Source organism: Periplaneta americana, chromosome 17 (assembly GCF_040183065.1).
Source record: "Periplaneta americana isolate PAMFEO1 chromosome 17, P.americana_PAMFEO1_priV1, whole genome shotgun sequence".
Lineage (NCBI taxonomy): Eukaryota > Metazoa > Arthropoda > Insecta > Blattodea > Blattidae > Periplaneta > Periplaneta americana.
In genome coordinates, this window is record NC_091133.1 from 26,654,679 (window position 1) to 26,943,036 (window position 288,358).

The 288,358-nt window shown below is 34.6% G+C and overlaps 3 protein-coding genes and 1 long non-coding RNA gene across 9 annotated transcripts in view; 1 reads left to right on the forward strand and 3 right to left on the reverse strand.

Annotated features, from left to right (window-relative positions):
* Positions 1 to 1,285: 1,285 nt before the first annotated feature.
* On the reverse strand, positions 1,286 to 175,840 carry atl (atlastin GTPase). Of its 6 annotated transcripts, none has more exons than XM_069817415.1 (12): positions 175,699 to 175,840; positions 75,105 to 75,160; positions 74,940 to 75,011; positions 68,154 to 68,288; positions 59,130 to 59,285; positions 58,772 to 58,921; positions 56,048 to 56,186; positions 41,574 to 41,758; positions 28,300 to 28,521; positions 20,722 to 20,936; positions 15,874 to 15,940; positions 1,286 to 2,912 (listed from the first exon to the last, which is right to left on the reverse strand). In XM_069817415.1, exons 1-12 carry the CDS (start codon positions 175,757 to 175,759, stop codon positions 2,787 to 2,789), a joined length of 1,584 nt encoding a protein of 527 aa, XP_069673516.1. In that variant the 5' UTR covers positions 175,760 to 175,840; the 3' UTR covers positions 1,286 to 2,786. The 6 variants fall into 6 exon arrangements, with proteins under 6 accessions (XP_069673516.1, XP_069673518.1, XP_069673517.1 ...); XM_069817417.1 differs by lacking the exon at positions 175,699 to 175,840 and adding an exon at positions 159,822 to 159,967; XM_069817416.1 differs by lacking the exon at positions 175,699 to 175,840 and adding an exon at positions 88,029 to 88,241.
* Positions 175,841 to 198,420: 22,580 nt separating this feature from the next.
* Positions 198,421 to 211,827, reverse strand: LOC138692933 (uncharacterized). Its single transcript, XR_011330165.1, has 3 exons — positions 211,574 to 211,827; positions 200,332 to 200,484; positions 198,421 to 198,964 (listed from the first exon to the last, which is right to left on the reverse strand). It is a non-coding gene; the product is annotated as an uncharacterized lncRNA (long non-coding RNA).
* Positions 211,828 to 212,067: 240 nt separating this feature from the next.
* LOC138693148 (retinol dehydrogenase 13-like) lies at positions 212,068 to 252,589 on the forward strand. Its single transcript, XM_069816826.1, has 7 exons — positions 212,068 to 212,372; positions 212,576 to 212,694; positions 226,669 to 226,818; positions 230,367 to 230,471; positions 236,371 to 236,580; positions 244,931 to 245,141; positions 251,878 to 252,589. The coding sequence occupies exons 1-7, from the start codon at positions 212,275 to 212,277 to the stop codon at positions 252,002 to 252,004; spliced, it is 1,020 nt and encodes a 339-aa protein (XP_069672927.1). The 5' UTR covers positions 212,068 to 212,274; the 3' UTR covers positions 252,005 to 252,589.
* Positions 252,590 to 275,296: 22,707 nt separating this feature from the next.
* Positions 275,297 to 288,358, reverse strand: part of LOC138693202 (retinol dehydrogenase 13-like) — a 544,367-nt gene continuing 531,305 nt past the window's right edge. Inside the window, exons 10-11 of the mRNA XM_069816972.1 lie at positions 286,399 to 286,606; positions 275,297 to 275,880 (exon numbers count right to left, since the gene is read on the reverse strand). Coding sequence (XP_069673073.1) covers positions 275,775 to 275,880; positions 286,399 to 286,606 — 314 coding nt within the window. The 3' untranslated portion in view covers positions 275,297 to 275,774. The remainder of the gene's footprint in view (positions 275,881 to 286,398; positions 286,607 to 288,358) is intronic.

The window sequence follows — 288,358 nt, forward strand, 5'->3', positions numbered from 1 at the left end:
ACATTAAAATAGTACCTTTTCAAAATAATAAAATGTATAATATACATGGAATACGAGTGAATTAAACATGCTTATAAGAACACTTTCTTACGATTTAAATAACATGTTTATATTAGTAGTTTCAGACATTGCGTGTTAAATCATTGTAACGTGTATTATGGCAATGCGCATGCGTAATAGGCATTAAATCCCTCCCAAGGTGACTTGCAGCTTCACAGAGCACATCAGCACAGCTGATATAACACAGTGCGAGAATCAGTGTCGCCAACCTCAAATAAATTTCTGTAGAATTAAAGAAATTCTCCACTCTTCAAAGAACAACATTCAATCACGAATCTACAGAAAAAGAAAATCCACTATTCCCAGTAGAGAAATAATAAATATGAACCCTCTGTGAGCATTTTACGGGTTAGTTAATGAATGTGTTGAAATGTCTGCAATATATCAGACAGTGGCTGCCCTGCGTGCTCACTTGCGCCCTGGTGGGTGCTTTGATAGCTATCTTGCGATTGCGGAGTAATATATTTCGGTTTTGTTTACGTCTACTTCAATCTTTAGTTGGAAATAGTTTAGTTGATGAAATAGAAGCTTGCTGTTTCTTCAGCTTAATTGAGTGAGCCATCAGTGTAAATAATCATAGCCAAGGAGGCAGCTTTGAAATGATGATCATGTACTCTGTCTATTTTTCACCATAGAACAACTAGCTTTTGTAGCTTCTTCTGGACTTTACAACATGCTACATGACAAAATTCAGTTATAAACAGACTGAAAAGCATAAACAATTGCAATTCTGCTAAGCAATGAAGATGGATATAGCCAAGGTTAACGAAATCATTAGCAGACCAAAAACGTTAATGTTGAAAAAACAATGTTTATCATATAAGAACAATCTAGGAAGCATACTGGGTGGAAGGGAGCAGTATGAGTGTTTTAAACCAGCCTCTGACAATGGAAATTGCTCAAGAGACGGAAGAAAATACTGCTCTCCACTGAGAAATATGTGTGAATGTTTGAGAAATGTTTTAATGCTGTTTTATATCAGATTTTTTTTTTATATTTCACTGTTTTTTTTTTGTGTGGATGGGGGACTAGTTAGTATTAGTAAGCTCTGTAAGCAAATTGCAGTGTAAAAATGAAGCTTTACGCATAATACTGCTACAGACAGCTATTTCGTACAGTTTACAGTGAAAAAGTAAATACAGAGAATGATAACATCACCTATTGTGGAAAATGAGATTGTGACTGTGAACAGAATCCATCAGCAAATTAAATAAGAGAGAATAAAGAATATTACAAAAATAGGGATTTATTTACCAAACCCAAGTATAACTACAGGAATTTAGCATCTAAATATTTTAATTATATCACATATATAAACATATCAATGAGCATCAAAACATAATTTCAATGTTGAGCACATTATATTCATTGATTACTTATCTGCGTAGCGGCAAGAAAATGCGAGGCCACCTTCTCCTCTTATGGCACTGGTTGTACATTATAAACTGCATGAACTAATGTGGTACTGTGACTTCTAAATTCTACAAACCAAAATGTCAAGCACTTCGCTACAGGAAACTATATAACATAGGAAAATTATAATAATTAAACAACTTATACCAAACACAAAAATTCATATTTCTCTCTTTTTAGACAAGTGTAGAAAAAATATATATGTATATATTTCCCTCATTCCCAGCCTACAGCAGTTTTGTAGCCTTCCAGATACCACAGTTCTGCAGTGGAGTTTGATAATCAAGTAAAAAAGCCAATAACAGTGCTACCCCACAAGAGAAAGCACTGCTATTGGCCTTTTAAAATGCTCAACGACCAGAGCTATAATACTCTAGTTATGAACTATAGTTATGCTCAGTATAGAGAGTCCATCAGTCAATATAATACTGCATTACGTATAACCTTGAACCATAAATAATTCAAGTTTGCTTTTTCTATGCAACAAACTGATGATTACAAATATTTTTTCTACTTTCTCCGAGCACAAATATTCAACATGGATATAACTCAAAATTTTAACCATAAATTTAAATTCTTTTTAACAACTTCTGCGTTTTTAAACTATATGAGTTTGATTAAAATAAATCCACCACCCGACTACCAATAATCTAACAGGCACCAACAAGCAGAATTTCACACACATTATTATAGGAAAAAAAAATTATTTTACAACGAAAGATGTTTAAGAAATATAGATAATATATACTCATAGTGAAATTATTACAAAATTTAAACTCCAAGGTCTATATAAAACATTCAGGACTGCATACATTTAAGTTAACATAAATACAACAGATTTCACAAACCAAATGCCATTTTTATCAGGATATTGTTACACAGACACCAGATACTTCTGAAATTTTATTGTTTTTCATTTCTAGCTCCAAAATAATTCGTACACATTTCTGCTAACAATACATCCTGATTTAACGTCCTTCGTATGGCAAATGATTTGATCACCTGTAATACATATTGTTAGATCTACTTTCAATTTTCCCCCCCTCCCCTCCCCATTTAGAAATACAATAAACGAGTGGCACTGCTAAAATTAATCAAAAAACTTTATAACAGACACTTTATACATGTAAATTACTTAACTGGAAGATAATTTTCAGGCACTGAGATGGTTGGTTAGGTTTGTATTATCCTAGAAAACATACTTCAATTAACGGTACTGACACTCTCACGTCACTTATCACTTGCAAAATTCCTTATAAAAGTCCATGTTCATTATCACAAGGCCAAGACATTCAATGCAGTGGTACTTGCAGTCAAGAGTGCTTCAGTCTCCCATTAGACTGTAATGTTGAATTGCTACTAATAGCTGCCTCTGTTGCATGCAATGCTGCCTGCTGCAGGCTCTTCTCCAGAAACTGTTGATATGTTGGTTTCATAATCTGAAACATTCAAAATTAACAAAAACTCAATATCAGAAAAGTGAAACAGCAAAAAACATAGTAAAAAAATGCGCGTTATAAAATGGCACTTTCTCATTGTACATGTTAAAAGCAAGTAAAGGTTTGTCAAATTATCCACGACCTAAAATTCTAAAATTACAAAATTGTCACAGCTAGAGTTTTCTACATGCTATAATTCATAGCCAATTGATCTACAACACACAATAACAACAGAAAATGCTTCCAACCTCCACCTCAAATCCCGTGTCCAACAATTCTCAACCATGAGGCTCAGAATTTACAAATCTTTTACGGTAGCTGACAAAGGAATAAAAATAAGATAGCCTACACAATATATCATTAAAGGTTCTTCAAGCAGATACACCACTTTGTGCGCCATCTGTATTTCTCTTTTCTTATTATTTTCTTTTTAATTTTTATGGCATAAGTAATTATAATTTTGTACTGTCTATTGTAATTGGGGCTCTGTCCTGTTACAGACAAATAAATAAATAAATAAAAATGTTCTTACTGTTAGAAGTTCTTAAGGAGTTTTCAACCTGATGCATAATTCTGCAAATACCTAATTTCCCTGACAAATGCTTCTGGAAACACATGTCTACGCATGTGATTATTTTATGCAAGAAAAATATTAGAGAAAAATCATTAACAGCCAATTCGAATACATCGCCATCATTTTGTATGTTTGGCCTTACTTTGACCTTCCGGTCTGTAACTCACTTTGTTTACATCTGTGGTTCTCCTCCATTTCGTCTATGTCTATTTAATTTATTTACAGGTGATGTATTAGAACACATTACTAAAAGTAACCTATATGTACCTATTATTAAGAATGTAAGTATACCATGATTATTGTATGCTGATGACTTGATACATGGTGCGATAACAGTAATCAGATTGCACAAATCACTTAATGCTATTGAAAAATATTGCAATGAGTTGAAATTAAAAGTAAATGTAAAGAAAACAAAGGTGTAAAACTAAAGAAAGAAGAAAAATGATTCCTAGGTAGTACTGTTTTGGAATGTGTAAGTGAAATCAATTATCTATAGTCCCGTCACTCTAATTTCTGGCAGCCAATCACATTGCAAGTCAGCTACATTTAAACATGTGCGTCTTGTGATTTGCTTATGAAAACGTTATGCATTTCCTAAGGCTCGATAAATATTTAATATAATATATATAATATAATAATTTTGGTTCTTTCGTTGGCATTTGCAGAAATCACACAAGGACGTTATTTGCCGCTCAATTATTTGCTGAATTACATTGCGTTTGATTTATTATCATAGGAGCTACGACATATAATGTTTAAAGGTGTAGCAAATAGATTCCTCGTCTGATAGCTCGGCAACGAAAGGACAAAAAAGGCGAATGATACTACCTACCTAGACTTTATAGAGCCTTCACTTCCTAAGATGTAAGCAAAGAGGAGGAGTCACGCCGGAAATAACAGCGTCGTGACTATATGTGTAATACTAGATTCAGAGGGGAAATAGACTAAACAACTCTGTAAAGTAACTTTAAACAGTGGGCATGCATTGTTAGCAATAAATATGTGACTAGCTAAAACACCAAATACTGGCATAAAAACTCTACAGTGCCTGACAAGCCAGAATGTTCCATGGCAATGAGATATGGGGCATCATTTTACTCGTATTATCAACTTTTTAAAATGTTATGTTTTATTTAACGATGCTCGCAACTGCTAAGGTTATATCAGCGTCGCCAGTGTGCCGGAATTTTGTCCCGCAGGAGTTCTTTTACATGCCAGTAAATCTATTAACATGAGCCTATCGCATTTAAGCACACTTAAATGCCATCGACCTGGCCCGGGATCGAACCCGCAACTTCGGGCATAGAAGGCCAGCGCTATACCAACTGTGTCAACCAGGCTGACAATTATCAAATCTTAATGACTTAACAATCAAAATATGCAAAAAGAAGTTACATTGTATAACTAATTTAAATGTATTTATATAAAATTTGTTATGAATTTATTACAAATACGAACGTTTTCGCCCTCCTAGGGCATCATCAGGCAGTACATGACAATATCTAATGTTTTAAAATATCAAACGTGAATATGTTGCATATGTTGTGAAAAATATGTGCACAAATGCAATGAAGACTGGATAGGACATTTTCAATCACGTTAAAATTGCTGTGCTATGTGTAACAATCATTGTCTTCTAAAATTTTCGATAAAAACATGATGAATTAAAATACGTCAAAATCCTTAATGTTGTACTGGTGTGAACACAACTGTTTAACAAATACTATAAATTATAGGTATTAATGTCTGTACATGTGAAGCCGATCTATCATATTACCGAATGTAAAGTCTAACTTTTCAACATGATCAAATATTGATATTATTGTAAAAAGATGACGATATTACTTCACTGGTAATCTCATAAAACCTCCATATGTTCGATTTTGAGATCTGTAACATATATATGTGTTGTAAAAATGTGAACGTTTCTAAAATCCTGTATAATGTTGTATTTTTTATGTATTTACATAATAATGATGAGGACTACAATATGTTGACGACTTGCGTGTATGTGTTCGACTGACTTGATGTTACTGAGTGTGTACTGCTCTCGTGTTTACGTATTGATATTGACTGTGTTGAAATGAAAGACTATTTGAAACGGGTCAGAGATTGTATGAAGGATTATTATTATGAACCAAATATTGTTTAGTTATGTAAAACTCTTTAGCACTGTTTATTAATTTATTATTATGACATGATTTTATAATTTTAAAGGTGTCTGTACTATGTCCTAACTCATGACCTGTTTCTTTTAAATGAGTGGCGTACTTTGATTTTCTATGGTTATTTCTATTAGCCAAACCATCAAGAATTATAACTGAACAGATAATAAAATCCTTAGAAACTTATTTTTGGAAAGTATGAAAAAAGCAATTAAGGAAAATAACTTAGAAGAAATATAAAATAAATTTTAAAATATGTGTGTGTATGTAATGTAAGTAGACCTGCCTATGTATGTATAAAATTGTATGTTGGTAAGTGAGTGATAGCTATATGACCAGAGGTCAATGCTGTCATTCAACATTGTAATGCATTGCAACCAAATAAATACACTTAAATAAACTTATCAAGAGATGAATACTGAAAATTATACTAAATTGCTTCTATCAATATTGATTCCAAATTCACTTCCAATTTCGTCCTAGTCTACAACACACAAACAACCAACCAACATATATTTTTTTGTTTAAATTGACACATATATATATATATAGGTACGCTTTAATATGACATTATCTAATTGTGCCAGCACACAAAACTTACTTGACAGATCAGATATTGACAAAACATGGATACAATGCACTAAAACTTTCTCCTTATGATCCAGATTTGAATCCCAATAAATTACTATAGTCAGATGTAAGATCAGCAAAAACACAACATTCAAAATTAGAGATGCTGAACATTTGTGCCAACAAATATTTAAAGAAATAGGAGAGATTGGGAAAATAATATATGCCCACCACATGGACGAAAGTGACAAACAATATTTTGAAAACAATGGAATTGTAAAAAACGGTAATGAAATAATTCTCATTCAGGACAATGGTATGGACAGTAACAGCGACAGTGATGATGCCGAAAGAATGCCAGATAGGAGCAACAGTACTGATGATGATGGATGACAATTATTGTGACAGCATGTCAGATATTAAAGAATTAAAAGACAAGTAAATACAATATTAGTATTTTGATGTGACTGTTCAGTACCTAAGATTTTAATTCCACCTCCGCAGCACATGATTTCTGATTTGTGACCTGGTAAGTAGTAACTTGCATCATACATAGTTCTACATTATGGATGGGCATTTAGTGGTTCGTGAACCATAACTGCTTTGCAACTTCCTTCCAACGCCAAGAGATCGGGCTGTGATTACAGTGCCGGTCTCTTTGTATCAGTTGTTCTGTACCGTACAAATCAAAATATTTGAAGGAGTCAGAAGCAAAGGTATAAGAGCACATTAGTTAGTTTTGACAAAATGTGATTGAAAATATTTAAGCTTTCATAAATTCAGTGAAGTTTTAATTTTAATTTTAATGTGTGATCTGGTGAAAGGATATATCCCTTTGCCACTAAAGTTGCTTGCTTTAGCTTACCCTGGATGCACTTAACTAATTTTTTTTAGAAATGTCGCTTCTACTTCTTTGCACCTGACCCTTCAATTCGAGTTGAATTATTGTCATGGCACTTTCAAAGACAATGAAACAATCATTTAAATGCAAATTTCATTACGAATGGGTAGAATAGCTTTTTATCTATGTTGCCAAAGGAGAAAATGTTCTTTGCCTTTTATGCTCAAAAATATTAATCACAGGAACATTACAAGTGTTATATTTTATCTTTTGAGATCCATCATGCATGCCCATCCTAAAACAATTCGTTGACGGGTAATTCATTGAAACTTCTATGGTGAAAGTAGCTGGAAAAATGTTCCAAACATCTACATGATTATAAAAGAATTAAACAGCTCAGGCATAGTATAGTCAGATGTTTCAGTCTTTCACACCAAGTCTACTTCAAAAATTTGGATAATATTTGGTTCTAATTTTTAGCTCAAAATAATACTTTTTTTTTTTAATTAAAATTAAAACTTCGCGGAATTTACGAAAGCTTAAACATTGCAATCACATTTTCTCAAAAGTAACTAAAATTCACTTATACCCTTTTGCTTCTGACTCCTTCAATTGTTTTGATTTGTACGGTACAGAACGACTGATACAAAGAGACCGGCCCTGTAAATCACAGCCCCATCTCTCGGCATTGGAAGAAAGTTTCGAAGCACTTTTGGTTCGCAAACCAGTAAATGCCCACCCATGCTCTACATAAACAAATCTCACAATTTAAAATTGATATGTCTCCTGATTCTTTATAATTGCATGGCAAAATATTACATAGTCAGAACTGGGATATTCTGCATAACATTTTATAATTTCAAAAAAGAAAAGGTAACAAATAAAAAGCATTTCTGGCAGTATTTTACGAAAAATTCAGGGAGTGCAGCAGAAGTGCAGAATGACTAAGTGTCACTTAGTTTGAGAGTGGATAAATTGAAAGATGACTCATTTCTATTGTTTCCAGATTTTTTACAAAATGTAATTTGACAAAGTGTGCACTTCCGACACTTCAAACTTGCAACTCATATTGACAGTGATTAGTGATTACTAAAGGCTCAGATTTTTAGGTTTTTATGAAAGTGGTTTTAGCTTTTTATTATAATAGATTAGCTTTTTTAAGTCTTTAAAAATTATTTTAGCCTTTTATAGAAATTGTTTCACAAATTTATAATTCAGATGTATATACACAAAAGAATTAGGACGATTTGCATCATGAAATAATGATGCTAATCTTTTATTGCCTTTTAGGACAATTTATGTTCATGCGCTGGTATTTTCACAATACTAGCTTGAGGTAATTCACATTAGCATAACTATGACATCTTTATATTTTATATTAATGGAAAGTGTACCATTAGTATGGTACTAATATTCCCATAAAAATGGAGTTTACATTTCTGCACTCTTGCTCTACACAATTAGCCACATTTCTAAGTTTTTGGGTGTGAAATTTTTTCTGTTGTCTCGTAATACATTTTTGTGGACCAAGAAGAGCCTTTCTATGGCACAATATATGTCATTGGCAAGTATGTCATAGCTGCCATTGCTCGTGATTCCCAAGGTAATTCTACTGTAAACTCATTCTCCTGAATAACTTCACTCACTATTTTATCTTTTCTTACCCAGGATTCCTTGTCAGAATATTTACTAATTTTTAGCTCATGTTGTGTCTACAGATCCAGGTATTTCGTTTATATGACGTCATTCCATTTTCGACCAATGAAGTGTAATGAAATTTTGAATTCTAACCAATCACAGTCAGACTTTGCGATAATTTCTGCAGCTAGATTTATCGCTATCAATTTATCGCATGGTCGTTCTTTTGTTTAGTCGTCGCCAACTGTTTCCCCGTAAATTGATGATCATGAATACATTAAGATGCAACTACACGGTTAAACTTTTCTTTCAACTTTAAAGCAATGAATGCAAGATTGATATTTAATATTAATTAATATATTTACGCAGTGAAGACGACGTTCAAAACGGCGCACCATGTAGACACAAAATCTTTATGCATCTTAATTGAACGTACCTTTAAACTTGATTCTATTCTTCCCAGATTGCACGCATACGCGATTGGAATATTGAACTGTGTAGATGCAGCTTTAGTTCCGTTACACACTACAGCGAGAATGCGTTTGTCGAGCTATAAAAAATGCTTTCGTGTAGCACTCATTGTAAGTAACGGTCGAAACAAGGCCCAGCTGACATTGGTTCTGCTTCCACAGGTAGGCCTAACGTAACCTATAAAATTGTAGCCTATAACATTTGTATTGAAATTATACAATTAATAGACGTTCAAATTTATGTAACATCATCGCATATCAAACTCAAAGACCTTGCATAGTAATAATGTCTTTGACCACACTGCCTTTCGTATGGCGTAATAAAATTCATGTTTTAATTAGGTCTATCTATACAGAGATGGCTTCACTGTGTAGCAACATGTCTCGCTGTGAATACATAAGCATTGGTATATAGGTGTCCCCACTGTTACTGTTAAATTAAATTATGATTTCAGCAGATAATGAAAATGTAGCCTATTTGTTATAATAATAAGAGAAAAGTGCAGTACATGTAATTAACAAAGTTAAACCTGTATTTCGCTTTTCGCAATTGGCATTACTGAATAATAACATCGAATTTCTTTATTGCAATAATCGATATTCATCTACGAGTATTTCAACTTCACAATGTCTGAATAGGTTAAGTATTCGTTAATATACATTTATTAACATTTTGTGATCGAATTTTAGGGATATATTATTTAAATTTTTATTTTATTCACGAAATAGTCCTAATAAATGTCACTCAAGGTCTGAGCTCTCAGATCTCAGACCTCTCGTGACATTACTACAGATAAAATTCTGTACTATCTCCATGACACCAATAGCATCTTTCAGTGACAGGGATACAGACTCCAGGAGTTCAATTGTGGCTGGAAGATGCTGGAAGTGAGCCCTTAAGAATGTCAGAGAGGTAACGAGAAATAAAACCATAGCCAACTCCCAAAAAATGAAAGTTGCTTTTCAGTATCTTGTTGGTAGAAAGCTAGGTTAATGGTCTGTCATATTCCATTCTCATTTCAGAGAATACTGCATTTCATTCCTTTGTATAGTAAAATCTCTCATATCCAGCTAGACCAAAAAAAAAAAAAGCCATTCATGTGAAAGGGAAGAGTTGGACAAAGATATGAGTGGTTTTCGTGGATTGCACATGCCGCACATTGTGTTTACTCTTTACATTGTTCACACATGAAAACATACTGAAAACCCCAGTATGTCCTTGGAGTAGATCGAGTAGCATCGGTAAGCTGTCACTTGGACCTTGCAAACAATGCGCAGAGACGATATCTTTAAATTTACCACTTGAACTCACCTGCTTCAAAGAGGTGTTTTTTTAGTAGGTTATTTTAAGATGCTTTATCAACATCGTAGGTTATTTAGCACCTGAATAAGATGAAGGTGATAATGCCAGTGAAATGAGTCCAGGATCCAGCACCGATAGTTACCTAGCATCGAAGGGGTGTCGGATGAGTCTAAATAGGAAAGTGCTAAATTCTCTGTTCCTACAGAGCGTAAAAGTTTCATTCGAGTGACAGATAGTATATAAAACAAGCAGACATTAGAGATATATATTATGTTAAAGAGATTCAAATCATCAAGCACTATTTCATTGTCTTCATAGGTGCGACGTTGGCTACACTGTTCTTCACGTCACATGGCCGCCATTTAAAATTGTCATAAGGTTACAAAAACTTTTATTATTTTTTTAAGCTATTATGTATTACTGTATTACAATAATTATGAATACTGATGAATAATGTTGTTTTCTAATGCCAGGCATTTGACAATGAAGTCATTTGACCTCTTGCATTCCAATATTTTTCAAAGATATTATCATGACCAGCCACTGAAGCACATATTTTGAGATGTTCTGAATACATTTCTTGGTTTGAGTTGCACAATGGACAGTTAGGGGACTGATATATTCCAATTCTATGCAGGTGTTTGGCCAAACAATCATGGCCTGTTGCCAAACTAAATGCAGCTACAGACGATTTTCGTGGTAAATCGGGAATTAACTGTGAATTTTGATGCAGAGAGTTCCATTTTTTCCCTTGGGATTGTGTTATTAAATTTTGTTTGTTGAAGTTTAATGCACTGATGAATGTACATTACCATATTCAGTTCTAAAAATAAACATTGTACATATTTAAAAAGTTTATTTTTAAATACATATGTATATAATGACTATTGAAGTTTCCTCGTAAATATGAAACATTTAATAAACATTATCGATTTACTACATAAAAACAACTATTCACAAGCATTACTTCTCGTAAGAAAATCTTTCATCATACCTTTTGAACTGATGTAAAGCTTCAATTTATTTACAGCCAAAATGAACTTGCATATTTGTCTTTTATATTTTTGTGTCATTAGATTAAAAAAGTCTTGTAATGCACAGTCTTAGGATTTCGTGCAATATCTGGAAATGTAAGGGATAGATAAACACTGTATGGATGAGTATAATAGGATAGCAGTTCAATGTTTATACAGTTGTACAGTTAGTAAAACAATGATTGAGAACTCTCAAGAACTGTAACATTTATGAGCCAATTTAGGGTGACAGCTCAATAAACAAAGTAACGAACTAGAATCCATCATTCTGTTGTTTAGCAATTCTGTTATCCAGAATGAACTTAGTGGAATGAACCCCTTTGATACAGCAGCCTTGTGCTATATGTCTAATGTATCTGTGTCAGTGGTTTCTTTATCTGCGTGTATAGAGAGGTAATGTGATGTGTTTTCTATGAGAGTCGAACAATACTGATAAAATTTACAGCACTTAACCAATTCTTTGCTAATGAAAACTGCTAGTTTTTGTAATACAGTAGAATCCCTCTTAACTGGCACTAAAGGGACCAGGCTAGTTCCAGATCTAACTTTCAGCTTTTTGAAAGCAGACTGGATGACAAAAGCTTCTCAACCGAATAATAACAGGCACTTCCCATATTTATTCTGAGTTTAATTTCCACCTGAATGTCATTTATACTTGTTACTCTTGTTCAAGATGTTATAAGTTGAACTTTTTCACCTCTTCAAAGGATAAATTTCCAATTTTTATATTTCCATTTCGTACTTTGTTCTGATCATGAGTCATAATCATATACTTTGTCTTTTCGCGATTCACTTCCAAACCTATCTCTTAACTTGCTTCAAGTAAAATTCCCATGTTTTCCCTAATAAGTGGATTTTCTCCTAACATATTCACGTCATCTGTATAAACAAGCAGCTGATGTAACCCGTTCAATTCCAAACCCTCTCTGTTTTCGTGGACTTTTCTAATGGCATATTCTAAAGCAAAGTTAAAAAGTAAAAGCAATAGAATATTTCCTTGCTTTAGCTTGCAGATCTATTACGATTCAATAAATATATGTGGGAAGCAAAGACTAATTGTGATTTTCTAGTCTCTGATCAGGTCAAAAACCCACAGCAAAATTAAATAAGAACAGAAAATCCATCTGGTTGATAGAAAACGAAGTAGGAAATGAAATAACAGACAAACAAGGAATACTGAACACATGGACGAAATATGTAGATGAGTTACATGAGACAGGGAATCGTCCAGATATGTTAGCCATAGAAGACAAATCAACCATCAGAAGACGAAAAAGGATTTTCTGTTTTAAGAGAAGTTGAACTTGTGCTTAAGCAAATGAAAAATGGAAAAGCAACAGAAGTTGATGGAATCCCCACTGAGTTAGTGAAATGCTTGGGTGGAGAAAAGAAGGAAATTCTATCATTATACAACGAAATATATGAGAAAGGAGAATGCCCTGAAGATTTTACGGACACACTGTTGTTGCCAATAACAAAGAAAAATAATACCAAAAAAGTAAGGAGTTCAGGACTATCAGTCTGATATCACTCAGTGAAGGTTCTCCTATGAACATTGAATCAAAGATTATATTCTAAGATGGAAGGACAGTTGGATGAAGAGCAGTTTGACTTCAGGAAGGGAAAAGGTATGAGGGATGCAATTGGATTACTACGAACATTCGGCGAAAGATACCTAGAAAAGAATAAAGAAGTGTATATAGTATTTGTGGATCTAGAAAAGGTGTTTGACAGAGTGGATGGACATCCTGAAGAAAATAGGTGTGGGTTGGAAAGAGAGGATGTAACAGCTGCTTTGTGCATCACATATTCTTTCACGATCTGGCCAGAGATCAAACCAACGAGCTAGAAGTAAGAATATAGAGTGGCGATCGCACCGCCATCTTTGAAACTTTTGTACCTATATCCACCATGTATTAACTGGTCAACAAGTGGACGTGGTTCCTATAATATAATACGGAAAGTAACTGTATAGAATATGTTGCATCTTGTAAATCTTATTTTATATCGCATTAACCCATATATTCCAATTTACTAACATTTCTTTATTTTAACAGCTGTCAGAAAACCCATGCAGCAACTTTATTCCATACATCTTACGTTAACATCGAAGCTTAAAAATTTGGATACAAGTGGGCGTGGTTCCTATAGGATGAGGCTGAAAGGACTGTATATAACGTGTTGCATCTTGTGAATTTTATTTTATATTGCAACAACTCATACATCCCATTTTTACAAGTGGGAAGGAAACCCACGCAACATTTTATTCTATAAATCTTACATTGACATTGAAGCTTTAAGATGTGGAACAAATACAGAAGTGGGTGTAGTTCCTATAGGATGAGACAGAAAGGGTAGTCCAGGAAAGTTGTATCTTGTGAATCTTATTTTATATCGCAATAACTCGTATATCCCATTTTTACTAACACTTCTTTATTTTTAATAGTTGTCAGTAAACTCATGCAGCAACATTTTATTTCATACATCTTAGCTAGGCCTAACTGGAGTTGACATGTTTTCTTCTTTTTGAGTGCAATGAATCGTCGATAGAGTGAAACGTAAGTAATGAGCATATTCAGATGTCTAAATAACATTATTTTTTTTTTGTAAATTAGTAATGATGGCATTATGAAAATGCAGGTGAGATTGAACACGCTTTCAGTGGAAGACACGTAAGCTTCAGTTTCGTTGGACAGACACAAGCTACTGGAAATCGTATTCATGCCAGTATGTTATACAGACCTGAATTCAATTCTGGTGGTGTTCTACTGAATTTCCCTCTGCCACGAAGAGAAAGTTTCTTCAGTGGAGGCCTAGAAGTCTCTTTTCTTTTAAAATGAGATGGAAAATCGAATATCGTTGGTATTGTATTGGGCAACAAACGTCTCCTCTCGTTTACAAAATACATGTATTTAGAATCGAAATGTGCAGAGCACAAAACACTATGTACTGTGGGAAACCATTTCTCTCTCTTAATTTGTGAAACCAACTGCTTAGTTAACAAATCATTTTTCAGTGGGAATCTGTAAAAACAATGAACACGTTACAGAATCTTTCTATCAATAACTGTTATTATATGTATAGTAATACCAAATTATGGCAGACTACTTACTTGATATATCAGATATTCTTTGTTTTATCGCTTCGGTTGCTACAGTTATAAGCAGACCATACAAGAGGCATCTTAAATTACGAGATTTAAATATCTCCACGTGCTTATACGTCTCCTTCTGCTAAAGGGAGCTAACCAGTTAAAACATGGTGACCGGTAGTTTAAGCTAGTACCACTAAGAGCACTGATACATACGTGAACGCCACTCTATGTTCTTATTTCTAGCTCGTTGGATCAAACCCAGCCACCTGAATGGAAAATCAGCATGCTAGAGCTTGAGCCATAGGCACTCACCAGTGTAGGATATATTGGACTATATTTTTCATCCCAGTACCACCATCAACAAACAATACTGTCAATTCTGTACTTCTCTATAGAGACACAAGACTCATTGAGCCATTTGACTCAAACAATCATAGATTTTGGGAGGTTGCAAGTATAATTTTTCTGCAAGACAATGTGACCCCAAATCACCATTATGACGACATTCACAACCTTTTGATGGCAAGGAACAGAGAACTTTTCTCATAATCATACTCACCCAACATGTCTCCTTGTAATTGAAGACTTCCCCGGAATAAGGATGTAACAAACAAAACAGAATTTCATGTTTCAGGAGAAAGAAAATAATTTCAGGGGCATATTTCATGAGACCTATATTTACTATCACAACCATAAGACTAAACAAGGGCACAAATTTATTCAGCCATTGAATGCAATAATTTTTTGTTATATGTTATAAACAGATACTTTAAACTTACTTTTTCCACCTACATCACATATTTCAAGAATCTGATGTTACATTCTTTTTCCAGGGAGGTCTTCAATTATGTCCAGTTTCTTCAGGGTAAATTTCACACAGTGGAGGAAATAAATGTTGCCATGCAGCAATGTCTGAACACAAGAGTCTATTGTATAATTATGACACACTCCTCTGTTGCCAGAAATGTAATGACTTCTATAGTAATTATGTTGAATAAAGAATATTCTGCTTGAAGCTTTCCAACAAAAACAGTTTGTCTTAATTTTAACTTCCACCCAAACTGTCCTAACAAGGAATCATTTGAAATGAAGCTTGTAAAATCAATTCAGTTATGAAATCTAATTTTAACAGCATGTAACTTTCTCAAATTACATGTTAAGAATTAGAATATACTACTAATCTGTCTCTTCTGTTTCTCTGAAACTTTAAAAAATGAAATGTGTAAGAATCTAGTGTCACAAAAAATTTGTAAGGAAATTATTACTCACATTATCCCAAAGTAAATTTGCAACTTCATCGAGGTATGCACCGATTTCTCTCATTTCTCCACTATACCTGTAAAGTAAAATTATAAATTTGTGAGAAAATTAATTTATACAACAACAACAATAAAATAAAAATTAACATTGTATACAAATAGTTCTCAAGACTATGGTATAGTTAAGGATAAATGTTCCAGTATATGTAATTGAGGCATTAGAAGATGTTGACGTGGTCAGCATCACACCGACCGCCTTTTACTCCTGAAAAAGACCTGGTATTCAATTTTATAGGAAGCTGAATGGACCTTGAAGCCATTCTGAAAGTTTTTACAAGATCGATAAATTTTCCCTCCATCTTGATTGAAACTTGCTTCCTTCAGTCTGTTGTCTATTACTCTATCAGCAAAGCAAATTCGGTCCCATTGATACACAGTCAAACACAGAAAATGGTTTAGCTATTGTCTGATGTACAAATAATTTATCAACGTCCCTTCGTCAGTCAGTCAGTTCTTATTTAAGTATAAGAAATGATTCAATGATGTAAGCAGATTTGATACAATATCAATTATTCTACATTAATGAACCATCTGTAATTTAGAACGGATTATGAATGTGAAGAATTCTGTACAATGTAACACTGCTCCAGTTAATTTAAACATCACATTTAAATTCCAACAATTCATGCAATTTACTGGATTAAAACTACAAATGCATTTTATTTTCAAAATTACATAAAAATGCTTATCATAACCCATTAAAATTTGGTAAATTATAATTATTTCAAATATATTTTCCTAATATCAGCATCAGTTGCCTCCTTTTAGTATCTAGAGTTCAAATACAGTGCAGTGAAACCTGTGTTAAAAAGTCACCAGAAATTCTTACGAAAAATGACTGTACACATAGGTAAGTATTAAATTAAGGTGAAGAAATTTTTAAAATGAAGAAGTGTTTTTTTATTTGTTGAATGATTAATTTTATTATTAAAATGACCATGCAATCACACGGCAACTTATTATTATATAATTATTAACGTCAACAGAATAGCCACACTGAATTCAGAATAATTTGACATTTACTTACAGTAAAACATTTTTCACACATTTATTTTTTTAAACCTCAAGAGGTACGAAATGTCATTTATAAGTTCTAATCAATTATTCTGCTCGAAATTCGGTTTGCCATGAAAATACAAAAAATGTAAGAACACGAAAATACAGTACATGTTCACTGTTAAGATGTTGCCCGCTTTGAAATTCGTAGAAATTGAAGCTGTCCATGCTTGTTCCAGCAAGTTCAGTAAACTGGTCATTTGCGAGTGGGAGAATCTATTCAGAGAGGGGAGAGAAATACATGAACGAACTCCCACCTCATAGCTTGCCATTTAGAGGGAAGAAATGGAACATTTTAAACAATGACAATCAGGTGTCAAAGCAGTGACTGCATTGAATACAACTACCCTAACATCTCTCCAAACTGAAAATATTTTGATGTAACTGAACAAATTATGGAACAGTTATCACAATTTGAGAGCATGGTTTATTCCTTAGGAGCAAACAAAAACAAGCAGTCCAAAATGAGTTTTTGTAAAATAGCCACATGTTATTAAATGAAGAAGAACAACGTAGGCAAAGTTATTTTCGTAAATTTTTTTGGATTGAAGTTTGAAACGTAATGTCTGTGTTGTTTGGGTAAAGGGAGATACGTCATATTGCAAATAATTTTCTACATAAATAAACACATCAACTACTGCTATTATTTTGATTTTTGCACACTCACTTGTATAATTTAACTTGTGTGTTCATCTGGAGAACAAAATTCCATCTGCACAAAAAAAAAAAAAAAAAAAAAAATGACTTATCCCCCTTTACCCGAACACCACATATTATATCAGCCAGCTTTATAGGCTCAAACTATTAAGTTTGAAATTTCTCTGTGAAAATTTTACTAAATTGACTCATTCTTCCTGTAGTCTTCAAATGCTATTTCAGAAGTTATTAAGTGCCATTCATTTATACGTTTTTCCCATTTACGTATTTTCGTATAATGAAGTTTTACTATATTTAAAAAATTCTTTAGCATAATATGCTTCACACTCCTACATTCTTCTTTTCCCGCCTGTTTTTCACCCAAAAGAAAGCTTATTAGATTCGTACACTTCACAAACAACAAAAATATTTGTATTAAGCACTTTGTCAGTTCCTCTTGCCATAAATCTGTAACACTGTGGTGTTCAGTTTATGCCACTATTGCCTTTTCCTTTCTTTCCTCTTTTTAATTTAATTATATTTATCTTATTTATTTTTTTGTAGTCCTTCACCTTTCCTATTTTCTTTACATTCATCTTATTTTATTTATCGGTATCTCCACCTTTTCTCTTTTTTTCTTGTCATTCCAATAAGGCGCGTCCAGCATGTGTCATTTAACTTTTTCTTACTTACACTAAATGATGTGATGCATTCTGTGTCTTTTGTAGTTTTCCACTAAGTTGTGCTTGCATTATATATATCATGGGGTCAAGATTAACTGCATTGGTTAGTTTTCATTGGGTTTGAGATTAACTGCATTCGTTGGTTTTCATTGGGTTTGAGATTAATAGTTTTCATTGGGTTTGAGATTAATAGTTTTCATTGGGTTTGAAATTTATTATTGTGAATTTTAACAACTTTCTTTCGTTTCCTCTTTCTGAGTTTCTGTGAGTCTGGGAGTTCAGCTTGGGCCATTGTTAAGCTTTTTCATAATGAGGAGAGTTCAGCCTGCACCGTCGTGTGTGAAGTATCAGAACGACTGGAAACGATCTCAGTCATTGTGTGTGCACTGTCAGAATGACGAGAGTTGGGCCCCGGGCTGTCTGGAGTGAACCATGAGAAAAGGACCAAGTGCTGATTATGAGTTCATCTGAAAATCTTCGTGGCGTCTACACTTTCCTGGAAACATGGACTTATAACCTCAGCATCTGTGGAGTCACACAAGTAGTTTGTATGCATGCATAGTATGTGCATACGAGTTCTCTCGTCAGATATGAACTTCAGCACAGTGAATTATGGTATATGTATGTTCAGTGACTGATTACGACAGTGACGTATTGGGATTGTATACAGAACACCGAAATTTACCTGATTTATTCGACCTTTCTGTACTCAGCATGTTAGCTTCTGTGTTCTTCTTGTAAGATTGGTTCATCTGTACTGTAATCCTGCCATGGACTACATATCCACATACTGTACAAGAGTCATTGCTGACAAGTGTTATTGTATTTCATCGGAACTCTTGCACTTCTTTAGCGAAAACCATTTCTGTGGTTATGTGATGGTGATTGGTTCCTCTTTTCGTCGGTGGGCTGTTGACAATTACTTTGTATCGAGTTCATTTACATTATATTATTATCCAGTGCACATGCGGTATCGCTTTATCTCCTTGAAGCTTACTGTTACTGAGCAGTTGTGATATTATTTAAAAGTATAGTGTGTTGATTGTCCACCTTCCTTCCCTTCAGTTGGATTTGTTTTACCAATTTTCTTTTTTACCTTGTTTGTTTGTTATCCATACCTTGGGCAGGAAAGGTGGAAGTGAGTGCAGTATGTGTGTGTCAGAGTGGTACTCTATTTGATTGGAGTGTAACAGCATTTTAGAGCTATATATATTTATTGTATTAAAGTTAGTGTTTTACTATGAATTTATTATTTTGTATAATTGTCATCAAGACAACCTGACAGTTTTCTGCTGTGTATTTCCATTTTTCATTACTTAACCAATCCATGGTTAGATCCTAAGGGGTTGAGCACACGACAAGCTTTACAACACGAAATATAAACAATAGCAGGACCCAGTGACACTTCTATAAGTTTTGACAGTTTCTCTACATTGAAGCAATGAGTTTATTACATGTGGAAAATTAAAGTGGTTAAAAAAAAGTGACTATTTACTGATGTGATTACAGAGTGTAGATGGTCATTTTAACAGGTTTACTATAATGTTGACAAATTTTAAAGGGGACAGAGACAACAAAATGAAGTGACTTTCAATAGGTAACTCATGTTTAAGGTAGCATGGCTTCAGCAAAATATAAAGCCAAAATACAATCAATGTCAAGACGGAAGAATGTAGTTTAAATAAAGAAATAAATTTAAAAAAAAAAATGAAAAAGTGTTTTATTACATTATGGTACTTTTACTATTTTTCTTCCATTCTACTTCAATTTTGTAATACTCGCATTTTTTTTAAGTGTTAAAATAAATACGTAAAGGTCGTCTATTACCTGCTATAAACCTTTACCATTGTCATTGTCATCATAATCATCATGGGTCAATGTCTTCGTCTCCCTCATCATAATCACTGTCTTCATTGATGCCATCATTTTTGTCACTGTCATCATCACCATCACGGTTCTCATTACCGTCATCATTGCTGTTGCTGTTCTCATCAGTTATCATTGTCACACATCACTGTCCCTACTACTGTCTCTCAGTTACCATCATCATCATCATCATCATCATCATCATCATCATTTTCCTTCTCATTGTCACTGAGCTAGCACTAATCTCATCACATCACTATCTTTCACTTCCTGGCATGGTATCAAACTTGAACTGATTGAATTTACAACCACGTTTGTTCCCTTCATAAAATTTCAAAATATGCCAACATCTATAAAATAGACATGAGGATGTTACTGTTAAAATATACACACAAAACACATTTACTATTTTCAATTTTATGTCCATTAAAAAAAAAAAAAAAGCTAAAAAAATTAATTTAAAATCGTCAATCATGAAATAGACATTAGTAAAACCTGTTTTGACCACTTACGGTAGTCTAAAAGAAATACAATCTCTCCAAAATTGCATCTCTTACCTGATGTATGCCCATATACCAAGACTTAACATTGCTGCACCCATCACAAGATTGCAGATATTGGCTAAAGAATAAATTCCAACAAGGCCAAACACCCCAGATAAAATGTAAAATATCACAGCCGTAGCAAAGAAAACAGCAGGAGTCCTTGCTGCCTTGAAGATGTTTTTGCTTTCATTGTGCATCCTGAATTGTCCGTAGAGATCTTCCAAGTCCTATAAGCATAATAAGCATATCATTAAGAAATGCTACAACTGCAATGTTATAAAACTACACCACTAATACCATTCATTGTCGTCGACGTCAACATCATAATCATCATCTTCATAAGTCATTGTCCTCGTCACCCTAATCATAGTCCTTATAATTATTGTCCTCATCGATGCCTGAATTCTTATCATTATCATGTTCCCCATTAGTGCTGTAATACCTTTCATTGCAAAATCTGATAAAATAGTTTATCACCATCATCATCATCATTATTTCACAGACAAATATGAAACCTAGTGGCCTGTTACAGTCCTTAGCCAGCTTTTAAAATAGTATATATGCATTACTCAAAATATAAATTGTCACTTTTTTAAATATTCATGACCATGAATTGAGTTCCTTAAGTAGACTTGGACTTACAATTTCAATTCGTAATTGTTAGGAAGAAAAGGACTGTTTCAATATATGCACTAAGTAGTAAATTTATGAATATCTAAAGGAGTGACTAAATTTATATTTGAGCACTGTGTATATAAACATGTCCCAGCAATAACACCAGATTTAATAATGTGAATATATATAACAAAAACAGATAATAGTGCTGCCAACCCAACAATAATAAGACATTGTGCCACTGTCTTCTTGTTGAGCTGGTGGCAGTATTGTGTTCTGTTATCTATTTTTGTTGCATTTATTCACATTATTAAATCTGGCGCTCTTGTTGGGACACTCTTTATATATGTATAATATGAACTGTGCAACCATGGCCATTCTGGTAGTCAAATGACAGCACTTTGTGTACTGTTTATACAGTGCACTGCCTTACAGAACAACTTGTTATTACACAAAAGTATAAGTTGTGACTGTCAGGTATAATATTTAAGACCTTCCTTTTTTTTTTTTTTAAAGCAGTGCAAACTTTTACATTCTTGCACTACAGTATACCACAGATGCAGAAACATGCCAAACTTAGAACTTATATGGCTCCATTATAAAAAAAAAAGACAAGGAAAGAAAATCTAAACCTGTATCTTTTTACCAGGAATGGAAAACTTGCTAACAGATAGGTTCTCCTTTCCTTGCCTTTTTCACATACATGGTTAATCTTCACAATACCAAGCAGAGTATTTTGGCTACCCTAGCTATAATATTAGTGTATAAAATCAATGTGCGCTACAACAGGCATTTGTGGTTTTGTTAAATAAGCTTCTTACATTGCAACAATATATTATATATTTTTTGTTTTCTATTTTTGACAGTAATATTGTTTAAAAACCACCTGGGGTAGTCAGGTTACCCCGCTTGGTATGGTAAGGTATGGTATGTTTCCTTCATCATCGGAAATTTGTCATATTAGTGTAATTTTATTTTAACTGTTTTTATGTTGTACTGACAGATGGAAATATGGATGGTCGGACATAGGGCGGACGGAGAGACATACAAATGAATGGACAGAGACAGATAGACCGACACATGGATGAACAGGGAGATGAACAGACAGAAGGGCGGTCAGACAGAGGGATGGACGGACAGATGGATACACTGATGGACAGACAGACAGACATAAGCACGGTCAGATGGATGGACGGACACTCTGACAGCTAAGGGGGTCGACAGACAGACAGGCAAACAGACAGTTAGATAGGTAGTAAGTAGACAGACAGACAGACAGACAGACAGACAGACAGGTATTTAGATAGACATATCCTCCTGAGTCTACTACTATACCATATTTCATACATGATTATGATATAAGATGCATGTGCAAAGACCCAAAGTATAGTATAATATACCTGCATTTGTGCCCCAACTGTAACCTGCAGAATTTTTTCAGCATTTTCCCTCATGTCAGTGACTTTTTTTTTATTTTGAAGTGTAAAATTATATTGAACTTTAAAAATAAAACAACAAAAGTCTCAGGACTCAGGAGGATATATATGTTGTTGTTGTTTTCTAATGCCAGGCGTTTGACAATAAAGTCATTTGACCTCTTGCACTCCAATATTTTTCAAAGATATTATCATGATCAGCCACTGAAGCACAGATTTTGAGGTGTTCCGAATCCATTTCTTGGTTTGAGTTGCACAATGGACAGTTAGGGGACTGATATATTCCAATTCTATGCAGGTGTTTGGCCAAACAATCATGGCCTGTTGCCAATCTAAATGCAGCTACAGACTATTTTCATGGTAAATCGGGAATTAACTGTGGATTTTGATGCAGAGAGTTCCATTTTTTCCTATGCGATTGTGTTATCAAATTTTGTTTGTTGAAGTCTAAGTATGTAGATTTAATAAATCTTTTCACAGAGTAATATGTAGATTTAGTAACAGGTCTGTAAGTAGCAGTGCTGCCCTTCTTTGCTAAAGCATCCGCATTCTCGTTTCCCAGGATTCCACAATGGGATCGTATCCATTGGAATACAATTCTTTTATTGAGTGATATTAATTAAGAGAGCATTTTAGTTATTTCTGCTGTTTGAGATGAAGGTGTGTGTTTAGAGACTATTGATAGAATAGCTGCTTTGGAGTCTGACAATATAACTGCATTTTTAAATTTACTGATGTGGCATAGAAGATTCCTGAGACTTTCACTTATTGCATTGATTTCTCCATCAAAACTTGTTGTTCCATACCCAAGAGATCTATAAAGTGAGAAGAGACAGCACGTAACACCTGCACCAGCACCTTGTTCTCTGGAGATCAAGGATCCATCAGTGTATAAATGAAGCCAGTTTTGTGGAGGGTATCTAATATTAATTGTCTCTAAAGACAATTAAACTAAACGCCATATATTCACTGCAATAATTTTGGTATGATAAATAAATAAATAAGTAAAAAAATAAATAAAGGCTATAACATCAATAAATAAAAAAAAAAAAAATGCTTTAAACATCGGAAAATATACAAAATTTACTGGGGTATTTCAACTACCCCGCTTGGTATAAGGAGAGTGCTGAAAAGCTTGGGACCATGAGGGTTAACATAGTGCTGCTTTTACTCAGCTTTAAGTTCAAACTAATAGTTCATACCAAGAAATGTTAAAAATGATTGAAGAAGAGATACTATCAGTAAATTTCTTTCTTTTTTTTTGGAGGGGGGGGGAGAAAATATTAGTTTTTTTTTTAAAGGGAAAATATTCAACCTGCTAAATACAGTACACCTTTTCTAACAAAAACTGTAATAATGTCACACTAAAATTGAAGGTAAAAAAATAGAACAATATCACAAATATTTCTTTTTAACCAATGGCGGGCACTTGACTGACGTTATTCACTCACAAGAAGCCAAGTATGTAGGCCAATTTACCGACAGTCATTGCCCAAGGTGCGCTATAGGAGGCTAGTCTACATTACACCTGCGATGAGATGATTATTGGAGAATTGTTGGGATGCCACAGGGGAACCAGAGCTTCCCAGAGAAAACCCCTGTGTTACCTGGACCACGGGCTTGCCCAACACAAGTTATAAATCGGGGGTACATTGGGGATCAAACTCGGGACTACAGGATTATAAGTCCAGCGCTCTAGCTGCGAGACCACCGTGGCAGCTTATATCACAAATATAAAATTACCAAAAACAATTCAATGAATGGTTCGTCACTCAATCACTTGTTTCTTTATTGCTTCAAATAAGCCAATGTATAAATTGAAATTTTGCAGTTCTGTCTCTCCCACCAATGGGTACACACACAAAGAAAGCATGTAAAAGCACAAACCTGCTCGCTGGCTGCCAGTGCCAATTGCCTTGGATACAGAGAATGCATGTTAAAGCGGTAAAACCTGCCAGTTGCTTTCACGTTGACTAGCTCGTCTGATGAAGACTTTCTTCAATATTTTGATAGTCTTATATAGATATATTAAAAGAGACAAGAAAAACAATTCACATTCATCCAATAAATCGTTATAGAAAAAGATGTGGTGAATAACATCACAACAACAATGAGCTGAATGCAAATGAAGATAGATTTCTTCAGTATACCAGAACGACTTTGGAAACATTTTAAATACAATAGAACATCTTTTAAGCAAAAATTGATGTAAGTGACGTCTATGGTAGTAGACTTGTTTCTTTACCACGTTTTCTACTTGTTTTCTTTTGTAAATATTGAAGCTTCTGCCTTTCAATATGTAGCAGAGAATCAATGAATATATCGTTGGTCTATGTCTTTTTTTTTTTTTCTGTAACAGATACACAAGAGGATTCCAAAATTGTAGCACTATCAAAAACTATGACGCATTAGGCCGTGAGTCAACGTTCTTTGAAAAAAAATTAGAGCCTAATATCACTAAAATCCTCTCTTTATGGTGAGCGTGAGGATGGCATTGCACTACGAGGTCACTGAATTCAGTCGCTGCCGAGAATTGTCTCAGCTGACGTACCAGGAGCTACAGAAACTGCTCAAATATCCTAGACTCACTACATCTTAAGGAACTTCAAAGCTTCAAAGTGTGACCATTTTACTGTGTGACCGCTGCATTTACCAGGGTCTCCACATCGGGAGGGTGGAATTTTCCTAAGTCCTACAGCAAATTGTTATTTAGTCAAGTGTCCGAAGACAGGTATGATCCTCATTAAGTGAAACCATTAAGGTATCATCACGAGGAAACTAAGCCATAAAGAGGTATAGTGGACAGTTTCTTTCCCCATCCTTTGTATACATCGCAGGCTAGAAACATACTACACTAATTGACGGCAAACTAATCTCTTATAATATACTTCCACTTCTTCTTCAGCTTTGTTTCTAAAAAGAAAACAAGTGAGAAATTAGCTCTAATGTAGCATTTTCGTAAGCAAACAAATCAACAATTGAAGCGTTGAAAAAACTAACTTAACAAATCATATGATAAGATTGTTCAGAAAACATTTTTAAAAATGTAATCCTATCTTACCCATAGAGAAAAATGTTTGTAAAATATTGTAAAGAAATTCACCACTTAAAGGTTTCTAATAGTCTGCTTAGTCTAATTTTCCCATCAGAATCATATAAACCTTTTAAAAATAAATTTTTGTGACCTGTGATGTTTAATTTTTTTTTTTATTTTAGTAGGTCATTTTACGACGCTTTATCAACATCTCAGGTTATTTAGCATCTGAATGAGATGACGGTGATAATGCTGGTGAAATGAGTCCAGGGTCCAACACCGAAAGTTACCCAGCATTTATTTACTCATATTGGGTTGAGGGAAAACCCCGGAAAAAACCTCAACCAGGTAACTTGCCCCAAACGGGAATCGAACCCGGGCCACCTGGTTTCGCGGCTAGACACGCTAACCGTTACTCCATAGGTGTGGACATGTTTAATTTGGAAACCCCTCAATTACTGTAAAACATATTCTTTTCTTATCTTTAGATATCTTACTTCCGGCTTCATTTCTGCACTTATTGCTTTTCAACAATTTTCCATTACATTCCTATTTCTATGACACTAATTGTCTTTTTATCCCATACTGTAGGTTTATTATAAACAATAGCAAGGGCTCAAATAGCCATAGTAGCTGACGAGTCCTTTTTAAACCCCATTAACCATTAACTAACTATAAACAGTAGCAATTAATGCATCATTATCCATTTTACTTTCTTCTGTGTACCGACAATAATAATAATGTAAATTTATTCCAACTCAACAATGTAACTTTTATTTCAAAACAATAATAATCACTTTCTACAATTTAATTCTGCTTTCGTCAACAATGGGATTTCCACTCCACACAGTAACACAGTATTCGTTATTGCACTCCACAGACGACAATGACAATTTACTTGAAGTATTGAGAACAACAATGTACTGCTAATTTTAACTAATGTTCACAAAGCACTATTTACAAATCAGAACTGCCAGTTCTCAGTTCGTTTGCCCTGGTTAGTTCTTCTAGCTCAGTCACTCGAGTTCACAGTATCTCGAACCACAGACCTTCAGAGACAATCCGCTGAACTTCGAACTCAGGTCCCCCAACTGCGGTCCACTGCACTCAAACTCAGGACTTCTGGATCCACAGTTACGGACACAACTCAAGTCGAACTTAGGTCTCAACGCTGGCTTCACTGCTACACAAGACTGGCTGGCTTGCTGTCCACTGACTATAACAACGCTCAAGTTCACTAGCATCTCGTAATTTATAACCCATCATAGTTACGAGAAAGTACGATTGCTCGAAATTTCCAGAAGATGGCGCCTATCTAGGCTTCTCTGGATTTCTCTCCTCAGTCACCAGCTGCTTTACTCCCCCCTCTCTGCCGCGGACTAGAGTGCCATCGCTCCTCTTATGTCGAGCCCCTCCAGACCCTAGCGGCTGCAGCCCTCTTTGACGCGTTTTCTCGTGCGCACCGCCCTCTGCGAGACGCGTGATCAAGCCTCGACTTGGCTGTCACAATAATAATAATAATAACAACAACAATGGCTTTATTTAACCTGGCACAGTTAAGACCGTAGGGCCTTCTCTTACACTCAACCAGGATATATAGAATATAGGCATCATCAACCAATGAGCAGGAATTAACAATTCATTCCAGTAAACTTGTAGGTGCTTGTTGCACGTGCTGACAAGTACGACCTGTACCCTTTCTGTTTGGATCTCATTAATTAACATGCAGCACTTCTTGGTGCACGTAAGCGTATGTTAGTGCTGGTAACCTGAAAGAAGGAAACCTGCTTTCTTTGTGTGCGTACCCAATGGTTGGTTTGAGGCAGGTACACCACTACCACTAAGGCCAACACATCATTGAATTAAATAATCTGGCCTAAATCTTAGTAAACGTCAATTCCCAACTCTCCTATTCCCCTAAACCTTCCAATGTTTCTATTTGCAAGTCATGAATCAATAACAGAATTTTAGAAAAGGACAATTGTTTCCCTTTGAAAGAAAAATTAACAGATGATAATGTACAGTGGGGAACATAACTGTTAACAAGCAAAAATGTTGTTTCAAGGTCTCTTGCACAGTTCTTAAGAGGCTATAGTTTTAATTCCTTCTCAGTAGAGATGTGTAATATTTAAACAAAAAAGCAAAAAGAATATTTGTCATATTATGAACTAAAGTGTTTTGTCTCGGAGCATGCGCAGTGTGGCATTCTTTGAGTTAGAAAATACTCAAGTCACTTAACTATTATGTTCCCCATTTTACATTATGTAAATCACATAAAGGAGCACTATTACATGACAGCTGCAAAAATAACATATAACTTACTACAGAATATTTCACAGATGCGAAATAATAATGCATCAACAAATCTATGAACTATGTATACTTGACAATCAACATATTCAAATATCATTCATATTTCAAACAGGAAATATGAGGATGTAAAGACAATGGTATTAACACAAAGAAAAGAAAAATTTGGATACTATACGAAAAAAAAATAATCACCTTATCTAGTTTCTCCTTATATGATTCTGAAAAACTCTCTCCTCCCATTTTGCGTTTTGTAACAAACTGATGTAATGCCTTTTCTTTAATTCTTTGGTGTTCAGCTTCAAGATGTGCAGTACTCAAATACGGTTTGGCACCTCCACAAACACCTTCCATCATAATTGTGTAAGTGTCCCTTGCTGCTGCTACGGCAGCCAGATTGTTGGCTTCTGCTGTAGCCTACAATAAGTAACACACACTGTTAAAAAACACGTAGAAAAATTGTATTAATAAAAAAAAGTCACACTCAGAATTTTTCTGTATTATATTCCACATATGACTGCCACCCCTAAATCGTAGGTCTCCTTACTTATAGTACAAAACGAACAGTATACCAAGTCAACAATTAAAACGAAAAAAAAAAAAAAAATTATTAAATACAAATGGTATATGGACTAGGCCTGATAGTTAACAAGAAGATTTTAAATAAGTCGCCTGCATAATATTATTCAAAACTTTGAAAGAAAAATATCTGAAATAATGAGTACATACAATCTTCACACTAAAAACAATAATCTATACTTCGTTTCTGAAAATGTATGGAAACATATTTTTTGTAGAAAGACATATTCTAAATTACGATCAAAATCATAATGCAGCACATTTCCCATACATTATTTCTGAATATGATGCTTCAACTCTAAGGTAAGTTTCCATATTATATAACAACATGATACTAAGACTACAAGATAGGATACTGCATTGTGCGGAATTGATTTGCTCTGTGCATGACATCATCAAGTGAATAGCATTGGCAATCAGCACTCCTTATACTGTAAATACTTTAACTTCATATCCTCAGCCTATGTTGTGCTTGTTTCAGTGTGTGTTTATGGTGAATGAATTCAGAATAGTGATGTGTGTAACAACCCTGACAAAAAATCTGAGGCAAGAAATGCTGTAACAAGACGAATTTAATATTAATAATCCGCGAAAATTTGTAGTATACATTTTAGATCTCATCAATACATGTGGAATTTAAAAAGTGAACTTTTAAATTATGAATTAATGTACAGAGCAGCTTAAAAAATGATGCCTTTCCTACTGAGCACTTATCAAAAAGTGATTCTAGGATCTTTCGACTGCCAAGAGAATTGTTCGAAGTGAGAATAGAGAAAGGAAGAAAGTTGTAAGAGAAGTGCTGTCAGATGAACCTCTAGCATCGATGGATACTACTGGAGAAAATTTTATCAATACTATGGATTCATTGCCATCTTACGATATACAGCTAACAAAACGTGAAGAAGCTGATAAATATAATTATTACAAGAGGAATTAAATGCAACAAAATCATAATATGTTAATTTACTAAACAAAATGTCTCAACTCAAAATGAAAATTATAACTAAAGCAGCAAATTAAGTACACCTATATGGGAAAAAATATTTACTCCTGGCCAAATCCCAAAAAATGAAAAAAAATGCATCATTAGAATCACATTATTAATCAAGCCAGTTTATAAACTCACATTTGGGCTCAAATTTTATTTTTGGGACATGATTATAACCAGGGAAAGGATTTATATGTAAATACATATTTACTTATAAAGCTAATATAATTTATATTTTGCATTATCTTTATGTTTCACAATGTGTAGGATTGAAAAATCCTACTTTTATTTTCCATATTTTTCCATATTTTAGAGTTTAGTACATATTTTCGTTAATTTCCATATATTTTCCATATTTCATATAAAACAGTCCATATTATATTAGGTTTAACAATAAAACAAAACAAAATTCCATTAACTTTTAAAAATACATTTCAACAATAGAGATTTAAACACATGTTCAGTAATCCCTTTAACATCAGAGTTATTTGAAAATTAGCAGTCCTATCAACAATGGGAAAGTAAGTTACAAAACTGTATTAATTTAATTTAAAATTTTTAACAGACTTCAGTTGTGCAGCTCAACAGTTAAATGCCAGTCAGAGTACACATAGGTTCAGTTTTGTAAATCATACTATAAAGACGGTAAATATGCCAAAAGTACGTCATTCAGTCAATTTAAAATCAAAACTAACAAGTTACATTTCAGAATTTAAAGAAGATGGTTTATCAACTGACAATAAAATATTATTTTGTAATTTGTGTCAGTGTGCAGTATCATCTACACAAAAGTTCCTGGTGCAACAACACATTACAACTAGTAAACATCAGGCCAACAAACAACTAAATTCCAAGCAGAGACAATTGTTTTTAACACAACCAACAACATCGAATGTAAGATCTGAGTTTAACATCGACCTGTGCCGTTCTCTCATCTCTGCTGATATTCCTCTCTACAAACTAAAGAATAAGGTCTTCAGGGAATTCCTTGAAAAATATACTCAACATACAATCCCGGATGAGTCAACACTTAGGAAGACGTATGCTCCATCCATCTACGATGAGACAATACAGAAGATAAGAGATGAAATTAAAGATAGTTCAATTTGGGTTTCCATTGATGAGACTCCCGACAAAGAAGGTAGACTTGTTGGTAATGTAGTTATCGGTTTGTTAAGTGAACAATATTCTGAACGAATTCTTTTACATTGTGATGTTCTAGAAAAGTGCAATAACAAAACTATAGTTAAACTGTTCAACGAAGCTATGGGTATCCTGTGGCCAAAGGGTATTATGTACGATAATGTGTTATTCTTTATTAGCGATGCTGCCCCTTATATGGTCAAAGCTGGACAAGCATTATCTGTTGTATATCCTAAATTGACTCATTTTACTTGTGTGGCGCATGCATTTCATCGTGTGGCAGAAGTGGTCAGAGACAATTTCCCTAAAGTAGATTTGTTGATTTCATCAGTGAAAAAAGTATTTCTCAAAGCTCCCAGTAGAGTTAACGTGTTGAAAGAAATGTACCCTGAAATTCCATTGCCACCAAAGCCAATTTTAACTAGATGGGGTACATGGCTAGAAGCAGTTGAATATTATGCCGAACATATAGACTCTATTAACAATGTTCTCCTTGCATTGGACTCTGAAGATGCAGTCTCAATTGATACTGCGAAAACAGTTACCTGTGACATAAGTGTGAAGAATGACTTAGCTCACATTCAGCATACATTTTCATGCATCATAAAAACGCTCAAAAGTCTCCAAAATAGGCACCTTTCACTATCTGAAAGTTTTGAAATTATAAATAGTACTGTGGAACAACTGAATCGTGGTAGAGGTAAAGTTGCAGATGCAGTAAGAGCTAAGGTGGACACTGTACTTTCAAAAAACCCTGGATATGAAGAACTACAAAAGGTTGTTGCTGTGATGAGTGGTGAATCAACAGTGAAGATTAACTTGGACTTATCCCCAGCAGACATTGTGAAATTGAATTATGTACCAGTTACTTCTTGTGACGTCGAACGCTCTTTTAGTCAGTATAAATCTATCCTCAGAGACAATAGAAGAAGATTCACTTTTCAGCACTTGAAAGAAATGTTTGTAACCTATTGTTATGGTAACAGACAATAAAAATTGTGTTTTGTTGAAACTACATTGGAAGATAAGGTACGTCCATTATATTTTTTGTTTAGTTTGATTAAAATGTACCAATATTTAACGTACATAGTCATTTTTTTATAATTTTAAGTCCATATTTAATTCCATATTTTGGTAAAAATCCATATTTAATTCCATATTTTGGTAAAAATAACTACATATATATTTACATATTTCATATATTTTTAGTCCATATAAATCCGTTCCCTGATTATAACAAATAACTGAATATTTGTTATTGCACAATATGTGCATCCTTTCTTCTTTTTCATTTAATTCCATTTGATATAAGAAGTGGAATGAAGGAAATAGGCTCGGAAGAACGGGATTGGGAGACAAGAAAAGAATGGAGGAAGAAAAGAATTTAAACACTTTGGATACAGGAAGATGTAGTTTACATTGTAACCCTGTTAATGATGATATTTTAATGTAAGTGGTTGAGGGAAAGAGAAGGTCGGATGGCCTTATCTCCACTAAATTAAATAAATAAATACTATTCACTGTATCTTCTCTCACAAAATAAATTCAGTATGTTATGTATTATTAATTAACACATTAACAAACACAATACATCAGTGCCGATTCCAAATACAGTACTTAATTCGTGAAGAAATAAATCATAGTAAGAAGAAGTGGCCAACTTAGCTGATGTTTATCACCAAACAGTTTTTAAACTGATCAACTTGGCTGACAATGTTCATCACAAGCATTTTTTATACTAAGAACAGGACAAAAACAATAGGTCAGTTTGCTTTTTCTCGTCTAGAAATAAGCTCATACAATTTTGAGTATCATAATGTAAGTAAGTATTAACATAAAGATTTAAAGATTAACAGCATTTTCCATTTTTTCTGAAAATTTTGTAAACAAAGCCAATAATGAAAAGTAATTAATATTTAATACAAAGCTCAACTTAGCGTACTTATTCCTACAAATGAAACATGTGTAGCACCTGTTTATTAATTTAAAGAACCTTCTTTCTCTATACACTGTCGTTCAAAATGTCTGGTAACTAATTCCATTCAACTGTCATTCAAAATATTTAATAATCAATAAACATCAACAGGAAATTAAGCAATCCCTATAAATACAAATAGTGAATTTAAAGTTTCTTTTTTAACTGGGGGATGTGTTTAATCCAATATTAAAATACTAAGTGTAATGCAAAAAATTCTACAGTATAAAGAGACTAAATTATTTTTCTCATGTACAGTACCACAAAAGCAGCGCAATTCACACGATAACATTCGTTGTCTGTCTTTTGAACCCGGACCTTCATGAGGAGATCCATCTTGTCCATCTTTATATATTTGTGATTGAAAATCTGTATTTTTATCTTAAATTTTTATCTATATACTTTTTTTATCTGCTCATTCATGTACAACCATTATCGTAAATTGTGTGTTATTCTGTGTCTATAGGCAAGCCTCAGAAGGTCAGATAGTAAAAATAAAACAGTTCAGTTGGCTGGATCATCTGAGTTAATGAGACGGGACAGAAGGCTTCGCTTCTGAGCGCCATGTCGATCTCTACATGAAGGTTCAAATTTAGATTTTGCAGGATGATTTATATTATATATTCATCTATTATTTACAGCAAATCCATTTCTTTCGCATATTTTAAAGTGCGTTTCGGAACAGGTTGCAACAGCACTCGAAACAGAACGAATTTCAATAACTCTGTTAGTTTTCACTTGTGTATCAGTGCTCTGACCATACACAGTGTGCAGTGTCTTGTGCCCGGAACTTGGAGAATATTCAAGCAGGCCCTTACTTTTATCTGGTATTGTGCTAACTTCATTTTATGAAGTTCCTTATTATAACAACCAAGAGTTCTATATGAAAGAGTTCTATGTGTATTCAGCGATGCACTCATATCAGATTTTCCTTTTATAAGGGAAACTAACTTTAATGATAAAGTGGACTGTACTATTTGCCATTCTGTGGTGGTCATTCTGACATTAAGGACCATATTAGTAAAAAGAAACATAAAGATGCACTTTCAGCTTCAATTTCCAGCAATAAAGTGACGACGTTCTTCAAGAATGCTTCTGTGGGAACCTCAGAACTTCAGTTAGCTGCTGAGGAAGGCACTTTCGCCTATCATTCTGTGTTTCATGACAATAGTTTCCGTTCCATGGATTGTACATCTATTCTTATTCACAAACTATTCAAGAGATCTATTCTCGTGCGAAGCAATTGTTGTAAATGTGTTGTCTTCACATGCCTTGGAAAGATTTGCAGCCAATTTAAATTCTACACACACATATATATATATATATATATCAGAGATAATAGACACCTCTAACCACAAAGCAGTGAAGACAGTTCCAGTAATTGTGTGTTATTTTGATCCTAGAGAAGATATCATTATTAAATTAATCGAACGAACAAATCTTCCAAATGAATGTTCAGAAACCCAAGTTGAGTACATAGAGAAAATACTGACTGAGTAAAATCTGTTTGAGAAAGTAATTGCTTTCGCAGCAGAGAACACTAATTTTGGTGGCATAGACCGAAAAGGAGAAAAATAATGTCTTTATAAGGCTGCAAAACAAACTTGCAAAAAATATATTGGGAGCTGGATGTGGTGCACATGTGCTACATAATAGCATCCAGACAGCTGCAGATTGTCTTCCAATAGATGTTGAAGTTTTCCTCTACAGATCTACAAGTACTTCGATATGTACACAGAACTGAGTCTCTGATGGAATTCTGTGAATTTGCAGAGGTTGAGTAGATCTTTATTGAGCCACACCAAAATTAGATGGATATCTTTATTTCCTGCACTTCAGAAAGTCATTGCTGTTTTATGGTTTGAAATCATACTTTATGTCAATTGAGAAGTGCTCATGCATTCTCAAAGATTTATTTTCGGACAGAACTTCTTTATTATGGCTGAAATTCCTGGCTGACCAACTAGGTGTGTATGATAGGACTATAAGACAAATATAGTCAGAAGAGCTTTCTTTGGTTGAAGTTTCTGGTTTGATTGAAAACCTTTGTGAAGCTCTTATCAGCAGGAAGACAAATAGATTTGTCACCTCAAATGTCAGGAACATTCTCCAAGAAGCAGAAGGAGGACTAATCTTGTAGCAAAAGTTCTTCACCGCCACTGTATCGTTCTTCGACAATTATGTTAAATACATAAGAAATTGGTGTTGTCATACTGATGTAATCAAGAAAGTGTCTTGGGTCTGTTTAAGAAAAATTCCGAATAGAGTGATGTTGAGGGTTCAGTTGCTCTCTTTTCGAATTATGAATCTGTGATATGTTTAAGTGAAAATATGACGTTGTTTGATGAATTTTTCCATGTACGAAACATCACCCACCAGAACATTCAGGACTGAACTACAAGCAAAACTTACAATGTCTCAGTGTTGGATAGCAATATTTCAACAACGTAGAGAATCTTACATCAATGTTGACAATATTTCCAAATGGTACAGTTTGAATTGAGTGTTTCTGGGACAACTGCATCTGTTGAGCGCATCTTCAGTCTTATGAATGTGTACTGGTCTGAGGAAAAAGTCGTCTTAATGTAGAAACTAGAAAGGCTGTACTAGATGTTAAAACATACTTCAGTCATACATGTTCAGAATAATGATTATTGATATCAAGATTACTCATTTTAAGTTATTGAAATTCAGTTCCATGCTCAGACTTTATTATAATTATCTGCACAGTACACCACCAGAATTTTTTCTAAATTCTCCACAGTTAACCTTTGCCTTTTGTCACTGAGAATCATTTTGAAAGCAGAAAAACTTCTTTCAACCGAAACTGATGTGAGAGGTGAAAATTTTAAATTAGGTACAATAGAAACATCAATACTTACTGGAACATTTACACTTTCCCCCGATATCACTCTTGATACTTTTTCCAACAATGAAAATCCTACATTCTTATTTAATACGTTGTCCCACTTATTTTTAACTTTTTTCCCAGTTTCGCCCAAAGCAGAATGTATGTATGTTCACTTGAGCTTCCTTTACTATTGCTATTTGGCTACAAAGAGATTGTTTTTCACGTTCTAATTGTTCAATGCTTGCAGGTATGAAAGAAAAGTTTGATGTTATGTAGGCAATATCGTTTTTCACTCGTGAGTCATTCAGACAATCTTTCACTGCTTTCACACACGCTGCACTATCAGTTTCAGGTAATTTATCAATAACTGTGACCACTTCTTTAAAATACTTAGAATAATACACCACTGACTGAATCCAGGTTCCCCATCGTGTAACAACCGGCTGAGGTGGGAGTGGGATATCTGGAAAGTTCTCTCTGAATATTGAAATCCTGGATGGGGCTTTACAAAAACATTTTTTTGTGTTAGAAATAAACGAATTGACAAGAGGAAATTCACTCCGGATTGTTTCAGAAACCCTGTGAAGGCCATGTGCTAGACAGGTTACATGCGTGAGGCTAGGATAAAATGTTTTAAGAAGTGGAGCTGCAGCAACCATGTATGAGGCAGCATCAGTACAAAACAACAGAACTTTAGAATCGTCTATATTACCTGAGTATAAAGACTGTAGACCTTTATTTACAAAATAAGCAATGGCTTGGCTATTCACTTTCGAAAGTTCCTTAACACATACGAGGTGTGGAATCGAAGGTCCATCAGGACTAAGTTTTCCTACTACCATATTTGCTATATACCTATTCATAGGATCTGAGGTTTCATCCACAGAGACCCATATGTAAGAATCACCTATATCCTCCCAAATGGAAGCTAAAGTTTCATTGTATATTCTGTCTAAGTAATTTTTTCTTAGGGTCGACTCAGATGGGATATTTTGTTTGCAGTATTTTTGTAAAAACTGTCTTAAAACCGGATTTTCAATTGCATTCCAGGGAATGTTAGCAGCAACAAACGCTCTGGTTAAATCAGCACAGAAATTGCTGCTGAGATTGGATGAAGTAGGCTGTGTTAGTAAAGTTTGTTGCAGTTGATTTTTCTGCTGAGCTTTAGCCTTATGAGCCGCTCCTTGCACATGCTGCTTTAGGTGGCACTTCTTTTCTTGCGAAATCTAAAAATGTAAAGTAAACTGAATTAAAATAAAATCCTAATTGTTGTATTGCCGTATTTCTATCACAAAGTTAGTGGGTTCGAACAATCAAAATTTTAATGACCTGCAAATACTTTAACTATCGGAATTTAAAAGGTTAAAGTGTAGTGGTCTTAAAAAGAATTATACCTCAGGATAGCTCAGTTATTGTATAAATATTATAGGCCTACTCATTAAAATTAATAGAATTTATATATTTCAACTATTGTTACATACCTGTTTGCTACAAATCTTGCAGAATATTATTTTTCCATCATAAGTGAATTCTGAATATTCTGTTAGCCATTGCCGGATCAATGTAGATTTTGCACTTATATTTTTCGGCATTATCGCGTTAAACTTCACAGGAAAACGTCCTACCGCTCAAAACTTCTCAACACAAATAAGGTGAGGGAAAGAGCAACTGTTAACGAGCATTCAAATGAACCGTTGTTATTGAGATTCAATTGGACAAAAATACAAAGTTCCACTTATTGTTGCATTTCCTGGTAGTGTTAACACTAGGAGGGCCATTCTTTTAAATATTTTGTAACGGTTTACCCTACTAATTCGCAGTTTTACGACTTTTCATAAATATTTCAAAAACACTCTTTCTCCAAAAATTGTGATTTTATGACACTCTGAAGGGCAGTACAGCTAATCGGTTTCAGACCGAAAACAGTCATTTTTATAGTATAGTATATCTCTGAATCGGTAGCAGCACATGTTGTGATTGTTGCCTGCTTCAAAACTAAGGTTGGTTCTTTGTCGGCATTTATGCCTCCAAACATGTTAAATTCGGTGAAATCTATTGCGAGTGTCGTGAGATTCAAAACATTTTGTTTCCTTTATCAATGGTTTCATGGCCGGTGTGAAGCAAACTTTCCACTTTTTAAATGCCTTAAATTTCGCAGTGAATGCATGTATAAATTATAAAAAGTAAGAGTAAAATGCGAAACTTTACAGTGAGTTAGGCATTTTTAGGCGAATATTAACAAATTAGGCTCTAATAACCGTTTTAGGGCATTTTAGGGCACTATAAAACTCTTTGAATACCTTTCAATTTCCATGAAACACAAATATTAATAATTATTTTTACTTTTCTCCTAAAGAAACAAAATAGGCATTTGCCCTAGAATCCGATGTCTGCTTATTACGTTATAATTTTATGCTCTTCAATTTGAATAAATGCCACCATACGTGGTATTTCAGCAAGAAGGGGGCACCACAACTGGGGCACTGATGTGCATAAACTCGTAAATGGAAAGTTCCATAAACATTAAAAATTGTAGAATCAAATGGGGATCTCATGTCAGAATAATTTTTCGAAAGAATATCTTCCCAAATGTTCCAATGAGGAAAAATATCTTTGGGTCATCCGCTAAAATGGTACAATACAACTGTAACAGGCAATTAGAGCTCATACATGATAGGAGGAGGAAGAATAAGAAAAAATTGAAGAAGAGGAAAAGTTCCCTGCCTGATGGATTGGTTGGGGTGGCACATGTCCACCTTGCTCCCTTGACATAACACCGTGTAAGGATAGGAGAAGAACAGAGTATACGCAAGGAAAGTGAAACACATGAACTCAAAATCAAGACAGACAATCAGTGATTTCTGTCACATCCAACATGATTCACACGACTTCAAAATACATAGTTTACTGTCTTGATATCCTTCGAGCTACTGGATGTGCTCATGTAAAGATTTTATAAATTGTTGTTTGCTTAGTTTACTAAATAATTTCTATTAATTGTAGAAAACAATTTTTGTAGCATTACAAATAAAATTTTTACATAACCAGATGAATAATATGTAGACACGATGTAGGGACTATTATGGACAGTAAGAACAAAATAGCAAATATGCTTATCTTAGTGCTCGATTAGTGAACATGCTGAAGATAACCCATCCTGTGGTACATGCATAGTAAAAAAAAATTCTAGCGTGATAAAATTGGATACCAGAATGCTTGCAGTACTAATTCTTGTGTTTATAATAATGTATTAATCTCTGAATGGCATTAGATGAAAATTGCTTATCATTATGTGAACAACATATCACACAATGAATCCCAGATATTTTTATTGTTTATATAATCATCACACTTTCGTGAATCTATTCTAAAATATAGAATATCCATGTCAGTACACTTCTGGAATTGCTAAAATGTTGTTAAAATGTTTACATAAAAAATAAAAATACCATTCATATAAGAATTTTCCTTACCCTGTATAAATGCTATTAAAATAGGGATAGTGACAGCAAGGGGCCTTGGTGGGCTATTGTCCACTCAAAGTTAACCTGTGTCCACCATTCTGATTCCTATTCACAATCCAGACATGTATTAGAAGTGCAGTAACACTTTCTTTCACAACACTTTCAACTCTCATTAATTTAAGTATGTATTGTTTTATTCAGCTCAAATTTTTTTCTTGTCAATTAGTTCACAGCTTCTTTCATTGCTATAAATAAATCGAAATCTTTGTGTCTGATTTGTTCAATCTCTCAATTCTAGATTTAATGTGTTAATTCCTGTTTCACATCTACAGTAGGTGTGTGTGAACTTAAAATAAATCATAGACTAAACAGTGCTAATATTTCATATTAAAAACGTTTGAAATTTGCCTTGACCAACAATAATTATTATAATCTATTTCCAAAACAATTTTAGGGGTGTGGGACATAATGAAGACTTAATTACTGTAGTTACGTATCAGAAAATTCAGCCTCCCTCCCTCCCCATGTAAGTCATATTTTGGAGGGCATTTTGATTCATTAAGAAGTACATACGTACAACACAACACAATAATTAACATAAGAATAGTTTGAAAACTTTGATTTGTTACATTTCGAAAATAAATGTTGTCAAAATAACAGAAAGAAAAACCGGAAACAAGTACCATAATGTTAAACTCCATTATTTTTGACAAAGTTTCAATAATTTCAAGTGTTCATAGTTTTAAAGAAGACACTACTGCACTAAAAACATATCTGTCGAAGGGAGCTACTATTGCACTAAGAAACAAATCCTCGTCACAAAAATTAAAACGTTCACTGTATCAGCCACTAAAGATTATCACCAGAAATACATAGTGATGGCTAAGCAGTGATAACCCGTATCTGTAAATTTGCAGGTGAATCAAAAAACTATTTTAAAATCCAACTGATCCCAAAATAGACAAACTATATATTAAAAATTGTTCTATATGAAAACTGATTGAAAGAATTTTAGTTTTGTTTTTTAAATGTGCAGAAATTTGATCTGAACAAATGTAACTTTTTGTTCTGCAAAGAAATTCTACAATTTCTTCGATCATTATTTTATTATCATAATATCTCTTAAATTGACTAAGCATATTGGGTATTAAATCAATGGCATCCCAAAACATGCTATCAAATGTTTCACATAAAACAATTTTTATCTCGAAAAGGAAGCAAAAATGAGCAAAATTGTATTGAAAATTGTTGTTTGAAATATCTCAAAGAATAACCACCTAAAATTAATGACATTACTTACGGTTCACCTTGTATATATATTTTCTGCTTTGCACTCGAGAATAAAATATTAGTTAGCTGCCCAATTTTCCGAACATAATAATAATGCAGTTAAACTAAATTACCATTTTTATAGATACGAGGTATCACTTTTAGCCATCAATATGCAGTGACAATTGAAGGGGTGAGAATGAGATAGTCCAAAGCCACACTTTTAACAAAAAATGATTTTTTGTGCGAGTTCACTTCTTACACATATGGAAAAGCTACTAGTAAAATATTATAAAAATTACTCAACAAATGCCTTAAGTATACACCAAAGAAATTATGATACCGCACCTAACAGCATTGAACTCTAAACCTTTAATACGCTCTCCTGTAAAATCTTGTCTGTGTGGCAGAGGACTATATCATTCTCACCCCTTCAATTGAAAAGAAGAAAAAAACAGTTCCTGTAATGTCACAATGAACACATTTCAATAATACATAAATCTTCTGAGTTCGTCAAATATGACATTAAAATGACTAAAATATGTTTCAGTTTTGTCATGAAAAGAGAGAACTTTTAGCTTCCAAAACATCAAAGGCATTCTGACTATGTACATAGCCCAAAATAAATTAGCCTACAAGTATTTATTAAAGTACATATACAGTATATATAACACTAACAAGAAAAATATTGTTATTGCCGAGAAAATCAAGCATTTCTTTCTGAAAACTCCTCGAGAAACACTTACTACAAACATATTAAACTATCTCACAAGGCCATGCCAATGATTTGCATAATTACTTAGTGAAAAAGCAAAGCAAGTTTAATCAATGTGCTCACTGTGAATTGCACAAATACTAATCAAACACAATGGAAGTCATTTTTAACCAGAAAACACACATACTGAAAATAAAAGTATGACTGGCTCTCTATTAATGCACAATAGACTTCATATTCAATTTACAAAAAATATTAAGGTAGAAGTTGAAATAAAAAAAATAACGGAGTTAATTAAGTCCATTTCATTTATGTACAAATTTGTTTTTAAATTAAATCTGGTTAAAGGGATTCCATTATGCCTTTATCTGAACTGTAACTTTGATGAGGTATATGTACAATGTACAAAATTACACATTACATTTAAAAATTCACATCAGCAAATAAAAGATCTAAATGAAGCAGAGTAAGAAAATTACACTTACAACTAGCATGGATTTTGGTTCGGGTAGTTCGTCCCCTTTGTAAATTTCAAGATAAGATTTGAAATACTGGAGCAATTCCTTCGCCTTCACTTTCTGACCACCAATTTCTTTAACAACTAAGTTCTCGGGGGCCAGCACCATTGGAACCAACTTTTGAAGCTGTTTCTTGAAGTCTGACTCAATGTCTGAAACAACAGGGGGCAGACATTATTTAGTCTGTAATATGTGTCTTTTGAGATTAGTTTTCTTTCTCATTTTACGAAATAAAGAATACGCTGCAATAATTAAAACAAACAAAAAATTATATGAGAATTTTACTAAAATACATAATTTAGCATCTTGACATTGATTTTTTTCTTTCGGTGCCACTTGTTTATGTGTCCAAGTAATGCCTTAATGTCTAAAATATTATATGAATTCTGTTCATATTCATCATATGCAATATTCAGAAATCATTTAACAATATCTTGTAAATATCTGAACTTTAAAATTTTTATCTATATAGTTAATGGTGCTTTACATGAAGCCACAATAAATTTCCTTAAAAATGGCTCTTAAAAGTTCCTTACCAATTTCTTCACATACATAAAATCATTCTGTATAAGCTATCTGTTCTAACAAAATTCTTCTTTCAGAGTAATTGTTAACTTCTGAAATAATAATAATAATAATAATAATAATAATAATAATAATAATAATAATAATAATGATGATGATGATGATGATGGTTTTACTTAACCTGGCAGAGTTAAGGCCATAAGGCCTTAGAGCAATTAAAAAAATTATATAGTATTTTCAGAAAAAAAAATGAGTAAAGTTAGCCGTTTCTAGAAATTGCTTCTATTTAAGTAAATATATTCAACTGAAATTATATATTTTTACTAAAAGTTTAATTTATTTCGAAAAAATCAGTAATTTTGTAGAAATATGTGGCATACAATGTCTTGTTGGTTTCTAACAAGAAGTAATTCAACTCAATTTGAGCACCTTGTACTAGTTTTACTAGCAGGTTTACGACACACAAATGAGTCTACACAACTAGCTTCATAGGGTGAATGACAGTCAACTATCCGCCATTATTTAAAAAATAAACTTTGGTTATCTTCACTGATCGTGCTGCATGAGCAACAATATATGCAGCAGGTAAGGAGAAGAGCTTTAATATTCTATGGAAGCCATATGTAAGGACTCGAATCCTGTTTGTATGTTGTCGGTGTGGTATCCTGTCTTGGTCATAGTGTCCCATGTCACTTAGTCATGTCCTGAATTCATATAACAACAGAGTAAGGCATTTTCTGCTATCATTTGAAGTCTAACTTAATTAATACCATTACAGCTTCTCAAGAAATTCACAATTTGATCAACAAATTCCCCTCAAATGTATAATCTTTATCTACAATTCAAGATGACAAATGTAAGGACCGTCAATATTTAATTACAAAGTACTGAATAAAAATTAAAAAAAAACTTTTTCCAAATATGTAACAAAAGCACAATGCACATACATAAAGATTATCTCGTTTATTTAGTCTGACAATTTTTTTAGGTGAAGGGAGAGGATATATTTGTGTATAAAGTTAAAACAAAATTGCATGTGCAGAGTTTTACTTAGCAATCACACAACTATTTCATGCGAGCACAAGCAAAAACTTAATTACAGGATCGCAAAATAAAATCAAGTAATTAGCATTCATAAAGTCATGCACTTTGCTCAAGTACATGCAACACTACAAATATACTTTCTCAGATGCTCAAAAATTATATACCAAAATGAAGAAAATGTTACTTCGCTTAGTAAACTTGATTTACTAAAACATCGAAGTATATAAATGATAAATTCTCATAAATCTTTAAGAAGAATAACGGAACTTCTTTAAAAAATTGATGCCATTTATACAAGACACACACTTCCTCACTGCACATTTTACACAGTAACCGATAAAACAGCTATTTTATGTTACCTAATGTCAAATAAATTGTTGAATTATACACTCATGGAAAGAAAACTGGCCAACTTATAAACATCTTCATAGTAGAGCTGTAGTGAAATTTTGCATCATACTATAGACAGGCAACATACATTTCAGAGTGCGCAGAAAGCAAATGCTCCTATTTGAGTGAGGATTGATATGTAGAACAATGACATCATGCGCAAATCGAGAACGAAAGTGCTTTGTTTTGAATGTTGCCTGGCTATATCTTTATGATTCCACTTACTGCTTTCCCGCCCAAGCCATTAGAACAAATCTAACTCTATTCTGCTATTATGTTTTTTTTTTTATAGACGGACAGATTATATTTTATTGCAAGCAAAAATTACATACATTAACAAAGATTTTACAATACTATTGTAATACTCGTATATGAATATTCTTCAAAATTCGAAATTGATTACCAATTTCATATTCAAATACATATTACAAATTGTTGTATAAATATAATTGTAACTGGGTCACACCCAAAAAAGCAAGATGCTTGAGGTCAGGTGTGACCAATAATGAAAACTGGATAGAAGAAAAAAAAAATAATAAGCACAACTGTGATTAAACTGTTAACTTAATTACACATAAAATTTAAAAAGAATAAGGAAAAAACAAACAAAACGTTACATAAACATACTAAGTTAAGAATACGACATTGTTAAAGTGACAAAAAACTAATTTAGAAAACGATATAACTCACGAAAGTTCCTAATACACAAATTTATCAACAATTAAGTTTTCAGGTGCTTGCAATTTTCACGTGCATACATGTGGAAAGGACACTGGCAAAGGCTTATTGAAGTGTGCGGTAGCTCATTGGTATAATGCTTGGCTTACTATGGTAAACAAGAGTCTGCAAAACAAGAGTTACTGTGTTTGGTCCCTACTTATTGCTTGATTTTTTGTACGTCTTTATTTGCACATGATATTAATTTCATTCCACTATTGCTTTCATAATACTTTGCTCATATTGCGTCTCATTAGTATGATATTTTTCCAACCCACCTATAACAGTGACCCATTTCTTATGGTGTATTTGTTGTTGTTAGCAATCAGCAGTTTATATTTACACTCGACGAGATTTTTTTAACTTTGACAAAAGGGCCAGTGCTATTAAAGTCTGTCACTATAAAACACTAACACACACTTAAATGATACTACAATCCAATAAAGACCATAAATTACTTCGAAGTGACAATGAAAATTTTATACATCTTGATTACACAACTTTTAACACTGTATCACTTCGGAATATGTATGAAAACAACTTTCTTGTGTTAAATATTAACGTCCCTTGTTAACATGTTACGACCTATTTTCGGTCATCTTCGGAACTGGTCGTTGTTGGTCTTGGCGCCTCTTGTTTCCTGTGTGGATGTGTTCGTAAAGTAAAGTCAAAGAGTGTATGTGTTTTGAAATTGAGTTGTGTGTTGAGAATATCGTTGGGGTGTGTTTTTGTGTGTCTGTATATTTCATATTGTTCTACTGTGTTGAGTTTCTGGCTTTTTGGTTGGATGTGAAGACATCAACACAGACATGGAAATACTGCACATCCAACCAAAAAGCCAGAAACTCAACACACTAGAACAATATGAAATATACAGACACACAAAAACATACCCCAACGATATTCTCAACACACAACTCAATTTCAAAACACATACTCTCTTTGACTCTACTTTACGAACACACCCACACAGGAAACAAGAGGCGCCAAGACCAACAACGACCAGTTCCGAAGATGACCGAAAATAGGCCGAAACATTTTAACAAGGTACGTTAATATTTAACACAAAGTTCTTTTCATACATATTCCGAAAATTTTATTTTAACTAATAGCTGTGACAGGACTTTCCTTATTGAAAGATTCTGTCAGCTCTTCATGGTGTATTGGCTATGATACGCATTTTCGATGTTAAAACCTCATGTGGATCAAACATGTTAATGAGCTATATTTTGTCTTTTGTTCATAAAGTTACAAAGTTACTTTAAAAATTCAGTAATTAAATTCACGTAACCCTTTTATACAGATTTTATTGTAACTTCATTTATTAAATATTCTATTGTTAACATTTTTATAATATTAATAGTATGCAACAATTCTAGTTATGAAAAATACGAAAAAGACTACGAGTTTCATTTAAAGAAACCCAAATGTTAACTAGACTCTGTAAATTATTACCGAATTTATTACTATTTAATTTAACTTGAACATTTTAAATACTTTGGTCATATTCCTGTCCTTCATTCAGATAACATTAGTCATATATCAAGACGGCAATTTATAAATTATTGTTCTAGTCCATATAATCTGTCTCAATCTTATAATATGCTTCAATGCATATTAACAATTAGGGCCAGGTGTATCAACATCGGTTAAGAATTAAAAGTTGTAAACTTCTGACTTAATGTCTATTAAGTTAGTTTTGCGCTGCATCAACAGTTAAAAACCATTAAAATAGGTTTAACAATCGTAAATTTTAACAGCTCATTGCCGACTCTTTAAATAGTTAACTGGCATAAAGTGTAGAAAAATGGCAATCTTTCATGACAATTTATTTTGAACACAAGTTATGGTGTTTAGATCATTTAAATCAATTGGAACATCATCCATGGAGGATTTCTATTGAAAAAGGCGATCCATTCCACACTCTCAATGAAATGAAATTCCAGTAAAGATTCCGGCTAAGCAAAAACGCAGTTCTGCATATTGTAGAAGAGTCAAGTGACAGGTTAGGCTTTCCTAATGATCGAAATTTTTCTTATCTCCCTGTGATTATCCGCATATCATCAGCTAAGTACAAGATCTCATCAGAACAATTTACTCATTATACCCCACCACAAGACATCTTTATATTCTTCATCTTATACAGTTTCAGTTGCTAGAATTTGGAACTCGCTACCGAGTGATGTAAGGGGTTGCTGGACAATAATTTCATTTAGGTCAAAATTACATAAATTCTTACTTAACAAATTAATTGCCGATTAATATTTATTACATATTATAATGAAACTAACATCTGTCCATTCCTATTATTATCATTAATTTCTCTAAATAGATTTACAAAATCTCTAATGGCAATTACATTCATATTCTCATTATAGAAATATATTTTAGATTTATATATATAATATATATTTTTTTCTTTCTCCCTGTAACATAGTTCTAGTAAGCTTATATTAAATTAATTTTCATCATTTTACTAGCTATCTCAAACCTCAAATTAATTATAATTGATTGAATTAAATTATCTCATAAATTAAGTTACTACTTTACCTTATAGGTTTATCTAAATTTAAATAAATATGTAGTCTACTAGTCGTTAACTTAACTGAAGAATATTGCTGGAGAACCTTTTAAGTGTAGTGTATATATTCGTAATTTAAATATGTATTGTATTGATTAAGGTTGGTTGAGTGGAAGAGAAGGCCTTATGGCCTTAACTCTGCCAGCGAAAATAAAACATTATTATTATTATTATGAATCGCGTCCTAACGACATTGAAATTTTATGCTATATTCATTCATAGTGTTCTGATGAAGGGCAGGTCTTTCACTGCAAACCCAGCATTCTCCAGTCTTTCCTATTTTCTACCTTCCTCTGCCTGATATCTTCTTCTGCTTCGATCTCTCTTTCGCCTGTAATATACTAATGTTTATAATTCTCTATACAAGGTGGTGATGCTGTTCAGCGTGGCACAGCACGGACTGTAATGATCATAGGAGTGTGAAACCTCGTAGACATGCTAATTAAGCAATGAGCTTGTGAATTATGCCAAAAAAATAATTAGTTTCAAGTCTTGCCACCAGGTGAAAACATGGCACTGTAAGCCGTCAGAATGTAGTATGGGTGCAGGAAAAAGATAGGAAAGATTTAACACATGATAACGGTGGTTCTGGCACATTTATTAGGAACTATGGTTATAAACACTGTTCCCACCTCAGCAACATGTTGCATCCGTAACACGGCATGATCGACAGTTGCTCGCAGTGTATCTGGTGAAATCAGAGCGACATGTCGTTGTTTGCTAGACTTTAGATCAGGCAGAGACTGGATATGTCTGTGATAGACACAATCTTTCAAATATCAAGTCACATGGATTTAGGTCAGGGGATCTTGAAGGCTACGCAACTGGAAATTTCCTAGAGATTATGCAGTCGTTACTGAGAGTTTCTTGCAGCAAATCTTTCACCTGGCCAACAACATGTGGTGTTGCCCCATCTTGCATGAAAATAATAGTGTGGTCACAGTTGCGTTCTTGCAAATCTGGAATCACGTGTTGCACAAACAGGTCTCTATAATGTGCAGATGTCACTTTAAACCTAACAGGCCCACGAGATGTCATCTCCTCAAAGAAAAATGGACCAGAATGAAGGAGCTTGTGAAACCACACCAAACAGTAATATAAGCAGAGTGCAATGGTTGTTCCTGCACAACATGTGGAGGACGCGACAGCTGTGTATTCACTGCACCGTCCAGAGTAAAATGTGCCTTGTCAGTCCACAGAATATTCCCGGTCACATATTATTCACTTCCACGCGTGCCAAAAACCGAAGGGCATTATGGAATATCTTGGAGTTTCAATGGCTGCACAGTATGAATTTTGTAGGGGTATCAGTGTAAAATCCACTGGAAAATCTTGCGAACTGTTGACCAGGGAAGCGACATTTCATGTGGCACAGCTAGAGCACTGGTTGCAGAATTTGAGACAGGTGCGGCACAGTCAGCTACAGAAACTTCGTCAACAATTTCCATGAGGATGGGTCGCCGTCCTCTCCCTGTACACCTGTACAACATCTAATTCACCTGTTTCCTCGAATTTCATCATGTTCTTCAGCCCATTAATTGACATGCAACAAGAAACTGACACAACACAATGCCACTGGAAGAACATACTGACGTCAGAGTTACAGACAATTGCACGTTTTGACTGCTTACAGTGCCATATTTTCACCTGGTGGCAAGATTTGAAACTAATTATTTTATTGGCATAATTCGCGAGCACATTGCTTAATTGGGATATCTACGAGGTTTCACACTCCTACGATCATTACAGTCCATGCTGTACCACTCTGAACACAGTCAATTTAATATAACCACCTGATAAATGTACATAATAGCGCAACAACGTAATTTGTTTTGGGGTGCAAGAAGTTCAATCCCAACTAACTTAAAACTACAGATTTAGTGAACTAAAGGATGGCAGTGAGGAATGATAAACTATTATCATTAACAAATTTTATTTATTTTCTATTACTTCTATTCGTTACTTTTAAGAATATTTATTGCTATTTTATTGACATACAAACCTGTAACAATAACAACAACAAGAACAACAACAACAATAATAATAATAATAATAATAATAATAATAATAATAATAATAATAATAATCTGTGGTGCAACAGACAATTGAAGGCAGAGCTGATGGGCCAGCTGCTGGTCTCACATTCACATGTCTCAGCAGAGGTGACCGATCATCCAACTTTCTTGATCATATGATTGGCACAATAATCCCCCCAGCCTTGCAATACAAGTTAGTATATCAACTGAAAATGTGATATGTATTAATGTATAACATGCAGAGGCCTATGTTCTTACACAGTTCTGATAATAGCTTTAGTAATTGTAATGATAATCATGTAATCGGTAATTGATTACAAAATGCCCAACTCTGATAAGATATTTACGATCTTATCATTACCGGTACCTTCCATTTGCCTTTTTCTTTTGAAAAAATATGTGATCTCTTCATAATAATACCTTAATATTAATAATACCATACTTCAATCGATAAATAAAGAGAGAAAACTTGCACTATAAAACAAGTTAATTAAATTAACACTAAATAAATAGGTGTAAGCCCTAAATTGATTAACACACAAAACATGGAAAAGCAAGTTGAGCGCCTGACTTCGATAATGTTGAAACTGCTTCTAAATTCATTGTTGTGGTGTTCTGAACTACAGACAAAAAGAGTATTCGTTTCCTACTATATTAAAACAATTTTTTCTAAGATAGTGCGTAAAGTTCCATTTCACCCACTGTTATCAATGCGTAAAGTGAGCATTTAAAACACTAGTGCGTAAAAAAAAGTAAGTACAGACCGACTATTTAGTCCTGACAGCTCAGCAACGCGAAAGAGGGGACGTAATAGGAGTAGTGGGGAGAGCTCCCGAGTAGAGATAAGGACGAGTGGTCGATAAAGAAATAGAGTACAGCTTAGCTGTACTGGAAACATAACGCGATACTGCATGCGTGACATCCAATCACTCTGAATACAGGCGACTGACTAACCTGAACATCCCTTGGCATAACTTAATGGACTCACCTCACCCAGGCGCACATTGTCAGTGGCTGTTAGGACTAAATAATCGTACTGTAATCATTTTAGGCACTCCTATTCATTTTAAGTACTGCCAAAGAGAATGCAATATTCAATGTGCAGATTTCATTCAATAAGAAATTAATGCATTACCTTCATCTTTAATGACGTAAATATTGTACTAACACATATGAAATAAGTAGCCTAACAAATTTAACATTCACATTTACATTTTAGCATGTGTTATTCTGAAGTTACATTTGTAGTACTTATTGCAACAAGATATAGCATTCAACTTTTCCTAACCACTTTGTTGATTATATGGAAGGTTTAGATGGCCATGAAATTATGATAATGAATAAAAAAGGGGCCTATTTCATAAAACTTGACAATTCGTAACTTTTCGGGAATACTGTTGTAACTAGAAAAAAAGCGAAAATTGAGATTTTCACGTGAATTGGTCCAAAAAAAACTTAAATAGGCCTAATGTCTATATTAAATTACGTCTTTGGATCAAAAATAGAAATTATACAAGAATTAATACCGTACTAAATTGTGCCTTTCGTTCAAAAATAAAAATAACACAAGAATAACAACTGAGAGCAACGAAATTAAATGATTTATATACCTTCTGTAAAAAATTTTTCCCATAAATCACTTTTGATTGCTTAAAAGTTTAGCCTCCACAACCAGACTAGAGCGCTTTCAGAATAAGAAGGCATATAAGGCGGAGCTAGTTCAGGCCAGTCTATGTCGACTAGCCAGTGACAGTGAAGCGGTGTTGCCTAGTTAAATCGTCACGAAGTCTCGCTGAAGAGTCGCGTATTAGTTTCTTTCTTGCGCGCACAATACTTATGGCTAGGAATGAATTTTAAGCTATGCCATTCAATAGAGCTCCGAATTCTGAATCCAACTGTACAAGAATGGCAACTGTATGTCAACTGGTTCGCGTGCTATCGCTTTAAGACTAAACAGAGATATCCAACCTACAATATACAGCATATTTTGCTCTGAATTCCGTCTCTGTAAATGAAGATAGAATCTGTTTATTTTCAAATTCAGATGTGGACTGTTTTCTCTTGTGTGATGTGTAACTTACCGTAACAATATCTCTTGAAGGTATTGCAATTGGCTCTGATGTTTCATCTGTTATACGCAAAGGGATAGTCCAACACTCACAAGCGAGGAGTATGGTATTTTTGTATATCATTTTTTTTTAAGGACTAACTTATGATTCAGTGCGTGTCAGTTCTTCACTAACAAAGAATCTGACTGCAGAGACGTGTGGTTTAGAAGTGCATACGTTATCTCATATTCTCGGACAGGACAAAGAGACAATTAAAATAGGTGGTATACTTGAATTTACCTCTCCTGGAAAATAACGCAAAACAAACGTGTTAATTAATTGTACAATTTTCAGAACCGTGTATTACTTCATCCTACGATATTTTAAATACGTTAGTAGTATGTGTTAGCAGTGCCATTATAATAGAACGTGGAAAGAAGAAGAAAGCTGAGAATAATCATAGGTATGATTTTCACTTTTCAGTGGAATATTATACATGGTATAAGACGAAATATTGCATAAACATACGAGATATTTGGATGATATTGTAAACATAAACACTCCTGCCTCTTTTTCCATGAATTATACGAAGAGCATTAACAACATTCTTCCTTAAGAGCATTGGAAAATTTTATAAAATGAACCACATTAACTACATTTCACTTTTAAAATAAATACAGGGATGCTGGGAACGAGGAGATTTTATAATTCCAAAACTCAATTTCTATTTTAAAAACCTTTCGTTATGTATATATATTACACTTTATACGATTTTTTCTAATATACAATTTTATCTTCAATATATTAATGATATTATTGGATTACGGTTTTCACATTCGCTTCTGTACAACTACCTTCACTTGTAGGTTTATATTGCCACAGGCCAGAGTGATAGAACATAGAATCCCGGACTTCTAGGTAGGTATAAGCTTGAGGATTAAATTAAATTAGATAGGCTTGATTTAATAAAGTAAAAGAAAGTCATCTTCAGTTTCAATATGAGTACTGAATTAGGCCTACATATGAACAGATATGCTTATATTCTTATAGCAGGATTCTTAGCCAGAGTATGGAACACTGGACCTCTAGATATGTAAAAATTATATGATAGAATAAAATTAGATAGACTTAGTTTATCAGAGAAAAATAAAATAATCTACAGTTTCAGTATGAGTACTCAATTATATATGAACACACATTATGATTATGTTGCATAATACCCAAATTCCTAACCAGAATGTAGAACCCTGAACCCCTAGATATGTATAAGCTAGAGAATTAAATTAAATGATATAGGCTTCATTTAACGGAGGAAAAATAAAATACTTTCCAACTTCAATACTAAATTACGTATCTATAGATATGTTTTCGTTTTGTTATCGCTAGATTCTTAGGCTGCCCCTACACACAAACTGTACCTTATCTTTCCTCTGGAGAAATAAACAATAATAAATTCAGCTTTGCTGTACAAGGAAGTCTGAGTAAGAATTAAAACATTCTTTCTCAGACATTAGCAAAGTAAATTTCTACATATCTGTCACTTTATTTCGCAAGTCAGTGACTCCAAGAACTAATGAAGCAAAGAAGTAATAAAATTGAGATGAGAATTACTTCAGTAAGAGTAATTATATTTAAACATTACGCACAATGAAGAAACAGGTCTCGACCTGCTCACTCAGCGAGAGGGCTGCGACTGATATGGTCTGTCCTTATCTGTTGTCTCTGTCTTCCACGTCTCAAGCACCGTGCACTGTGTGACAACGTCGAACTGTTGCTAGCACTCAATTGGCTTAGGCCATATGCCTTCTTATTCTGAAACCGCTATAGATTTCCCAATCTATGTTTACTGGAAAAATTCTCATGAATGTGTTTCGCTCATCTCGAGCATCACTCACTCTAAATTTAGTGGCAAGCAATAAAGCCTCGTACACTCGCAGCATCTAGCAGTTTAATAGCCAACTACATGATCGTTTTCTCACACTCGAGCAAAATTAGTAAATGCAGAACTCCGATGGACATCCAAAAACAGCCCTTTTCAGGAACACATAATTTTCCCAAAATGTATTCAAGAAACAAACAATAATCCTGAGTAACACATGTTCAAATTTCAAAGCTATAATAACAGACCCTAATAAAAAACAGTCATGGCTGGAGACTGAAATGGAACATTTTCTAAGCAGGCTAATATGCTATCCATTCGGCTATGAAGGAGATATAGAAAGCATGCATATAACATTGAAAGTGATTGGCATATTATTATCTCTAATATCTATTTTTCGATCAACAAGTATTTACGTGCATATGTAAATATGGCTTCTTAACATTCTAAGTCCTGATTACCGATACTACGCATGTCCTTGTATACCACAACATCACTTACATTCAGGTTGAATTTATGTTGATAACTGTATTGTTTGACAGTCAATTAAAAAAACATAGCTGGCCACTTTTTGTTACTGCGAATGTACACAACAGCTAACAGATACCTTCTTCGCAAATTCAGAAGTCTGCAACCATTTTAACATGGTTACGACAAAATTATCATTCCTGTTCTAATATATAGAATGGCACTGTCATTTAGAGTTTACTTCCTTGACTTACAGTATATTATTCAACAGTAATACATAAAATAAATAATTTACAAAAACATTTTGCATGGTTTAGACTGTGACAATAATTTTGCAGAATTGAACACAAAATAGTTATTTGCACTGACTGCACTGTGTACTTCAGCATGATCAATGCAGTAGCTCGATTCCAGTTCACTAATCCTGGACTATACACGTAATAATGAACAGTTTCACTTGTAGACACTTTGTTTTTCAGCATTAATTTCCTATGATTGTATGTTAGAAGATGCGAAGAGAACGTTAGGATGTAGACCTTCGGCTCCCTCCTCCTACCAATAATGCATAACACAATATCAATATGACGGTTGCTGTCGTCTGCAATATAATGAACTTTTTTGTTGATTTCGAGTTTGTTTTTTTTTTTTCTGGTTATTATATGCTTATATAAGTTGTGTTAACTCTTGCTAAGTGATTTTATATCTTATTTTATCAATCTTAATTATTATTTTATTACTGCTAATATTTTTATTTTATTATTATTAATTAATTAATTAATTTGTATTACTATCTTTGTATTATCTCCGGCACTGTTATTCTATTATTAATATTATTATTATTGTTACTATTATTTCTATCATCAACATTACTACTGATGCCTGTAAAATTTATGTAGACTCTACTGGACTATACCCGAGCACGAGCAAATGCTCATTTTGGGTATCTGTTCAAATGTATCATTTCAAATGTAAATTATGAATAAATTGAATTTGAAAAAATCTGAATATATACTATGTTTTGCCATTACCTTATAGTGCTCCAAGTCCCTTGTCCTGATAATAATTTATTTTCAAATAAATGGCAGTACTGTCAATCAGACCATTTTATAACAAATTTCTTCTGTGGAAATATACTCACACACTATAACAAGGGTATCACACTGTGAGTTTTTTGTGCACTGTGATGATAGGACTTGATATCACAACCAAGAGTGGAAATAATTGTGTCTACAATAATTATGGCAATTTCTCTTAGTAAATAATTTTTCGTTCAATACGAACAATACTGTTTCACTCGCCAAATTATCCTATATAATACAAAAAATCACAAAGAAAATACATCTGATTTGGACTGAAACATCAATGCATATTATTAGTTTCAAATACGGTTGATTTTTACTAAAAATATATACTTGATATGAATCTTTCCAGGATAAATTGACTCATATATACCGAATATGTATTTATTAATTTTTTTGTGTTAATGGGCACCTGATTTGCGTCATTCACCCAAGCATGCCAGTAATTCAGAAGAAATCAACAGACAGGTGGCATGCTTAAAATCTTTCTGGTACAGCATGAGGGATGCAAAAAATATGTATTTCCGTACAATTTTTTTTTATCCAGTGCCACCAGGTTGTCACTTGACATTTCTGGTCTCTCCTGGCAATGGCTTATTTGTAACCCACTTCTGAGGTTGGGGCGTCTGGAAAGCAGAGTTACACTGCCCCAATGATATTATGACAGGATGATTATGAAGTGCCAGGAGAGGTCTTAAACCTAAGTCTAACCTAATTTCCAGATCATGGACGAACACAGGAACATTCCCCTTTAAGGAAAACATTTCTATATTCTAACCGGGAATCGAACCCGGGACCTCATGAACTGTAGTTTTCTGTACAAATCCCAACACAGATTTTTGCAGCATCACAATTATTCTTTCTCTGTAAGAATACAGTTAACTGAACAACTGAATGAGATAAATCTTCAAATGCATTATATTTCTAAGGTATGTTTTAGTACATGTTTTCATTCAATTCAATCTGTATTGAATACGGTCCAATTCCATTTTTTAGGTGTATAAGATCGTTTTCATGACAGTATCAATAGATTTAAATACATCATGAAAACATAGTAATAAAATATCACTAAGACGACTTTCCATTATTTTTTATTGGTATACCAATTAGTTGCTTTATAAAACACATACTTATAACAGTGCCTCTATAATTTACCCATGAAAAATAACTAAGAAATTATTATTTCTCATTAAATTATAACCAAAAGTATTTCTAAACATCGGCACAGTTTTCGTATTTTTTCTAACATCAGTTCATTTCTTCATTTGTTAATACACATCATAACATACTCAAGTAATGACAATATCAGTGCTTTATAGAGCAATGTTAATATTTTTATAATCTATGTGCAATATCGAAATATCTCTTTCACCCTGTCACAAGGAAAGATGTTTTCTTGAATTACGGATGGTAATAAATATACTATGATCAATATGATATATTGTTGGAGAGACAATACCATTTTAATATTATTCTGAAACGAAATTAACAATCACAAAATGCTGAATGTTCAAACTACAACAAATAAATTGCAAAGACTTTTGACATGTAAGTGCAGTGTATGTTCATCAGCTCCAGTCTTTTAGAACATTTCGCAGCTATAGGAACAAAATATAACTATGCCATGCATAAGCAACATACTTAATGCAAACATTGTGAAATAATGTTACATACCTGATAATTTTCCATCGAACTCAGGATTGGTTGCTACTTTGAGTCCAGGATGAGGCATCAGAAAACAGGATATGTTTGAGAAACACGACCTAATATGTTTCCTTAATGACTGCAGTTCTGGATGCTGTTTGTCGGATAGCTGGAATATTAATATTTTAACATTTATCTATGCCAACTCAGTCTGTAAGTGTATACAGACCCAGAAACAAAATTTGGGCCATCTGAATTTTTCAAGTTCCAGTTATAACATACTCAGTAAGCACTGATCATGCGCAGTATGTCATAACTGGAACTTGGAAAATTCAGGTGGCATAAATTTTGTTTCTGCGTCTGTACAAAGTATGCAATTCGTTATGTACCAAAATTTGATCAAGGAAAAATGTAAATAAAGCAGAAACTTGTGCAATGCACACAAATTCTCTAGTTCTGGAGGAAGGAAGAGGCATTATAGTATTATTTTATATATTGTGGAAATGGAAAACAATATTTCACGACTTTATAAAAAAATTACTTATATAATGCGGAAAAAAATAATTAAAAACTACTATATTGCATGAAAACAAAGAACAAGGTACCATCTGTACCTGTCTATGTATCAAGAGAATTGACAGTTAGGGAAATTGTAAATGATATCTTACACACAGCAACACTCAATGATATTCCTTCCAATGAAACAGGTAGATAAATATGTAACAAATTTTTGTTTTACTATGCATCATGGTCAATATTCAGAGGGAGAGAGGGGGAGGGGGAGGGGGATGGAGGGGAGGGATATGGAGGGAGAGAGAGGGCGGGAGAGGGAGAGAGAGGAAGGGCGAGGGGGAGGGGGGAGGGGAGAGAGGGGAAGAGCGAGAGGGAGAGCGAGGAAGGGAGGGAGGGAGGGAGGGAGAGAGAGAGAGAGAGAGAGAGAGAGAGGCCAAACCCTCATCAGAACATTTTAAGTGTGTAAATATGTAGCCTAGTTTATAATAATAGTAATAGTAATAATAACAATAATAATAATAATAATAATAATAATAATAATAATAATAATAATAATAGCAGTAGTATATCATATACATCAGCCAGCACAGCCAAATTTCTCTCGTAAATAAGTACTTACGTAATAATCTTATAAATTATGTTCTTAACAACACTTCTTAAGACATATAAATTATGCATAATATGAAAACTTGTCCAATTTTAAAAATGAATTTGGTCCCTTGTGAGTTTGCTATGAACAAGTTTCACTGTATTTCTTAATCTGTATAACTCGTTAGTTGCATACATAACAAGAAGCAAGAGTAAACAATATACTCACAAAGTACGAAGACCAGTTCGAAAGTAAGTCTTGATTGATCGTTATATAGAAACAAGAAATATAACATTGTTAGGTAAACTACTAGTGTATTGGCTTTATGCGCTGACAATCTGAGTTTGAATCCCAGTTGGTGAAAATGGAATTGGAAGAAGATGGAGTTCAGTGGTAGGTTTTACAGGGCACTTCTATTTCCCCCCTACCAGTATTCCATAATCATCACACACTCTATGGTCCACCACGGAAACATTAGTGTGGCAAAGAGTCTATAATTTTATTATGACATGTTTCTCCTAAAGAGAACTTTTGAATGCCTTCATCAAAGAATCTTATCACCAATGAAAACAGTCCCGTCTTCATCACTGTTTTCAGGTCCTCGACATTCACGAAAAGCTGTAAGCTTGTTTGTAAGAAGTGTTTGAGGTGGAAAAAGAGTTGGTAATTGCTTGGAGCCAGGTTGGGATTCTACAGTGGATGACAATAATCTTATCTGAAACATCAAAGCAGCTCAAGAGTGGGTTTTTTGGTGTGTGAATATTCATTATTGTGCAACAGAAAGACACCAGAACTTAACAGATCACGTCTTTTATTTTTAATACCTGCTGCAAATTTGTTATGGTCTCACAATATACATTATAGCACTGATTTTATTGTAATCCTTCCCCATCCTGGGGGAGTCATGCATCCACTCCATATATAACTGCTTGATTTCGACATCTGAGTACGAAATTCACATCTCGTTGTCAATGACTCTGATGTTGAGAAATTCGTCACCTGTCTCTTAGCACTGAACTATTTTCCTTTCTTGTAAAAGAGGGTCGAAGTCTTATTGTGTCTTACTGCTCCTATACTGGGGATGATTCTTAAGTCCAAATGGTCACACATTTGTAGATGTGATTCAGCTGTGTGGTGTCACCTACAAGCCTAAAGGTTCCAGTGGAGTCCTACTACAGTGGCCTTCCACTCTCCCGAAAGTATACTATGCCTCCCTGTGCTGATGACATCTGTAGACCAGTCCCAATACTACATCATGCCACACTAAGTGAATATTATGGAAATAATGGCAATGAACATGAAATGAATAGTTATGGTGGAATGACGGAGGAAAACGGGAGAATCCCGAGAAAAATCCTCAAGAATCTTTGCTTATCTCAACAGAAATACGACTCTACCATTGTTGAGATTTGAGCCCGAGACTGCAGTCACTGCAAACCAGTGTTTTGTCAAATGGACTACCAAGATCACTGCAATGAACTTTTAATATTCCCCGTAATATTCAACCAGCCCTTATTTTCTCCATGTCCTTTGTAAGAGTGATTTGTAATTTTACTACTTCATAGAAACTTGAGGTGGAGGAGGGGATGGGGTGAGGAGGAAGAAAATAAAATAAAAAGGAATAAGTCGTCAGCAACATATAATGGATATACCTGTAATCTCCTCTTCAGGATAATTTCGCCACCTGGACATCCATAATCTGCCTCATATGGAAAACTCCAGTCTCTCACCAGGAAGAGTAGTTTCTGGAACGGTGTGTGACCAGCATCTTCCAATGCTAATCTCCCATATTCTGTGAAAAGCTGAAAAGAAAGTTAACTTCTAACACATAAACTACAAACATAGACGACAAAGCAGAAAACGCTCATAAATATTCCTATAATATTATCATATATGGAAATATAATTATCCAATTTTAGCAGAACTATGAAATCTTGTAATTGAAAGCAATATACTTTTTTTTTTGTAATCACCGTTAATTATCTTCTAATCACTGAGCAATTCACATACTTGCAGATGCTGCAAATCATCCTCTTGTATATTGTGTAAGAGATTATAGATTTGCACAGAACTCAGCATTGTACTCAATGCAAACACTGTGGCACAATCTCGTACTGTACTTTCACTGTCAAAGGCTCCTTGTGTGTCCATCAGAATGACTGCAACCTGACAAAAAAACGCAAAGAAGACATTCTTCAGATTCCTTTACCTTTAGAGACCTATATTACATTTCTATTTTAAGGGAAGAAGTTGAACTAGTGCTTAAGGAAATGAAGAATGGGAAAACAACAGGAGTTGATGGAATCCCCATTGAATTAGTGAAATGCTTGGGTGAAGACAAGAAGTAAATTCTATCATTAAGCAACGAAATATATAAGCAAGGTGACTGGCCTGAAGATTTTATGGAGACAGTGTTGCTTCTAATACTGAAGAAAAATAATGCCAAGAAATGTAAGGAGTCAGGACTATCAGCCTGATATCGCACTCGGCGAAGATTCTTCTGTGAATACTGAATCAATGTTTATATTCTAAGATGGAAGAACAGTTGGAAGAAGAGCAGTTTGGCTTCAAGAAGGGAAAAGGCACGAGAGATGCAATTGGACTGCCACGAACAATAGATGAAAGATACCTAGAGAAGAATAAAGAAGTATACATAGTATTTGTGGACCTAGAAAAGGCATATGACAGAGTAGATTGGAACAAACTGATGGACATCTTGAAGAAAATAAGTGTGGATTGGAAAGACAGGAACCTGTTCAGTATCTTATATATGAAATGAGTCAAAGTTCTTATATATGAAATGAGTCAAAGTCAGGATAGGAGAAGAAATGTCTGATGGTAGTGAAATAGGAAAAGGAGTGCGACAAGGATACCCTTTATCATCTACCCTTCAACATTTACTTGGAGGATTTGGTGAAGAACTGTTTTCAGAACATGGGAGGAGTAAAAGTAGGAGGAAGAAGAATAAAATGTATAAGATTTGCTGATGATATGCCATTGTTAGCAGAAGAAGAGATGATACTAAGGGATATGCTATTGGAGCTAAATACAGCTGTGAACAGTATGGAATGAAGGTAAATGCCAACAAGACGAAGACCATGGTCATAGGAAGAGAAGTAAAGAAGGTAAACTTGCGAATTCTAAATGAAGCAGTAGAGCAAGTGGACAACTTCAATTACTTGGGGTGTGCTATAAGCAATAACATGAGCTGGTGCCAAGAAGTCAAAAGGAGAATAGCAATGGCAAAGGAAGCTTTTAATAGAAGAAGAAGCATCGTCTGCGGACCTCTGGAGAAAGAACTAAGGAAGAGACTAGTGAAGTACTTTGTGTAGAGTGTAGCATTGTATAGAGCAGAAACATGGACATTACGACGAAGTGAAGAGAAATGAATAGAAACATTTGAAATGTGGATATGGAGAAGGATGGAGGGTATGAAATGGACAGACAGAGTAAGAAACGAAGCTGTGTTAGAAAGAGCGGATAAAAAATAATGATGCTGAAACTGATCAGAAAGAGGAAAAGGAATTGGCTGAGTCACTGGTTGAAAAGAAACTGCCTATTGAAGGATGCACTGGAAGAAATGGTGAATGGAAGAAAAGTTCAGGACAAAAAAAGATATCAGATGATAGACGACATTAAGATATATGGCTCATATGAGGAGATAAAGAGGAAGACAGAAAATAGGAAAGATTGGAGAATGCTAGGTTTGCAGTGAAAGACCTATCCTTGGGCAGAACACTATGAATGAATGAATTATATGCAGTAATATAACTGTAATAAAAGGTACAATTGAGAAATTTCACAGTAGGTAAAACATGTTAAGTCACATTTAATTTGGTTAGTGTGATAATATAAAAGCAGTATGTTGTAAAAGTAAAAACTAGCTCAATTAAAATATTTAGGACGTAGCAGGATAAAAGCGCACATCAAGACCCATGAAGCTAGAAATATGTATTGTAAAAGGACAGCATCAGTGAAGGTGATTTTTGTGGACTACTGCCCAACCAAAATTACCTCATGTCCACCATTCAACCCTCCTCCCCTTTCCACAAATATTAAAAGTGCAGATAAAAATGTGTTTTATGAACACTTCAAACTCAATTTACTCAACAAATTGCTGTTATATTTAATTCACACTTTCTGTTTAGTTATTGTATTACTTCTTTAACAACTTATCGTTTTTCATTAACTATAGTTTAGTTCACAAGTAAAAGCAAGTTATTTAAAAGGTGAATGACCAGCTAAGGGATGCTTTCCAGAAAAAACCTTGCCATGTGCTACAGTTTATAATAGGATGGTTCACATTTCTTTCATCAAAATCTGTTGTTCCATTTTGTATTTGTCTCGTGAGTTTTTTTTCCATACAGTAAACTGAAAGTTTTCACGTAATGTAAGAATGAGTACACAATGAATGACTAGTATAGGAAAATCCCTCGTAAGTGGCACCCAAATAACCGGCATTTTTGGCTAGGCAAAAAAAAAAAATTTGAATCTTCCACGTTGCCACAATCTGGGGCCATCAGTTTTGCCACATTAGGAAGTTCGCTCGAACTTTCATTTTCAGTGAATATTTGAACCTAAAATTAGTGTATTATTTGTGTTGTGTGATGTGTTTTAATAAAGAAAATCCAAACAGTTTTTATATTTATTTAATTATGTTCTGGACGTCAGTATTGCCACATTAATAAGTTAGCACAAACTTTTGTATTAGGTGAATATTCGCTTTCGTTTTCAGTGAATATTCGAACCTAAATTAGTGTATTATATATGTTATGTGATGTGTTTTAATAAAAAAAATCCACACAGTCATGTTTATTTAGTTATGTTCGGGCCGTCAGTGTTGCCACATTAAGAAGTTTACACAAACTTTCATTTTCAGTGAATATTGAAACCTAAAATTAGTGTATTATTTTTGTTGTGCGATGTGTTTTAATAAAGAAAATCCACACAGTTCATTTAGTTATGTTCGGACCGTCAGTGTTGCCACATTAGGAAGATTGCACGAACTTTAATTTTCAGTGAATATTCGAAACTGAAATTAGTGTATTATTTGTGTTGTGCGATATGTGTTAATAAGGAAAATTCACACAGTTTTTCTCCAATGCTGATATACAAGCCGATAAAATTTCAAGGATTAATATCTCTTTTTTTATGAAGAAAGTAAAGTAGATACAAAAACATGAACTGAACATTTTTAAGACAACAGATAAAATAAAGAAATACAGAAACAAAGGATAAAACGCATTGATCCCCATAGTCATAAATCAATAAAGACATGTTGCAAGAAGTAATGGAGACCCAAGAAAAGACGGTTTGAATTATTTTATCTCTCAACTCTCTTCATGAGATCAGAATGGCCTAAAATATCGGCCTAAAAAGTCTGCCACCATCAACACCACAACCATAACCAGTATTATTATTATTATTATTATTATTATTATTATTATTATTACTACTACTTACAAATAGCTTTTAGAGAACCCGAAGGTACACTGACGCCCTCACATAAGCCCGCCATCAGTCCCTATTCTAAGCTAGATTAATCCAGTCCCTACCATCATATCCCACCACTCTCAAATCCATTTTAATATTATTCTCCCATCTACGACTTGGCCCCCCAAAAAGGTCTTTTTCCTTAGATCTCCCAATTAACACTCTATATGCATTTCTAGATTCACCCATATGTGTTACATGCCCTGTCCATCTCAAACGTCTGGATTTAATGTTCCTAATTATGTTAGGTGAAGAATAGAATGCGTGCGGTTCTGCAATGTGTAACTTTCTCCATTCTCCTGTAACTTCAATCCTCTTAGCCTCAAATATTTTACTAAGCACCTTATTCTCGAACATACTTAATCTCTGTTCCACTCTCAGAGTGAGCATTCAAGTTTCACAATCATAATATAACTGTTCTATAAATTCTAATTTTCAGTTTTATTTAAGCAGACTAGATGACCAAAGCTTCTCAACCAAACAATAGCAGGCATTTCCCATATTTATTCTGTGTTTAATTTCCTCTCAAGTTTCATTTATATTTGTTACTGTTGCTCCAAGATATTTGAATTTTTCCACCTCTTCAAAGGATAAATTTCCAATTTTTATATAAATATTGTTGATGATGGTAGTGATAGCTATAAAAGGCTATACAACTTGAGAAAATAATTGAAGCAAGCATAAAAAAACGCAACAAAATTTGTTCACTAAAAATAATGAGTCTGCTTCTCATTCCATCTTACTCGACTCACTGGCAATACAAAACAAAATCTGATGACAATAACAAATGGGTATTGTCATGTTTTTAACATAGTCGGATAATTAATTACCTTGGGGGAAGAAAGGTCATTCACAGGTCAAACTTTAATCAGGGAGTCAATGGTAGGAACAATTTTTTTCACTGTCATGACCTGGTAACTGTTTTCAGTGTCACCTGTTGGGCATACCAAACCTTAAACACGTCTGTAAATATTTGGCATTATACCAAAGAATACCCAGCCAAGAGACTATGTGAACCAGTAGGTAATAATACGAAGGAAAAATTGGCACAGTAAAGTGATGGACATCTGTGAGTCACACAAGCTGAACTAGCAGAGTTATTGAACTTCTTTTCTATCTGGCTCAAGCCCTAGGACATAATTTACTATTTGCAGGATGCTGTCTACTTCAAAGTTGAAGTTCCAACTACACCTGGCAGACTATGCAACCTCCAGAAATAATAATTAAACATACTTTAATCGTATGAGTTCGAATAAAATTAACTTTTTGTGGCAGCAACAATTCTTTCCATCAACTTAACAGTACATGTTTTAATTCTAAAGAACCACTCTTTTCCTTAGCTGCCATAGCTAATGTAGTAGGGCCATTGGATGCATCTCCTAACAGATGCAATTTAAAAGGCTTCCTTTGTTTTTGCTTGCTGGTTTCAATTCTTACAAGTGAGGTAAACTCATGTTCACACAAAATACTCTATGCATGATATTCCATTCTTCAATTCCAACACTTTTATTCCGGCATTATGATTTTTCATAACTGAGTAAACTGAACTCTATAATTTAACACTGTTCTCTTTAATATTCACTTTTATAACACAAACAGACTGAAAATAATCTAAATCTAAAATTCTGATTCAAATCAAAGATAGAAATTAAGGTTAAGATTAGGACAAATTTTCTTCGGAATTGAGATATCAAATTATTCTTAAACTGCTTTTAATAATAAAAAAAAAAAAAACAACAGATTAGCCTCAATTCTCAAACTGCAAGATACAAGTATTTATACCTTTTACAACTGGTGACAGGATTTTTTCTCGTTGCCAAACTTTCAGAACGGCCCCGAGGTTCACTCAACCTCCTATAAAAATGAGTACCGGGTCTTTCCCGGGGGTAAAAGGCGGTCAGAGTGTGGTGCCGACCACACCACTTCATTCTAGTGCCGAGGTCATGGAAAGCATGGGGCTCTACCTCCATGCCCCCCAAGTGCCTTCATGGCATGTTACGGGGATACCTTTTATACCTTTTACAACAGTCCTAAATGAATTATATTAATCCATATGCAGTAAAAATTCTTTTAATTAAAAAGAGCTGGGGACAAAAATTTGGGCTCAAATTACATGATTTCAAATTTTAAATTTTCAGAATTAATCCACTAAAAAGATTAGAAAAATCCTCAGTTATTAAACAGTAAAAATTAGTCAGACAAAACTCCCAACTTCATTAATTTTGATTTACCCATGTTACATTGAATCAAGGTTGAACATATTATCGCGGGCTTACAAGGAAAACCTGCTAACTCCTTAAAACTCACTTCTAAGGTATATGAGAAATGAGTGTCTTAGAAAATTTTTTTTATTATACCATTCTATTTATGTATGCTTTATAAATTATAAATTAATAATAATAATAATAATAATAATAATAATAATAATAATAATCATCATCATCATCATCCCTCTCATGGATTAAGCATCCTTAGGCCTGTTCTGGTCTCATGAATTATAACTGTTGTATCCATCTCTTCTTCGGTCTGCCAACATTTTTTATGTCTTTTGCTCTATAACTCAACACTAATTTTGGGATGCAGGTCCTCCATTTGTTCGACATATTGTTTTCAATTATTTCTATATTGGTGTATTTTTTCTGTTAAGTTAAAGATACTGACTTCCCTTCTCTTCTTTTCTAGCAGAGTACATCCAGTGATACTTCTTAAAAACCTCATTTCTGCAGCTTCGATCTTTCTTTCCTAATTTTTGTTTATCATCCAAAATTCTGTGTCACACAATAATATGGGAACCACCATTACTTTGTAAAACTTTAACTTAGTTTCTTTCTGAATATTCTTAAGGTATCTTTTTATTTTTTCATTCTTAGATATACTCTTTTAATACTTGTCTAATCACTGAATAAGTAATAACTAGTCAGCCAGGTAATTTACCATAATATTAACACAGTGATCTTTTATTGTATCACATATACACTACTGTCTGTAAAAAGTGCAACACCATGAAGGAACATAGATAGGCAAGTGAAAATTATACTAAATGTAACGCAGGATATGACAAGCAAGTGATTAAAATTTCAAAATTATTTTGCATCCCTGAACCCAGCAATGCTCTCTAACTGACGTGCTAGGAGCATAAATAGAGAGCTGTTTTGGATCCAGATGAGCAGTGTATTAGAGTCAACAGGCAGTAAACCTTTCTCTAAGAGTCACTATTCCTCGCCGTACTAAAAGAGCGCAGTATAAACAAACAACAGAGTTTGAACGAGGACGAATGATTGGCCTGCATGAAGGTGGATCTTCATATCGTGATATTGCTGCTCGTGCGGGACATTATGCTACTACAGTGATGCGAGTGTGGAATCAGTGGACCGAAGAGAATCGGACACATTGAAAATCTGGCAGTGGATCATGATCAGTGATGACACCATGGGATGACAAACATCTCGTCCGCATGGTAGTAATGGATCGTTCAGATTCATCACAAGTGTTAGCACAATCGTGGAACACTGTAACAGATGTAGCATTGCCTTCTTCCACTGTTTGACATCTGCTTCACAGAGGGCTGGTAGGACGCACTCCTTTGCGGAGGATTCCCTTGACCCTAGATCGACATCTCAGACTACAATGAGCTCGTGAACACATAGAGTGGCACACAGATTGGCAACACATGGTGCTTTTGGATGAATCCTGTTTCAACATGGACTACAATTAGACGATATCGTGATCAGCGGTATCATCCAGACTGCATTGTCCAGTGTTATACTGGCCAAATGCCAGGCGTGATGGTGTGGAGTGCCATTGGGTATCATTCACGATCTCAGCTGCTATATATTGAGAGTAGACTCAACAGCAACCGGTACATCGAGGACATTATAGAGGCAGAAGTCATACCCTACCTTCACTGCACTCCTGACGCTATATTTCAGCAAGACAATGCCTGACCACATGTTGACAGGAATATTCAAGCTCTCTTCAACGCACAGTATATTCAGCTTCTTCAGTGTCCTCCCCATTTGCCAGACATGTCGCCTATTGAACATGTATGAGATATGGTTGATCGACAAGTAGTCTGTCAACAACCTCCAGCAGCCAGCTGCAAAGAACTGTGGGCATGTATACAAGTAGCCTAGCAGCCCATTCGCCAGAAAGAGTTCCAAGGCCTCTTTGATTCAATACCACGACGTATAACAGCTCTCATTACAGCTCGGGGAGGTTTCACAAAATACTGATGTATTCAAGTGTATTGGTCTGAAATGTTAATCATTTGTGTACATCAATATTAGTAATGTAAAATAAATTTGATTCAGTTCTCACGATTCCTTCATGGTGTCGCAATTTTCACAGACCGTAGTATATAATTTAATTTATCGATTTTGTTTGTAATATCTTCATTTTTGAAGTATGATATATTGAAGTCCAGATAGTTAAAACAGTTAACTTTTTCTATAGTCTTTCCTTCTAAAATTATCTTTTCTCTTAATGTTTGCAATTCTTTGAATGCTAAGGCTTTAGTTTTCTTGACAGAAATGTTGAGATTGTAATCTTTACTTGTGTTGTTTAATTTAAATAAGGCATTTTGTAAATTATCTTCCGAGCTACAAATCAGAACGTGGTCGTCTGCAAATAAAATTGTACCTAAAAACATATTACATATTCCTAACTTTAAAATGAGTTTCTAAATTTATCTGCCATTTTCTTACGACATTGTCCATATAAAAGTTAAAAATAGTTGGTGAACAGGAGAAGAGTTCAGGGTAGAAGAAGATATCAGATGATAAATGACATTAATATATATGGATCATATGAGGGAACAAAGAGAAAGGCAGAAAATAGGAAAGATTGGAGAAAGTTGGGTTTTCAGTGAAAGACCTGCCCTTGGACAGAACACTAAATGAAATGAAAATGTATCACGTCATATCATAACAATTTTGAACATTATTATTATTATTATTATTATTATTATTATTATTATTATTATTACAGTATTAACATGGAATAAATTAATTAAACTTTATACAAACCTTTGAGCAGACTTCCACGTGAAATTTAAAAAATGTTTTGTTTAAGTACAACAGAGAACAATCTACCCTTGCATCGCTCCAACTCACAACTGGATGCAGACCATCCGGGTGTTTATCAATCATCAAATTCCGCTATGTACTTATTGTTGTTAATCTTTCCAAATCTCTTCCTACGTTGCAGATTTCTGAACTGCAGACATCTGGTTAGTGTTTATAGTATAGAAACACCAACTTCAGTGACTTTGAAAAATATAATTTTTCCCAGCTAGATTGAACTTTTGACCTACTATACACTGTTTCATTAATCATTATAAACACCAAAACAGTGCACCGTAGACCATAACCTATGAAGTATAACCATATACTGTATCTACAATGTACAAATAAATGAAACTAATCATTCGTTATAAAAAGACTATTCATTGATTACATCCTATTATATAAATGTAATGAAAACTTGATGAAACTGTCAATGCAATATAGCAATAACATATTCACAAAAAAATTATAAATTTACCTGTTCACCATTTGGTAAGTCGGCAATGAACACTTCAGACCATATAAGAATACCAGTGGTGTCTCTTTCAGAGCCCCCTCGCCATGAAAATCCTTCAAGTGGTTCATCTTCATTGCCTACCCATTCCGAAATTCCCTGTTAAAACAAACACCAACTATATAGGTCTTCACATTCACTATAATCAACATTACAAAACCTGTAATTCCTAACTGCTATACTTCTACTAATCTAAAAATGTATTTACAGCTCTGTGTTTGTAAGAGTTTCATTTTTCAAAACAAAAATCAATGCTTCAATAAACTTGTAATTAAAGTACTCTTTGTCCTTTGTGGCAGCTCACAAATGGTGAGAAGATTTCTAAAATAAAAAATAATAAAATATTAATACAATAAAGCAGAAGGAAAAATAAATTCAGTCTGTTAATAAAAGATTATTATTATTACTATTATGTAGTAATAAAAACATATGTATGCTTAAATACTGTCAAATCATAATTTTCTCTCATTATTCCAAACTGGTTGCTCAATATAAATTTTTTTGACCTATGCCATCAGAATTAATCAATATTTCCATTATAATTAATAATTTTTGTTACATAATCATAAGAAAAAGAAAAAAAAATTATTTATTAACAATAAATGAAGTTGCTCCATTTTGAAGCTACAATACATGCACAGCATACTAATCAATTAATTCAAATTTAATAATTTTCATTAAACATCTGGATTAATTACAATATTCACTATTTTTCTTCCTACCAGTGTGACCTCTCTTAAATTTCTAACCTATTATAAAGAGATATGGCATGTTCTTAAGTTCAATAAAGTTTAATTAAATTTTTAGATAAATACCATGTACACTTGGTCAAAATGAAACTGGTCGGCCTCTTGAGTAGTTAAAATTTTCTAAGTCCCTTCAGGTGAGCGTACAGTTCACTACCATAAACCTCTGTGCGGAGCTTTCGTTAACTCCATAATACAAGGCACTGATTTGGCTTACCTCCATAGCATGCTTGGTGTGGAGCAGTGGTTAAGCTACTTAACTTTTATACAGACGTTATCGAATCTCCGTAGTGAATTTTTTGTTTTGTCCTTTCTTTTATTTTTTACAACTCCTTTTAGAAAAACGTATTGTGTGTCTTTCACGTGTTAAATTTTATTTTACCTTGTTAACATAACATTTAACACGTGAAAGACACATATGTTTTTCAAAGTGATATAATGTTAAAAGTTGTGTAATCAAGATGTATAACTCGTTTTAGTGTAATATAGTCAAATAATTTTGCTTATGTTACTTCATGTTACTTACAGATAATTACAAAATTTGTGGTTATAATTCCAGGAAATCAGGATATATTTTTTCATCAGAATTATAGTTTTTCTTCTTATTTACAATTACTACGTTTAGATCCTGATGATCACTGATTTAGGTTAGTATAATAATCATATTCCCTGTAGCACAACTTGCAAATTAATTATTGTCAATTATTTAACCTCAACATATTTACTGAATGTTCCTTAGGCAATAGAGTGTACAGCAGCAGGGATTATTAAAACAATTAACACAGCATTTTAATATTGTCGTCTTTAGTATTACTTTCATCTAGCATCAAAACTTTCTATTAACAAGAAAGAAATAATAAAGTGAAAAGTATTCTAAGGATAAACAAATTACGAAAACCTGTTATATTTTCACCGATGCATTTAAAGGCAAAAAAAAATTTAGTAGCTCCACTAAGATCTGAACTTGCAACCTCATGAACACTTAGCTAATGCTCTACCACTACACTAAGAGTACTACTGCAATAAGAACGGCATTGTAACGAGCAATAGACATACTCCACTTGCGAACCTGTTATATATGTGTTTGTGTTACAACATTCACTGTTTAAACACTCTCAACCATCTGTCTGTTTTAAATCTCGTCATGAATTATTTTCTCGGAAGATTTTAGTGATTAACAGTTGTGTTTCCCATTATAACTACTACAAGAATATACGCAAACTTTTGAACAAAGCCTGGCTGTCCTGATCGCTCATGGAAATACCTGATTCGAACTTGGTCTCTCAGACGCCGGCCAGTTTCATTTTGACCAAGTGTACATAAAAGTAATATTCAATAATGTATTTTTGTTGCTTAATTAGAAGCCATTTGGCTAATGATTTGCGAGTAAGAGTGTAATTTTCTCTCATATTCTAAGAGTTAAATGAGGCTCACATTTCTTCACAAAAACATTTCATTCTAGAGAAAGAAAAAGAAAGCTATTTCTTTCTCTATAAGATACTTCAAATTTTCAGCTCCTTCTTTCTGTCTGTTAATTTTGTAAATAAATTAACCAATTCAAATTACATTTGAGATTCCAATATTTATAGCACATTTCGAAATTTGCAATAACAACTTATTGGCATTCCCGTGCAGTTATTTCTTATGAACTATTGGAAAGACTTTTTCACATTAGTATCTACAAATCAATTCTTCCAAAAACTATGCACATTAAATACAACAATATTAGCAAAAAATAATTTGTCTTTTTTAAATCAACATCTCATAATTGCTACTTATTCAAAAACAAATCAGATAATTTTCTTTGTGATTTTTTCACATTATGCGTTTCTTTTTTTACAAATATAACATGGTAGTATATCTAACGAAAATCCACAATATTATTTGCCTATGGAAAGATTTGTTTTCTTGCTTACTTTGTGTTATGTTCTTATAGTTATATGAATTGGAAGATACGACCATTTTCAGCAAAGTAGATTGTAATCAATACTTCACAATAACACCAGTCAAATACACCAATTTCTCCTAACCGTATATAACACAACGTGTATTTGAGGAGAACACTATGAATGAATGAATGAATGAATGAATTGTATCACTTGTGCTGGGCTATTATTGGCCTATGGCTGTTGACCAGCATATTAATATTATAATAAATAAATAAAATAATAAATACATATATAAATAAATACTATTATTATTATAATCATCATCATCATCATCATCATCACATTTCAAACACGAATTTAGGACACTGTTGACCTGTTTCGGTTCCAGCTAGACAGGGTCCAAAAGACATTTTAATGGGCATCCAGATCGTCATTGTCTCCAAGGGTAATTATTATTATTATTATAAATATTATAATTGAGGGATTTGCCGGAAAAAGGGCGTATACGTCAATATGGCGAATTGAGATACATGCAATCTAAGATTTTAAAACGCACCTGAATAAAATGTTATACACGCATGCAGCCCTGTCCTGCAGGTATGTACAGTATAATCAAAACAAAATATCGCTACTATAATTATTCACTACATTTTAAACCGTTTTCCCGAAGAAGGGCGTATAGGTCTTTCCGCCTTTCTTCCGGCAAAGCCCTCAATTATTATAATTACAATTATACTTTCATTATTATCATCATCATCATCATCATTATTATTATTATTATTATTACTATTATTATTATTATTATTATTATTATTATTATTATTATTATTATTATTATTATTATTATTATTTTGGAGATTGATCGAGGGCAAAAGAGGATTTGAAATTGGACTCCTCAAGACAAGTAGAAGAGAGGAAGACCCAAGAAGCAATGGAGTGAGGAGGTATCTACTAAGTTAAGGAAGAAAGAAGCTTTCGAGAGAGTGATTAGAAGGAATAAGAGACTTGAAACAAAGGAAACAGGAAATGATGTCAGTTGTAGAAAACATGTAGCAGTAGCAATAGTACTAGAAAATAATATAATGATTTAATGTCACAATACTTTTTTCCAGTTTTGTTGCTTTTTGATTGCTTTGACAACGGCCATTTCAAAATGTAACAAATCAGTTATCCTTATCTAGGCTACTGTCTCCTTTTCCTCTCTTCCCTTCCCCAGAAAATTTATTCTTCTGTCTCCGCAGATGCGAATTGGTCTCATTTGCTGCCATTATGAATACAATACAGAATTTGTCAACACCCTGATTTATACCTCAAAACCGTCTGAGATGTGAGTTGTGTAATGTAATTTCAGAAGCTTGTTGGAAAATTAGGGGAGAACAGTTCCGGATAAATATATTCTCATAAATCAACATCCTTAGAATACAATGTAAATATTGTGATCATTTTAGAGACAGTTCACGAAACTAATGAAAATTCGGACATATATTGCAAAAACATTTGCACTGAACAGTGTGCTAATATTCACTACGGGGTAGTCTAAAAGTCCCCGCCCTTCACGTAAACCACTTTATGTGGAATGATCATTTGACAAAAAGGGTGTTACATTAGGCGTAGGCCTAAGTGAAAAATTTAAGCGTAAGATCCAGCGCCGAGATACCTTCAACTGTTGATTACTCAGGAATGAATTTGTAATAGTAATACAACCTATATTAATCACAAAATAAAGACCTTTAATAATTTCTATTTTATTTTATTCTAATTAAGATAATTTTCCACTTATTTTTACATTAAACAAATATCCGTAATTTTTTACTCTGTGTAATATTTAGGCCTGTGACATTGGAGCATGTTTACAGTGAAAAGAAGCCAATTCACTACAGGATATACACAGAGTACGCAAGTGTATGTGTGTACGGAGAGACACAACTGCCGCGGTACAGTTCATTCAAGTGTAATACAAACTGTCGTGAAGTGTAGTGTGCTTGCAGTATGGCTCAGAAGGAAAGAAACGCGTCTCGAAACTAGAATATTTAGTTTCACAGTATGGTGCAGTTTGCATTCTAAATAACAATCTGTATTGTAAACTTTGCAATGTCAGCATTACATCTGCTAAAAACAAGGAATATAATGTTCAAAGGCACGTAAGTACAATGAAACATAAACGGCTGGAACAAGGAAATGTGCAGAACGTTTTTCCAGCGTAAAGAAGGTAATAGAGATGTTCGATAAGAATGATGCAGCTTTTATAGATATGGTTCAATTACTTCTTAGTGACCCAAATATTGAACAACAGTGTCATTTTATTGTATCAAATTTTGGACTTATTCCTCATCCGATTCAAAGTTCAGAAAAGAGTGGAGTTAAACTGGTGGAACAAATTTCAGTAATGAATAATATTGTGTCTAAACTAAATAGTATACAAGACGACATAGGCAACAAAATCTGAAACGAAAATGAAATATGTATTACAAAAAATAATGGGTTCAGTTCACTCTGCCAGGTAGCTAATTTTCTATCCGGTGACAGATACACAGTAGATAATTTAGATGTCGAATTGAATTATGTTAAATATTTCACGTATGCACCTGTCGTTCTGCACCTTTTCTGCATTCAAATTCATACTAGATAGTAGTAGATACTCATTCGCCTTCAAACTTTGAGAATGCATCTTGTTGTTCACTGTAATTACAAACTAAACACGCAATAGAAAATATATCTAAGCCCACGTGTGTTGAACAGAATTTTCTAATAGTTGAAATGAGTTAAATAAAGATAGAAAGTAATTCAAAGGGATGTGTGTATTATTCTATTCTGCAGACTGTACTGTACAACACGAAGAGCTGCAGCGTACTCTGTGTACCTATATAGTCTGGAATGAGTTGGCCTTCTTTCACCGTAAACATGCTCCAATATCACAGGCCTAGTAATATTCCAGGTTTCTTGTGGACTGTCCCACTCCATTCTGTATATAATGTGTCTCATGGTTTTCCAAGTCATCTGTCTCACTCCATTATCTGTCTAATCATTAGGCAAGGTGTAATTTGGATGTTGCGGTTAAAAATCTGACAGTTAAACATCAGAAGCCATAATTCGGATTTTTTTTAAAATACGTTTAGACCTATGTCGAAGAGTCATTATGTCAAAAAAGTTAATTTTAATAAAAGATGTATTTACGTCAAATTCTTCGGAACCAAGGTTCTACTGTCAAATTTTTTGTCAGCCTTTTAACAATGAAGAAATGAAACAATAAATTATTCAATAATTTCTTATGAATGCTTTATAGAACCTGTCAATCATATTTCAATTTTACATTAATTGTTTTGCACATACACCAAGTATGTGAATGAAATGGTGTTTTAATTTTTAAACAGATCTCATTTTTAACGAAGAAAACAGATTTTACTGTTTAAGAAGAAGTTCGTGGCCTCATCTCCAATGGTAGCTGCCGCAGAATTGATATAATAGCTTTTAAAGAAAATGGTTCTAAATGTTATATCCTCAACCATACTGTTCGATTTGAATATTACTGTAAACATTGAAAAAAAAAAACAATTATGAACCAACATTACCGTATTATAAAAATAAATATAAACTGAGTTAAAGATGTTTTTATTGATCGTGGAATGGAATTATACCACGCCATATTGTGGAAGTGTGGAAACTTACTAAAATTCACAAAAATGTTATCATCATAATTAAGGAGTCCTTCCACATAAAAAATCAATTGTATAACAATTTATAAGTGGAAAATTTTATTTGAATTGCAATTTATTTTTACTTTTGTTGCAACTTATTTCCTAAAATATCATTTTATATTAATTTTAAATTATTAGTCTTTTATTACCATTAATATTGTATATTGCTCTACCTTAGCATGTTGTCAATCTATAAATTCAGGAAGCTGTTTTGTAATAAACTAATATACAGTGTATTGCATCTTTTAAATGACATAATATTTCCTGAATGTACATCTAACCTACTTTGCACAATCTAATCAGTAACTTGAATATTCATTAATTTTTACTAACTGAAACAAACACTAATACTTTTCATCAAGAGTCCACTTACATGATGCAGCAATAATCATACATCAAAAACTTACAATCTATACTAACCTGCGTTACCATATACCGGAGAAAGAAGTCAAGAAGGAAGGATTTTCCCTTCCGGAAGGCACCAGCTACTGAAACAACCACTACATTCTTATCCTTAACATGATCTTGTAAAAGAATTGAAGCCAGAGCTTCCTCATCCAATTCAAATGTGTGGTCGTTTCTACTAACAACTATCTGCACTGGCCGGCCTCCCATCTTGTCCACTCCCTTGTTGTCTCCCCCTGTTGAAACAAGATAATAAATTTCAGAAATTAAAAGAACAAAATTAAGGAAAATATAGTTAGAAAATTACTCAACAACAGAAAGTTTTCTTTCTAGAAATACACAGCTGCACCCAAATACAGATGGCATAAGAACTGGACATATTATAAATTCAATGAAAAATCGTCAGAAACAACAAATTGTTTCACAATCATATTAAGAGCAATTTGAAAGAAGTAACTACATAACAAGTTAAGTGTCTAAATCTAAATTATACAGAACACAATGTACAGAAAAATTGTGATAAATTTTTGGCAGTTCTATAAGCAGCGGTCCTTTGAAAGTTTCCAGTCATTATGTTGGTAAAATATTAAATTTTCTTGCATCGGTAGTTTTCCAGTAATTACTAACAACTTTTAAGTACTCGTGCAACTCATCATTGCTCTAACTAAAAAAGGAGACAGTAAGAGAACTAAAATATTTTTTGCTGAAGGTATGAGTGTTTAGCTGTCCTCTAACAAAATGACAGCCTGGTATTTCATTCCTTCCTACTGTAAAAAAATTTAAAACTGTAATTTATTTTTAAATGCAGTAATCAACTTCGACTTTAAATTTCAATTATTACAAAGATACATGACATAAAATATAGTTTGGATTGTACTTTCTATCATTTTTCTGATCTGAGCTATCGCATTTTTCGCAAATGTCTGGAAGAACCAAAAGATGAAGAATATCATAGTACAAAAATTAAGGTAAATAAAAACAAACTAATACTAATTTCTGTCCACTATCAGGTAGAGATCATCACTATTAAAACAATAAGGGCCATATTCATAGACATTCTTGGCGCCAGCTTCCGGTGGATGATCAGCGAACTAACATTTTTCGTATACATAAACCAGTGTTAGCGATATGATATGAATTCTGTACAAGTAACCAGTCGATAGCCGGGGCTAGTTTAGCACGCTCGTAATGTGGGCTAGCGAAATGTCTATGCATAGCACCCTAAACGTTTTTAAAAATGGTCACTGTTGGACCACTCCACTTGGATTGACCAGATGGGTATTCGAGATTTTGGTGCTTCTGGCACATTGCTGGTCATAAATGGTGTTCCAAAAAGTGATTGTTCTATGCAGCATCAACAGTATTACAATTGAAATAGGATAAGTGATTAATATACCTCCATAATCATAAACAATAAACATTATTTTGAGAGGATACTACTCTTGTCATACTTTCTTTTTTGGGGGGAGAGGGGGTCATTAGAACGTTGTAGATAACAGTGTTATTATTACAACCACTGTTATTGAGTATAATATATATGAGATTATTACGTTATAACTTGGATAACACATATCACTGCATCTCATACTACTAGCTTACATTAGTAATCACCAGGGAGCAGAATTTGATGACATGTCATCTTTTTTTCTTTACATCCTTTGCAAAGCCTGTAAATATTTAAATCCTGGATACGAGTTACTGGTTATAGAAATGTATAGTTTTTACGTCGTTTTTTAACATTTTTTCCGGTTTTAATCTTTTAGGTTATTTTTTTTTATTTTGAGGGCATTTTTGGTCATTTTTTAAATTTTAAGATACTTTTTTATAATTTAAATTAAAAACTTCAATGACGAACTAAAACTCGCAAAATTAGTACTAACACTATCCCATTCAAAAGTGGAATCTGAAAGGATTTTCTCTATAAAAAGTGACGTCAAAAGGGAGAAGAGAAATAGAATAGGAGATGAAGCTCATAGCTGAGTTGCTGTTGTACATTCTGCCTTCCAAATAAAGGAATAGTGTTAGGCAAAAAATCCAGGATACAAAACTTTGTGCACAATCCTTAAAGTACTCTCAGCAGAAAGCTTCAAAACAGCGCAGATTAACACCCAGTGATCTGTCACTCCTCAAATATGCTCCTGCGGTGGTGCGGATGTGGAAAAAAGCTTCTAAATGTATAACAACATCCTCACTGACACCCACCTGTCGTTTATATTCCAGAATCTTCTAATGTACACTGTCATCTATTGCAATGGAGAGGAGAGCTGTTAATATGAGGTAGGATTTTTACTACTTATGTATGCATACTTACTTACAAATGCCTTTTAAGGAACCCAGAGGTTCATTGCTGCCTTCACATAAGCCCGCCATCGGCCCCAACTAACACTCTATATGCATTTCTGAATTCGCTCATATGTGCTACATGCCCTGTCCATCTCAAACATCTAGATTTAAGTTTAATGTTCCTAATTATATCAGGTGAAGAATACACGTGCAGTTCTCTGTTGTGTAATTTTCTCCATTTTCCTGTAACTTCATCCCTCTTAGCCACAGATATTTTCCTAAGCACCTTAGTCTCAAATACCAATAGCCTCAGTTCCTCTCTTAAAGTGAGAGTTCAAGTTTCACAACCATACAGAACAACCGGTAATATAACTGTTTCATAAATTTTGACTTCCAGTTTTTTTTAGAGCAGAGTGGATAGGAAAAGATTCTTAAACGAATAATAACAGGCATTTCCCATACTTATTCTGTGTTTAATTTCCTGTCAAGTGTCATTTATATTTGTTACTGTTGCTCCAAGACGATATTTGAATTTCTTCACCTTTCAAAGGATAAATTTCCAATTTTTATATTTCCATTTCGTACTATGTTCTTATCACAAGACATAATCATATAGTTTGTTTTTTCGGGAGTTACTTCCAAACTAACTTCTTACTTGCTTCAAGTAAAATTCTCGTGTTTTCCTAATAGTTTGTGGATTTTCTCGTAACATATTCGCGCCATCCACATAAACAAGCAGCTGATGAAAACTGTTTAATTCCAAACCCTTTCTCTGTTATTCTGGACTTTCCTAATGGCATATTCTAGAGCCAAGTTTAAAAGTAAGGCGATAGAGTATCTTCTTGCTTTAGAGTTCAGTGAATTGGAAAAGCATCACACAAAAATTGACCTATAAGATCTCTCCTGTACGTTTCACTGAGACACATTTTAATTAATTGAACTAGTTTCTTAGGAATACCAAATTCAATAAGAATATTATATAAAACTTCTCTCTTAACAGAGTCAATGCCTTATATATTCATTCATTCATTCATAGTGTTCTGCTCAAGGGCAGGTCTTTCACTGCAAACCCAGCATTCTCCAGTCATTCCTGTTTTCTGCCTTTCTCTTAGTCGACGCATATGGTCCACATATCTTATGTCGTCTATCACCTGATATCTTCTTCTACCCCGAACTCTTCTTCCATTCACCATTCCTTCCATTGCATTCTTCAAAAGGCAGTTTCTTCTCAACCAGTGACCCAGCCAATTCCTTTTCCTCTTTCTGATCAGTTTCAGCATCATTCTTTCTTCACCCATTTTTTGCAACACAGCTTCGTTTCTTATTCTGTCTGTCCATTTCACATGCTCCATTCTTCTCTATATCCACATTTCAAATGCTTCTGTTCGCTTCTTCGTAATAACCATGTTTCTGAACCATATAATGCCACACTCCATACAAAGCACTTCACTAGTCTCTTCCTTAGTTCTTTCTCCAAAGGTTTGCAGAAGATGAGCCTTTTTCAAATAAAAGCTTCCTTTGCCATTGCTATTCTCCATTTGACTACCTGGCAGCAGTTCATGTTACTGCTTATGTATAGGATTGTTTATTTTTAGGTAATTTTTTTTCTGCATTTTAGGTAATTTTCTAACATTTTTGGGTCATCCTATAGGTCATTTTTTGTTGGGGTTTTTGAGTCATCAAAACCCGCGCCCTGGTAATCACTAGCAAACAGATTTTTATCTGAATAAATATTTTTTTACAGATAAAAGACTGTAACTAAGACAAATATTCCGAACTAGAACACGGTAATTTGTATATGAAATTTTATTTCACAAAAAAAATACGTACTTTTGTAAAATTTTTATGTAAATATACATTTTAAATAACTTAGCTATAAATACATAAATTATTTTTTTTCTATAAATACATTAATTATTTTTTCTTTGTTCAAATTTTTAAAATCAATCCAAAAACTCGTACATACTACATATTAATGAAAACAATGTGAATAAAATACTTTCTTAAATATATTGCGTTGTGACCTTGACTACACATGATGTCTCACACTCTCAAAGGGGAATCCTTTATCTATGAAATGACGGCTGATGCAATGCATTTGACTTGAATATTCTCCATTGGGGCATCTTCATTCATTCAGGTCATTTATGCTGTACCAGTACATACGTGAAGTAATTGGTGATATAATGCCGAAAGTTAAGTCAAGTGTTCATTCCAATTTGCAGCAATAAGTTGCTGAAATTAGTGGAATTTTTACAAGTGACACAAAAATTCTATTGTGTAAAAATGCGGGAAATATGTAAATGCTGAGCAGCATTTATTAGGTAATAAACATAGAATGCCCACTTCACGTTCTTTTGGGCGAAGCAGCTTCCCCTTCACACACCCCATTTTCAAAAAGTTTTTAATATTATGCAGATTTATGCAAAGTTTTCGTGTCATCTCATATTCATTTACATAACTAAAAATGTCCAAAGCTTAGAAAGTCCCTTACAAAATACACAAATTTTGAAACACCAGAAGAATCAACATGTCCCTCTATGTTACGAAGAAATGCTAGGAATGATCAGAGCAGAATGTGAAAATAAAAAAAAATATGGGTAAGCATGGACGAATCACCGGACTCCAGTGGTAGGAAAGTGGGAAATGTTGTTGTAGGTTAAAATAATTAAATAGCTTCAAGTGTTGTTTTCTATTAGCATATAAAGAAATATCAGCATTAAATCATGTAACGATGGTTCACTTATCTCTCTCCTTCCTCCTGCATCGCATATTGTTCCAAGACAACCAACACTGGTTTGCAATGGAAAACTTGTGAAAGGTTCTTTGTTCACTGCGAAAGCGAGCTATTTGAATCCATCACTGTCTCAACATGATTGATGAGTGATATTTTTTATAATACATACTTAAAATTTTGTAATACTGAAACAAAATATTTGTACAATTTTTGTACATATTTTTCATTTTTTATACATATTTTCCATTTTCTTATTACATAAGAAGTCCACACCTGTGGAGTAACGGTCAGCGCGTCTGGCTGCGAAACCAGGTGGCCCAGGTTCGAATCCCGGTCGGGGCAAGTTACCTGGTTGAGGTTTTTTCCGGGGTTTTCCCTCAACCCAATACGAGCAAATGCTGGGTAACTTTCGGTGCTGGACCCCGGACTCATTTCACCCGCGTTATCACCTTCATGTCATTCAGACGCTAAATAACCTAGATGTTGATACAGCGTCGTAAAATAACCCAATAAAAAAAAAACTACATAAGAAAATTAATATTTTCAAGTTATTTAGCGCATAAAAATCCGTTCCCTAGCAATCATTAGGAAAGCTGAATTCTAGCAGTGTTGTCACTAATTTTCCAATCTTCTATGTAGAAAATTTTATAAAAGCCCAATATGTGCGCTGCAGTGCTCACTGTCTAAATCTGGCCATTTCAGAAAGGTGTAGTGTAACAGAAATCAGGAACTGTATGAGTACTATTGTAAGGCTTATGCATTCTTCTGTATTCTCAAAAGAGAAGACAAGCAGTACTGATAGATAAAGTCGAATATATGGACGAAAAACACAGAGTAAACTAAAAGAAACTGTCAATCATAAGATGGATTCAGAATGATTCTATTCGTACATTTATTGAAGCTACTTGATCCATTACTGAAGGTTTTAGAGAGAAAAAAAAAAGCAGCAACATGATTGATAATTTCTTGATAAGTATATATGTCATACACGAGTTTCAAATTACACTTCTCTTAGTAAATAACTTCAAACTGAAAACTTGGATCTCAGCCAAGTTGTCAACGCATCCATGAATGCTAAAAGATCTCTTGAGTCATGAGGGAAGATGCAGGGGCAAGATTTTTGTGTGTATATAAATAATAGTAAGGTTTCAGTTCTTGTATCTCAGCCTTGAACTGTTAGTCGACAAACAATGAGGACCAACGTTCCAGGAAACAAGCAGAAAATTGTTTCAGAACGGTAATTTTCATCCCATTTCTCGAAGAAATCATTTTCTCCCTTGGTGACAAGTCTGTCTCTCATAATGAAACTCTGCAACTATTTCAAACATCACTTTCCATATTTGAAGCAGAACTCTCAAATGAAGAAAAGCTGGAATGGAAAAACTAACAGAATTCTATATACTTCCCCCTCTGGAAGCAACTCTTAATCTTTTGATAAGAAGCTTCATAATTCCATAGATCCTTTGATTCTATGCAATAACAGCATATTCCTGGTTGTGTATGACTTGCTTACTGTCATGGTTATATTACTTTGTTCATACCAGAAACTATGGTCTCTTAAATCTGAAAGGCTCAATGTACGATTAAAGTAATCACACATAAAGTATATTATATTTAATTATTGTAATTTTATTATTGCTTTATGAGTATTGTAATAAAAAATTTTTTCTCACGTAATCAATATCATAGCCAGTGGTTTTAATATGTATAGGATGTGACCTGTGACAGTGTCAGTGTACTATTTGAATCTAGATACCGGTACTGGTAATATTGTCAGTTTCAATAATTTACTTCAGTTTGATATTTCAATATCCTTTAGTGTTATAAGTTCTTGGTTTGGGTTCAACATACAATAAGAATGTATATCGTCATTGTTTTAATGAAATCTCCTATGTGACAGTACACAAAATAATTTTTCAGGAGGATGAAAGAATTAATTAAATATCAATAGCCCTACACTGATCTTCGATGAAGTCATTTAGATTCATCATATTCACCAATGTTTTCTATCGAATTACTTCATATTTTTATCAGACCTATTGATTTTTAATTATTTTTTCTTCCTCGTGAAAAATTATTTTCTGTGCTGCCACATAGAAGGTTTTATAAAAACAAAGACGATATAATAAATATCTTATTGAAACCACTCCATACCCATAAACAAATCCTGCATACAGCACTGGTTACACACATACTTTATGCAGTGAAACCAAAAAGTATGCCCTTTTGGGATACAGCTATGGTACAATATAACAATAAGCAATCTTAACTACTCTTCTACATCAGACTATTGTGAGTCGGTAAATTGACAATATGGTAATGGAGCAATGGTAGAATGAAAATGGCAGTCATTTTTCATACATGGGATTAAAAAACGAGTACCAATATTAAAATTAATTCCTTTTGTGAGATGCTACCAGTTGACAGTTGGTCTGAATTTCAATTATATTTATAAACTTTATTTGAACTACTGGTACTTCTAAAATTGTACTAGTAAATGATAAAGGCCTACATCAATAAATTTTTTTAGCAAGTTAACAATTCTGTATCAACTACTAGGTTATTTAGCATCGATGGAATTAGTGATAGTGAGATGGTATTTGGCGAGATGAGGCCGCGGATTCGCCATAGATTACCTGATATTCGCCTTATAGTTGGGAAAAACTTCGGAAAAAAATCCAACCAGGTAAACAGCTCAAACAGGAATCCAACCCATGCCCGAGAGCAGCTCTGGACCAATAGAAAAACAAGTCTCACACCTGAGCTACGCAGGTGGCTTACATCAATTAATGTTTGCATTACACTACTACTTTTCATACATAGACTATGTCTCTTGACCTGTTCCAATAACAAAGCAAACCGTTTTACCATTGACTGCTCCACTCTCTGTAATTTCCAACCTTGTGGTGTACGAGTTTGTTTTGCTAGATGTTCTTACATTCTTAATAGATGTTCGCATCAGATTATCTTTTTAGATCTTTCAAATTATTAATTGTAACCTTTTTTAAATATTTTTAGCAAGGTAGCATAAAAAATATTATCTCTACAGACTCAATATTTAATTTATCTTTCTTAGCCAATGTCCAGTTCTCCACTACAACTCCAATTGAGAATCTCATCTTATTTTGTTTCATTACACTTTTGTTATTGTACCAAATATCCAATGAAATTGGTTTAATTTTACATAAATATCTGTGTCTTTCAAGTATGAAACATTATAATTCAAATAAGTGAAACTACATATTAATCTATCATATTATTAACGAGCTTCTTGAACAATGTTTAATATTGAAACAGAATCAATAAAAGCTTCAGTTGCTTATCTTAAAGACATGTCAATGTTGTTAGTATCTCGTGATTTATTTCCTACCAAAAACAAAAAGAATATTAACTTCGAAGTCTGTAGTACTGATATCCATGATATTTACCACCTTGACTGTTAACTACGAGATTCTCATTGACAGGAAATGGAGTTCGAACCCTGATTCGTGGTAAATAAAAAAGCTATGAGGATTCTTTGCAGGTATTTGGAATATTTTATTATTATTATTATTATTATTATTATTATTATTCCATCATGTGTCGATAATCGCCTTATCATTAATTCATCAACTTAATGGCATCTGTATTCTAATGAACAATACACTACAGTGCATCCTAGTAATTGTTCCCATCGTTTCTGTCGGCCAACCAGAAGCAAGTCCCCCGCTACCACCACTGCTTGCACTTACAAACTCACGGTGCTTTGCCAGATTAAAACTTACGTAATTAATAAATTCAACAAGTTTTCTAAATTGGACATCCCTGTTTTATGACTAATCACTTAATATGCTGATTCAACTATTCTCAGATTCGTCTTCACTTAACTGTATGCATGTATTCTGTAAGATTTAGCTTCATCATTCCTGACTGGCGTTTATGTTATCCTCCAGGTATGAATCTTTTTGTGTATGTGCCAAAACAGAGGGAATGAGGGGAAAAAGAGATGCACATCACCACTTGAAAACTGCATGCTTGGTGAATCCCTGTCTCCCAAAATTAGCTGTGTCGGTCTATCTCCAATAAATGCATGCGTTGAGTCAGCTAAAAATAAGTGCAGATCATTATGTTATGTTGCATATATAATGCATGTACATGTGCACATTTTGAAAATGTACATACAGAAAAGAAATTGTGTGTGAGAACAAGGGAAAGCTTTAGATGTAAATTTCCTGGTCCCCAGTTCCCTGTAGAAAACGGTATTAAATTTAATGAATAGGTTTAATGAATGTGAATGATGTGATGTGAATGAAGTATCATACAAGATGGGCAACACTTTCAACAACTACTGTATGGAGGATGAGTACAGAGTGTTATTAATACATAATCAATATCCAAATTACATATCCTATGATTGAGGTTCTGGCTGATATGTACAATTGGGTTCAAAAAGAATGGGCCGACTCTTGGTAGTTTATAAAGTTTTTAAGTCAGGTTCACATGAGTAAAATCATTGCATTTGAAGGCAATTCTCTGATGTTTGTTCTGGTTGATTCTTTGATAGTGATGTGTCTACAATGCGGCAAGGGCAATGAGGTGCTGTAGCATAGGGGTAAGGTTTCTGGTTTCGGGCTCAGAGATTGTAAGTGCACTTCCCAGTAGGGCTGATTTTTTTATTGTTCTATTTTATATTTTTTAATGACTAGTGTTAGTGGAATTTGTTAATAAACTTGGTTATGCAAGTCTTGCAAATATATTACAGCCCATCATTCGTGGGCTATTATTAGGCCTGTATACAAAATTAACAGTTTATTTGCTTTCTCGAAAATCAGAAGCACATCACATATAAGTAAACAAAATTTATAGTGAGTTTCATGTGTTCACCAATGTTCCCAAACCCTTATACTTGGCAGATATTAATAATTATACGCGGTATTATTTCTGTAAGTATAGCCATGCTACATGGGGGAAATTACAATTAAATATCTCAATAAACTTAAGAATAATGGAGAGAATACGTAGAATGAATAGAACTACCTAGAATACCATATAAACTACTTCATTACAAACCAGTTGAAAGGAGAAACATACGACGTCCAAGAAAACGCTGATCAGACAAATATTAAACCACTTTGAAACCGGAACAATCATGACTTAATCCGTGTCGTAAAATATGATGATGTTGATGATATTATTTCTACTTGTTTGTTGACAAATGTTCCAGACCAAGCCACATAATCGCTGCCCTGAGTGAAAACTGTCTCATTGTAATAGGATTCTCTTCCCTTGTCGTAACACATTTGTAAGACGTAAGTGATCCTACATTATGAGAGTTGTGAAACTTTCGTAGGTGTCACGGGTGTTTTTGGACAAAAATACAATTTATTTCTGGAGTTAATATTCAAAACATATCAAAGTAAAATAATTTTAATATGTAGAGAAATAAAAAGACGAACTATCCTTTCCTAGATCCCACGCAAAATTTTACGGTTTAATTCGATATGTAGGCCTTAATTAATTTTTCCAATATCATGACTGGTCCAAAAAGGGGTTTCAAGAACCTAAACGGCTGCAAGTATTGGACATATGACTGACGAAGAATATGAAATATCAATATAACAGCTATATAACATATAGCTATACTTTTTATTATTTCTAATGTTTTTTTTATGAAAATTGGCTTTCAAACGTTGTCAACGCTCTCTGTGAAGAATATAAGTAAACAAAACATACAGAAAGCTAAACTCTAATATGAACTGAAGAATGGTAGAACAGTAGGCCTATCACTTGTATTGCCATTATTAAAACAAATAGAACTAAATTAATGTTTACAATGGTAACATGTTTTAATGTTGTAGTTCAACATATTTTTAAAAACTATAAATCAGATATAAATGCAGACGGTTTAATTAAGACAGTAATGTTGCCCGAGGGACGGGTTGTGTTATTTACTAAACATTCAATCGACTTCCAGGCGATGTCGCCACTTGGTACTTGTGCAAATGGTGTATGTAAAAACTTATTATGGTGAATTTGTAATGTAAAAACTTAAGACTAAGATTCGAACTTACTACAATCAATGCTAATTGGTTCAGTCCCACGCTTAAGCCACCTATTCTACAATGGCTCATACATTAATCCGGCGTATTATGTAGCTTTCTCCTTAGTCTTCGTTTCGATAAATGTTGTATCCCGTTTCGATAGATTTAGTATTTATCAATTTTATTGCTATTTCACTCTTCAGAGGCCCTGGTGCAGCTAGAATTAATTTTATTTCGTTTTATTTTATAACATACTTTAGAACAAAATACAGCACATTTACATGGTTTAATTTATTGTGTCATCTTGTGAACTGGAGCTTCAAGGAGAAGGGCATGCGCACCGTTCTGTTTCTCGAACATTTGTCGCCGGCCTATTGTTTTTTAACCTTATTGTACATCTACAGTATTATCAGGCAGTACTGTACATCTCACTTGACGATGTGTGTCAGAGGAAGAATAATTGTTTGTATGCATCTTAAGTTTGACTAGTGTAATATGTAGCTAGTCAGCAATGTATGCAATGGAGGGAGGAACTGGCCAGCCTACTCCATTATCTCCTAGCCTAACTGCCTCATAAGTGGTGCCTTGTTGGTATCATTTGTGAGGTTCAGATCTTTCTTCGGAGAGTTGACCAAACAACGAGTCAACAACAATCATACACAGTTATCTGGCGAATCGCCGTGAATTCGCGTGTGCAAGTAGCGATGATAGCTTGGTGGGAGAGGAGGGAGATCTACCGCTGGCCGCGGTCAGCTGACAGAAACACCGGAAACGTTCGCTTGGAACGCACTGTAGGCCTACTTCAAAATTCCTTTCTAATTACCAGTTTAACATTTCAACATTAAATCCACAAAGAACAGTCAGCGAATATGAAAAATATTTAAGTAAAAACCCAATGAACTAGCAATGTTCTATTTAGAACTATTCGCATCCTTAAAACACAAAATACAAATCACCCAAGTTCTTTGTGAGAAACTGTAATTTAAGACGGAGGAAACGTAAGATCGTGACGCTGATACGACTGTTCTCTGGCAAGGGATTACATAAACAGTAGCCTACTTTAAAACGTATGGTCCAAAAATAAAAAAGTAGTCTCGTATTAAAATGTATGTCAACATTGTTACGTAGTTCTTTATTCATAATTTGTCTTTATCACACGGTCAAACGCACTCAATACTGCACAACTGCGTAGCCTATTGCACTTCTTTAAAATAAGACCTTGTAATGATCTTTCTTGTTCCTTTTATAAACTAGGGTGTGGTGCAGTAGCAAAGAATTTGAACAAAGACATGAATCACACATTTCTTCGCTCGATTTAAGATCACTACATTCTATGACGAGAATTTCCCATTTATTGTTAGCAAGTTACTTGTCGATACATAAAGGCAACGAACAATTTGTGACTTTACAACTTCGATCTTATAATATTATGATTTTATCCCCGTTACTTTGTATGTAACTACAAATAGTAATGATATAAGAATAAAAATGGTACATTTAAATCATTAAAAAATAATGGTGTTACTGGGATTACAAAGACATATCGCTCCACATTTACGCAAATAATATTTTAATATGCAGAAGTCCATCCACACCTACGTATACCCGCTTGGGAGAAGAGTGGTCTAGAAGGTGTCAACTCTCAATCCACAAACCAATTAATGAGATAATTTTGGTTGCACATAAATTATGAATGAATTTAACCAACATAAATTATGAATGAATTTAACCAAACTCTTTATTCCTATACAAATGCTAGGTATTCTACAATTTCATGTTCCGTTTAACACGTACGTATTATAAGAAAGTTTGCACACCCTTTAAGAGCCTGAGTGATGAATATGTGGCCTTCAAAATTCGCGCACTTAAAGTGTCGTACACATTCACTACCGTCAACATGTCGAAATATAGTGGCAAAGATGATTAAAAACCTAGGTTTAAAAATACATTCTATAGTAATAACATAATTTGTTTATTACATGGTGCTATCACAAAAATAATTCAAATAATTGTCGTTAACAAATAACGAACGATGAAAATTCTAAAGCCATATTGAATACACACCTTCAGTCATTTTATTACGATGACAGTAGATAATAATCTACATAAACTAAGCTGTTCTTGCACACACTAATACTTGGCACGCACTACACTCACTTCGTTTGGACAAAGATGTTGCAGCCACCAAATGTCAACACCATTTTACACCAAAATATTTAAGCACCTTACTCACAGCTGACCACAACACACCCGTCATGTAGCATCACTACTGACGATCTACGTCATTTGTATAGCTATCACGGTTAACCTTGAAGCAAGTATACAAGGCACGTACCCTTGAGCGGTGCTACTTGGTTATATATACATAAAAACTTGTTACTTTGGACGTAGTATTCAATGAGAAACATCAACCTCTTCAAAATGTGTTAACGCATTCAAGTGATCTTGACCAATAGTTCAGAAGTTCTTTGCAAGGCTTTTCTAGCACGTTTTTCGTTGGCAACAGTGATTTGGAGTTTATAAATCTCACAAAATCATAAGAAAGAAATAATGTCTTTCTCACGGATAGTATCACAATTCATGTTCTGCGTAAGCCTAAAGACAGTGAAGGACTACTTTCAACGAAAGAATTTGACCCGAATGGTTTGTTGAACATGTAATATTCTCTGCATGCTGTGTTGGGATAGTAATCACTATAAAGACACCGATTCTTCACGTCATCATCCTTGCAAACTAGGGTACAGAGAATCACATTTATTAATAATAAAACTGATACACAAACTATAAGGAGGTCTCTATGCGAGTTCTAGTTACCTGGAAAATTATATGTAAATGCAAACAACATTTTTTACATAATTGATTATAAACATACAGAAAAGAACATCCTTTTTAAAGTACTGTAAATATGAGAGAAACGCTTGAGAAACAGCATATTTTAGTATTCATTATAACGTATCTTTTCCACTCCGACACTCCTCCTTTCTTTCGATAACTCTTGCAAAGATGTTTTAATTCCTGCTATCAGATTTTTCTTTATGTTCAATAAAACTCCCCACCTTTTTTTTTTTTTTTTTTAGAAAAATCCACATTTAAGGATTAAATAATTATTTCTCTAGGGACTCTTGCAGAAACTCAACCGAAATAAAGGCATGTACTATCTATATGTCAATGTATGCTTTTATTTATTTCTTTTCGTCTTCTTTTCTTTTTAAACTTTTAGAACTAAGGTATATAAACAGCATGTTTGCAAATTAAGTGAAAATATTTTTGTAATAGAAGACAAAAGAGGTACAAAGGGCCCCTAAAGCATTTTGGCACTTCTCGTAGCTTTTTTATGTAGGCCTACGGTAAAATATGATTCTAGCTTAAATCGTATATATTTTGTGTAACTTAATTGGCATATCAACGGATAATGACCTCTCATTGGCATAAAGCATTAAACATGCTGCTATAAAAAGTCTGTGTTTGTGTAGGTATGGGCGGTAGTGGAAAAATGAGTTGTGTCGCAACGTGAGGATTCGTGCTCTTTTAGAGTACTAAAAATAAATCAATAAAATATTAATACGAGTGTAAGAATTCCATAAATGTCTTCATGTTCTGGAATAAATACTAATGCAAATAATTACAACAACAAACAATAAATCAGTGACGCCACAGCTAATAGAGGGCCAAGGCCGACCAGCCAACTGCTGACCTCATGTCAATATGCCTGCAGAAGTGAAATATCGATCGTCCAAGCAGTACGGGAGTAACATGTGGTTAGCACGATTCTCCCCCCACCCAGCCGTTACAACGGCTTACAAAACCGAATTTCGTAACTCTCCTTAGCTCTCCAAATTCATCACGTTGAGTGGAGACTGGCTTACAAATGGCTTTTAAGGAACCTGGAGGTTCATTGCCGTCCTCACATAAGCCTGGCATTGGTCCCTATCCTGTGCAAGATTAATCCAGTCTCTAGTATCATATCCAACCTCCCTCAAATCAATTTTAATATTATCCTCCCATCTACGTATCGGCCTCCCCAAAGGTCTTTTTCCCTCCGGCTTCCCAACTAACACTCTATAAGCATTTCTAGATTCGCCCATACGTGCCACATGCTCTGCCCATCTCAAACGTCTGAATTTAATATTCTTATTTATGTCAGGTGAAGAATACAAAGCGTGCAGTTCTGCGTGCGTAACTTTCTCCAGTCTCCTGTAACTTCATCCCTCTTAGCCTCAAATATTTTCCTAAGAACCTTAGTCTCAAACACATTTAATCTCTGTTCTTCTCTCAATGTGAGAGTCCAAGTTTCACAACCATACAGAACAACCGGTAATATAACTATTTTATAAATTCTTTCAGATTTTTTGACAGCAGACTAGATGACAAAAGCTTCTCAACCGAATAATAACAGGCATTTCCCATATTTCTTCTGCGTTTAATTTCCTCCCGAGTGTCATTTATATTTGTTACTGTTGCTCCAAAATATCTGAATTTCTCCACCTCTTCGAAGGATAAATCTCCAATTTTTATATTACATGGACAAAATTTCATGAGAAAGTTTCTTCCCCCATGAGGACTCGAACCAGCGCTCATTTCACATCGCTAGTCCAAGGCACGACTTTGCAGGTACGACGAGGAACGAGGTAGATAATTATGTACAGTTGTTGTTAAAATTATATATTTACAATATATAATACAAAACAAAGCATATATTATGTAAACAAAGAAAGGAAATCTTTTCTTGATAACGGTTTAATAGAGGCTTCTAGATGAAGGAATTGAGACCAAGGCGATTCACATAAGTTTCAGAAGGCAAATAGTACTACCCATTTTTTCGGTCAGCCTAATCTTACAGGCGTCTAAATGCTGTATTTGTTCAACACATATTAGTTTGATAAACTTGTAATACTGTACAAACCGTTAGAAAAGTATGGAACAAGTTGCGGAGAATTTTCAATTTGTATTATTTTATTTATCATGTCAAATACACTGCTCAATAAAGTCTAAGGGACAATTATAATTTGTACCACATTTCTTGTGTATTTTATGCTACATTTCTGATAATGACATCAGTGAAATACTTACTCCATGGTGTTGCCATGACAACATTTTTAACAATTAATTGTTTACTTATAGATTTTTATAGAGTTTATCCTGTTGAAAGTCTTTATGCTTGGTTCTTTAATATAACTTTTTTAAGAAATCTTGTTGTCATCTTACTGCAATCATACGAAGTCATCTTATTTAATCATGAAACGCCGTCATCTCACAACTTCTGAAATGCTCAGAGCTGTTGGAATGATAGAAGGTGGTCAAAGCAAGGCTCATGTTGCTCGAGTGTTGAAAACATCACGAAGTATTATTAACCGATGACTACGTTAGCAAGTCACAGGTGAGGTTAAGAAACGTCATCAAAGCCGAAGAAGGAAAACAACAGCACGGCAGAATCGATTTCTAGTTCTGCACACTAAGCGTCAGCGAACTGTCACTGTCAGGAAAGTTGTATCTGTCCTCCAGGACACTCATGGAGTTGTAAGTGACCAGACTATAAGAAATCTACTTCATAAAGCATCACTCTTCTCTCTACATCCTCTCAGAGTACCAGCCTTACGGAGAAACAATCGGGCAGCAAGTCTAACATGGGCAGAACATGTCAATTGGGGTTATGAAGAATGCGCTCATGTTATGGTTTCTGACGAGTCTAGATTCTGTTTTCACCCCAATGGAAGGCGTATCAGAATTTGGCGTTAACCTGGGTCAGCAAAAAGATTTCATCATGTTCAGGAAGTCCACAGCTACGGAGGTGGTGCGATCATGGTGTGGGTAAGAGTAATGATGGACAGAATAACATGGCTTGTTTTCCTGGAAGGGACAATGAATCATAATGTGTACTTAAATTCTGTTCTGCAACAAATTGTGAGACCATTTGCTAGTGCCCTAGGAGAAAGTTTCATTCTTATGCATGACAATGCCCGCGCTCATACAGCTCGAGCGGTTTGTGAACGGTTACAGCAAGAAGAGGTTTCTGTACTGTCTTGGTCTGCTCAGTCCCCAGATCTTAATCCCGTAGAATATGCATGGGATCAACTTCAGAGGGCTGTAACACCACGTATGGAGAATATAGAGAACGCTGGAAACTTCCAGACTGCTCTAATTCAAACTTGGGATAATCTTCTGGAAGTAGACACTGAATATCTGATTTCAAGCATGCCAAGTCAATGCCAAGCAATGTTAAATGCACGAAGAGGTCATACTTGTTACTAATAACTGGATTCATTTCAATCTGTATGGAAATGTTCAATTTTTTCCTGTCAAAATGTTTCTAACATTTTATTCAACATGCAGCATTTCAGTTATTGTTCAGTTTTCAACATAAAAAATAAAGATAAAAAATAATGGAGATAATTATTACAGTTGTCTGAACACTATTTATTGATAAAATAAATAAAATAATAAAACTGGTTAGAAACCATACATGTTTCGGGGGCTATGCTCCCCCATCTTCAGTGGTTGTACCACGACTACGGTGTAGATGTAAGATGGGGGAGCATAGCCCCCGAAACATGTATGGTTTCTAACCAGTTTTATTATTTTATTTATTTTATCAATAAATAGTGTTCAGACAACTGTAATAATTATCTCCATTATTTTTAATCTTCACTTATGAACACTGTTGTATTTTGACCTTTTAAGTATTTAATAAAAAATAAAAATCATTTAAATTTACTTGATTTGTTTGTTAGTCAAAGTAATGTATTTCTTAGATAAGGTAATATCCATTTCACTGCTATGAATAACAAACTGAAGCAAATAATGTAGCCTACTTGTCCCTTAGACTTTTTTGAGCAGTGTATTTGCACTTCTATAAAATATTAAAAATAAGGATTTCGTTAATTTTTAATTCAGTTCTTCGAAAGTTAAACTTATCATAAACATGCGAGATTGTAGGCTTTCCCAGTGACTGTGTTCAAATGTAGGCTTCCGGATATTCCACCGTGTGTTGGAACTTAACATCTCCAAAGTTTCGGAAATGCATACAGATTCCATCTTCAGACTAATGCAACTATGAAACGAAGGGTCACCTATTCTATTAGCGTCCGTTATGGTTGGTAAAACATCCATAGTTTGAAACCTAACTACTTTACACAAATTCTTGTGTTGGGCAACACAGGGGTTTTCTCTGAGTACTCAGTTTCCCTTGTGACATCCCAACATTCGCCATCAGAATCATTCATTACAAGCGTAATGCAGACCCACCGCCTGTGGTGCACTCTGGAGAGTCTCTGACGAACTAAATGGCCGGTACTAGCACAGTCTAATACTTACAGTCACGCAACTCATACGTATAAAATATGCCAACATTTGACAGCTGGCGCGACAGTAGCCCTCTAGCGGCAGGCAAGTTAAAAGTGTGCACACGACATATGATAACACATCAGAAAACTGGTTTTGCGTAATTTGTTTTATATTTTTATGCTATACAGTAAGTGTATGTTTCTTATTAATTTTTATTTAGAATCCTAGAAGAATTTCACACGCAGTTAATCTACAAGTTTCAGAAGCTGAGAATAAACGTAATTATTTCTGCTCCTTACAACTGAATCATGGAACTGTTCACGTATCATGGTTTGAAATAATATAATTGTTCGTACGTGGATGGTTAATTAAATTCATTCCTGAATATATTTATGAATCATTAGAACTCTATATTTCCTGTGAGAAGAGTCAAAATTAGTAGCTTCAAAATTGTAGGGTACATTGCGTGGTGAACTCCTCTCCCTATTTCCTGAGAAATTAACTATTTTCCATACCGCAAATTGGGGTAAACTCGGCCGCTCAGGTAAACTTGAAAATAAAAAAGGGGAAGATTTAAACCTTAATATGACAGACATTGATTTATGAAGTTCATTATTTTTCATTTCTTAAGAACCGGTATTTCCTTTATTATTTTGAGTGACAAATAGTGCTGATATTATGGTTTAAATGTTTATGGCAAGTTCACTGCATTTTACATTACATTTCCAGTTTTCACACATAAGCTTAATTTTAACTTATTCTACCTATATAATACGTAATTTACATGCCCTTACTGTTAATATGACGTAGGTGAGAACAAATAAAAATTGTGACTTCAATTAACTCAGAAAATGTAGGCCTAATTTTATTTTCAGAGCAGAAGTGGTGTAAGTCAAAATGGGTAATGAGGGTTAAAGTAAACATGCTTTAAAATACAGCGCAAAGTAGCAGTTAATATTGAATTTATTTAAACTATTAGTAGTCAGTGAATAGCACGAAGGATATATTAATTGCTACTTTGCGCTGTATTTTACAGAATATTTACTTTAAATCTCATTACCTAATTTTGACTTACACCACTTCTGCTCTGAACAGCTCAGATAATCACTGGGAATGTAAAATCAACACCAATAACAGTCATACAAATTATTACAGAAAAGATTGTTTTTTATATTAAATTTAAAAAGGCTCTTGAGAACTTAATACGTCTGTCACATGAATCTACACCAACACATCAGAAATCTATCGACACAGTCTGGATTTATTCAAGAAGTGAATATTTTGCAAAAGGATTACAATACTCCATGAATTCTTGAAAAATTAACACCATGATCCCTACTTGAATGCCATATAACGTTCAACTTTTGAAAAATATATAGAAAAAAAACACGAATACAAAAAGTATGGAATTACTTGCATTAAAAACTGTAGATACATTATCCAAAATCGGAATGGTTACACATTTACACATATGATTTCTACAAAAAAAAAATAATATACTGTAACAGGTATTTACTTTGTTTTTATTTAAACTCTCCTTCCTGACATACAAATAGGTAACTGATAACTAATAGATGTTTTATAAAACACAATACGTAGGCTACCTACAACGTGGATTATTGGTTATGACTGAGTTATGATTTTCTCTTGGTCTTTAGGGAATCTGAAGAACGACAAATTCGGAGATTTAAACTTGTACTGCAATTTCCGTTATTGCACACATTGCGTTTATTCCGATGCATGATTAAAACGTTATTATAACATCTCGCATCCCTTTAAAGCACGTGCTGGCTGAACGAGACTATGGCCAGTGCCTTGCCTGCCGCTTGGGCGCTAGTGTCGCGAATGTTGGCAGAAAAAGTGTTGAAGTTTCGTGACTGTATGTCTTAGACTGTGGTACTAGCGACATATTTGAGTTACACCGGTGATTGCGGTTACATTTGTGGAGTCGGAGCGAATAAGTGCAAGTTAAGAGCTCTGCCACTGCAAAAAAAAAAAATACTACTACTCGCACTACTTCAGAGGCAACATTTTTAAGCACTATGTATTGAGTGACCAAACTCACATCGAGGGCACAAAGCTTCAAAAAGGAGGTAATTGTTCCAAAAAAGAAGACAGAAAATATGTACCTAGATTTAGGCTTAGGCCTATATTATACTTTAAATTACGGTACGTCAATATCTATTTTATTACAAAATATTTACAGAACAGATTTAGACATATCACACCCAAAAGTATGTTAATATCTATTTTATTACAAAATAATTATGGAAAAACTTAATAATAATGATTTTATAGTTGGAAAGTCAAGGAAATTACAATTATTAAACAGAACAGAAAATATCTATTTAAGTTTACATTCGCACCGCGATCTCTCGATTTACTAGCTACCTCTGAGCCCAGATCACACAATATATATAACAGAGTGGCCATCCCAATGTTAAAAACGCTATCTTGTAGAAGAGAACAACCACCAGGATCGCCACTGTCGATTAATAACGACCGCGATTTGAAAGTATAGTTGCTCCATGCAATTTAAATGGGAGTTATAACCTGACTTATTCTACTGTGGCTAGATGCCAGCATAGTGAAATTGATAAAAGCGGTTGCCTTCAATCTGTTATATATGTGATCAGGGATGGAAGTACAGTTGCTCCATGCAATTCAAATGAGAGTTATAACGTGATTTCTTATGCAGTAGCTAGATGGCAGCATAGTGAAATTAATAAAAGTTGTTGCCGTCAAAGCCTATAAGTCTGAGCAATCTGTTATATATGTGATCAGGGCTCTAAGCAACGATTATAAAAAGGAGGGGCAAAAAGAGTTATGATCGTTGACAAAGAGTTTCCGTCGATGGTGCTGCCACCTACAGGCAAATTACTAGAAAAAAGCGTTAAATCAGATAATTTCAAGCTATCAGGCATACAAGTTACGAAAAGGAGGACGTTTCTTGATGTTTTAAAAATTCGCTCGGACCCCGGACAAAGGCCTAAAAAGGAGGACATGTCCGGACAAAAGAGGGCGTCTGGTCACCCTAACCATGTATAGCTAATAAAGCATCATGTGATAATATATTTGACGCAATATGCATTAACAAAATCGTAGTTTAATACCTTAACTAACGTACATTATTCGTCTTATAAATTCATTATTCGTCTTCATCTTATTATTTAACGATCTTCTTTATACAGACTTACAATCCAATGCGATGTAGGGGAAGGTGTCTTTGGAGTACTAGAACTAGACTGTCTCAAAATACGAGCCTCTCTGACCTTGTGATCTGACGATGCAGTGCAGCCGCGGAGACGTCATAGAACATAGAACAGAAGGGACAAACACCCAGTCCTGTGGAATGGATATCGTCCTACGCCCACGTCATGACTCGAACCACGGACCGGTCGGTTGGGAAGAACATGCGCTAACCATTAAGTAAGCCATAGCAGCAGACTAAATTTACTAAATATTTTCAAAATAATTCAGATGTAATAAGTTAATTTTCTTAAATATGTGTAATATCATTCATGATTTACTTCAGATCCTTAAATATTTCATTTTGTGTATCTGCGAAAATTATATACCCGAAAGCAGGGAGACTAATGAAAACGCGTACTTCCGTAAAACTCTCTTTAAAGTTATTTAACATCAATATTATCTCTATATAATAGTAGTAACATTAACAGATGAAGTAGCATTTAACTGAAACACTTGATGGCTTCGACAATGATTAACTTCAATAAGCACTTTACTTATGTGCTAATTTCTGGTATTTCATAAGAGAATGCCAATGCACTTGCATACACGTATATACTGCATATGTAAATTCGCCTGCCTTCTTTAAGGCGCAATACATACGCAAATGAAGACTGACAGGGAAAGAAGTCGAATTTTTTTTAAGGTTCACTGAACTCTAAACCAGACATCGTGCGTATGTCGTTATAGAATGCCGCTCTTAATCAACTTATAAGAACCAAAACAAATTATCTGAAATTATCACCTGTCACACGTCTCATTGCTACAAACCCAAACACATTTGCTAATCCACTTCCTCGTAATGAATTTAAAACTGGCCTGTTTATCAAATGATTTATCTACCGAATTCACAATAATATCCTAAAAGTTCTAAAGCCGTAACGATTTCAACCTACAGTATTTACATTTTCCTCATACAATTTTCTTAAATTTTAGTAGACAAGACACATTCATTTGTAAACTATTCGCACTTCCTGGTGAAACAATACATTTAAAACGGGTGATTCGAAAGGTTTCCTGCGAAATGAAAAATCAGAGTAGACTTTAGTTTAATCGACTTAATATTAATGTTACGATTTATATCAAGTATGAGAAATTAAAAGGTATGTTTTTACAATTGGGGTATTATTATTATTACTATATTATTATTATTATTATTATTATTATTATTATTATTATTATTATTTTCACGATAAACTATTTCTTTTTTGTATGGGTACAGTATCAGTTTTCAATGTGATATTTCTGAGCATTTAAACCAGATAAATGTTAGGCTGTAAAGCCGCCAGCAAATTGTCGAATGTATGGTACAATTTCAGGAATTCATAAACAAACTTATTCTCTTAATGGAACACTTAAAATTCGTCATTATACTATTTTCCACGCTTAAATTTTCTTCTTAACATGCCTTCTAATAAATAGAATAATTATATTGATATCCTTGTAATTCTAAAAGATCAATTTTGTCAGAACAGGTTTCCTGACTTAACACTTTTGGATTCTTTGTATGTTGATCATTTCTCGGTAGACGTAAAAAAAGACTACAATAGATCTTCAAAGAGAAATTACTGATTTACAACATGATGTTAGCACTAAAAGTAGACGTAAGAACTTAAAAAGTTTTCAATAATTTCCGTAAAGCAAATATCAAAAGCTCCGTTCCTTTGTCTATTCCATGAAGCTATGGTCACTACAACGTATGTTTGTGAGCACCTATTTAGTAATGAAAACACATACAGATATATATCCCGACTGACATTCTTTTCTATCAACTGCGGCTAGCAGTAATTAACCGATGTAACTCCCGATTTTCTGAAACTGATTCTTAATTAACCGATGTAACTCCCGATTTTCTGAAACTGATTCTAAGAGACTAAAATATATTAATATACATTAATGTTTTGTTGTGTATGATGCACGGTATATAAGATGAAAGATGAAAGCTAATAATATTATTGTAATCTGAGAAATACTAATACCATGTGTTAAACAAATGTATTAATATCAGTTGAGCTGATTTAGAGAATAGCTGTGAACTGTTCTAGACACTGGATAGTTTGTAGCATATTGTACAGACAAGGATATGTGTATTATATTTATGAAAATTTTAAAAATTCGCCACGACACCGAGAACATTCCTGCTTGTAGCTCTGTATCGCCTTCCATCTCTGAACACCTCACTCTGCTGTTTTACGGGTTGCATTCGAGTGAATCGAAGATGTTTCATTTTGACCACCGTTGCCTTCTCTTATTAGTATCACTTATGAAGTTCAAACATGTATTCGGACAACTGACTAAATAGTTTCACCAAGACGAATGGAAACACGGATGTGGAACTCAAATCGTGTTCTTACTGGGTGAGCCAAGTAACTCAACTCCATTCAAAAATTGTAAATTTAATTTAAACGAGTAAACAGGAAAATAAAACAAGGCCCTTAGTCTTATACCTTACTTACGATGTGTTTGTTAAAGAAGACTATTTTCAGTTTAAGCCAGCCCACTCAAAATATTTTCCTATAACAGTAACTCCAATTCTTTCTTGATACTGACATCAGAGATACTGTAGCTCGTGCTTCACTTTTTCACTATGAAATAAACTCGATGTTCATTTGACAGAACGCTGAGCATCATAAATAGTTTTGAAAAACATAGCGAAGACAAAAGTTAATATCTCGTTCCCAAACAAGTTCATTACAAAATGACTTAAAATAAATGAAGTCCACAGATGTTTAACTTTACGTTATTCTGGTAAGAATAAAACTAATTTCCATAGCAAGTTCACTGTGATAAAAACAAAAGCATTTTATTCTTGGATACACAAGTTACGGGCGAGTACAATTTTCGTTTTGAAAATTACAAAATTAACTGAACTTGTTTTGGGAAAAAGTTCTTCAGTACTGTTTTCCTCAAATTTCCACATTCTGTCCGAAGAACTTTCGTTGAATGGCGGACAAGTATTAGATTAGACAGACAAGCACGTTAAAACGCTTCCACACACGTGGAGTAACGGCTAGCGCGTCTGGCCACGAAATCAAGTGGCCCGGGATCGATTCCCGATTGGGGCAAGTTACCTGGTTGAGGTTTTTCCGGTGTTTTCCCTCAACCCAATATGAGCAAATGCTGAATAACTATCGGTGCTGGACCCCGGAGTCATTTCACCGGCATTATCACCATCTCATTCAGACGCTAAATAACCTAATATGTTGATAAATCGTCGTAAAATAACCTAACCTACTAAGGTTAAAACGCACTATCATAGCATCAAATATGACAGTTATTACATCAGACAATTTCGTTCTAGTTGTTCTCTTAGGAAAGTGTGTGTGGTTTAACATTTTGTAGTACTATCGATTTCTAAATCTTTCAAGTGAAAACGCATGACCAAGCATGAGGAAACGTGTCACGGTATGACGACGAATTAATAGTATAAAAACATGCACGGGTATGAAAATGAAAGCAGTATCATTATTGTAGCTAATGTGGACGGAGGCAGGATGCTGTGGTTACATATACCACCAGAAACTTCACCATTCCACATTTCACTGTACGCCAACAAAGTGATGTCTCATTAAAACATTTACTACACTATTCAGTATTTTATATTGCTCTCACTTTCAAGTTCCACGGTCTGTACAGACTTCACCTCCGAAAGATAGCTTTCGTTGAAGTGACAATGATAGCTTCTCGAACATAGACAAACATTTCTGTGTAACCGGAACAGGGCAAAGTGACATAGACCGTATGATAATGATAATGGTGGTAGTAGTAGTAGTAGTAGTAGTAGTAGTAGTAGTAGTAGTAGTAGTAGTGGTAGTGGTAGTAGTGGAGGTAGTGATGGTAGTGGTAAACAACATTTATCCACTACATATTTAAACATTTTTCAAAGACTGTGGAAACTAATAATGATGCAGTATCTTGTACATTTTCAGCTAGTATTCTGCATCCAGTAACATACCATATTCTATTTATACAATTTCCCATATTCTGGTTTATATACAGGAACTGTGTTCCTTGTCTTACATTGTCTTGAGTAGTCTTAAGCGGTGGTCTTTGCGCTTTGCTGATATGTTGATTATGCGATCAGAGAGTCCAGTTACTTGTAAACAGCGTTGGTTCAAAATTCTGAAAAATGTAAGGAGAACACGCCTAAGGGCCCGCCAAATCATTGACCTATATGATAATAATTATGATTATGACGATGACGACTCTGTTGTGCTTAATATACTCACTAGTCACTAAATGGGCGTTTGCAAACAAATAGGTTACACTTCATTAATTCTTCGTGACATAAGAATTTGGCGTGTCATTCTCACCAACATGATGGGCGTGAATTTCCTGTTACATTAGTACATGCTTTAAAATAGAATAGTTCTTTAGGTATGTACTCCTCCACAGCTAACAGATGCCCAGACAATTCATATTAAAATGAATACAAAGTATCATGAAGGTGATAATACTGTCTCATACGTCTGACTCGTTTCGTAACAATTCAGTTTCTTCACCATGTTACGAATTACCTTACTTGCATGGTCTGCTGTCTACTTCCTTGACAGTCAAAAGACACAACTAAATGAAATCATTCAATAAGCAGCCAAATAAGGTGATAAACTTTCGTTTTCTGGATTGCATACAAAACGTATTCTCTATTAACACCAACAATACATTTAACTTCATTTATAAACTGTACGGTTTTAAGAGATATTACGATTATTTTTCTACTTATTACAACTGGCATTTAAATTAAATGCCAAAAGTACATTAGTTTATTATTATAAAACTTCGAATAAATCTCCTCCCGTTTCATTCTAAAGCCCTAAATGTCCTTTTAATGGTGCACCTACGCGTGAACAAATCTTTTTTTTTTTTTTTCTTGCAAGCATGCGAAAAAGTCCCTTAACAACTGGGCTCTCCTATACCTGGCCACTGTTCTACTTGAAATAATTTGCAACAAAAGTAATAATTCTGCACACAGCCTAATAATAATTTATCTTAGCTAAACGTAATACAAAAATTCACGAAGTGAATCGTGTGACGATTCTTGAACTGAACTTGGTCATCATTGTGTTGTGATATCAAATAAAGATTCATTAATTTTTCACTAAACTCGTTATATTCCACGTGCATCATTTCCGGATAAAATAACGCGTCATACTAAATATGAACAAAATCCGACCAACAGTTTTAGGAGAAATTGCTGTACTCATACAGACATATTACTAAAAACGCTTTTTCGGTATCAGAATGCTTTTCCGTATGTAACTACAAAAAATCTCTCAACCTACAGGGCATTTCAAAATCATGGAGCAGATTTCAAAATATTTCTCAAACGAATCATACAAGATAGAAACACATCACTGGATAGAGGATGGTTCAAAGTTTAGTTCTATGGTCATAGAGGTAGTATGCACTCAACATCAGCACCATGTGCAGCGCGACATCATCAAAGCGGAAGGTCACTGTCTCCACACACGAATCAACTCATCTTAAGTCCAAAACTTCCACAATTCTATGTCGCAATTCTTAAAAATTTGCGGTAACAGGTGGAACAAACGCTAGTCTTTAATGAAATCGCAGGAGGTAAGGTCTGAAGACCTGGTAGTCCCTGACAGGCGGACCTGTCTCAATCTTGACACAGCTAGGTCCCCAAACAAATACCTGATAAGCCCCAGGACCCGGAGTCCAAAACCCTTAAATCCTATAGCAGTATCGGAGACCCGTACTATCGCCAAGATTTCACGCAAGCCTATTTTAACTATTGCAGATGACAGATGAAATGAGAGGGAGGTGAAGTTGTTGGAGAAATGAAACAGAGAAAAGGGAGTGTCCAGAGAAAAAGCCTTCTGCAACATTATGTTTTGTCCATCATAAATTCCATCACGGCTGGGAATCGAAGGCGGACCAGCTGGCCAGAAAACCAGCGCTTATCAGTGAGCCACAGATGCGATTTCCTACGCTGTCACGTAACATGCTAGCTAGATAAGGTCGTGCAATCAACACACTTCAACACCTGAGTGGAGTGAAAATATGAAGTTTATGGAACCAAAATGTAATACCAGGGAAAAGTTGTGGGGTAATATCATAAAGAACAATGCAAAATATTTTTTCTCTAGCTTAATATTTAGCGGTGCCCCAAGAAATTGAAATCTTCACAAAATTTGGAGGTTCAGATTTTTTAGCGAGAGAACATTCTCCACTGGTTTAATCTGAACAGGCTACCAGGGAAAAAAAAATACATGTCAAAAGACTCTGCATATTTTTGGTTCCCTGTTATTTCATCTTGAAGTGTTACAGAAATCTCAATTTGTATGAAAATTAGGCATAATCGCGAAACTTTTAGATTATATGATATAATTAATATAATTAATGGAAATTCATTCTTATGTTGCAGGGTATTTAAATCAGAACAATGGCTCTAATTAAGACAAGAAATCTGATCTTCTGCCCTGTATTCGGAATGCCGGAGGTGTCGAACCCATCACAATTACCTACCTATCATGACGTAATGAAATATTATCTATGGGTAAAAAGTGATTTAAAAGCTGACTTCAAATTAAAAGAACCTACTGTTGGAGAAATTTCAAGAGTTGCTATCAAAACTAAGGAAATCTGGGTAAAACATCTATTCCAACAGTCAGTCATATAACAATATTACAACTTGTTCGTGCTTACCATGATCAATACTGCAACCCCAATTTAGAGTCTTCAAATAAAGTTTAAATATGTGATTTTACAGCAAATCACTAGCTATATAATTAAAAACAAAACAATAGAACAAATATACAAAAAAGAAAGAAAAAATACAATTTTAAGAACTTCAAAGCCCTCATCTCAAAAATTAAATACAGAAACTCCATATTTTTTACACTCCTAAGTTAAATGAAAAGACAGATTTTTGCAACTATTACATTTATGAAACAGATAAAAAAAAACAATTTCATGTATAGATTCATGTGTAGGAGGAGGACAAGATGGAAGAACAGGTTGGAAAATATGGATTGGGAAAAAGAAATGACAGAGCAGAACAATGGTTGTTGGAAATACATTATATGAACAACATAAACGAAGAAGATATACATGGACATGCCCAAGGGATGAAAGCAGATATCAGATAGAATATATACTGGTACAGGAAAGATTCCGAAATTGCTTACAAAATGCAAAGACTTTATCAGGAACGGATATTAACTCAGATCATGTTCTGCTGAATAGGCGAAGTAGATTTTCTTCTGGAGAAAATACGAGGAAGACAGATGACGAAGAAATTTGATATGGAAAAACTGAAGAATGAAGAGGAAAGAAGAAAAAGCCGCTACATTAGAATCCACGGCTGAGAATAGTAATGAATACTGGACTCATCTAAAAAGCTGTATACAGAAAACAGAAGAAACCTTGGGTCACAGGGGAAATGTCGGAGAAGATGGAAGAAAGAACAAAATGGAAAAAAACATCAACACAGAAGAAGGTAAAAGAAACTACAGGAAACTAAACAACGAACGAAGAAGAGAAATTGATAAGGCCAAGGAAGACTGGATGAAAGAAAAATGTAAAGAAGTAGAGGATCTAGAGAGAAAAGGAAGATATGATTTAATGTACTGCGAAGTTAAATGTTTGGACTTCACAAATAAGAACAGAAAATTCATGTGGTTGATAGAAGACGAAATAGGAAACGAAATAACAGACAAACAAGGAATACTGAACACATGGACGAAATACGTAGAAGACTTCTATGAGACAGGGAATCGTTCAGATAAGTTAGCCACAGAAGACGAAGCAACCGTATCAGAAGATGAAAAAGGATTTTACATTTTAAGAGAAGAAGTTGAACTAGCGCTTAGGGAAATGAAAAATGGGAAAGCAACAGGAGTTGAGGAATCCTCATTGAGTTAGTGAAATGCTTGGGTTAAGACAAGAAGGAAATTCTATCATTATGCAACGAAATATATGAGAAAGGCGAACGACCTGAAGATTTTACGGAGACAGTGTTGCTTCCAATACCGAAGAAAAATAATGCCAAGAAATGTAAGAAGTTCAGGACTATCAGCCTGATATCTCACTCGGCGAAGATTCTCTTGCAAATATAGAATCGACGTTTATATTCTAAGATAGAAGGATAGTTGGAAGAAGAGCAGTTTGGCTTCAGAAAAGGAAAAGGTACAAGGGACACAATTGGACTACTACGAACAATCGACGAAAGATATCAAGAGAAGAATAAAGAAGTATACATAGCATTTGTGGACCTAGGAAAGGCGTTTGACAGAGTGGATTGGAACAAACTGATGGGCATCCTGAAGAAAATAAGTGTGAACTGGAAAGACTGGAGCCTGTTCAGGAAACGAGTCAAAGTCATTATACGAGAAGAAATGTCTGATGATAGCGAAATAGGGAAAGTAGTACGACAAGGATGCCCTTTATCACCTACCCTGTTCAACATCTACTTGGAAGATTTGGTGAAGAATTGTTTTCAGAACACAGGAGAAGTGATAGTAGGAGGAAGAAGAATAAAGTGCATAAGATTTGCTGATGATATGGCGTTGTTAGCAGAAGAGGAGATGATACTAAGGGATATGCTACTGGAGCTAAATGACAGCTGTGAGCAATATGGGATGAAGATAAATGCAAACAAGACGCAGACCATGGTTGTCGCAAGAAAAATAAAGAAGGTAAACTTGCGAATTCTAAATGAGACAGTAGAGCAAGTGAACAGCTTCAAATACTTGGGACGTAGGCCTACTATAAGCATAACATGAGCTGCAGCAAAAGGAGGATAGCAATGGCAAAGAAAGATCTTAACAGAAAAAGAAGCATCTTCTGCGGACCTCTGGAAAAAGAACTAAGGAAGAGATTAGTGAAGTACTTTGTGTCAAGTGTGGCATTGTACGGAGCAGAAACATTGACATTAAAACGAAATGAAGAGAAACGAGTAGGAGCATTTGAAATGTGGATATGGAGAAGAATGGAACATGTGAAGTGGACATACGGAATAAAAAATGAAGTTGTGATGGAAAGAGTGGGTGAAAAAAGAATAATGCTGAAACTGATCAGAAAGAGAAAAAGGAATTGGTTGGGTCACTGGCTGAGAAGAAACTGCCTACTGAAAGATGCACTGGAAGGAATGGTGAATGGAAGAAGAGTTTGGGGCAGAAGAAGATATCAGATGATAGACGACATTAAGATATGTGGATCATATGCGGAGACTAAGAGGAAGGCAGAAAATAGGAAAGATTGGAGATTGCTAGGTTTGCAGTGAAAGACCTGCCCATAGACAGAAGACTTACCACCCTAGTGAGCACTATAGTCTCTAGGCTTCTCAAGACTGAGGGTTACTCTTATTTTTCGATAAAATTTTTTATTCAAGCTTTAATTTCGTAATCTTACAGTTAGTATGGACAGCTAATATTTTGTATTTACTTATCTGCGGTTCTCTAATAATGTATACAGCTTGAGGCACGAATTCGACATGAGCTCATTAAGTTCCCTATTACACTGAAATCGGAACGAAAAATAAAAATAACCCTACATATGATTATTAATTTATCTTTGGAGATACTATTCGTTTACTACGAACTTCATCGTTTCATATGCCAGTTTATTCTACGAAAACATAATGAAGAAAAACGTTTTATAGTGAATAACCATTGCGTGAAATAAAGAGCAATTAATCTTTTTACTAAAACATTATTTAAATTAATGTGCACTATTTCAAGATAAATAAGTGACTTGTAGATATTATATATAAATAAAATATAATAAACGGTTTCGAAACAATCACTGCACATAGACAATGTTTGATGTCAGGGATGATGAAAACTATATTTCCGTGGATATTTCGAAGTCACATTAGTTTATTTCTATACTTCGTAAGATCAGAAGGTAAAAGTACGTCCTTTTCATGTTTCTACAGAGATACCAGAAACACTGCGAGTTTTATCTGAACATCAATAATAGCCTGTATACAATAGACATAAGATTACTTGATGACTATAAATTGAGGCGCTTAGGGCACAAATGGCCCAACTCACAAAATTTGCATATTGAGTTTATTGCTTTAAAAGGCTCCTCATATGTTCTCTCCAAAGTGTAAATCGGCCTAATCATCATCATTCCCAGTTTTTACATGAGATTTCAGTTCAAATTTCGTTTGTGTATCGCATTGTGCGCACTATTACAAAGAGGTAAAGTGGAAATATAATTATGTGGGTTGGGCCATTTGTGCAATAACAAAAATAATAAAATATAAATCGCTGTACTTGGCGTGGTATGTTGTTGCTTTATAAGAAATACATACAATGTTGTCATGTATACAGTATAAGTAATATAATTATAAGTATGTTTTTATTCGTACTGATATTTCATATATCATTTGCTTACTTCTAAAACCTCGTAACTACATTTGAAGAAATTGTACAAGCGAGCAAAATAACTTATATTCTTTTTACACCTCAACTAACAATTGTTATGGATTTCTTACTAAAAAAAATACAGAAATATTTGCACACTCACGAAGTATTATCAGCAGGCGCATTTTGAAAATAAACATCGATTCAATATCCGGTAAAAACTGGACTTACGGAGTTTCACAAGTAAGCCGACGATATGTTCAAGACATTTTTGTGAAAAATAAAGTGGAAAAAATATCTCAATTTTGTACTTATTTAATCATATGGTTTCTTATAAAATAATAAAACCACTTTTTAATCTATTCATTGATATATTACGAGTTACAGTCTACGTGAAAAAATACCATGTAGATTATCACACTTAGAAAGCAAGCGTGGAAGTAAAATAGTCTACGGCACATTACTAGTTTTAACTGAATAATGTCAATTAAAAATCACTTCCTCTCCGAATGGCAATAAGAATAACAATTTTAAGTAAGTTAAAATAAAAGGTGTTCGTACATGCAATTGCATCACTAAGAAAGTGTAACTGTAGAATAATACACAGTATTATGTTTTCTAATCACGGAGGTTCTTCGCATTGCGATCTTACGGTCTGTTACGTGGACCATTGCCTCTGGGACCAAGAGAGGAGATGACAATATTTTCAACAAGTAGGTCTGTGATTTGTTAACACGGAGATAAGACAAAGATAATATGGCAATTCTATAACTAATTTAAAATTCATTTTTGATAATCAGATAAGCCGATCTTACTTCGGCTTATCTGATTATCAAAAATTAATTGTAAATTACTAAATGTGAGTCACACAAAAATTCTAAAACAATATCTAAATTCTAAAATCAAACTACACAATACTATCGCGAACATCTGATTCAATCGGAGATGTTTGAAAAACAAAGTAATACCAAAATATGTCCAGCAGTTCTATAACTGTCACTAAATCTCGACCATCCATGGATGAATTGGGTAGGCGGCCAGACGTTATCACAGAACAATACATATTGCAATTGACGAAGATTTCTTTTTCGAAATACGGCCATAAGTAAAGAGGAGTAACAATTAAAAATTAATTAACTCACCAGTACTTTATTTTCGACGTGATGCGTGTAATGAACATATGCAGGTTTCCAGACTACCCAGTAAGCTAAATGACATCGGCTTTAGGGGACGCATACTTTTAGTCCATGGTCACTTTTTATCAAAAGTGCAATGAGTACAGAAGTATATTCCATCTGTTTCTTTACGGGAAGTATTTTTTCATTTATTTAATTTACTTTATGAATTACATCACATTTACAAACCCAAATGGAGAGTATCGTAGTGGTGAAGAACTAGTGAAACGGATGTAGTTGCACAGGAATCTTTACTGCACTGATATAAAACGTGACTTAACTTTTGGCAACACTTCAGGTTTTTTATGTTGACTGTGAATTTACTTTCCTTTAAATTTAGGATCAGTGACCTTATTTTACTAGTGGAAAATTAGGTGTAAAGTATAATTTAGAAAGGTTAACACTTACTTGTGCCTAAAGCAGCAATTCTTAAAGTCTTCCTAAGAAAAGAAGAACAGAGCTGTTGTTAAAATAGTAAGCAGCTTGTCCTCATTTTTACTACAAAACTACTATGGATTCTTCCAACTCCAATTAAATTTTAATTACTCAGCTGCTTTCTTAGTTATTTGATAATTTATTGTCTGCTGCAGCCTTACAAATACACAATGTGAACGAACTTGAATGTACTAAGCGTCATTCCAGTAGGCTTACAATGTATTCAAAAGAACTTCAGCCGAAATTAATGCACTTATTTTCTAGGCGTTTCGTAAGAAGGACAAACTTGGCCACTTCGCAAGAAAGCTAAGTATAAGAAAATAGCGATTATGTAATCAAATTAAAGCACAGAATACTTGAGGGTTCTTAAACAGGCAGCCTTGAAGACACGTAGAATAATCCTTAGTTCTAAGAATTCCTCAAACCATTTTCTCAGACAATTCTCCCACCCCTCCACTTACTAGTACCTAACTTTTAGATGTGCCCCAAATGAAATCTTACGGAACTGTTCTAATGTAATTTCTCTAAAAGATAACCATTTTAATAGGGAAACAAATACGAAATAAATTTTCATAAACGCAGAAAATTACAGTGCTCATATTTAAATTTGTTTTACATACATACATACATACATACATACATACATACATACATACATACATACATACATACATACATACATACATACATACATACATGTGATAGAGGTGTTTACCAGCAGTTAATCTTTTGTGCTAAGTAGGTATTATCTGCTGCCCTGGCGGTTAAGTAAAGGTAAAATCAATCATTCTTTTATGATCTATCATCCAGAGTTGTGTATATGTGAGTTCATAGTGCACCATCCCGAATTCTTTACAGGACCGTACATACCAGTCATAGATTAAAAACAGAAGAATGAGGAAGAGATAAGAAATGAAGAAGAAAGGTTGATTAGTAGTAACTGAACAACCCTTTAAGTCTTAGACTACAGAAACTACTAAGATTCAATGAGATGATAAAGTGACAATGAAGGAAAGGTGAAATGTATCATATACTTGTAAGCACAGTAGGAAGACAGTGACGAGTCCTTGCGGGAAAACGAATACAAACATTCCAATGTTGCCATTCTCTTATTGGATGAAGACAACAAGTTTACTAGTAATACAATATGGGTGAGTGTAAAGCAAATGTGCTCACGGTGGGTAAGAATCGGGCGTGCCCTTGGCGAGGTGGGCATGCACTGCGCAGGTGAGCTTCCGTTGAAGTTCCAGTTAATTCCACTAAAATCTGTCCTAAATTAGAAACAAGAGGTAGGCGCAGGACTTTTAAAAAACATTGAATAAATTCATATTCGTGAATACTGTATAACGAAAAAGAGGACAAGGTTTTTTCTCGTTGTATAAGTCTGTGTGATGACAGTATTCTGTTTAGTGCAGTCAGTTTTGGTATCTTGTGTTGGAATCATTATGGATAAGGTTGTAGTGAAATTCAGAAGAATTGATCGTGATGATACTGTGTAGCAGTGTAAGCGATACAATTTATGACAATGGAGCTTCTGTTAAAGTTTCAGTTTAAGTTAATTCTACTAAGATGTGTACTAAATTAGAAACAAGTGGGAAGCGCAGGACTTTAAAATACATTGGCTTGTTTAATCTTACCGCCCGAAGACAGGTCTCAACCTCACAAGTGATAACAAAAGGCACCACTTATGAGGCAACTAGGCCAGGAGATAATGGAGTAGGATGGCCAGTTCCTTTCCCCCTCCATCGCATACATCGCCGACTAGCTACATATTACACTAATCAGACATCAGATGTATACAAACAATTGTTTTTCCTCCGACACATATCAAGTGAGATGTGCTGCCTGATAATAGATGTACAGTAGTGGCAAAAAAAACCGGACCGACCCTTGTAGATGATTTCAAAGTCTTGTTCACTCCAGAGCACGATAGACTTGTAACTAAGACTTTCGTGGTTCGAATCCTGCCTGGGAAGGAAACTTCTTTTTGTTCCTCATTCAAATTTATTCCCAATACTTTTCGATTGCAGCGATATTTTACTACTTAATTAACTTATTATTCCTAGAACATAAATTTTTTTCTGAGTGTACATTTTCGAGTTAACAAAAAGTTAAAGTTTTCGCAGAAAAATAAGTTCTCTTTATTTTTCTCTAGTATCGTAAAGCCTAGGTTTTACAATAAAATCAATATAGATACATTTTAACCTTACAAAGTTAGTCTGAGGAAGCTTTCAATTTGACGCACAATTCTATAGATAATTATATTTTTGTGGAAAATGAATGAATATGTTTTCGACTGGAAATATTACGTTAATGTAAATTATAATTTCTCCAACACAAATAGTAGTTTTAGGAACAAACTGCCTATATTTATTACGGTATTCAAAGTAGGAAAAATTAAAAAAAAAAATCGTTACAGACGATTTCGAGGAAATCGCCTTTTTTATTGTTTTTCTCCACTGAAAGAATATTAATTTTAAGTAAAATGATTGAATTGAATAGTCGACAATGGCAATGAATATGAATATCAGCCAAAAGCTTAGACGAAATCTTATGTACACCTTGATTATATCTGCATATTTTGCTCCTAAAAAAAGATGGATATTTTTGCCTTCAGTTGTATATCATTTTGCATTATGCAGGGTGCACCACGGAGAGGCAACCTGCTTCACAAGTGAATTTCAAATAGCAGTTTTACTGATGAACTCAAAATCAGCTATTGCTGCAATAGCATCAAACAAAATACTGGTACCAAAATATATATATATATATATATATATATATATATATATATATATATATATATATATATATATATATATATTGCAAATACGTAAACTTAGCAGACAGCTTATAGAAACGGGGAAGAAAATAGCATTACAGTGGATATCATCTCATGTGAACCTCCAAGGAAACGAAATAGAACTGGCGAAGAAAGGGACAACCCTAAACAAACATATTATCAAACTATCGTTCCACAACCTCTAGGTACAGAACAAAAACAGAAAACCATATCGAAAAATAAACCAAGGAAACAGATAAGGAACACCTGGAACAAATACAAGCAGCAAGAAAAGATGCAGTGGCAATGTTTAGACACAACACAGACCACGATTGTTTGGTTGGACATTGCACAAAATTAACATCAAGGACTCACCAGTATGCACCATCTGTAAAGACACAACCTCCACCATAAAAATAGACCACCCAATGCAGTGCAATAGAATGACACAAGAGGACAGAATCCAATTTACCAGCAATCTACTGGGATGCAAGAATCACATCTAATGAACGCCAGTGGAATTTTAAAAAATCTATGTACAGTTACGGAATTAAAATTTGGAGCGAGTCTTGATGGGAGTTCATCTGTAAGTAGGCAACAATTTTGCACGACTGTCCACAAATAGCATAAGGGGCTCTTGTTCATTGTACATGTGCAGTGTGTTGCAAGCGAAACACAAAATAAGGGAGCTCCAAATTTTATTTCCGTATCTGTACAGACGCCAACATACAATATACCAACTTTTCAGTGTTGAGGATGTTAAGAATGTGCATTTCCTACATAAATTGTATGCAGCACGACAATAATGTCCCTCTAAACTTACTACGAACAGGGGTGTAGTCGTACTAGGGTAGGCCAGGGCGTCGACCCGATGCTTTTTTTTTTTTTTTTGCAACCTGGCAGCGCCCAGCTTCTTTATTTTTACTTTTTAAAATAATAATTGCCTTACTTGCTTCTTACTCAACTTTATATTTTATAAGTATAGATTAGTAGTATAACAGCGGCATTACTAACAAATAATAATAATAATAATAATAATAATAATAATAATAATAATAATAATAATAATAATAATAATAATCATAATCATAATAAATAATAATACAGAATTTAACTTTGCACTTAAGCCTACATACAATATCCCATCCACTTATTCAGCCCTTTACCTGCGTGCTTAAGCCTACATACTGTACAGTTACAATATACCCTACTCTTTTCTTACACCCTCTTTCTCAAACCGCTTTTTTCAGTCGGCCGTAATTCTGGAAATTTTTGTTGGTCAGTTTATTTTCATTGGTGCATTGAAATCTCTGCGACAATAATTCTGATTACAATAAGTGTTAAACGGAAAACTTTTGTTCTAATATGTTACTCGTTTTGAAATGTGATTATTCATTGTAAAGGTTCACATACCAGATTCTTACTTACTTACTTAAGACTTTTAAGGAACCCGCAGGTTCACTGTCGCCCTCACATAAGCCCGCCATCGGTCCCTATCCTGTACATTATACAAGATTAATCCAGTTTCTATCATCATATACCACCTTCCTCAAATCCACTTTAATATTATCCTCCCATCTACGTTTCAGCCTCCCTAAAGGTCTTTTTCCCTCCGGCCTCCCAACTAACACTGTATATGCATTTCTGGATTCGCTCATACGTGCTACATGCCCTGCCCATCTCAAATGTCTGGATTTAATGTTCCTAATTATGTCAGGTGAAAAATATAGTGGTGCAGTTCTGCGTTGTGTAACATTCTCCATTCTCCTGTAACTTCATCCCTCTTAGCCCCAAATATTTTCCTGAGAACCTTATTCTCTAACACCCTTAATCTCTGTTCCTCTCTCAAAGTGAGAGTACAAGTTTCACAACCATACAGAACAACCGGTAATATAACTGTTTTATAAATTCTAACTTCCAGATTTTTTGACAGAAGACTAGATGACAAAAGCTTCTCAACCGAATAATAACACGCATTTCCCATATTTATTCTGCGTTTAATTTCGTCCCGAGTGTCGTTTATATTTGTTACTGTTGCTCCAAGATATTTGAATTTTACCACCTCTTCGAAGGATAAATCTCCAATTTTTATATTTCCAGTTCGTTGGATATTCTGGTCACGAGACACAATCATATACTTCGTCTTTTCGGGATTTACTTCAAACCTATCGCTTTACTTGCTTCAAATAAAATTTCCGTGTTTTCTCTACTCGCCTGTGGATTTTCTCCTAACATATTCACGTCATCCGCATAGACAAGAAGCTGATGTAACCCGTTCAATTCCAAACCCTCTCTGTTATCCTGAACTTTCCTAATGGCATATTCTAGAGCAAAGTTAAAAAGTACAGGTGATAGTAAAATACTTTTTTTTTTCCGAAAGAATTAAGTACATACGGGTATGGTTAATGTCTTTGACGTATTACACAATGGGCTAATACTGTAATTCATGAAATCTGTAATTCAGTAATAAAATTATAAAAGATAGGCTAACCAGCCAAATCCGCAGTCATAAATACAGTTTACACGCTGTTCCTTGAAGAGCATCTTGTCGCGGTTTATTCTAAAATAATAATAATAATAATAATAATAATAATAATAATAATAATAATAATAATAATAATAATAATAATAATAATCTTTTCACGATGCGCCCTGGTACTATTTTATTTACGACTACATCTCTGATTTTGAGTACGAAAAAACTAAGCCAACCATGTAGCTTCGTTTTTCTACAGTCACTGTATATTCTGAACTCAATTCTAGTTATTGCATATTTTGAACTCAATTTTCTTCTCAGAATTGGATTGATTTTATAAATAATTTCGATATGAGTAGCCTACTTATAATTGTGAAGGATGATACGATAAGTTTTATCTAGCGTAAAATTTAACAGTTTTACTCAGAATCAGTATCGTGTGTGTTGGATCCTTTGCGTAAAATGTTATGCAAATACGAACATAGACGAGAAAACTTGTGTCACAACCACACAGTCGAATTATCTCTCAACCAACATCTAACTATAATTAAACACCACGGTTGCTTTAGTCGAAGTCGGAAATTATATTACATGTGCCTCATACGAAATAGGCAAAAAGAGAGGGTCATAATTAAGCGAGTTCGTATTAGGGAAACAGTATGAAAATTATATACACTTCAAATAACGTAATAATATAATTTAAAAAGCAATATTAACATCTCTAAAATTTGTATCTCAATCTGTAGTTGATAAAAAAAGATCTTACGACAAAATTTCACTCTGAATTTGTAAATGTTCCCGTATTCTATTATGTAACTGCAAGAGACAATATCTTAAAGAGAAGCATTCTCGAGTTAAAATAAATTAGGTATCACCTCACACATCCTGGCCGTCAACACGTCTCTGTACTTTAAACACAAATTGATTAATTTGCTTGTTCTATAGCATATATTTTAAATCAGATTCATAGCAAGAACAAATAAATAAACAGTTATAATATACCTCCCATTACTGATTAGCTATACTAACGCAAAAATAGAAACAACAGAGAACTAAAAGAAATGTGATGTCATCAAGTTTATTATCCTATGTTATTTTTCTTACTAACCAACACCAGAAAAATATTTCCATGGAAAGAAAATTAACAGGTAGACTAAATACAAAGTTCTTTTTCCATCGGATGTTGAAACAAATACAATATGCATAAGTCAATAAGTATTCGCACTTTTGTTGTAATCTTATGTAAAGTGGCAGTACCACTTCGTGCGCGTGCAAGTGTCTTTGTCTCCGCTTGCTGAATGTTTGACCGTTATCCCTAATCACATGTAACAGATTGGCCATCCCAATGTTAAAAACGGTAACATGTTGAAGAAAACAACCATCAGGATCGCCACCGTCGATTGGAAACGACCGCTAGATGAAAGTACAGTTGCTCCATGCAATTCAAATGAGAATTATAACGTGATTTCTTATGCAGTAGCTAGATGGCAGCATAGTGAATTGATAAAAGTTGTTGCCGTCAAAGTCTCTTAACAATCTGTTGTATGTGAGCAGGGTCGTTATAACTCCAATGACATTCATAACAGGCTTGGCTATCATAAATTCTGTGGGTCTCAAAATAGTTCACTGAAGAGCACAAGCACAAATGTGTGTCCGTCTGCCAACACTTACTGGACCGTCACGCTAAAGAAAGTGAAGTTTTTTTATTTTTTTAACGAATAATCAATAGAGATGAAACATTGATCCAACACTTTAAACCTGAAAGCAAACGTCTGAACATGGAATAGAAACACCCAGTCAAAAAGAAATTCAAGGATCAATCCTCCGCAGGAAAATTGATGTTAACACTTTTCTGGGACTCACAACGACCAATATTGCAATATTACTTGGAGAAGGGCTCAACAATAAACACAACATGTTACAGTGAGATGTTGAGCAAAGACAAAGCTTGTACACTTCCATCTCAATAATGAGATCTTGGGTGAGGGGAGTGTGGGAAGCTGGGAAGGGAAATGACGTCACACAGTTCCAGCTAAAGGCGGTACGTTGAAATGGTAGTGACAGCTGATTTACATAGTGACAGCCATGCCAAGACAAAGGTGTGCTGTGGCTATTTGCCAAAGATTTTGTAAAAAAAAAATAATAAAGATGCAAATAACTTGCCGTGTTTTACTTTTCCTAAAGATGAAATTCGCAAGCATGTGTAAAAATTTAAATTATAAATATTTCAAAACCAGAGTAAATACTATAAGATAATTCTAAAGTAACTTCCCAGTTTGAAATGGCTGTATCTTCTGTACATATTAATAGTTTGGTTCCATACTTCCATACAGATATCATTATGCTTTAGAGAGATTGTTTCTCTTTTTTTCGATATACATTTCGTTGCTATGACAACTGTGTCACGCCTGTATAAACAATACATTGTGGTTAAGAATACAGATAATAGCAGCTTGTGTGAGTGACTGTGATGGGGGAGACAGGTTTGTAGAAGGAGCTGTATCTTTCTATGAACTGCTCTTCTTACAATCACTCAATAACTGAACAACCTATATATATTTTTTGCTGATGTACCACATTTACTCAAATTAATCCGAAATTGGTCCTTGGATAATGGCTAGATTCTGGGTAATGGGCAGAGAATTACCAGGAATTAGTTACACATACCAATTCTGAAATCAACTCATGTTACAAACTAACGCAAATCATGTACGTGTTAAAGAACCAAAAGACAATATGTACAACTAGCAGCATAGCTATTGTCATACTCCACAGCTACTGCTTTAAAATAATACAAACCAAGGTCGGATATTATTAGCAGAGACAACAGGGGAGTTCTAGTGCTGGTAAATCAGTGGTTTGACATTATGAAATCCTAATGTTCTAAATCTTCTGAGCCAACAAAAAAACCTTATGGCAACTTTCATGACTACTTCATTTTGTATTGGTAAAAACACTTTACAGACATTTCAGAAATCTATCGTCATTTCAATAAAATCTCTTCAACTTCTATATAAAAATATGATCCAATAGTAAGATATAAAATACAGATTAAATCAAGATTTATTAGAAAACCTCTTCTCGCAAATAAGAACCCATGGTGGTTTACATGATCATCTTTCTCCTCTCGAGCGCACTCACAGATTGAGAATGATCATTTTGGGAGGGGGAACACGGATCGTCCAGAAGCAGACTAATACGGTTGATTCGGATGCAGATAAATATTTAGTTAGTAAAGCACTAAAAAAGGTGATATTAATGTACCCGGAAAGAATAGCCAGCGAGGCTCGACTTATATTGCAGGTTACGTTGTCCACAAATTCAAAGACAAATAAATATCTACAACTTGGTGACTTTACTAGACACATACACAATACTATTATTCACTACCATCCTGGATTCAGCACCTGTCATATGGCGGTTTAACTAATCCTTCACTTCCGAAATATTTCGTCTTCGTTCGTCATACATTTCACGGAGAAAATAGAATTCAACGGGGTAAGAACACACTGAAAAGAACTATAGAAAAAGTTCCTAATGTTCCATCTAATGTGGTTGAAGCAGCAGTGAAAACAAGATTTTTCATGACTGAAATATTTGAATCATATCACCTTACAAATACAAAAACGGAAGAGGTTAGGCCTAACAGACATCGCTACAGAGGTCAGGCGCATCTCAAAAAAGTACAGAAAAAAATAATGCAGTAGAATGTAAGTAGATAAAGTATTTTAAACCTTCTAGTATGTTCATAATATTACAATAGAATTTTATTTACCTAGATTTGGTTGTTTGAGACAGCTGTAGACCTAATTTAAAAATATATACGTAGTCACATTATTAACTTAAAACGTTTTTATTTACGCTTCTAATGCGAATAGGTCACGTATTTTATTAATCTGATTTACTTTCTACCTATAGACTACTAACGTTCCGTGTTTTTAACTGAGAAAATTACAGCTGTGTCAAACTTGCTCATTTTCGTCTGCTAATCGCAATGGCAAGGAATCTATACGCGTCATACCGAACTGTGTTCCGATTGTTTCATAGAAACTAAGACAACTTGTTAAGAGTTTAAGGCCTTGGAGCAAAGAGCTGACGCCTGCAATTCGAACCAAACGTCTAGGCATATTGTCAGAAGGAGTATGTTTGTTGCATAACAATGCGCGCCCATACTGCCGTCCACACTGTTCGAACTATTGAAAAACTGGATTTCGAAGTGTTGGAGCATCTTGCATAGAGTCCCGATCTCGCCCAGTCTTTTGGTCCACTTAAGGATGCACCAAGGGACCGTCGATTCACTACAGACCAAGAAATGAAGGAATCGGCGCATACATGGCTTGCTGCTCGGGGGGGGGGGCTTTTTTCTAAGGGCATCAGGAAGCTTGTGCAACCATGGACCAGTCCACAGAGAAGCAAGGGGACTATGTTAAAAATGAGATAATAAGTTTCCTATTGTTGTAATAATTCATGAAAAGAGAAGGATATTTACTGATTTACCCTATTTTCAACCAGCAATGTCCGCGGCTCCGCTCGCGTTAAGTCTAACTGTAGCTAAATTTCAACCCAAACATAAGTGAATTTTATTTTTATTTTATATTTTATGATGTATTTATTTTAGTTAAAAATTAAGTCATGTCAGGTATACGTTAAATCATCGTAGCTTCGGAGGGCTCAAGTTACATAGCAACACTATCGGTGCACCAAACTTCAACACTAGTGCGTGGAGCAGTTAAGCGAGTAATGAAGTCATTTCAGAAGCCTGCAACATGTTCAAAATGATTTTTTCATTGGATGTTGCTTTACCATTTTTTGGTGTTAAGATAGCTCTCTCGCAAAACCAAAAGTTGTCTCTCGCGGAGGTGTTCTTCATATAGAGGTTAACTTCTGAAATAAGATCAACGACAGACGGAACAGTTTTGCAAATAGAAGGAACCTCTACTTCACCGTTGACATAGGTCATAGTAGCTTCTATTTTCAAAAGAATATTTACAAATTCTTGTGCGAACGAATCGTTTCCCAATCGAGCTTTCAAACTGTCAGCGAGAGTTTCTGCACATGAGACCAGAGCAACGAATGCTAAGGCAAGCGTCCACATCATCGCATCGGCTTTTGTGCCTCGTGTGATCAGCCATCCTGGAGGACGCCCTCGCGAGGGTAATCTTGTCATCGCATAGGATTTTGGTCAGTATAAATTAATCAGAAACGTTTTTCCAGTACCTCCCGGTGCGTTCAGAAAAACCATTTTTCCTGATTATTATTTACAACTTGAGTGTAAAATATATATATATATATATATTTTTTTTTTTTTTCAGTTGTAACTCAATGAATTGTAACTCGAATTCACCAGAGAGTTGCAGCCAATGGTGAAAACACAACGGTTTCCTATGTCGATATGGTGACTGAAAAAAGTTGCCTCAGTTTAACAGCATTGTTGCCGACGGAAGCTTCACATGCTGCGATCCCACGGGTCGTGAAACGTTTGTGTCAATTACGCTTTCGTAAGCTACTATCCATGTGAGCGGTGTAGTAAACTTACCTATGATGTCAAACAGTTCACGATTCGGTGGTGACAGGATCAAACATGTTTGATTTTCAGTCGTGGGCCGTCTGGCTTTGGTGAAACAAGGTGTCAAGTAAGCTTGTTTATAGATTTAGTGACAATGATACAATAAGATGTTGGAACTATACCAAATGGAACATGTTCTTTACAATACAACATTTGACGAGTACCGGGATCGTGATAAGCGGGCAGCAGCGGCCAAGGCCGGGATTATGATCAATGTTCGTTTGCATTACGTTTCGTTAAGGCGAAGTTCGTTGAAGTTTGACAAATACAAGTTCCGTGTATTTGATTGAACGAACGCATGACGGCGCTGATTCGACATTGCCAAGGTCTGGCTTCCACAAACGCGAAGAAACGTAAATTGAACGTAATCCAGTCACCCCGCTTCATTTACTTTCACCTCTTCTTCCGTTGTAGATGCGGTCAAATTGCTACTGAAATATTAAATAAAATAATGTTGATTAAAAATTACATAATACGAGGAACGAACTTTGATCGAATATGTCAGATCACATGAATATACAGTATTTCCTCTCTCTGGCATAAATCACATTTTTGTTTAAAATTACACATAATAGGCAGCAAATATGAAAACATTCATGACGCCTAATTCAACAATTGTACATCGTATTTCTCTTTAGCGTATTGGTTAAGTGAAAGGCCGTAGTGTAATTGGATCTACTGTAGGTTCGAACCTGAGGTTAACTTATTCTTTTTTCTATCTTTTTGATATAATAATTTATTTACATTATTTTATTTTAACCCGAAATAAAGTGCATTTTACTACATAAATGACATATGCGTAATTCTCACAAGTCCAGTTATTTAGTAGTATATGGTTTATTATTATTATTATTATTATTATTATTATTATTATTATTATTATTATTATTATTATTATTGCTTTATCATTATCGTCATTATCAGGGAACGGATTTATATGGACTAAAAATATATGAAATATGTAAATATATATGTAGTTATTTTTACCAAAATATGGAATTAAATATGGATTTTTACCAAAATATGGAATTAAATATGGACTTAAAATTATAAAAAAATGACTATGTACGTTAAATATTGGTACATTTTAATCAAACTAAACAAAAAATATAATGGACGTACCTTATCTTCCAATGTAGTTTCAACAAAACACAATTTTTATTGTCTGTTACCATAACAATACGTTACAAACATTTCTTTCAAGTGCTGAAAAGTGAATCTTCTTCTATTGTCTCTGAGGATAGATTTATACTGACTAAAAGAGCGTTCGACGTCACAAGAAGTAACTGGTACATAATTCAATTTCACAATGTCTGCTGGGGATAAGTCCAAGTTAATCTTCACTGTTGATTCACCACTCATCACAGCAACAACCTTTTGTAGTTCTTCATATCCAGGGTTTTTTGAAAGTACAGTGTCCACCTTAGCTCTTACTGCATCTGCAACTTTACCTCTACCACGATTCAGTTGTTCCACAGTACTATTTATAATTTCAAAACTTTCAGATAGTGAAAGGTGCCTATTTTGGAGACTTTTGAGCGTTTTTATGATGCATGAAAATGTATGCTGAATGTGAGCTAAGTCATTCTTCACACTTATGTCACAGGTAACTGTTTTCGCAGTATCAATTGAGACTGCATCTTCAGAGTCCAATGCAAGGAGAACATTGTTAATAGAGTCTATATGTTCGGCATAATATTCAACTGCTTCTAGCCATGTACCCCATCTAGTTAAAATTGGCTTTGGTGGCAATGGAATTTCAGGGTACATTTCTTTCAACACGTTAACTCTACTGGGAGCTTTGAGAAATACTTTTTTCACTGATGAAATCAACAAATCTACTTTAGGGAAATTGTCTCTGACCACTTCTGCCACACGATGAAATGCATGCGCCACACAAGTAAAATGAGTCAATTTAGGATATACAACAGATAATGCTTGTCCAGCTTTGACCATATAAGGGGCAGCATCGCTAATAAAGAATAACACATTATCGTACATAATACCCTTTGGCCACAGGATACCCATAGCTTCGTTGAACAGTTTAACTATAGTTTTGTTATTGCACTTTTCTAGAACATCACAATGTAAAAGAATTCGTTCAGAATATTGTTCACTTAACAAACCGATAACTACATTACCAACAAGTCTACCTTCTTTGTCGGGAGTCTCATCAATGGAAACCCAAATTGAACTATCTTTAATTTCATCTCTTATCTTCTGTATTGTCTCATCGTAGATGGATGGAGCATACGTCTTCCTAAGTGTTGACTCATCCGGGATTGTATGTTGAGTATATTTTTCAAGGAATTCCCTGAAGACCTTATTCTTTAGTTTGTAGAGAGGAATATCAGCAGAGATGAGAGAACGGCACAGGTCGATGTTAAACACAGATCTTACATTCGATGTTGTTGGTTGTGTTAAAAACAATTGTCTCTGCTTGGAATTTAGTTGTTTGTTGGCCTGATGTTTACTAGTTGTAATGTGTTGTTGCACCAGGAACTTTTGTGTAGATGATACTGCACACTGACACAAATTACAAAATAATATTTTATTGTCAGTTGATAAACCATCTTCTTTAAATTCTGAAATGTAACTTGTTAGTTTTGATTTTAAATTGACTGAATGACGTACTTTTGGCATATTTACCGTCTTTATAGTATGATTTACAAAACTGAACCTATGTGTACTCTGACTGGCATTTAACTGTTGAGCTGCACAACTGAAGTCTGTTAAAAATTTTAAATTAAATTAATACAGTTTTGTAACTTACTTTCCCATTGTTGATAGGACTGCTAATTTTCAAATAACTCTGATGTTAAAGGGATTACTGAACATGTGTTTAAATCTCTATTGTTGAAATGTATTTTTAAAAGTTAATGGAATTTTGTTTTGTTTTATTGTTAAACCTAATATAATATGGACTGTTTTATATGAAATATGGAAAATATATGGAAATTAACGAAAATATGTACTAAACTCTAAAATATGGAAAAATATGGAAAATAAAAGTAGGATTTTTCAACCCTACACATTGTGAAACATAAAGATAATGCAAAATATAAATTATATTAGCTTTATAAGTAAATATGTATTTACATATAAATCCTTTCCCTGGTCATTATATATTATTCTTTTGTAACATATTTTTGTGATAACGGTATTTTATTTATGTTGTCTCAAACAAAGTTACCATAAAATTCAATGTTTATCATAAACAGTTGACTGTCCGGCGTGTGCATTTCAGTACTCGGCAGAGTGTTATAGTTGTCACGAACGATCATAATACAGTACACAACCTCTGAACGTTCGGTAGAAAGCAACGTAACCTAATCCAAACGAACGTTGATCGTAATCCCAGCCTAAACGAATATCTGATACCCTAAATTGGAGCGAAGGAAGTTATAATGAAATTTAAAAACTTGAGATTTTTTTTGTCAGGAATTGAAAAAAAAAAAAATTCTGAGAGTGAGAGATCTGGAAACACTACCGATGAGATCTACAAACCTAAAGTTGCTTATGAAAATGAACTTCTTCATTCAACATTCCAATTTTGTTTTGGCAATTATTACTTGTTTCACACAGTACCTGTATCACATTTTGTTATTAGAGGTCGAACTCGCTCTAACAAATCTTCAAACTGTACCTCTGTCGTTCTTAACGAATTTTTTTTAATCCTCAGGATGATTTTTAAGCTCTCCTTCAATAAATGTGGAAACTCCCAAAGCACTGCCACTGCCTAACCCATCATCTCTTCCTGTGTTTTCTTCGCTGCAAGAAACGAATGATTACATTCGCTAAAACTGAACACATAACCATACATCCTTCAACAACTAATCCGTCTATGGCCACATCTCGATTAACTTCGTTTCTTCCGTGTGAATGGACCATGTTTTCCAGCATGTAGGATCCGGCGGCGTGGAGCAACCACGACAATTACATTTTAAATTGACACAAGCGTTTCACGCCCCGTGAGAAAGCGGCATATGCAGCGTGTCGTTCCAATGAATGTCATCTTCAAATTGGCGACGAGCTCTGCTCGCTGCTTGATAACTCGGAAAAGTAACATCATTCAATGATTTCAGTTCATTGAACGATGTCTGTCCTCGGACAGTATGGAGCAAGAGTCGAAGATAATAGCTTTTGCCATTATTGTGATGCACTGTATAAATTCTGCCAATTGCTTTGTTGCTGTAAATGTCCGGAAACTCATCAACTGGGATGTCGCGTTTCTTTCTGTTAAAGACTCCTCTTTGTTTGTCGAACTTGTAATTAGAGTCGTGCACAACCGGTTACGAAAAATAAACATTATATATTGCTATTGAATGCCTGGTGCTGTAGTCAGTATGCAAAACTCTTCCGTCTCGCGGAGTGTCTCAGGTTCGATTTAACGGACATTCGAGTTGCTTCTCACTCTTTGTGGGTGAACGGCAAAGGCAGACAACATTGAGCCACGCAGGAGTTCCAAGAGCCCTTGCAAGAACGTGATTACCATCGTGTAGGCCTACTATTTAATTGATCATTCTTCTTCTCTCACTACAATCAATCATCCATCGATCGACTCGTTGATTGATTTATGGATCCATTCATTGATTGGTTCAGTCATTAGTTTATTCATTCATTCAGGTATTGCAGTTGGTATCGGCAAGAGCAAAACATATCTTCTTAAAAATGATTTATTAATTACATAATGTATCTGCTTAGAGCCTTAGAGTAATTAAAAGGCATTAACAACTACTGTTTTAGACGTACCCTATGCATTTTGAGTTTAAAGTGTAAATGTTACAGTAGAATGTATGCATTTATTTTCTCTTCTATTTAGTAAGTAATTGTAATTTATTCTATTCTTGCACTTTTTACACACCCGATTTCATATTATGCATTACACTTATTTCCTGTGTTGTTACCGGTGACCTTTTGTTTATTTATATAGCCTACTGTATATTATAAAGAAAAATCTAATAAAGTACGCAAATACATTTTTAAATAAATAACATATGGTAAATTTTCTTCAATTGTTACTCCGTTTGTGTACTCAGAAAATGTCAATGTTCTGTCTAGCCTGCAAAACATCAGGGGCAACAGGTTGAAATTCGAACATTCGGTCGGATGATCTACCTTGAAGGATGCTCTCTGACCGGTGGAATTAAAACGGTTGTAAGCCCTATTCTGCAGCTCTCTACTTGCAATAGATGGGGTCATGCTAGTACTGCAGAGTCTTATGCCGGTAGTATACTGCATCGGACATTGTAATAAATGGTAAAACGTTGCAAATGAGTTTCATACGCTATTTTTTGTGCGTCAGTATTATAAAACAATATTAATAAAGAAATAACATCAGATTTGTAATGATGTGTAGTTTGATATCATGATCTATAAGAAAAAAGGTTGATATGACAAATTTATGTATTAAATATTATAGCATTGGCAAATCGATTCATAATGTTAACTTTATGATACAAGTTATGCCTTCTTAATAGAATTCATGACGTTTTAGTTGTCGTGGTAATATTTTACGGCACTAGTCCGATAATGCGGCATATTAAGCACTACTTTCACTAACGATAAAGACTGTTTATAATGCTGATATAGACAATATTTTATTTTCGAACTCTTCGACTTAATTTTAATTACATATTCGGTGAACACAGTCAATAAGAAAAGCTTATTTTACATTATACAAATGTAATTAAAAAATTTCCTTTTGTCGTACTACGAGCGTTTTCTTCAATAGTTAGAAATAGTTACTTCTCCAGACAGCTTTACAGTGCTCTCACAGCGCAGCAGGATTTAAAATTCCTTTGCGGAACTTAAACTTCCATTGATTTGGATCAAATTTCTGCACAACTGAAGGACAAAACTAAAATTCTTTCAATCATTTATTATTATAATGTACTTATCTCTTAAACTTACTGAGCATATTGGGAATAAATTCAATAGCTTTCCGAAAATACGCTATGAATTGTTTCTTATAAAATAATTTTTTTCTCGTAAAGGAAGCACAAAGGAGCAAAACTGTACTAAACTTTTTTGTTTTAAATACGTAGCTCAAGGAATAACCTCTTAAAATTAATGACATTACTTACGGTTCACCTGTATACAGTGTATATATATTAAAATATGCCTCGTACGTGTGTTAACTATTCAAACAGTTTTTGTTATATCTACGGTGAGGTAACTTAGAAATCTCAAAGAAGAAAAATAACTCCACTGATTAGTAAATCATATGACTTTATTTTGGCTATAAAATTGGTGACCAGGATAAAATCTTAGATCTCTCATATCTGCTATGTTTTATGTATGTGTCACTATTAAGTGGGTGGCTGAAAGTCTCGTTAAATTCCAGTCAGAGTGTCCATGGTGAGAACCGATGAAACATCGAACTGCTACTTTTGTATTATAAAAATCTTTGGAATAACGGCGAAGACTAGACACACCGTTAAACATTATTATATTTCTTCAGCTAGAAGGTCTGTATCTCAGAGTCCAGTCCTCTTTACACCTGCAAGACCAGAAACAAGGAGCGAAGAAGAAGAAGAAGAAGAACAAGAAGAAGAAGACAAAACGTTGAAACCCAGGCCGACCAGGACGAACTTGTTGCCAGCTTCCTGATAACTATAGAAATCTCAGATATAGTAGGTCCCTAAAAATCCATTTCTTGAACTCACATTTGAACTTCTTCCCCTTCAACCTTGGCAATATAAGTGACGAACACAAGTAAATGCGTACCATGGAAAACCATTAGTAAGGTAAATGGAGCCCAAGATGTTAGCCGACTATGGCTGGACTGTCAAGAGAGATGTTCCTCAAGCTAAATACAGCACAAAATCCACAAGAAGGGCATTTTAGATCAATATACAGGCTATGTAACATATTTTACCAAAGCAAGGTTATTTCATTACAACAAAAAATGTCTGTTACAAAAAAATCTATGACCGATAGAAAAAAAGATTTAGAATCGCGGAAAATATACCACATGAATCATTTTTTCTTTTCCATTTAACAGAGAAAAAGTTAAATTTTCTTGTCCAGTATGTGCCAGGTCTCGTCTCTCGAACTGTACATAATCTGAGGCTTTAAACTTCATTGCTTATACTCGTATTTACTTAGGAAATTGTTCAAATACTACTGTTTTACTCTACACTGAGAACGTACTGTCCTTTCCAAGTCGTAAGAAACTTATTACCAGAACTGATTGTACAGGAGTTAAGAGAAAAAAACTGGAGACAAAAAAAAAACTAAACTTCTTATGCCCGAATAAATTAAGTGAAGTTGCGCGTAACAAATTACAGGCAAGCGGTACCGTTGAGGATAAAAAATATATACACATTCCAACTGAGAGAATATAGGCCTACATTAAGACTGGACGATGAAATATTGCCAACAAAAACCTACTATTATCGACCAAACGGAAGAAGTAGTGAAAGACCGGAAATAAAACGGTCAGATGAGTTTTAAACTTCGAGTTTACAGAAGGGTCATGTGCCTGAGACCTTGAATGTGTACAATATACGACCATTACGACCAGAGCCTGGAAATTCATGCGTTTTATTTCGTTTTTTCCTGAAGCTATAACCATCAAATTCTGAAGTTCGTTAGGCATGGTTTTCTGTTGCAAAAAACTGCATATTTTCGCATTTCTTATAAACATATTTCCAAAATGTTGAAGTTTATTTGGGAATAAGTAGGCCTAGTTGTTGTTTAGTCAACTGTCCGAAGGCAGTTTAGAACCTCGTGACACCAATAAGGCATCATTCATGAGGCAACTAAGCCAGGAAATAATGAGGTAGCGTGGTCAGTTCCTTTCCCTCTCCATTGCATACATCGCTGACTAGTAACATAGCTCGCTAATCAGAATTAAGATGTATACAAACAATTTTGTTGTTTTTCTGACATATCGCCAAGTAGGATGTACCTCCTAATAACACTGAACAACAAGAATTTTGCTCCGACTTAAAACAATGTGTTCCTTATGGTTTGGTGTGCGCTGAATCCGAAAATGGATCTCTTTTCTTGGTATCACGTAAGGTTTTCAAGATATACTATGATTTCAATTTTTGATAAGCGCTCTTCCAGGAAACATCTGGCGCGGATTGGGGATTGTAAACCAAAACGAAAGCTAATGCATTTTATGAGTTTATGACATATTGCGAGTTTCTTATGGTTGTTGGCATGTTCTTTTGTACTTCTAATAAATAAACAGATATTGGTCCCTTCTATTCAGTAAATTTCATAACAGTTGAAAGTGAGGTCTAAGCAATGAACAAACAAAGGTGTGGTTTTCAGTATTTAAAAGAAAAGTTTACCAATTTGAGTGAAGGAAAATTTAAAGAGGGCATTTTCATCGGTCCACAAATTCGCAAAGTTTTGGCTGACTCTTTGTTTGAGGAAAAACTTTCCGTTACAGAGAAAATGACATAGCGCGCTTTCAAAGATGTTTGCTCAAATTTTCTTGAAAAAATTCTAGGGTAGACAACTACATCGAATTTATGGAAACCATGTTAAATGATGATAGAGACTGGATTAATCTTGTTCAGGATAGGGACGAATGGCGGGCTTATGTGAGGGCTGCAATGAATCTCCGGGTTCCTTAAAAGTAAGTAAGTAAGTAAGTATGTTAAGTGCATATCAATATGTCTCTCAAAAATACACTTCTTAAATTCTCATTTAAATTTCTTTTCTCCTAACTGTGGAGCGGTAAGCGATCAAGAAATATCTGAAATGGAAAGGCGATATAAAGGAAGATCATCATCCAGCATGCTTGCAGACTATTGTTGGTTCCTTGTAAAAGACAGTCCTGGGTCTAGTTATAAACGAAAGTCATCCAGAAAATCTTTTTAAATGATAAGTTCAAATTGCGAGATTTTTCTCATTCTACATATGAAATATTTTTATTGTTGTGTTTTTTTTTGTTTGTTTGTTTGTTTGTTTGTTTTTTTTTAACTATGTAACATCATTTTTGTATCCGGTACACATTTTGCAAGTATTATAAGGCATTTTGAATCCCTAGTCTGTTGTAATTTAATCAGTAACAGTGAAAAATAAAAAAATAAGTTTTTTCATTAAAAATTCAATTCACTTTTCCCGGAAAATGGTACGTGATGGGGCAATTTGGATTTTAAATTCAGATTTAGGGCACACATATCAGTAATATTCACCTATTTTTATTTCGGAGCAAGACAAAAAGTAAACATTTGTTCTTCAGTGCAATAGATGTTCTTATAAGCCAGAACCTCAATCAGAGGTAGAAGGCTTACTACATTCTTTGTCACATTACCTATCTTAATTAATTTTATTGTCATTCGAAGACAAACAAACGGGCAGTCAAAGGCGAAATGGAAATGATAATATGTATGCGTTAAGAAATCAACACCGGTATTCTACTACAATGTTTTTCTTTGGAACATTAGCTAATTACGCCCAAAATTATTATAATCTAAAAAAATATTCCCTCTCTCAACACTGCAGAATGGTTAACGACATTAGATACACCTATACAGAGTGATTCACGATTAATGACCCACGCTTTAGGAATCAGTTCTATGGGTCATTTTGAGCATAAAATGTCATATGAACATGGGTCTGATTATCGACCGTTAAGGAGTTACAGCTGATTCAATCCTACGAAAATAGCAGTTATTTTGAGCAGAACTAACAGTTGCTTATAATTCACTGTGATGATTACTTTCAGATAAGTAAAAAATGTTAATTAAACGTAACTTGATTGGGAGGTTCAGTCTAAATGACTGATCTTTAATTAATTATAAACAAATTTCACAACATATAGAAAATTGTTTTTGATATTAAATTAAGTTGCAAACGTTCTCACCGAGTAGACATCGTCAGGCAATGTATACAATATCTAAAAACATCTATACATAGCAAATAAAATTCTTAGATTATATAGTTGAATGGCATTAGAATATAGGCTATGTTAAATACAGATATGAATTAATGTAACGTACAATTATTTGAATAAAATCATACAGTATTTGTTATAAAGTAAATACAATTACCTAGATAACAGGTGCTAATACATTATATACATATTCTATGTAGTCATAACAATTTTTTATATTTTTTATGTTATGTTGTGACATGTTGAATACATGGAAGTAAAATGTATACAATTATTAATGCAAAACCGTGCAGCACTTGTTATAATGAGTTAAAATCTAAATGATATTAAGTTTTTATATTAATTCATTATAAAATTATGTCTTGACCATAAAAATCATTTAAACTATCCTGTATTGTCATTATGTTGACGAATTTTAATTTGATATGCGCTGTGAGATGTTCGTGTGTTGTATTAGTATAAATTTTTGTTACAAATTACCATATGTTGAACTGTTTGATGGAATTATATATACCAAATGTGATATCTATGAACTACGAGATATGAATATGTCGTGAATTACCTTGTATAACATAAGTTTCCATGATATAAAACCGCACTGAGGGACACAGTTCTTATCGATTCAAAATATCAATAAATTTTAATGAAGTGCAATTTATCACTTTTGTCTGAACTCTTAAGGCACAAATAAATATGTTCACTCTTATTCAGAGTTCATAATAACAGAAAATATAATCCCGTTTATTGATTCGTGTACATTTATTATATTTTTATTTTAAGATCATAAAATATGCATCTGAAGTCTGAATAGTGTAGTATACAGGAGTAAGGGATATAAGTGCCGTTCTTTTCAGCCTTCGGGGACTGTCTACAGGATAAAAAATGTTCATACAACATAGGGTCAAAACTTCACAGTTTTCCCAAAAACAATATTTCTTTCCTTATTTTATTTGCGTTATACTGCTTATATCGTTAGTAAAATTACGAAAACAATTACATCAGTAGATGTGTGTAGCAAAGAGTTAATATTAGTTTAAATAAATATTTGTATCTTCTATTACGTTTTCGTGAAATTAAATAATACATGCTTAAATTTGTTAATATTCTGGCGTGAGAGACGAGGTAACATGTTCAGTAGGATTCATGCAGCTGACTACTCTGCACAGACGTTCAGATCAGCTGAGTTCAAGCTCCCTGTTCATAGGTCTCTTGCCGAGCGAATGGCAGTTCAGTACAGGTATTCGATAAACAACTTACAATGTCATTCACAGTTCAGGAATATCATATGTTATTAATGTATGGAGAAAGTCGTCGTAATTCAAGTGTGGCAAGAAGGATGTACCGGTCAACGTTTTCCGCAAAGATTACCTAATCGGCGAGCTTCTATAGCAGTTTGACAACGATTATGAAGAACTGGGAGTCTTATCCCGTTTGGAAAATCACACAACCAGAAATTTCTTTTAAAATGGTACTGTTTTACGGAAGCGGGAGAGATTAAAATTTTGCATTAGAAAGAAAGTTCGTAGGATTTTGTGCAGTAAATCATTATTGTTTATTTTCTAGACGTACAATAAAAAATGGAGCAATATTGTTAAATAAAATGGTAATTTACCATAATGTTTTACTAATGAGATGGAAAGTTTGTATTTGCTGTTCGTTTTATGTAAACAACAGCAACAGTTGGCCAGGTCTGCCCCTGCATTGAAACAGAGCATGTTTTGTACCGGTATGTCTGTACGCGCTTGAGCTGTACTGTGTAGGCCTACTCGTAAACTCCCTCCTCCCTATCCAGCAACGTTGTGAAACGCCTAATATTTAAACTTTAATAATGAGTTAAATACTGAAATTAGAAAAAAAATTGTGAGGACATTTATTCTTCTTTATGGCATGAATAATCATCAGTTAAAATAATGGCACTTATACTCCTTACACTCTTTATAGCTAATCGGCGATGTATGCAATGGATGGGGGAAGGAACTGGCCACCCTGCCCCATTATCTCCTGGCCTAGTTGCCTCATAAGTGGTGCCTTGTTGGTATCACTTGTGAGGTTCAGATCTGTATTCGGACAGTTGACTAAACAACAACAATAAAATTGCTTACATATTTCGTAGGATTTTACTACACGAACTTTCGAATTCTAATGAAATCTCTACAAATTCATTATTTCCATATTCCAACTTAAAAATAATGCAGTTTCTGCAGTACCCTGATATATGCTATGTCACGTAACTATCGTTATACTCAGATTCGACTGTAGGAATTCATAAATTTAACTGTAAAACAAGTAACTGTATTCGTTAGAACGGTTTGTTGTAATTTGTTTCTCATTTTGCATGCAAGTTGTGAGATGAGAAATGCTCATAAACCAGTATGCAAGCTAATGATGCCTCAGGACGATGACACTAGAGATAAAAGTCGTTGCAGGATGAATTCAGGACAATCGGAACTTAAAATACGAGTATATTAATTGACCGGCGTTTTCAAGTCATTTTTGAATCTAGTATTTTAAAGGCTTTCAATTGGAAGGGCTATCAATGTCGATATAGAGCGATTAGCGAACAGGAAATGATTTGTTCCTTACTATGACACTATTTTAGCATCGATCTAAAATATTAAAAAAAAACGACAAAATAGAGACAAAGTTCTATTTCCAATATAATACAGTAGTAAAAGTTGACTCGCTAGCTCGTGATTACCGCGTAGTAGTTTTAAGTCGTCGTTTAGGCGATGTGGCACAAACATGTATCTTTATGTATTTTTAATAAATCTGAGAACTTGGTAAAAAGAAAAAACCAGACATAAGGTTTAATGCAAATCTATATCATCTGCTTCGAAAGAATGATTTAATAACTACGACTTATGGACAGGATGAATTGAATGAGAATGGTATAAAGGTTATGTATTATCTAATCAAACTTTTAATTATATTTACCAATCAATTTCATTGTGGTATACCTACGAGATTGTAATTGATACTATCACAGCATTCATTTAAAATTAGAGGGACTTGGGAAACCACAAAAAAAGCAGTCCTCGCGAATACAAGGAAGCAACGATATGCATGTATAATATAGAACCACAACAATGAGTATAAACCCTGATCACGTAGGCTATATAGTGATCAGGGGTATAGGGTTGCCATCTTGCCGAAAAATCGGTGTCCCGATTTTGTGGGCCGAGAAAAGTGTCCCGCCAGAAATCGATAAAAATTGAAAAAAAAAATCCTGATATTAGAGTTCACTGTGAATAGCCATGACAAACATGATATTAAGATCAAAAGTGTTTAAAATAATTTGTCAGATTGCGAAGTAAATTTTTTCAAGAAAGAAACCATCAAGTCTTATAATGTATGTTACGCATATGCTGAAAAATAGGTGGCATATTTTGAGAATTTAAATTGTTTTAAATGGATGACTTTTTTAATAGATCCCTCAGTGGGAAAACACTAAAAAATCTGTCGAATTTATTGTAACACAGAACATTATATTCATGGTTCTTTATTATTTGACCAGTCAGTATGCTTGTAACAATAGTCTATGTGCAGAATGAATTAGATGGGAAGGAAGTTGACAGTTACAAGAAGCAAGGAGATGCAAAGTGGGTATCATTTTTTCAATTGTGTAAATATCCCGAGAAGTTTTCAGAACTACTGAAATTAGCCGAGTTTATTTTAGCATTCCTAGTAATAATGCTAATGTATAGGCTAGAGAGGATATTTTCTCCCATCTCAACACTAGTGGTCTGGTGAGCGTAATAGATCAAAAGTAACATCGATTAAAGCAATCTTATTACAGTATAACATGAAAAATTTCAGATGTAGTGAAATGTATACCTATATTTTGAAAAATAAGAACCTGATGTGATGTATAGGCTAACGAAGTCAGAAAAATATGACTGATATGTTTAATTATGTAAATAATAAACTCGTTTCTTTATATTTGTAGGTACTTAGATCACAGACTATCATTTATTTATATCTTTCATTTTCAACTGTATCCAACACCAATCCCGTAAAGTTGTTCCGATTTCACTTGTATATATGGCAACCCTAAGTGTGAAGAAATTCCAATAAAAAAATTGCATTTCTACGTAAATTCAAATCACATATTCTGAAACTTTGTATAACTCATCGGACACATTCGCTCAAATTCTGAATTTGACTTATTTTCCTAGATTACAAATCTCTCTCATAACAGGATTAGGTACAGGGCGTTCATCTCTGGTCTGGAGCCATAAAGCGCATTGATGCGTGACGAGCGGCGCGCTGCTCGTGTCAATTTCGATCTGTAACTTCCCACATAGTTCAACACATATGATTATAACTTTTTAAATAATAACAAGCACTAAATATACTTTTTTAGTACTCAGTCTGTAAAGAGGTTGCTTTACAGACAGATTCCATTCCGTAAAATAAACTATTATAGGAATCACTCTATAAAGTCGTGATGATAACACTTTACGGATTGAATTTGTCCTAACTACAACACAATATTCCAAGTGGCCGCCTTTGTAAAATTGATATCGGAAATGCATTTTAATAAACAGAAGGCCAGGCGTGCCAGTATGAACAAATATTAAAAAATAAGATTAAATTTTAGTTCAGTGGTCGTCAGCACTCGCTGAAATGTGCAAAGGGTAAGCGGAACCATCCCGTGTGCCCCGTCGTGCAGCAGGAAGAGGCAGAGAGCATAATCGCTAGCAGCTATGAGTGCACCATGATGCACTGTGTTCTTCGCGGGTAATAGACGCTAGCCCCAGGGTGCTCTGTGCTGATGACCGCTGTTTTAGTTTAATACTAGCTTGTATCAGAAACCACTTTACGGAGTAGCAAAAAATACTGTATGTAAAAAGTACGTGAAGCCTTCAGCGGCCTCGTATATTACAAACTCGGATTACGCCTCGTCCATAAACATCAATACTCGTTCGCTGAAGATACGCTTCACGTACTAGTTACATGAATACTGTAGTAATTTATGATACAAGTTCGTGAAGTGAGTAGTATTTTGACAGGAGTTTGAGGAACGAGGCTTGCCGAGTTTCACAAATACACGATTGTCAAAATACAACTTCACAGATGTGTACCATACAATGTTTTTTCTTCGATAGCCACAAGCACACTTTGCTTACTTCACGTACTGGTGTTATTACTTCACACACACTAATGCTCACTTCACGCATTGGTGTTGAAAAGGCTAACTTCACACACTGCTAACAGTGCGTGAAATTGCACTTCACGCACTACCGTAGAAAATAGCTACTTATTTCGTAACGAGTATTAACTCCTCGATTGAGGTTCTGGCTGATATGTAGATCAGTTATCAGGCAGTACATCTCACTTGACAATGTATGTCAGAGGAAGAACAATATTTGTTTCTATTCATCTGAAGTCTGACTAGTGTAGCTAGTCGGTATGTATGCAATGGAGGGGGAAAAGAACTTGCCACCTTATCCCAATATCTCCTGACCTAGTTGCCTCATAAGTGGTGCCTGCTTGGTATCACTTGTCAGGTTCAGACCTTTCTTCGGACAGTTGACTAAACAACAAGCAATGAGTACTAGCTTGTGTTACAGAAGTTGTTCAAAGTGATATATCTGCATTCTTGGACTATAGCCACTCTGTAAAGGTCTAAAAATCTAATTCAATGCACACATACTGAAATTACATTTGAAATAACTAAGCAATGACATGTTTTAATCTTTCAAAAACTTAATACATACACTGTACAACTACCGAACTAAAATAAATTGTGTGACGTAGACGAGCATTAATTACGTGGCCTTGAGATGTCGTGACATCAGCCGACTGCGATTCGGACCGCTCTTTCGGTCCAGATCCAAACCGAACGCTCTCCATAAGCAAAATATCAAGTTATGCATATGAACGCATATGCCTAACGAAAGAAACAATTATTATGATCGACACTAATATTAATTGACAAGCTCCTATTGAGTAGTTTTACTTTCTTATTACTTGAATTAATATAGAGTATGTAGGTACTGTGATGATGTAAAAATATATTTCGAAATGTTTAAGAAAATACACCTTTTCGCCAACTCTTATGCCAAAAAAGAGGGTTTTTAGCATCTTCCTTGTCCGTCTGTATTTCCTTCTTATAATTACTTGAAGAATTTTGTTCATATTCAATATAAACGTCAATTCGTCCGGGAAGAATGCGCGCCACATCTAACAAATTTTTAATAAAACAACATGAAAATATTTGAATCCCCAATGTCAGAACGACAAAAAAAAAGTTTTACTTAGCTATATTTTCGTTTTGAATTTTTTATTACGCGATATACATAATGATACACGGTTTGATCCGCACTCAATGAACTCATTCCTGATTTAATGTTGAGAGAAAAAAAAATTCATAGACACTGATCCAATTTCAAATTACTACTGCATTATAAAAATTTCAGTTGTAAGAATAGTATTTAACTGAATATAGAAAAAAATATATTATGAAAAGTAACAGAACAAACGTCTGAAAGATTATTTGAAGAGTTTAAATATATAATGGGCCAAGTGATAAAAACATCGAGTTTAAGTATGCTATGCTACAACCGTTATTTAAATACATAACGAGACAAGTAACACGGGACCTGAAAGTAGTTCCAAATCGTGTTCAAAGACATATTGTATGTAGCTATCCTCAAGGAACAATATAATGGGCTAGGTATGTGCTGTTACCAAGCAGCGCTTTCAGTTTTACCACCAGTAAATTTCTGTGCCATTTACAGTAACCTATTTGCTATCAGAATTTTTGTAAATATTACAACTTCTTTTGTATCGTGATATTGTTACAAAATGAATGATAGTGAACGTAAACAATAAAAAAGAGAGAAAGAAAGGACAGGGTTCTATGCAGTTTGTTCAGAAAAAGATGCATGCTTCAATGAAATCATACAAAACAAAATATTATTGTGCGAGATCGTGCGTATTTGCTTGGTTTCCGCACAAAACCAATCCGCGGAAAGTCTAAAATTCCACATTCAGTATTCCCAACCTAACACATATAACAATTTCCTTCTTCTGACCGCTTAAGTGACATATTGATTTTACTGCTTTAGGCTTTTAACATATTATTTTAGAGACGTTCAATATAGTAATAATTATAAATTGGAAACTTACCACTGCAATTTCACCTAAATTGCACTGTTAATTATTGTTTTTAAATATTTGCAAAAATTATAACTGCACAAATGTAACAATTAATTTCAATGTGCAGAATTAGATGTCAAAGATATTTTCCATTTCTAAACATCTCCTTGACCGGCAAAATTAAACTTGCCGATGTTATTACTGCAATATGTTATATAAATAATATTGTTAAAATATTAAAATGAAAAATAAATCATTACATAACCTTACCGTTTGTTTTAAGTTCGCATTTATAGACTGGGGGGGGGGGGAAGACAGAAGTATATCACGGCCTGCTGGAGTATAGTAAACACAGAAAACATTTTAAAGCAACAATGTTGAAGATAGATATTTTTGTTTTGCAAACTTGCCGTCATTGAACAGAAACCAAGATGGAGATAACATTGCAACTAATTAGAAATTCCTCTTTCATATATGTAATAAACGATCGTCGCACAAAATAATGTACGATACACGAGCGGTATGTTTTCTTTCAATTCTCGGAAATTAAAAAAGCTCAACTACGTTTCAAATAACACTTGCTATAAAATAAAGTAAAATATCATAATAGTCTCATTTCACACAGGAAATTGCTTATATAACAAATTTATCAAATCATTAGTGATATTAAAAGTATGTAATCAAGATGTATAAAAATAAGATGTTATTGTTCCTATGATTTTACCTCATAGCTAAGGGATTTGTTAAAGATGACGACAAAAAGTACCTCCTTTCAGAACACTCCTTTAAACCCTTTTATGAAAATTTCCTGCGATATCATTTCAAACATAAGAGATTTGACAGAATAATGGTGCACTCATGAAAGATTTACTTTAGGTAATTTAGTTTTTTTATTTAAGAAAAGTTTATTTTTCATTAAATAAGACATCTAGGTTATTAATTATTGTTTGTAAGAATCCACAAAAATAATGTGTTTCCATATTCATGCTCATTCACTCATTATATTTAGTACAATATAGTTCACATAGCTCGTTATATTTCGTAGTTTCGTAGCACAAAACCACGTTTCATGCTGTTTGATTTTTTATAATATTTTTCATGGTCTTGAATGAGTGTGAACTTAAAAATAACATGATAAATACGTAATATTATGGTTACATTATGTAAAAAAGTTCTGACAAATACATTATGTGATTAAAAATATGTTTCCTAGAAAAACATGTTTTTCTCCAAAACCTATTTTGTCACGTGACCCATTAAATATTTAAACTCATTTCTACAGCTGCAAATGGAAACACTGAACTTTTTTTTTAAGTTGTATATATTTTTTGTGTATTTTAGTTCTAAAAAAGATTTGCACCGTTATTCCATTTTTTCACCTCATACAAAAATATTAGTACTCTATAAATGACGTGTTTGCATCTGATAAAGAATATTATTCCGCTGCTAAATGACGCTACATATTTTAAAGAATTCCACTTCCCGATTTAATGCAGCTGGACGCTCAATTGAAGACCTCCACGGAATAAGGGTATAACCAACAAATCTATAATACACATCACAGAAGAAAGGAAAATAATTTCAGGGGCATATTTCGTTAGTCCTATATTTACTAGCAGAACCATTTGACTATTCAAAAATACACTGCTATGTCGATATTGGAGAAAGCCAATGTTTACCTAGTTAGATATAACACGCGGAGCAAGTCTCCTGCAATCGGCAAACATCATCTTCAGATAGAATATAAAAGTAAAGGAATATTATGGACAGTAAAAAATCAATTATGCTGGAATGGGTATTTAGGAGTTGTTAATTCATTATAAAAAAAAGTAAATCTGATACAATGTTAATCAAATTAATTTTATTTTCTAGAAGATGTATATCTATAAGATACAATAATAAATAAATAAGTAAACAAGTAAGCAAACGAGTAAGTGAATGAATAAATAAATAAGCTAATAAGTAAATAAATAAATAAACAGATAAGCTAAATAAATTAATTAATTAATTAAATATTACTTTAACTTTTCAGCAATATCCTTAATATTTGCGCCGTTTTCAAGGTGTTCAATAATATTTACTTTGTCAGAAAAACTCAGACGTGAACGTGTTTGTGATATGATGCCTTACTTGTATGCGGGGGCTTGGATTCTCGTCACAACAACAGATTACGTTGTACTGTTTTGCAGTGAACAAGTTTATTCAGCTATTGGATTCCATAATTCATTGTTATAAATACTTCGAAATTACTTTTCCCACCTAAGTCACATATTTCATTGATTTCAGTTACACCCTTCCTCCTGGGAGGTCTTCAATTATGAAATGCACGACACGGACAGATGAACATAGAGCACTCCGCTTGGTCATTCTATAATATTATCTGTTAAGAACACTTAAGGAAAGACAACTGAAAGTTCACGATTGCAATCGCTGCTAATATACTGGTATCTGATAATAGGCCTAGATATTGCAATGTGATAATTTTTTCGATTATTATGTGGGAGTACAACGATAAAAGAGTGATGCACTTCTCCAAATGACAAATAAATGTCCAGCCATTCGAAATAAAGCCCACATTAATATGAATTTATCTCGGAAATAAGTATGGATCAATGTTCGTGAATTACCTGTATAATACAAAGTCATATAGTATACATCGAATGTTCCCAAAAGTATGTTTGGTTCTGAATAATTAGAAGTTTATTTACTTGCAACCATATCTTGCCGGCTAATAGACAAGTCTTTATGTCGCCACATCAGCAAACGTATGGTTTCAATGGAAACTGAAGCGTGTCAATTTTACGAGTTAGCATACAGTATTTTGTCGTTATTATGCATTTATTTTTGAAACTGAACCAGGTATAGTCGTAGAACTATTGCAATGAGTATGCAGTAAATTGCAAAAGAAAGGGATCTGTAATAAATTGCATGTGATAAACTTTTAATAAACATATTTACTATTTTAACTATTACGTAACACGTATGATGAGAGACTACGTCATTTAATAACACCCATTACAGAGAAAGTAAAGTTCGGAATCGTTATCAACGTTACCATCCCCAACTTAAGGGATCGAAAACCGTGTCATTCGGATATGAACATCATTCATCTGTAATGTCGTATTATAATCAAGAAGGATTTTTTTTTTTTTTTGCGAACAGAAGACTAAAATCAGGTAAATTCATGGAACAGCACTTTATTTTTACATCTTCTAAATAAATTCTAACGACTGTCACGCCTTAAAAACTTCATATCTTTGTATATAAATCTATGGTTAAATGCAAACTTCTATACATTCGGATATGAACACCACTCATCTGTAATGCATTATAATCAAGTATGCATGTATGTATATAAGGCTTTCATTTCAAAACTTCCAGATCTAAATAACAAATTATTTAAATTGAATTCAATTTTAAACAAAAAAAAAACCTCAATTTAGATATTGAGGGTGAAGTCTGAAACCAGGCTTAATTGCATTTTAGTTTTCACCCAGCCATTTTCCAGGAAATCAACCATTATTCAGGAAAAGTCAACTTATGAGAAATGGGGGTTACAGCCGTGCTCTGGGTGGCTATTCAATTTCTGGACAAGTTTTCTACTGCAGGTACAATTATGTAAATAATCATTTTCTTCCAAACATAGTGTGCAGGGACATTTCAGTTATAAAGTAAAACTGAAGTCATAAACTTCATTCCAACAACAGTCACTAACCATCCATAACTATCGTGAGCATGCGCAGTACAGAAAAGGCGTTCCAACACACTCCAAACCAGTTCTGAACTGTAAACATGTATTTCAGTCGGACGTTCCAACACGAGTCCGAAACGATCAGAAGTAGTCGGCGGATTGAGGCATGTACATTAGGGTGGAGTGAATCTATATATGAAATTGTTTTTCATCTCTTTTCTAAATGTAATAGTTGCAAAATCTGTATTTTCACTTAACTTAGGAATGTGAAAAATATGGAGTTTCTTTATTTAGTATAATTTTTTAGGTGTCCCAAGGGCCTTGAAGTTTCTTAAAATTATATATATATATATATATATATATATATATATATATATATAGCCTCTTTGTATATTTGTTCTATTATTTTGTTTTCCATTACATAGCTAATGAATTGCTGTAAAATCACATATCTAAACTTTATTTGGAAGACTCTAAATTGGGGTTGCAGTATACAGTATTTTTGAGGGAATCCAAAAGGAAAAAATATATAGTATTTTACATAAAATATGACAAAAATTCCAGTTCAGCCCATTTGTTTCATTTAGTTAGAATTTATTCTTGTTTTCTTTTTAATTTCTTTCTGAGTAGTAACTAAATCAACAGGTCCAATTATCATCCTTCTTTCTGTTCTTTACTCTAGTAAAACATTCTTTCTTGTTTTGGAACACGACGGTTTTTATCACAATTAGGCCTACAGTATTAAATTTTTTTGCACTTCCAACTGCATATATATCAAATAGTTTCTTTGCTTCTTCTTTGAATTTTGCAATGTTGTCATTTTAGTTGTCGTCACTATGTCGTTTCTTACAAGGCTTCATTAATTTTATGTATTGATCATGGTAAGCACGAATCAGTTGTAATATTCTTTTATGACTGACTTCCGGAATTTATGCCTTTACCTGAATTTCCTTAGTTTTGATAGCAACTCTTTCTGAAATCTCTCCAACAGTAGATTATTTTGATTTGAAGTCAAGTTTTAATTCATTCTGAACCCATAAAAATATTTCATTACGTCATGAGAGGTAGGTAATTGTGATCGGTTCAGCCCCTCTGGGATTGCGAATACAGAGTAGGTCAGACTTCTTGTATTAATTAGAGATAATCTTATTTAAATACCCAACAACATAAGAAGAATGAATTCCCATTAATTTTATTATCTTAATTATATCGTACCTAAGAGTTTTGTGATTATTCCCACTTTTCTTATAAATTGAGGTTTTTGTGACATTTCAAGTTGAAGCAACAAAGGACCAAAAATATGCCGAGTCTTTTAACATGTATTTTTTTAACATGTTCCTGGTATCCTGTTCAGATTCATTCACTGGAGAATGTTCTCTCGCTAAAAAATTTAGAACCTCAAAATTTTGTGAAAATTTCAAATTTCTTGGGGCACCTCTAAATATTAATCTAGAGAAAATATATTTTACATTGTTCTTTATAATATCACTCCATAACTTTTCCCTGGTATTACATTTTGATTCCATAAACTTCATATTTTCACTTCACCCTATTGTACAGTACTGGTGAGTGCGTGTCTCGGATATGCGCATACGCACACCAACGTCTCCTGGACATTGAAGAAAGACATGACTGACTGTTCACATCAGTGAGATTAAGATGGGAAGTGACATTGCAGACGAATAATAAAACTAGAGATTTAATTTAAATTTTTGCTAAAAAGAAAGAGAATGAAAACGATTTGGGTATTGAAATAGTTAATTACATTTTCAACATGAAACTTTCATTAAAAGTACCTACAATGAATGAAGTACAAAAATGGATAATTAAAAAAAAAAACTTTTTAGATGAAAGAGTCCCCCAGTACACGACATCGAATTAACGGAATTCTTACCTTCCATATTTTTTGTTATCTTTTTATATCAAATTATCGAAATTATATTTTCTTTAATTTCAATTAGCTGCGAAACATAATAATTAAGAAACCTACTCTCAGGCAAAGATGATCACAGTTATAACATCTCTGGATTTAGTACACGATGATTCGAAAAAGCGTTCCGACATCATCCAGTTCTGTTTCAATTCAGTAATAGCAGATACCCAACCAGCGAATGCGCGTAAGATAATTCATGGTTCGTACATGAATATTGATACATGAACCGCTTGTTGGAACGAACTCTAAACGACACAGACATAGTGAGTAATATATTTCTGAGTGGCTCAGTGCCAGAGTTGCCTAAACCACAATTACACTGAAAAAAGTTAGTATTGAAGTCTAAACTTAGACGATGTCTTTTTTTTTTTTTTTAATTATATGCTCTCAATTGGAAATTACTTCTCCTTTACCATCATCTAATATTTATCTAGTACATTTACTTTGGAACACATATAAATGATAATTCACAGTCATTCTTTGCAGAAATCAGACGCTTAAAAATGTGTGGGTTAGGCAACTCTGGCACTGAGCCACTCAACTGTAAATTGATGAACAGGATTTCAAAGCAGAGTTTACAAGTTAGATCGACTTCCAGCAATCGTTTCTACGGAAGTATAATACACACAAGGTAGCCTATGAGGTCATGGTTAAAGTTTGTGGACCTTAACAAACACTGGGTCCGGAAGGTCACCGGATAGAATTTCAAGGTCGGATATCCGGGAAAGCATATCCGTTAAACAAGTTCACTGTAAATACTGTGCTGTAGTTTAAAAAAAACAGACACTTCATAATTTATTTATTGTATCTCGTGTTAAGTAAAGCGTTGGACTCCAAAAACGGAAGTCATTCAAAACAAAACAAAACAAAACACACACACACACACACACTGAGCACATAGAAATCATGAGATTCTTGAGGTTTCGGAAATACGGAACTGTTACTCCTACCCACAGTGCACGAATTCACTGCACGGCAAGTAAATAAAATTGGGGCTGGAGCTTTGTTCCGATGGGAATAATGGGAAAAAATTGTTAGAAGTGTTGCCAGTCTGACAATTTAAACAAATATTACGAATACCAATTGTTAACAAGATTTCCCAGTTTTATAAAATTTGGTATTATTGAACTATGAAACCGTCTTTTTGTATAGCCGATTTAGAATTTCAGTCGAATACAAAGTAGCAATATTAGCCAATTTTGTCCAGCTGACCAGTGATAGATGTTGGTGATCCTGTTACGTACATCTAATAACACACAAGCCGTTAGGATATATCGGGTAGCAGAGAGAATGCGTTGTTAATGATCTTCAGTTCAATGTTAAACCCGTATATATCATAATTGCATACGTTAAACATAATATCATAATGTGGAAAGCAAATTGTGGTTAATATTTCATTTAACTGATAAATCATTACGCGCTCCTTTGGAGTATGAAACATACTAATAATAATAATAATAATAATAATAATAATAATAATAATAATAATAATAATAATGTCCCTGTCACCCGAGTCACCATACACCCAAATTAATTAGCCCACCAGCTACACTCTCTATATCTGCAACATATTTCACCACTTCTTCAAAAATCAGTCATTTTAGACACACGTCACATTGTCCGACCTTTTCTAAATGCTGAATAATTTGTGATACTTGATGCAAATCCGTATCATTAAGCCATGTACCATTTTTTTCCTTGTAGAAAAATGAGAAAAATCAACTCATAATAATAATAATAATAATAATAATAATAATAATAATAATAATATTGTTTGTAAATGGATAGCTAATATTAATCGAGCTATGTAACGATATGTAGCTCCGATTCTTGCCAACATTGACTTCAATTTAACATTCGCTTACAATTTCAATAGTTTCTCGAAAGTATAAAGGGTGGAAATGAAATAACACTGCAGATTTGCAGAGCGGATTGGTCATGTTGAGTATAACAAAAAAAGTTTAATACCATATCGGTGGGAAGCTTCATAGTTTTCGGAAAAAAAAAAAAAACGTTTTTACGAAAACTTTAAAGTCGTTGTGGTATTACTATGCATAGGATCTTGATTTCTGCCAATACCAATTATTATAAAGACTATTTTTTCCTTAGTCGTATTTCGATAGAATGGACGGTTTTCGTACAAATTAAATAAAAAGTAATGCAAATTTCTTGCCTGACTAACAAGATTAGACGTGGCAACACTAATTAGCTGTTCTCGATTTTCTTTCAATATCGGTAGGGGATAATTAGTAGTCAAGGTCGTCTTGTCCCAGTATTACGTGAATATCCAATGGAAGTGGGTGTTTGAGTCTTCCAATCTTATGTGAAGATTGTATTGCTATCCAACTTAACATATCGCAATGCAGAGATTTTCTAATTTGGTATGTTTGGACATTGACCGCATCCTTGGTTCCGAGGTAGCGTGCTGCACTCTTGATCAAGGTGGCCCGGGTTCAATTCCCGGTCATGAAGTCAGGTAATTTTAATTCGGACTTCTCACGGGGATTAGTTGTCCGTCCATTGTCCAAGTGTGTGTGGTGTCTCGCAGTGGCCTCCGAGTACCCCGACCCAGTATACGGGGGAGTCCTGCAGTGTGTGCTTGTGTTCAGCAGAGTTGTGAGTCTACGTACAACAAGCCTCAGGCTCTGGAAGTGATTTTAATTTACGGAGAAAGGAAAAGCAACTGGCGTGCCGTTCTACGCGTGTATGCAGAAAGGTTTCCTCACAAGTGACACCAATGAGGCATCACTCGTAACTGAGTCTGGAGATAACAGGGTAAGGAGGCCAGTTCCTTTCCCCCTCCATTGCATACATAGCCGACTAAATCAATTAAATAAAAACTAAACTGACTATATATATATATATATATATATATATATATATATATATATTTAGATCTTCTATCCAATACTCAAAGGTCTCACACATACAGTATAACCTCTATGAACGTGTGTATACATTTTGGGCCCTTCTATAACATTAAGATGGAATCGGTGACCTGCTGAATGACTACTATCAATCACACGAACATGATATATTATCTTAAAATGACAGTGAAAGAAAGAAGAAACCCTTATTATACACTCCATTGTTTACTATGTTGTCTCGTATATTTTGTAACCCGTTTAATGATAAAGTGTAATTGAACGAGGATCTTTATTTTTTCGATCGCAATAGAAAAAGTCGCACTTCAAATATGACACCTGTTAGTGAACGTACATTTAGCTGAATGAGGCGCTTACGAAAAACATTTGCTGCTGTCGTAGATTCATTCAAACAATTGAAGGGTTCAGAGCCATAGTGGGCCAAGCGCCATTTATTAAAAACGGAGAAAGCAAGGGTTAAAGATAAGTGAATACCATAGTTTAATGAAGATTGATATATCATTTAGTTTTAATGTCTATACTTTATATTACTTGCTATATGTTTCCATTGAATTATGGTAATAACTTCATTTAACCCTTGTTTTCTACGGTTTTAGTAAATGGCGCTTGGCCCACTATAGTTCTGAACCCTTCAATTCCTCTGTGAAATGGACATCTAAATGACGAAACTATAGGAATGGAATTTGCCAAGACATTTTAATGACATTATGTATATCCCCTTTCTTTCGCAAGATACTAAAGAAAACAATGCGACTGCTGAGAGAGGAAGAGGTTACTCCGATCTGACGTTGGCGGATAATTTCCAGGTTCAAATTCCATAAACTCTCATATATCACGCGAGCCGATAACGTTACGCAACGTATAGGGCAGCAATGTAACACGAGATAAAATGAATCATCGCATAAAAAATGGTAGTGCTTCTAGGAAATTTGTCTACAGATTCCATTTAATGACCTTTTCAAATTACATATTATATTACTGAGTCAAGCAGAGAATATGGCAATAACGGAGCAACTGTGAGTAGGATTGTCAACTTTTTTTAAGAAAATACGGGAGATTAACAAATCAACAACATTTCACATAGAAAACTGGCAAATTATTCAGTTCAGTTACTAAAAAGCACCTTTATTCTACACTTCGACAGACTTAAGTTAAGAGTATTTTGTGACATCTTGTCTCGCGTACTAGTTGAAGTCAATTGCAGTCTGCAGCTCTGATTTCATTACATGTGTAGTATTCTTGTTTCAAACATAGGCCTAGTTCATGAGATAAAACATCCTCTTTGCAAGAGTCTTACTATTTGGTATGCTTAGAACAAAACTAGCTGTTTTTCCAAAATTATAATATTAATATTGTTTGATTTTAAACAGGTGAGCACTAAAACCCATTTCCTGCAAGCATTACCTTCCAAAAAGACTGCATATTTCAATGTATCTCTTGAACAACAAAAATCGTCATATACACAGTCATCATTCACGACAAAATCAAATGTTTAGAATAATGATTTTTACATTGCAAAAATAAGGGAGAAAAATGCTCGAAGAGAAGAAAAATGCGGGAGTCGGGAGACTTAAAATTAGGGGCAAATATGGGAGATCTCGGAAAATACGGGAGGGTTGGCAACCCTAACTGAGAGTCAAGCAGAGAATATGGCAATAACGGAGCAACTGTTGAGGCACAAATAAAAGGAAAACCAAATATAGTGCACTCCCAATTATACGAATTAATGAATTACAGGAATTTTAGGAACACGTCAATAATATTCAAGATGATAGAGAATTACCCCTTTTCCATGAACTACCAGCAACTTAGTAGCCTATTTTCCCTTTTCGTATTCCTCAATCAATTCTAATCACGTTCTTCCGTTTCTCAATCGTGGTAAGATACGCAATGTGCAGTTATTAAAAAGAAACTATACATCTCTTTCTTTTTAATAAATGCATATTGCGTATCTTACCACAGTTAAGAAACGGTATATATAGGGTTATAAATAAAGTAGTTGCAACATAGACAGTACTAACATATTAATATTACTGAACTTACATGGAAGATACATTTACATCCCTTTAATATAATCACCAGCGCGTTCCTTTATCTTTTGCCAAATCTGTGTTAACTGTTGAATGCCGTTAGCGAGGTCGTTTCTGTTGATCTCACTGATTGATTACCCTACTGCATGAAGCACTGAAGCAATATCTGGAAATCTTTTCCTCTAAGTGGTTCTTTCAACCGTGTCACAAGGACTTATGACAGGGGAATACGGAGGATGTTCCAATACTTCCCAATCCCAGCTCTGTAGTAATTTAGTTACTGCTTCTGCGATATGACAATGAGCATTATCATGCAAGATGAAAGGTGGATTGTCTCTCAGGAAATGTGGACATTTGAGCCGCACAGCTAGACGTAGGTTGTGTTCGATAAAATGTTGGTAGTACGCTGCATTGACATTTTGGTCTTCAGGTACGGCATGGCTAATAATAACACCTTCACTGTCGTATGCCACTATCAGCATGACTTTCACCTTGGTTCATATCGCACTTTTTTTGGACTCCTACAAAATGTCAATATCAAGCTGTTGCTTCAAATCCTAAGTAGTGTTTTGATGAAAAATGTAAGTTGAATGTCGTAATATACATGTGAGTAGAAAGATTGTTCCAATAATTACATGTAGTCCGTTGGTGATCCTTCGTGGTGCCATTCATTAGACTGACGCTAGTTAGTTCAGGCTCGTATGCCCGTGCCCACGTTTCGTCAATGGCAACAAGAATCAACAAGCTTATCTTCTGGAAACAAAAACGAAGGGGAATTTTTTGCTCCTGGAAATTCAGCATCCTGTTCTTATTCTTCTCCTCCAATGAAGTGTCCTTGTAAAAATGTTGTTAGAAAATAAAATGGGAATACACCTACTTAACCTACGTAGCATGCAGACACCACGTTCTTGAGTTAATGTTGAGCGCAGTTTTCTCCACAAGCTGTGGATCCTCAGGAGAGCCAGATGTTGTTCTTATCAAACGGTTTCAAAAATTCTGGGACTCCACAGACAAAACAAGATTCTCTCCTTTGCTAGACAAAATAAAATTTCCTGCTAACATGTCAAGAAATTCTGAAATACATCGAAAACATTCTTCACAATCAGCAGCAACCAAGAGATGATTACAGAGAACTTCTGGAGTTGACCAATATATTTTTAGGAGGAACACCAAAAAGAGGAATTCATATCATAGCCCCGGAGCCATTCATCATGCAGATAGATGTCGAAAGTCGTATATGCCTTCAAGTTGTTCTTGCTTAAAGAACAGTTTAAGCATACGACTAGCGAGATGAGGAGATTAAGGAGGTTTTGCAAATTTGTGGTAAGGGTTTACGTAAAAGCTTGGTTTGAAACCCCGTTTGCTATTTCAGCCCCCAGGAATGATATTTGTCTACTAAAGTCTCTCCACGAATATAAAGAAATTGATCCAGAGATAGCAAATGTATTCAACATCTTTGGTACCTATCGGAGGAACTTGTAGGGTTTGCTTTTTAATATAGGAATGTCCCATCACAACCCCAGTGTTTGATGGTTGAAGCTCTACATAGTAAGAGAAATAGAAATCGTAACATTAGAGCTACCATAAAAATTGACAATATCAATCAGCTGAAAATAAATGATTTTGTTGGTTCTAACACTTCTTTCTTTTTTTAGATTTTTTTATATCAATTAGACGGCATTCCTCTCAAAAGACCCAATTGAATGGAAAGATACAGAAGAAATTATCAATGCTGAAGGAATGTTAAAAAATGAGCTGTCAACGACACTGTAGAGCGAGGTGTGGGACTAACTTAGGAGTTCAACCAACTTCTTACGGCGAATGAGCAGAAACAATATTTAACGATGGTGGTAAAAGAACATAGAAAGAAGATTCCTGATGCGAAGAAGAGCACAATTTTAAAATACCATGAGAAGAAAGTTAAAAACTGGTTTTTCGTTTAATGACTAATATTGTTCGTGTTTAACATATTTTATTATAAAGGTCTGATAGCAACCTCTAAATCTATTTTTGTAATAAAATTTTACATAGTTCTTTTTTATGTTATTTCTGACATTTCCACTAAAATTTATTAAGTTCAATTTTTACTCCCCTGATAAGGACCACCCTAAATTGGTGGAGCATCTAAAAATAAGAAATCATGTTGTACTGTGATATCAGTATCAATTCTGCGTAGTGTGTGGTAGTATTTATTATGAAACCATTTGATTTTAGCCCAAATATCAGATGTTTTAGTGTCCTGGTTGATAGAGTTGCAGTATTTCACCCACTCCAATCTGCGGGAACGATGCAGGAGGGGTTTCGTGGTAACAGTATGTTTTTGTAGGTTGATGTAATTTTGGAATAATGTTTTTTTTTTTTTTTTTTTTTTTTTTTTTAAATGATAGTAAGGCAGCATCGTTTCTGGACTGCTTGGGAACATTCAGCTGTCCACTGTGGGGATTTTCTATTTTGGTTATGTTTGGAGATAGTGACTGGAGGATAGTGGGTATGGAGGTGGTCTATTAACGCTGTTTGCAACCGGTTTATTAAGCGAGGTACTCTAGTGGTGAAATATATGTGCTCGAGATGTTTCTGTATTGTTCTATATTTTATCCAGTCCTGGATTTTTGGTTGAATAACCTGTTGGATTTTTCCCAGATTCCAGTGTGATGCGTTTATGGAGATGAACTTGGGAAAGTGATCACTACTGAGGGTGTCAGTGTGTACTTGCCAGACAGATTAAGATATGTTAGGAGATGTAAGGGTTAGGGTCGAGAGAAGAATTGGTTTGATGAAGTGCCCCCAAGCGAGTGTATTGATCTGAATTTAGTAATATAAAATTTCTATTTAACAGATCCTGAAGAAATTACATATGAAAATTGTGATTTCGGATGTTCACGGTGATATTCCTAAATTGAAATCCCCTCAGATTAGGGTGTCTTTGTTATCGTCGAGGTTGAAATGGTGGTTCCAAAATGTTTGCGAAATGTAGTGTGTGCTATTGCTGTAAATTAAGATGATGTGGATTGTTGTCAGTATGATAGTGCTTGAAATTTTCTAAGTAGTTGTTCACGGTTCGGCAGATTGAATGAGGATATGGGATTTAATGAAGGCTATAATGCCGCCTCCTTTCCTTTGTCTGTCTACCCAAAAATGGTTTATATCAGGCCTGCATAAACGACGCTCATTGAGCGCGGTCGCTCCTTCGAAGCGGGAGAGCCGTAAGGCGCAATTCACACAGAGAAGACGTAGACAGGACGTGACTCGGACGTCGGGCGGAGACACGACGCGGATATGACGTGAGCAAAGCATACTGAAGAGTCAAAAACTCTTGCGACAGTTGCGCGTCGCACAGCTTTCGTAATGTATCCTTCAGATGATGAGGATGCCCTGGCTCTCGTACAACTGGCTAATATTAAAAAAAAACAGATAGGATATTGTGTGCACCCTTAGTGGTTGAAAAAAAGGAAGAATGTGTGCCATATCTTATTTAATTTATTTTATTTGGAAGGGTTCGAATCCCGGTCGGGGCAAGTTACCTGGTTGAGTTTTTTTTCCGGGGTTTTCCCTCAACCCAATACTAGCAAATGTTGGGTGCTGGACCCCGGTCTCATTTCACCGGCATTATCACCTTCATATCATTCAGACACTAAATAACCTGAGATGTTGATACAGCGTCGTAAAATAACCCAAAAATATTTTTGCTTGTTTTATTTATTTATCGAGTTCTCAGATATTTTGGAGTAGAAGCTGTGATGAAAGAATTGAACATGTATCCCGACCGTTTCCAGAATTTTAATATAATGTCCCACCAATGTTTCTATACCATATTAACGGTTAGCGCGTCTGGCCGCGAAACCAGGTGGCCCGGATTCGATTCCCGATCGGAGCAAGTTACCCGATTGAGGTTTTCTCCGGGATCTTCCCTCCACCGAATATGAGCAAATGCTGGGTAACTTTCGGTGCTGGACTCCGGACTCATTTCACCGGCATTATCGCCTTCATCTCATTCAGACGCTAAATAACAGATGTTGATAAAGCGTCGTAAAATAACCTACTAAAAAAAAATATATATATACCATATTACACCATCTCTTCACAAAATTGAATATCAAATTTAAAATTGCCGCGAATTTTCTTTTACAGTCAGACGCCACGTGTCGCTTTGAAGGGCCACTCGTGACTCGAAAGAGGCGAAGCGCTGACTTCGAAGTGGCGTGGCCCCACCCCGTCCTCTCTGTGTGCATTGATACATTTGTTTTCATGGGAGAGACTCGAAAAGTCATCATGTCTCCGCCCCATGTCCGAGTCACGTCTTCTCTGAGTGAATTGCGCCTAACAGCTCGCCGGAAAGGTACGTCGGAATTACGTAGGCCTCACGTACACTCAGCTATCTGGTGTAGTGTGTATTATTAGTAGCTATTTCACTTTGCCTATCTACGGCTACATAATGGAGGAATCTAAAAGATGGAAAAGTGATTATCAGGCAAATTCTTTCAATATTGCATGGGAAAGCGCTTATTTTTCCACAGTAGCTGGAGTCAATACTTATCTGCCACAAAAGTTTTAAAGAAAAAGGAAAACATAATATAATGCGTCATTACTAGTCCACACAAAGAGATACGATGGTTTTGTAGGTGAAGATCGCAGTAAAAAGTTCAGGAGTTGAATGTTGCATTATTACATGAGGTAGAGTACGTTAGAATTTATTAATCTTCAACAATTTAAATATCTCTCTTCAGGGAAAAGGCCAGCTCATTGTTGATATGTTGAATAAATTACGGGATTTCAGTCGTAAACTTACACTTTTCGTAAGTCAGTTTCGGGAAGGTAATATTATGGCTCACTTTCCAGCGATAGAAACTGCTCGTGATGAAGCCATGTTAAACGATCATGTGCAAATATTAATTGAAATTCAAAATGAATTTAATTCTAGGTTCCAAGATCTTGCCTTCATTGGAAAGAAGTTTAATGTTATTATAATAAATTCCTTCAACACCAGCGGAAACATGTCATACGATTTACAGCTTGAACTTATTGATCTTCAATGTGGCCTAAGGGCTAAAGACCGTTTTGAATAATACTACAGTACTAGTCTGGTTGAGTTTTACAAGACTAAACCTCAGCAATAATATCCACGACTACACAAGCTGGCTGTGAAAATGATTACTATGTTTGGCTCAACATTTATATTTGTGAGCAACTGTTTTCTATTATCAATTTTAATAAAGGCAGACATCGAACATCTGTAACTAATGTTTCATTACGATCAGTACTGTTCCTTTCAGCTGCCAATAGCATAAAACCCCGTTTCGATGTACTGATAAATAAAAATATAACAAAACGATATTGTATATTTAAGTAGCTATAGAGTTTATATTATTTCATTAAAATAAATATTTCTTTATTAATTAATAATAGTCCAAGATAGTTTTGTAAACACTGAACGGGAATTCATTTCATGAACACTCGTACTAGTACTTTTGTGTACATTTTGTACGAGATCGCCCCTTCTTCCAGTCCACCCTGTTACAGAGCGCAGCCAATATCTGCATTCTGCTCTCGAGTTGTGAGCCGACTCGGAGAGCGAAAACTTTGTGCAGGCATGGTTTATATGGGTGCAAGTGAATTTTTTGGTGTGGTTGAAGCCATGATTTTATGTGGATATCGATATCCTTGGTTTCTAAAAGATTTTTGAGTTCCGGTACCTTATTTCTAATACTACGGACGTTTCATTGTAGAATTGTAAGTTTTGGGTGTCCATTCTCTCTGGACATTTACCTGTTGGCAAGAGCCCTCTTTGATATTTATAGATATTGTATGAGTGTGTGTCGTGTTTCTTGTGCTACTTGGATTAGCAAGACTTCTATTTTTTTAAGTGTCTCTATGCAAGGTGCATTTTGAAGTGATATTATGTTGATCCCTTCTCCTGGAACCTGTGTGTGTGTTGTGGTGCCGTCATTTGTGTCCGTTCAGTTACCTTGTGTGGGCTGTGGGTGATCGGTGCACTCTGGTCTGTTTCTCTGGTCTGTGCATACCAAAACGGTTTGCTTTTAGAGAGACATTGCCTTAGTCATGTATCTCCTATATATGATCAGTCGTTATTTTGCGTTTCGCAGTAGACGATCTGTTCATGACATGAGTTTGTCTTGTTTTTCCCATATGATTTTCCTTCTACTATTTGCTATGGATGACAGGTTCAAACTTGACTTCGTCGTCGGTGCTGCCAATGCTGGAAATTTCGTGGATGTATCCGGGGGCAAAATGCTACTTGTGCATATGACTTATTGCCCTAAATTAATTGAATAGTCTCGTACCTTGCTATATTGAACAGGTAAGATGACTGGCCAGTTTTGGTTATTTCAGTTAAAGATTCTTCGTACATAACAAATCGTCTCCAGATAATGAATGCAAAACTCCGGAAGTTGTGTTGTCGACAATGCAAAACTTCATAATTTTTCAACTCTTGGAATTTAATGTTTCTGAATCAGTATGCGAACTGCCTTCAAGAATCGTTCCTCGAGGCCCGCTATGCCTTCACATTTTTTAATTTAATGCTATCACAAGTTGCTAATTTTCTCGATTGTGTGATCAGCATAACGCAAAACCACCGCTTGACAACAAAGAACAAATACAGGAGACGGACCACACACAGAACCCCTGCCAGGAATCAAACGCACTTATTTGTAGTTAGAATGACTACCGTTTGAACATGAAATGACTTCATCATCATTATCATATTATTATTATTATTATTATTATTATTATTATTATTATTATTATTATTATATCTTTAACGTTGCGTTTAATGCACCGAATGTGTTTCACATCTATTTAAAGGCACTCATATAATCCTAAAACACCTTTAGCATAGGCCTAATTCAAGATCACAAGATAAGACCACAAAATTTGAAACGAAATGTAAAATTAATTCATACGGGGCTAACATAATTGACACTTGTAAAAAGCATGAAGTAAGGTTGAACCAAAACAAGAACGAGTTCGAAGTTCTCTTTTACATGTGATGTTAAAAATGGGTCACGGTCCGAGAATTAAGGAGGTCCAAATTTTCCAGATTATCCATCCACGAAATAGTTATCCTATAAACGTTTCCGGCATTCTCCGCTACAATTTGTTCTTCCAGATACAAAGACTCATAATTTTTCTTCCTTAAACATGAACTTGCAATATCTCTAAATATCGAAATAATGACGGAAAAAAATAAGGAAAACCCATTTTTACAAGCAGTAAATATCACACACTAAATTATGAACTGTCACCACCACGAGAATTGGGCGCACTTCGGTTGCTCTGTCCTGACAGATTTTCACTCAACCTAGACATTAAGTAGCAGCACTCCAAGGTCCTACAGCCAGCATAGGCTAGACTCTAGTCCGAGGACACATATTGAGCCTTTGAAAGTAGTTAACTTAAAGCTGAGAATCGAGCCCTATCCTTGCCGTTCATTGCAATCATTTTTCGAATTGTTTCGCAATCGTGAGTTTGTACAAAGTAAAAATGTCGGGGATTCAATTATAATAGATAAGCTATTACTTCCTTACTTATGGCTTTTAAGAAACCCGGAGGTTCATTGCCGCCATCACATAAGCCAGCCATCGATCCCTGTCCTGTGTAAGATTAATCCAGTCTCTATCATCTATCCCACCTCCCTCAAATCCATTTTAATATTATCCTCCCATCTACGTCTCGGCCTCCCCAAAAGTCTTTTTCCCTTCGGCCTCCGAACTAACACTCTATATGCATTTCTGGATTCGTCCTTATGTGCTACATGCCCTGCCCATCTCAAACGTCTGAGTTAATGTTCCTAATGTTGGGTGAAAAAAACAATGCGTGAAGTTCTGCGTTGTATAACTTTGTCCATTCTCCAGTAACTTCATCCATCTTAGCCCCAAATATTTTCCTAAGAACTTTATTCTCAAACATCCTTAAACTCTGTTCCTCTCTCAAAGTGAGAGTATATTTGCTGCGGTCGTGCCAGAGAATCAGTCCCTTTCTGAGACTTATTGTATGGTTTCGTAACAAGCTGTTTTTTACGGTGATGAGTTGTTAGCCCTTCGCTCAACCCCCAAGCTGGAGGACCACCCCTTATCGGCTGTCCACGACTGCTTATTCAATATATTCGCAGCTACTCTCTAAATCTGGAGGCCGTCTCCTCTATCCACAACCTAAGGACGCGCCATACCGTGGTGATAGAAACCCACAATATGGAGATAAGTTATTACAATATAAAATCTAAAATAATTAGTTTTGATTTATTCTAAGTCATATCTACAATAGAACTGAATTTATATATTCCTGGTACAGAACAATTTCAATAGGCAGTTTCCTAATGCAAATGTGAAGGTTATCTGGAAAAAGTGTGGCAGAGATTACTAACGGGACTATTATTACGCTAGTATTACACTATTAAAGTTCTTTGACAAAGCATATGATAAAATATTTCACCAAAGTACTACGATAAAAGGTGGAATTTGGAATACATTTACACTATATAAAATTTTTTATCAAAGTTAATCTAAAATTAAGGAACAAGATCTATCAACCTCCATTGATAGTAAAATAAAACAAAATCTTTTTGATCACAAATACGCATAAATGAATTAAGAAGTGTACTATGCTTCTTTAGCTACAATTAGCTTAAAATATTTCAATACGCATACTGCTGAAAATGAAACAGAAAAGAAATGGAAACACCTGTGGGTGAAAACATGGATTGCAGGACGTCACAAGAAAAGTATCCATCAAAACTTACAAAAAGAGCTATAATGCCAGGACTTGAAAAGTTGCATAAATTATTTGAAAATGAAGATAATTTTCAGTTTGTCCAGACTTGTGCATTGTCTAGAACAACAGCTATAGTCTTTGCAATTTTTAGGTATACTTCTTGTCTTTTACTTCTGTTTTGGTAGTCCATGTTCTTGTGCTATACAGTGTGTTTCGTAAGCTCCACATATTGTCTTTTGCATTTAAACGGATTTTAAAAACGCTCGGACACGTCAAATCTTATATTTTGAAGGAAACTTTTTAACATTAAGGAAACATGTATATGATTATTGTTATGAGAGTTGTGATAGTATCGAAAACCTATTTAAATGATACCCTATATTTTTATTCGCATCATCTGAAAGATTTGCTTTTTTTCTGTATCGCTACACAAACTATCAATTGTTTTTATACTAAACATTGTTATGGTAACCAAATAAATAGTTGGGATTCCTGGTGTTATAGAAGCAGTTTAATTGTTGAAATTAATAGAAAATAAAGATGTTCTTAAGTGAAAATGAGAGAATTGAAATTTTAATGATTGGATATGTGACAGAAAATGTACAAAAAAGGAGGTATGTATACTTTTCAAAGAAACAGACCCAAATCGATCTCCTATTTATCAATCTACTGTGAGTAAAATAGAAAACAAATTCAGGGAACATGTATATGTCGGAGACGTAAAAGATGTAATAGACCGACAACTAATAAAGATTTGGAGCTAGACATTTTGCTAACAGTGAAATACAATCCACAATTTCACTTCATGAATTACAATCTACATTTGATGTATCGAGAACAACCATCTGGAAAATGCTGCATCGTTCTAAATATCATCCTTATAAAGTACAACCCTTGCAAGAGTTAACTGAAAATGACTGAGATAAAAGATTGCAATTCTGTGAGGAAATAACCAACCTCTGCGATAGAGACCCTCGTTTTGTATCGTTTGCTTTTTTCCAATAGTGTCACATTTTATCTCAATTGGAGAAGTAAGAGACAATATTGCAGGTACTAGTCAGAAACTAATCCACACTGGATAGTAAAAACACATACGCAGTTTCCCCAAAAAGTAAATGTATGGACATGGATTCTAGGATACAGAATTTTTGGCTCTTACTTTTTTGATGGTACAGTAGAACCCCGATTATCCGACACCCTATTAACCGATCGGTGGATTATCCGACTGTCTCTCTCTCTCACACTCTCTTTTTTCGCTGCAGAACAAAATATGGAGTCCTATAGAGTTACTTGGTGGGGAGGGGGGGTGTTTTTCCCAACTTATAAATTAGTCACTATCTGCTTTCAATGTAATGACCCCAAGAACTTCCACACAATTGTAAAATTCGTGTACCATTCAGTCCTTGTCCTACTTTTGAAGTGACCGTACTGTATAACTTACGTTATGAAAAAAGCGAAAATAATTTAGAGGCTGCGAAAGCAGAAACTTTATTCCATGTCGAATCAGAATATGAGATTGGCGTTACAGCTGTCGCGCGAATTAATAAAAAAAACGAGAATAAAGTGTATAAAGTACGAGTATCAATGTAAATCTACAACACGAGACCTCTATTCCTATGAATAAATCGCAATACAGCGAACGCCAGCAGGGAAAGTTATCCCCACCCACATGAAATGTGCATTCGACACAACACTCACCTATCACGTACAGTGTCTGTTGAGCTAGTAGGGGAAATGTGGAAGGGGTGGTGGGCGGAGCTTCTACGTTTGCTATATTGCGATTTGCCCATTCCTATATATTCAGACAGTAGACAACCATCACAAGGATTTCCCTTGACCCTTAAAACCGGACTTAAATTAGTTAACTTCTGATCTTCTAACTAGCATGATAAACACAAGACCATGGAGAAAATTAGACCTATATATTATGCACTTAATTTATGAAAATCTTTTATGGTATCGGTATGGATTATCCGATTTTTTCGATTAACCGTTCAGTTCACCCCTTTCATTACCACGGATAATAGAGGTTCTACTGCACACTTAATGGGGACCGGTATTTAGAATTTTTGCGTGAAGATTTTATATCAGCCCTTGCCATTCTTCTCCCAAACCTTCAGGATTCAGACTTACCATATGATTTCATCTGGTATCAGCAAGCTCCTCATTACTCTGGTCCTGTACGGGAATATCTGAATGAGGTGTTTCCTAATAGATGGATCGGAAGAAGAGGACATGTAGAGTGGCCAGCTAGATCGTCAGATCTTTTCCCTCTTGATTATGTTCTATGGGGTTATCTGAAATGTAAGGTATTTGCTACGAAGCCTGCTGATATAGACCAGTTGAAAAGAAGAATACAAATGGAGTGTAGAAAAATACCATCAGCAGTAAACGAAAATGTTGAAAAAGGAATTTGTGCTGCATCTTTATCATGCGTCTTTAAATGGAAAACATTCTGAACAAACTCTGGTATCAGAATCTTACATTTTAATTCAGAAAAAAACAGATGTTCATGAATCATGTAAAATTTTATGTCATATTCAAGTCGTTTTATCAAAACGGAACCGTCCCCGAACACGACCTTTGCTCTTTTGAGAGTACTTTCATGTAGCGTTTTTATGTATATTATTAAATAAAATAAAATAAATAAATAAAATTTAATTAATTGAACATCTGCTGTATTGACTCAGAGAAATTAATTTATTCGTTTTAGAGAAATTACTAACAATTTTATTCTTAATTATAAGTGCCAAATATTGAAGTTATATAATTCAATTTGTGACAAAATTGTGTTACGAGATGTATATTGTTTGTAATTCAACAAGTTCTACAATCGTCAAATTCAATTAAAAGAATGAAATCTTTGGTTGACATACATTTATGAAGATTCTCTTTCAGATGATATAAAGAAACACATAGGGTGTCATTTAAAAATGCTTGTGGTAACGTTATAAGTCGAACAAAAGTGATATTAAAAATGGGTTGCTTCTGTGAAAAAGTGCCGTTTGAAATATAAGGTTTGACGTGTTCGAGCGTTTTTCGAAAAAAAATATATATATCCGTTTAAATGTAAAAATAATATGCGGAACTTACGAAACACACTGTCTAACATTTTTCATTTGCTTCATATTCTTATATCAGTATTCTGATCGTATAATAGTCCAACAATACTGTATTTACGTTTCGCCATATTGATTTCAAGCTAGTTAGATCTTTTATAAAAGATAACAAGATGCACTTACATTTTACAACAGATCTTTCACTAAAGAAACTTTTATAAAAGGAAATCCATTACACTGGCATATATTTTGTAGAAGATCTTTGACAGTGTAATATCAGCCTTAGGCACTATTATCAATATTATTATATCACAACCACCTTTATAGCTATAAGGTTGGTACTAAAATCCTGGAATAGCGAAATAAAAATCACAAATCCTCCAACTTAATATGATTTTATAGCGAGAGTTATCATTTACGAAGACAGACAAACTCCGAAAAAATCTGTCTTGGAGTTAAATTTAACACCTAATACATGCAAATCTGGCTTTCAGGTACTAGCTCCCTTTAAGGCAGGTTTGAATAATTTCAAGGAAAAACTGTTCCAGGCCGGGTATCGATCTCGGGACTCTTCGCTTAGCGCACGAATGCTCTCCCGACTGAGCTACCCCAGCCCCGGAACAATTTTTCCTTGAAATTATTCAAACCTACATAATGGTCCCTTTTAATCATAACGGAAACCTGGCAAATTATATTTTCTTGTCTCTTAAACTGTCTATTTTTACCGCAAAATATACTAATATATGTAAGTATAATAAATACATGCATTATGACATTTTGGCACAACGGTGCTTCTACTACAATCCTAAAATCATAGCATGATCCTATTTGCTTGACCACTTCGTACTTCCATGAATTGTTCATTATGATTTTAGCATGTGCTTGATAAATGGCAACAGTGTCGTGAAAAACATAAGAACCTATGTCATTTACCGTTATTGTCAGTTCACATGCAAAAGAAGACATTTCTTTTGTATTCATTAAAGTTACATGACAAAGCAGTTTTACTTCTAACACGGCTCAAATCACAACTTCTTTACAGTATTTCTAACAAATATAATAGTTCAGATTAAAACAACAGATCGAAATTTAGTACCACTACAAAAACAAAATAGTTCACATACAAGATTTAGTTTTAGACTCAGAAGAGACAATTATCGTTGTTACCGCTGAATTAAAAATGTTGAGAAAATGTTTCGTAGTATAATGAATCAGTGCGCAAAATTAACTGCTTCTCGTAAAAAAGTTACGTAAACCCATGTACTTACCTAACAATAATAATTATATTTCCTCTGTTGATGATTATAATCTTTCACATCCCCACGATACCGGTATGATCCTGTTCCCAAGCACGGCACACTATTTCCACAGGCGAGGTTCTACAAGTACTGATGATCCCAACATTGTAAAACACAGAAACCCCAGCAGCTGGTGTTCAGCTCACAATCACCGCGATATTTTGGGCTACGATAAACTTGCCAAGTTTTCGTCTTCTACACGGTTAGCTCTCTTCTTCCTCTGTCTACTGTCCATTTCTTATTTCAAATCAGACCGCACTACATATTAAAATATAAAGCAGTATATTTGCGAAGGACTACCTATATACAGATTTTAAAATGCAAAATGCATGAAATTATATCATTAAACTTAGTTCATCAGTAATTCTTTAGTAACTCTTATTGAATATTTCAAACGATACTAATAAGTTACACGTCCCTATTTCTAAAACAAATGTTTACAAAATACAAGAAGTAAAACTGTACAATTAAGTTCTAAATTATGACTTCTACATTATAAGTCATTTTACGTGGTCGGGTTGTACCAAGCTTACCATTAGATCCGAAGTTCGCGGGTTAAACCCTGCTGTGGGCAATAGAGAGACCTGCCGTTAAAGTACTTTTATTCGGACGAGATGTTAGGGGGTCCGCGTTTTTCGATTTAGAGCACTATAAACAAACTGATCGCCCACATCAAAATTTACTCTGCTAGCCATCATCAACATCATCATCATCATCATCATCATCATCATCATCATATAATCGGGAGTAATGTATTCCGCCTTACACATACCCCAATCTCAGATCTTCATACTGCCAGAGTAGCAGAGTCCAGGAAGTTCGTAGGAGAACTAGGAGTTTAAAAAATTGTTTTATTTTTATGCATTTGTTTTAATCATTCGATTCCGAACCGACAGCCCGCCATGTTTAAGCGCCCTTCTTGGCTTTTAAATGATGGTTACGTAAGAGACTGTAATTTGTTTGTTTGTTTTTTTTTTACGTTAGATACATTTATCATTATGAAGTAATACAGCTATTGTTCTTAAATTATCCACAATCCTAAATAAATAAATCCATCAGAAACGAAATCGTAAGCGCACGAACATAGGCTAACACAATAATTAATGTCATGAGATGCCAAAACTGAGAAGTGTTAACTTTTCATCATCATCATCATCATCATCATCATCATAGTGCATCCAAGGTATAGGCCTAGTGATCTGTTCCGGTCTCAGTAGCTGTCGAGAGATCTTTTCACCAGTCTGCCCTGGATTCTTCTTCTATGTAAATGTAGCCCATAGCCTACTTCACAATTTGGAATGCTAGCTTGTTTCTTTCCATGCGCTGTGCATGTCGGATCCAATTTTCTCTATATTTTTTAATTTTGTTAGTGACTGATTTGACGTTGAGTTCTGTTAGAATTTCCCCATTGATTTTATAATCTTGCCAAGTATAGATTGCTGTTGGTCTATTCCACTGCCACAGGTGGGACATTTGCATTACATTTCTCTGCTCATATGGCAAATATTTAATTAAATAACAATAAAAATAAACTACTACATGATATGCATTCTTGGTATTAAAATCTTCCATTATTTTAAAGAAATCTTTGCCTCAGTTTTAATACTATTCAGTTTTGAAATCTTGTCACGGGTATCAAAAATTGACATCAAGCATGACACTGTATGAAATTTTATTGAAGTTCTGTGAAGTGCTTGGTAAAAGAAATTCAAAACACTTTCAGACTGATACAAGAGGAGTTGTACTTTACAATGATTTGCATAAAATAAGAATAATTACATTTACGAGTACATGCAAAATATAAATTAATTGTTGTCACAGGAGGGACAGTTAAATGTCACAGGTGGGGCATGGTGTGAATTATTCAATTTATCCTCTTTCATATAGGTACAGAGGTTCTCTGGACTCATATGAGGGGGACAGAAGCAAAGGGATACAAGTAACATTTCTATGAACATGAGTCAAATGTATCTAGGGCAAGCTTAAACATTTAAAATTTTAATGGTAAAGGGATACACCTTTTAACCACTAAAACTTAAATAAAAAATTTCACGGAATTTACGAAATCTTAAGTAGGATACATTCATATCTACAAATGACACATCAGATTCATCAGTTCTGGAGACTTTCCCTGATTCACCAACAGTTCGCATGCACATTATTTTCACATCACCATTCTCATCTACATTACTCTGTTAAATGTTTCAAGTAACCCGACATTAATCCATTATAAATAATTCTAATAATTGCAGAATGAATATTAAAGGAGACTAGGTGTGGCCTTTAGAGTAAGTATTACAATAAGTGAGGTTAAGTTTGATTACAAGTTTTATTTCATCCATATAATTTATGCTCTATACTATAAGTATCATAAGCTATAATTTTTAGTTACTTATTACTTTTATAATTATACCTATTTAAAATCACTTATATTATGATATTCCATCTCATGATGATGAATAATGTCTTCCTGGCTTTCATCTAAGTTGGCCACAAAACAATTGGAAGGAAATTTAAAAGCAGTGTGACACTTTATATGGTAAAAGTGTTTCAAATAACCCCGGTGTTTCAAATATCACTATTTTACGGTAGTAGTTTAACTCCTGAATACTGAACTGAACTTCATTAAGTTTGTAAATGCCACTGTATACTTAAAATTGTAACAACCCGTGATAATGTCATCATATGTGATCTGTCTTTACCCCTCTTCCATTTACAATGAAAGGTTTTCAGTGAAATTCGGTATAGTATGAATAATTATAAAAATTATTTTTTGTTTATATTTTTAATTATATTAAAATTACTTTTTCATGTGACTTTGGACTATCTCATTCTCATATCTTCAATAATTGTACACCTACTATATAGAATTAAGAGGTCTTGATAATTTTAATATGGTTTTTGGGCATTTCGGGACCAAAGTATTTCACAAGCACCAGCACGTTGCTAGCCGTAAGTTTGTCTGTTGCTCCAGTTTCAATTGCTGTTGACACAGGAAATGTTATACAAAGTGGAATGTTAAAATTAGGAATGCACAACCTCGAGCTTGCAGCAATGTCTACATATCACTGACCAAATAAAAAACATCGTGGTTGGAGATTAATTTCCAGATTATTCATTTTTGTTCACTACAAAATTGAAAGAAAAAAAAAAAAAAAATGCTTCCAATTATAATATAATGTATAGAAAATACATAAAATATGTAACATTCCAAACTATTTCTTACAGGAAAACTGGTTTGTTTACTTTAAAGAAAAACAGAAAGTAAAATTAAAACGAATTCTTTTAACACATACAGAAGAGGACTCAACATTTGTGTATAATTACAAATAAGTTTAAAAAGGATCGGTGTAATTAATTTTGTACAGTTCATATCAAAAGCTATTCATATAATAATCTTTTGCTATATATGGTATATCAAAACATGTGGGAAAGCTCTGGGGAATTGATAGACGACCTGAAAATACGCAAAAAAGTTAATATAAACATATGGCCAATTTCGCTTAGTTTTTTTAGTTACATTCATTGTTTGCAGTGTAGGCCTACATAATATCTGTGATGATAAAGTTTAATTTACCACTTACAATACTTAAACTTCGTTTCATCCGTGAAAATTATAGCAGAGAGAAAGTGTTGATCCTGAATACAAGTTTGTTGTAATCAGGTACAAAATCCTGCTCTGGGTGGAAAGTCAGCTTCACTAAGACCGTGGACTCTTTGAAGGTGATATAGAAAAAGGAGTTGTTCTCGTAGAATTCTTCACACTGGACATTGCCATATAACTCGCATTCTCGAGTGTTGCTATAGCTCTGGTGCTGCTCCAGTTATTATCCTCAATATGATTGAGGACTCGTTCCTCTAAGTTATGTATTCTGGTGCTCCTTGGTCTTCCACCATCTGAAACACGTTTTTTAAAAAAGCCTGTTTCCACAAGACGGTCATGTATTCTTTGGAACGTCTTGTTGTTGGGTAAATTGTCTATTAGGAAATTGTTCAGCATACAAACGCCTTGCTTCATTTGCATTGCAATTAGCTCGTCCATACATCAGGTGCATATTTTCCATTTCCTGATTATAGTACTCCATCTTTGAGCACTAGTTGTAATGTAATTAATTATTACACTCAAAATAACAATTTTTCACTATTATTATCAATAAAAGTTCTAGCATATGCCTTGTGTTTATTTTGTTATGTCATCAGGTGGCTTTGAATAAAAAACAAATCAAGAACGACTTGAATACAGAAGAAAATTACATATGGCTTGTTTATCATCATATATATTATGTACACCACAAACAATGACTGTAACTAAAAAACTAAGCGAAATTAACCATATGTTTATATTAATTTTGTTTCGTGTTTTCAGGTTCTTTATCAATTCTCCAGAGCTTTCCCATATTTTATACACCCTGTATAGGTGAAAATCGGACATCTTTATCGGTTATTTAAATACGCCTATCAACAGCACGATTATCTAGCGTCAATGGAATCGGTGATATCGTAATAGTAATATGCGTTACAAGAGCGGTATGTTGAAGTTTTCATGTTCGAGGAAAAGTTTGAAAAAGCGAAACGTAGTTGAAAGAGGAATTTCTAATTAGTTGCAATGAAATCTCCATCTTGCTTTCTGTTCAATGACGGCAAATTTGGAAAACAAAAATATCTATCTTCAACATTGTTGTTTTAAAATGTTTCCTGTGTTTACTATACTGCAGGAGGCCGTGATATACGTCTGTCTTCCCCCCCCCCCCAGTCTATAAATGCGAATTTAAAACAAACGGCTTCCTTAATGTTACATGCATCACGAATGCAGTAACTTTAGTGGAGTTGTAGAGTTTACTTAATTTTTGCAAATATTTAAAAACATTAATTAACAGTGCAATTTAGGTGAAATTGCAGTGGTAAGTTTCCAATTTATAATTATTACTATATTGAACGTCTCTAAAAATATGTTAAAAGCCTAAAGCAGTAAAATCAATATGTCACTTAAGCGGTAAGAAGAGGGAAATTGTTATGTGTGTTCGGTTGGGAATACTGAATGTGGAATTTTAGACTTACCGCGGATTGGTTTTGTGCGGAAACCAAGCAAATACGCACGATCTCGCACAAAGGTATTTTGGCGAGATGAGTCCGAGAATTCGCAATGGTTTTACCTGACATTTGCCTAACAGTTGAAAAAATCTTCTGAAAAAATCAACTAGGTAATCAGCCTAAGCAGGATTCGAATCCTAGCGAGTGCAGTCAGAGCAAGAGTCCTGTTCGCTTGCCCCTAGATCACGCCGGTTATTCCAAAATCGATAACAATATTACAAAATATGTTATTTATAACAGGATTCTAAGCATATAAATTGTTTTTCAAACAATACATTGGTATATTCCGTAACAGTGAATTTTACTTTATAATGCTTCAAAGTAATTTCTGTATGTATGGTGTGTATATTTACAGCCTACACTTACGACACAAAATTTTCATTTTTATAAGTTTTATTAGTCACATAATTCTGTACGTTTTTAAGGAAATCGTCTTTTTTTTTTGCTCATTTCCATAATGGTTGGAATTAAGTTAATTTTGTTGATTTATGTGGATACCTTCAACCCCACCCCCCACTAAATTCGATTTTTCGATACGACATACAACTATGTACGGTAAGTAATTTTATTGACACAAACATTTTTTAGACATTCTAATCTAAACCATTTCATTTAATACATGATCTTATTTGTGTAAAAAAAAGAGGAGGCATTAAAAATCCTTCATCCAATTTTTCCTATATCATATTATTTTCTTTTAAATAAAGACATTAATTTTTTGTACAAATTATTACGTATTCCACGTGCATAATTCTGAATGAATTCACACATCATGAACATAAGTAAAATCCATCAAATTGTTTAGGATAAATTACTATACACCGACAGACTCCAATTTCTCGATATAACAGTTCTTAAAAATCGTGTACTTCCGTGAAATCATCACAATACTTCCTCTTTTGAAAGGTGGTCTACTAAATTCACAGTGCAAAGACATTTTCCTTGTATAAGGCTCTGTTAGCTGACAATCGTTTAGACTTTGAATTTTGGAAACTTATGTAACTTTATTATACTGCAACTAGATCTTTAATAGTTTTAGGGCATTTCTGAAGGAATTTTGGGTTATAAATGCCTTGTTTTAGGTTTTTTTTTCATTTATACGTAATCAAATTCATAACCTTAATTATCACCATTCTTCCAAACACCAGGTCAGAGAAATGAGAGATAATTTAATACTCATACGCGAGACCTTCGTCCAGTAGGTATTATAGAATGAAGGTGCGACTATATGACGATGATGATGATATGGAGGAGGGGAAGAAGACAAATTTATATGAGCGTCTACTGCAGTCCTGGACACAACGGGGAAGTGGAACAGAACAACTCTGAAAGCCCCCGCTTATACTGCCTTACGTATAAACAAACACACAGTGGACACTGCATCACTGGTGAATTTCAAGCAACTAGCGAGAGATACAGTTCGTAAAAGCTATGATGCAATCAGTCACTGAGCAGTGCTTAAAACAGAGCGACTCGTCTCAGCCAGGGAAGGTGGAGTGAGGAGTTAAGGGGAAATCTGTAGTGATCACTTGAGCTAATAGCGCCCAAGCCTAGTCTACTGAGTGATCAGCCGGGGCTGGATGTACAAGCCGACTAATCTGCAGATATCAAGATCAATTCTTAGATATCTCCTGTAATCAAAGACATTTGAATGTGTAACCCGTGAAGCAGAACACAGCACCTACCAAAAATTGTGTACAAGCATAAGTTTCTTCTACGAAAAAGGGGTTTTCAGAATCTGGAAGCCGACTCGAATTAAGTTCATCACTGTAGTCTACAGTAGACCTATGTTTATTTTTTATGGCTGAAAAGCATTCGTAATGTAATAGCGAATTATTGTGCTTTTTCTTGCTGGGAACGGTCCATTGTTAAAAAGTAATTTCCTCTACAGAAAAATGCGACACTTACTTGCAGTTCTGCTCATCTGTTCACTGAAATATTCCGAATGACAGTTTCATACAAGCCTAAAATTCGCGCCGAGTGGTATAACTTACAAAAAAGAACATCTATTTACTGGTAGAAATATTAAAAATGAATCATATTTAACCCTCCTGCTACCAAGGTTTTTCACAACTTATTACTACCAAGGGGGGTAATACAATTACCCCAATCAAAATCAAACATCAATCTTCGTTATGCATTTGGAATAAAAACAATTTATGTATTATTGATTACAGACTTACAAAAAATAATCATCCTATTTTTAAAAACGCAAAGTCCTGTTACATTTTGTTGAAAACGTATACCAAATTTAATGAACTTTAGATATGCTACCGGTGACACTATAAGGTAACATATACAGTAAATTTCAAGACAAACTCCTTAATGCCACATAATTTTGACATGGTGAAAAACACGTTTACAAGCAATGAAAGTTACAGTACTATAATATAAATTGAAAATCATTTCAGTTAGTTATTGAAAATCAAATATTAGAATACCATATATACAACCATGAGCAACTCAAAAACACTTGTTTATAATATAATAAAATAAAATAAAAATGTATTCCTAAAAATAAATAAATATAAATATGAAAGTAATAAATCGCCACCGGCATAGCTCACTCTGCTAAGGCGCTTGCCTGCCGACCCGGAGTTCCGATCGGTCGTGGGTTCGATTTCCGCTTCGGCTGATTATCTGGTTCGGTTTTTTCCGAGGTTTTCTCAACAGTAAAACAAATGTCAGGTAATCTATGACGAATCCTCGGCCTCATATAGCTAAATACCATTTCGCTACCACCAATCCCATCGACGCTAAATAACCTAGTTGTTGATATAGCGTCGTAAAAAGACAAATAAATCTAATTTTAGTTATTTGTTGAAATTCAAATACTGTATTCGAACACCACCTATACTAAAATGAAGATCTCGAAAAAAGGCTAAACTAATAATTATTTATTACAAAATTACTTTCATTAAAACCTTAAAACACAGAAATAAAAAATAAAAAATTGCAAACAAAAGATCATTATAATATTATAAATAATATAAAAATTGTTATAAATAGGCCTAACACAAAATAAAACAAACTGGAGCAGGCATGAAGAAAATTAAGCTCCAGATTGAATTTTATATCCTGGAATTGTCATGATACAGTCTACCAAGTGGGGGTAACAAGATCACCCCACATAAATAATATGAATTACATCTTAAATTAGAGTAATTATTTATGTTATTTTAATTAAAATTGTTAGTAGACATAACGGACAAATACATGGAATTTCAAAAAGAAATATGGAGAAAAATAATATCTCTACCTCTTGGTAGCAGGAGGGTTAAAAGGGTCAAATGAATTCCAATTATGTCCAGTAGGCCTAACCACTGCTTGTTAAGCGCTCTTTTCAAATGTGAGAAAATAAATGTATGAAAAGGTACGAGTGTGAGCATTTTTCGCATACACTAGCGACCTCAATGCGTAACACGATCGAAGCAACAAAACTATAATTTACAGCTACATTAGGTATAGCTAAAATTCTCGATACGTAAGATTTTACGTCAAATATCCTGCGGGGGTTCCTCGTAAGTCTGGTAAAATTATTAAATCACATTTTTAAAAAGTCTAGAATATATTTCTTCCAAAAATATATTTTAGGCAGCAGGTTAAAATCAAACACATTTTCTTAACATACCGGTATTCAAATTTTCTGTATTCAACAGTACAACGATCACTACGACCAGGACGTTCATGAATTTGCATATATTTTTACATTAGTTGTAATTAATTGCTGATTCATTATCTTCACGAATCAACACATAAGCTTATCAAACCAAATTTTATGTTGCATATATTTGCATATTTTGGCTATTTTTATAAATGCATAATATTTCATGATATCTATTTTATTGTGGCATATTTTCGTGTTTAAGCTCATCAAAGCTGATTTCATGTTACATAAAAATGCATAGTTTGTATTTTTAAAATAAAAGCATCATATTCTATTTTTAAAACTGGTATTGGGTGAAATTATAATTTTTTTACCAGAAAAGTATTGAAAATTTCGCGTCACACCTAGCAAATCTCACGGCACAGTAGTGTGCTGCTCTCAAAAAAAAAAAAATGGAAGTTTAATGTCATCTAGTTTGACCTATAATTTTATTACATTTATTGCTTACTTATTGCTTATTATTATTATTATTATTATTATTATTATTATTATTATTATTATTATTTATTATTATTATTAATTTTTTACTTACCGGTATTTATTAGTGATATTAAGAAATATAGAATTTTATTAGTGCATATTTATGGGCATATTTTAAGGTTTTTAAATGCATATTTACATGCATATTTAGTAGGGTTTTAGGGCATGAACTTCCTGGCCCTAATGATCACAGTAGCATCCTATCCCGAGTACAGACATACTGTCTGCAAAACAAGAGCTATTGGTCTATTTCGTTCTCTTAAGTGGCTTTCGTCTGATCATAGTTTCAGGGATGTGTAGGTATTTTTTTGTCTTTTTCGAAAATGTTCAGGCCAATAAAATTTGCTTCTTATTTTTTCAATTGTTCCTAACGTTGATATAACTATGATACAGTACACAATATTATTCGGATTACATTGTAAAAGAAACAGTTTCGTGGATAGCCCTACTAATCCGCCTGCGCAAGTGGTTCATCTCAACTCTAGTACAGTATGTTCATTTAATCTAGTACGCTTTCACAATGCCCTGGCTCTATTGTGGGCGATCTTTAGGTCTCTAATATAGGTTGGGAGCTGCATCCGTCCCAGTCGTGCGTTTCCCTTGTTTATTCATCTATAAATTCATCCATTTATTTATTTATCCTTCGACAATTGCTTTGCGAACTGTAGCTGTTGTGACGAAAGTACTGTACCGCTGCATTCAGTTCGTGACAGTTTATTGCGATTTACTAGCAACTTACGTTAAGCACCAATCCACTGTTATCTTCAGTTCGGAAAGCGATAGCTGCACCTATGGTAAACTGAGATTTATCTGTGTAATTAATTTCTTTCAGTCTACAGATAACAGTTCTATTCTGTTTACTATCTTGTCACGGCTGAAGACGGAAGCAAACGGTTGTGATTAAGAAAACGAAAAATGAAAAATTAGTGAAATATTCGAACTGACAGCAGATTATGACGCAAGTGTACAAACTGTCCCCAATATCGAGAAAATCGAGATAAGGTTGGAAGAATTTATAGGGGCTATTAAAGCAGTGGTGGTCCTTTAAAACGCGAACCTTCGACAAAATCGCGCTATAAAGCCCGCGAAGATGCAGCCAAGAAGGAGCAGACGGATTTGACATCCGTATAATGTGAAGGGACAAAATCGAGTTATTCCACATTACATTATATAATAATAATAATAATAATAATAATAATAATTATTATTATTATTATTATTATTATTATTATTATTATTTATTGCTCGATCAGCGCATTTGCGTTGTACAATGTACATAAATCACTTCTATATAAACAAATACAATGTGTGATGTTGAATTATTATTGAGGGCAGCCACCCATAATCTTAAGTATGCCTATATTTCCTGCGCGTTATGCTCTTGGTATTACAACAGATTCAACAAATGGGTATGAAGCCATGATCATGTTTGGATGTGGTAATTTGGTTTGGCCTATTTATTTTTCCCCGTTTTACTGCCTTTGCTGGAAAGGAAACAAAATTTTAATAATGGCTATCAAAATGTTGACAAAACACACCAAAGTATTTCATTTTAAATAGAGATCAAAGATTACTTCGAACCATTATCCCAGGAACGGGAAGAGAATCAAATGAAATACCTGACAGAAAACTAAATGGAGTGAATAAGACATAGAGTAACTTTTTATGACGTAATGTTCATTTACGTTTATATATTACCACAATCATACCGTCATAACCATCACCATCATCATCATATTAGCCCGATGATACACCATTTCATTATTAAAGTTAAACCAGCGGTCTTCAGCACAGTGCACCCTCGGGCTAGCGTCTCTTACCCGCGGATAAGGGACTGCATTATGACGCATCCGTGGCTGCTGGTGGGTATACTCTCTCCCTCTTCCTGCTGCACGACGGGGCATATTACGATGCACTGTTCACCCGTAACCCATTTCAGCGAGTGCTGACGACCACTGAGTTAAACAATGGTTGGCGGGTATGTTTACGTAAAAAAAAAACAGTTTAAAGTAGAGAGATTCTTAAGTGTAAAAGAGACCAAATCTATACTTTTTTTTTACTTGGTTATTTAACGACGCGCTATATCAACTACGGGATTATTTAGCGTCGATGGGATTGGTGATAGCGAAATGATATTTGGCGAGATGAGGCCGAGGATTCGCCACATTACCTGACATTTGCCTTATAGTTGGGGAAAACCTCGGAAAAAACCCAACCAGGTAATCGGCCCAAGCGGGATCAAATCTATACTGAAGCGATCAAATAGGAACGAAAGACCCAAATAGACGTTTCAGGGTAAGTACCATAAAACTCTACCAACTTTCATGGCTTTCCATGAAACATATTATTGAAACAAGAGATTTGTTAGTTTTCAATTATTTTTTAAGTTAAACTTGTCATAAATAATTTAAAACTATATTTAAAAATTCAGATACATCTAACAAGCAAACATTCTCGGGGGGGGGGGGGGGGGGCAGATAAAGTTTTTTTTTTCTTCCACATGTTAATAATGTCAAAACAAATGCTTATATAAATTATGGTCACTCGAGCGTAATTACAAGAGCCGTCTAGAAAGTAAGTTTCCCTGGAGGCGTTTACAGAAAAAAATCACAATTTCATGGAAAGATTTATTGGAACAGATATATAGCAAACACTATCACAAAAATGTTCAAAATGTATAAATACTTATGATATCAATAGAACTACTAACATAAATTTAAAAAAGACCCATCTTTTACAATTGCTAAATGATAACTTGGGTAAGGTAATTAATGTTATTAATTAAAACAATTTTAAATTCATATCAGAAATTTAATTACCATTTACCTATGTGCAAATATATACACCACCAATTTATTTATACATAGGCATAGTATGGTAGCTACCTACTTACCATAAATATGTATAAGCTTATTTTTTATATCAAACAAATTAACATAACCAATTTTTGTAAGTATTTAGTCCAAGGAATTAAAAAAAAATTAAATATTTTATACGAACTTTAGACATAAATTAAATGTTTTATACGAATTTTAGGCCTACAAACTATATTTTTATAGCAATTATTGTTGTTTAGTCAATTGTCCCAAGATAGATCTGAACCTCACAAGTGATAACAAAAAGGCACCACTTATGAGGCAACTAGGCCAGGAGATAATAGTGTAGAGTGACCAGTTCCTTTTACCCTTACAATAATATGGAACCATATTTTCAAGAATGTTTAACCTACAGAAGCGCGCGCGCACGCACACAAATATCTAAATCAACAATAAGTCTTTGAAATCCCACTGCTAATTATGTTTAGGTGTAAAGACTTCCAATAACAACAAAAATTACAACTGGATTTGAGGATAAACTTTAGTGACGCACGAACATAACATTTTTGTTCGTGTGTCACAGTCATTGTGTTACGTGTGTCACGTGTTTTTTTTTTGTAGAATTTGTACATAAATCGAAATGTTGTCCATATAAGACATATAATATGTGATGTGTTTCACGTTTACATTTATGAAACAATAAAAAAAATGAAATGGTTTTGAATATAAACAAATGTCCATTTGAGCGTGACACACGAACTCTCAACCTTTCTTTGTAATAATTGTAATCAAGCACGAAATAATCTTTGTATTATGGTTTCCATGCGTTATCATTATTAACAAAGGTCAACACTTAATTATTAATTCAATTTAACATACAGAAGTAATGATTTATTTGCCTTAAATGTGCTTTCAAATATGTGATTTGTAATAGATAATTCGCGCTCTTAAACCACAAACTTCTTTATGTTTTTCCTCCCACATAAGTGTTGTTACTCAATCATTGTTGTCAGATTAAAAAAATTCATAACGAAAAAAAATACATATAACAAGCAGAGAGTCGTGAGATTTTTCTTCTTCGTGAAAATGTCGCATTTTCATGGAATGACCCTTAATTACAACATGAGCTATTCGCTCTGAAAATCTGCAGAGTTATTTCACTTCCATCTTGTACGGGATAATACTTTTGACGATGCCATCTGTATTTTATTACTTTCAGCAAATAAAAAAGGCATAAATAAATTAATGAAATGGACATTAATGTTTACCTTTTGTGTAGACACGTGTCAGAATTAAATTTTATATTTCACAAAATGCTAGCTTCTTCATATTTTAATTATCAAATTGTACAGTTATAATTATAATCTAAAATATCCTAGTATAAATATAGTACAGAGAATTCCTATGCAGACCAATTTCAGGTAATAACGTTCTGCCAGCTTAATGATGGTAGTGAAGAGCGCCTGTCTCGAGAAAGCTAAGTGGTAAGAGGTGGAGTGGCACCAGTCTGCATAGGAGAGCGTGCACGGACCTGACCGTATGCCGGCATAATATGACTCTCTCCACTCAACAACAGATTTTGTTAGGTAGAGGTTAGAGTGGAACTGGTCTGCAGAGGAACTTTGTATTTTGTTAATGAAATTCTATTTAAATCAATGTTCTACAAGGAATATAACTTTCAGAGCTGCAGAGCTCCTCTATTCATAAGCAGCCTACAACAAGAATACCATAGGTCTAGAGCTAATTAAAAAAAAAATCAGAAGTTTAGTTACTCTGTGCTTTTATGCCATCAAGCTAATTTAAAAAAAAAAAACAATGCTTTTTTGTGTCCTTAAGCTAATTTAAAAAAACAATCATTAGTTACTCAGTGTGGGTTAGTAGGTTATTTTACGACGCTTTATCAACATCTTAGGTTATTTAGCATCTGAATGAGATGAAGGTGATAATGCCAGTGAAATGAGTCTGGAGTCTAGTACCGAAAGTTACCCAGCATTTTCTCATATTGGGTTGAGGGAAAACCCCGGAAAAACCTCAACCAGGTAACTTGTGCCGACCGGGAATCGAACCCGGGCCACCTGGTTTCGCGGCCAGACGCGCTAACCATTACTCCACAGATGTGGACCTCATGCGACACTGAAGGTTTTTTGACGAAAAAAGTGGGAAAATGGTCTAATTTTCAGAGGAAAGGTAGTTTGAAATGTACAGAATTCATATAAAACGCTAAAAATTGTAAAGAATGGATCGGTGTAGGTAACCTAAGAGCGAAATAGAGGTAGAACACTTCAAAATGAATGCGAAAGGCACATTTCACTTCATTTAGTATATGCAAAGCATCCCAAAAGCCTAAACTAACCTAATCTGTCACACATTCGTCTACTGTATGCAAGGCATACCAAAAGCCTAACCTACCTAACCTGTCACAGATTCTCGCACCGTAGAACTAGATAAATGTAAGTTCGAAGTTTCAGTGTCGCGTGCTATAGAAGATCTCTTATAAATTACTACAGTTTTTTGGAGAACACTTCGTCTACCTAGGCAAAAGCAGCAAATTCTAAATTGATTCCAGACTGAAGTAGCAGGAGCCCAGTGCACTTCTTTCATTTTAATTAAACAATTTCAGATTCAGGCCTATTGGCATAGTCAAACATTCAAATAGCAATTACCCTAATGTTATAACCAACGTCTCATTTAGAAAAATGGCTTAAGTAGTCTACACAAAAGTTAACTACTACTAAAGAAATAAGCACCTGCAAACCAAACGTTTTACTTTAATTAATTCATTATTGTAATAAATTAGTTGTCAGCAACGTTATCAATTCAATTAAAAACAAAATAAGTTAATATTTTATCAAACAATACGTCTACAGTGTGAACCTTCATATTATATTATATTCACACATTTTATATTCACACATAAGGCGGAAAAGTGTGCAAATTGCTTTTACGATACTAGGCCCTAATTTTATTAATGAGTACCAATAAAAGATAACAGCATCACATTTTTTCCAAACACACTATGACAAAATACCTATTTAATCAGGCTACATGGGTTAATAAGATGTAGCTTATATGAACACCCTAAATAGTAATTGTCTGCACTATAAAGTAGGTTATGTTCAAGCAGTTAAGTTCTCAAATTTACAATTTACAAAAATCTGATACTGTGCATCGGCTAAATATTTTGTTTTTAAAACGTTTCGCTTCACGCTTTTATTATCCCAATGAAAGTAAAGATATACGCATATCAAAATGCTCTGCATAGGTCTAATTGGCATAAAGAATCTTACAATAGGCCTACTTGTTCCCAGCATACCAAGTTAAAAAAGAGAAGGGACAAAAATTAAAGCCAGTTGAAAATGACTAAATAAATCACTTTAATATCACATTGGGTGACATTTATGCTTGTATTTTTATTATATTTCACTGTTATTTTGTGCCAATTGAAGAAACGTCCTGACTTATCTATAAGGCAACCACCAACCACACGTACATAGATTCTATGACACATCATGAATGGTTCAGACAAATTTCCTAATGATATATTACACTAACATATGACACAAAGTAGTATATAGAATTCTTGATTCAAATTCATTAAGTCAGTGACGGAAACTTATTAATTTCCCACAATTCTGAAACTGCCATAATGATATTGCAGTACTTAAATCTCTCAACATAACAAGGACCCATACAAATGACATATACTGAAATGGGAGTGCACCAGATAAAATACAACTATAATTGAATTTAACAACAATTTTTAATATTCTGGTTAATAAAATATTTGGTTTACCTTCATACAATCTATCCGATCCAATACCCGTCCTATGTTTACGTTGCTCAGTGTCAGCCATATTTGATATCCATATACGTCACTTCCGTATTATAAAATAAGTAGAAGAAGAATGTGGACGGTTCAACGGGATGGGTTGTTCTCTGTGGTTGTTCTTCACTCTTTGCACACCAACCAGTTATATTTTAAATCTATTTTCTAGCTGCTAAAATATAGCTCTGGTGGGCGGGCAAATAGCATAAGTCTCTCTATGCAAGAAGAACTTTCAAACATTTAAAGAACTGCTGTAAATCCGAAAAGTGACATGTTTAGGCTATTTCATGATTTTCTTTATTGTTGCCGTTACTGGTTTTAGGATCTCTTTTAGGAAACTGTTTAGAGCATGTTCCGAATCTCAGCGCTGAGCAATGTGATGGCATCACGGTGTTCCGAATTTCAGCGATGAAGTCGCTGATACTCCACCCGTAGCTAACCTCGTTAACTATACTTGATTTTTTTTTAAGATGGGACATGACAGGAGAGTTGAGATCGGAAAAACAACTGAATGTCACATAGCGTGGTACTGTTGCTATGGTAACGGTTGAGTTGCCAAAGTTACAGTTCGCACGTGGCGAGTGCTTAATAGCTCTCTTGGCGATATTTATTGTGCACACAATGTTAGCATTGGTACGTTTCGTCTTTGATTCTCAGTCGATTTTGGTATTGTTTTCTTACCTTCACGTCAATTGTCAATGAATGTTTAACGTCAGCCATCTTAACGACTTATTGCACCTTCCATCAGCTGGCAGCGTGGTAGTCCATATTGGCAACATGGCACTGTAGTTCCAAGCTCGGCCGCTTAACTGTCATGTTCCATCTTTCAAAAGAAAAAAAAAAAAAAAAAAAAACAAGTATATGTGCTCCACCTTTGTCGCACTAGTTCCATCACCTTGCAGAGGTGGTGGCAGTATTCATCAGCCGCCGACAGTGAATCTGATTGGTTCTTGTACAGGGCGGAATTGGCAGACAAATGGCATCGTGCATTGTTGTGTCATGGCGATGTGTCTTGCTGTATTCTTTGTAATGTGCACAGTATAACAAAATATGTTAATGGCTTATGAACGGACCAGTTATTACTACTAGTTCAATAAATAAATTGTTTATGCTCTTTTTTCTTTGAGCGAGATGACAGTATGGAAATTTTGCAAATCTTAATAGCGTAGCACAACTTGTACAGCCGCCATGATAGCCATTGAACCTTCCAGCAGTTTTGTTCCTATTCCGCTGCAGCATGATGTCATTGATGTCCACCAGTCCGGTGAGATTCGGAATACGCTGGAAAGAAATCTTAAATCACAAAAAGTAATAGACCACCTCACCTCTGTATTGTAGGAATCAGTAAGCTGGTCTCTTACACAGAGGACCCAAGTTCGATTCCCGGTCGGGTTGAATTTCCTGGTTTTCCCTCAACTGTAAGGCAAATGCCAAGAAATTCGGGTGACCACGTTCCTGAATATCACCGGTTTCATTCATCATCAAAATCATATTCATAACAAATCAGTAATAATCTACAGCCGCCATTTAGTTCACAACAGAACCACTCTCAACAATAGCACACAGGCCTTCGGAAATTCATAAAATATAGCCTACTCAAGGAATACAAAACAAAAAAGAACAAAGCATTAATAATTTTACTTTAATTTTTAGAAGCCAAGATTTCCTGTGTCTTCCAAATAGGAATCCAACTCCCTATAGTAATCACAATCAGGACACATATCTCATACTTATACTTTGTCAAAAATGCTTGTGTAGGTACTTTATTATTAATACTCTGTTATTAATTTTATAAGAAGTTAAGATTAAGTTCAGAGAGGTTCAAGGTGTAGACTATAATAAATATGGTTTAACTGGGGGGGGGGGGGGGGGAAGAAAGGAGAAAAAAAAAAAAAAAGGAATCATGTCAATAGGTTAAAATAGTTTTAGAGCTATCATTGTTTAAACTTAGCAGTGTATCGTAAAGTCAGTACTCCAGGAAATAAGGAATGAAGTGTGAGCCTACCAGGGCTCTTTAAATCTGCAGCGTTGCATTAGAATGTTTATTTCTCGGTAAATTATGTATCAGATTTACATAAAATAAACATTATAAACCTCATGAACTAGAGTACAAAATGATATAACATTTAAAAACTGACAAACTTTACTATTATTTGACCATTGTGTATCAAGTCATACCTTAACTTTTCATTGTTTTTTAAAAGAGTAATATTTCTATCACTGTGGTTGGTGAGCAGGTTAAATATCTCCAAATTAACTAAACTTAACAAAGATACATATCTGGCCATATTACGGGTTTCTGATTCTGCATGATAACTGTGTACCGTATGATAGTGTTACATTAAGAAACCTAAGCCCCTGATTGAGGTTCTGTCTGATATGTACATCTATTATCAGGCAGTACATCTCACTTGATGATATGTGTCAAAGGAAGAACAATATTGTTTGTATGCATCTGAAGTTTGATTAGTGTAACATGTAGCTAACTGGCAATGAAGGGGAAAAGGAACTGGCCACCCTATTCCATTATCTCCTGGTCTAGTTGCCTCATAAATAGTGCTTTTTTGGTATCACTTGTGAGGTTCAGACCTGCCTTGGGACAGTTAACTAAACAACAACAACAAGCCTCAATTCTTTTATAGACTTTTAGTAATAAATTTATCCACTGAGAATTAATCTTTGAATTTTTTAAATAAATCTTGCACACTAATCAGACTGGATCAAATAAAAAATGGCTATGTCACATGCGGGACATATGGAGGGCATTGGCGCGCTCAGCCAAAGGTCCCGGGTTCGATATCTGGCCCCGGAACAATTCTTTGGTTGGTGGTAACAGGCACATAAGTAAAAAAAAATAAATAAATAAATAAAAAAAAAATTAAAAAAAATAATTTTTCAGGAGAGACTTTCTTTTTAATATATTCTTAACTGAATATAAGTATAATAATGAAATTCATGTATGTTGGTTAAATTTAAAATACAAGAAATTTTATTATTTGAAAAATTAGAAAAAATACTGGACTTATGTGATTAGGTACAACAGAAAAATTGACTCTTTTTTACTTATGTGCCTTTTCCCGCCGACCAAAGAATTTTTCCCTTGAAATTATTCAAGTCAGCTTCACAGGGAGCTATAGCTGAGAGCCAGATTTGCATAATATATGTCACTGTTCGTTAACAGAAAAGCACAATTCAAGTCACAGAGTTTGTGTGCACCCAGTGTTGGGTTCTGGCATCTTGCCAATCCACTTGAGGTATGTGTATACAAAGGGAAAATTGAGCCTGTGTCAGTTACAGTTCCTGGGTAGCTCAGTCGGTGGAATATTGGCACACAGCCAAAGGTCCTGCGTTCGATACCCAACCCTGGAACAATTTTTCCCTTGAAATTATTCAAGTCAGTTTCACAGGGAGCTATACCTGTTCCTTAACAGAAAACCACAATAATTCAAGTCACACAGGGTTTGTGTGCACTCAGTGTTGAGTTCTGGCGTCTTGTCAGTCCACTTGTATGTGGATATAAAGGAAAAAAATTGAGCTGGTGTTGGTTACAGTTCCTGGGTAGCTCAGTCGGTAGTGTTGGAGTGCTCAACCAAAGGTCCGGGTTCGATACCTGGCCCCAGAACAATTTTTCTTTGAAATTATTCAAGTTAACTTCACAGGGAGCTATACCTGAAAGCCAGATCAGCATAATATACGTCACTGTTCGTTAACAGAAAACCACAACTCAAGTCACACAGAGTTTGTGTGCACTCAGTGTTGGGTTCTGGCATCTTGTCAACCCGCTTGAGGTATGTGGATGTAAAGGGTAAAATTGAGACGGTGTCAGTTACAGTTCCTGGGTAGCTCAGTCAGTAGGGCGTTGGCGTGCTCAACCAAAGGTCCCGAGTTCGATACCTGGCCCCAGAACAATTTTTCCCTTGAAATTATTCAAGTCAGCTTCACAGGGAGCTATACCTGAAAGCCAGATTTGGATACAACACGTATTCCAAATGATATTTTTGGTGCAAACAAAATACGCAAAGTCTTCTTTCAGCTGAGAGTAACAACCCTCAGTTCTTAGAAATATATTCTGTTTCAGAAGCTGATCAATTGTCTCTTAGGTCTAATATAGTACCAATCTTAAAGTACGAGCAGAATTAACTGAACAACTCCAGAAAGAATGCATGGTAATAAGTTACATTCGTCCGATGAGTGCGATACAATGTAGTGAACAATGTATAACAATGTATACAATGTATAACTTTGAAAATACTTCAGAAACAAATTACTTACAACTAATAGTAAAGTAATTATTTATAGGAGCAAACGACTTACAACTTACAGTAAAGCGCTATACTGGAGAATTCCCACGGTATCATTGAACCGTGCCGTTACGTTTAGCGCCAAATTTTACTAAATACACAATCTCGCCAACATAAGAACACGATGTTGGTGTGTGGCGTCATTAGAGAGAGAAATTTGTTTATTTTCTTTCTGTGCCCCCTTCGTTCTGAACATTACTGAGAGATAGCACCACTGTTAGCTACAAGGTATATTTGCGCAAATATATTGCAAGTAGATTACGTGACTTAAGCACAGGAACGCCATTTCGTAATTTCATTTAAGAAACTAGCCAAACGAATTATCTTTGCATCAAAAACGGATGCTCCCTGGACCAAATTATCGTATTTTATAATTGTTTGAAACTTATTACATGACTTAGATGAGAGTTTCGAGACAAAACAGTTTTGCTATCTTTGTTTTTTTTTTATTAAATGTTAAGCACCACTGTTAGGTACAAGGTGTATTTGCGCAAATATTGCGGGTAAATTATGACGAGTGGCTTAGATGAGAGGCTCGCGACAGAAACAGTTTTGCTGTAGCGCATGCGCGGACCTCTCATGCAGTGGAAGCGTGATCCTTGAAATTATTTTCGCGTGTACATTGAAGATTAAATGATTGAGATCCCTTCTTGTTCCGGTTACAGACCTTGGATATACGAAGGTTAGGTTTGGTTAGTTTAGGTTTTTATTAGCCAAGTCCGCGCATGCGCAGACAGGCAATATCCTGTCGCGAGCCGCATGTGATAAGTGATATGAGGTCGAGGAATGGGAGAAGGTTAGGTTAGGTTGGGTTAGGTTAAGTTTGGTTGGGTTGGGTAAGGTTAGGTTAGGATAGGTTAGGTTGGGTTAGGATAGGATAGGTTAGGTTGGGTTAGGTTAGGTTGGGTTAGGATAGGTTAGGTTAGGATAGATTAGGTTAGGATAGGATAGGTTAGGATAGGATAGGTTAGGATAGGATAGGTTGGGTTAGATTAGGATAGGTTAGGTTAGGATAGGTTAGGTTAGGATAGGTTAGGTTGGGTTAGGTTAGTTTAGAATAAATTAGGTTGGGTTAGGATAGGTTAGGTTAGGATAGGTTAGGTTAGGTTAGATTAGCTTTGGTTAAAAAATAATAGGCCTATAATGAAAGCGGTGAATAATTTCATGGTCCTTAAATTTTTTTTTCGTAAAAGGCTAAGTATTTTTCTATAGGCCAGAAATAAAACAGCAACGCCGTCATAATTACGTACTTTACGCTTTGGCGAACATTAACCGGAAATTTACTTTCCGTCATTTTAATTGTATTCCGTGAAACACACCTTTATCCTGTTAATTTCCTTGTGATAACCTACTTTATTATCTTATTACATCTTCATTTTCTTTTAATGCATTCAAAAAACCGCCGTTGTACTACATAAAACCTTGAACTTGACTAATGGAGTGAATTATTTAAGAATATAGTCGCGAATTTGACTACCACCATTTCGATTATATTTTGTTTGATACGGCTCGGTACGGCCCGGTGACTAGTGGCCAGCGAGTAGAGTCGACTATCAATATTGGTCTGCCGTGCGTATTATCCAGTTGTTCCCAGTAAAGTAATTATTTACTAAGTAATAACAAAGCTGTATTTGAAAATATAATAGATTTAAGTCAATGACATTTATTTATAACAAGTGCAGCAATGTATACTAGGACCTGTGTGCAATTTATTACACTCTTATAAGAGAGATGAGTTTCTTTTTCTTCTCCTCTTCCATGCATGATATTGTAGCGCTGTTATAAGATCTCATTGTTGAACTGAACTTTAGTTACAAACAACTTGCCACTTCTTGTACAGATAACAATCTGTAGACAGCATTTCTCTATTTAGCCAATAAAAATATAATCATAAATTTCCCATTTTATAATATGGTTTATCTATTGTAAACATTCAAAAAGTATAATACAATTTAGGGATGGGACGATACTGCTTTTTTCAATACTCGATACCCAATGCCAAAATTTTGACACAAATACCCAGTTGTTGAAAACATCTTTGTAAATTTTCCAGAAGTTACACAATGTACTGCATGCTGTTGAATGGTTAGACATGAACTACACACTACAGCATTGACAATAACACTATAACCTGCTAAAAGAAATCTCGAAACCGAGAGGGAAGGGTTAGGGAAAGTATAATATGATATGACTTTTATAGTGAATTCTAATTATTTTGAAAACATTAAGAATAGCACACTTTTTTCCCAAGAACTATTATTGTAGGTAGTTAGGTAGTACGTCTTTTCTCACACCATCGTTTTCACCCCCTCGCATCATTGTTTTTATTTTAAATTAAAAGTATTTTAACTAGTTCTACGAATCTATCGTTAATTCTTCTTTAATATTTACGGTATTGCTTATATAGTTATTTATAACTTAAGCTGTTTTGACAAGTTGGCAGCAATAAGCTGAAAGGTCGGTACTCTTTCCACACCACCAGTTTTTGTTATTCAGTATTCACTAATTGAACCGACTGGCGAGAGGAAAAGCGTAAAGGTGACACATGCATTGTATTGGACAGAGAACAGGTATATTTCTGTTTTCTAATCACTAATTGAGAGAACTGTGCATGCCAGGTACAGTGATTTTTACCTTTTGGAAAGAGGATATTAACATGATCACTACATGCTAAAATTCTTGGATTTAGGATTGAATATTATTTGATATGCAGAAATTGAAAGTATCGAGGACTCATTCCGATCTATTAGACATGCTTCGATAATACTGAGTATCGTAGGTATCAAGGTATAGTGAGTATCAAGGTCCCATCTCTAATACAAATCATTATGGCTTAATTTTAATTTTGTTTTTCAACTGGTAATAATTTTTTATGCTCAATTTCACTGTAAATATTATAAATGTTGTTGTTGTTGGTCCAATGTCTAGGCACATGACAATGATGGCGAATATATGTGTAGTATTCTATTGTGCAATCTGTGGAAATAAAGTCCAAAAAACGGAAGAAAGAATACAATGTAAAGGTTCTTGTAATGAGTGGTTCCATACTAGATACATTAAGTTGCTTAAAGGAGAATCTCTGGCTAACGGTAGGGACAAAGGTGAAAACAAACACTGGATTTGTTGAAGAGCTGATTGTGAATCCAGAGGCCACAACAGAACTATTGTATCTGAAATTTCTAGTTTAGTAAATTGAAGGATGATTTATGCAGAAAAATAAACAATATATTAGCTGAGAATAGTTCATTGAAATCTAAAATAGATGAGGTTATTCAAGAGAATAAAGATTTGTCTAATTCCATGCAGTTTATAAATTCAGAAATTGAATGCATGAAGACTAAAATAGTGAGTATGAGAAAGGATCAAAATTCTTGTTTAGAAAAGAATAACATTGAATTGGATAACTGTAAGCAGTATTTGAGAAGAAATAATATAGAATTTCATGGTACCAGTATCACAGAGAATGAAAATGAAAATATATATGACATTATTTGTAAATTAGCAGATGTTATTCAGGTTACGTTGGATAACAATGACATGATGTTGCACACAGATTACCAATGAAAAAACAAGAAATGCCTACACCTATTGTATATTAGTAAAATTTATAAATAGATGGAAGAAAGATGAAATTTTGCAGGCAAAGAAATCTTTCAGAAAATTAGATATACAGAATATTGAATATTGATATGGATCTTCCAAGTCGACAAATACATATATTAATGAAAATCTTACTGCAAGAAACAGTCTTGCATAAGAAAACTTGTGACCTAAGACTACGTTTTAAGTTTGTTTGAACAAAAAATTGTAAGATTTTTGTTTGCAAAGATGAGAATTCTCGTAAAATATGCATAATGAGTGAAGATGATATTAAAAAATGTATAAATTATTACTGGATAAGTTTGATTATTTGAATGAATCTTTTTAATATAACTGAAATTAAATATGCATATATCTAACAATGATATTTCAATTAATGGGGTGACTTGTTTATGAAATGTGAGGAGTTTAAAATATAAACTGGAAGATATAGAGATTCTTATTAACAGAATTCGTCATGCTGATGTCTTAATTTTAACTGAAACATGATTGAGATCTACAGAAAATAAGTTTTACAACTTGACTCATTTTAAAGCATTTCATGCTAATAGAGATAATCAAATTGGTGGCAGCATTTCTGTTTACATAAATGAAATCTGAGAGGTAGATCTTATTGCAAACTTTGAGGCTTTTCATAGTATTCTTTCTGTCCAAATTATGCTCCAGAATATTACGTTTTATGTTGTTAGTATTTATAATCCTAACAAGGGGAATGCATCAGTTTTTCTTAACGATTTAGAAGGAATTTTGGAATCATTATCTAATCACTCAATGATTGTTTGTAGTGATTTTAATATTGATATTCTTGACAAACCATATGAACAGTTAAATAATTACAGACTTATGACTTATTCTTATGCGGACTGATTCATTGTAATAATAAATATCCAAAAGAGTATCTTCAAATGCTTTGACTCTTTCTGATCATCTTCTTGTAAACAGAAGAGAATTTACTTATCAAATTTTTAACATAGATTTGGATGTAAGTGTTCATAACATATTAATATTGAAAATTGTAGATACTTTTGTAAATTGTAAACAGCATCAGTTTGAAGTTGAGCCAAACATTTCATTGAATATTATTGATTATGATAAGTTGAATTACTATTACAATAATAATTTATTTTTACCCGAAGGGAATATTGATAATTTTATGAAGATTTTTATGTTACATTAAGACTGGAATAAATAAGTCTGCCATTCAAATAAAAAATAAAAATTGTAAAAGTTTGAATAAAAAACATGCTCCATGAATTACTAATACATTCCTAACACTATTGAAAAGACGTGATATTCTTCATTCACATATGAAAAGATATTCCGGTAATGAATACTTAAAATCTGAATATATCAAAGTTCGGAATAGAGTTACTAGAAAGTTAGTTAGTGGGGTTGAAAAAGGGCATGTCAGATACTGTGGCTATTTGTGCCCTTGTTACTAAAGAGAAACGTCAACGAAAAAGTAATTATTATAGTGTAAATTTTGAAAATAACATCACTGATGTAAGAAAATGTTGGAAGATAATAAAGTAATCACAAATTCAAGTTATTCACGAAGTAGTTCAGATGTTAAGCAATTGCAAATTAACGGTATAAATGTCTTCAACCATCCGAAATACCTCAAGCTTTTAATGATTTTTTTTTTTTGTGAATATAGGCTCTAATTTAGCGAACTTAATACCAAAAAAGGGGACTTCACACTTGCAGAACTTTCCTACAAGAAAAGGATTAGTTTCTTCTGGAGCGAGTTTCACCCAATGAAGTTATAAATAGCCTTAAGCATAAAAATAATAAAATAAGAGATGGATTAACAAGTTCTATTACAAAGAAATGTAAATCTTCCTTATGTTTGACACTTTTTGAATTTATTAATTACTCATTTCAATTAGGTTCTGTGCCTAGAGGTTTAAAAATAGCTAAAGTGGTTCCTGTCTTTAAAAATGGTGATTTTATGATCCTACAAACTATCGTCCTATATCAGTATTGCCTGTTATTTCTAAAATTTTGAAAAAATGTATGAAAAGACTATATAATAATTTGACAAGAATAGAATTTTTCTATAGCCATCAATATGGTTTCCGGCAATCATCGTCTACTTTAAATGCTGCTGTGGACATGGTTACTTGTATAGAACAAGCTCTAGATTAAAATAAAATTCCAGCAGGTTTATTTATTGATTTTAGAAAAGCATTTGATAGTCAATTATTCAATTATGTTGCGTAAACTGGAATCTATTGGTACTAGAGGTATTGTTTTGTGGTTTCGAAATTATTTAAGTTAACGGTATCAATGTCTCAGTGAATAACTCTTATTCTCATGCGGTGTGCCGCAAGGATCAATTTTGGGACCTCTTCTCTTTCTTACTTATGTCAATGACATAAAATTACATGGAACTGTCAGTCTTTTTGGAGATGACACTAGTGTATTTTATATTACTGACTCCATTGAAGTACTATTTGAAAAGTTTGAGGCAGATATTATTATTCTTTAAAACTGGTTAAGCGCAAATAGGCTTTCTTTGAATTTAAAAAAAAAAAAAAAAACATGTAGTATACTATTTTCACTAAACCTTCTTTTTATTATATTATTCCGAAAGAATAATGATTCCATAATATAAAAAGCTGCATCAATTAAATTCTTGGGTTTGATTGTTGATGAACATTTAACATGGGCTAAGCATATTTTGGCTGTCTGTAACAAAACTGCTCCAATTTCTGGTATTTTGAAAAGGCTTAAAAGATCTTTGCCTATATCTTGTCACTTGAATGTATATTATGTTTCATCCATTCTCATTTAATGTATGTGGCATTTATTTGGAGACATAATAAGAAAACTGCTTTGTGACCTTTACAAATTATTCAAACTAGAACTTTAAGAAATTTATTAGGTTTTCATTATTTGACTCCAGCTAAATATCTATATCAATTTTCTTTCGTTCTATCAGTTGAATTAATTATCACATTAGGTGCTGCTATTTTCATGTACAAAGTTATTAACAATTTAACACAAAGTAATATTATATTTCAGTTTAATAAAGATATAGTACATACTTATTTTACAAGACAAAAATAATTTTTTTTTCAGCATGACTTAGTAACTTATGGAACAAAAGGAATTAAGCATTTTTTAATAACAACTTTTAACCAACTTCCTTTAGAATACACAATTTTACCAAATTGCCAGTGTTTTAAGAATTGTTTAAAAAGATGTGTTTGGGAAGATTATTTATTTTAATTCTCAGTTGATTTATTTAGTTCATGATTTCAAACTTTTTCTTCTTTCTGTCCAAAACTTTATGTTACCTGTTTGTTCTTATTTTGCTTTCTTTTTTTAATTCTTGAGATATTGTATGATTTTCACAGACTATAGTTTCATGACTTTTAAAATTATATTGTATAACATATGTATGTGTTCGTGTATAAGCCCTACATAAGAGTTATACTCGTTGTGACATACTCAATAAATTAAAAAAAAAAAAACATAGCTTCTATCCATAGCAGAGATTTTAATAAAATGCTCAACATGCAGAACTCTCACTAATACGAAATAATAACATATTATACTACAAAAATGCATAAAAAGTGTGTAAGGACTGAAAATTCATAGTAAAAAAAACGAACTATTAAGGTATATGCGGTTTATAATCGATTCGGACCAAAATTGGATGTTTAATGAGCATATAATTGATTGCATGTCTTTTCTGACCACGCCCACTTTTGCAGACTAATGCTTTTCGATATATTTCCTAAACCGTTGAAGATATTTTTATGAACTAACTCTTGTTTTTTAATAAAGAGAGAATTGCGCACAAATGTGCATAGATGTCACTGTAGCACAAATTACTTAATCTGACACATTGGTCTTGCCGTTCACTCACTACAGAATTGTGTCAGTGATTCTTTCCTTTGTTTGCACGTAAGTACATGGTATCTGAACTCTTGTTTTTTGCGAGAAATTTCATATTTTCTGTTGCTGCCTCTGTCAACTTCCTCTTTTCTCATGGTCATCTATGGTTTGGTTTCCAAGGAAACGGGAAGCGAGGTAAACGTAAATATTTGTTATTTTGTATTTGTGAAGGTAAAAAATGGGAAGAAATAAGAAGTTTGGAAAGAGAAAGTTTACTGGGGACACTTATACAAGAAAGAAGGAAGTTACTAGTGATTTAATTAGTAATGGAAAAGTTAGTAATGTATTTAGTGCAGAAGAGGTTTGACCGAACACCATGTGAAGCAAATGTAACAACTACCAGTGCCGGTAAGTGTGTTACACTGCCTAGTTCATCGAAGAAGAAACTTTCATCTTCCATAGAACTATTTGATGAGATGTGTGAAATGCAACAGTCTAATATTTGTGAAAATAACATGTTAAAATCTGGTTATGTACTAGTGGATTTCGAACTGATGTCAAAAGCATTATCTCAACAAACAAAATGTAAATACTGTGAATGTGACTCTCTTGTCAATTCAAGAAGACATAAAGAAACGAAAAGAACTTGCCAGATCATTAGTAATAGTGTGTGCAGTGTGCAGAAAGGAAGGCACTTTTCAAACATCAAAAGTTACCGCTAGTGGATATGAAGTGAATACAAGATTCATATATGGGCTACGCTGTATTGGAAAAGATTATGGTGGTAGATTGTGTGTCATGATGAATGTCTAAGCCCCATTCAAAATTTCATAATGTGAATGGACATATTCAAGAATTAGCTGATAGTGTCTCAAAGATAGTACCGTATGTTAGAAGCATGTAAGGAAGCAGTGCAATGCAATGACAGCGATAATAAGATTCCAGTTGCAATAGATGGGACATGGCATAAGAGACGCCACACGTCAAACCATGAGTTGTGGTAGCTACTTCAGTTGATACAGGCAAAGTTTTAGATTCAGAATTGCTATCAAAATATTGTTATACATGCAAAAAGTTAGGGACTCATGAAGGTTGTGTAAAGAATTTTGATGGAAGCAGTGTGGTATGGAGGCAAAGGGAGCTGTATGTATTTTTCAACGTTCCAACCAGACTCATGGTGTAAAATAAAAACAGTACTTAGGTGATGGAGACAGTAATGGTTTTGTAAAAGTTGTGGAAAGTAAACCATATAATTAGGGACGATTGTACTGTGGAGAAACTGAAAGTTTTAGTGGGGAAGAAACTTTCAGATGGCAAAGGTGTTGGGGGATCAAAGAGATTACAGATGGGATGATTGATAAATTACAAAATTACTATGATCAAGCCCTAAGAAATAATTTGCATAGTCTACAGGATATGAGGAGTGCAGTATGGGCTACATATTTTCACGAACTCTCCACTGACGATCATCCCCAACATGACCTGTGTCCTAAAGGTGACAATTCGTGGTGCGAATATAATAGAAAGGTACCTCATTATAAACACCATGTTTTACCAGAATCTGTTATGCTTGCCATAAAACCAATATATAGAGACTTGTACCATCCAGAGTTGCTAAAAAAATGTTTGCACAGTAAGTTTCAAAATACAAACTAAGCATTTAACCGTGTTCTGTGATGCAGGATCCCCAAAACAGTTTTTGGTAGTGTCAATACACTTAGATTAGGACTAAGAGATGCCATCATATCATCCAATGATGGAAATATTGGAAGAGTGGAAGTCTTACAAAAGTTGGGAATTGAATCAGGCTTCAATACCATAACATCTTGAAAGAATTAGACTCTCTTCGCATCAAAAAAGCAGAAATGGTAATGGAGGAAATGGCAAAAAAAGGAAGAAAATTGAAGAGGAATTAGAAGAGAAGCCATGAGGACACAGAAGATCCAGATTATGGTACTGGAATGTCCTAGCAGTGCACTTAAGTATGAGAATATTTGCCAAAACTTTAACTCCATTTTTCTCAATTGTACATTTTTTGTAACGTTGGTGCACGTTACATCAACACCATTAAAGATAAATGCATGAAATTTGGACTGGACATTAGGAAAACCATAACTGATAATAATATGAAAGGAAATTTTTGTAAATTACTTAGAACCTGAGTTTTTAAATTTTGAATTACAAATTTTAAACACAAAATTAGACATTTAGAAAAAAATTAATAATTAAAAAACTAATAACATTTCATCAAAACTAGTTCGTATTATTAAAGATAAATGTATATTAAATAATCCCTGAAAATTTGGAGTTTGTACCTCAGATACATCCAGAATAAAGTGCACCTGAAATTTTAAAATTTAACATGGGCGGTATAGGGAGGGCTTGCTTACCTTAACGAACTGTAATGCAGTGGGAAAGGGGAGATTATCATTCTTGGTTGGGATAGACCATTCTGTGCAGAGGAATGGATTACTTTTGGATGTGACGGAAAATCTCCCTAATTTTTCCTTGAAAATGACAGCAATAAGATTAAGATAAAGTCTTCAGTTCTTTAACGTCATTATTTAACAAGTTTTTATATCTCCTATTAAAATTTTATGCAACTGACACTGAAACTTTATGTATGTACATATGTAAGCTGAATGACCATTTTGGGGCTCTATCTTAAATGTCAAAATTGGCTAGTTGTGAAGAACTACAGTAGTTACATGTAAATAGCACCAGACATCAATTTATTGTAATCTTCAATGTAGAGCACGCACGCACGCACGCACGCACGCACGCACGCACGCACGCACGCACACACACACACACACACACACACACACACACACACACACACACACACAGTGAGACGTCGATAATCCGAACGTCAATCATCCAATACGCCAAATATTCGAACTCATATTTTCTCTGATTAATTTTTTTAATTAGATACCATACACACGCTACAGTACATATTTATTTTCCTCTGTAACATATTAAGAAAGATCCCAGCAACATAATTAACAGTGTGAGATATTAACGAGATACTGTACTGTACACTGTATTACAAGGCTCTTCTCGGAAATTCCTTGTGCACATTGTTTCTGTCAATCATCTCGCTTCAGTGACCTTTGACAAATTACCGACGGTAAATGTTTAAGAACTCTCTCACTTGGAATGCTTATTGTTTGCAGAAATAATCGAACTCTTTTCACTGCCTTTTAGTGCAAGGAATCCTACAGTACACTGATAAGCAGTAGCTTTCTGTTACTGAATAAACATGAACAGTTTCATTTTCAGTTTGAAGAAGTTTGTTCAAGTGGTGAGTTGTCTTGTGTTCTATGCTAAAGAGATTGGACTGTAGTTTTTTGATCATCCTGTATATACTACGAGGCATGGCATCTAATACACAATGAAAATGTAATATGGTAACTATAAATACAAAATCATTTCAGCAACGAAAAATCAGCTATTTCTTCAAGCAATAAGGTACGTACTGTATTGTATCATTCTTATCAATATTATATAACGTCGGTCGGCGATCAAAACCTCGTAACTCCATTTACAAGTAAAATCGGTTTTTTGCCATAACCTGGCAACAAATAACATTTCCCACGTTCTATTAAAGCATTGTGACTCCAAATCTTACAGAAGCCATCTACAGACCAATTACAAAGACCTCGTATCTCCTTAGCATTTAATCTCAGACTCAAAACCTCGGATCTCCAGCAGACTGGAATCACGAGGTTTCCACTGCTCTTAATCTCATACTCAAAAGCTCGGAACTCCATTGGGTGGGATATTACGAGGTTTTAAATACCATGCTGATTGATCATTTGCAGACTGAAACTGACATACGAGGCATTGCGACTGATGCTACGTTAAAAATATTGTACTCTGTCTAGTGACCAGTATGACAATAATCTGCTGCAAACTTCGGTGTTACAGAACACAACAGTTCAGAAATTGTGCCTGCACTGTATGGAAATAATACGCAGAATAAAAGGAACTGAAACGGCGTTTTATTAGGCCTAAAAGATGAATAAATAAATATATAATTAAATAATTAAATAATAAATAAATAATTAAATGCTCTAATTACATTCTTTTTATTTAGAACAAGATAAATATTAAACACCATTATTATGGTTCCGCTGTAAACTTCGGTGTTACAGAACTTAACACTTTAGAAATTAGTCTGCACTCTGTGGTGGTATTGCAAAAACTCCTGTTACAGGCATCAGAATATCCAATACTTCCGTTCAACTCAGTAGTAATACTAAGGCAGATAAGAGCAGTGAAGAGTAATCTACTGACAGTAGTTGTAATGAACACTATATGCCAAAAATAATGGAAACTGATAGTCAACAAGAAACAACGAATGAAAGAACTAGATCACATGGAGCTGGCGAAAGATGAAGCAGAAAAATGGAGATATGAAGTAGAAAGATGCATTCGTGTAATGCAAATAGTAGGTTTTGTAAAATAATTTCAGAAAATCAACAAAATACAATTTTCGATAATTTCTGGACTAATCTGTCATGGGAGGAAAAAAGATGTTTGTAATAGGGCTTGCAGATTGTATTCCAGTTCAGCGTCGAAGGAGAGATTCAAAAGAATCAAGTCGATTTTATACTATGCCCAATTATTTTTCATTGGCAGTAAAAGACAGAAAGTCTGCAAGACCACGTTTCTTAACACATTTTCCATAGGGGAATGTGTCTGTAAGAAATGGGACCTAAGTTAGCTCTAAATCTGCCATCAAACCAAAGAAGCTGTTAATAGTAAAAAAAAAGGTAATGACTTAAGAATGAATACTTCTCTACTTTTTCTGAGCTGCCTAAATTGGAGTTCTATCATTACCGAACTACTTCCAGAAAAATATATTTTGAACCAAATTGGCAGCGTAAAGCTGCCCTCTACAAATAATATGAGACATTCTATACATAAAAAAATCACAGACCTCAATAAATATATTTATGTAGGTTATGTGATTGAGGAACAAAATTTAAGTTTATTTTCACCTAAAAAAACAACACTGTCATTTGTGCTGCTTCCGTGATGCAGGAAATGTTGATGAAAAATATCTATATCATATTCTTATAAAATATGAAGCAAGAAAGTCTAAGGAAGCAGACAAAAAAAGACACTAAAAGAGTACTGACTATTGACTTGCAGGCTGTACTTCTGTGCTTATCTCTCCATGACTCAGCTCTGTACAATTAAGACGAAACTGAAACTGCATAACTTTACTTTGATTCACAATGAAAAGATGTATTTTGTTATCGATGGCATGAGCTGAAGATAGACTAAATTCTAATTAATTTACCAGTATAATAGTGAGTTTTATTTACAAAAAAGTACCTGAAGATGAAGTAATTTTGTATAGTGATGAATGTACTTAACAAAACAGAAATAGTATTTTGGCAAATGATTTAATCGCCTTAACCATGAGAATTGTTCAGGAGTTTCTTGAGATAGGTTACAATCAAATGCAGTGTGATTCTGTTCACTCTACAATAGAAAGAAAATTAAGCAATTGGTAAATTTACACACCTGCAGTGTATGTTGAAGCATGCAAAACTGCTAGACAAAAAATTAGCCATACATCATGTAATATCTTCACCATGACTTCTTCAAAGTATGTAGTAAAGTTTCGAGGCACTTCTCCATTGGACTTATTTCAAAAGCAGGAGACCCAACTGTCGCCGACAATTCGGGAATAATTATTGAATACAAATTGAATTTGAATTGTGCATGGGACATTATTTCTAAAAGGATGCCAAAGAACAGAGAAAATGTGTCTTTACCACAGCTTTATACAAATTCTCACCTACTTGCAGTAAAAAAATAAAATGATGTCCCATGATTTCAATGTATTATACGACTTCCTGCAAAACGTCAGCAGACACTTTCTTCCAGTTTAGTGGAAAGTATATAATTTTGTATAAATCCCAACACAACGAACAACAGAAATATTTATAAAATTGGGAAATTAAAAATTAAAATTGTCTTTACATCATCGTTTATGTTATTTTTTTTTAACAGTTTGTATATTTGTTATCTGTAAAGTTTGTATTCATTTTTATCGTCGTTAAATTTGTCATAAAATATACAAACATGCCTGTATTCCACTTAAGTGTAGTCACTTACTAATTTGGCATCCATGTAGTTGTGAAAAACTATTGAGATTACTTAAAAGAACATAAAGTATACGAAAGAAGTGTGTTCATTTAGTAAAAACCACGTAAATCCAAAGTCCTAACCAGAAACAAAAACCCATAACTCCACCACACACAAATGTATATAATTTACAGTATATACTGTTATCGTACATTTAATGTATCACATTTCGGTTGCTAAATTCAAAACCACATCGATTTTGCTTTTAAAACACAGTCACAGCAACATTATTTCTTTCTCCTGTAAAATTTTCAATTTTGGAGTTACGAGGTTTTGATCGCCAGCCGACGATATAGTACATATTTTGTATGTGCAGTACAGTATTCTAACGGTACATTATTGTAAAGAAACTTTGTACATATTTTATGTACTCTGCCATTTTTATGTTCTGTTATCCGAACAATATCTGGTCCCACTTAGTTCGGATAATCGACATCCCACTGTGTGTGTATAGTGTTCTTTTACATAGTTATTTTAATAGGTTCATGTCACTTCATCAAAATGTTTCTCTCATCAGGAGAAAAGTATGACTTATGAAGTTGTTTTTAAACTAGGTTTATTAACTATTACTTCAACAAAAAGGCTAGGTTTATTAACTATTACTTCATCAAAAAGTAAGTAATGGCCACTAACGTAGATAAGAATGTACTGCTGTGGCTTTTATTCTCTTTAAAATTTGGTATACTGCATAAATTCTTACTACATTTATAATAATTAGTAACTCACATCATACTCTACACAAACATATATACCTATATTAACCCATTTATGCCTGTAACTTTATTTTTGTCCAAATGTTGTGAATGTCTCACACAGTTTTTGTTTTTATTCATTTTTAATTGTAAATGAGCGAACACAGATGAATCTTTACATTTAGGCCCTTTTTCAGGGTGGGTCGTTAACGACCCAATGGGAAAATATGATATACATTTTTTCTTTCTTTTTATTTATATCTAAATTACTACATGTCACGACAGTAATTGTGAATATTATTTCTTTGTGTTATTGAAGTAACATTATTATTGATGTTTTACATGTAATATTTATAATTTTACAGTGCACAAGTAAATATTCACATAAAGTTTAGTCATAAAAATATGTGTAGTAAAATACACATTACCATGTTATGTATGAAACTCTCTGACGCACTTGTTATGAAGCGGAGCCGGGCTTGAAGGTTTGGAACAGCCTTTAGTAGTCTTGTTTTTGCAGACAGCACATCGGCGACATGGCTGACCAACCGCCAGCAAGTGTCCAGCATTGCGATGTGCTGGGCCTGCGACCATATTTCCCACATTCAGATGCTTTCTGGGCCCTGGTGAAGATACTGGTGTTCCATATTTCTGCATCATAGCAATTACAGTTGTCCGTCTGAATGACAAATTATCCAAGGAAATTCCTTTTGACCTTGCTGTTAACCATGCATTATTCATGGCGACACCAAACATCCACAAAAGAATTGGAACATACCATTTTTTCCCCTCTTATTCCAATTCTGTATGCTGCTATGTTTTGATCCATCTGATCAACACCTCCCATAAAACTATTGGTGAGGTTGATTGTGTAATGGCTATCCTCTTTTTGTCGTGGCTGAGTACCGATCTGCTGTTCCTATAGGGTGCACGCCAAACTCATTTGAAACAACTGTCAAAATATTCAGCTGGATGACTGTCTTTAGAAAGTGATAATGGATGACTTGACTGGACAGGATTATAAACTGATGGAACATTAGGGAGGGGCTGACTCTTCTTTCACTGCGGAATATATTTTGTATTCAGTACAGATCTTGAATTATAGCTTTTATCCCCTCTTGTTTTAGTTGTAGTCTCTACCTCAGCTTCTACTTCCAACAATACCATAGCCTCCAATGTAGACTCAGGGGAATCATTTTCATCATCTCTTGTTTCATTTGAAAACCTTACCTCAGCTTCTGCTTCCAACAATGTCCTCGTCAAGCAGTCTGGATTATTACATTCCTCATCTCCAGAATCCCCATCATTTTCTGGAGGTGCAATGTAAACATCAATTTCTCCAGGTATGTTCCTCATGTCTGTTGCTTCAAGTTCAGATATTATTTCATGAGTTTTCTGTCCCTTCCTATTATATCAAAACAAAAATAAACTATAACTAACGAAAAAGAATCATATAAACAGAAATATTACTAAGCGACGAAATGGTACCTCTCATTTTCCCACTGGGTCGTTAACGACCCACTCTAAAAAACTATTGTCATTGTTGCTATATTACTATAACTGTTACAATGCTATCAGGATATATCGTATTACTTACATTTTGATGTTTTAGATTCGTATTCAGAAGCTCGACAATGAGTCACACTCCAAGACAACAAACAGAAATTATTAGCTATGTGCTGCAGAATCCTAGTCAGTTATGCAAGCTGAGAGATAGTTTCAAATAAAATGTGAATGGTGCAGCACTAATCAAACACAGATGTTTATAACTCAAGACAACACTTTCAGTTACCAACTTAATTTATAGAAGTCACAATATAACACTACCGGCATATTTTATACAAATTATAATCACTGGGCCGTTAATGACCCAGTGGGCATAAATGGGTTAAGAGTGTTTTTACTTAGTTTTTTTTTAATAGTTTCATATTACTTCATCAAAATGTTTCTCTCATCAGGAGAAACGTATGACTTATGAAGCTGTTTTTAAACTAGGTTTATTAACTATTACTTCTTCAAAAAGTAAGTAATGGCCACCAAGGGCGCACCCACGGGGGGGGGGGGTCCATCGGGTCCGGATCCCCCCAAAGTTGTAACATTTTTACTGAATTTTTAAGCGTTGATAGCATATAATTCCGTTTACTCTAATTTCACCGAAATGATTCACGTCCATGTACAGTACGTAACACTTCTGATTTTTCCTGCTAGCCAAGTCCATCTAATGGCATCGTACTATAATCGTTGGTAGCTAGAGCACTCTGCTGCTGAAAACGTAGCTGAGTGCCATCAGCCAACAAAGAATGCACAATTCTGTACTCGCTGTGTTTCAACGATCACGTTGTCATCACTGCTTAGCAGATTGAGTTCAGTGTTGCCAAAGTATCTATCATTGATTATAATAAGTATTGGCGGTATTTGACTGGTCTGTGTTTGTTTTTCCAAGTATTTGTGTCTTGAAGAATTATTAATGTGAAGTTGTGAAAACTGTTATGTGATATATTAACTTAATAGTATTAGCACAAGTGCCCACAATGCAAAAATATAAAATTACCAGTTTTTTCAGCTCGGTTCCATCAAAGGTGGCTAAGTGCAATATTGAGACTGTACCTAACCTACAACATGATGCCAATATAGGTATTCTTGAACCGTCTGCATCGTCATCATCAATCCCAACATCGGTATTCCAACCTCTTGAGGTGCAAACAAAACACAGTATTTACAAAATGCACCGTTTTGTTTGTCTGAATAAGCTAACCACTTCCATTGTTGGCGCCATCTCTTTTGGAAACTGAGGTTTTTTTCTTTCTTTCCAACTGGTTTTACTGGGAACTTGAAATTCTCATTCGGCACCCAAATGGAATTTAGTGTCTCAAATTTCTCCCTTGATGAAAGTGCTCTGTTAACAAAAGAACTTATGTCTTTACCACTAGAGTCCACATTCAGTAATACCGATGTTTTTTTGTGTCTGATCAAGGAAGATGGGGTTGCTAGTGATTTTATAGTTCTGGCCAAGTTTTATTCTCAAGTAGATACTAATTTTTGTGTCCAAGGTGAGGAATTGGTATGTGAATTTGAACTCTGGAACAGATTTTGTAAAGGAAAACAGTACAAGTCAGTGTGGGAAATGTATATTGCATGTGAATATGATTTCTATCCTCATGTGAAAGAGCTGTTGAAGATTTTATTAACATTGCCAGTGTCCACAAGTACAAGTAAAAGGTCGTTTTCGACTCTTAAGAGATTAAAGTCATACCTGAGAAACACCATGGGAAATGATCGTCTAAATGGTCTTGCTTTGCAAAACATCCATCGTGATATCACAGTTTCTCCACAAGATGTTGTTACTGCACTAAAGATAAAGCCAAGAAGACTAGATTTTGTTTTGTAAAAAGAAATTGAAAGAGGTAAGTTTGTGTGTATGTGTGTGCATGCGTGCATTTATGTAACTTGACGTTCTTTTATTGGACCCCCCCCCCCCAAGAGAAATTCCTGGGTGCGCCCCTGATGGCCACTAACATAGACAAGAATGTACTACAGTGGCTTTTATTCTGTTTAAAATTTAGTACTTCATAAATTCTTACTACATTTATAATTAGTAACTCACATCATACTCTACACAAACATTTTCCGTATAACAGAAGCAAGCTTAGCATCATATTCCTTCTGTCGTAATCTCAACATCTGCTGTTTTTCCCTCACGGCAGCATTTTGAGGATCTATTTGTTGAACCTGATCGAAGTCTTCTTTAGCTTCATCAAACTTCTGAATCTCCATGTAAGCAACACCTCTTCGAAAATGAGCTTTGATGTTATTATTGTCTAATGCCAGTACTTTGTTGCACATTTCAATTGTGTAAGAATAATTTTTCAACTGAAGATGACAAGAGGCAATGTTGTTGCATAATGTGACACGTAATGATTTTATATTATCATTCAGTTCAGTTATAGCACCTTCTTCATAAATATTTGTAACTATTATTAGTGACTTCAGTGCCCTGCTAAACCTAAAAAATGCATCTCTGGTCCTTCCACACTTGTAAAGTTCAACTCCACGCATCTTATGGTACATGGCCCATTCATACTTATTGTCATCACTCCATTCAAATATATGAGGTTTATTGTTGATATCCTTCAAATGAACTTTACACATAACTCTTGGTTTCATATTAGTTTCAGCACTCGTAATGTTATTTGTGAAAGGCGAAAATGTCAACGTTACCACGCTTACTTCCATTTTTAACATATTTTGAACACATTTTTCAAGACTTCTATCTATATCTGTATCACTGTTGCCTATAGTTATTTCTCCAGTATATTCTGAACTCAAACAGACAGACATTTTTGCCTCTTGAATTTCATTTAATGTAATATTTTCTGCAGTTATACAGCTAATTTCTACATTGCATTTCGTGCCTTCTCTTGGTCTGTTGCCCCAGATACCGACAGTTATTATTTCTTTAGCGTAAGTGACATTTGGACCTTTAGTTGTTTTTGCATTGCCACTGTTATCCATCATTGTTTTGAATGTATAAGAGATCTAAACACTAATCTTTTTTGGTCATTTACCAAAATGTACATTTAATTAATCTTCATTTCACTATGCTAGTCCTTGTAGAAATATGTGTACCTGTGAAACAAACAGACATCTCAGTTAAGGAAAATAAATAAGATATTCTCTACTCTTTCTTCAACGCTACATATCACTTTATCATCTTCACTAAACTGAAAGTGATAAGCTATACTGCATAAGTTCATATATTTTTATTGAAAAAATATATGGCTATGAAAAGGTAGTATATGTACTGTATGCTGATTGTAGCCAATACATTCGATTGTAGTCATATAAAGTTGCATACTTTGTATAGTTAACTGCATATATTGCAATTTTTTCTTGGTTTCATAAAATAGCCTATCAATTTCTCTGAAAACCACAATACTGCAAGTCCTTACAAGTGTTTCTTATATCATGAGCTGCAATGAATATCAATGATTTCTTATAAGGCTTAAAATGACTCTGTTATAACTTATGCCATAAAAAGTAACACATTAAAATGTTAAAGTTTTTAAATTGGTTATATTTAACAATGCTATATCAACTATGTGGTTATCTAGCATTGATGAGATTGGGAATAATAAGATGGTATTTGGTGAGATGAATTGCTAGGGTATTACCTGATATTAACCTTACAATTGGAGGGAAAACTAAACCAGGTAATCAGCTCATGCAGGATTCAAACCAATGTCCTAACCCAGCCTCAACATGCTACTACCTGAGCTACACCTAACAAGACTTATCAACACGAATTGGAAAAATGGTTACCTGTCTTCTGTAAAGATATGACAGATTAGAATTCAATGAAAATGTTCCTCATTTTTTAAATTTTCAACTGCAGCTATTGATCTCTTACCAGGTCCTAAAAACCCTATTTCTTATTATTATGAAGCCTGCCAACAAGGTAAACTGAAGAATAATAACCGTCAATATTTCAGTTGCATTAATTCCCAATGATCTTCTAAAAATTATAGCAAAAGAAGAAAAGCTAAATAGACACAGTTATGAGCAAATACAGTTTGAATATTTCTATCAATGCAGGAAAGCTATGATAAGTTATTCATGACTAAAATACCTGCAAATTAAAATCACAACATAAAAACATTCTGGAAGCTTCCCTTCCTTTTCAGAAATAAATTTGAAACCCCAAACCAAAGTATAAAATGTTCTTATGATTCAATGACTAATTGTAATGAACCTGTTATGATCGAACTCTCTCCAGATTTTGAATTTTCAATCATTAAATCAATTGCAGAATGGACACAAATCCTGGTCCAGATAGAGTTCTCTTGAAATCTATTGAGAATCTAGTTGCTGCCTGTATCATTGCAGTAATTGGTAACAGAATGTTGAAAACAGGAGTAGTACCAAATGTCCTTAAAAAGCTAGAACAGCACTGCTGTTCGAAGTTGAGAATGAAAATGATTTGCTGAAGTAGATACCTATTACTAATGGGTTTACCACATACAATCCAATTCACAGTCTCCGGTGTTGCTTGGAAAGCATTAGCATGGCAGGGAGGCAGCACTCACCAATTGCATAGCTGGCGGCCTCCCCCATCTCTTGTAACAAGGAAAGTCTTGCAGGCGCCTTAGCTGTAAACAGTGTATATTATTCAGCCTCGTTTAGTTTCGTTTGCTGTATGATTGAGTACATGTTTATTCATTCTTATTGCATGTAGATTCGTTCACTATGTTATACACTAAGAAGTAACGAGTGTTTATGTTAAACTATGCAAGAACAGAGTCGTATGTGAAATGTCAGCTTCCTTTTATACAGAAATTTCTCGGTGCACATGTTCCCACTAAATCGACGATAAACAGATTACTAGAAAAATTTAAAGAGATTGGATTCGTGTTAAACATAAAGAAAACTAGAAAACCAGCATTCTAACCAAGGAAAAATGAGAGAGATAGGAGCGGCCTTAGAAAGAATTCCAAGAAAATTGTTGCCTCGTTTACTTAGCATTTCAGACTTGTGTGTCAGTAGCATCTGCTCACAGAGCTGTGCACAAACTCAAATTAAAACCTTATAAAATAACCGTGTGCATACTGTTTGCGCAACTTATCTGGGCAGCTAAAAGAGTGGGGAGCTTGGTGTAGCGAGGTTGCTTGTAGCGGTAGCGCGGTAGGAGAGGGAAGGAGAGGGGCAGCGAGAGAGCACTAGGGAACCCAAGTGCCTAGATAAATTGCACGGACAATAGACTGAAAAATTTGGATACTGTTGCTCGACGTCAATATTGTAGTCTGTACATGATGACACATCCTCCATTGTAAGAGAGGAATACACTAATCATGGACTGCATTTGAATTCTCGAGGCAAGGACTCGCTAACGCGTCTCATTGCTGACAGTCTTCAATGTGACCATGGCAAGTGTGACAATAAAATTCCTATTGTAATCCGTCATAGGGCTTGTCCTTGTTTTAGGGTAAATAAAAAAAGTCAAAATAACAACAATAATAATAATAATAATAATAAACAGAATCAACAAATCGTTATACAATCAACATTCAGTGTATTCCATCAGAATATAAGAAGTATAAGAAATAAGACTGATGAACTCCTTGCATCCTTAGTTTCCGAACATTTAAATCCGAATGTGCTATGTATTACCGAACACCATATGAAACAACAGGAAATATTGTCTCTCTCACCGGAAGGATATAAATTAGGTGCTAGTTACTGCAGACAAACTCTTGAGGATGGAGGCATGAGTGTATTTCTCAAATCTGACCTTAAATTCAAAAATATTGATCTTTCACATTTTTGCAAAGACAGGGATTTAGAAATTTGTGCTGTTGAATTAGAAAATAAAACATATAATTTCATTATAATATGTCTATATAGAGCACCATCCGGAGACTACGAAAATTTTATTCATTTATTGGAAAAGGCACTAGAATACTTACAGAAACTGAAACGTGAATGCATTATTTGCAGAGACATCAATGTCGATTATCTAACAGAAAGCAATAGGAAAGATCAACTAAATTCATTGCTAGCATCTTTCAATTTAATTTACACAGTAAACTTTCCGACCAGAATACAAGGGGATTCAGCTACTGCAATAGACAACATATTCATCGGAAAAGAAAAAATAGGTATATCTCAAACAACCCCAATAATTAATGGTCTTTCAGATCACGATGCTCAACTCCTAAGTATAAATATTAACACATCATCAAAAAAACCAACTAAAGTGAGATTCAGAAATATAAACAGGGAATCATTAAATGATTTTGAAATAAATCTTAAAAATGAAACATGGGAATCAGTATACAGTCAAAGTGATATGAACAGTAAATTCAACGAGTTTCATAAAACATTTCTAAATATTTTTGAATCCAGTTTTCCTGTAAAGTATAAAAATGAAACAATATGTAACAATAGATGGATTACACAAGGTATTAAAATTTCATGCAAAACCAAGAGATCATTATACATACAGAGCAGAAATAGTAATGATACAAACTTAAAACAACACTATAAAAATTATTCAAAAATATTACACAAAGTAATTCAAAAAGCTAAAGAATTACACTATAATACAACAATACAAAACTCTGATAATAAAATCAAAACAACTTGGAACATAATTAAAAAAGAAAGTGGACGATCAAAAAGTAAAGTAACAAACTATACCCTTATATCTAACAATACAAAAACGTCAGACCCAAATGAAATTGCAAACATATTTAACAAATATTTTCTTACAATAACAGATAACCTCAACATCCCCCAAGATAATGTAACTAACAGTTTAGATTCTTTAACACAATATTTTCCGACAAAATTCCCAAATATTCAAATATTTCCAACAAACAAACAAGAAATAATTGCAATTATTAAAAATCTAAAGTCAAAAAACTCCTCAGGGTATGATGAAATAACAAGAAAATATTAAAAGCGAGTTCACATATTATAGCTGGGCCATTAAGTTATTTATGTAACTATTCAATGTTCAATGGTATATTTCCCGAGAGATTAAAATATTCAGTGGTTATTCCTATCTTCAAAAAGGGAGAAACAACGTCTCCAGAAAATTACAGACCCATATCACTTCTACCAGTCTTCTCCAAAATCTTTGAAAAAGTAATGTATAAAAGATTATATCATCATCTAGAAAGATACAACATCTTAGTCCCAGAACAATTTGGATTTAGGAAAAATAAAGGCACAGAAAATGCAACATTTAGTCTAACTGACAAAATTCTGGAGGCAGTAAATAAAAAATTACAAGTTGGAGGGATTTTCTGTGATTTATCCAAAGCATTTGACTGTATAAATCATAAAATGCTGCTAGATAAATTAGATTATTATGGAATTAAAGGTGTTGCACACCAATGGTTTCACTCATATCTCATAGATAGGAAACAGAAAGTTGAAATCAATACAACTATGAAATCTACATCGACATGGGGAACTATTAATAATGGAATTCCTCAAGGATCAATATTAGGTCCCCTACTTTTTCTAGTGTTTATAAATGATCTTGCCCCCCTTATAAAAGATGTAGGTCATCCCATATTATTTGCAGATGACACAAGTATAGTAATTACAGCCAATAACTCCAACACATTCCAATCTTCAACAGAGGAAATTCTCTTCAAAATATGTGACTGGTTCTCAGTCAATAAATTAGTATTAAATTGTAACAAAACTAACATAATTCAATTTAAATCCTGTCCAAATTCAACGTCGCAAATTTCTAGCGCAATAATTAACAATAGATCCCTATTAGAAACAACAACAACCAAATTTCTTGGCTTAAAAATCGATAATGTATTAAATTGGAAAAATCATATTAAAGAAATTACCCCCAAACTAAATTCAGCTTGTTTTGCTATTAGATCTATGCAAAAGATAGTAAATATCAATACCTTAAAAACAATATACTTTGCATACTTCCACTCGGTAATGAGTTTTGGAATAATATTCTGGGGAAATTCCACAGATAGTAACAATATATTTCTATTACAAAAAAGAGTAATTAGAATAATAGTAGGTGCCAAATCTAGGGAATCATGTAGGACTATTTTCAAAAAACTACAAATAATGCCCATGGCTTGTCAGTATATCTTTTCATTAATAGTCTTCCTCTTATGTAATCGTGAAAACTTTGTAACTGATTCAACAGTTCATAGCATAAATACACGTCAAAAAAATTACTTTCATACTCCATCGGCAAGTCTATTGTGCTATCAAAAAGGAGTGCATTATATGGCAGTAAAAATTTTTAATAGCCTCCCTAACGATATAAAAAATGAAACTCAAAACATAAAATTATTTAGGGCCAAATTAAAGAAGTACCTAATTTCTCACGCCTTCTATTCTGTAGGTGAATTCATGACATTCAATAACACTTCATGAAATTGATACTAAAACTATGTGTTGTACTAGTAGACTATATTGTAAATCTCGTCTGTATATATTTCATCTAGACTGTGACTATAAATTAAGATTTTATAATAGTATTAAGTTTTTTGACTTGTTCCATATTCTAGCTGTAAGCATGTATGAATACCATGGAATGTTAATAAAATAAATACAATACAATACAATACAATACAATGAGATTGATCCTGGAATGAAGCTTGGCTGCATTTATCAGGTTATGTGAATTCACAGAACAATAGATATTGGAGTTCCGAAAATCTGCATCAGTTACATCAACAGCCTCTGCATGATGTGAAAACAGGAGTGTGGTGTGCAATTAGTGCAATACAAATTATTGGACCACTTTTTTTCCACAAAACCATAAATTCTGATAGGTATGTGAACAATATACTGCATCCCTTTTTCAGAGAATTAATATCTAACGAAAAGACCCATGGTTATTTCACGCAAGACAATATAATAACAAACCCCACCAGTTAGTCTATAGAAGAATTGATGACAGGATACTTGATTGACCTCCTTATTCCCCAGATCTAAATCCATGTGATTTCTATCTTTGGGGGGGGGGGGGTGTTAAAAGAAGAGCTGTACGCAAACAATCCCCATACACTCGAAGAATTGGAAGAAAATATATGGCTTATGATTTCAACAATTTTGGCAGCCGAAATTCGTCAAGTGCTTAATGGCGTGTTGAAAAGGTGCTAGGCTTTTCTAGCAGCAGCGGGACGTCATTTTGAGCACCTTCTGTAAATAAAGGTAGGCCTAAGCTTAATTTAGTCACATTACTTTTTAGTTTATGCACAACTCGGGGAGACAAGCCAGGCCGTGCTGTGGTAACTGTCCTAGGCGTATGCAGTAGACATGCCGTAAGAGATGTGGGCAGGCAGTTGCATCGTACATGATAAACACTGTATATGCTCAGTTGTACATAGGATAATAGTAAAATGTCAGGCAATACATCCAATTAAATTAATACCAAAAAGGATTTGTTATGACCCCAGGCACTTTTGTGAATCTTAGTATAGTAGGCTCTGAAGTCTGATTATTGTAATGAGGATTTGTTATGACACCAGACAAGAAAGCACAAAACATACATTTAACGAACTAAATGTAATTATGAAGAATGGAGACAAGAGTTGCCTGCCATCACATTCCACTTCTTCCACTGTTAGATAGCTTATGACACGACATACACCACAGAGGAAAACATTTGCAAACGAAATGATACTAAACATGAGAAATGTTACTACATGTGTGTAGTATTATGTGATAGGTTAGGTTAGATTAGTTGTGTAGTATTATGTGAGAGGTTATGTTAGATTAGGTGTGTTTGTGAAACTTGGACTCTCACTTTGAGAGAGGAACAGAGATTAAGGGTGTTTGAGAATAAGGTGCTTGAGAAAGTATTTGAGGGTAAGAGGGATAAAGTTGCAGGAGAATGGAGAAAGTTACACAACGTAGAACTGCACGCATTGTATTCTTCACCTGACATAATTAGGAACATTAAATCCATAAGTTTGAGATTGGCAGGGCAAGTAGCACGTATTGCCGAATCCAAAAATGCATACAGAGTGTTAGTTGGAAGGCTGGAGGGAAAAAGACCTTTGGGGAGGCCGAAACATGGATGGAAGGGTAATATTAAAATGGATTTGAGGGAGGTGAGATATGATGATAGAGACTGGATTAATCTTGCACAGGATTGGGACCGATGGTGGGCTTATGTGAGGATGGCAATGGCCTGCGGGTTCCTTAAAAGCCATTTGTAAGTAAGTAAGTACCTATTATATGAAAAGTATTGGCGACACTGAAAAGCCTGTCGGATTCAGGAAATATGGTCATATTTTTCATTCAGCACCTGTGGACTGTGGAAGGAAAACTAATATTCTTCCCATGCTTCCAGCCTTCTCTCTGTCAGTTCTGCAGCCCTGCTCTAGCCTAATTCCAATTTCATAAATTGGCACTCCGTAACACTTTTTGACTCTTTTTACCCAGAATAAATGTTACGAGGGTCGACATTTAATTATTTTCAAATGTACATTTTTTTACATATAAATATATTGCAATCGTTTACATCCCATTAGATATGTAATGCATTTAATTCGAATTTGTTGGTTAAGTTTAGTGTTATAATTCGGAAATACTTTCATCATTTTCTCCATGAGCATGTTTCTTGTAATCCACCATTTAGTTGTGGATGGATCGCGAAGACGACGAATTTGATATATAACTAAAGTATGTACCGGTACGTAATTATTTGGGGCGGGTTAGGTGGGCATTCAGTTTTTCCAGTGATCACAACTAATTTCCACTACTTCATACTATAAATCCTAGGCATTTGCAAGGTATTTTAACAATTCATTTTCTCTAGTGCCAGGGACATAGGCCTAATGTAAATAACCTTCATACGGTACTATCTTTGGTGAAGGTTACTTATGTCCCAATGACTATAGGAACTTGATAAAATACCTTGAATTTATTACTACTGATTAGTAGAAATTGATGTGATCACTGGGAGAGCTATAAGCCCATCCAATTCGCCAGGGGCGGTTATTCAGGTGAAGTGCCACTTCATCTATTTACATGTAAAACACAATTTTATCTCATAAATAATTAATTCTAGTTATTACTGATACCGTTATTTCTAAAATAAAAAGAAAAAAATGTTTTCTTTTCAGTCGTTATAAACAGTGTTCAGTTATATAAATAGTACCTGTAACTATTCGCTGAATAGAATAATGTCAAACTGTTACAAGCGCCGAGCAGTGTCTATTGGAACTTACAATACTGTAGAGGTGAAATTATTTGGGTTCACTTTCTCATACAGCACTTGGTTTCCATGGTAACATGATGTCACGCACTAAAGAAAGATTGTATGAGTGAAGTGCGTTTCTGAGTCTTTCAGTTGCGGAGAACTGTCAGACTTGTTGTAGGTGGAGTAACCAGTATACAGATCTAAGGGTTGAAGCTAGTCTCCAAGATCGGGGGCTATTGTTTAAGGGCTGTGAAATTTTACAGTATGTACTACCTGACTCGAGAATAGTATCCTCATTCCTTGTTTCCAAGCAGCCATCCCTGCAGCGGTAAATTAGCTGGCTCTATGTTATTTTATCAGGAATACACCCCACATACATTCACAAAGTTTAAAAGTTGTTTTCCGCAGCGTGTATTATTTTTTCTCATGAGCTCATTACCTTGCCAGTTTTGTTCCAACTCTTGTATTTGAAAGTTTAACGCGCGCGTAAATGTACACATGTAGTTTAATATTGTGTACGTATATAATAACTTATTATTTAATGTATTTACAATATATTAATGATAAATGTATATAGCCTAGTGTATTAATCTTACATCATAGTGTATATTATATGTTTAATACTATTATACAAATACTTAGGTACCGGTACATAGAAAATGATAAATGATTGCAAAATATGCATCCCGAAAATAACACGGTTTTTAATTTACTAGAAATGCAGTTTTGTAGACATAATTATGATGATAAAAAATATGTTTTAAATTCTGGACGACCTACAGTTCCATTTGTTGTTTTAAAAAGTGCTAAGAAAATAAAGAAATTGTATAAAATAACTTTTAAAAAATCTTCCGATGAAAGAAGCTTTTCTGTTTGAAAAGATTGAAAATTTCACTCTGAATGCTACATCACAGGAGAGACTTTCATCACAGTCTAATATATACAGTCACGAAGCTCAATACTTACTAAATATGCAAACATAGATAGTTGCTCACCACCAGAATCGCTACTATTGCCTCGTCACAGACTCTTTCCCTAGCAGACGATAAAATGTATTGTACTTTCGATATTGTGTTCTTTTGAAAAAATTAACACCTTCCTTCCACTATTGAAATATGAAATACATAAGATTATATATTGTGACAGCCAGGAGTCGATCACGGGTCCCACAGAGGGCGGGCGCGCGAGAAGATTATGGCGCGGCGTGGCAACATGAACTGCAGGAGACGGACGTAAGGGGACGTCTGCATGCGCGAAGCAAGGGGGAGGCAAAGCTATAGGTGCTTCGTTGTATGAGGTGAAGGGGGAAACGAAACCTCTCGAACAGAATCATCCAGAAACAGAAGCCGTGATAAACAGGTGGAAAGCACTCGATGTAGTAACTTCTAGAACTATGGTTTAGTGATAAATAGGAGATGCGAAGCAGGAGCAAGCAGTAGTTGCTAGTATTGGACAGCGAGTGAACCAGCAGCACCCAGGAGTCTAGTGTTCGACATGTGAGTGAACTTGAGCAGCATCCAGGCGGAAGCAATGCAGTTGGAAGGCTTGAGTTCGAGTGCAGTGGACTGTCTCTAGAAGCCTTGAGTTCGATATACTGTGAACTTGAATGAATGAGCTAGAGGAACTAGCCAAGGCAACGAACTGTGAACTGAGAACTGACAGTTCTGTTTTGTAAATAGTGCTTTGTGAACATTAGTTGAGATTAGCAGTACATTGTTGTTCTCAATAATCCAAGTGAATTGTCATTGTCGTCTGTGGAGTACAATAACGAATACTGTGTTGATGTGTGGAGTGAAATACCCATTGTTGACGGGAGTGTTTAAATTCAGTATAGAAAGTGATTATTATTGTTGCAAATAAAAGCAACATCATTGTTTGAATTTAAAAAGTTACAATATCGTCGCCTGAATGCAAGAACTAGGTAACTTGATTTTTCATATTTTGTGACATTGCCTATTTACTTATTTATTGCACTAAGGAATATGTCTCGTTTTCTTTTACCTATTTGTTATATTGGAAAATAGATGTCGCTGGTATCGTTCGATTAGTTATATAGATCCTGGATTACATTTTGTGCGATTTTTGCTATGCTATAAAAGAGGTAACTAAAAAACACAAATTTCGAGTTACCTAGTTCTTGCATTCACGTGACGATATTATTTTCATAAAATATATATTATATTCTATAAATTCACCTTCCTGGATCTTTCAGAAGAAGGATAACTCTAACCTATTTTTCTTACAATTTATAGTACTACAAACGTCTCCTTGTCCCATATTATTATTATTCAAATTATTGTATTTTAGCCATTTACAGTTATTACAACCGATAACGAACATTTCACAGTTTACATAGCTTTTCACAAAATTGCGAAATACGGCACAGTCAATGCCTTTTCGATCTAGACCAGGCCATAATGTTTGTTCAGGTTTTCTATTTCAGTGTATGGAGCTGAGTGAAATATTATAACTTTATTGCGTATCATTGCTAAGCTTTATTTAGTGTAATGTGTCCATAAGTTCCGTTTACTTCTTGTTGCATAATATGTTGCAGAAATAATTACAAAACTGTGTTATTTTAATGTGAAGAGAATTTTTCATGTTAACATAATCTGTTCGCGTCAACGTTTTAAGTTTAGAATTGAAGCTATTTTGAGGTTTAATAAAAAAGAATTTATATTGTGATTTCAATTTAGCACATCTACCTTCCTTAACTTTAGACAAAACATTTACCATACCACTCCTATGAAATTAGTGTATGTACAATTGTGTTACTTCGTCTCTTAAGTAGTAGTACTCAATTGTAATATTAAAAATATTTAATTTAATTATAATGTATGATTGCAATTTAGGAATATAAGTTAAATATAGTAAACACAACCTATAAATTTCATATGAATGGCAAGGCATTGGAGATCACTAAATTTAGACAGAAAGGGGCAACTGGTACAGTAAACATAACCTATAATTTCAACATATCTAAATATCCGTTGGTGCAATTGAAAATTATTGAATCGTGCATAAATGAATGTACAAGAATTTCGCAATATTTAATCGAAATAAAGGCAGGTATTACACATACGAACAACGTAATTTTCACACCATAAATAATATTACACCTTAACTCGCAAGTGAATTTTGTCTGAAGTGTCTCATAATCATTGTTTTAAATTTTATTAATGGAATTACACTACATTTTAGAGAAACATATGTTACTGTTTATGCATTCCAACTAATTTATATGGTTGAAACGCCGCCCTTCGTAATTGGGTTAAGCGAGTTACATGGTCTGCCTTACGGCCTGTATTAGATCATGATGACTGTGGCACAGTCTATTGTTCCTAGTACTCATAGCGATCCAAGCGGCTAGCAACTATCGCGAGAATGCAATAAATCATCCCAAGCTTCGTAACTGTATATACTAGACTGTGCTTTCATCATTAGCCCTATAGGTTTGCATAGAGATATACTGTCCACTCTCAGTTAAACAGAGACATCGACAGGTTTGCTGCTTTAATTTTTTTATTTTAGTAAGTTATTTTACGACGCTTTATCAACATCTTAGGTTATTTAGCATCTGAATGAGATGAAGGTGATAATGCCAGTGAAATGAGTCCTGGGTCCAACACCGAATGTTACCCAGCATTTGCTCATATTAGGTGAGGGAAAACCCCGGAAAAAACCTCAACCAGGTTGCTTGCCCCAACTGGGAATCGAACTCGGGCCACCTGGTTTCGCGGCTAGACGCGCTAACCGTTACTCCACAGGTGTGGACTGCTGCTTTAATCAATCAATCTTCTTAATGTATCCAGCAATTTGCTGACAACATAAAGCCCACTATACTCTATTCAGTTGTTGTTTTTCACGAGAAATGATCGGTGTTCATTATAGATTGACTTGGGAGTCCTGAAATAAATTATTTTCCTCTTTGCATGTGTTCTAGAACTATCAAAATTGTACGTAGTTTACGAATAGTAGGCCTATTCATATATTGGTAAAACTGTTCATGCATTTGTGTATGTGAACAGCACTTTATCTATTTCTTTACGGCGAGCCGCTACTGCAATCAGCCCTAAATACGTACCTTACTTATACACGAAAATCGTAGTGCGTAAATGAAGAATACGGCCATATTTCGTTAATGTTACAATGGGTTTCAGTGTCGCCAACATTGTAATAATACTACACATCTAATCAAACCTAACCTCTCTCATAATACTACATACCTAATCTAACCTAACCTATCACATAATACACACCTAATCTAACCTATGCAAGAAGCCTACCATCAACCTTACGAAAAGACACTTTTCTGTGCAAAAGATTGGAATTTTGGAGGAACAGGGAAAGGAAAGTAACCGTGTTCTGAACGCGCACTTCATTCGTTATCAAATATGATGAATATATACCCAGACAACGAAGACTCAAGCATACATCGGTAAAATACCGTGGTAGTCTTGTACTATTCCCTAACTTAACTTCCTTAACGTGGTAAACAGGAGACTAGTGCTTATTACCCCAATTTTAACACCAACCTTTTTTAAATGCTGTAAATTTTAGATTGCCCCTCAGCATATCACCTCATACATTAAATATATACAATCATCCGTGAATTAACACATCCAAGCATTATTCATTTCAGAATAGTTTGCCCTTTCAACACAACACATATAAACATACACACACGACAACAACGTAATAATATAATTTTAGGTCTTGCAATGTAACTTCTTTATAAAGTGCCATAACCACAGTAGGCAGTGGCCATAACACAACAGCAAGGTTGCCAATATAAATATATAAATGCGCCTAAATTCATTATACAATAAACTATGAGATAACTCATTTGATGTCATGAATGCTGTAGGGGTTTCTAGTTAGAAATAGGAACACTATGCATAATTATAAAACTAAAACTTTTGCAAATTATTCCAGAATATTTTAATTACGAACATCATACTACTGGCAAAGATTGGCTGTACTGAATTAAATTGCAGAGCCATCTGTTGCTCTAGCGACGCCGCTGTAATATCATCGTAATTCCATTGTTTCATTTCCGCCCGATTTGAACACCTAATTTAGTCCAATCAAAGTTAATTAGGAATACCTATATACACCCATCTCATTGCTGAAGAAACAGGACACGAATAATTTGTGTGATTTTTATTGAGGATGTATACGTTCGACAAGTAGGCCCAAGGAAACAACGCTGCTCTTTTCTGAAGTGTATATACAAATGTATAAAATGGAACATTCTATGCTATCAGATCCCTTCAAAGATAGTTGGTGGCCTTACATCATTGCTTTTATTGTTGGTCTTGTAGCCTGCTTAAAGTGAGTTTTCTCATTATTATTATTATTATTATTATTATTATTATTATTATTATTATTGTTGTTGTTGTTGTTGTTGTTGTTGTTGTTGTTATTATTATTATTATTATTATTATTATTATTATTATTATTATTATTATTATTATTACACTGTAGCAAAATGTCTATAGATAATGTATTACTGTTTTCTTATTTCTTTTATACAGAAATTATATGAGTGGACGACCTTGTCCATCCACACAAAGAATTGATGGAAAGAAAGTTATAGTGACCGGAGCGTCTAGCGGAATTGGATATGAAACAGCTCTTGAACTTGCAAGAAGAGGTATTTAAGTATAAGAAATAATATGTTCTTATTTCCAATGGTTCCTTTCCTACATTTTGGGGATAGAACATCATCATATTATTATACACCATTAGCCAATTAATGAGAGAATACAGGGAATTACAAATGATTCATCAGATTTTAAGTCATATATTTGCGAAAACTCTGGATGCAATATGTTTGTGCTAATCATGAATCGAAAGAAAAACTCTGAAAGTTTACTTTTCTATTGTAACACTGGCGCGTATAGACCGTTGCTTACGAGATTATACAAGCTGGCACATAGCACTTGAAATACGGGTCTAAAGTTGGGCGCGTTTCCGAACAGGGACAGTGGCATTTCCCCTAAGGTTAGAGCTCAGTTTAGGTGTGTGTGTATTGATAAAAAAAAATGTCATATAAACATGCGTCCTATTCTCAATATTTTCTAGCGCCTAATTTTCGTTTAATACACACACACCTAAACTGGGCTCTAACCTTAGAGGAAATGCCTCTACCCCTGTTTGGAAGCGCGCCCCTAAAGTTTTTTTTTTTCACATTCAGCAATTTATGATAAAGTACCAAAAAATATGTTTTCTGCCTTATCATATTTAGTGTAAAAATTCAAATAATAAGGCACAATTATTGTTCATGTCCAGCTGTCAATACAATTGGGCACAGAGTCATTAATGTAGATGTTAGGAAGTCGGAGGTTGTGAAAAAGTGCATGTTATTCACTTAAAAAAGATTTTGGCGTTCTGTGCTTCTTGTAGAAGTTTGCATTGTATTGGCCAAGACGCTTGATGAATGGATTTTCACTAGAATTTGCACTGTTATAAAACTTCTTAACTTGTTCACGTAATGAGTCTTTCAGAAATGTCATGTCCAAATCAAAGTGTATTTGTGCATTAGTTGTGTACCAGTCCGAATTATGTATTATTCGGAGCATTTTATTTTGGACAATTTGAAGAGTTTGAAACACTGTTTTTAGAATAGGCCTATAACACCAAGCTGGGGCAACGTAAGTTAGGATCGGTAAAATCAGCATTTTGTAGTGGATAACTTTTCTTCTTACAAGAGAAGTACCCCAGCTCGAACGGGTAAAACTGAGTGTAAATGCGTTTAAAATACAGAGCTGTGTTTGTTCTACCACCCATCAAGGTTATTTATCTGTAAAACTCCGAAGTCGTATACAATCAATGATTGAAGAATAACGAATCTAATGACTAGAGAAGCGCAAATCGCTGAAGAAACAACACCGTGTAACAGACAGTTATGACGAGGAGATCCACAAAATACATAAATGAGGTATTATGTGGCAAGAAGCTACACTACATTTGCTTTAAATAATATACGAGTATAGGGTATTTCAAAAGTCAGTTCAAACATTATACCACTATAAATATTATAATATGAGATAAGGAAAAAACAAGAACATCACAGTGTTGGACAAACAACGGGGTTTATAAAACATTGGGAAGATGTTCGCCGTTCTCTTGTTCAACGTACAGCTTTCTTTCTGCGACACCATGTACAGCATTTTACAGATAATGTCTTGGAATATTGGCAATTTCTTGCGAGATGGCATCTTTCAGTTGCAGTAGGGTTGTTGGATGTATCAGGAAAACTCGTTCTTTAAGGTAACCCCACAACCAAAAGTCGGCCGGATTGAAATCTGGAGATCGCGGAGGCCACATTGTTGGAAAGTGCCTACTGATGACTTTGGTTGGAATATTTATAATATTTATAGCGATTTAATATCTGAACTGACTTTTGAAATATCCTATATATTAACATATGCAGTGCGTACCTGTCCATATATCCCGAACTAGAAGACGCTGTGTTGTGGTACGTTCTTTCCTTATTCGTCACAGTGTGCAAATCTGGAGTTTCAATGAAGTGATTAAAACACAACGGAATGGAACGGTATGTACACTTGACAAGGGCAACATGTGAACATGCTACATCATCTTCGGTGTATCTGCACTGCAATAGTTCAGTATTACAATCCATAATGATCACACTATCAAATGATGCAACAGGAATATCAGCTTCGTAACCAGATCTTCGCCACGAAATATTAACATGGATCTGTACCTCGGTGCAGAAAGTTGGTTGTAGATGGCAGAGTGAAGGCGGATGATGAAATATCGATAATGTAACGTGACCTGCAGTTTGTCAATTTGTAACCGTACAAAATCAACAATTCTGCACTGCAGTTTGTACCATCTGAAAAAATATATACACCTGGAGGTTGGCAGTATTTGGTTGTCTTTGATGGCAGCATCTGTAACGTAGTATCCTTGTTGGGGAAACATTCTTCTATCAGTTCTATCTTTGTGTCCTGACCAGAAATCACAAAGTAATAGACCTTTTTTCACAAACATGTTCACCGAGGACCGAATGTAAAAAGCTTATCGTGTGCTCTTTGATCATATTTTCATTTTTACTCGCTTCAACATGGATGTTCCGTGGACAAATTGCTGCTAGTTTCTTTGCAAACTGTGGACCAAACATCCCTTGTTTCCTGCAAATGTAAAGCTTGCTCGCTAATCTATCATCCATGGACATTGCCACATCTATTATGTAACTGTGTGTGGAGCTATAAAAAGACTGTACCACACGAGCTGTTGATTTTTCACCTCTGTGCGATAGTGTTTAAGAAGACGATATTTCATTAAAAAATTGGTTCTGATCATTATTCCACACGCGTTGCTTAACTATGTTTTTGTCTTTAATGAACATGTTCACATCTACCACAAATGTTTCTGCTTTGTGCCTAATGTAGTGATATGCCTGGACGAAATGTTATATTCTTCTCTGAAGCCACTGGCGAAATGCAAAGAAGCTTTAAATTGTCCAGAGCAACTACTGCAGCAGCTTCCAGAGCCCACGCTTCAATGTGCCAGTAGTTGACTACTGATCATAGTCTCTGGCTCTGTCAAACTGTGCTCTTACAGTCTCTTTTACAGCCTTCAGATTTGATGTTTTGTTTCCCTTGAAGTGGCCCCGGTCTTGCATTTTGCACGTCACATAATCTAAAATTACCTTGCAGTTGGATTTGAAATGAATGCAGCTGTAACTGTTCATTAGTTTCCTGTAAGAATTGTAACCGCGATTAAAATAATCATAAATATTATCCAATGTTAGATCATCAAAACACTGTAGCACACTAGGTCGTGGTATTTTTTAGAGTGAAAGTAAGTATTCACTTTGAGTTGCAGTTCCTTTATTTGCTGGAGAGGACGTTCCAGAACTGTTGGAACTCTCATACCCATGTGCTGTTTCTTCTCCGCCATTAGACTCACAATCACTATTCCTATCCAATATGTCGGTATCTACTTCTGATAATTCCCGATAGTATGTTTGCATTATAATATCATTTAACATGCATGGAAACGGCTCATCCTCACTCCAATTACATCCTCATTACCCGGTATGTAAGTTCGACGTACCTTTTCGCGCAGCAGGTAAACAATGTTCACAGGATTAATTGACTTCAGCCTACTCATGTCTGCCGTTAGTATGTGCACTAAACTATTGAACACCGCAATGGTCTCGCTCGTACTCTCTGCACAGCTACGACTTAGTGAGGCTAGTACGCTATCCTTCAGATGGCGATAGCGGCAGCACACGTAGTTTTACAGACGAATGGCATTGATAGCTATTCGAACAGGTACAACATTATATTTTAAACGCGTTTCCATTCGGTTTTAGCCGTTCGAGCTGGGGTACTTCCCTTGTTAGACTGAGAACAGGAGATTTGAACAGAGGGTAAAGATGAGATATTCTAAGACTCTCTTAGTTTGAATAATTTCAAGGAAAAATTGTTCCGGGGCCGGTTATCGATCTCGAGACCCTTCGCTTAGCGCGCGAACGCTCTACCGACTGAGCTACCCCAGGAACTATACACGACACCGTCACAATTTTTCCTTTGTATTCACACAACTCAAATGAGCTGACAAGTCGCCAGAACTCAACTATGAATGCACACAAATACTGTGTGACTTAAATTGCTCTTAGTTGTTACAGATTTATGTGCTTGTGCCATAACTATTTGTTATCAAGAGTAATACCAAGATATTTTACATGGTCACTATATTGAATTTCTTGATTACATATTTTTATTTTATCACGAGGTCTTTTTAAACGCCTGAAGAAAATTACTGACTGACATTTTTCTGAATTTAAATAAATACGCTATTCTTTAAACCATTCCTCTAATAGAAGTAGGTGGTTTTGAACCGCAGAGACAGCTTATTGAGGACTGAATTCAACACTATATATAACTGTGTCATCAGCATACAAAAGTGTTTTAGTTTTGAAAGTAGTCGGAATGTCTGAAGTGTAGAGACAGTACAATACAGGAACAAGTATAGAGCCTTGTGGAACTCCAGCTTCTGCTATATAAGTGGAAGATAGTTAACCATCTATGAGGACTTGAAAAGATCTCTTTTCTAAGTAGCTAGCTAGAAGGTAAGTTAATGAGCAAGGCGAAATTTATTAAGTTTATACAGCAGTCTTAAATGCCAAACTTTATCAAATGCTTTTGAAACATCCAAAAAGATGACTGCCGTGTAGAATTTGTTGTTGAAGCCTTTGGTTATATCTTCTACAAGAGAGACTACATTATGAGTTACTGATCTTCCTTTTTGAAAAGCTGTTTGCCAAGAAGGAATAATGGTATCTGTATAAGGCAACGTTCGTTTGAGAATGATCCGTTCTAATAATTTTCCATGTGTATTCAAAAGACATACTGGTCTTCTATTTTGACAATGCATAGAGTTCTTGTTCTGTTTAGGAATTGTAATGATTTGTGAATGTTTCCAAGATGAGGGAAAATATTGAGTTTTCAATGCCGAGTTGAACAACTTATTAATATGGCATATAGCTTTCTTTTGTAGATTTTTTAGAGCTAAGTTACTAATTTTGTCTGGTCCTGGAGATTTTGAAGATTTTAAAGTCTTAATAATTTTTTTAACTTCTGAAGGGGTTGTATGAGGAATAGTACTTGCATCATGAACTTTTAAATCTCTATTAATATTTTCAATCATATCTTGATTTGAGATCATGTAGTTTGGGTCAGCAATTGGTTCGCTAAAATGATCCTTAAGATATTCAGCAATTGCTTCAGCTTTATCTCGTGGATTGTATTTGATGCCATTTGTAGTATGTATGGGTTGCTGTTTATTGATGTTGGTAGATGAAGTGAGTCTTTTTGTTATTTTCCAGATAGTATTTAAAGATGCAGCATCCTTGACATCGGCTTCAAATTGATCTATTTTCAGTTCAAAAGCTCTTCTGTGCAATTTGTTTTTTAAATTTTTATAGATATTTTTGTCAATTTCATTTCTAGTTTTTTGCCACTTTTTCTTAGCTAAGCATTTCTGTTTGCAAAGAGTTTGAATTTCTTGGTTCTTTGTTGTGTCTGGGTTCTTATTGTATGCAGTTTTTGCGATTTTGATAGCACTGCTAATTGTAGAGGTGTAGATTTGTATAGCTTTATCTAAGTCCTCTCTTGATTTAATGATAACATTGCCTGGCACGGAAGAGTTTACGAGTTCCCTGAAGAATTTCAAATCGACTATTTCTCTTGTGTCATTTTTTAATATACATAGAAGAAGCTGGAATGTGATCTAGAACTAGAATGACTGGATCATGATTTGAAGACAGAGCAGGAACTGTTTCAATATATAGAGGTGTGATAGTAGTATTGACAAGGGCAATGTCTAATGTCATATGAAGGAGCTATTATATTATATTTATGTAGGGAAGCGTGTGCTTCAAGTTCTTTTTTCTCAGAGTAATTCTTGAGTTACATTTTGGGTTTTTACAATTAAAGTCACCAGCATGCATGTAGTTTTTTGACATTTCATGAAGCAAATCTAGATCATTGTCTAGAAGTTTCAAATTTGGACAGTAATAGATAGTACCTAATTGCAAGTTTTAGATGTTTATTGGAATTTCTATGAATGTAACTTCAAGATTTGTAAAGTTAGGTGTAGGTAGGCCTATATTTCGGTGATATAAAGTTGATTTAACACTTTAACAGCTATAGCAGTTCCACCATAACGTTCTCGAGGTCCATCTGTGCGATATATTGTATAATTTCGGATTGTGAAACTTTGGTTGGCTGTTAGATGTGTCTCATTAATTAAAAATATATCTATGTCAAACTCTTCAAGGAAATCAGTTAGAATATCATAATCTCTTCTTACACTATCTGCATTCCAATAGGCTAGTTTCAGAGGTTTATTTACTGCCATTTCTAAGATCAAGGATATGTATAAGACCTTCAATTAGTATTCCGATTTTTTTCAAAGTATTATTTTCTGATTTGATTTTTGACATTATACTTTTAAACTTCTGGATATAATTCCTAATATTTTTTGTAAAGTTCCAAATGTCTTACAAGTCTTCCATTGTTGATGAATTGTCCCTCTGTTTGTTAAGCGTATCCTGATTGTGATTACTGTAGGGAGTTGGATTCCTATTTGGAAGACGCGGGAAATCTTGGTTTCTAAGAGTAAAATTATTAATGCTCTGTTCTCTTTTGTTTTGTATTCCCTGAGTATATTTGATGAATTTTGGATAGTTCTTGAAATGAGCTGTATGTTGAGCATTGCAATTTGCGTATTTGGGTATTCTTCAGAGACTGCATCACAGTTATATGTAAAATGTGCATTACCACATTTCACACATTTTGGTTGGACGAAACAAGTGACAACTTTGTGTCCAAAACCTTGGCACCTGAAACATTGGATTAGGCCTTGTAAACTTTTATAATCTTCAATGTTTAGTTTCAGATTAAAAAGCCCTGTTAGAGTATGGATGTCAGGGGTTCCTGGAGTTTGAAATGTTGTAACAATCCATACTGGTATAGGCAGGGACACTAATTCTCCAGAAATGTCATCTATTATATTTTTCTTCATTTGTTTGACACTTTAGACCGAAAGTTTTTTCAAAACAAGTTCATTTAGAATTGTATCACTTGACGTTTCTACAGGTAGACCTTTCATAACTACTTTCTGAACTTTAACTTGTCCATTAGGGAAGGTGTAGAATTCATAACTTCTAGCTTTCAAGTAATTATGTCATTATAATCGTCATTATTAGCAGCAAAGATTTTTAAGCTCTGTGGGCAGTATTGTGCATTGATTTCTTCTCGTAGAAATTGTTTTAGTTGTTTTGCAAAATTAAAATAATTCACTTTGGTCAATAAGATGATTGGTGGTGGTTTCTTAGGTTTGGGTTGAGAATTGTGTTTTTTGAAACTACATATGTTGTGGGATTAATATTTGATGGAGTTGTATACGCAGGGTGTAGTGTTACTGATGGTATTATAACAGTCGGTGGGCATGGCAGTAGGTATTTGAAATTTGTTATGAGTTCGGATAGGTTTAGGATTCTTCATTGATGTTGCTATTTGTTTAGCAACATTTGTTTCTAATGTTTTCTTAGCTGGTGTGTATTTATTTGTTAATTTTCTGATTTTCATTTGTTTGATTGTTGAGTCATTGGAAAGAATAGATGGGTTCAGAACAAAATTAACATTATCAGTATTAGGCAGATTACTAATCTCCATATTTTCTGAATCACAATTAATTAATGTTATGTCACATAATGTGTTGAGATTATCACTTATTTCACAAGTGTCCAAGCTAGTAGATCTAGGATCTTGCATAGCTATCGCACAAACACAAGTTCTATAAGAGAAAAGAATTAAGAAAGAAGGGAAAATACTTACGTAAAAACTAAGAAACTATAAACACTAATTCACAGGAAAGAATATGCTTCACTTTAGAGCACAGAACAAATAATCATTTTATCTAATTCAGAACAAACAGTCACTTTATCTAGTCTAGACAAAATAAGCATTTGAATCTTTCGTACACTACTTTTAACACTTGAATATAAATAACTGACATAATTAACACGAGTAAGATCGCCATTTAATCAATTATTTATATTCAAGTGTTAAAAGTAGTGTACGAAAGTTTCAACATGGATTATCATTTCCACTGTTATCCAAGCAGGTACTGTAACCTTGTCAACTGCAGTGTCACATGTTGGCAGAGTGTTGTACCAGCCATGCAACTCTTCAGAAATGATACTTGCTCGACAGACTTTTAGAAGATTATTCTTCTTTGCTGAGCTTATGGGCAATGGATTTGAGTATTCTGCTAGCAGTTGTTTTAGGCAAATAAATGGTCGTCCCTCTCCACGAATTTAGATTGCTCTATATTCATCAGAATACTCACACTTATTTGCAGAACCCAAAATGTTTCTCTCGTGTAATTGAAAGACTTTACTTTGAGTCAATTAACAACATCACCATTCTCATCTTTGGATTTCTTTTTCACCAACATTTTTGCCACTTGCTGTAGATTGAAGTATTTCATTCAGAGAGAAGGTTCAGAGTTTACGAATAATTTTTTTCTGAAAATACTGTGTACCAGAAGCAAGGCAATTCTGACTGCTTCCAAACACAAAGGAGGAGGAATCGTAAAAACAGTGGCCATCGTCAAGATTATTACGATTCCTCCTCCTTCCTGGAGTGCTGCTGATGATTCAATGGAGAATGAAGTCTTTCTGCCTTCCAATAGGTTGAACAAACCCCCTTTCGCCGCTCCTCAGAAATGTTTTCAGTGCACTTAAATCCACACATTACAATTTAGAGGTTTTAGGAATTTCAGCATCTTGTGATGTTTCTATTTTATATGTCAAGCCATCCCTACGTTAATTTTTTTCACATTGCGTTTCCATTTGCTTGGATTCCTTTTTCTCCATCTACTTCCACTTTCTTGAGTTGGTTCCCCAGGTGCCGCACATTTTTCATTGTGTTCTGAATATTGAGAGTTAGGATGATAATGAGAATACATCTTGATTACACAACTTTTAACACTGTATCACTTCGGAATATGTATGATAAGACTGTCTTGTGTTAAATTTTAACGTACCTTGTTAACATGTTTCGACCTATTTTGGGTCATCTTCAGAACTGGTCGTAACACAAAAACAACATAAACAAACAAATACAACCACACAGGCGTATACAAACTCAAATGTAACACCTGCAACAACTTCTATATAGGACAGACAGGCAGATCATTTCAAACACGTTACAAAGAACACATCACAGCCATAACAAAATTACAAAACACCTCCACATATGCAGAACACATCACAAATTCCAACCACACTTACACAGACATCAACACAGACATGGAAATACTGCACATCCAACCAAAAAGCCAGAAACTCAACACACTAGAACAATATGAAATATACAGATACACGAAAACACACCCCAACGATATTCTCAACACACAACTCAATTTCGAAACACATACACTCTTTGACTCTACACTACGAACGCACCCTCACAGGAAACAAGAGGCGCCAAGACCAACAACGGCCAGTTCTGAAGATGACCCAAAATAGGTCGCAACATGTTAACAAGGTATGTTAAAATTTAACACAAGAAAGTCTTATCATACATATTCCGAAGATAATGAGAATATAAATCTGCAAAATCACTTCCGAAAGCATTATCAGTTTTCTCCAACACATCTTGTTCACTTATGACTGATGAGGTTCCTGCTGGTAAGTGATCATTTTATTTATTGCACTCTGAATAATAATTGTTATAATAAATTACATCATCATGTTTATTCTAGACGTTATATTTTATTTTATTTATTTCACCTATCTGCAGTTCCACTCATTCAAGACGAGTAATTCTATAGTATAGTATAGTAGTATAGTATTTATTAGCTGTCGTTATAGCAAAAGCTAATGACATTGTCAAATTACACGTTTGAAATTATCGTGCAAAAATGAAAATTATTCTATTACAACACTAAAGATAAAACAAAATGATCACAAATACTCCTTAGAGTTTACAATTGAGAGTCAATATTATCAAAAATAGGCTAATATCTAGATGAAAATTATAACACACTGATCACAAATATTATTTGATATGCTCCGTTTATATACAATAAGACACGAATTAACTTAATAATTTATGAGAATTTCCTAATATATTACAAAATAACAATAACATTCAGAGAAAGAAACCTAAAAAATATCTACAGCTTGATTTTCAAACTCAAAATATTCTTGCACAGACTTTTGGTTACACTCTTCTCACAGTTCTATTGTCAGATATATCAAATTTAATTTATTAAGCAAACATTTTTAATAAGAAATGGAATATCCACAGTACAATTTTAAATATTTACTACTTTGTTGTCATTAGGTGGTTTACATTTATAATTTATTGTTTTGGTATTGTTTTTAATGTTATAATATTGTGACAGCGACGTGAAATTCGAACTCACGACCAGCGTCCCGCAAGAGAGCAGAATGCGCGTGAGCCGACACGGCTCCACGGAGCACTATGGGACGGCGCGCGGCGGAGAGGGGAAAGGGCCTACACAGCGAGGGAGTTTGAGCGTGCATCTTCTGCTTGCCTAGAGAGGCCGAGAAATCCGTCGAAGTGGAAGAATCGCGAATTCGAACTTTCGAGGCTACGTCGCTGTGGTTATAAATTACGGACGCGAAGGAACGACAGCAGTGTTTTTCAGTTATTCAGTCGGTGAGTAAGCCAGAGCAAGCAAGCCAGTCTTGTGTACCGGAGTTCGACTCGAGTGTGCGTCCGCAACTGTATCAGCATCCGAAGGCCTGAGTTCGAGTGCAGTGGACCGCAGTTGGAGGGACCTGAGTTCGAGTGCAGTGGACCGCAGTCGGAGGGACCTGAGTTCGAGTACAGTGAACTGTCTCTGAAGGTCTGTGGTTCGAGATACTGTGAACTCGAGTGACTGAGCTAGAAGAACTGTGAACTGAGAACTAACAGTTCTGATTTGTAAATAGTGCTTTGTAAATATTAGTTAAGATTAATAGTTCATTGTTGTTCGTAATAGTCCAAGTAAATTGTCATTGTCGTCGGTGGAGTCTATAACGAATACTGTGTTGAGTGCAAATCCAATTGTTGACGAGAGCGTTTAAGGCGAATTGTAAAAAGGAATTATTGTTGGTAGAATAAAATCCTATTGTTGAGTTGAAATAAAATTCACAATATGTTATTTAAATAGTTTTAATAATGAACCTACTGGATCTCAAAACAAGATTAAAAAATATCATTAGGTACAGCATAAAAACAGCAACTTCACCTCAAAATGTTAAAGTAATTACAGTATTTATTTGTTTGGCTATCATGTATATTTTAAGAAAAGTCACCTACTAGCAATCACTTCAGTATTTTTCTGCAAAGCTAGCTGCAATAATTTCCCTTCTCTTGTCATATAATTGTTCATGTTTATGAGAGAAACATATACAATCAATGTTAATCACTAGCATAGATCACTGTGTACCTGATCAGGTTATGAGCTAAAATCATTCTGCCTGTACAGATATTCTGAAAATGATATTGATGTGTACAGGCAAAAGGTATAAAGTGCACTTAATACTCTCTTCCTGTCAACATTTTGTTCGTAATGGACTTAATAATTTGTGAAGATTTCATTACTAAGGAACTATAAGAGTTAAGACTTAATTCGTTTTCCCAAAGACTTAATTCGTTTTCCTAGTACACAAAGCACAATTTGCTTTACTTATTACCAGGGAACGGATTTATATGGACTAAAAATATATGAAATATGTAAATATATATGTAGTTATTTTTACCAAAATATGGAATTAAATATGGATTTTTACCAAAATATGGAATTAAATATGGACTTAAAATTATAAAAAAATGACTATGTACGTTAAATATTGGTACATTTTAATCAAACTAAACAAAAAATATAATGGACGTACCTTATCTTCCAATGTAGTTTCAACAAAACACAATTTTTATTGTCTGTTACCATAACAATAGGTTACAAACATTTCTTTCAAGTGCTGAAAAGTGAATCTTCTTCTATTGTCTCTGAGGATAGATTTATACTGACTAAAAGAGCGTTCGACGTCACAAGAAGTAACTGGTACATAATTCAATTTCACAATGTCTGCTGGGGATAAGTCCAAGTTAATCTTCACTGTTGATTCACCACTCATCACAGCAACAACCTTTTGTAGTTCTTCATATCCAGGGTTTTTTGAAAGTACAGTGTCCACCTTAGCTCTTACTGCATCTGCAACTTTACCTCTACCACGATTCAGTTGTTCCACAGTACTATTTATAATTTCAAAACTTTCAGATAGTGAAAGGTGCCTATTTTGGAGACTTTTGAGCGTTTTTATGATGCATGAAAATGTATGCTGAATGTGAGCTAAGTCATTCTTCACACTTATGTCACAGGTAACTGTTTTCGCAGTATCAATTGAGACTGCATCTTCAGAGTCCAATGCAAGGAGAACATTGTTAATAGAGTCTATATGTTCGGCATAATATTCAACTGCTTCTAGCCATGTACCCCATCTAGTTAAAATTGGCTTTGGTGGCAATGGAATTTCAGGGTACATTTCTTTCAACACGTTAACTCTACTGGGAGCTTTGAGAAATACTTTTTTCACTGATGAAATCAACAAATCTACTTTAGGGAAATTGTCTCTGACCACTTCTGCCACACGATGAAATGCATGCACCACACAAGTAAAATGAGTCAATTTAGGATATACAACAGATAATGCTTGTCCAGCTTTGACCATATAAGGGGCAGCATCGCTAATAAAGAATAACACATTATCGTACATAATACCCTTTGGCCACAGGATACCCATAGCTTCGTTGAACAGTTTAACTATAGTTTTGTTATTGCACTTTTCTAGAACATCACAATGTAAAAGAATTCGTTCAGAATATTGTTCACTTAACAAACCGATAACTACATTACCAACAAGTCTACCTTCTTTGTCGGGAGTCTCATCAATGGAAACCCAAATTGAACTATCTTTAATTTCATCTCTTATCTTCTGTATTGTCTCATCGTAGATGGATGGAGCATACGTCTTCCTAAGTGTTGACTCATCCGGGATTGTATGTTGAGTATATTTTTCAAGGAATTCCCTGAAGACCTTATTCTTTAGTTTGTAGAGAGGAATATCAGCAGAGATGAGAGAACGGCACAGGTCGATGTTAAACTCAGATCTTACATTCGATGTTGTTGGTTGTGTTAAAAACAATTGTCTCTGCTTGGAATTTAGTTGTTTGTTGGCCTGATGTTTACTAGTTGTAATGTGTTGTTGCACCAGGAACTTTTGTGTAGATGATACTGCACACTGACACAAATTACAAAATAATATTTTATTGTCAGTTGATAAACCATCTTCTTTAAATTCTGAAATGTAACTTGTTAGTTTTGATTTTAAATTGACTGAATGACGTACTTTTGGCATATTTACCGTCTTTATAGTATGATTTACAAAACTGAACCTATGTGTACTCTGACTGGCATTTAACTGTTGAGCTGCACAACTGAAGTCTGTTAAAAATTTTAAATTAAATTAATACAGTTTTGTAACTTACTTTCCCATTGTTGATAGGACTGCTAATTTTCAAATAACTCTGATGTTAAAGGGATTACTGAACATGTGTTTAAATCTCTATTGTTGAAATGTATTTTTAAAAGTTAATGGAATTTTGTTTTGTTTTATTGTTAAACCTAATATAATATGGACTGTTTTATATGAAATATGGAAAATATATGGAAATTAACGAAAATATGTACTAAACTCTAAAATATGGAAAAATATGGAAAATAAAAGTAGGATTTTTCAACCCTACACATTGTGAAACATAAAGATAATGCAAAATATAAATTATATTAGCTTTATAAGTAAATATGTATTTACATATAAATCCTTTCCCTGCTTATTACCATTAATAACTCTTTTTTCGCATTTTTGGACTTAATACCTTTTCCTTGTAAGCCCACGATATATAATTATTCATTATAAGCCTCTATTATGATTTATGATTTGTAAGTCAAACATATGCCTCATGTTAAAAAAAACAGTTTTCATTTGGATGTGACTTTCCTTTAGGAGGAGCAATTATTCTAGCATGCAGAGATCTTGAGGCTGGAGACAAGGCTGTAGCACAAATTAAACAAGAAGTAAAAGATGCTGAAGTGCAAGTAAAATTTTTGGATTTATCATCACTGAAATCAATTCATCAGTTTGTTGAAAATCTTGGTAAGTCTTGTTCCGATGTTTTAAATTGGTGGACCTTCAGCTGTGTGTTAGGGAAGGAAAAAAAAATAGAAGCAGGAGTAAAGAGAAAATTGCAACCTAGAGCACAGATCCACTGAACCGTATGTACTCTGAAACACTTTTGTATATGGGGCTTAAGTATAAGTAATTACAGTTGTGTTTTCCTAAATACGGTACTATATATAGAAAAATTTGCGATTAATGTTCATAGGCCTATATACACAATTCAATATGCACAGGTGTTCCGAAAATTAATCACATCACTTAAAAATATCTTACATTTAAGAAACCTGAACTGATACAGAACCATAAATATTACTTACATATACTACAATCAGTTGCACAACAGATTCAGCAAAGGGATTACTAAGCATCTAAAATAAACAATTCCATGGTTCTGAAATATAAAATACTTTAATCCTATGGTGAATGACATCATTGAAATGAGCAACGGTCTATTATTATTAAAAGAATTACGCAATGTTCTTGCGGAGTGTTATACAAGATGATTTCCTATCCAGTCTTTTCATTTCTTTAATAATTATTGTCTTGATAGTGGCCTATGCTGTGACACAATTATAGCTTCTATCTAATTGATTGGACACATTTCCAACAGCAGTTTCCTCTTTAAGGAATATATGCATATTAGGCATTTCTGACTAAAACATTTTTTCCTAATAGCTACTTTACTGTTTACTAGCATATGACATAATGCGGTTGTTTTTGTATTTAAGTGAGGCACATAGTATGATGCTTCTCTCGATCTCTCCCACCATAACAATTCTCTTGTTTTTGCAATAAAAGATAAAAAGTATGCGATTCTATTATATATATATATATATATATATGTAGGTTATCACTACTTACATCTGAAGTCTCTGCATAGAATTGGAATATATCAGTCCCCTAACTGCCCATTGTGCAACTCAAACCAAGAAATGGATTCGGAACACCTCAAAATCTGTGCTTCAGTGGCTGACCATGATAATATCTTTGAAAAATATTGGAGTGGAAGAGGTCAAATGACTTTATTGTCAAACGCCTGGCATTAGAAAACAACAACAACAACATCTGAAGTCTTCATTATTATGAAACATTTGAATAAAATGAACAGTGAAAATGAAAAAGATTCATAATATTACAACAGAACTAGTCCTAAAGTAGTATTGGCCTCATGTAGTCAAACATGAGCCTTGAGAAAAACTGATGAACACAGATTGGAAACATCATAAATGCGATTTTCTCGACATTTATTCGGAGTAACACCACAGTAATACTAAGAGATAGATATAGAAGTGACTCAATTAGAGATAAGCTACATAATATGGAGAAAGTTGTTACAGAAACAAGTGACTATCATCTCAAATAGAATCAGCATGTAAACATGACGATTCCAAATAATCTACCAGAATTATAGGTCCCATGGTAAAAGAGATCTCGAAAGGCCCAGAAGCAGATAAAAGATTCAGTTCTGAATTCGAAGTGGGCACTAGTTTCCAAAATATTACATAAGAAGTGCAACAAGAAAAATAAGAATTCTTACTTAAACATGGCATACTGAAATTGTTAATGGTTTTCGAACCAGTATACTGAAGTACAACATTCAATCAAAACAAAGAGAAAGTGCGACTTGTCAGGTGACCATAACAAACATAACTAGCGGGGAATAATAATCCTTTGAATAGTCTGCTTTGGAGGGAAAGTTGTTGTTGTTGTTTTCTAATGCCAGGCGTTTGACAATAAAGTCATTTGACCTCTTGCACTCCAATTTTTTCAAAGATATTGTCATGGTCAGCCACTGAAGCACAGATTTTGAGGCATTCCAAATCCATTTTTTAGCTGATGTTATACTACCAGCATTCCATTGTACGATGTTCAGTTGATTCTGTACCATTAAAGTAGTCCCCGCCCGGAGACTATTTTACCTCTGGATAATTTTACCTTAATGGTATTCATTTCATATTGGAGTAGTTAAATGGCAAGTTGTAGCCGATTTAAGTGAACACCATATTTTAACGTTTTGGTGGCTACTTTATTCACACACAGCCTCCAGAATGTCTGGAGGACCACACCTGTTGTTGGTCGACAGGTCTACTGGACCTAGTTGGGAGATCTTGTTGATCACCAGCTTTCCCTCCTTAAGCCACTGGAGGACGATTTTAGTGCCATAGCAGGTTAGCCCTAGGAACAGAAAAGCAGAAAGGATAGGAAGGAAAGTAAAATGAACCCTTAGGCCTCGAATACTCTAATACCATCGGGGTCGAAGAAAGTAAGAGTTCAGTCAGAGGACTGGATAGGAAAGGATAAAGAGGGAATTAGGTATTGAATAGAGGAAAATTATACCAAATTCGGTCATTAACTCATCAAGCTGACCAGTGCTAATTGATGAGTAGCCCCTCCCTTTAGTTCAGTTTGTAAAATTATGCTTACTAACAGCTGCATCACGGGAAGGTAGGGATGGGACATTGGGTATTTGTCCAGATTGGTTCCATAAAGCCTTCAAAGGGAAGGATTAATGGCTCTCTCCCCTGTATTCGACAAATACCGTTTTGCAGCCTTTGAAAGGAAAGTTAATGTAGTTCTTTAACAAAGAATTAGAGGTGGGGCGTGACAGCATTTTGCCATCACAGGTCTGAACTATGATAGCTCTGTAAAAATCGCTGTGACAGATAATAGCAATTTTGTCACAGTGTGACGTTTGTATTCAGATGATCCTTGGCAATTGTGGGGTTACATTTCCTGTCTGTAGATTTCCAAGTCGTCTGGAACTCAATATCACGAGGAATACCCATGTTTCTCATTACGAGCTGACAGATATTTATGTTTATTGCTCTTCTGCAAAGTGAATTGATGTACTGATGCCACGTCTTATATAGTGATTAGCATGGCAAGTATACTAAAACAAAACACGCTCTGAGCTGATTAACTGAATCATTCGTTGAAGAATATAGCGAGTGCATAGTTTCAGTATGAAAGGATTGCCAATGTTAACTTTTTGAGTGGGACGAAAATTATTTAGATCCCAGTTATGTTGTCCTTGAAGTTACTCTTCTGACTTGCAGTTATTTGGATTCTGGAGCTGTTACATATACGTAACATCAGTCGCCATCACTGTGAATCACATATCAGGCAGAGTGACAATTTCTCAGAGCTGTGATTTTGGAACTGTATTCACAGTCAAAACCATGACAAATCTTCATAGCAACAGAATCACAGGTCTTCAAACCACACTCCACCACTACAAAGAATATGACAAGTGAAAGAACGTTGTCTTTGAATGAGAAGTCAATATACAAAATTTATCTGACATTTTTTGGTCGTGCTAAATTTCACAGTTAGCTACTATACTACATGTCATTCTGTTAATAGTGGTGATGAATTTTATATTATAATTTTATTCAACTCAAAAATGGAATTTTTCACACTGAATATGGTAGGAGTTACAGCTTTGTGAGAGGATTCCACTGAATGTGAGGACCAACTAACTATAAGTTAATGGTTGAATAAACATGACATTAATTTAATTGCAGATACAGAAACTATTGACATACTAATTAATAATGCTGGGCTCGCATTCCATCCTTTTGAGAAGACTGAAGATGGATTTGAAATGCACTTCATTTCCAATTATCTCGGTATGTAGCCTACTAATCCAAAACTTGCACAGATTTCTGTATAAAAATGTTTTATGATCATATTTTAAGGTAAAGGTGTCTGCGTACACACGACGAGCAAGGGATGCGTGGAGATGGAGCTCCCACGACTTAACCTCAGCACTAGGAGATGATGTGATCAGTACTACATTCTGGCTAACAATTAACGCTAGAAAAAACTTAGTAGCCTACTTGATTCAAAATTCTCCTCAGATTATCTGGCTAATCTATTGACATTCAGCTAAGAGACAGTAATGAATGTCTTATTATTAATTTAAGTAAAGACCATTTTTAGGGGTGGGAGAATTAGCATTTTTTGTGGCCTTTGAAGAGGCCTGAAATTTTATAGGAGACTAAGTAGATCCCAAGATCATACTGAAAGTTCTGACAAGATGAAATGCTTACCCTTCACCTGAAATCTTTTAGTACATGACCTTTTCTCTACTACCAGAACCAATTTATTGCATATATTGTAGAAGTAAAATACTATTCGTGAACAGAATAAAACAGAAATATATCAAGGAAAAAAATAGTTACCTCTGAGTGACGTCATATAAAACACAGAACTTTCACTGCCTAAACAGGGCTGGGGCTTCTCATTTGAAGGAGAAAGAGTCAGAACATTTTTAAACTGTGTTAGAGAAAAGATAAATTTCCCTAATATACTGTAACTATAAACATCGCTGCACCACCACCACCACCACCACCACCACCTTCCTGATCATATATAATAGGATTACATTAGTATTAAAAAAATATAACTATTGAGTATTTATTCAATCATAATATACTCATTTTATATTTCACTGAACTCAGTAATATCTGAGAACTGATGCAGTTCTGTAAATAGAGCGATTGACTACAGACTGGAAGAATCCAGGTTCAAGTTCAGGTGAAAGCAGCAATTTTCATCTCTAATGCGTCCAAAACAAGTCTATAGATCAATCAGCCTCATATAAAATTACGTAAGTACCAAGTCCTTCTTGGGAGTAAGAAGTGGCTGGACCCAGTGGTGACTCGTGGGATTAAAAAGAGGTGGTGCACGCCTGAAATATAACTTAAAAACAAAGCTTACTTTGTCATTTAATTTCTTGTACAGATAAATTATATCCTGGCTGAAGAGAATTTTTCTAATACTCACTTATTTGAGTCTGGAATGGAGTGCACCATTTTTATGTCAATGGGTAACACTGCTAGTGCATTCAGGCTATCATTCCCTATGGAACTTCTGATAAATGCTTTTATCCTATTCAATGTAGAGAAGGATCTTTCGTTCCCCACAGTTGTCATTGGAATAGTCTTCAACATCAACACACACTCCGACATGTTATTTTCATAGAAAAACTGAAGAAGGGATGATGCACTGGAGGCATTTTGCAGATATTCACGACTGTACAACACTTCCAACTCCGTTCGCAATTTTGCACCATTTAGTTTAGGATACAACTTCAGAGCTGTTTGAAAATCATTCTCGGAGAATTTGTTGCAGCACTGGGGAAACCTGTACACAAAAATAGCTTAGAGGTGCATAAATGACCGAAAAACTTAAATCTGTCATTAAAAGGGCTTGTAATCGTATCACAAACTTCCAAAGCTGCCAATCTGTTACTCCTGCTGCTTTCATATTCAACGTATTGGCTTTTTTCAAGGGCTCACTTAAAGACTTCATTTCCATACAGTTTGGCAACATGAGGCATGATCTTATAGAAAAATGTAAGCCAATAAACGAACTCGGGATCTGTTAAGTGTTTGCACAAACTCTATAGCTTCAGTTGAGGCCTTTGTGTCATTTATTCAGTGTCCCTATTATGTTCGAAACACTTAATCAAATTTCCTCTGTTTTCGAAGATTGTATTAACAGTCCGATGTTGAAAATGCCACCTTATCAGTGGGACATAACCAAACTTCTTTTGTACAAACTCAATTAGATAGTCCATTTTTTTTTTTTTGGTGATCTCGAAAAGAATGTCTCTATCCCTTGCAAATCTTGAAAAAAATTCTGCTTTTTATAGAGGAAGATGTCGCACTTTGAAGAATAAGATTTCCCTGATGTGCGTAGCAATGAACATCAATTAATGAATTGAAATGGGCTGGGTCCTTTCAGTCCTGTGCACGTAGGTCACTTAAGTGGGCCCATTGTGCTCGAGGTAAATGAAAAGTTTACCCAAGTCCCGAAGCCTCCTTGAAGGCCAGGATTGCTCTCGGGTCTGCTTTTCTTATATCTTCTGGTCCCACCTATCTGAGCCCAAGAAGACATATCTGACTGTGGACAAAGGCTCACAATCGCATAATATGTGGAGAGAAGATTCCTGCAGTGTGAGTTGATCAATTTCCAGATTCCTCACTATGCTCTTCTCTTTCAGGTTTAAACATCTTTATAAAATGAATTATATGAGTCCACTGTTAGAGAACTCTCTGGATTCTCAGGTTCCTTTAACTAAATCCCTGTAATGTGAGTTGATCGGTTTCCAGATTCCTCACTATGCTCTTCTCTAGAGTCCCTGTTAGAGAGCTCTGGATTCTCAGGTTCCCTTAAGTGAGCCCTGCAATGTGAGTTGACCCGTTTCCAGATTCCTCACTATGCTCTTCTCTAGAGTCCCCTGTTAGAGAGCTCTGGATTCTCAGGTTCCCTTAAGTGAGCCCTGCAATGTGAGTTGACCCGTTTCCAGATTCCTCACTATGCTCTTCTCTAGAGTCCCCTGTTAGAGAGCTCTGGATTCTCAGGTTCCCTTAAGTGAGCCCTGCAATGTGAGTTGACCCGTTTCCAAATTCCTCACTATGCTCTTCTCTAGAGTCCCCTGTTAGAGAGCTCTGGATTCTCAGGTTCCCTTAAGTGAGCCCTGCAATGTGAGTTGACCCGTTTCCAGATTCCTCACTGTGCTCTTCTCTAGAGTCCCCTGTTAGAGAGCTCTGGATTCTCAGGTTCCCTTAAGTGAGCCCTGCAATGTGAGTTGACCCGTTTCCAGATTCCTCACTGTGCTCTTCTCTAGAGTCCCCTGTTAGAGAGCTCTGGATTCTCAGGTTCCCTTAAGTGAGCCCTGCAATGTGAGTTGACCCGTTTCCAGATTCCTCACTATACTCTTCTCTAGAGTCCCCTGTTAGAGAGCTCTGGATTCTCAGGTTCCCTTAAGTGAGCCCTGCAATGTGAGTTGACCTGTTTCCAAATTCCTCACTATGCTCTACTCTAGAGTCCCCTGTTAGAGAGCTCTGGATTCTCAGGTTCCCTTAAGTGAGCCCTGCAGTGTGAGTTGACCTGTTTCCAAATTCCTCACTATGCTCTTCTCTAGAGTCCCTGTTAGAGAGCTCTGGATTCTCAGGTTCCCTTAAGTGAGCCCTGCAATGTGAGTTGACCCGTTTCCAAATTCCTCACTATGCTCTTCCCTAGAGTCCCCTGTTAGAGAGCTCTGGATTCTCAGGTTCCCTTAAGTGAGCCCTGCAATGTGAGTTGACCCGTTTCCAGATTCCTCACTATGCTCTTCTCTAGAGTGCCCTGTTAGAGAGCTCTGGATTCTCAGGTTCCCTTAAGTGAGCCCTGCAATGTGAGTTGACCTGTTTCCAAATTCCTCACTATGCTCTTCTCTAGAGTCCCCTGTTAGAGAGCTCTGGATTCTCAGGTTCCCTTAAGTGAGCCCTGCAATGTGAGTTGACCGGTTTCCAAATTCCTCACTATGCTCTTCTCTAGAGTCCCCTGTTAGAAAGCTCTGGATTCTCAGGTTCCCTTAACTGAACTCCTGCAATGTGAGTATCCATTTCCATATTCCTCACCATGCTCATCTCTATCTCTGGCTTTTTGTTTTTTGGTAAATATTGTTCCCACTAGCCCTGGAGCCCTCACAGAAGCAGAAGGCCTGAGTACAAAGGGTTTTGGCCTGGTAACCCAAGGGGATAGTTCACGACACTTGAATATTTAAGTACCCCAGTGCCATTCAGTCCTCAGCACAATACCTTACACCTTGGCTTGGGTAAAGGATTGGGGAGTGATAAGAATAGGATAAGACAGACAGGACGTTGTACGACACACTTCGTCTGACACTCCAGCTGAGACCTGCCTGGCATGGGAGTCCCTGCCAATAGCAAGCTATGGCTGGTATAGCCCTCAGCCTCATTGGAGCATACAAACCTCCCTGCCCAAACGGACAATGTTACTTCAAGGCGGTGCCCCCTGAGGAGGTAGCAATGAACATAATTAGTATTACAGTATTTCTCTTTGACCAAGCACTGCACTGCACCGCATATTCCTACCCACTCATAACTGAAGCTCCATTATATTTTTTGGCTGGTCAGTTTCTCTTGAGATTTTTCAATTTCAATTTCACGCAATTGGTTTAGAATTATTGTTGCTATCTCTATTGCACTTCTTTCCGACACTTCGAAACTCATTTTATTATCTAAATGACATTTTGACATACCTATATCATGCTTCGTACTTTTTAAGGTCGGGTAAATGTTTTAAATCTTTCACACCTGTTTTAGTTCAAGTGTCTTCCCTACCAAATAAAACGCATGGAAAGCAAAACTGCGAATTATCCAAAGGACACCCACGCATACAATTCTACTTTTTGTATACGGTTTTATTAAAATTTCTTGTTGCATGTTGTTTTTATTTGTAAACACTTGATTAATGCAAAGTCTGGTATTGGGGGGCCTAATTCCTTAGCTAAAATTCTGTCTTTGTAAGTTAAAGTTTTGCTTTTTAACTAGGGTATTTCATTAGATTCATTTTCCTGAGATAATATAAATAACATAGAATAAATAAATAGCAATGTATATAAGTAATATAGATAAAATATGGTACTGGCTTAATCAATTGAATGGTACAAGGAAAGAACCAGCGTTGTCCACTTTTCTTTAAAAATGAGTTATACATGTTGTATATATGTTATTGTATGCAGTTTAATTCTATAAATGAAACATTATGATAATTTGAACAGTCTAAGTGCTATGACAGATGTTTATTTGGCATAGAAGGAAAGAATATGCTAAAAACAGACTGTAAACTGCTCTCCTGAACACTTTACTAAAGTGGACTGAGCTCATTCTTTTCCTGTACCCTTCAATTATTTCGCAATGCACAAAAAAAATCACATGTTTAACAGTGCTAACACTAACGAGCACTAAATAAACATAAGAAGAAATCAAGCCATTCAAAACTACCCGCCAAAATAAATAATGTAGTCTTTGTGGCCTTGTTTAAAAAAATACAAGTACCATCCAGTGTTAACATGAGTAACTATTTAGAAAAAAAAAAAAAACTAAAGCAGTGTTACAGTGTCAAACCACAGTGCCCAAAACCAATAATATTAGGTACTCGTAACTTCCCGTCACTTCCCTCAGATGAAACTTAGGAATGATGATAAAAGAATGAGTCCAGAAGTCCATAATGGCTTTGTGTTCATCGTGATGTTGCCAAATTTGCAGAAAATACAACTTCAAACAAAATCAGCGCGTATTTTTTTTAAAGAAAACTATTTCTAATTTTTATATTTTCCCTATGAAATTTTACGACATTTCATGGAGCGGTGCACGCCCATGTGCCCTTAAGGCAGCGTCGCCCCAGGCTGGACCATGGTGTTGCTCACATCACCTCCTAGTACTGAAGTCACAAAAACATAGGAACTTCACCTCAATGTCTCCTATGTACAGTGATAAGGTATGTAATCAAAATTTGTTCCATATTCTACATTTTCCACATTCCATCCTGGTACTTCATTCAATGCTAAATGGCATTGTAAATTAATTCACTATAATTAAATAATTGTTAAAACTTGTTAAAACAATCAAATCAGTATTGTTTTAGATTGAGAGAGGAATAATAATGTTTAGATGTTTAGAATCTTATTTTATGTTCAATATAGGCTTCTACAACGATGTTATGTTACAGGACATTTCTTATTAACGCATTTATTACTACCGAAGTTGAAGACATCTGATGAAGGCCGCATCATCAATGTATCAGCTCAAGCCCACTATGCTAGTGACATAAAGCTTGATGACCTCAACCATGAGGAACAATACACTGCACGTGAGGCATTTGGACAGAGCAAGTTAGCACTTGTTCTTATGACACATCACATGGCTAAATTGCTTCAAGGTACTTACTTCTAATTAATTCTGGAAAGTGCGTGTGTGTGTGTGTGTGTGTGTGTGTGTGTGTGTGTGTGTGTGTGTGTCTAATGCCTACCCACTTCACTTCACGTGATTCGAGTTCCGCATACTGCGGATAGATGGCAGGACTGTGACCCATTTTGAAATTGCATACCACATCGGCAGGCCACATTATGCATGATGTGTATCTGTGAAGAGTTATGTCTTGTACTGGTGAGTGTATGTTATGTGTTCGTGTAAGTGTAGTGTAGGGAATGATTGAGGATGATGATGATGGTGAGGAAGGGAGAAGGGGAAACCTGGTGCCAGCACGTAGCCAACTCCTGTCGAGCACCAAGGGGGCCACCAGTCTTAACGTCCCTATCCAACAGACAAATCACTATCAACAGTGTCATATGCCTTCCCTTCATATGCACTGCGGACAGATTTTGGGATTTAATCCAGGCATATTGGTGCATAATTTAGTGATTAGAAGTTGTACATTGCCATCTCTCTTAGTCCCGAGGTAGAAATTTTACAAGAAAATTTCTGACCCCGCCAGGAATCGAACCCGGGCCAGCTAGTCTGAAGGCAGACACGCTGCCACAGATCTAATTCGACGGACAAATCTGGAAAGTCAATTTTTTCTTTCACACGTTTGCACATGCACACACACGCCATCCATTGTCTGCAACCAATCTAGCCCCTAAGCCAAGACTTTTAATGTGAACTGTGTTGCAGTTGAGCATAAAGGGATAGGACAGGAGTAAGCCAGATAGTTGAATGGTAGAGACAGCTAAGGAGTACAGTACTATCCATGCAAATAATTGATAGGTGAGGAGTAAAGTAGTATCCATGCAAAAAAAAATTAACTATAAGTAATTCAGCAAGTATTTGGGTCCTGATGTAAATAAATGAATGTAGCAGAGGTTATTATTAATTGGTTATAAAGCCTTTCAACAATATAGTTCCTTTATGTATTAGGAAAAATAATCTACTAGAATGTAAGGAAATCTGCATGTTTTGCTCTTAAAACAAAAAATCAAAAAGACCGATGTTCTTACCTAATTACAAAACTGAACAGAAGAAAATAATATAATTAGTACAACGAAGTTGTCATACCAGTTCTTCTAATTGAAGTATAATAACTATCCCATTCAATTACAAATAACAGATTCTTCCCTACCAAAAAGTGAAACCATCAAGTATCTAAGGACACATCTAGAAAAAAGCTCAACATGAAAGAAGATATTAACTTATAAGCAGAAAAAGTAACATCCAGAAGCAATATCTTAAAATGTCTAGGATGTGTGAAATGGGGAAGTACACAAGAAACCCTTAACAAAGCATATATTAAGTCAATTGTAACTTACGGAAGTAGGCACTAATTGCTTCTCCAAACCAAATCAAAATATTATTAGGAACACTACAAAATAATGTATTAAAAATTGTAACTGGGGCAGTAAAAACAAGACCAGGAACAGCAATGCAAATATATACAGCAAATAAGCCAACATAATAAAAGATAATAAATTCATTCACTCATAGTTTTCTGTCCAAGGGCAGTTCTTCCACTGCAAACCCAGCATTCTCCAACCTTTCCTATTTTCTGCATTCCTCTTAGTCTCCGCATATGATCCATATTACCTTAATGTCGTCTATCACCTGATATCTTCTGCCCCAAACTTTCTCCCATTCACCATTCTTTCCAGTGCATTCTTTAGTAAGCAGTTTCTTCTCAGTCAGTGACTAAGCCAATTCCTTTTTCTCTTCCTGATCAGTTTCAGCATCATTCTTTCTTCACCCTTTCCAGCACAGTTTCATTTCTTATTCTGTCTATTTCATATGCTCCGTTCTTCTCAATATCCACATTCCAAATGCTTCTAGTCGCTTCTCTTCACTTCGTCGTAATGTCGATGTTTCTGCCCCATACAATGCCACACTCCACACAAAGCACTTCACTAGTCTCTTCCTTAGTTCTTGTTCCAGAAGTCTGCAGATGATGTTTCTTTTTCTATTAAAAGCTTCCTTTGCCATTGCTATTCTCTTTTTGTACTCCTTTTGAAATGATTGTGGTGAGCAAATGTTTTGTAAGACTCAATTGAGAAAATGAAGGATGATAATGGTTTGTGTTTATGTTGGTGTCCTCACAAAACAATGCCTCACAGGAAAATATGACATTAGAAAAAACTGTTTGTTTTGGTATCCCATGCAACTTCCCAGAGTTTGTCAGTTTAGTTTTTTTTTCTCACTCTGTATAGGGCTATGCAAAATAATTTCTCTTCTGTGATTGCAATCGAAATAAAAGCAAGGAAATTCCTTGAACTTGAAAACAATATCACCATGTGTATATCGAATACGGATTTCAGATTTGAGAAGCTATTTTTTTTTTAAATAAACATATTTATGGCATTACTTTCGAGTTATGACTACTGAAACATTTTTGTTATTTTTATGTTCAACGTTTATTGTTTCTAAATACAAAATAAATTTATGTAAATAACAGGGATCGCAACCCACACTCAGGAAACATTGCTCTAATAGAAATACAGTACAATATGTATCAAAAATATATGTGTTACAAGCTATCTATCGTAGTTTTCATAAATACTACTCAAAAATCTAAATTTGTGATATACATGGAATTGAAGGTACCTAATCCTTACGGAAGTTTAGAAATTAATGTGGAATCATTAAAGTGTACCTAAGCTGCCAGTGTATACAGCATATCGTCGTTGTTCCTGCTATAACTCCTATGTGCAAAATATAAAATTTCTCAGTAGGAAGAAAAAACACATTTATTCATCCTATCGCAGCCGTACATAGGAGACTGTGAATTCTTACATTTTCGAAACAAAGAAATATAATTACATATAGGAGATTTTATTATTTGCAGTATCACTATTTAAGTTATTTAATAGAGTAAATATCTGAAAATTGATAAATATGTCACATAGGAGTTACGCAGGAACAACGACGATATGATCCACACCTGTGGAGTATCGGTCAGCGCATCTGGCTGCGAAACCAGGAGGCCCGGGTTCGAATCCCGGTCGGGGCAAGTTACCTGGTTGAAGTTTTTTCCGGGGTTTTCCCTCAACCCAATACGAGCAAATGCTGGGTAACTTTCGGTGCTGGATCCCGGACTCATTTCACCGGCATTATTACCTTCATATCATTCAGACGCTAAATAACCTAGATGTTGATACAGCGTCGTAAAATAACCCAATAAAATAAAAAATAAACGACGATATGCATCCTGGGGAAATGACACTGAACTGGTCCGTTGTCACGTTCTTTCTCCATTTCCTTTTTTCTATATTCATTTTTCTTTTCTTTCTCCATTTCTTGATTCTCTATTTTCTTTCATTTTTCATTTCTCACTTCTTGCTCCATTTCTTGATTTCTCTATTTCTTTTCTTTTTGGGTGCTTTCCTTTTCTTGACTGCCCTATTTCTTCTTTTCTATTTTCTTTCTTCCATTTCTTTTTTACCCTTTTATGTTTCCTTTCCTTCTCCATTTCTTCTTTTCACTTTTCATTTTCGCTCCTTTCTCCATTACTTTACCAAAGCAGCCTTTCTTTCTCAATTTCTTGATTGCTCTATTCTTTTCTTTTTTAATTTTCTTCTTGCTGCATTTCTTGATTTCTCTATTTCTTCTTTTTTTATTTTGTTTCTTTCTATACTTCTTCTTTTATTTTTTGGTGTTTTCTTTCTTTCTCCATTTCTTGATTGCTCTAATTCTTACTTCCTCTTTTCATTTTTGCATTCTTTCTACATTTCCTGATTTTTTTTTTTCTTTCATTTTTTCATTTTAGTATAGTATATTCGAACCTTCAGAAGGCAGACCATTGTTTGATAATTGGAAAATTAAGAGAGACACTATCAGTAGCCAAGCAAGTAGAGCAACAAATTAATATTAGAAGATTCAATTATCAGGTCGAAATTTAAAATAGGTTTGCCACTTTAAGAAGTCCCGACGAAGTTGAGAAGGAGTTGGATGTTAATGACATGTGGGTAAATATCAGGAATAATATCAAAATGTCAGCTGAACAGAACATAGGTTATTATGAAACTAAGATGGTTTGATGAAGATTGTTCCATGGTACCATAGTAGAAAGACGGAAATAGGCAAAATTGAAATTCTTACAGGATCCAATCCAGATGAATAGAGATAATTATTTCAATGAAAAACAGGAAGCTGTCGCACACTTAGGAATAAAAAGAAAAATTACTTAAAGGAAAAACTGAATGAGGTAGAAACAAATAGTAAGAATAAAAACATTAGAGATTTATAGAAGGGCATATAGGAATTTAAGAAAGGATAGCAGGTAAGGGTAAACATGATCAAGGATGAGAATGGTGACTTGCTTACAGACTCTCATTCTATCCTGAACAGATGGAAAAACTATTTTGGGCAACTACTAAATGTACATAGGCCAAATAGAAATGATCGAGACGAAATTCAAATACAAATTGCTGAGCCATTTATACCCGAACCCACACTTCTGAAGTCAAAATTGCGATACAAAATCTGAAAAAGTACAAGACCCCAGGTATTGATCAAATTCCAGCGGAATTAATACAAGAGGGTGGAAGTGCATTATCTAGCAAAATTTATAAGTTTGTACTTGCTATTTGGGAAAAGGAAATTGTATCAAAACAATGGAAGGAATCCATAATTATTGTACCTATCTTTAACAAGGGACAAGAGACTAACTGTAATAACTTTCGAGGAATATCATTTTTATGCAAATCTAGTCTTTTAGATAATGCTCCCTGTAAAGCAGATTTGAATAATTTCAAGGGAAAAATTCTTCCGGGGCTGGGTATCGATCCCGGGACCTCTGGTTGAATGTACCAGCGCTCTTACTAACTGAGCTACCCGGGAACTCCACCCGACACCGTCTCAACTCTTCCCTTTATATCCACACAACTCGCGTGGGCTGACGAAACGCCAGAGACGCACATCGAGTGCACACAATCTCTGTGTGACTTGGAATTGTGGTTTTCTGTTAATGTACACAGTAACCTATATATTATGCAAATCTAGTCTTTCAGGTAATGCTCCCTGTAAAGCAGATTTGAATAATTTCAAGGGAAAAATTGTTCCGGGGCTGGGTATCGATCCCAGGACCTCTGGTTGAACATACCAGCGCTCTTACCAACTGGGCTACCCTGGAACTCCACCCGACACTGTCTCAACTCTTCCCTTTATATCCACACAACTCGCGTGGGCTGACGAAACGCCAGAGACCCACATCGAGTGCACACAATCTCTGTGTGACTTGGAATTGTGGTTTTCTGTTAACGTACACAGTAACGTATATATTATGCAAATCTAATCTTTCAGGTAATGCTCCCTGTAAAGCAGATGTGAGCATTATCTGAAAGACTAGATTTGCATAATATATGTGTTACTGTGTACGTTAACAGAAAACCACAATTCCAAGTCACACAGAGATTGTGTGCACTCGATGTGGGTCTCTGGCATTTCGTCAGCCCACGCGAGTTGTGTGGATATAAAGGGAAAAGTTGAGATGGTCTTGGATGGAGTTCCCGGATAGCTCAGTTGGTAAGAGCGCTGGTACGTTCAACCAGAGGTCCCGGGATCGATACCCAGCCCCGGAACAATTTTTCCCTTGAAATTATTCAATATCATTTTTGTTGATGCCGTGCAACATTTTGTCTAATAGTCTTTTGAGAAGATTAACTCCATGTGTAGATGAAATTATTGGGAATCATCAATGTGGTTTTCGACATAATAGATCGACTATAGATCAGATTTTTTGTATTTGGCAAATATTTGAGAAAAATGGGTGTATAAGGGCACAGTACGTCAGTTATTCATAGATTTCAAAAAGGCATATGACTCGGTTAAGAGAGAAATTTTATATGATATTCTTACTGAATTAGGTATTCCCAAGAAACCAGTTTGATTACTTAAAATGTGTCTCAATGAAACATATAGCAGAGACTGTATAGGCCAGTTTCTGTTTAATGCTTTTCCAATTCACTGTGGGCTAAAGCAAGGAGATGCACTATCATCTTTACTCTTTAACTTTGCTCTAGAATACCAGTATGCGATTAGGAAAGTCCAGGATAACAGAGAGGGATTGGAATTGAATGGTTACATCAGCTTCTTGTTTATGCGGAAGACGTGAATGTGTTAGGAGAAAATCCACAAACTATAAGGGAAAACACGGGAGTTTTACTTGAAGCAAGTAAAGCGATAGGTTTGGAAGTAAATCACTAAAAGACAAAGAATATGATTATGTCTCGTGACCAAAACAAAGTACAAAATGGAAATATAAAAATTGGAAATTTATCCTTTGAAGAGGTGGAAAAATTCAAATATCTTGGAGTAATAGTAACAAATATAAATTACACTCAAGAGGAAATTAAACGCAGAATAAATATGGGAAATGTCTGCTATTATTTGTTGAGAAGCTTCTGTCATCCAGTCTGCTCTCAAACAAAGCTGAAAGTTAGAATTTATAAAACAGTTATATTACCAGTTGTTCTGTATGGTTGTGAAACTTGGACTCTTACTTTGAGAAAGGAACAGAGGCTAAGGGTATTTGAGAATAAGGTACTTAGAGAAATATTTGTAGCTAAGAGGGATGAAGTTACAGGAGAATGGAGAAAGTTACACAATGGGGAACTGTACACATTGTATTCTTCACCTGTATTTAATTAGGAATATTAAACCCAGACGTTTGAGATGGGCAGGGTATGTAGCAAGTATGGGCAAATCCAGAAATCCATATAGAGCAGCTGTGGCGAAAAGACCATGGTGCGCCGAGCCACTGTGTAAGCTGCAACGTGCATAGCACCTATGGAGGGAGGCGGACAACCGAAGGGGAAGTTGCTTAGGACGTGTAACGAAGAAAGAAATGAACAAGAAAACATAGGACACATTATCACAACCTAAAATTAACTGTCTTCAGAATGTCTCTGCGACAAAGTTTCAAAATCAGGAATTATGTCACTTACTGCCAATCGTAGTTGATCACGAAGGTAATTGTCTGTCAGTCGTGATCTAAATTTGATTTTTACTATTTTCATTGTTGAAAATAATTTTTCACAAACGTAAGTTACAGCGAACATGGCTTCAACAGAGCAAGCGAAAGAACGAAGCTTCAAATATTTATTTTTTTTTTCCAAAGATTTGAAAAGTTCAATATCTGTCAAGTCCTTACATCTAGCTTTCATTTAACGTCACATTGTAAATCTGTGAGTTTAAATTGAAAATATAACCACATTATTCGTACATCTGCTGTAAAAGAATCGACGTACAGAGATGAAATGATAATAATAATAATAATAATAATAATAATAATAATAATAATAACACTTAACCTTTTAATGTTTCATCAGTAACATGTAGTAACTTATAATGCCGTTTTATGTTATACAACCGTTTTCCTAGTAATATTTGTGAACAAATCATACATTTAATATTTTCATCATATTGTAAGCAAAAGAATGCATCCTCCCATCCTACTTGAAACTTTCGTTTTTTATAGAGGTACATGGTTTCGAGAGAGATATTGCGACGATATGCCACTCGCAGGCCCGAGACAAATACAAATAGAACGGAGTTTGACTCCAGTGAGTGAGAGGGTGGGGTTGTAGGTAGGAAGCGAGAGAAAAGCACTGTGAGCCACAATGTGCTCGTGAGTCGCATTTTCGCCGTGGCTAATATGGAGTGTTAGTTGGGAGGCCGAGACGTAGATGGGATGGTAATATTAAAATGGATTTGAGTGAGGTGAGATATGGTGTAGGGTCTGGATTAATCTTGCCCAGAATAGGAACTGATGGTGGGCTAATAAACTCTGGATTCTCTAAAAGCCAGTTGTATGTAAGTAAGTTTCTTTCTTCCTACGTTTCTTGATTTCTTTATTTATTTTGTTTTTATTTCTCATTTTTTCTTTTCTTCCCCATTTCTTTTCTTTATTTATGGGGTAGTTTGAAAGACTGAAGTGCCTTGCATGAATCTGCACACATTAGAGAAACTCCAGGCTAATATTGAGCATAGATGAGTGAGTGACAACTTATTCTCGTGATATCAAGCTTGTATATGAGCAGAAGGACGACATTTCAACATCTGCTGTAAAGTAGGTTTCATAATTCATTTCTGCTTCTGAAGTTGTAGGCAGCATTTTACCGCCTGATGCTCGATCTGTCGTCCAAGAGCCAGATCCTGTGCTATGGCAGCCATATACATTAAGGCCCTGTATATTTATAAATGAGTACTGGTACATTAATAAGTACAAAATTAGTACAAAGTATTTTAATAATTATAATTTAAATAATGTAGATATATTTCAATTGATAAATAATTTTTATTTGAAGGTACAAGTGTCGGCATATATGCACTGCATCCAGGACTAGTCCGAGGAACAAAACACATGCGTCACTCAATATTCAAGAACTCCTTCATGGTACAAGTTGCCATGTTACCATGGATTTGGCTCTTCATGAAGACACCTGTGGAGGGAGCACAAACAACCATTTATGTTGCAGTTGCATCAGAAGTAGCTAAGTGTTCTGGAAAATATTTTGGGTAAATATGAAGAAAGGGTAGCAGGAATAATAAAATTAATCAACAATTACAAAATTACATTATTTTCTCAATTAATTGTAATAACTAGATGTTGGATGTTTATGAAAAGACCTATTTTATACACGAATCATGAAAAATATAACAAGCTAATCAAGGTTTACATTGTATATTTTTTCACTTAAAGGCATAAATGTATTTTTTGTTAATTGATTTTATTGCCTTTTCCTTTACATTTGTTTTTATTATTGAATTTCAGAAAATTTAAATCTAAAAATGTGTGTGTGTGTGTGTGTGTGTGTGTGTGTGTGTGTGTGTGTGTGTGTGTGTGCGTGTGTGTGTGTGCGCGCGCGCGCGCGCGCTCGCGCGTGCATGTCTCCAAAGCCTACCCACTTCACTTGCGTGATTCAGGTTCCGTATATTGCGGATAGATGGCAGGATTGTGATCCATTTTTCAAGTTGCACATCATGTCTGTGAGCATGCTGTGCATGTGTTGTTTCTGTACTTTATTCTCGAGTCTTAAGTCTACAAATTAGTAAATATTTTGCGTGTCAGGCTTTGAACATCAGCATTGTAGCCTGCATTAGGGTGTCTCTTACATGCACAAAATTTTTTTTTACATTATCAACAAACAAATACTCTCTAATTTTGTTTTATATAATTTCAGTTCCGTTTGTCTAAAACTTAATTGCATGACTTTAACGTGCGCCAACTTTGCATTAAAATTTTAATTTAACTTAAATTTATTGACGATTAATGAACATATCAATTTGTACCAAATATAATTTTTTTATAAAATTTGATAAGAGTTCCAACACTCATGTCACAAAACTTCTGAGGATATTTCCCCTTTAAAGTCCGTTTCTTGCAGTCTGGGAAAGGCCGCTGATGATCTTGGACACAGCACAACACATATTCTTTCTGCTCCTCATCTGCAGTTAATAGTACAGTGAAGTCTTGCATTAATTTAACAGGTCCTTCTCCCGTGTCATTTATTGCTTTTAAAGAATGAACCGTTTTGTTAGCATTTGCAATAGAAATATTTTGTCCCCATATAAAAGGACAATCCTCCAAGAAATCAGAATTTATTATTAGACGAGAGAACGCATCTGTGTTTTTCTTAGATACGAAGTCAGTAATAGTTCTCTCTAAAAGTCACAGTAAAAGTTAATATTAATATAAAACGTATAATTAAAAGTCAATGTGTCATCCATTTCACCATACCTCTCATTATTCACATTTCCCAACATCCATATTTTTGTTAGCATATTCCTTTGACAGGATCATAAGTGGCAGCTATTCTATCAATAGTCTCTAGACACACACCTTCATCTCAAATAGCAGATATAAAAAAAATGCTCTCTCAACTAATAACACTCAATAAAAGAATTGTATTCCAATGGATACCATTCCATTGTGGAATCCTGGGAAACGAGAATGTGGATGCTTTAGCAAAGAAGGGCAGCACTGCTACTTACAGACCTATTACTAAATCTACGTATTACTCCGTGAAAAGATTTATTAAATCTATATACTCAGACTTCAAAAAACAAAATTTGATAACACAATCTCAAGGGAAAAAATGGAACTCTCTGCATCATAATCCACAGTTGATTCCAGATTTACCAAGCAAATCGTCTGTAGCTGCATTTAGATTGGCAAAAGGCCATGACTGTTTGGGCAAGCATCTGCATAGAATTGGAATATATCAGTCTCCTAACTGTCCATTGTGCAACTCAAATCAAGAAATGGATTCAGAACATCTCAAAATCTGTGCGTCAGTGGCTAATCATGGCAATATCTTTGAAAAATATTGGAGTGTAAGAGGTCAAATGACTTTATTGTCAAATGCCTGGCATTATAAAACAACAACAACATTCTTACAAAGGGAGGTTTTCGTTAAATACTTGTTTGATGACTTCTGCACGTACCTTTCTTATTTTTTGCCGGGATCATTGGGTGGTAGACCTGTTAACAGAGAGTTCATCAACTATGACCAAGGGCTTTAGCTATCACCTGAAAAACATACGCTGCATCCTTTATACTTAATTGACATCTGCCTAATACAGCCTATAGTTTTGGTGTAATGAAATCGTTACTAGTACGTGTTGGAACATTTTGTTCTGTCGTGTCACTATCACTTGTTTCTTGTGAAATAGAAAATGCCTCACTGGATTTTTCAGAGAATGGAAAAACACAAACAGAAGATGTATGTGTTAATGTTTGATGTTTACGTCGCCTTTCTTCCTCTCCTATTTTCTTTTGTTATTACATATATATATATATATATATATATATATATATATATATATATATATATATATATATATATATATATATATATATATATATATGAATAGTCAATAATAAATACAGAAAACTAGCACCCCATATCAATAAAGTACCGGTACTTCTTAAACTCGCAGAATGGTATAATGAAAATGACATGTCGGTAAACACAACAAAAACAAAATTTAAAATTCTCTCATTATGACATCAGCAACCGTATTATGTAGATCTACACTATAAAGGAGAAGCCATCGAACAAATGCAGAACTACAAAAACCTAGGAGTTACTTTTGGCAGGAAACTAACATGGAAGCAACTTAAAGATGTAATTACAGAAAAAGCATGACAAAGACTAACAACTCTAAAGAGACTTGCAGGTAGCAAGTGGGGATGCTAAAAAAATGTTTTAAATACAGCATAGAAAACATATATTAGACCAGTCCCTCAATATAGATAGCACTGAAGCATTAATAACTGCAAATGAGATAAATTTAAACAAAATAGCAATGGTGCAGAATCAGGCAAGAAAAACGCGGCTAATATTATGCAAATCTTGTTTTTCAGGTGAAGCTCCCTGTAAAGCAGATTTGAATAATTTCAAGGGAAAAATTGTTCCGGGGCCGGGTATCGATCCCGGAACCTCTGGTTGAACGTACTACCACTGAGTTACCCAGGAACTCCACCCGACACCATCTTAACTTTTCTCTTTTATATCCACACAAATCGCGTGGGCTGACAAAACGCCAGAGACCCACAACGAGTGCACACAATCTCTGTGTGACTTGGAATTGTGGTTTTCTGTTAACGTACACAGTAACGTATATATTATGCAAATCTAGTTTTTCAGGTGAAGCTCCCTGTAAAGCAGATTTGAATAATTTCAAGGGAAAAATTGTTCCGGGACCGGGTATCGATCCCGGGACCTCTGGTTGAACGTACCAGCGCTCTACCACTGAGCTACCCGGGAACTCCACCCGACACCATCTCAACTTTTCCCTTTTATATCCACACAACTCGCGTGGGCTGACGAAACGCCAGAGACCCACAACGAGTGCACACAATCTCTGTGTGACTTGGAATTGTGGTTTTCTGTTAACGTACACAGTAACGTATATATTATGCGAATCTAGTTTTTCAGGTGAAGCTCCCTGTAAAGCAGATTTGAATAATTTCAATAATTTCAAGCTCAGTGGTAGAGCGCTGGTACGTTCAACCAGAGGTCCCGGGATCGATACCCGAAATTATTCAAATCTACTTTACGGGGAGCTTCACTTGAAAAACTAGATTTGCATAATATATACGTTACTGTGTATGTTAACAGAGAACCACAATTCCAAGTCACACAGAGATTGTGTGCACTCGTTGTGGGTCTCTGGCGTTTCGTCAGCCCACGCGAGTTGTGTGGATATAAAAGGGAAAAGTTGAGACGGTGTCGGGTGGAGTTCCCGGGTAGCTCAGTGGTAGAGCGCTGGTATGTTCAACCAGAGGTCCCGGGATCGATACCCGGCCCCGGAACAATTTTTCTCTTGAAATTATTCAAATCTGCTTTACAGGAAGCTTCACTTGAAAAACTAGATTTGCATAATATATTCGTTACTGCGTACGTTTACAGAAAACCACAATTCCAAGTCACACAGAGATTGTGTGCACTCGTTGTGGGTCTCTGGCGTTTCGTCAGCCCACGCGAGTTGTGTGGATATAAAAGGGAAAAGTTGAGACGGTGTCGGGTGGAGTTCCTGGGTAGCTCAGTGGTAGAGCGCTGGTACGTTCAACCATAGGTCCCAGGATCGATACCCGGCCCCGGAACAATTTTTCCCTTGAAATTATTCAAATCTGCTTTACTAGATTTGCATAATATATATGTTACTGTGTGCGTTAACAGAAAACCACAATTCCAAGTCACACAGAGATTGTGTGCACTCGTTGTGGGTCTCTGGCGTTTCGTCAGCCCACGCGAGTTGTGTGGATATAAAAGGGAAAAGTTGAGACGGTGTCGGGTGGAGTTCCCAGGTAGCTCAGTGGTAGAGCGCTGGTACGTTCAACCAGAGGTCCTGGGATTGATACCCGGCCCCGGAACAATTTTTCCCTTGAAATTATTCGCAGCTAATATTATTCGAAAAAATAAGAAAGCTATCAAATAACAAATATTGGGAGCCTCCAGCGTGGCTCAGCCAGTCTGAAGCTGCGCTCGGGCATGGGTCCCACTAGGGCTGATTACCTGGTTGGGTTTTTTCCGAGGTTTTCCCCACCCGTAAGGTGAATGCCAGGTAATCTATGGCGAATCCTCGACCTCTTCTCGCTATCACCAATCTCATCAACGCTAAATAACCTCGTAGTTGATACAGCATCGTTAAATAACCGGCTAAAAAAAAAACAAATATTGGAGTTCATACAAACCTAAACCAAGGAACTTAAAGTCTCAAGAAGGATTTATACAAAAAATTAATGGTTGCATATGCAATATAACATAAATGTCACCTCTTACTTCCATCAGAATTCAAAACAGAAACTGAACTCTTAGAGAGAAAAAGAGAGAGAGAGATAAATGAAACAGACCCATCAAATTTAAAACAAATAGTATTAGAAACAATACATAAGCGATACTCTAAGAATGAATGGATGCACATATAAACAGATCGATCATTAGACCTAATAAATAAAAAACAAGAGCCAGGAGCAGGAATAACATGCAAATTAGTTTCCTTCTACTTGTCAGTGAGAAACAACTTTATCAATTTCGACGGGAACTAGAAGCACTAAACACCTCCTTAAAGTAATTACTATACCTCATTAAACCCTTCAACAAAGCAGTTATCCGAAGTGACTGAAAAGCAGCAATTCAATCTAACCAGAAGAGCAACAGAAATCCAACAGTCAATGAAACTACTCCAAGGTCTACAGAAATACATAGTTTTGCAATGGATACCTTTTCACTATGGACTTTGTTTTTTTTTAGTTGGTTATTTAACGACGCTGTATCAACTACTAGGTTATTTAGCGTCGATGAGATTGGTGATGGCGAGATGGTATTTGGCGAGATGAGGCCGAGGATTCGCCATAGATTACCTGGCATTCACCTAACGGTTGGGGAAAACCTCGGAAAAAACCCAACCAGGTAATCAGCCCAAGCGAGGATCGAACCCGAGCGCAACTTCAGACCGGCAGGCAAGCGCCTTAACCGACTGAGCCACGCCGGTGTTTTCACTATGGACTAGAAGGAAATGAGCAGACAGATTATCTAGCAAAGAAGGTACAGAAACTAGATAACTCAATAACTTAGCCATTAACTCCCATTAATCAAAACTACTTGTCTAAAAAGCCATGAAAGAGAAGAATTTCAAAGGAACAGTGACAACAAACAATGTAATATTTTACTAAAAGAAAAAAAATAAATAAATAAATAAAAAAATTCTGATCTTCCTAGAGAAGCAACAGTCGCACTGTTCGGATTATACACGGGGCATACTGCCTGGCTGCTCATCTCCACAGATTAGTAATATATCCATCATAGTGCATACTGTGCAAGGATAAGAACTTCATCATGGATATTCAGCATCTCCCCAGTTCCTGGGTATCACCAAACTCAATGCAGATCCACAGACACAGCTAACAACATGTATTATTGGGACACAATACGGTAAATGGAGATCATCCAATCACCAGAGCATTAGCAACCAATACTGACGTTCAAAGCCTGTAAGTCAGTGCTTTATCAGTAATGGACAGCAGTTTTTTCTTGTTAGTTCTATCACATTTTATAATGTTTTTTTTTCTGTATTTTTTTATAGGCTTGTTGATCTCTTTTCACTCTCTATATTGATATTTTTAATGCTTTTACATCTTTTTTATTTAATGTCTTAACATCTGATGTCTAGTTATAACTCATGTTAATTTGTTGATAATAGATAGACTAACTATAAAGAGTCATAGTCATTCATGAAGAGAAAGGGATGACTGGAATAATATATTTTGAATTCATAATCATAACCCTGAATTATTTCCTAAATACAAAGGTAACTAAACTCGACAATTGCACTCATTGTGGCTTTAGCAATAGTGTTTATTGGGACTCAATATGGGTCCCTTGATGTCTTAACCTGTAGCCTTGAACCATATTGAAGAAAGAATAAGCGCAAATATGGTAATATTCAGTAATGGTGGTGTAAGCTTTGAACCCGCTATAGGTATACAGTACTACAGTGTTTTCCAAGTTGCTCTAGAGGGTTCTTGATTAGTTCTTGCAGAAGATGCCTATACATTTTCTGGCTCATTAAGTTTGTTACTTACAAACTAAAGCATACTAATAAAACATTTAAACTTGTTTTGTACTGAAGAAAGTTTAAAATTTATTTTCTTAAGAGTTTTGTTAATTGTACATTTAGAAGCTATACGAATTTTTGTGTAACTCATATTTTGTGACACACAGTGATGTACAATGTATTTTTGCAGAGAGTGTGAGATGAAAAAGGCAGCAACGAAGGCAACAGATGATGATCTGGCAGAAGCATTATATAAAAAATCCTGTTCTTTAGTTGGCATTGAAAATCCATTTCAACACAAGAAACAACTTGATTGAACTAAGAAACTTGCGTATATAAATATGTATTGATAAAATTCGTTAAATTAAGTGTTTATTTTATCAAATAATGTAATTTTTCAGTTGATAAAAATCAAGTATAAGTTTATCATCTAAAGTAGTTAATTTGTTATATAAAATATCTAAAGTTTTGCACATCAAACATCGCTAATAATATGTTCTTTTAATCAGCGTTTAATTTATATTATTACTGATATGTTCATACATGAAAATAAATGTATTTTACACAAGTAATATGGCATAAAGAAGATTTGTAAAAATTATTTTCATTCTTTTTCTCGGTTAAAATGTTGTTATATAATTATGTGCTTGCATATGAGAAGAGACTAGCTGTCAGATATTGAGTTATTGCTATTTTTGGACTCCATAATATTGGCCTAACATGTGTATTGAAAGAAATAGTAGATTTAAGAAACTTGTAAAATGGAAGCCATATTCTTATTAAAGAAAAACCTACTTCCCAGTATAGAGGTTTATATATTTATTATATTCAAACATTCATAACTTTGGTTACATACATACTTATACTGATTATGCTATTTTCTATTTCACTGTTTTATTTAGTCCTTAATTTTTAAAATAAATGAAAATGTAGTTTAATGATTCGTCTGACCATCTCTTTATCCACACAACTGTCCAGATTTTCCGTCTCAATTTGTATTTATTTATTTTATATACAGTACACTCATACATTAAAAGACATATTTTCACTATTTTTTCGAATCACACATGAATATGACTACTGTTATTCGTATTTGCATTTTGGACAAATGACCACATCCTTTACAGTCTGACTTCTCAAGGCAATCTTCTTACAATAACCACATGTAGCACCTGCACTGTAAACCTCGCTCACAGAACTTTTACATTTGTACATCCTACTATATTACATGTGATTTAATTTCTGTTGGAAATAATAATGAAATTATTTTATAATGCATTACTACTGATGCAATTAGTCAGTCTCTTTCAGTGACTGATTGAACACTAGGCTAAACATCATGACAATAATGAAATTGGAACCCTTCAGTAAAAAATAACAATTGTTCTAACAGCAAATATTCCCCTTGATACATGTCATAATGCATTTTGGCCCAGCTGGTCAGAATTGGTTTATTATGTTGTCTCTAGATGTTTATGCAGCTGAAATACTGTTATTATATACACTATTGTGCAGCCAGATATAGGCACTCATCTGTGCCATAGAAGAACAAGACATTTTTCGGTTAAATGCTTGTGTTTACTGTGCTTACGTTTATCTGCATTAACCGATGTTTTCGTTGTTTTTAGATATAATTCATGATACTTAATCTGCCATAGTGAATTAGTAAAAATTTTCATATTCATATTTTGTAGCTCGAAGCGGCCCTCCTCGCCCGCTCCCTAAGATATAAAATTTAATTTCTCACCCATTTTTATCCCTCTCCTCCATCCAGTTAGGATATAAATTGTAACAAACAATGTCATATTTATATTCTGTGCTCTGAAAGGCACCCATATATCAAATTTCATCGAGATCGGAAGACAAGACATTTCTCATCCTCTTCTGCATCCTTCCCAGTACTTTAGGGGATGACATTAAAAAACCTAAAAAAATGTTTAAGCTAAATTGTAGAAAGTTGTTGTTGTTTTCTAATGCCAGGCATTTGACAATAAAGTCATTTGACGTCTTGCACTCCAATATTTTTCATTTTAAATTTTATGGCTCTCTGTCAGCTAGTTCAAAAGACATTAGTGAATTTTGAAAACTTTAAACCCCTTTTTCTCTCCTCTCTACTCCTTTAGGGGATAAAAAAAACCTCGAAAGCGTAAACCAAATCTAGAAAGTAGCCTCTATCTTATTTTTCAAGGCTGTACGTTTGCTGGTTCAAAAACTATATCAGTGAATTTCGATCATGACTACTTCCTATTTTCCATCCTTTTAATGTTTGTATTTCGAAAAACTCTGTCTTATCTCTTGATTAAGGATTAACAGAAATCTATAAACAGAGGTTATGGAGATTTACGCTGATGAGTCAGTCAGTCTGTTGATAATAGAATAGTTTATTATTATATAGATTGTCTTTACATTTACAATAACGAAGAAGAGATTACACAGTGGGAACTGGTCTCTTTCCGCTTTTGACTTAAATATAAAAATTTCCAGTGTTCAAACTTATCTATGACTTTGAAACTTATACTGTGATTAATTTACACACACAAGAATACAAACCTGTAAAAGATGAAAATAACAAAATTTCACTGTAACTTCATGCTTATGTTCTTTTATTATTTAATATTATTACATTATTTTAGGTATACTTTTTCATTTTAGGCAGACCATTGTGGTGGTAAGTTTTGTAAATTGCATTAATTAGCAAATATATCGAAAACTGTACTGGGAACTAGTTCCTTTTCTTATGCATGCACACACATTATACCATGTGAGATCATTAATTTATTGAAAATTTTAATGGATTGCAAACATATTTGTCTATCAACTGGAACTCAAGCTTCTGGCTAAATTGTATATAAACTTCATTACCATATCTTTAAAGACTATGGAAGGATCTATTTGCTAAAAAAAAGTCTCATCATTTTTGTATTCAAATAGTTACAAATTAATGGGATAAAACAAATTTAGGTATATGAGTCTTTCCAAGTCAAATTGCACAAATTTAAACTCGAATTGACACTCATGTCTCCGATTTAGATAAAACAAATTTTACATATTCTATGGATTGAAAAAATAAATACGTGTTTTATTATTGTTGTCTATAGCGATTATTGTAGTAGATATGTGTTATCAAAGATTCTGAAATAGTTCACGCATCATTGTCATTAAACGTGATTATCTCCACTAATAATCACCACAGAGATTTGCGCTTTGTCTCAATTTGAAGGTGACAATACACACTTTGTTCGCATAATAATATAGAAAATATATGTTTGTTAACTTTGTTTTAAAAAAACATTTAAAAATATAGAAATATGTTTTAATGGCAGTGGCTTACTTTAAAATTACAGAAAAAAATCCTTAAATACCTTGAAATTATTTTAACCACCCTTAAAAAATCAGAATGCTACTCTGAGCCTTGGAGAATAATTAAATGACTCACCAATCTGTGCATCTTGAGTTTGCGAGCTGCATAAGTACTGTTGCAAGATGATGTGCAGGTGCAGCTCTGGATGAGAGACATGTGACCACTTTACACTGTTCTGCGGTCAGAATATCACTCTTTCACGTAATTTATGTAATATAGTACTGTATTTAAATATTGTTTTCGTAAAATATACACTTGTAAGACTGATAACTACAGTTTACACAACACTGCACTTTTAAAACTAATCACCTACAACCAATTCTATTTAATGTCCACCACTTTTCTCTCACTTTGAAGTGAATAGTTCTTTATTATGGCCTCAGATTTTGTCAGTGGAACAAAAGAATGAAGTTGTAAGATACTTCGTACCACTTTTGCTTGTTGGTACTTGAGTAGAAAATATGGCTATGTTATTTGTATTCACTAATGGTAAAAATTCAAAGGGAATATTATAAATAATATTATTAATTCCATCAAGCATTAATTTAACATTTTCAAGATTTTCATAGACACAAACTGAGTGCATGCCATTTGTACACATTCCTTTGGTCTGAGTTTGAAAATTTTTGAAAAACCTATTTTGATATACGAAACACTGGCAAGTTTTCTTAAGATTACAAAGTATTAATCTTTCCTATTTGTGAATTCTCTTTCCATCTTCTTTAACTGAAACATAATTCTTTTTGTCAGCCATAACCCTCCTCACATCATCAGAATTATAAAATTGAATAACCTTCTCTACTATAAATGTTCCCAAACTTTTTCCGGATTTAGGATTAGGAGTAGCCAAAATCCCCTTGTCTCCTCCTACTTATTTAGAAATTCGTATCATGTGAATGGTGATATTAAAATGCTGTTGAACTTTATTGCAGAACCAACTTTCAAAAATTGTTAATATTTGTATTTTGAGATTTCTGCCGTCTGTTTCATGGAAGAAGTCTATCAGTTTCTGCATTATATCGGAATTATTTGAATTTTCAGTTGAAGTTGAGTCTTCTGTGATATGAAATATTTCATGTTTAAGTGTATCTGTAACTATCTGAATTTTTTGTTTTGGATATTTTTTTTGGTTAATTTTGTCTTCTTTATTGGCGATTCTCAATCATCACTAAGCTCTCACACATCTTCAATATATTATTTTTAAAGTTATTTCTTACTCGAAAGCAATCTGAAATCAGCGTAGTTTTATGTAAAATGTAATAGATTGTAATTATTTATTTGCATTTTTAAAGTAAGCTGTTATAAAAAAAATAGTTTAAAAAGTGACCCTCTAAACAACCCCATCAATAAATCAATTAATATAATATTCCATTTGTTCCCATTTCAAATGACACCAACACTCAACGTCTATGATGCATAGAATCTTAACAATGAGCATTTTCATACTGCATTGCGCATGAATTTGTCATATAATTAAAAGAATATAAATAGTAAAATATTAAAGTATGATCCCAGAAAAAATTACAGACCTCTTATTTTGATCTACAGAACATATTTTAGAAGATTTAAGCAAAAACTAAATGGTCACGTTTCGTATACAGGTGTTTGATTTGACATGGAATGACTCACATGCACACAACATAACACGATACCTACTCCGAAAGACTTAGGAATTAAAGGGAAACTGCTAAGTGTTGAATGGACATTATGGGCTTTTAGAACTAGATGTTATCTGTTTATTTACGTATAACACCGCACCACTGATAAGGTATTACTCCCTCTCGCTGGGGCTATCACAGCTGTATGCTCCGGCGCGCGGTCTCACTCAATCTGACCCAAACACACCATCAGTAAATTATTTGCACAGCGACTTCTTATTCGAATAGCATTCTAATTCCAACGCAGTTCTACGTAAAACATATCAAAGATTATAATGCTATTTTTTTTTCCCTTTTTAGAAGTAGGCCCCTGATATGTAAGACGTATTTTAAAAATATAACCCCCTAAAAGGGGCCCATTTTATTTTTTGATTGAACACTAAACATTAGTATATAATACTGTAATTATTGCACTTTGAAATGATATAAATACGGAACTTCTACGATTTATAGAATCTTCAGTTTAACCATTTTCATAATATGTTGCACCCTAATTTACGGAAAAAGTAACATTTAATAAATGACTAAATAATTGTGCCAGCCCGAAAAAATTACACATGGGTTATTTAATTTAATCAATAGAATATATAAAAAATATTGGAGCAAATACTAAGTTGTCATGTTTCGTAGGTGTTCGATTTGACATGGAATGAATATATGTACCTTGCAGTAAACATATTCATTCTTCGCTACCTCTAACTCGCAACTTGTGAATAAAACCTTTTTCACTGCATATGTGTACGACAGAACCAGTGTCCTGTAATGTTCGAACATGAGACAGCAAGCAAGATATAATCTTATTCCATATGGAAAACTAATTGCAAGATATGTGCTAAAATCCACAAGTGATTAAAATAGGAAGCAGTGGAGTGGAGGACAGTGAATATTTTCATAACAAGGCAACATACATGATAGGCTAGGCCACCTCCTGCAGAGCAAACATATCGAACTTCACCATACTCAACAAACTTCACCATACTCAAAGCTAAACAGAACCATCCATACAATGGCCTGCCTTTGTTCTTGAATTGTATATTAATAGCGATTTTAGAGTTTCATTTCTTGAATACAACTGTTTCAGCATGTCTCAACAGTGAAATCTGATCTGGTTGCATGCGGGACAATTACTTCATTCTTTTTCCATTTTGAATCTTGGGTACACTACTTTTAACACTTGAATATAATTAATTAACTAGTAGACTTACTAGTGTTAATTATGTATAATTAACACTAGTAAGTCCACTAGTTAATCAATTAATCATTCTTTTTATTGTTATATTACACGAAACAGGTTTGCATGTCCATATGTACACATGGTACACAAGAGTAGGCCAACAAAGGGGAACACAATAGGTAGAACTTAAAATGAGAAGGATTCAATCCGACATCGGAACTTGAATCCAGTGTAGCTTAGTGGATAAAGTGCCAGCACATAAAGCTGGAAATCTGGGCTTGAGTCCCAGTGTCGGAGAGAATTGTTCTTCGTTCTACAGATTCTTCACCAAATGTTCATTGTTCATGTATTATAAACTAAGTGCATATTGGCGATGAAAGCAAGATAATAAACGAAAATAAAATGGCTGCATTCTTTGGCAACTTTTATGGTTAATCATGACAAAGTGGTGGCAATTCTTCTAGATATTAAATATTTTATAAACTACATTTTATAGTCTTACTTGTGGTTTGTAGTGTAGCAGAAATGTTGTTGCAGCCTAAATTGTAGATCTCGCCTGCTATTACATATATATCAATAAAGTAACTTCGTTGGTTTTCAAGTTCTTTGTAAACAGCTATTTTGTGGTCCCATAAATGTTGCAGCTTTGTTCAAGATTCGGAATGCCTGCTATATATCAGAACCATCTATAATTTTTAGATGCACACACTCACTCTGTTGGTTTTCAAGGTTTTGTTTATTATTATTATTTTTTTTTTGTAATTAGTTATAAACATGTTTCTTTTCACTTCATATTTACAGGATTTAAAGTTCACTGAGTTTACGCTAATTGGCACATACTTCAAAGATAATGATGTGTTTTGTTACATATTATGTTAACCTCTTCCCTTACTATATATTTTACCAGTTTTGTGAAAAAAAGTGTCACTTTTTTTTTATTTTCGTAAAGAGGTCATTTAATATTGCAGAATCACTGTACATCACTAATTTTCTTACATACTTAAAAAATCACTATGAAATAGACAATGGGACTCAAACGAGTTAACTCGGGTTAATAAATTTTGACAAATGTTAGCAACCCGAGTTAACTCGGGATAATAAGGGAAGTGGTTAAAGGTATGTTTCTGCATTTTTTTCATAGTTCTTTATACTTGACCTAACTGTATTTACACCTTCATACTTTATTATAATATGTCCATAGTTTTCTTTGTTTATATTTTTATTTTTTTGCATAGTTTACATTCTTAACTTGTTTTCTGTAGTTATATTTAAAATTATATTAGAAAAAGTTTATAACAAATAATTCAGGATAACAGTATTACTATGGTGACTAGCCAGGTTAAAACCAAAACTGGCTTCCTAGTAGTGTTGTGGGATTTAATCGAGTCGAAAATTAATTGGTTGTAGTCGATATTAATTATTATTTTGTTAATACAAACTCATACTAAAAATTCCGACAATATTCTTCTCTCGGAAATGGCTTACTTAAAAGCACAACAGTACTGTTATTTTCTAATTGTAAAGCAGGTAGCATAGAGAAAATCTGAGAGATACGAGGACAGTGATCTAGTCTGCTTCTATTGAAAGCTGAAACACAATGCGAAACCCTTATTAAGTTTTATGGTTTTTCAAGAAAACTTCCACCTTGTTGTCAGCTCATCTTCCTAGCATATGAAATACATACTCTTCTGGGATTCATCCTCCTTATCACTTATAAAATAGCCATGTTTACACTGTGTGCAAGTGAGAGCGTAACTATCTTCTTCTCTTTCTGAAACTTGGTAATTTGATTACAATAAGGGCCAGTCTTCTATTTCGACCACTGTACTTTTGCAGGAGTTGCAGTTTCTGTACTGAGTTTGTGTATGAAGGTTGTGTGTTTAGTTTGATAAAATAAAAGAAAATCAGTTTTCTGTGGTCTGTGAAAAGTGAAAACTCCATTATGTCATATGAGAATCTGAGAGTTAAACTCGGTGAAATATTTGGATTTAAATTGAACATTCGTGGAGAAGTGCTAGACAGAAAAAAAGGTAGAGCGGCACTTAATTCGGAGCATGTGAATGCACTCACATATGTTTAAAATCATGGATGAAGCAGTATTAACTAGGTGAGTCTTCATTATTCTTGTTATTTATGTTGTCTCAAAAATCCCCAGAGAATTGACACAAATTATAAACCTCATAATAAATGTTAGAAAATAATAATTAAAATAGTTGTTTTGTAATATAACGATACAGTATATACAGATATATAACATTTAATACTTATGCTTATCACTGAACACAAGTTAAACTTAAAATAATTGTGTATTACAGTTACAGTATTACTGGGCGTTAATGCATAGGATGAAAATAAATGGTTCTAAAAGTAAATCTATAACATTTTGTAAAAACCTGAGAGGAAACTAGTCTAAATTACGAATTCAGTGGCGTTGTAATTCCGCAAGAACAATGTTGTAAATGTATATTTAAACTCAAAACTTTCTTGGGGAGAGCATGTTGATAATATTACGGGTAAAGCATGGAGGGCACTTCACTTTATTATGAGAATCTTGAAAAAGGCTAGCCCCAAATCCAGGGAAATAGCATATCTAACATTAGTGTGACTGTTAATGGAATACGGAACTACATGTTGGGATCCCTATAAAATATACTTACTTACTTACAAATGGCTTTTAAGGAACCCGAAGGTTCATTGCCGCCCTCACATAAGCCCGCCATCGGTCCCTATCCTGTGCAAGATTAATCCAGTCTCTATCATCATATCCCACCTCCCTCAAATCCATATTAATATTATCCTCCCATCTACGTCTCGGCCTCCCCAAAGGTCTTTTTCCCTCTGGTCTCCCAACTAACTATTCCGAGGCTTATTGTAGGGATTCGTAACAAGCTGTTTTTTTTACGGTGATGGGTTGTTAACCCTTTGCCCAACCCCCAAGCTGGAGGACCACCCCTTATCGGCTGTCCATGACTGCTTATTCAATATATTCACAGCTACCCTCCATATCTGGAGGCCGTCTCCTCTATCCGCAACCTGAGGACGCGCCATGCCGTGGTGATAGGGACCCACAATACAGGGTCCCTATAAAATACATCAGATAAATTCCTTAGGAAGAATCCAGTGTAGGGAAGCTTAATTTGTTAAAGGTAAAAGAGAAGACGGAAATGATATGATAAAAGAACTTAAATGGGAAACACTGGAAAACAGACGTAGAAAAACTTGAATAACATCACTGTATAGAGCACATCTAGGTCAGAAAGCCTAGGTAGACATAAGGGCTCAGTTAGAGAAGCCAACGTACTATGGTAGGAATGATCATGATTTTAAAATCGAATGTAGGAAACAGAAAACGGAATTTTTAAATAGAACTATAAATGATTGGAATGACCTACCTGCAGCAGTCTTTGAGACCTGTCCTTCCTTAAGGATATTCAAGAATAACTTAAAAAGTTGTGTATAAAGTGTAAATTAAAATTAAGTTGACTTGTATTTATTTAGCCTGAGTTACTCCCTTGGTTTGAATTGTAACTTATTTAGAAATAGCGTGTAAATGTAGTTCTGTTTATAAGTATGAATAAGGGTGTAATTATTTGTCTTATTGGAACTGTTGTATCTGTGAAGCGTGGTGAGTCAGTGAAGTTATGGTTTTACAGTGCAGTGAATAGTTCCGATCAGTGATAATTTATAGTGGCAATGAAATGTGTTATATAGTGTCAGTGAAATCTGTTTTAAAGTGTCAGTGAAATGTTCACAGTGCCACTACAGTGAGTGAGATGAGAGTAAAGTGAAAGATTATTATCAGTTATTTTATGTATTATTATTATTATTATTATTAATTGTAATTATTGTGTATAATTGTATTGTGTGTTGTTTATATTGTGTATACCACTGCCACCGGGTGCTTGCCCACTTGCAGTGTAAAAAAATGCATACATATATTAAAACATTTTTCAAATCGATTAAATATTTTTATCGATCAACAGCACTACTTCCTAGACACCTGAAATATTTATAGAAAACACTACAGATAATCACATGAGATTAAAATGTATATATCCTAGACCTTTCACATCAGAAGTGAAACACCATAAAGTGGCAAAACATTGTCAATTTACTAGCTACATATTGGTTAATTGATTGGAATAGAGTATTGCGACAGTATGTCGTTATTTTATATATTTTTGGTACAAGCAACATTTCTTTAAGTATTTATTTGCCCCTGTATCGTCAATAAAAAATACGTATGCTTTCAATTTTTTTAAGTTATTTTAAGTGGCACAGTCTTTGTATGTAAGTACTTACATGATATTCTGAAACTCAAAATACCATTTCCAATTCCGTAATAAATTATGTACATCAATAGTCTGAATCTTGATCATGTCTACTTACTTTTATATAAATGAATGTCGAAAATGTACACGTGACAACGAAACCAAAGCACTATAATATCAAACAATGTGTTGTATTTCACATCCACTCAGTGTTGCCAAACGTACACATGCTTGGGCTTGTTTGTAATTACTGAAGATGACACTGTCTCAACTGATGCATCAAAACCAGACCACCAAACATAGCTACGACCTAAACTTTTCATATTGGAAATTCCTGGATGGCCATTATGGAGTAATTTTAGTACTCGACTTTGAAGACTGGGGGAAACTACTACTCTTGAGCCCCATAACAGAAAACTATCTTGTACTGACAGTTCCAAATGCCTATGAATAAATGGACCAAATGATGATTCTAACTTTCCTCTGGGCCAATCATCTTTTATATAAGTAGGTATGGGTTCTTGAAAGAATGTCATCCTTGGCAATTTGTGTCGCTATATCAGATGATGGTATCGGAAAAACAGACGAATTTTCCAAGAAAGCAATCATCAGTAGAATCGCAGTTGTAGCATCTGAATAGCAAACAGGTAGTCTACTTAAACCATCGGCATTACGAATTTGAGTACTGGGTCGATAATCATATGCATGTAATGAAAGACGCCAGCGTAACATTCGAGGTGATACTATTGTTGGAGTTTGATAGTCTTAGCCAAATAATCCTAACAGTGGTTTATGACCACTGGTTATAGTGAATCGATAATCATAAAGAAAATTATGGAATTTTTAACAGCCACAATGATCACTAATGCTCTTGATTGATCTGTGCATAGTTTCTCCCCTGACTAGTTAATGTTCTTGAATAATATGCGATAGGTTTCACGCCATCCTTTACCTTATAACACAAAACTGCGCCAATTTCATAAGGAGATGCATAACAAATTAGAATCAATGATTTATGAAGATCACAATGAACAAGGACTTGTTTAGATGACAACAATTCTTTAATTTTTTCAAAAGCTTCTTGTTGAATGGATGTCCACTTCCATCTAGTACCCTTATTTAGGAAATTTAAAATTGTCAATACCCACACATTATTCGACATCATGATACACAGCACACAAACAACCACTCCCCACCATAGAAGCAACACACCCCCACCCCTACAACTGACGAATGCAAATGGCAGAATGCATGATCAACAGGAACAACAGTAGTTCGTAAGACACTGAAGATGACGCAGCACTGGCATCGAAACGGGCCGTCTGTCTAAGGTAGGCCTACATAACCTTTTTTTAAAATTTTTTAACACTTTTAACGTATCATTTAACAATTTTAAGTTTTTTAAACAAAGTGTTAACGTGAACCAGAATCAATGACTTATCTAGGAGTCTATGCAATGGTTCAGTAACAGATGCTTTATTGGAAAGAAACTGATGATAGAAATTAAGCACTCCCAAGAGAAAGCTTGAAATTCGGTAACATTTCAAGGTGTAGGCACTTTCTTAATTTACTCTACTTTTTCTTCAGTCGGAGAAATGCCTTCTTTAGTAATCTTGAATCCTAAAAATTCCACTTCTTTTACAAAGAATTGATATTTTTCTTTACATAAGCAAAGACCCTTTCCACATAAGCATGTGAATATTACTTTAAATTTCTTTCACATTTCAAAAGGTGAATCAGCATCAGTGGTGTAGTGTAGTATTCAAATTTAGAGAAGCTGAAGGCAGAAATATAAAAACCTAAAGTAGAGATTAAATTCTTACCTTATTTTTTGTAGGTCAACTCGTCTTCGGTTTTTCCTAGCTAATATTTCTATGACTTCATCTTCAAATGTTTTTCTGCTCCTTAATCCATTCAGCAATGTCTTCTCGATGTTTAACATTGTGAATGATCCCAATCTTTCCTGAGTATGAGAATTCCTCAGGTAGTTCTTTATCCTTCTTAATGCAGAAAGAGACCATTTACTTGTCACTGGAATTGTTAGCACTATTCTGCATAATATGTAAGTTTGAGGAAAACTTGTTAACTGAAGAGTCTGAATATATTCATGGAGTTCAAATACGGTTTCTTTCGCCATATCGGAGTCGCAATAAACAACAGAAAGTTCACTCTTCAACAGAGCTATGTCGAAATGCATTCCACAATTTTCTTTTAAGCATTCTAGAACAGATTCTGCAAACTGATTTTGAAAATTCTGAAATTGCCTGCTATCAAGGAGACTTAGAAATTTAAGTTTGGGAATTTCTGCAAACCTTGTAGAAATATTCATAAAAAAAAGTCTTCCATAAGGCACAAAAGCGACATTGTGCATCAGCCAATCATATAGATTGTCTTAAAGAATGTCTTTTTTTTTGGGAAAAACAAAAGAATCGAATTTTTCTTAAGTGATTAGTACAGGCTTGCAGTGCAAAAACACAATGAAAGCGTTAGACAAAATCGCCAAATATTAGGTCACTTAATAAATGCTTGCAAGGACTTGCTTTTAGGGGTCGTGACGAAAGTGGGTCATCTCTCAACAAAGGAAACTATGTAGAATTGCTGAATACAATGGTGCATTCCAACAATGAGTTAAAAACTCATTTAAATAACTCGACATTTCGCGGTTCCTTACCTGATATCCAGAATGATTTAATATTCAAAATTATTAATGACCAGTGAAATTAAGAAAGAAATATCAGAAGCCTCATTTGTGGCACTAATTTTAGATGAAACTTCAGATGTGACAATGAAATCTCAGTTAAACACTATCCAAAATTACATGATTTAGTTAAACAGCACAATTCCACCACATATGACATGACTGTCATCAAAATGAACATTTTTTTTTTTTCGTGAAGAGGTCTTAATATGTCATGCATAATTCTGAAAGGAAAATCGTGAAATATAAATACTTTACGTGCCAGGGCTGTCCAAAATTTTTAAAATTCGCACTGGAATACAAAAACGTGGTGTTGAATATCTCTTATTAAAAGCAAATGACTAATGATAAATATTTTACTCGTATATCATTTTAAAGAGCTTTTTCTACAATACAAACTAGGCAAATAGTTATGTCCCAAAACTTCAAGGGTTATTCACAGAAGTGTCACATAATATAACGAGAAAGTGCTGAAATTTGGTAATTTATAATTTTTTTTTAATAGAATAGATTTAAGATAGAGACTTGTTCTTTTCAGGATAGTTACCGCTCATATACTTCTATTAATGGCATATATCAGTCTATAAAATAATGAATAAAGAAAATAAATATTCTGGTCTTAATTTTGGTCAAAATTGTTTTTTCTTAAAGTTTTTATGACTAAATTTGGCAATGTCTGCTTGAGATTTCAGATTTCACTTTTTTCCTCGTATTCAGTACAATTTTAGTAGTTTGTGTCATAAATTTCGTTTTCCATCTGCGACTGGTTAATTTTTTTTTAATAATTACACTCTTTTTCAATTTAGAGAAAAATTCTAATACTAAATAACAGCAAAATAACTGCATAATCTTTGTGTATACTACATACTAATAATTCTAAAATTCAAAATCATAGTGACAGCAGCTGGAGTAGTACTCGAGGATACTTCTCGTCGTAATATACAGTACATTCTTGATATAAAAAAATTATTGGCAGTAATCTGGAAGTTAATCTTACCACAATTCAAATCTTTCCGTAGTGTAAAACAACTACTTCAAATGATTATGTGTGGTGAATGATGACAATTCTGAAGACTCCACGGTGGGGGCTATGTCAATTGCCTAGGAATTGAAGCTGTGAAGGTATATATCAGAAAACGGAGAAATATAAGAGTTAGATCAGATAGTGTACAAATAGTGAGTCGGCACAGATCTACAGTATGTTTGTGATACGTGAAGACATGTGTGGCGAATTTATTGAAAAATTAGCTCACAAACTCTGCCACTTCCGTAAACACCATTACATTGCGAAACAACAATCCAGTTTTTAGGCGATTTTTCTGAGAGCCTTGCCCAACATGCATTTCAAAATTTTCGTTGGGTTAATGATCACTTGACGCACCCTTTTATAGCTTACATTGAATACGATCATCCTGTATCTATGTGTATCATTAGTAATATGTAACACAGCACTGTAACTATCCATTACTTTCAGCAAGTTGTAGCCTTAAGTATCTTAGGAGAAAGCATCCTGACCTACAAAAGATACTTTATTTTTCTGGTGGTGCTGCTAGTACAAAAGCAGTAAGAATTTCACAAGTATGCTGATCCATAAAAAGAGACTTCCTTAATGTACAGGCTAAATGGCATTTTTTTCCACCAGTTCATGGAAACGTGCACATCATGGAATTGGTGTAACAGTAACTTGCAGCTAATACCAGTTTACAACATCCAGTTGAAAATTTTTAAATTTGCATATGAACACACATCAGGCATCTAGTTTTTTTTATGTTCTATTTGTAGATATTGTAAACCACAGTAATACACTACTGCATAGATTCAAAGGATCATATGCAATTCCTGGGACAAGGTTGATACCACAGATAAATAAAAAATCAGAGTCCAAGTGGTATCAACATCCCCAAAATTCAAGGAAGTTTATATTTTCAACGATGTAGATTCAGCCTGTTCTAATGTCACATTTGAGAATACAAAGGAAAGAACATAATGTAGCATATGTGTACGACAGCAAAAATGGTGTTTTGGTATGGGGGTTTAAAATTGGAAAAGTTGTACAATATTCAGGATTATAGATTACATTTGTCCATCCAAAAGCTTCAGCTGTTTATTCCTTCTGGCCCACCAGTGTAGATACATAATGGATTCAACATACGGTGGTAACTGGCAGAAAGACTTGATGATCCTTGACTTGATCCTTGATCCTTATCTCCAGAAATAACAACGGATCTCTTGGCCATGCGGTATACCGTAAACCCACACACACCAACTTGTACCTGAACGCGAATAGTTTCCATCACAAAGCACAGCGGATGGGCATACTTAACACACTGGCCGATAGAGCAGTCTCTATATCAGACCCGGAGCAATTAGACACTGAATTTCAACACCTGAAGCTCACCCTCCAGCAGAATGGATATTTGGCTAAAGACATCACGGCCTCTTTGAATAGAGCAAGACACAAGAAGCAGCAGCAGCAGCCCATGACGGACTCACTAGAAGCGGAAAAACCAGCCACAGCCTGCCTACCATTCACAGGGAAGTTGTCGGGAAAGATAAGCAGACTGCTCCACAAGCATGGAATAAAAACAATCCACAAACCTCCGCCAAAAATCAGGAACAAGGTCAGATCAGTAAAAGACGATCTAGGCCTCAGAGTACCAGGGATCTACCGCATCCCGTGTGAATGTGATGCGGCTTACATTGGACAGACTGGACGCACAATAGCGACACGTCTTTCGGAACATCAAAGAAGCATCAGATTAATGCAGCCCGAAAAATCCAGATTGGCTGAACATTGCATTGAAAAAAGCCATAGGGCTAATTTCAATAACACCGAGGTCCTAGTAAAGTGTGCGGGCTATTGGGATAGAAGAGTAAAAGAAACCCTGGCCATAGCGGCGGAACGCGGTAACCTGAACCGGGACTCGGGTCTCCAACTAAGCACGGCATGGTCACCGGCTATTAAATTTCTCACCGCCCGGACGACGGGCCGTCATCAGCGAAGAACTCGTCCGCCAAGCCCACCGTGAGACCCAAGGTCATTCAGCCGGAAAGCACAAAGCAAGACGACATGTCGGCAACGCTCTCGCCGCGGTCCGCACTAATAACAGCCAATCGACGCACAGCTCCTCGGCTGACTCCCTCTGGCACTATAAATTAAGGAGCTAGGTACCCTCAGATATTACTTAACCCTGAAGATGAGGAAGATGAACATCCTCGAAACGTCGGTGGATCACCAACTTATGACCTGGCTGGAAGCCCGAGAAAATTTCGAATTGATGAAGGATGTTCTAATGTTATTTGCGAACCAACATTTCTATTAAATGTCACCAAGAAATATAACTTAGAGACATTTTTATCAATTATAATTATAATATATTGTATGTGTTTTTCTCATCATCAATAACGTAATTTCCAGAGTTTTAAAACATTCAGAATTTGAAGCTCTGAATTTTGTTTCTTACAGCACATTAAAAACACAGTCAGTAAAAAAAAAAAATTTTAGCAAGTACCTATAGCACTTGAGATGGAAGATGAAACTTTGTATACAGACTGTCAAAAGTGTGGGAACTATGTGGAAAATAAAATGATATTCATGGAAGGTACCAGACATTAAATTTTTAACAGATGAAAATGTCATTTTTACTATTTTATTTTTTATTTTTTCCAGCTTCTGGGCAGCTTATCCCCATGTCTGGTTAATTGTATTAGGACAGTTTCTTCCCCACCCCCTGTAATACAAGTACATATACATATTCCATTGCACTGGAAATAAAAACTAGACTTCATATTCGTACATGTAAAATAAATTTCTAAAATTCAATATTTTCACAAAATTTTGGAAAAGTTTCTTGTCTATTATATGTCTAATAAGCAGTGTTGGGAACAAGTTTTATTCAGTAATAAACTACAACATTCAGAGATAAAATGTATGAAAATAAATGCCATGATCGATGACTCAATTGTCACTAAAAAATATTACATATTAGTCAAAAAAAAAAAAAAAAGCAGCCCTGGTTCCTAAACCATCTGCAATGAATGCTCTTCCTGTGGGGTTTACAAGTTCTTTAGTGCGAATTAACTTTCTGAAAAAATGGGTCAATTTAGTGGTATTAATGCAACAGCCCTTGGTTGAGTTGACATGGAATGACCCCATTACTGATTCATCCCAACCTTGCAGACATTTCTGAAACAGTACTGTTCATAAATTTCAATAGGTCGCATGAAATGTTAAGATAATACTTAAATTAACTCTTCATAATGCCTTTAGCAAACTGAATGTATGTTCACCCACCTGGGATAGAAAAGTTGCTCTCTGAAGCGATGGACTAGAAATTTTTTTCCATTCTAATGTAAGATGATTTATTGCATATATGGAATTCAGAGAGAGAGGGGAAGAGGAGGAGAGGGATGGAGACGGAGGGAGGAAGAAGGGGTTGATGGGGAGGGAGAGGGGAGAGACGAGATGAGAAGAGGGGAGGAGGAGAGAGAGAGAGCCATAAAAACTTTTAGGTGGGAAAATTATCAATATTATGACAGATTTTTCACTAACAATGCAGGATAAATAAATATTGTTTCGTTTATGTATAATCTTGGTTAAGTTGCCCTATATCTTAACTCTTTTCAGAATTTATCTTTCTTTTGAAAGTACTTTTTTTTCTTTTGATTTCAACCTAAGGTATCCTTCAATAATGAAGTGCATACAAAAGCGTTCTGGTAAATCTTCCATAGTGATTTAATTTGTTACAAAGAACATACAATTTTTTACATGATAGATCTTTGAAATCTGTTTTGCTAAATTTTTTTTTATATTATAAACACATTTCCTCTTTGAGTTGTATTTTAGGAAGTAAAAGTCTTAAAACTCCTTTTCACTCAACATTGAAGATACTATGGGCCCATTACGAGAAGTCGGGTTTAACAGACACGTGGGAAAGAGGGGGTCAGGTTCAGCCGATATGTGGGGAAGAGGGGAATATTTACTGCTCAGTTGTACACAGTATACCAAAAACATCAGTCCCACTTACCTCACTGCAGCGGAGCAATTCCAGTTAAGAAAGTGTCCATATCCTCTTCGTCGCTGCTGGCATCAATCGTGTCTCTGCTGCTGCTGTCATCACTGTCACCACTGATATCCTCCCCCAGATTTATGACAATTTCATCAACAGCATCTTCAATAATCCCATCTGTCTGCCAGTATTCGCATTCAATCTTTTTTACTTGATTGCAGAAAGTTCTCCAGTCTTCTTTGTCCACACTTTCAATCCCTTTTTTCACTAATTCCTGCAGAGTTATGAGGGACATGTCTCCTGTTGTATTGTGTGACCTTACAAAGTCTTTTACTTTATGCCAAGCCAACTTAATTAGATTTAAGTCACACATATAAGGTGGCAATCTGACTAAGGTATGTCCATGCTCTGCTAGTAGTGTGTCAATGTAGTATTTCTTTTTCTTCGGATGTATTGGGTCTATCAAAGACAGAAGTGTTTGCTTACGCATTTTCTCGTCGCAAGGCACATCATGTTTCCTCAGATAGTCCAACATGTCCCTCTTTAGTGACGTTTTCGTAGGAGGTACGTCAATCTGCTTTCCGTGGTATGGGGCATTATCCATAACAACGATGCAGGATTTCTTTAATAGGGCTAAATTTGGAATTACCTTGTCTTTAATTCACTTTTCAAAATTCGTAGCATTCATTTGCCCATGGTAGTCACCTGTTGCCATTCCCACCCTGTATACTAATTCACACCCATCGACAAAACCAGTAGACTCACCTCCCAAATGGACAACAATTAGTCTATTTTTGGCATTGATATTGGTTGTAACCCCTTTAACGTTCGTATGCTGCCAACACTTCTTGAAAGTTAGATTTCCATCTACCCAAGACTCATCTAAATAAAATATGGGTCTGTTCTCTTGTTGGAGCCTTCTCATTTCCCTCAGATATGCACATCTTCAATTAACAATGTTTTCTCTTTCAATTAAAATTTTTCTCATCAACCCACATCGTTTCCACCTAAAACCCATCTCTTTTAAAATTCGCCGTAATATGGACTCTTTCCACTGGAAATCAATCCGTTCCTGCAGCATTGGGAGAAACTTTTTACATGTTGATACCACTTTTTCCTTTACATAAAAATCATCAAAAATGTCTTTTATTACCCTACAGTCGAAGTCCTCCACTTCTGCATTGCGTGTGGAGGATCTCTTTTTTTTCTTCCCTAGAGTTGATAAGACCCCACTTTCACATTTTTTAACCTCATTTCTAATACGCTGTATAGTCCTGTCAGATACGTTGCAATAATTTGCAGCCCTTGCAGTGGGATCAGTTATGTAATCATGAAGATTCTTTTGCTTCGATTCTTCATCACACATCTGAATAATACGAGCAATTAAGTTTCTTTCATCACTGTGAATAGTTCTGCCGCGTGATCTTTCTCTAGACATACTCAAATAATATAAATAACAATAACTATAAGAGACTAAGTAACCTGTAACGAACACTGCAACAAACTAACAATACCAGTACCTAAAGATTACAAATAACAGTACAACAAACTCGTCAACACACTGAATTAAACCGAGAATCACTCGACAACTTGTTCATAATAAGCAACACAGCTGTGACATGAGTAGCACGTGGCACAGTGGTCAATTTCTCGATTTTAGGAGGACAAAATTATTTTTCGTTCTTTACTGGCAATAGCATCGGTTTTTTTTTTTACTTTTCTGTTATTAATTGGCACTCTTAAGATAATAAGATGTGAAATTTAATAATAATAATAATAATAATAATAATAATAATAATAATAATAATACTAATAATACTATACAAATACATGCGATGCAACTAGAAGTTAACGTTAACTAAATATCAACTTCATGTTGATAATGATAATGAAAATATAATATTTATTATTATTATTATTATTATTATTATTTATAGTTTTTACGAACATGCCCTACTGTTACAAGATATTTAGATACATCTAATTTATAAACATTGTTAACTTCTACAAACCTTATATCTTTGACTTTTCGAAAAATCGGCGAGAAGTGTTGCCATCGTTCGTGGTACCACTACCTGGTTTCACAATATCAACTAAAAGGCCCATTTCAGTTCTAAATTTGATAATAATTTCTTCTTTCCTTGCCTCATAATCCTTTGATCCCCATGTACCTGCCACTTCTTTATTTCTATTCTGTACCCAATATGAAGCAAACATTCAAAAAATCTAATTCTTGCATGCAATGTCGAAAGTCCAAATTCAAATGCACTTTTATTTATAAGTAATGATTGTATTTTTTTCAAATCATTCATGTCTTTCGGCTTAGCACCACATATGTAACACACTTGGGCTGAAGAATTATCCATGAGAGCATTACATATTTTGCCGTCGACCATCACAAAAATTTCTCTATTTCCCATTATAATTCTGGTTGGTACTAAGCTCTGTATCTCTTCTTCAATATGTGCGATTTCTTCTCTCGTTTTTTGTGGCGTCTCTTTTGTGAACTGAAATCGGATGGGTCTGCAATATCTTATTGATGATGTTCTTGGATTTTGCCAGAGAACCATTTTTCGCCTACACTCTTTATCTTTGCCCAAGAGTTTAAAGGAACTATTGAAGACAAATGTACTTCAGAATCTGTAGCTCCTTCACACCCCGAAATATTTTGTTTGTAAAGAGAATGGCCTGAGCTCCCATCACACCCCCATTTGTAAGTCATTTGAATTTTGTGAATTCTGTTTTCTTCGTTTTGAAAGGAATGTTCAAGAACTTCTTTTTGAACAATAGATAAACGCTCAACAGTGTGGTCAAGTAAACATTGTAATTTACTTCTGCCAGTGAATCTGTAATTATTAGCGCTTCCTGACTGGGATAGCATTCTGATTTTGCATTTAGCAATCTATAATATGGCAGGTAGATGTTTGCGCTTCTTTCTTTCGCATCTTTTTGTAATGCTACATATTGTTGTTTTGTTAATTTTAAATCAACAAGTAAAGCTAGTGCCTCCTCTGTTGTATATGTATTACAGTTAGGCTCAGTGGCTGGCTGTTGGCATAATTTTTTTATTTTCCGCACTGATCTCGGACTTTTCGATACAGATTCTTGAATAATTGTTGCCACATTTCTTTTACCTTCATATGTAAAAGATTTTCCACTTTTCTTTCCCTTGTTTTTACACTACTCGAAGAAAACAGTTTCCTTGGGCGGCCTCTAACTATACCCGAGGCTTCTCCTTGGCAAGATTCCTCAGTAGGTTTTGGAACTGACAATTCTACATCAAGCCACTCTGAATATTTCTCTAAAAATCGCGACATTGTCCTATTACATGACCTCCACCTTCGTAACAGGTTACACGAAAAAATTCTATTTTTTTCAAAAAGTTCTGACTTAAGGTTTTCATAACAGCCTTCAGATTTCAATTTTGACAATGCATATGAAAGTAATTGTTGTAACACTTGTGATGACCTTGCTTTCATTACACAGTTTGTGCTTTGGAGAAAAGTAAATAGATCGTGGCGCATAACTGCAGTCGCACAATCTGTAAGAAAGTAGATAGTTTGAAAAAACGGGCAAACCTCAGCAAATAAAATATATGCAGGCTTAGAGATTAAGGTCTAAGGAAATTGATTACTAAGATTTCATCGTGACCCATCATGAACCAATTTTTATATTCCAAGAGCAAGTTGCGAAATATATTTAAAATTATAATATTTTACGCGCACAAGTGTTAAGCATGTACAACCAAACTATTAATGTTATAGACTTAGAATAAAATGTAAAACATACCTTCAGCACTCTTCTCCACTCCTGCACAACAGATTTAACGAAATACTTCACCAGTAACACAGAACCACACAAGAAATGCGAACATTCCACACTGCAGATAACGCACAAGTAAGGAACAGGCAAGAACCCATAACTTTGATCCTCTCTCACATTTAATACAAACATCGAAGCCATAAACTATATTCTGTTTAGAAAGCTTTGGTTGTTTGCTATCGCATTCCCATACAACAGAACATCAACAGAGAAACTCGAAATTTCGACTTTTGTCCTCCTAATATTGCGATATTGACCACTGTGCGTGGGTTGCATGTTAGCTGCTCAGGACAGAGTGAGGCGTTGTGCGCATGCTCAGACTTAAGACTCCCCTCGACTCCTACAACCATGGTCCAACTTCTCGTAATGCGCCCATAGTAGTTTAAAAGTTTTTCTTGTGACAAGGGAAAAGCATGTCTAAGCTGTTGTAAACTGCCGCAACATTCAATGAGTATTCCACAAAACCAGAAAAACGAGAACATTCCAAAATTATATTTCTTTGAAAGTACATATTTTTGTCTGTCTTTTAATTTCGACCCAAAATATCCTTCAGTAATAAAATGTATACAAAAGCATTCTAGTAAACCCTTCATGACGATTTAGTTTTGTAAAAAAAACATATACAGGACAGACCTCTGAAACCAGCATCATTTAAAAATTGTGTTATGTTTTAAACACATTTCCTCTTTTAGTTGTATTTTAGGACATAAGGGACAAGTTTAAACTTCTTTTTATTCAATGTTGAGATGCTGTACAAATATATGTCTTTGACAAGGGAAAAGCAATTTTAATCTGTTGTAAATTGCCGAAACGTTCAATGAGCATTCTACAAGTCACGAAAGAATTAGATCTTTATAATAATAGATATGTTTACAGCCTTTCACCAAACCCTCCACCCACATGCTGCCGTTTGTTGGTGACAAAAAACTGATTTTTATAAAATGGACACAAGAATAAGATTCCTTTCTGGCACTGCTATAAATCTTCTCCTTGTGCACATTACAATTTGCATGACCGTAATAATGTTAAGTCGTCAGATAGGTCATAAAAATGAAAATAGAGATAAGGAGAAAGAGGAGATAAAGTTCTTTTAAGGAGTAATGCACACTAAATGGGAAATAAACAAAAAAACACAACAATCGTGTTCATGGACCTACACATAAATGGCAGTTGACTTAATATAAATGTCAACATACATGTCGAACTTGAAGTCAGGCCACAAAGGGAAAAACACTAGAGGAGAGGGATTCGATCAGGTGCTGTGGATTGAACTTCGGCATAGCTCAGTGGTTAGAGCACTTGGTATGTAGAACCAAGAACACGGGTTCGATCCCTGGCGCCGGAGCGAATTTTTTTCCTCTAATAATCACTGTTACTATAACAGATATATTCTGTAGGACCTAATATTAATCTTTGGAATACAGCACTAACTCCACAGAGTGCTTTGCATCTGATGTCATCTGATCACAGCCGTGCACACTGACACACCATTATACTCACATCGTGCCTCAACAGTTACCAATAAATACTTATTATGGTTTTTATCTAAATGCCATAAAAGAACTTAGAGAAATTCTAGGAATTGATTCTGAGATCTCAATAAATAACTCAGACAATACATATGTAAAACTATTTACTTTCATTCCATAAATACTCAAATTTGCCCGAGAGTTAATGAGAAATATCACAAATAACATTAATTTCCTTCAGCAGATGGAAAACTTTATATTTTTGAAGAGTCCACTGCAAGAATGATGGATGTCATTTGGAATACATTTTGCAGGAGAAGAGCAATTGAAAGTTTGAAATGCTTAGCGCTCAAAGCTTAACTGTGATTTTCCGATCATTACTGGACAATGACTATCAGTGTTAATGCCATATAACTCTGTATGTACATTCTATTATGTCTTAAGCTATGCATTGCCAGTCTTGGTTCATTTTCGACAAGAAAGTGACATCCATCATTCTTGTAGTGGACTCTTCATTTGTTATAAAGAGAACTGATTTTATGTTTTCCTCTCCACACAGTCTTCTATATATTGTTCCTCTGTGTACTAGTTTCCTAATTCTGCTTATTCTTCAAGTTGGATATAGTTATTTCAATTCATTAAGCCGAGTCCATTTCTCACTAACTGCCCACAACCATTCTGCTGTTTCATCATCTTTGGCTTGTGGAGCTACGTCTTCTTCTGCACAATTGCTACAACAAAAAAGTTATTTCTCAGACAGGCATCATGCATTAGGTAAATGAAATACATGAACTAGAATCATTATTTAATATAACAAGAATGGTAGTGGTGATTATTATTATTATTACTATTATTATTATTATTATTATTATTATTATTATTATTATTATTATTATTATTTGAGCTATGAACAAGGAAAAAATGTTTCTACAAAACTGAATTACTTTAACTATGCAATGAATATCATTAATAACATTTTCAAACTTTCCCTTGTCCAAAAACACACAAGAATTAAAGCCTATAAAACACAGACGAGACCTATTTTCATATATGGAAGTGAAGCTTGGACCATACATAAATGCGATGAACACCAAATCACTGCCAATGAAATGAAGTTTTTAAGAAGAAGATTTTAGATTTAGATTTATTTATTTAACCTGGTAGAGATAAGGCCGTCAGGCCTTCTCTGCCCCTCTACCAGGGGATTACAACTATAACATGAACAATAAGATTACAATTAATATTAAATTTACAATTACAATTACAATAAAAATTAAAGTACGACAAGAATACCTGATTAATGAAAGCTAGACATTTTATCATAGAAGTTAAGAACAAAGAATATTTTTGTATTTACTAAATTACAAATTAAACCTACAATAACAAAATTCTATAGTGATGAAATTACCGGATATTGAGATATTTTGTGGTAGATTAAAAGAACTATTTACAAGAAACCATGTCTGAACGAGTCTCAATTACTGACCAAGTGCCTAGTAAGTTTGCGTTTGAATTGAATTTTATTTCGACAGTCCCTGATGCTAGCAGGTAACGAATTCCAGAGTCTTGGCAGGGCTATTGTGAAAGAGGATGAGTATGAGGAGGTGCGATGGGTTGGTATTGTTTGTATTGTTTCATGGCGAGAGCGTGTGTTCAGATTGTGGTGGGAAGAAAGGTAAGTGAAGCGAGACGACAGGTACGAAGGAATAGAAGAGTTCAAGATTTCGAAGAGAAAGAGAAGTGAATGTAAATTTCTTTTCTTATCTAGTTTAAGCCAACCTATTGCTTCCAGGGATGGGGTAATATGATCATATTTACGAACATTGCTTACAAAACGTACACACAAATTATGAGCACGTTGAAGTTTCATTTTGTTGTCGCTGGAAAGGTCAGTCAGTAAAATGTCAGCATAGTCAAAATAGGGAAATACAAGGGTCTGCACAAGGGACTTTTTTAAGCAAGAGGGAAGATGAACATTTATCCTTTTTAGCACATGAATAATAGAATATACTTTTCTGCAGGTTTCTGTGATTTGCATGTCCCAGTTGAGATTATTATCCATGTGAATGCCAAGATTTTTTACCGAAGAACTGAAAGGGATATGCACTGTACTTACTTTAACGGGGGAAATGTCGAGGTGCTTTACAGCGTCGGTTTGCCGTTTGTGTCCTAATATGATTGCTTGTGTCTTTCCAGGATTGATATTAAGATGGAATTTCTTTGTCCATGTCACAATCGAGTCAATGTCTTCGTTCAATTTATCTATAGCGTCATTTATTCGATCTAAGCGGGAAGAGATGTAGCATTGAAGGTCGTCAGCATACAAGTGATAGTTACAATGCCTTACATGAGATGTAATATCACTGACATATATTGTGAACAACAATGGTCCGAGTACCGAACCCTGTGGTATACCTGATGTTATGTTAAGCCAGGAAGAGCTTCGATTCCCGGATACAACACATTGTTGTCTTTCCCGTAAGTAGGATTCGAACCAACTCACAGCAGTCTCTGACAAATGCAGATTTCTCAATTTATGGGTGAGCAGGTCGAAATTTACAGAGTGGCTATACTAGATTAGACAAGACAAAAAATTTAGATATTTTTGAAAGAATTAAATATTGACCCAATTTTATAGAAAATTCAAAATTATAGGCAGAAATGGAAATCTTATATACTCCGGTTGCCTAGAACAAGGCTACCATGCCAAGCACCAAATTACCACCCACTAGGAACAAAATCTTTGGGCCATCTGCTGAAACGATGGAATGAGACTGTAACAGGCCATCAGGCTTAATACGTGATAGGAAGAAAAAGATTATTATTATTATTATTATATCATCAGCAGCAGCAGTTTAAGGATTGGACCTAATTGGTCTTCGTTAAAAAGTAATAATACTTGGTATTCATACCATAATATGACAGAGTCAAAAGATATTACATCAACTACGACAAATCAAACAGCCTTCTTCTCATAGAAAATATTATCTCAATTAGCTACTAAAAGTACAAAAGAAAAATGGCTATAACATTAGCTGGTGAGAGTATTATAGAACAGGAAAGAGTGTACCAAGGAGAACTACTTAATCAAGATGAAAGAACTTAATTGATATGACATCATACTACATCTTTTACACCTCATGATATTCCATGCAACCTAGGAAAATGAAACTATTGGCATATCATATGGAAATGTTACTTAAAGGTTTGATTATTTATGTTTTTAATAACGAGTAAGATTGTCATGCAATTATATTAGAATATCAGCATGTCATCATTTACATTGCTGACTTTGTGTAAGAAAATTTATTTAAGAAATTAAATGCGAAAACTGTCCACTTTTAGTAATAAATATGAAGGATAATTCAATGCATTCCTCCATTAATTTTAAAGATAAATAACACTTCTTTACAGTGTATTTTAATCTGCATAAGCACTGACAATTCGTTCATTCATTCATAATGTTCTGTCTTCCTCTTTGTCTCTGCATAATTATATAATATATTATATTTAATAACGAATCTTGCCTTAGACATATATTACAAATATAAAAAGCAGAAAATAATTTCGCAAATTTTAGAAAATTTATTTTGTTATGTTTTTGACATCTTATGGAACAACCACCATTATCTTTCGCTAACAATCATAAGAAAATTTATTTTGTTATGTTTTTGACATCTTATGGAACAACCACCATTATCTTTCGCTAACAATCATAAGCTGTTAATCACAGCAATTAAGTTTACAGAACAATATTTCACAATTCGTTTATATCACGTGCATAGAAATGTGGAAGAAGTGAAAAGAATTAGCATATATTACTAAAAAAGTTGGTTTTGATTAAAGGCGTGGAAATAAATTATATATAGAAGATAGAATAACAGCACTGAGGTAATAGTGCTGCTGCTGCTATGGTGCTACAGTCCAATTTGAGCCTTGGCCTCCTCAATGTATCTCTTCCAATATTCTCTATTTCTGGCCTTCGTTTTCCATGCCCTTATTCCTAGTATATTCACAGCATCCTTTCTGACTTCATCCTCCCATCTTTTCCTGGGCTTTTCAACTATTCTTTTCCCATGCATTTGTTGGGTGAAAGACCTTCTTGCTATCTGCTTCTCATCCATTCTCACTACATGTCCTGCCCACTGTAATCTTCTAATTTTAATAAATCTGGATTCTTCCATATCTTTATATAACTGATATAACTCAGAATTATATCTTATTCTCCATCCTTTCTCATCTTGTATTGGGCCTCATATCCGTCTTAAAATCCTTCTCTCGAAGCTGTTCAATCTTTCCTCCGCCTTACTTTGCATGGTCCATGTCTCACAACCATAGCACAATATTCGTTTATTATTGTTTTTTACAATCGTATTTTGTTATTCCTATGTATTGTTTGGGATTTCAACAAGTAGATCATTGAAAAATAGGCTTTGTTAGCCCTTAATATTCTTTCTTTTATCTCCACTAATTCATCATTCTCCCTGTTTACTATGGAACCCAAATATTTAAAGTTCAATATCAGTATTATTCAGTTGGATAACTTTATTTTGTATTGATTTTTTAGTCTGAAGAACTATTTTCGTCTTATTTGTATTAACACAATCCTATCTCTGCTGCCTTCCCATCTAATTCTGTAAACACTTCAACCGCCTTTTTTGATCTTCCCAAAATGCCAATATCATCAGCATAACCTATTAGTTGTACTAATTTATATACTACTGTTGAATCTGTTTGTATTTCCACTTGCCTGATTACATATTCCAAGGCTAAATTAAATAAAACTGGGGCCAGCTCATCACCTTGTTTTAATCCGTTCCTTACAGACAGTTCTTCTGTTAACTTATTCTGAATTTTAACTTGTGCTATTGTGTTTTCCATGGTAATTTTTATTAATCTTATTAATTTTGACGGGATATTATATGAAATCAGTGCTTTGCACAACTTTTTCCTCACTATGCAATCATAAGCTTGTCTAAAATCGATGAATACTTCATAAAGGTCTATATCATACTCCCAGAATTTCTCACTAATTTGTCTAAATGTAAAAAGTTGATCTATAGTTGACGTACCAGGTCTAAAACCTGCTTGATATTCTCCAACTATATTTTCAGCATATGGTGTAAGTCTAGTTTTCAATATTGTCGTGTATATGTTATATGCTGTACAAACTAGAGATATCCCTCTGTAGTTTTTGCAATCCAATTTGTCCCCCTTTTTATTATATTATACTTTTACGCCAATCCAGGGGTATGCTTTCATCTTCCCATACCATAACTAATTTATGTATTTGTCCCATCAATGTTGTCCATCCGTACTTGTACACTTCTGAGGGTATACCATCTATACTCACTGCCTTGTTACTCTTCAATTATTGTATCGCTAGTTGCATATCCAATAAATCAGGTGGCTCTATTATTATACCATTATCTTCTATCATTATCTCTTCTTCTATTTCTATCTCCATTGGGTTTAATAATTCTTCAAAATATTCCTTCCATCTGTTTTTAATTTTTTCTGGTTCTGCTATTAATTTTCCTTCGTCATCCTTACATATATTAGTATGGGGTCTAAACCCAGCTTTCATATTATCAATTTCTTTATAAGCTTTCCGAAGTTCCTTATTTTTTAAATTCTCCTCGATCTCTATTATACTGTAACTTTTATTCAACAATAAAGTGACTTTTATATCTTTAATCACACACCCATCAACAATGGGTATTCCACTCAACACAGCAACACAGTAGTCGTTATTGCACTCCACACAACGACAATGACTATTCACGTGGATTATTGAGAAGAACAACACTGTACTCCTAATCTCAACTAATGTTCATAAAAACACAATGTACAAAACAAAACTGTCAGTTCTCAGTTCGTTCGCCTTGGCTAGTTCTTCTACCTCACTCACTCAAGTTCACGGTACGTCGAACCCAAGACTTTCAGATAAAGTTCACTGCACTTCAAACTGAAGACTTTCAGATACAGTTCACTGCACTTCGAACCCAAGACTTCCGGACGCGTTGCTTCCACCTGGACGCTGCCACAGTTACTCAAGTTCACTGCACGTCAAACCCCAGTCTCGAAGGCTGGCTTCCTTGCTCGCTCGCTGCTGATTCACAAACTGACTGACTTCGAAGGCTGCTTGCGCTTTTTTATTTATTTAATCACACTTTCTCGAATGTACTGCGTCGCATATTTTCTGGGCCTCCACAACACTGGGGCTGCAGACGTTTCTCTTATGTCCCTCCTCTTCACTCCGTGCTAGGACCAGTCTGCTTTCCCCTTGCCGCACTGCATCTAGCACCCACCGGAGCTCGAGCCATGCCTCCCTCTCCGCCGGATGCACACGTAGACTCCCGAGGCAACGAGAATCTTCCAGCATGGTTGCCACAATATGATCATTCAACTGTGCTCTTTTCTTCTTCCTACAGATTTTATCTGCTTCTCTTCTCTTATTTTCATACTCTATTCTTTTAGCTCTCGTAGGTCTATTTAAACAGGCTTTATATGCCTTATTCCTTTCTTCTATTGCTTGCTTACATTCATCATCAAACCATTCTCTTTTCCCATTACTATTTCTTGCCACTGTTCCTATAACTTGTTCTGTAATTTCGATGACTATCTTCTTGACAGTTTTCCATTTCTTGTTCACATTATCTTGGCTCTCCTCTACTTCTAATTCCTTCATTCTTTTATCTAATTTTTCTTGTAATTCCTTGATTTTATCATTGTTTTTTAAATTATTTATATTAATTTTCTGTGATTCTGTACTAAATTTCTTCTTCCTACTTATATGACATCTATAAAGTATTCTAACTAAATAATGGTCGGAGCCGCAATTCACTCCCCTTAATGATCTGACATCCATTATATTTGTTGCATGTCTTCTGTCAATTAAAATGTGATCTACTTGCTTTGCTAAGCCACCTCCTAGTGATACCCAGGTCTCTTTGTGGATCTTTTTATGTGGGAATTATGTTGAGCTAATTATCAGTCCTTTACCACCAGCAAAGTCTATGAGTCTCTGCCCATTATCATTAGATGTTTCATGTAAACTATTCTTCCCTATCACCCCTAGATACATCTCCTCTTTCCCTATTTTAGCGTTTAAGTCTCCCATAATAATTTTGACGTCATTATTTGGGACATGGTCGAATACTCTTTCCAAGCCTTCATAATATCCATCTTTGATCATATTATCCTTATCTTCAGCTGGTGAATATGTGTTTATTATAATAATATTAAAGAACTTTGCTTTAAGCCTTAATGTACAAATTCTTTCATTAATAGCTTTAAAATCCATTATATTCTCTTTAAATTTCTTCTCAACTACAAAGGCAACTCCTTGTTCATGTATTCCTCCTTCCTTGCCACTATAGAGTATAGTATCTGTCTTCATGTCCATTATCGCTTTCCCATGCCATCGTGTCTCTTGAATTGCACAGATATTTATTCTGTAATTATTCAATTGCATTAGTAAATCTTTTAATGCCCCCGGTTTATAAAGCGATCTAATATTCCATGTTCCAAAATTCATATTCATATTTCTTTGCCAGAGTCATTTCCTGTTTAATTTTCCAACAATCCGAGGCTTCTCTTGAGCTTTTGAGACAATCGTATTTTTACAGTGTGCGGTTGTCAGCCGACACGCCCAACCCCCAACCTGGAGGACCAGGGTTTCCCTTTTTGTCTGGATCATTACACTAGACCACACTAAAAGGGTGTCCCTACCAGCAGCTACGCTACTGTCAGCATCGCTCTAGTGATTATCTGGCCACGCAAGCCTTACCACTTCGTCAAAGTAGAGAAACCAACAGTGGGGGGTACTAGTGTTATAGTGAATAATTTCAAGAGAAAAATTGTTCCAGGGCCGAGTATTGAACTCAGAACCTTTGGCTAAACGCGCCAAGGCTCTACCAACTGAGCTACTCCGACTCAATTTCTCCCTTTATATCCATAGACCTCAAAGTGGGCTGATAACCGTCAAGCAACCAACACTGAATGCACACAACTCTGTGTGACTTGAACTGTAGTTTTGTGTTAATGAACAGTGACGTGTATTATGCAAATCTAGCTTTCAGGTATAGCACCCACAATTAAAGTCACACAGAGTTTGTGTGCACTGAATGTTGGTTACTTGACGATTGTCAGCCCACTTTGAGGTCTGTGAATATAAAGAGAGAAATTGAGTCAGGGTCTGGTATAGTTCCTGGGTAGCTCCGTTGGTAGAGCCTTGGAGCATTTAGCCAAAGGTCCCAGGTTTGATACCCGACCCCAGAACAATTTCTCCCTTAAATTATTCAAATTAGCTTCACAGGGAGCTACACATGAAAGCTAGATTTGCATAGTGCTGTAGTGTTTGTTATTGTTAGTATATACTATTTTAATATTACATAAATTAATATGATTTAATTAGATGGGAACAGCATATCACAAAAGGCCGAGACGTAGTTGGGAGGATAATATTAAAATAGATTTGAGGGTGGTGGGATATAATTGTAGAGACTGGATTAATTTTGCTCAGGATAGGGACCAATGGCAGGCTTATGTGAGGGTGGCAATGAACCTCTGGGTTCCTTAAAAGCCGTAAGTAAGTATAATAAATAAATAAAACACAAATTTATCAGAAGTTTCCGAAAACCAGAATAACTACACTAATGTTTGTGGAAATTGCAACACCAAGAAGGATACATGTGACTGAAATGAAATTGATACCACAGATTAGGTACATGACAATACACAAATGATTAGAATTACAAACTGTACCTGATCTGTGACCATGAGATTTCAGTATGGTGTGAAGCCTCTATGCGTTGCAATCAGAGCCTCTAAGCGTCGTGGCATGGAATCAAAGAGAGCTTGGATATGTTCCTGGGGAATCTCCCTCCATGCAGTTTTTATGCGAGTCCACAAAGCATCAAGAGTGGGTGCTGGAGGACCATGACGAACCAGTTGTCGACAAACCATATCCCAGACATGTTCCATGGACGACATATCTGGCAAATGTGCAGGCCAGGGAAGCAGTGATACCCGTCGTTCTTTGAAGAAGGCTTGCACAATCCTCGCCACATGTAGCTGGGCATTGTCCTGCTGAAATATGGCATGTGGAGTTGCCTGAAGGAGGGGCAGTACCTCGGGCTCTAAAACCTCCCTAATGTAGTGGTTGCTGTTCAGATTGCCCTAAATACGTAGGAGGCGAGATCGCATATTGTATTCAATGGCACCCCAAATCATCACACTAGACATTTGTCTACTATGCCGCTCAACAATGCAGGCTCTCAGATTGCATTCACCACAGTAGAGTCTAACACGTATGCAGTCATCATTGTATGACAAGTTGAAGTGGGACTCGTCCAAAAACATTTTGCCACTCAGCACGCTAGTGACGGCTTTCACGTGCCCATTGCAGTCTGAGGCGTTGGTGGTTTCTGGACAATGGAAACCGACGCAATCGGATGTGAGCCACTAGTCCAGCCCTCAAAAGACGACGAACCGTTGATGCAGACAGGTCCACACCCATTGCAGTACTCCAATGTCGATTCAACACTGTGGATGAAGCTGTACAGTCCGGTCATCCCTTGCTGTGGTCACATTACTTGGTCCAGTACCCGCTCGTCTCTACGACCCTTTTCTATCCACTAGTTCCACATACGCATCACTGTCGTAGCAGCATGCCCTGTACGAGCTGAAATGTCACGGTATGACAAACCTGTTTCCCAGAAAACAACCATTCTGCCCTGTTCGAACTCACTCACGTGCTGATATTGCGTCCTTCCATGTCAGTGAGGCATACCTACACTAGCTTTCACGCTTCCACTTCGTTTGGAAGCTCTGCACCGACTGAGCAAGGCATAACACTGATCTTGCTGGTGACACAAGAGACGTCACTGTTGGGCCTATGTGTACACCATCTCTCTGGAAATGTAATCAATTATTGGTGGTACACTGTTATACACATCTCCCGAGTTTGGAGTAGTTCAAGCTATTCTTTCTGGGTGTTCCACTTTTCACAAACAGTAGTGTATTTTCTTGTGACATATGAAGTTCTTACTTACAAATGGCTTTTAAAGAACCCGGAGTTTCATTGCCGCCCTCACATAAGCTCGCCATCGATCCCTATCCCGAGCAAGGCTAAGTCCCTACCATCATATCCCACCTCCCTCAAATCCATTTTAATATTATTCTCCCATCTATGTCTCGGCCTCCCCAAAGGACTTTTTCCCTCAGATTTTCCAACTAGCACTCTATATGCAATTCTGGATTAACCCATACATGCTACATGTCCTGCCCATCTCAAACGTCTGGATTTGATGTTTCTAATTATGTTAGATGAAGAATACAATGCGTGCAGTTCTGTGTTGTGTAACTTTCTCCATTCTTCTGTAATTTCATCCCTCTTAGCCCCAAATATTTTCCTAAGCACCTTATTCTCGAATACTCTTAACTTCTGCTCCTCTCAAGAAGTGAGTCCAAGTTTCATAACCATACACCATAACCGGTAATGTAACTGTTTTATAAATTTCAACTTTCAGCTTTTTCGAGAGCAGAGTAGATGATCAAAGCTTCTCAACCAAATAATAACTAGTATTTCCCAAATTTATTCTGCGTTTAATTTCCTCTGGAATGTTATTTATATATGTTACTCTTGCTCCAAAGTACTTCAATTTTTCCACATTTTCAAAGGATAAATTTCCAATTTTTTATATGAAGTTCTTAGTCGTCGAAGTATCATTTATGTGAAACAACATTATAATTCAAATTAATTTGCAAATACAAAGTACACAATCCACAACTTCAACACGAGCACTCACTTGACCAACCAGATACGGTCATTTTGGCACATTTTTCCAATTATAACACTTTGGGCTTAAGCTCTCTCCTCTCATGTTAAATGGTACACAGTTCTATCTGGGATTATTAAGAATGTTGATTTACTTAGTACATGATTAAATGGTGGAGGACCTACGACCATGCATTTATCGTTTTCTGTTCTAATAGCACAAATAGATTAAATTGTATATATAAAAGAAAAATCTACATAAATAATATTTTTATACATTTTTGTTTCATTACTAAAATTCGCTATAATATTTTCTTTAATTATATGTACTTGAACACAATAAATAAATGCGCAAGAAATATAAATAATGCCTTGAGGGTGGGAGGGGAGGAACATTAAAGAATGTATTATAATAAATATTTCACTATTGTAGTATATGATGCTGATGATGATAATGATCACTTACTTGAAATATTTTCCAGTCACATTTTGAAGGGATTCTTCAAGAGTTACATAAACTGTTGTTCGAGCACCTTGATAGGGGCTTTTGATGAACATCCAAACAAAAGGCTTAAGAAATATCGCTGAGATAGTGCTATTGAAGAAACTCATGTGTCGAATAATTTCCGTGTCCACAATCCCAGGATGCACTGCATTCACAGTTACTCCAGTTCCTGTAAAGATGGAGTGTCTCAATGTACAACAAAATATAATTCCTGAGTTCATTCATAGTTTTCTGCCCAAGGGCAGGTCTTTCACTGTAAACCCAGTATTCTCCGATCTTTCCTACTTTCTGCCTTCCTCTTAGTCTCCGCATACTATCCATATATCTTATGTCGTAACCAAGGAATAGTTGCATCCTTTCGATTACTCACAGGACATGGCTCTTTGTCAAAACACTTGAACAAAATTGGAATTATTTCTTCCACCACTTTGTTCATTATGCAGTCTTCAGGAAGCAGCTCTACAACCAATGAAAATGAAACTTATGCAAGCTGTACAAATGAAGGAGTGAGAAACACACTTTAAAGCCATCCTAAACATGGAAAACTTCGCTTAAGCATATGATCTCTCTGACACAAGAACAGAAGACTTCAACCCAATCACAAAGGAAGAGATAACAAGGGCAATCCTAGAACTAAAAACTGGGAAAGCTGCGGGACCAGACGGGATCTACAATGAACACCTAAAAGACTCCATACAATTACTTGCAGACACATGGGCAAACCTTTTCAACAAATGCCTGGAAACTAGTAAAATACCCAACAGCTGGAGAGGCTCCATAATCAAACTAATCTACAAAGAAAAAGGAGACATACGAAGTCCAGATTCCTACAGAGGCATAGCTCTCAGAAATGCCATAGCCAAACTATACACGAAAATTATTAATGACAGAAGAAGCAGATCACCTCATACCAAAAGAACAATACGGATTCAGAAAAGGCAGATCAACACTCCAAGCTTTAGCCAACCTCCACGGAGACATACAAGACACTCTAAGGCAGGACAAAGGAAAACTATACACAACTTTCAATGACTACAGTAAGGCCTTCGATTCTATAGTCCACAGAAACATAAAAGAAAAACTAGAAGAAATGCTCGGCAAAGACAACTACCTCACAACCACCACAACAAATATCCTACAATACAACATCCTCATCATAGAGAACAACCCTATAGTGCAAACAGACGCAGTCCTTCAAGGTGACCCACTGAGCCCACTACTATTGAACATTGCAACTGCAATGTAATAAAAGTGACAACCACATAAAACATAAGAGTATACCTCTATGCAGACGTCATGACACTAATCTCCACAAAAGCCGAGGATCTGCAAAATAGACTTAACAATCTAGCAACATGGGCAGAGGAAAACTCCCCGAAAATCAACACCAAGAAAAGCATCCTAATGATCTTCAGAAAAGGAGGGAGAATCGCAGAAAAGGAAAAACTACAGCTTGGAGAAGAGAAACTAGAAATAGTCAACGAGTACAAATACCTAGGAATCACTCTGCAAACCTCAGGAAACTCCTTCAATAAGCACATAAGGCAAAAAGCGATAACTGCCAACACTGCAATGAGGGACATAAGACAAATTCAATCTATATCCCTAGACACTGCAATGAGGATCTTCAGAATCAAAATAGTACCCATCATGACCTACAGAATCTACATAATATGGGGCCACCTGAAAATGAGGGATCTGAAAACAGTGGAAAACATCAAAACTTCATATCTAAAGAAAATACTTGGCATATCAACGTATACACCATCCAGTTATGCAAATCTACTGACCAGAGAATCTTTCTTAATTGAAGATCTACAACACAAGCTACTACTACCAACCACAGATGCATACAACAAACTCCTAGCAGAAAGACAACAAAAGAGGGAAGTATCAAGACTTTTACAGCATGAGCGTCATG

Excerpts from the sequence above, each read along its gene's own strand:
- atl (XM_069817412.1), bottom strand. The coding sequence starts at position 175,759 with ATGGCTGACACTGAGCAACGTAAACATAGGACGGGTATTGGATCGGAT. Across the intron at positions 28,522-41,573 it reads AACCAAAATCCATGCTAGTT|GCTACAGCAGAAGCCAACAA; the intron begins GTAAGTGTAATT and ends TACTTATTGTAG. Across the intron at positions 2,913-15,873 it reads CAAATTTACTTTGGGATAAT|ATTATGAAACCAACATATCA; the intron begins GTGAGTAATAAT and ends TGAATGTTTCAG.
- LOC138693148 (XM_069816826.1), top strand. The coding sequence starts at position 212,275 with ATGTATAAAATGGAACATTCTATGCTATCAGATCCCTTCAAAGATAGT. Across the intron at positions 212,695-226,668 it reads TCTTGAACTTGCAAGAAGAG|GAGGAGCAATTATTCTAGCA; the intron begins GTATTTAAGTAT and ends ACTTTCCTTTAG. Across the intron at positions 226,819-230,366 it reads TCAGTTTGTTGAAAATCTTG|ATACAGAAACTATTGACATA; the intron begins GTAAGTCTTGTT and ends ATTTAATTGCAG.